This window comes from Lasiosphaeria miniovina, assembly GCF_030549165.1.
Source record: "Lasiosphaeria miniovina strain SMH2392-1A chromosome Unknown B0T26scaffold_2, whole genome shotgun sequence".
NCBI classification, from domain to species: domain Eukaryota; kingdom Fungi; phylum Ascomycota; class Sordariomycetes; order Sordariales; family Lasiosphaeriaceae; genus Lasiosphaeria; species Lasiosphaeria miniovina.
In genome coordinates, this window is record NW_026848221.1 from 2,768,105 (window position 1) to 3,007,684 (window position 239,580).

The 239,580-nt window shown below is 54.9% G+C and overlaps 69 protein-coding genes and 3 non-coding genes across 72 annotated transcripts; 32 read left to right on the forward strand and 40 right to left on the reverse strand.

The window, feature by feature from the left end:
* Nucleotides 1-2,257: 2,257 nt before the first annotated feature.
* On the reverse strand, nucleotides 2,258-3,082 carry B0T26DRAFT_694891 (uncharacterized protein). The gene has a single exon (XM_060441265.1). The coding sequence runs from the start codon at nucleotides 2,753-2,755 to the stop codon at nucleotides 2,501-2,503; it is 255 nt and encodes an 84-aa protein (XP_060300395.1). The 5' UTR covers nucleotides 2,756-3,082; the 3' UTR covers nucleotides 2,258-2,500.
* A 2,729-nt stretch (nucleotides 3,083-5,811) lies between these two features.
* On the reverse strand, nucleotides 5,812-7,809 carry B0T26DRAFT_799535 (uncharacterized protein; the record flags this gene model as incomplete). The annotated part of the gene is made up of 5 exons (XM_060446974.1): nucleotides 7,694-7,809; nucleotides 7,358-7,635; nucleotides 6,707-6,863; nucleotides 6,279-6,621; nucleotides 5,812-5,957 (listed from the first exon to the last, which is right to left on the reverse strand). The coding sequence occupies exons 1-5, from the start codon at nucleotides 7,712-7,714 to the stop codon at nucleotides 5,812-5,814; spliced, it is 945 nt and encodes a 314-aa protein (XP_060300396.1). The 5' UTR covers nucleotides 7,715-7,809.
* Nucleotides 7,810-11,755: 3,946 nt separating this feature from the next.
* B0T26DRAFT_799536 (heterokaryon incompatibility protein-domain-containing protein) lies at nucleotides 11,756-13,352 on the forward strand (the record flags this gene model as incomplete). Its single annotated transcript, XM_060446975.1, has 4 exons — nucleotides 11,756-11,781; nucleotides 11,819-11,909; nucleotides 12,407-12,521; nucleotides 12,726-13,352. 4 exons carry the CDS (start codon nucleotides 11,756-11,758, stop codon nucleotides 13,007-13,009), a joined length of 516 nt encoding a protein of 171 aa, XP_060300397.1. The 3' UTR covers nucleotides 13,010-13,352.
* A 1,221-nt stretch (nucleotides 13,353-14,573) lies between these two features.
* On the forward strand, nucleotides 14,574-15,555 carry B0T26DRAFT_694901 (uncharacterized protein). Its single transcript, XM_060441266.1, has 2 exons — nucleotides 14,574-14,910; nucleotides 14,985-15,555. The coding sequence occupies exons 1-2, from the start codon at nucleotides 14,782-14,784 to the stop codon at nucleotides 15,156-15,158; spliced, it is 303 nt and encodes a 100-aa protein (XP_060300398.1). The 5' UTR covers nucleotides 14,574-14,781; the 3' UTR covers nucleotides 15,159-15,555.
* Nucleotides 15,556-16,814, forward strand: B0T26DRAFT_694903 (chromate transporter). Its single transcript, XM_060441267.1, has one exon. The coding sequence runs from the start codon at nucleotides 15,823-15,825 to the stop codon at nucleotides 16,492-16,494; it is 672 nt and encodes a 223-aa protein (XP_060300399.1). The 5' UTR covers nucleotides 15,556-15,822; the 3' UTR covers nucleotides 16,495-16,814.
* Nucleotides 16,815-17,395: 581 nt separating this feature from the next.
* B0T26DRAFT_694904 (glycoside hydrolase) lies at nucleotides 17,396-19,875 on the forward strand. The gene has a single exon (XM_060441268.1). The coding sequence runs from the start codon at nucleotides 17,535-17,537 to the stop codon at nucleotides 19,398-19,400; it is 1,866 nt and encodes a 621-aa protein (XP_060300400.1). The 5' UTR covers nucleotides 17,396-17,534; the 3' UTR covers nucleotides 19,401-19,875.
* A 2,425-nt stretch (nucleotides 19,876-22,300) lies between these two features.
* B0T26DRAFT_637375 (FAS1 domain-containing protein) lies at nucleotides 22,301-23,699 on the reverse strand (the record flags this gene model as incomplete). Its single annotated transcript, XM_060436917.1, has 4 exons — nucleotides 22,301-22,378; nucleotides 22,409-22,571; nucleotides 22,673-23,121; nucleotides 23,238-23,699. The coding sequence occupies 4 exons, from the start codon at nucleotides 23,697-23,699 to the stop codon at nucleotides 22,301-22,303; spliced, it is 1,152 nt and encodes a 383-aa protein (XP_060300401.1).
* A 1,777-nt stretch (nucleotides 23,700-25,476) lies between these two features.
* Nucleotides 25,477-27,617, reverse strand: B0T26DRAFT_672200 (beta-lactamase/transpeptidase-like protein; the record flags this gene model as incomplete). Its single annotated transcript, XM_060439419.1, has 4 exons — nucleotides 25,477-26,261; nucleotides 26,339-26,517; nucleotides 26,605-26,989; nucleotides 27,080-27,617. 4 exons carry the CDS (start codon nucleotides 27,615-27,617, stop codon nucleotides 25,477-25,479), a joined length of 1,887 nt encoding a protein of 628 aa, XP_060300402.1.
* A 5,756-nt stretch (nucleotides 27,618-33,373) lies between these two features.
* Nucleotides 33,374-37,301, reverse strand: B0T26DRAFT_822069 (Endonuclease/exonuclease/phosphatase). Its single transcript, XM_060447410.1, has one exon. The coding sequence runs from the start codon at nucleotides 36,870-36,872 to the stop codon at nucleotides 33,753-33,755; it is 3,120 nt and encodes a 1,039-aa protein (XP_060300403.1). The 5' UTR covers nucleotides 36,873-37,301; the 3' UTR covers nucleotides 33,374-33,752.
* A 514-nt stretch (nucleotides 37,302-37,815) lies between these two features.
* Nucleotides 37,816-39,920, forward strand: B0T26DRAFT_738222 (uncharacterized protein; the record flags this gene model as incomplete). The annotated part of the gene is made up of 5 exons (XM_060443563.1): nucleotides 37,816-38,542; nucleotides 39,002-39,411; nucleotides 39,493-39,516; nucleotides 39,582-39,667; nucleotides 39,755-39,920. 5 exons carry the CDS (start codon nucleotides 37,816-37,818, stop codon nucleotides 39,918-39,920), a joined length of 1,413 nt encoding a protein of 470 aa, XP_060300404.1.
* Nucleotides 39,921-41,822: 1,902 nt separating this feature from the next.
* B0T26DRAFT_747865 (nucleosome assembly protein-domain-containing protein) lies at nucleotides 41,823-43,122 on the forward strand (the record flags this gene model as incomplete). Its single annotated transcript, XM_060444889.1, has 3 exons — nucleotides 41,823-42,492; nucleotides 42,566-42,971; nucleotides 43,038-43,122. 3 exons carry the CDS (start codon nucleotides 41,823-41,825, stop codon nucleotides 43,120-43,122), a joined length of 1,161 nt encoding a protein of 386 aa, XP_060300405.1.
* A 97-nt stretch (nucleotides 43,123-43,219) lies between these two features.
* B0T26DRAFT_809909 (uncharacterized protein) lies at nucleotides 43,220-45,423 on the forward strand (the record flags this gene model as incomplete). The annotated part of the gene is made up of 3 exons (XM_060447260.1): nucleotides 43,220-43,885; nucleotides 44,011-45,029; nucleotides 45,383-45,423. Exons 1-3 carry the CDS (start codon nucleotides 43,587-43,589, stop codon nucleotides 45,421-45,423), a joined length of 1,359 nt encoding a protein of 452 aa, XP_060300406.1. The 5' UTR covers nucleotides 43,220-43,586.
* A 1,800-nt stretch (nucleotides 45,424-47,223) lies between these two features.
* On the reverse strand, nucleotides 47,224-48,146 carry B0T26DRAFT_694923 (Ribonuclease/ribotoxin). Its single transcript, XM_060441269.1, has 3 exons — nucleotides 48,092-48,146; nucleotides 47,832-48,036; nucleotides 47,224-47,748 (listed from the first exon to the last, which is right to left on the reverse strand). Exons 1-3 carry the CDS (start codon nucleotides 48,098-48,100, stop codon nucleotides 47,534-47,536), a joined length of 429 nt encoding a protein of 142 aa, XP_060300407.1. The 5' UTR covers nucleotides 48,101-48,146; the 3' UTR covers nucleotides 47,224-47,533.
* A 4,550-nt stretch (nucleotides 48,147-52,696) lies between these two features.
* B0T26DRAFT_694932 (uncharacterized protein) lies at nucleotides 52,697-54,366 on the reverse strand. Its single transcript, XM_060441270.1, has one exon. It carries the CDS (start codon nucleotides 54,141-54,143, stop codon nucleotides 53,103-53,105), a length of 1,041 nt encoding a protein of 346 aa, XP_060300408.1. The 5' UTR covers nucleotides 54,144-54,366; the 3' UTR covers nucleotides 52,697-53,102.
* Nucleotides 54,367-58,835: 4,469 nt separating this feature from the next.
* On the forward strand, nucleotides 58,836-59,280 carry B0T26DRAFT_694935 (uncharacterized protein). Its single transcript, XM_060441271.1, has one exon. The coding sequence runs from the start codon at nucleotides 58,952-58,954 to the stop codon at nucleotides 59,159-59,161; it is 210 nt and encodes a 69-aa protein (XP_060300409.1). The 5' UTR covers nucleotides 58,836-58,951; the 3' UTR covers nucleotides 59,162-59,280.
* Nucleotides 59,281-68,746: 9,466 nt separating this feature from the next.
* Nucleotides 68,747-69,964, reverse strand: B0T26DRAFT_809912 (zinc finger protein-domain-containing protein; the record flags this gene model as incomplete). Its single annotated transcript, XM_060447261.1, has 4 exons — nucleotides 68,747-69,092; nucleotides 69,165-69,213; nucleotides 69,259-69,758; nucleotides 69,947-69,964. 4 exons carry the CDS (start codon nucleotides 69,962-69,964, stop codon nucleotides 68,787-68,789), a joined length of 873 nt encoding a protein of 290 aa, XP_060300410.1. The 3' UTR covers nucleotides 68,747-68,786.
* Nucleotides 69,965-73,028: 3,064 nt separating this feature from the next.
* B0T26DRAFT_638395 (uncharacterized protein) lies at nucleotides 73,029-73,880 on the forward strand (the record flags this gene model as incomplete). Its single annotated transcript, XM_060437028.1, has 1 exon — nucleotides 73,029-73,880. One exon carries the CDS (start codon nucleotides 73,029-73,031, stop codon nucleotides 73,878-73,880), a length of 852 nt encoding a protein of 283 aa, XP_060300411.1.
* Nucleotides 73,881-78,628: 4,748 nt separating this feature from the next.
* Nucleotides 78,629-78,719, forward strand: B0T26DRAFT_t48. The gene has a single exon. It is a non-coding gene; the product is annotated as a tRNA-Arg (tRNA).
* Nucleotides 78,720-79,605: 886 nt separating this feature from the next.
* Nucleotides 79,606-80,443, forward strand: B0T26DRAFT_638544 (endoglucanase II; the record flags this gene model as incomplete). The annotated part of the gene is made up of 2 exons (XM_060437046.1): nucleotides 79,606-80,238; nucleotides 80,357-80,443. 2 exons carry the CDS (start codon nucleotides 79,606-79,608, stop codon nucleotides 80,441-80,443), a joined length of 720 nt encoding a protein of 239 aa, XP_060300412.1.
* A 220-nt stretch (nucleotides 80,444-80,663) lies between these two features.
* On the reverse strand, nucleotides 80,664-83,821 carry B0T26DRAFT_672210 (glycoside hydrolase superfamily; the record flags this gene model as incomplete). Its single annotated transcript, XM_060439420.1, has 5 exons — nucleotides 80,664-81,916; nucleotides 81,983-82,028; nucleotides 82,074-82,973; nucleotides 83,036-83,422; nucleotides 83,459-83,821. 5 exons carry the CDS (start codon nucleotides 83,819-83,821, stop codon nucleotides 80,664-80,666), a joined length of 2,949 nt encoding a protein of 982 aa, XP_060300413.1.
* A 3,303-nt stretch (nucleotides 83,822-87,124) lies between these two features.
* Nucleotides 87,125-87,723, forward strand: B0T26DRAFT_747875 (uncharacterized protein; the record flags this gene model as incomplete). The annotated part of the gene is made up of 2 exons (XM_060444890.1): nucleotides 87,125-87,354; nucleotides 87,618-87,723. The coding sequence occupies 2 exons, from the start codon at nucleotides 87,125-87,127 to the stop codon at nucleotides 87,721-87,723; spliced, it is 336 nt and encodes a 111-aa protein (XP_060300414.1).
* Nucleotides 87,724-87,819: 96 nt separating this feature from the next.
* On the reverse strand, nucleotides 87,820-89,003 carry B0T26DRAFT_822089 (Mss4-like protein). The gene is made up of 2 exons (XM_060447411.1): nucleotides 88,639-89,003; nucleotides 87,820-88,548 (listed from the first exon to the last, which is right to left on the reverse strand). The coding sequence occupies exons 1-2, from the start codon at nucleotides 88,768-88,770 to the stop codon at nucleotides 88,162-88,164; spliced, it is 519 nt and encodes a 172-aa protein (XP_060300415.1). The 5' UTR covers nucleotides 88,771-89,003; the 3' UTR covers nucleotides 87,820-88,161.
* A 5,105-nt stretch (nucleotides 89,004-94,108) lies between these two features.
* B0T26DRAFT_694977 (uncharacterized protein) lies at nucleotides 94,109-95,064 on the reverse strand. The gene has a single exon (XM_060441272.1). The coding sequence runs from the start codon at nucleotides 94,627-94,629 to the stop codon at nucleotides 94,228-94,230; it is 402 nt and encodes a 133-aa protein (XP_060300416.1). The 5' UTR covers nucleotides 94,630-95,064; the 3' UTR covers nucleotides 94,109-94,227.
* A 1,095-nt stretch (nucleotides 95,065-96,159) lies between these two features.
* Nucleotides 96,160-97,364, forward strand: B0T26DRAFT_694981 (uncharacterized protein). The gene is made up of 3 exons (XM_060441273.1): nucleotides 96,160-96,613; nucleotides 96,666-96,897; nucleotides 96,934-97,364. Exons 1-3 carry the CDS (start codon nucleotides 96,380-96,382, stop codon nucleotides 97,347-97,349), a joined length of 882 nt encoding a protein of 293 aa, XP_060300417.1. The 5' UTR covers nucleotides 96,160-96,379; the 3' UTR covers nucleotides 97,350-97,364.
* A 1,955-nt stretch (nucleotides 97,365-99,319) lies between these two features.
* B0T26DRAFT_738230 (uncharacterized protein) lies at nucleotides 99,320-100,835 on the forward strand (the record flags this gene model as incomplete). Its single annotated transcript, XM_060443564.1, has 9 exons — nucleotides 99,320-99,484; nucleotides 99,518-99,559; nucleotides 99,590-99,681; nucleotides 99,715-99,760; nucleotides 99,808-99,861; nucleotides 99,930-100,046; nucleotides 100,118-100,508; nucleotides 100,557-100,648; nucleotides 100,761-100,835. The coding sequence occupies 9 exons, from the start codon at nucleotides 99,320-99,322 to the stop codon at nucleotides 100,833-100,835; spliced, it is 1,074 nt and encodes a 357-aa protein (XP_060300418.1).
* Nucleotides 100,836-100,917: 82 nt separating this feature from the next.
* On the reverse strand, nucleotides 100,918-102,510 carry B0T26DRAFT_747879 (general substrate transporter; the record flags this gene model as incomplete). The annotated part of the gene is made up of 1 exon (XM_060444891.1): nucleotides 100,918-102,510. One exon carries the CDS (start codon nucleotides 102,508-102,510, stop codon nucleotides 100,918-100,920), a length of 1,593 nt encoding a protein of 530 aa, XP_060300419.1.
* Nucleotides 102,511-103,119: 609 nt separating this feature from the next.
* B0T26DRAFT_638449 (uncharacterized protein) lies at nucleotides 103,120-105,193 on the reverse strand (the record flags this gene model as incomplete). Its single annotated transcript, XM_060437036.1, has 2 exons — nucleotides 103,120-104,164; nucleotides 104,232-105,193. The coding sequence occupies 2 exons, from the start codon at nucleotides 105,191-105,193 to the stop codon at nucleotides 103,120-103,122; spliced, it is 2,007 nt and encodes a 668-aa protein (XP_060300420.1).
* An 865-nt stretch (nucleotides 105,194-106,058) lies between these two features.
* Nucleotides 106,059-107,728, reverse strand: B0T26DRAFT_672216 (ankyrin repeat-containing domain protein; the record flags this gene model as incomplete). The annotated part of the gene is made up of 4 exons (XM_060439421.1): nucleotides 106,059-106,296; nucleotides 106,330-106,589; nucleotides 106,776-106,943; nucleotides 107,588-107,728. 4 exons carry the CDS (start codon nucleotides 107,726-107,728, stop codon nucleotides 106,059-106,061), a joined length of 807 nt encoding a protein of 268 aa, XP_060300421.1.
* Nucleotides 107,729-107,983: 255 nt separating this feature from the next.
* On the forward strand, nucleotides 107,984-109,906 carry B0T26DRAFT_765699 (putative cyclase-domain-containing protein). Its single transcript, XM_060446465.1, has 2 exons — nucleotides 107,984-108,541; nucleotides 108,624-109,906. Exons 1-2 carry the CDS (start codon nucleotides 108,348-108,350, stop codon nucleotides 109,477-109,479), a joined length of 1,050 nt encoding a protein of 349 aa, XP_060300422.1. The 5' UTR covers nucleotides 107,984-108,347; the 3' UTR covers nucleotides 109,480-109,906.
* On the reverse strand, nucleotides 109,211-111,236 carry B0T26DRAFT_868837 (uncharacterized protein). Its single transcript, XM_060447876.1, has 4 exons — nucleotides 110,785-111,236; nucleotides 110,014-110,177; nucleotides 109,681-109,937; nucleotides 109,211-109,612 (listed from the first exon to the last, which is right to left on the reverse strand). The coding sequence occupies exons 1-4, from the start codon at nucleotides 110,930-110,932 to the stop codon at nucleotides 109,531-109,533; spliced, it is 651 nt and encodes a 216-aa protein (XP_060300423.1). The 5' UTR covers nucleotides 110,933-111,236; the 3' UTR covers nucleotides 109,211-109,530.
* A 9-nt stretch (nucleotides 111,237-111,245) lies between these two features.
* Nucleotides 111,246-112,623, forward strand: B0T26DRAFT_139800 (HotDog domain-containing protein). The gene has a single exon (XM_060433392.1). It carries the CDS (start codon nucleotides 111,739-111,741, stop codon nucleotides 112,294-112,296), a length of 558 nt encoding a protein of 185 aa, XP_060300424.1. The 5' UTR covers nucleotides 111,246-111,738; the 3' UTR covers nucleotides 112,297-112,623.
* Nucleotides 112,624-112,637: 14 nt separating this feature from the next.
* B0T26DRAFT_738235 (uncharacterized protein) lies at nucleotides 112,638-116,723 on the reverse strand (the record flags this gene model as incomplete). The annotated part of the gene is made up of 10 exons (XM_060443565.1): nucleotides 112,638-112,935; nucleotides 113,006-113,323; nucleotides 113,446-114,062; nucleotides 114,137-114,485; nucleotides 114,566-114,978; nucleotides 115,038-115,278; nucleotides 115,358-115,628; nucleotides 115,698-116,237; nucleotides 116,337-116,407; nucleotides 116,488-116,723. 10 exons carry the CDS (start codon nucleotides 116,721-116,723, stop codon nucleotides 112,638-112,640), a joined length of 3,354 nt encoding a protein of 1,117 aa, XP_060300425.1.
* A 3,801-nt stretch (nucleotides 116,724-120,524) lies between these two features.
* B0T26DRAFT_695003 (histone acetyltransferase ELP3-like protein) lies at nucleotides 120,525-122,647 on the reverse strand. The gene has a single exon (XM_060441274.1). The coding sequence runs from the start codon at nucleotides 122,548-122,550 to the stop codon at nucleotides 120,775-120,777; it is 1,776 nt and encodes a 591-aa protein (XP_060300426.1). The 5' UTR covers nucleotides 122,551-122,647; the 3' UTR covers nucleotides 120,525-120,774.
* A 242-nt stretch (nucleotides 122,648-122,889) lies between these two features.
* Nucleotides 122,890-122,996, reverse strand: B0T26DRAFT_t76. Its single transcript has one exon. It is a non-coding gene; the product is annotated as a tRNA-Met (tRNA).
* A 1,027-nt stretch (nucleotides 122,997-124,023) lies between these two features.
* Nucleotides 124,024-124,994, forward strand: B0T26DRAFT_600466 (uncharacterized protein; the record flags this gene model as incomplete). Its single annotated transcript, XM_060435722.1, has 2 exons — nucleotides 124,024-124,193; nucleotides 124,307-124,994. Coding segments are annotated over 2 exons (858 nt in total), but the record flags the coding sequence as incomplete, so codon positions are not given.
* A 152-nt stretch (nucleotides 124,995-125,146) lies between these two features.
* On the reverse strand, nucleotides 125,147-127,136 carry B0T26DRAFT_139858 (P-loop containing nucleoside triphosphate hydrolase protein). The gene is made up of 4 exons (XM_060433393.1): nucleotides 126,978-127,136; nucleotides 126,862-126,924; nucleotides 125,946-126,755; nucleotides 125,147-125,892 (listed from the first exon to the last, which is right to left on the reverse strand). Exons 1-4 carry the CDS (start codon nucleotides 126,978-126,980, stop codon nucleotides 125,386-125,388), a joined length of 1,383 nt encoding a protein of 460 aa, XP_060300428.1. The 5' UTR covers nucleotides 126,981-127,136; the 3' UTR covers nucleotides 125,147-125,385.
* Nucleotides 127,137-128,244: 1,108 nt separating this feature from the next.
* B0T26DRAFT_139888 (putative ubiquitin carrier protein) lies at nucleotides 128,245-129,516 on the forward strand. Its single transcript, XM_060433394.1, has 3 exons — nucleotides 128,245-128,722; nucleotides 128,864-129,138; nucleotides 129,243-129,516. Exons 1-3 carry the CDS (start codon nucleotides 128,462-128,464, stop codon nucleotides 129,415-129,417), a joined length of 711 nt encoding a protein of 236 aa, XP_060300429.1. The 5' UTR covers nucleotides 128,245-128,461; the 3' UTR covers nucleotides 129,418-129,516.
* Nucleotides 129,517-130,875: 1,359 nt separating this feature from the next.
* B0T26DRAFT_738240 (succinyl-CoA synthetase-like protein) lies at nucleotides 130,876-132,232 on the reverse strand (the record flags this gene model as incomplete). The annotated part of the gene is made up of 5 exons (XM_060443566.1): nucleotides 130,876-131,465; nucleotides 131,546-131,634; nucleotides 131,702-131,828; nucleotides 131,919-131,947; nucleotides 132,069-132,232. The coding sequence occupies 5 exons, from the start codon at nucleotides 132,230-132,232 to the stop codon at nucleotides 130,876-130,878; spliced, it is 999 nt and encodes a 332-aa protein (XP_060300430.1).
* A 946-nt stretch (nucleotides 132,233-133,178) lies between these two features.
* Nucleotides 133,179-135,284, reverse strand: B0T26DRAFT_672225 (acid phosphatase-domain-containing protein; the record flags this gene model as incomplete). The annotated part of the gene is made up of 10 exons (XM_060439422.1): nucleotides 133,179-133,580; nucleotides 133,663-133,768; nucleotides 133,845-134,109; nucleotides 134,201-134,249; nucleotides 134,352-134,413; nucleotides 134,472-134,593; nucleotides 134,670-134,783; nucleotides 134,865-134,996; nucleotides 135,081-135,112; nucleotides 135,195-135,284. 10 exons carry the CDS (start codon nucleotides 135,282-135,284, stop codon nucleotides 133,179-133,181), a joined length of 1,374 nt encoding a protein of 457 aa, XP_060300431.1.
* Nucleotides 135,285-139,295: 4,011 nt separating this feature from the next.
* B0T26DRAFT_140263 (ribosomal protein L13 domain-containing protein) lies at nucleotides 139,296-140,831 on the reverse strand. Its single transcript, XM_060433395.1, has 5 exons — nucleotides 140,631-140,831; nucleotides 140,330-140,465; nucleotides 140,094-140,147; nucleotides 139,779-140,037; nucleotides 139,296-139,705 (listed from the first exon to the last, which is right to left on the reverse strand). Exons 1-5 carry the CDS (start codon nucleotides 140,649-140,651, stop codon nucleotides 139,567-139,569), a joined length of 609 nt encoding a protein of 202 aa, XP_060300432.1. The 5' UTR covers nucleotides 140,652-140,831; the 3' UTR covers nucleotides 139,296-139,566.
* Nucleotides 140,832-141,658: 827 nt separating this feature from the next.
* On the reverse strand, nucleotides 141,659-143,534 carry B0T26DRAFT_747893 (BAG domain-containing protein; the record flags this gene model as incomplete). Its single annotated transcript, XM_060444892.1, has 2 exons — nucleotides 141,659-143,018; nucleotides 143,515-143,534. The coding sequence occupies 2 exons, from the start codon at nucleotides 143,532-143,534 to the stop codon at nucleotides 141,659-141,661; spliced, it is 1,380 nt and encodes a 459-aa protein (XP_060300433.1).
* Nucleotides 143,535-145,074: 1,540 nt separating this feature from the next.
* Nucleotides 145,075-145,566, forward strand: B0T26DRAFT_747894 (thioredoxin-like protein; the record flags this gene model as incomplete). Its single annotated transcript, XM_060444893.1, has 2 exons — nucleotides 145,075-145,126; nucleotides 145,259-145,566. The coding sequence occupies 2 exons, from the start codon at nucleotides 145,075-145,077 to the stop codon at nucleotides 145,564-145,566; spliced, it is 360 nt and encodes a 119-aa protein (XP_060300434.1).
* A 240-nt stretch (nucleotides 145,567-145,806) lies between these two features.
* B0T26DRAFT_738244 (chalcone-flavanone isomerase-domain-containing protein) lies at nucleotides 145,807-146,964 on the reverse strand (the record flags this gene model as incomplete). The annotated part of the gene is made up of 1 exon (XM_060443567.1): nucleotides 145,807-146,964. The coding sequence occupies one exon, from the start codon at nucleotides 146,962-146,964 to the stop codon at nucleotides 145,807-145,809; it is 1,158 nt and encodes a 385-aa protein (XP_060300435.1).
* Nucleotides 146,965-149,392: 2,428 nt separating this feature from the next.
* Nucleotides 149,393-152,134, forward strand: B0T26DRAFT_638275 (uncharacterized protein; the record flags this gene model as incomplete). Its single annotated transcript, XM_060437020.1, has 4 exons — nucleotides 149,393-150,211; nucleotides 150,361-151,092; nucleotides 151,146-151,257; nucleotides 151,317-152,134. 4 exons carry the CDS (start codon nucleotides 149,393-149,395, stop codon nucleotides 152,132-152,134), a joined length of 2,481 nt encoding a protein of 826 aa, XP_060300436.1.
* Nucleotides 152,135-152,310: 176 nt separating this feature from the next.
* Nucleotides 152,311-153,266, reverse strand: B0T26DRAFT_140404 (uncharacterized protein). Its single transcript, XM_060433396.1, has one exon. The coding sequence runs from the start codon at nucleotides 153,132-153,134 to the stop codon at nucleotides 152,487-152,489; it is 648 nt and encodes a 215-aa protein (XP_060300437.1). The 5' UTR covers nucleotides 153,135-153,266; the 3' UTR covers nucleotides 152,311-152,486.
* An 862-nt stretch (nucleotides 153,267-154,128) lies between these two features.
* B0T26DRAFT_695083 (uncharacterized protein) lies at nucleotides 154,129-154,767 on the forward strand. Its single transcript, XM_060441275.1, has one exon. The coding sequence runs from the start codon at nucleotides 154,445-154,447 to the stop codon at nucleotides 154,670-154,672; it is 228 nt and encodes a 75-aa protein (XP_060300438.1). The 5' UTR covers nucleotides 154,129-154,444; the 3' UTR covers nucleotides 154,673-154,767.
* Nucleotides 154,768-162,654: 7,887 nt separating this feature from the next.
* Nucleotides 162,655-165,260, reverse strand: B0T26DRAFT_847296 (Metallo-dependent phosphatase-like protein). Its single transcript, XM_060447599.1, has 2 exons — nucleotides 163,700-165,260; nucleotides 162,655-163,591 (listed from the first exon to the last, which is right to left on the reverse strand). The coding sequence occupies exons 1-2, from the start codon at nucleotides 164,827-164,829 to the stop codon at nucleotides 163,015-163,017; spliced, it is 1,707 nt and encodes a 568-aa protein (XP_060300439.1). The 5' UTR covers nucleotides 164,830-165,260; the 3' UTR covers nucleotides 162,655-163,014.
* An 810-nt stretch (nucleotides 165,261-166,070) lies between these two features.
* On the forward strand, nucleotides 166,071-166,514 carry B0T26DRAFT_747899 (uncharacterized protein; the record flags this gene model as incomplete). Its single annotated transcript, XM_060444894.1, has 1 exon — nucleotides 166,071-166,514. The coding sequence occupies one exon, from the start codon at nucleotides 166,071-166,073 to the stop codon at nucleotides 166,512-166,514; it is 444 nt and encodes a 147-aa protein (XP_060300440.1).
* A 2,088-nt stretch (nucleotides 166,515-168,602) lies between these two features.
* Nucleotides 168,603-168,825, reverse strand: B0T26DRAFT_695097 (uncharacterized protein; the record flags this gene model as incomplete). The annotated part of the gene is made up of 1 exon (XM_060441276.1): nucleotides 168,603-168,825. A coding segment is annotated over one exon (223 nt), but the record flags the coding sequence as incomplete, so codon positions are not given.
* Nucleotides 168,826-176,289: 7,464 nt separating this feature from the next.
* On the reverse strand, nucleotides 176,290-176,631 carry B0T26DRAFT_672232 (uncharacterized protein; the record flags this gene model as incomplete). Its single annotated transcript, XM_060439423.1, has 2 exons — nucleotides 176,290-176,534; nucleotides 176,568-176,631. 2 exons carry the CDS (start codon nucleotides 176,629-176,631, stop codon nucleotides 176,290-176,292), a joined length of 309 nt encoding a protein of 102 aa, XP_060300442.1.
* Nucleotides 176,290-177,629, reverse strand: B0T26DRAFT_799566 (uncharacterized protein). Its single transcript, XM_060446976.1, has 4 exons — nucleotides 177,321-177,629; nucleotides 176,800-177,058; nucleotides 176,568-176,744; nucleotides 176,290-176,534 (listed from the first exon to the last, which is right to left on the reverse strand). Exons 1-3 carry the CDS (start codon nucleotides 177,341-177,343, stop codon nucleotides 176,619-176,621), a joined length of 408 nt encoding a protein of 135 aa, XP_060300443.1. The 5' UTR covers nucleotides 177,344-177,629; the 3' UTR covers nucleotides 176,290-176,534; nucleotides 176,568-176,618.
* Nucleotides 177,630-178,302: 673 nt separating this feature from the next.
* On the reverse strand, nucleotides 178,303-179,148 carry B0T26DRAFT_695111 (uncharacterized protein; the record flags this gene model as incomplete). Its single annotated transcript, XM_060441277.1, has 5 exons — nucleotides 178,303-178,479; nucleotides 178,510-178,699; nucleotides 178,731-178,882; nucleotides 178,916-178,954; nucleotides 179,032-179,148. Coding segments are annotated over 5 exons (576 nt in total), but the record flags the coding sequence as incomplete, so codon positions are not given.
* Nucleotides 179,149-182,862: 3,714 nt separating this feature from the next.
* B0T26DRAFT_695116 (uncharacterized protein) lies at nucleotides 182,863-183,085 on the reverse strand (the record flags this gene model as incomplete). The annotated part of the gene is made up of 1 exon (XM_060441278.1): nucleotides 182,863-183,085. A coding segment is annotated over one exon (223 nt), but the record flags the coding sequence as incomplete, so codon positions are not given.
* A 388-nt stretch (nucleotides 183,086-183,473) lies between these two features.
* B0T26DRAFT_695118 (P-loop containing nucleoside triphosphate hydrolase protein) lies at nucleotides 183,474-185,146 on the forward strand. The gene is made up of 5 exons (XM_060441279.1): nucleotides 183,474-183,575; nucleotides 183,658-183,772; nucleotides 183,851-183,873; nucleotides 184,128-184,367; nucleotides 184,456-185,146. Exons 2-5 carry the CDS (start codon nucleotides 183,709-183,711, stop codon nucleotides 185,008-185,010), a joined length of 882 nt encoding a protein of 293 aa, XP_060300446.1. The 5' UTR covers nucleotides 183,474-183,575; nucleotides 183,658-183,708; the 3' UTR covers nucleotides 185,011-185,146.
* An 810-nt stretch (nucleotides 185,147-185,956) lies between these two features.
* Nucleotides 185,957-186,063, forward strand: B0T26DRAFT_t49. The gene has a single exon. It is a non-coding gene; the product is annotated as a tRNA-Met (tRNA).
* A 2,940-nt stretch (nucleotides 186,064-189,003) lies between these two features.
* Nucleotides 189,004-190,863, reverse strand: B0T26DRAFT_637275 (major facilitator superfamily transporter; the record flags this gene model as incomplete). Its single annotated transcript, XM_060436910.1, has 4 exons — nucleotides 189,004-189,562; nucleotides 189,625-189,747; nucleotides 189,814-190,680; nucleotides 190,736-190,863. 4 exons carry the CDS (start codon nucleotides 190,861-190,863, stop codon nucleotides 189,004-189,006), a joined length of 1,677 nt encoding a protein of 558 aa, XP_060300447.1.
* A 2,250-nt stretch (nucleotides 190,864-193,113) lies between these two features.
* B0T26DRAFT_738248 (esterase-like activity of phytase-domain-containing protein) lies at nucleotides 193,114-194,947 on the reverse strand (the record flags this gene model as incomplete). The annotated part of the gene is made up of 4 exons (XM_060443568.1): nucleotides 193,114-193,235; nucleotides 193,307-193,582; nucleotides 193,648-194,159; nucleotides 194,229-194,947. The coding sequence occupies 4 exons, from the start codon at nucleotides 194,945-194,947 to the stop codon at nucleotides 193,114-193,116; spliced, it is 1,629 nt and encodes a 542-aa protein (XP_060300448.1).
* Nucleotides 194,948-195,874: 927 nt separating this feature from the next.
* B0T26DRAFT_640224 (2-polyprenyl-6-methoxyphenol hydroxylase-like oxidoreductase) lies at nucleotides 195,875-197,244 on the reverse strand (the record flags this gene model as incomplete). Its single annotated transcript, XM_060437213.1, has 2 exons — nucleotides 195,875-196,220; nucleotides 196,283-197,244. The coding sequence occupies 2 exons, from the start codon at nucleotides 197,242-197,244 to the stop codon at nucleotides 195,875-195,877; spliced, it is 1,308 nt and encodes a 435-aa protein (XP_060300449.1).
* A 344-nt stretch (nucleotides 197,245-197,588) lies between these two features.
* On the forward strand, nucleotides 197,589-199,964 carry B0T26DRAFT_672238 (uncharacterized protein; the record flags this gene model as incomplete). The annotated part of the gene is made up of 2 exons (XM_060439424.1): nucleotides 197,589-198,071; nucleotides 198,168-199,964. The coding sequence occupies 2 exons, from the start codon at nucleotides 197,589-197,591 to the stop codon at nucleotides 199,962-199,964; spliced, it is 2,280 nt and encodes a 759-aa protein (XP_060300450.1).
* Nucleotides 199,965-200,372: 408 nt separating this feature from the next.
* On the forward strand, nucleotides 200,373-201,476 carry B0T26DRAFT_765848 (uncharacterized protein; the record flags this gene model as incomplete). Its single annotated transcript, XM_060446466.1, has 2 exons — nucleotides 200,373-200,597; nucleotides 200,736-201,476. 2 exons carry the CDS (start codon nucleotides 200,373-200,375, stop codon nucleotides 201,189-201,191), a joined length of 681 nt encoding a protein of 226 aa, XP_060300451.1. The 3' UTR covers nucleotides 201,192-201,476.
* A 479-nt stretch (nucleotides 201,477-201,955) lies between these two features.
* Nucleotides 201,956-203,499, forward strand: B0T26DRAFT_672240 (uncharacterized protein; the record flags this gene model as incomplete). The annotated part of the gene is made up of 6 exons (XM_060439425.1): nucleotides 201,956-202,045; nucleotides 202,094-202,112; nucleotides 202,173-202,348; nucleotide 202,421; nucleotides 202,779-203,194; nucleotides 203,227-203,499. 6 exons carry the CDS (start codon nucleotides 201,956-201,958, stop codon nucleotides 203,497-203,499), a joined length of 975 nt encoding a protein of 324 aa, XP_060300452.1.
* Nucleotides 203,500-203,672: 173 nt separating this feature from the next.
* On the reverse strand, nucleotides 203,673-205,350 carry B0T26DRAFT_747910 (uncharacterized protein; the record flags this gene model as incomplete). The annotated part of the gene is made up of 3 exons (XM_060444895.1): nucleotides 203,673-203,839; nucleotides 204,421-205,018; nucleotides 205,162-205,350. 3 exons carry the CDS (start codon nucleotides 205,348-205,350, stop codon nucleotides 203,673-203,675), a joined length of 954 nt encoding a protein of 317 aa, XP_060300453.1.
* A 4,086-nt stretch (nucleotides 205,351-209,436) lies between these two features.
* On the forward strand, nucleotides 209,437-210,783 carry B0T26DRAFT_605173 (heterokaryon incompatibility protein-domain-containing protein; the record flags this gene model as incomplete). Its single annotated transcript, XM_060435807.1, has 3 exons — nucleotides 209,437-210,038; nucleotides 210,114-210,313; nucleotides 210,395-210,783. Coding segments are annotated over 3 exons (1,191 nt in total), but the record flags the coding sequence as incomplete, so codon positions are not given.
* Nucleotides 210,784-211,662: 879 nt separating this feature from the next.
* B0T26DRAFT_747912 (uncharacterized protein) lies at nucleotides 211,663-212,979 on the reverse strand (the record flags this gene model as incomplete). Its single annotated transcript, XM_060444896.1, has 2 exons — nucleotides 211,663-212,197; nucleotides 212,486-212,979. The coding sequence occupies 2 exons, from the start codon at nucleotides 212,977-212,979 to the stop codon at nucleotides 211,663-211,665; spliced, it is 1,029 nt and encodes a 342-aa protein (XP_060300455.1).
* Nucleotides 212,980-218,781: 5,802 nt separating this feature from the next.
* B0T26DRAFT_738253 (cytochrome P450) lies at nucleotides 218,782-220,652 on the forward strand (the record flags this gene model as incomplete). Its single annotated transcript, XM_060443569.1, has 7 exons — nucleotides 218,782-218,820; nucleotides 218,868-218,985; nucleotides 219,042-219,559; nucleotides 219,657-219,974; nucleotides 220,037-220,144; nucleotides 220,214-220,380; nucleotides 220,451-220,652. 7 exons carry the CDS (start codon nucleotides 218,782-218,784, stop codon nucleotides 220,650-220,652), a joined length of 1,470 nt encoding a protein of 489 aa, XP_060300456.1.
* Nucleotides 220,653-221,227: 575 nt separating this feature from the next.
* Nucleotides 221,228-221,886, reverse strand: B0T26DRAFT_747915 (uncharacterized protein; the record flags this gene model as incomplete). The annotated part of the gene is made up of 2 exons (XM_060444897.1): nucleotides 221,228-221,560; nucleotides 221,677-221,886. 2 exons carry the CDS (start codon nucleotides 221,884-221,886, stop codon nucleotides 221,228-221,230), a joined length of 543 nt encoding a protein of 180 aa, XP_060300457.1.
* Nucleotides 221,887-223,146: 1,260 nt separating this feature from the next.
* On the forward strand, nucleotides 223,147-224,544 carry B0T26DRAFT_637430 (meiotically up-regulated gene 113-domain-containing protein; the record flags this gene model as incomplete). The annotated part of the gene is made up of 1 exon (XM_060436926.1): nucleotides 223,147-224,544. The coding sequence occupies one exon, from the start codon at nucleotides 223,147-223,149 to the stop codon at nucleotides 224,542-224,544; it is 1,398 nt and encodes a 465-aa protein (XP_060300458.1).
* A 372-nt stretch (nucleotides 224,545-224,916) lies between these two features.
* On the reverse strand, nucleotides 224,917-225,954 carry B0T26DRAFT_868862 (uncharacterized protein). Its single transcript, XM_060447877.1, has 2 exons — nucleotides 225,474-225,954; nucleotides 224,917-225,410 (listed from the first exon to the last, which is right to left on the reverse strand). The coding sequence occupies exons 1-2, from the start codon at nucleotides 225,668-225,670 to the stop codon at nucleotides 225,161-225,163; spliced, it is 447 nt and encodes a 148-aa protein (XP_060300459.1). The 5' UTR covers nucleotides 225,671-225,954; the 3' UTR covers nucleotides 224,917-225,160.
* Nucleotides 225,955-226,482: 528 nt separating this feature from the next.
* Nucleotides 226,483-227,731, forward strand: B0T26DRAFT_695150 (superoxide dismutase). The gene is made up of 3 exons (XM_060441280.1): nucleotides 226,483-226,557; nucleotides 226,769-227,245; nucleotides 227,501-227,731. The coding sequence occupies exons 1-3, from the start codon at nucleotides 226,510-226,512 to the stop codon at nucleotides 227,621-227,623; spliced, it is 648 nt and encodes a 215-aa protein (XP_060300460.1). The 5' UTR covers nucleotides 226,483-226,509; the 3' UTR covers nucleotides 227,624-227,731.
* Nucleotides 227,732-229,469: 1,738 nt separating this feature from the next.
* On the reverse strand, nucleotides 229,470-230,255 carry B0T26DRAFT_695152 (uncharacterized protein). Its single transcript, XM_060441281.1, has one exon. It carries the CDS (start codon nucleotides 230,159-230,161, stop codon nucleotides 229,559-229,561), a length of 603 nt encoding a protein of 200 aa, XP_060300461.1. The 5' UTR covers nucleotides 230,162-230,255; the 3' UTR covers nucleotides 229,470-229,558.
* A 2,966-nt stretch (nucleotides 230,256-233,221) lies between these two features.
* On the reverse strand, nucleotides 233,222-233,933 carry B0T26DRAFT_765887 (uncharacterized protein; the record flags this gene model as incomplete). The annotated part of the gene is made up of 2 exons (XM_060446467.1): nucleotides 233,222-233,693; nucleotides 233,795-233,933. 2 exons carry the CDS (start codon nucleotides 233,931-233,933, stop codon nucleotides 233,230-233,232), a joined length of 603 nt encoding a protein of 200 aa, XP_060300462.1. The 3' UTR covers nucleotides 233,222-233,229.
* Nucleotides 233,934-237,151: 3,218 nt separating this feature from the next.
* B0T26DRAFT_672252 (uncharacterized protein) lies at nucleotides 237,152-238,378 on the forward strand (the record flags this gene model as incomplete). Its single annotated transcript, XM_060439426.1, has 5 exons — nucleotides 237,152-237,253; nucleotides 237,388-237,501; nucleotides 237,560-237,793; nucleotides 237,881-238,274; nucleotides 238,356-238,378. The coding sequence occupies 5 exons, from the start codon at nucleotides 237,152-237,154 to the stop codon at nucleotides 238,376-238,378; spliced, it is 867 nt and encodes a 288-aa protein (XP_060300463.1).
* Nucleotides 238,379-239,580: the final 1,202 nt, after the last annotated feature.

Consider the following 239,580-nt stretch of genomic DNA (forward strand, 5'->3'; position numbering starts at 1 on the left):
TTCATAGTCCTTGGACACGCAACTTAATAGCTACCTAGACGTCTTTTCTGCAGACGGAAGCTCAAAAGAACATATTGGTGGTCTTTTTCTTCATGGTAAATACCACAAAGACCATAAAGGCGCCAGCAGCTTTCTAGGAGAAGTTGAGGTTACAGACCACGCCCGCTGCCTTCTAGATTACAGCCAAGATCATATCGTAACTAGAATTATTAGGTGAGAAAGGTAACTCGCGTGTTTTGGTTGCCGGGATTCTCTGCCTGATTTCTTTGCCTGATTTCTCTGCCTGATTTCGGCCCTGGCGCTGTTGGTGTACGTCACCGTCTCGGTAGAGGCGGTCGTTTGCGGTGCAGGGATTCTGCTGTTGGTTTGCGTGGGGGGTCGTTCCGAGTGGAGTTGGCAGCGTCAGACCAGGGTGGGCGACGATATATTCGTACAGGGGTGACGAATATTCGCGAATATGATGCGCTGAAATCTGTGAGGACCCGTCCACCAAACTGGCCCTGAAGCAGCCAGAGCCGCCCAGAACCCACGGGCCTATCAGAAGCCTCCTCGAGGCCCCACCTACCCCACTGATAGATGCAAACTTATTCGCGAGCACGCGACGCGTTGTCGGACTTTTCCTTCTTTCCCTCCTCAGTTTAGAATCTTCGTCGATAGCACCCAATGGACTGAGTTCACCTCAATGCCTTGCCCTGGTCGTGACAAAATCGACAGAAGATTCTAGTGGGGCAAACTTTAAAATCTAGCGAGATGAGCACTATAAATTAGCGAGCTGACGCTAAGCTACAGCAGGTATCTTATTTTGCTTTTTACTGTCAGTTTCGCCCCCCTACGGCGCGCCGCAACGGCAGTCCTCACCTCGCTAAATTTTAGCGCACGATCTTTAACGATATTCGTACAGGGGTGCCGAATATATTTCCGCCCACCCTGCGTCAGACCCGCTGTTTGAACCGTCGTCAGACGACCACTCTTCGCCGTTGTCCGAGCTGTCTCCGTCCATACGGAACGGGCTATAGCCGCCCTTGTCGTCCTGGAGCATTTCCAGGTCCTCGTGCGTGTTCGGCTGCAGAACGCCTACCTTGTCGGGCTAGATAGGCAAAATCGTGCCTATGGCCAAAGAATCACTTCTCAACTGGATAACTAGACCTCCTTCACTGCTAGTAGGTAGTCACAATTCGGCTTTCTTCAACAAAGGGGGTGTACGGATGCCTCTTAGTCTTCTTCTCCTTGGCCTTAGTCATGAACGGACGCGATGCCGTCCTGCAATCGAATTTCCGGGTCTGGATAGTCTCGCTCTGCTTTTCTTGTATCAATCTCCTTCACTGAATTCTGGGGACTTTAGCCGGAGCGGCCCGCGAGAAGTAAGGTCCCAGACCGTGACCCAACCGAGTCCAAAACTCCATGTGACTCTGGGGATGTAAGGCCACGTCCGAAATCCAGATCTCGCCCAGCACAGGCACCGACTTGCAACCAGTGCGAGAGCTAAGATCTCATCCCCGCAACACTCACAATTTCCAATCCTCGCCCTTGCAGCAGCTTACACCACCTGGGATGCCGGAGGGGGGCGGGTTAGGTTAGCTCCGGGTGCAGCTAGTGGGTGGTACCAGCTAATCTACAGGTGATATACGCATATTACCTCCAGCATCCCTCTTTGAGGGCTTGGACTTCTATCTAAGAGCAACAGTAAAAAGAGTCGTTGTACAGAATCAGGAAAAGACGTCCTGCGTTACTTCTCACGTACAGTTGACTTTGAGACAATGACGTCGGGTATGGAGCTCGAAAAAATACACTGGCGCGGGGAGGCGTTTAAGTGTCTCTTGTCACTGAGGAAAGCAACTACTTAGGCAGCCACGAGCAAGGTGGCCATAATCCAGCCCTGAGAAGGCACCAATAGATGCATTGGGAATATGCAATTCCAGCTTCACACTGCTCTGTCAACTGGTTCGGGACAAGCAGGCTTTTGTGAGATCGGCACTGAGCCAGGGGCTTAGGATGATTAGGGAAACTAGACTTGGGCTCGGGCCCATCAGTCCGCCTCCTCCGGGCTCCGTGGGCTGGCTGGATCTCTTCATGTTGTACAACTCCATCAATCCAACTTCACCTTCTCTTCAAGATGAGTGAACAACAGAGAGTGGGTCCAATCACTTTACGGCCTCTCGTACAACTTCTTCCAGTTTACCTTCACCATGCCCCTCAAGATGGGAAATGTAAAGCAGTAATTGAACAGAGACCCAGGCTACTAACGAAATGCCGTGATGGTGCGGATAGACCATGGCATGGAGATAGCAACGAGCTTGACGGTCGTAACGAACACTGGCAGCCTCATCCCATCAGCCCATGTCTCTCTTCTTACAACAACGGCTTCACTACGTGCTATCGTCGGTTAGTCGATGTGTTGTGATCTGGCCTACGGTCACCCAGCCGGGACACGTCGCTCTGGCTCCAGTATACGCGTCGCTACTGAGGATATAGCACTTCGCGCAACCGCCCGAGGTAGATCTTACATCTTACCGTTACTAAGGTAGGTCTTACAGGGAGGTAGTCTGGCTCGATAGCAATTCGTAGGCGCTAGCACACCGTTGTTGAACTGTATCAATGCCCCCTCCTCCTCATCTTCCGCTCTGCGCTGTTCCTTCCCAAAGGGCCATCTGAACTTGAACGGACACTCCTCAGGTTCCGCGCCTAAGAGTAGGAGAGCAGCAGCGAGAACCCAGATCCGCTGGGTGTAAAGGTCACGATGACGGAGGAGGCCCATTCGATAGAAGGCATATGAAACAGTAATAATGATCGCTTCAACCGCACAGGCGATCAGGTTCAGTCGCCACAGGAAAAACGAGAGTTGAATGACATGGGGCCAACCTTTACCGAGCGGCCGATGGAGAAGGCTGCCCCAAGGTTGCGAGAAAAGGCAGAGGGCCAAGTCAGGATGGGTCCGACGAGGTTTGACGAGGGGGACTGGCCGCCTTCATCGTCGAGATCCTATATCATTGTGGCGTTTTCCGGGGCCTTGTTTGGGTGTTCAGCTACGTGATCGAGAGCGATACCTGATTCCTCTTCGGGATAAAGAATGGTTGCCCATGCCCTCATATTGTCAAGTGCGTTTTAGAGCTTATTCTAGCACAGCAATACACGTGGTTTTCGGCGCAGGTGTTGATATCGTTCAAAGAATAATTCTGGTGAGCATTCTACGTTGTGGGAGGTATCTTGGTAGGATTTTATTCCTCTGTACCCAGGTTTATTTATTTAGTGATGAGTGCTTGTGGTGATTAGTCCCTAAACGCTAACTTCCACTAAGCTAAAGGCTTAGGTTCTTGTGCTCGTGTCTATGTGGCGCAGCAGTGCATGATTGTATTCCAAGTGCCCTGCCGGACCAGATGGCAAATTTCCTTACAGGTCGCTCTGACCAGCACACTAAAAGATGGTGGACCCGACACCCACCTGGTGGTGGCCCCATTAGAGGTTCAGGGGACTACAAACTCTCCTACTACAAGGTCGAATTTCGCGCCATCACCAACATCTACAAACATATCAAAGCTCCACCCTATTACGTCATTACGTCAGCTACGCACAGGCCATATAGGCCATATTTAGAGCTTTGAGAGCCCTACCACATCACCGAACGTTTCTGCAATCAGCAGGATCATCCTTTTGTTCCTACGACTCTCTGCCTACCGCTGCCGGGACCCTACATTCCGAACCATCATTTGGACCCTTTTTCGCCCAGTTTTCTAGAAGAGTCCTAGGACCCACCCGCAAAACCTGGCATAACCCCGCAGAACGCACAGACCATTATTCTAGTCACTGCAACCCATCGCTAAAACCCCCATACCTATACCCATATTACTACCTATTATCAATGATCAGCAGCCCGCGAACCCTCATTGGAACACAAATCCTTCGGTACATCGCAACCACCGCGAACACATTACCCACAGAATCAATGAAGGTCCTCGAAAAATACTCCAAGCATCTTCCCGAGGACGTCAATCGAAAGATTGATGACCAGATCAAGCAACAGCTTAGGAGCAAGCGACGTCAACTAGGCAAACAACCCAAGTTTAATCCACGTTAGACTTTGGAGCCCGACACTATCAAAACAGAGCTAACAGCAGTTGTCAAATTTGTCAATCACCAGACAGTCAGACCAGCTCGCCAGATTACCAACGACTCATTAACAGCCACGCAATACCTGGACCAAAAAAGCCTGTCTACGAATTGGAAGGAGATCGATAACCTATCAGACGACCCAGCCATACCAGCCATTGGCGGCCCGGAGGCATAGATGGCGCTAATAATCTTGGACACCAACAGCGACAGAACGAAGAAGCAGTCAAAAAGCTATCAGGACAACAAGCACAAACTGGAGCTCAACTACCGGGCCAAATACGTACAACATTTCAGCGACTCGACCTCGCCTGGCTCATCAAGAGTCCAAAGGATAGCCCCCCAGCGTTCTGGGAAGGAGCCGACTAGTTCAGCGTCACTTGGCGAAACCAACATCAGAAGATGGTGCTACATGGGCTTGCATTGCTCGTGGCTTTTGACCGGCCGGAGGCTGACGCACTGTGATAAACTCCCCTCAAGGGTTATTATATACTGAATCTGCCGGCCAAGCTGCAACTGTATGTCACCCAGTTTCCCCCCCCCCCCAAAAAAAAAAAAAAAAAAACTACCTGAGGCCCGATGCTTAGCGTCTAACCAGTTTGCTATCTGCGTCGTGATGGATACAGCAGGAGAAGCAAAACATTGATCTCTTGGTTGGTGGAGACCAGGCAGAAATTTACGAATTCCTTGACTGTATCCGTCAGGAGTCAATGAGATTAGAGCGGTCGAGGAAGGCAATGCGACCGTCGGATAGGGCAGCCTGGGGGCGGAATCGGTCACTGAGAGCGGGGGATTTCGGCCCATCGAGCACTGCCACGAGAGGCTTGGATCCACGAGAGGCTTGGATCACGGACCTTCCAGGTCAATGAGGGATGGTGGTGTGCCTGTACCCGTGCACACTCAAATACTTTTGCATTTTGCCCAACTGTCAAGGCGTTTTTTCCCCCTCGAAGACCATCTTTGATTGAATGTGATCCCTACAGCTTAGGTTCGAACGGTAGGCGACCAAATGTGTCCAACAAGATATGTGCAAGAAGATATGCATAGGAGCGTGCATGTGGCATCAAGGCAACGCTGAGACTGACAAGGAGTCAGCAAGCACTGCGATAGTGCCTCTGGGTCCTCACCGCTCGGCTCGGCCGCAATCGTGGCTCGTCGCCATTGCGACCTCGTGGCCAAACATACAAGGTCGGGACGCTTAACATCCACCATCTCGCTATTCGTCGCAGGAGAGTAGTCATGGCGTCAGAGTACGGGTTGTTCTCCGGTCGGCTGGCAGGCCAAGACTTTATCCAAGTCTTCCAGAGCTGGCAATCTTATCTCGACAACATACTCGCCCATGCGACTGAGCAGTTCCAACAACATTTCAACCAAACCAAAACAAAAGTCCTTCTGATTGTAAATCAGCATGGACGTTTCCGGATGTCTCGGTTGAGAGCTCTGAGGAAGAAGATAAGGGTGGTCTCCCATGACTGTGGTATTAATGACTATATCGCGTTTGTGCCCACACCGGCACTGGAAAATGTTACGGCCCTCGAGTCAAACCGTCGCGTGTTCTCGGCTATCTTGGACTTTTACCGCAAACAGCTCTTCAAGGACATGAAACTTCAGGCCCTGAAACTATCATGGTTGCAGGGTGAGCGCGGCGCCAAGGTCGACGATTCCCCATCGAGTTCGAAGCCAAGATGGGGCACATTTGCTCCATCATCACCGACATGCTCCAGCGGACACCACACCATGCTTGTTGTGGAAGCGGATGCCAGCGGTTAAGACAATAAGGAAGAGAAAAAGCAGAAATAACTGATATCGCGAAAATGCAGAGCAGAGGTGTCCCCAGTCTTTCATCTCTACACCTGGAGTGAGGTAAAGTATTTACAAGTCCAATCCCCTGCCGGAATGCATTCTGACACGTCTGCCTGCCCAGCTCTCCGCGATCCGGCGTCAGTTTCTGCGAGAAATCCAAGGACGCAAATGTACCTCTTCAGACCGACTCTCGAGTCCATTAGACAATACTAACCCTCCGCAGATCTCCTTTGTTCGTGTCGCCCAACATCTGCCCATTCCTGAGCCTATGCAAATATGTCACCCCCAGAAAAGTAAAAGACTCCTCGCCCGCACCGCCATTCCCTCCTGCCAACTTTAGGATAAACGGCACCTGCGCCCCCATGACGCACCAGCCGATGATCCGCACAGCTCATCAAGACACTCCAGTTCGCCCAGGTGCTCTGCGTAGGCTGCCCCGACGCTCGACACAGTACCCCAGATGGCGTTGTCGGGGTCCCCATCACCAAGGGTACTCAAATCAACGGCGCCCAGCCCTTGGCTGAACACATACCTGGCCAGGTCTTGCAGGAGCATGGTGCGGAAGCTGTGACCTGCCAGGGCGGGAGCCGGGTAGGCAGGCATCTCCTCGTGGAAATCGCCAATGATGGTGCGCCAGAGCACCTTCTCGCGTGGTTGGCCCGTAGCCGCGTAGATAGGGGCCACGTGTGCGGCGCAGAAGGGGAGAAAGTATGGCTGGGCTTGTTTCTGAGGCTTGTTTCTGTTCGGTGATGGGATACGTGATGGTGGACACGTAGTCCATGTCGGGCCAGGGGCATACTGTGGCGATGGTGTCGAAGAGAAAGGCTGACACGACGAGACGGTCGCCGATGACGTTGGGGGAGGGCATCATGTGGCTGAGGCGGGCGGCTTGGGAGGCGTCGTAGAGACAGATGTTCCAGGTGCTAGGGTAGACGGTGCGGAAAAGCTTAGTCGTTCTGCACGATGCACAGCGAGTCAATCCACAGATACCTCTCGCCGATGAGTGGCACCAGCGCTATGGCGTCTAGCACTGTCGGTGCCAAGCTGTCCCAGATCCGGCTGAATGCGCCCTCCTGTCGATGTTCTCTCAGATTGGCCTTCTATGTCTTGAGCATGGCCGCCTGGCCCCAGACGTAGCTCAGCGCGACATACTGCGTGTTGTTGGATCCCGGGACCAAGCAATGCCGTTGGGTATCTATACACCAGCCAATCCGCACAGACAGCCGAAACACAGACAGCCGAAACACAGACAGCCGAAACACAGACAGCCGAAACACAGACAGCTGGAACAACGACCGCGAGCAGTTGGGGCTGTGGTGGTTATCGCAGTGTTCTTTCCACTCTTTGACAGCCGGGGTCAACATAGCTGCAGTTCAGGCTCCGTCCGATGCTGAGACCTTGGACCCGATCCGTGTCCTTGGAATCCTGTCCATCTCGAGGTATCACCAACAGTTGGCCCCAATATTTGCCGGTGCCGTCTCCTGAGCTGGACTTTGGTCGGGTGGAATAGAGGTCGAGCGTCAGGTCGTCCGAGACCAAGTTGGCCACGATGGAGATGGTCGAGTCATACGATGAGCCGAGTCTCGAAGCGTGGGACAGCAGGAAGAGCCGGTGGGCGGGGCAGCTGTCTCGAGTCAGGCGGCTTGGTGAGTCAGGCGGCTTGGTGATGTTCTCGTAGACGCGCAACGCCCGCTTCTTGCCGCTGCGGCGCGAGGTGTGAGGATTTTGCTACCAATCGAGGTAGCTCGTTGCTGCATCTGAGATTCGTCGACAGACTTGACAGTACAGGCTGGACTTTGAAATCCATTGTGACGGTTGAGTTTTTGAATTTCGAAACGCCAACAAGATGACTGCCAATAATTACGGCAGATAATTACGTCTTGTAATGTTGGTGAAATGCGGGGGGGTTGGCAGCAACGAGAGGGCCTAGCCGGAGAATGCCTTGTCCTACTTCTCTTGTTGAAACTGAACTAGAAACTCGGTAAGGCAGACTAGGATCGGAGCGTCCTTGGCAAAGCCCTAGGGTAACTTACAGCCCTGTAGGGCTTGGTCGTTGGCGTACCAGAATTTCCGTCAAGTTTCAAAGGCAGGAAAAGGAGTGGAGGGGTAATTAGACCGCGTATTGTACCCCTTTCACGACGGAAGTGGAATACCTATGTAGGTAAGAATTTTTTGTCCACGCACATGATGCAGGCAAGTAATTTTGACCGTGGACTTTTAAATATCTGAGCTCCCCCAGAGCTTTCAACGTGTAGTAAGTTATTTAATACGATTGAAAACCCGTTGCAAACACCGTACGTCGTAGATGCATCAGCAAAGATATTCTAGCCGGCCCCTAGCACACGAACCATGTAGTTTATCCTTAGGAAGTGAGCAAGGCATTACACGCCGATTACCCAGGTTTTGCAGTCAACCTGTACGCAGGCCAGTTACAAATGTACAAGTGAACGGGATGTTACGCTCCACCTTACCCTCCTCTCGTACAACATATTTCTGCACTCGCCACAGCAACCGCAACAATGTAGCAGCTGTGTCTAGGTCCTAGCGAGTCTCACTCGCTGCCCCGACGCTCGAGGCTCAGGCCTTAATTATTAGGCAAAAAGAGAGGGTCACCCTCCCTAGTGCAAAGTCCAGAACGCCACGTCCTAAAAGGGTTTGGATTGAACCCACCAGCTGCCTGATTCGGGGCTATTGCGGGGGGTCCAGCGAGCTTGAACGGATCCGTGGAGTGTATGACGGCACCTGGCACGCTGGATAATTAGCACCGGGGGATTTCAAATGCTGGCCAATGTGGAGGGTGACTCTTACTTTGTTCCTGAGCCTTCGTACAGAATCCTGAGGTGCAGGAAGCTGTGAACCGAGAGAGCCAGCGACCAACGGTGTATCGGTTGCTGGATATAAGACTTTGGATCTCGGAATAAATCAAACTATTCGATAATCTTATTGTAGAGATCTTTTATATTGTCCAATCCGATCATCCATGTACCGAGGCTCTGTGCTCGTGCTGACAGAAACTGGTTGCTCCCTTCTAGCTCGTCCACGATGGTTCCGTGAACGTGGCGTCGGAGATGGCGAATGGCGGGAAGACAAGCGTCTTTCCGACTTCTGGTGCCGAGGACTGAAAACCACGGCTCATGAGCCAAATATTCAAACCTGCCTGCTATGCAAGCAGCCAACCAAAGGGACAGGTGCGAGCCTAGAAACCGACTATAACACCACCGCTTGCTTCGGGCATTGCTATGTATGCGGCGGCCGATGGTCTTGGGATCGAGGAACATGGAAAAAAATCTAGAGATATGAAGATCGTAGGAGTCAGCAAGTGGCATTGTGCGTGTTTTGCTGATTCATGGGTGTCGAAAACGAGCCTAGACCTTGAATCGGATTTCTGGCATTTTCGCGCGGGCCTTGATGATCAAGACCACCTCCAGTGATTTGATTGCGAGCCAGAGGGTGAAGGAGTCGCTTGCAAATTCGTTGAGCTGAGCTTGTCTGTGGATTGCCTTGTGCTCGACTCGCCCTCGAGAGCAGAAATCCAAAAGGCGAAATCACAAAATCTGGTGGAGGAAATCAGGATCATCTGTTGGAATGTGTCAAGCAGAAGGGCCTCGAAGGTTCTAGGTAGAGACTTTGCCGCCCACTTCGCCACCACAATAGTAGTATAAGAAGGGGCTTTCTGGCACTGCCGGAAAGCTAGAGAGAAGAACACGCATCTAAAATCCATCACTTGAACCACTAGCTTTCGGCGTACAGTTACGCCCTGTTGATTCCAGTACCGGTACCCTGGTGAATCCAACACATCTTTGCCAGCAGAACCGTGGTCGAAGGGCCGGAGGAAGGAGCGGTGTATTCCCTGGTGGGGCAACAGGCGAGCACCAGCCTGGCGAAAATGGCAACCGCCAGCTGAAAATTTCACTGGTGGTCCAGCCCATGGCTCCCAACGAGTCGTCAAGGCGTAAAGCTGATCTGGGGTTTCCATACCGCGGCTTAAGGTAGTCGAAGTAGGTAGTAGGTAATCATATTCATGTCCTCGCTGATTCTGCGCCTGGTATCCTACGAAGAAAGGTGGGAATCCTGGACATTGCCAAACGAAACCTTTTAAAGACTCTAAACTAACCCGGTCAAATCTGGCTCCTGCAGGCAACGAGGGACATGTAAATGTATCCCGGTGACAGATGTATTCATATCATGGAACACGGGAACACGGGAACACGGGAAGCTACAGCGCAGAGGACACCATAAGACACGGTCGGGATCTCGGGCGTAGCTACAGTGGAAAGCCAGATTAGCAGAACACACAACGCAAAGCATAACACACGCGTCGACGGCCGGGGTGTGACTGCGACGCCATATTAGAAGGTAAGCAAACATCGACTAGAATCATCTTGCCACTTCTATGTGAGGATAAGGGTGCTTTTCAACACGGCTGGGCTGTCCCAGCTCGAGTAGAATGCCATCTCGCCCAACGTCCTTTGGCCCTCTCGCGAGCATCGGCAGCACGCTTGTGCCCTTTGTAGAGCACGTAATTATCATTTGTGTCGTAGTCATTATGGTTTCCATTGAACCTCTTTGATTCCGTTGACCGGGCGCTAATTCACGAGCATAACGCTTTCCACAGTCCAGAGACGTCATCGCGTAACGAATAACGCGTCAACAGGTGAGATGGAGTGCACCGCGTGGCTAGCAGCAGTCAACATAACAATCTGAAATCTACGAATGCCAGCAGTGTGTGCCACAGGCGCTACAGCGAGTCACAGCATCAGGAGACAGTTCGGCTTCACAAGACTATAGGCTCTTCTCCATGGCACCACCCGGAGGCGATGATCACAGCGAAAAGATTTGGTAGAAGATGGGTGGGTTATCAAAAATTATTCCAGCGCAGCTCACGAGAAACTAGCCCTCGTGAACTCGCCTGAGGAGCTCAACCGCGATGTGCAATGCAGGATCTCCCCAGTGGACCTGCCGAGTCTTGATCTGGCGAGCCCCCAGAATGGTTACCATGAGGAAAAAAAAGAGAAGAGGAAGAGGCGGGTTGGGATTTTCAGTTTTATAAAGAACCAGGTTGATCCGTGCAGGAGACCAAATTTTGCAGTCTCCACTCCCTCTCTCCTCGTGTAAACAACGCCACACCCTGACCGGGCTGAAATTGTGTGATTACGTCATCCCTCCTTTGGTTCTCTACCTGGCTTGGATAAGCCCCAGGTGGAAGATGGTGGAAGGCGGGTGAATCCAGAGAGCAGAGTTCGAGACCAGGAGAGTTGCCGGGAGAACCAATGCCTAGAAATAAAAGTCCGAGGCTGGCATTAGGAAACAAGTCTTTGTTGGAACACGCGTAGACTGTAACCTTGGTGAGACTGTAACCTTGGTGAGACTGTAACCTTGGTGAAGACCTAGACCCCGACCGCTAACAAGCGCGTCCCTTTCCGCGATGTCGAGGCTTCTATTTTCTATTTCTCGCTCGCATGGCTAGGTAATTAAATGTTGAGCATTTGGATACCCTAGAATCTCTCTAGTGCTAATCTCAAGTTCATTCCCACTGACGGTCTTTTGAGTTTAATCACTGGCCTCCATCATGGCCCACTTGACGAGGAAATATTCGGGGGCGTCAAAGCCGTCATGAGATGCTATGCCGGTAGCACTCGTGCTGTTGTTCGTATGTGTGCAACGCGTTGGTTATAAGTGACCCCGTCGGACGTGGGAGTTCTATGGCCGTTATATAAACTCATCGTAACCCATATCTTCCTCTAAATATCAGACACGGAGCATCACACTCTCAACAGGAATAAGTCATCACGTCCACACTCAACCATCACCTCGCTCCCACCCCGTCGTTTGGCACCACTGCAAGAAAATGCCGCCACCGCCAAGCATCGACCGGTTAAGGAGCCTCATGACCGTCCACGCGGCGCTCGAGATACTCGGTCGACTACGTCTTCACGCTGCTACTGAAGGACGTCGTCCTCACTATGAAGGACGGCGAGGAGATCAAGCTTGACTTGCTGCAGGTTGGGGGCAATGACCGTTAATAGGCAACTGTAGGAGAGGGGGCGTTCATTGGACAGGGGTAGTTGGTTGAACCGGAAGGGGGTGCAGCAGAGACATGAGAAGGGACAGCACAATGAAGAGGTTGTAAAATTGCCTAGCCATAGGCAAGGCGGACTTGTTTTTTCGTAGTCATGTGCTTTGACCAGTGATTCAAATGCCTCTTTCGGTGCACTCTTTGTGGGTTTAGGAAGCTCATTGCGCTTGCTCTGATGCTTTGCGTTGTATATGACGCTTTGCAGGCCATACTTGCAGCAAGCTACTCCTACACCGGTAAACCGAATAGATACCTACCTATATCATTGAACTTTGGGCAACTACCTATATTGGCTGTGGCTGTATACTAGTTCAAGGTCAGACTATCTAGCTTCCTTTTCAAGCTTTGTGACAAGTACGTCCTGAACTAAGCTGCATGTGGAGAGTTGGTAAAGAATAACCGCCACTCTACGGTACACAATAGAAAGAGATTCTGGCGACTGGGGAGATGAAGCTGAGCGAAATGGTTATTGGCGGCTGCGAGGCACTCGCTCCCAACCCGTTCCAACGCCTCCACTTTAGGCAGCCGGCCGATCTCCGTCACTGCCGGATGCTGAACTCATGCAGACTTGTAGCACCTCGATTCTTCAATTCTCCCTAGCGAGAAAGGCGCAGCCCCTTACCCCAAACCCCGCGAGCAGAGAAATCCACGCCTGCCCCAATGACGACGCTAGAATTAAGGGCGCAGTACGAGTATCGACTGATAGCCGGCGGAGAGATTCGACTACTGAAAATGGCGGCAGATGGACCCACGCAGGGCGTTTCCTACAGCCTTAGCCACTATTCGCTTGCCGACGCGCCGACCTTCTACGCTCTGTCCTACGTCTGGGGCACGGGGAGCTTCTCTGAACGCATACAGGTCGATGAGAAATCCCTTTCCGTGACCAGTCATCTCCTGGCTGGCCTAGCCGTCCTCAAGCGCCAGTTTGGCCCGACCCTGTTCTGGATCGACACCATCTGCATCGACAAAAGCAACGACGCCGAAAAGACCGACCAGATCTCCCGAATGACAAACATATACTCCTAGGCTGAGCGCGTCATCGTCTAGCTCGGACCCGCTTGCGACAACAGCGACCTGTTCATGGCCCAGGTATCCAGTCTAAACGCCGCATTTGCTAAGGCGTCGGACATTGAGGACGTCAAGCCGCACACCCTCGTAGCATACGGTCTGCCGCTAATCGAGAACGCCGTATGGCTTGCCGTCTTCAATCTTGCTTTTCGACCAAGGTTCTCCCGCCTGTGGGTTGTCTAGGAGGTGGTCTTAGCAACGGCGGCCACGGTTCTCTGCGGCGAGTACTAAGTTGAACTCGAAGAGATGGCCTCGTTCTGCAACTGTTTAAGATTTTCCTCGTTCATGGCGACGTTGCACGTCAACACAGGCTTAATCCGGCGAGCACCAGCACCGACAACGGTTTGAGCGGCTTCCCAGTAGTTAGCGTCTGGTGAAGAACAATACGACAGGGCGGGTGCATTGCACTCTCTCACTTGCTCATCTTATCCCGCCGAAAATTGGCCACCAAACCCGTCGACAAGATTCACGGCATTCTGGGTCTCATATCGGACGATTTTCGGACAGAGATTGTTGTCGACTACCCGCCCAACGGAGAAGACTAGTTCTGGCGCCTTTACGTTCATGTCTGCCGCATCATGATAGAGAACGGAGAATATGTCATTCTCGACCTGGGAAACGGCTTCGAACTTGGCATGGCGGTCTGTGAGAGGATGAAGCTCGGATGCCAAAACCGGCCTTACACACGGCGGATTCGAATAGCGTTGAGTTCTGTGGCTTGGTCATGGACCGGGTCAATGATGTGCAACTGGCCTAGAATTGGATTAACGGAGCCCCAGTCAACTACTCGCCCTCGGCCGCCAAGTAGCTACTGGAGTGTGAGGCCGGCTGTCTCCAAGTCTCGCAGCAAGTGTACAGGGCGTCACCCGACGAGATCCCGCCGCAGCATATCGAGACCCTCGTGGCCGCTGGGATTATACCGGAAGATCACCCTATAGGATCGAACAAGCGATAGAAGGCTACTACAAGTGGCGGAAATGGTTCCCAATTATGGCGGCGGGCGAAGAGGGTCAACGGCCGATTGCGGACGCAGACACGGACTTTGCAGCCCAGCGACACAACCGCGGGCGGACGCATTGGATCTCTGTCGATTGGGCGAGGCGACTCGGCACATTTTTTTTCAACTCACACTGCCCCACGTTCTGCAATTCAACTCGACGAAATAGACATGGGCGTTTGTCTGCCCAGCATTTGTCTGCCCAGCGTTTGTCTGCCCAGCGTTTGTCTGCCCAGCGTTTGTGTATGGCCTGATGAGCGGCGAAGCATTTTAACCCGAGACCTCATCAACACCTATGAGCGATTATAGGCGATGAGCGTTGGTGCGACTAGACACTCGAAACCTAAAACCGCAAGTCGATATCCTTCCATCTTGGAGTTGCGGATACACAAAGTTATTCCAAGACAGCGCCCGGGGGGTAGGGGCGCCGGCTTTGATCCGGGGTGCTTCACCAAGCAAAGCTAGCGCGCCAAGGTGCCCAGGTGGGGGTGCCCAGATGAGGGGTCAGGCGCCGTAGAATTGCACCATAAAAAGCAAAAACGTTGTCATCGTTCTGTATGACCTGAATATCTTTTGCCGCAACACGAACTCGTTTAGGGAGGTGTTGCACCCGCGACTCAAGCTCCAAAAGTGCGACGTGCACTAGGCATCCAGCTCTCGGTCTATATATGACCCCCGTGAGAACCGTCTCTGAACATCTCCCAAAGACTCAAAGGAAACGGGCGAGGGGAAGATGGCGCTAACGAGCAAAATGGGCTCGACGACGCTTCGAGCAACGGCGCTCCGGGCGTGGAAGGTCCTGCGCGTCAACTGGCACCTGGGAGTCACCGCGTTTGGAGGACCACCGGTGCACTTCAAGATTGTGAGTTGATCAAGGCAATTATTACCAATACCCGAGGACCGTCCGCTGATCATTCGGCATTTGCCCGTTCCCAGTTCAACGAGAAGTTTGTCCAAAAGACGAAATGGATTGACGAGCAGGTCTTCCAGGAGCTGTTCAGCATCTCGCAGTCGCTGTCGGGGCCGGCGAGCACCAAGATGCTGTACTGCATCAACCTCATCCAGGACGGGCCTATTTCGGCCGTGCTCAGCTTTTTGATCTGGAGGTAATCACAACACCCGCCCCAAAAGCATGAGCTCCGGCTGAGACTGACGCACCGCCCAACTGAATAGTCTACCCGGCGCGCTGGGCATGTACGGCCTGTCCATCGGCGTGTCGAACATTAGCGACACGCTGCCGCTGCCCGTGTACGCGCTCCTGTCTGGGCTCAACGCGGCCACGGTTGGGGTCATCGCGCTTGCTGCTGTCGAGTTGTCGCACAAGGCCATCACGGACAAGATGACTCGGCTCATCGTCTTCCTCAGCGGCGCCGTCGGCCTGCTGTACAACGCGCTCTGGTACTTCCCCGTGCTGATGCTCGCGTCGGGCCTCGCGACCCTCGTCTTCGACTACCGCTGGCTGCACAAGCCTATTGGCGCGCTGGTCCACGCCGCGAGTGCCCCCAGCCGTCGGCGGCAGCGGCGACGCGCAGGACGGCGGGCGAGCGAGGAAGAAGCTGTGGTCGTGGCCACCGCCGTCGCAGCAAAGACCACGGGCTCTGACCCCGCGCATGAGCTCGACACCCGCACCACCGCCACGCACGCTACCGCCACGCACGCTCCATCCTCGCACTCCGAGCTTCCTGTGACAGAGCCGCCGGCCGGCAGCAGCACATCATCCCCGTCGACAGCCGAGAGCGAGCCGCGGATAGTGCCCCGCGAGCTGCAGCTGAACATGTCGTGGAAGACGGGCACGGCCATCATCGCGGGCTTCTTCGCGACCTTCATCGCTGCCATGGTGGTTCGCAGCGTGATCCCGGAGACACCGCTGCTGTACCACCTGTTTGCTAACATGTACCTGGCGGGGACCATCATCTTTGGCGGCGGGCCCGTGGTGGTCCCGCTGCTGCGCGAGTACGTGGTGGCCGAGGGCTGGGTGAGACCCCGCGACTTTCTGATCGGGCTCGCCCTGATCCAAGCATTCCCGGGGCCCAACTTCAATTTCGCCGTGTTCCTGGGCAGCCTGGCGGCGATCGACGGCGGGCAGAGCTCTGTTGCCGGCGCGCTGGTGGCGTGGATCGCCATCTTCGCGCCCGGCCTCATTCTCGTTCACGGCACCATGGGCATCTGGACGGCGGCGCGCAGCCGGCGCTGGGTCAAGTCGGTGCTGCGCGGCATCAACGCCGGCGCCGTCGGCCTCATCTACACGGCCGTCTACCGCATCTGGAACGTGGGATTCCTGGACGAGGGATCCCAGTTCGGCCGCAGCCTGGGCGACGACCCCTGGTGGGTGGCCGTCACGGCGACCAGCTACGTCGGCGGCAGGTGGTTTGGCGTCAACGCGCCCTCGGCCATCGTCACGGGCGCCGTGCTGGGCCTGGTGCGCTACGGCGTCGTGTCGGCCTAGTTTTGTTCTAGGGAGGTAGAGACAGAGAAGGGTTTTGTGCAGAGAGGCATAATAACCCGGAAAAGAGGCGAAGTGTCCAAGCACGATTCGGTTCTTCAGCAGTGCATTCTGTCTCTGTGACCGTGCATTCTGTCTCTGTGACCATGCACCCTTTTTGTTGTAAAGCTCTGTCTCTGTGACCATGCCCCTTTTTGTTGTAAAGCTCTGTCTGTGACCATAACCTTTTTGTTGTAAAGCTCTGTCTGTGACCATAACCTTTTTGTTGTAAAGCTCTGTCTGTGACCATAACCTATTTGTTGTAAAGCTCTGTCTGTGACCATGCCCCTTTTTGTTGTAAAGCTTTGTCTGTGACCATGCCCCTTTTTGTTGTAAAGCTCTGTCTGTGACCATGCACCCTTTTTGTTGTCAAGCATGTAGGCTGGCCTGTGCACTTGTTCAAAACTTCAGGGGCTTGTCAAAGGACGAAATGCGGCGGTCGGCGCGCCCTTGCTTCAAGTGCAGATAGCTCCAATACTCTGAAAATGGCGATTGGCGGATGTCAGGCGTCGGCGTTGCGGGTTCTTGAAGACTTTACGCTCGGATTTTTAGCCTTGGCTGTGGCTTGAAAATGGCGATTGACGGATGTCAGCGTCGGCGTTGCGGGTCCTTGAAGACTTCACACGCGGATTTTTAGCCTTGGCTGTGGCTTGAGAATTGCGCCTGGTGATTGCAATTGGTTGGTGGCTGGGCGTGACTCTCCCTTGCATGATGGCTGTAAATACAGTTTCGCAGTACGACTTTCAGCTGCTGTGCAGGGGCGAGCAGCCCCGCTGATGGGCTGGAGGGTGCCGCTTACCCATTCCATACAGGCGCCAATGAACCTAAACCACATTCCACTGGGTCCAATATTACAAAGCTCGCAGCGGGTCGACGCGACGCGGAGGTCGACGTGGTCTCGTCCCGTCGAACTTGCGCACCTGAAAACTCGCCGCAGCCCAGCCCAGGCCGAGCCCGAGCCCGCGCCGACTTCATAGCAGCGCACGGCTGCATCTACCAGCATAATGGGCTTGTCGAGGAGACGGATGACGGGCTATGTCTTTGTCGCAGTGTTTTTCCTGCTAATTCTGACGCTGCGCCGCAATCTGCGTCTCAATCCTGCCAGAAGTCCGTTTGCTGAGGCTGAAGCACATGATCACGGAAATGGCAATGGCAACGGCAACGGCAACGGCAACGGCGCCTCCAACAAGTTCCACTCCCCGTGGGCCAGCTTTCCGCAGCGGTACCCCGTCCGGTCGATGCGCCCGCTGCCCACCGGCACTCCGCTGGCCCTTCCCCGGATCCAGAACACCTTCCCCACCGAGACGGCCGACGACCGCAAGAAGCGGCTCGAGCGCAAGGCCGCCGTCAAGCAGGCCTTCAAGCGCTGTTGGTCCTCGTACCGCGAAAAGGCTTGGATGAGCGATGAGCTGACGCCGCTGTCCGGCGGCGGCCGCGAGACCTTTGGCGGGTGGGGCGCCACCCTCGTCGATAGCCTCGATACCCTGTGGATCATGGGCATGAAGGCCGAGTTCGCCGACGCCGTCGACGCCGCCGCCGCCAACATCAGCTTCGCCACCACCTCGCGCACAGACGTCAACATCTTCGAGACCAACATCCGCTACCTGGGCGGCTTCCTCGCTGCCTACGACCTCAGCGGCGACAAGCGGCTGCTCGCCAAGGCCGTCGAGGTCGGCGACCTCATCTACGCGGCCTTCGACACCCCCAACCGCATGCCCCTGACCCGCTGGCGCCTGCACGACGCCGCCCGCGGGACCCCGCAGGAGGCGGGCGAGAACGTGCTGCTGGCCGAACTAGCGTCCTTCTCGCTCGAGTTCGTCCGGCTCTCGCTGCTGACGGGCGACGCCAAGTGGTTCGACGCGGTGCAGCGCATCACGGAGCCGCTGCACGCGCAGCAGATGATGTCGCGGCTGCCGGGCATGTGGCCTGTCGTGGTCAGCGCCAAGAAGCAGCACTTCAACCAGCACCTCGAGCACACGCTGGGCGCCATGTCCGACTCGGCCTATGAGTACCTGCCCAAGACGCACGCCCTGGTCGGCGGCCTGCTGCCCATGTACCGCGACATGTACGAGGCCGCCATGGACACGGCGCTGCGCCACGCCATCTTCCGCCCCATGCTGCCCGACCGCGCCGACGTGCTGCTGGCCGGCATGGCCATGGCCAACGTGGACAGCGGCGGCCACCGCGCAGCCGTCACCGTCAAGCCCGAGGGCCAGCACCTCGTGTGCTTCGCCGGCGGGATGCTGGCGCTCGGCGGCCGGCTCGTCGAGAACCAGACCCACGTCGACGCCGGCGCCAAGCTCGCCGACGGCTGCGTGTGGGCGTACCGCGCCATGCCGCACGGCATCATGCCCGAGACGTTCCACATGCTGCCGTGCCCCTCCTCGCAAGGCTCGGAACACTGCCCGTGGGACGAGGACGCGTGGAAGCGCGCCGTGCTGCAGCGCGCGGGCATGCGCGCCGAGACGGCGGCCGAGCTGGCCGAAGCCGACGCCGTGGTTGCCGCGGCCCGCCTGCCTAAGGGCTTCACCGCCATCGGCGACGCGCGCTACATCCTGCGGCCCGAGGCCATCGAGAGCGTGTTCGTGCTGTACCGCGTAACGGGGCGGCGCGCGTTGTTGGATGACGCCTGGGCCATGTGGCAGGCCATCGACAAGGCGACGCGCACGGACCTGGCCAACGCGGCTCTTGACGACGTGACGGTCGATGCGGACACGTCCCCGCCCCAGTCGGACTCGATGGAGAGCTTCTGGCTCGGCGAGACGCTGAAGTACTTTTATCTTGTCTTTAGCGATCCGGGTGTGGTCAGTCTCGACGAGTTCGTTTTCAATACCGAGGCCCACCCGCTGCGACGGCTGCGGCCGGCATGAGGGACTGGCGGTGTTGTGGCTGGCGGTGTTGTGGCTATGAAGTGGTTTTTGTTTCCTTTTTGGAGTCGCTCGCACTGTTTTGGCTAGATGAGGCGGGCGGTCACAAGTTTACGGACGCACTGGTGACTAGATGGGCTATCGCGTCAGGTTTCAACAGGCACCCCGGCTATCACCTTCCCTGCCGAGCAGCATGGATGGATGGATCGCATGGATGGATGGATGGACAAGGCCGGAGCTGGTTTCATGCCACAGCAGTTTGGCAATACCTACCCTAATTAAGCGATAGACGGCTTCTAATTGCTTGAAATACACCTTCCTTTTCATGGCACGACACAGCTGTTCCTCTCGTGATTAGTTAATCCCGGGTCTGGGTGGCCGGGGAGGATGTATGGATATAGGGTAGCATCAAGGTTCACGACACTTTGGATCTGCGAATTACTTGGAGCGAGGTAGGCTACGTACGGTGTTTGATTCTGCGATGTCATAAGTTCATAAGTTCGATATTCCCAGCGTCCAAGTTGTGTTCGTCGTACTACCCTCAAATGCTCAGGATTCAGCCCGTCAGTGCTACTGCTCGTGCTTCCCACGATGCCTCTTCTGCCGCCATTCTCCGTCAGGATCATGACCGATAGGTCGCTCGGAATGCCGCTCCATCTCAAGCATGCCGACAGCCAGCGTCACATGCCCTGTTTCTCCTTATCTAGTAGCTGCTGTCTAGAAACAGCTTTGGGATCAGACGCCTCGCCCCCTGGTGGGTAACGATTGGTTAGAAGAATGTCGGACGAATCACGATTACTTCTTCTCTGAGCTTTCGAAGCACTTCATAGTCAGGCAGCGTCTTGTTAAGCTACAGCCCGGGAACTTCTAGGTGACTCTTGTGTGAACCGCTCGAGGTACTCTTGTCAGGGTTTATTAAATTTGAGCTGGCATAGCATAAACTCGACGCTCGAGGTTCGGTTCCATACTTCCCTTGTCTTCTTCCAGTTCCCATCCCCTGCTTCACCAACTCTTGCAAGGACCTCCTGGCTCCGACCATCTGTCACCGCTCCCTTCTGATCACACCCCCTGTTCCAGCCTGTTGGGTTTCTGTCATTGGTAACGTCATTGGCACCACAAAGGGAGAGAAATCGCCTTGGAGACGAGCTCATCGACTTTGCGGACCCTTTGGGCTAGAACTGAACACGGTGCCGAGTATCTGCAGGGTAGCTTTTACGCGGTGACTTCTTGATGCACATGGGAGCTGAAGCTTGAGAGATGATGACTGTAAGGCCAATAAAGGAAGAGTAGGTAGCGGATCGATTGAGAGGTGTGGATCAGGCCCTCGATCGTCGATACCGCCAAGGTGATTGATTTTGTGTTCTTGTCTTACGCTGGCGATGGTCTTCTCGAATTTCCGATGGATCAAATTCGGATTGTTGAGGCGGTGCTGCGGTGCTCTCACAGGGGTAACAGATAAGAAGGGGCGGGCTTGGCCTGGGAAACATTGCTGAAGAACTGTCACTAGATTGAACAACGCTCACAGTGGATGATGGAGGCGTGACGTGGAAGCCGTCTCTGCCGGTTCCGGCCGAGTGTTTGAAGGCGATGGTTGTTGTACGAGCTAGGTGTTCTTCTGCCCTGGGTAGTGAGGAGCTGTTACTCCTATCAGTGGTGGTAGAGTGGAAAGATGTAGCATGCATTCTCGACTTACTTAGAAACCTCTTAGGGTAGTGGGCCCGAAGAGCTCGCTTGGTTGCTGCAGAGAGACTGCTTTGCCGTGAAGATTCTGTTTAGTCTCGAGCGCCCGCATCTCCACAATCTTGCTCACTCTCTGTAGCATGAAGTGACGTTGTCCCCAGGTGGAATAAAGTAGACCCTCATCGCCCTGCCCTGGTCCACACTAGGTACTCGGTCTGCAGACCACATCTGTGGTGGGTGTTATAGCTGCTGCTGCCATAGATCCAGGCAACAGGTATCTGTTTTGTCTGCTGGCGCAACGGCACACCGTTACAATTCCCAGCGGCACCGGACTGGCGGTTGGCGGCAAAAGGATCGGCCCGCGTGGGCGTCAGAACGCGGTCATCAGAACGCGGTCAAACTGGCGCTTCTGATAGTCCGTCTCGCGCTCGTGATTCGGTTGGAGTTCTCTCCGCGGCCAGCAGAATCACCGAGCGCGAAACGGACCGCCGATTTGACCGCGTTCTGACGCCAACAAAAACAAGGCGTGCAGGGATCGGTCAACTGCTTGCTGGTCAAGAGGTGAATGAGGAAGAAAAACTTCAAGAGAAGGATGAGGGCCTGGAGCAAAGATTAAAATCACACACAAGCGAGCCGCGCGCACGGGGCTCGGGGTGGCAGGTGCCCATAAATAAACCCCTAACTAGTTGCCAGTTCCTTTCTAGAGGGCGAGGTTTCCAGAGCTCCAGCATTCAGAAGGCGCAGCTCAGTGAACGTATGCCAGAGTGAATGCGGTCCAGATGCCGACTACCGAGTTCCGAGAGAGAGAGGAACGACGCCTTTGACAAACGAGGTCACCATACACTAAGAATTATTGAAAATATAAACGGGATCAAGTCACTGAAAGGAGCGACAAACGAGGCGTGCACGCCGCGCTGCCCCCTTGCAGCTCCCACCCCATTAAACACATGACCAACCCCTTTCCATTCCTTCCTCCCCTCCTCCCTCCTCCCTCCTCCCTCCTCCCTCCTCCCTCCTCCCTTCCTCCCTCCTCCCTTCCTCCCTTCCTCCCTTCCTCCCTTCCTCCCTTCCTCCCTTCCTCCCTTCCTCCCTTCCTCCCTTCCTCCCTTCCTCCCTTCCTCCCTTCCTCCCTTCCTCCCTTCCTCCCTTCCTCCCTTCCTCCCTCCCTCCCTCCCTTCCTCCCTTCCTCCCTCCTCCCTTCCTCCCTCCTCCCTCCTCCTCGTCTACAAATTCACCAACACGGCAGCGCCACCGACCAGAGCCACGACGCCCAACGCCGCCGTCCTGGCAGGCGCAGCAGCCTGAGCGGCGCCCGGTCCGCCCACCGTGACGGTAGCTGTGGGAGCAGCGCCACCGGCACCTGTCGCGCTCGGGCCGGGAACCCCCGACGTGAACGGGACGCCGCCTGCCGAAGTGTTGGCGCCGCTGAACGCGGGTGCCTGTGTTGCGGCCGCAGGGTTCGGTGCGGCGGATGTGTTGGCGGGATTGAGGACACTGGCGGTTAGCATCAGCAAATAGATCATCGAGAAGGGTGTGGTTTTGAAGTGAAGAAAGTAAAGGGGGGAGAAATTCCAGAGAGAAATCCCAGCACGCACTTATCCAGCACCTGAATAACACCATTGTCAAACAGCAAATCCCGGCCGACGACGCGGGCACTATTCACAAACAGCGCCACCTCCCCATCGCTCACGGCACGAAACTCGACATCGCCGCCCCGCTGCATCGCCTGGCGCGACCCATTCGCCGCCGCGATGAGATCACTATACATTACCCGGCCGCGGACGACGTGGTAGCCGAGCACGCGCTCCAGGTCCGCGGCCGTCATCTGCGCGACGAGGCTGCCGACGGCGTTGAACCCGCCGTTGCTGGGCGCGAACACGGTCAGCTGCTCGCTGCCACTCCCCAAGCTATCGGCCACGCCTGCTCGTCGCAGCGCTCCGATCGCTGCCGTCAGGTTGGCCGCTTGCAGCGTTGCCGTGAGGTTCGCCGGGATCGCGAGCACGCTGTCGATCACGTGCACCGTGCCGCCGGTGTAGTTGAAGTTCTGCGTTTTTCCCAAAGGTTAGACTTTTTTTTTTCTTTTTTTTCTTTTTTTCTTTTCTTTTTTTTCGGCTCCGAGTATGCTGAGAGATGTGCTTTGTGGAACGGAGCTTTACATACCGACGTCCTTACAGCCGCCTCTTCGCGCAACCCCGAGGTGAACGCGACTCCCCCGTCCTGCGCCCGGGCCTCGACCCGCTGCCCCCCCGTGACGTTGGAGTAGGTGGCATTGTCCATCAGGGTGCGGACAAAGACGGGGGCGGCAGCGCCTGTGAAGTTGGAAGTGTAGTAGGTGCCGTTGAAGATGTGGTACTTGAGGATGGCGGTCAGGATCCCGGGGTCGGCCTGCAGCTGCGCGGAGAAGGCCTCGCTCGCCAGCAGCCCGTTGATGGCGTCGTTGCTGGGCGCCAGGATGGTGAGGTTGGGCGTGTTGATGAGCGTGTTGAAGAGCTCCTGCTGGCTCGTTAGGTAGTTGTTGAGGATCGACAGCGTCGCGTTCTGTGAGTCGAGCACTGCGTCTAGCGTCGTCGCCGAGATGCCGACAGCGGCAGCGGCCAGTGGGAGTAGATGCCGCGACAGCATGGTCCCGGACGTTTGTGTTTGTTGTTCGGGCGACGAGGAAGGGAGGGGTGTGATCTTCACAGTGGATTCGGAGATGACACAGTGTATTCGGAGATGAGAGAATAGAAGGGTCGGAAAACGGCGAGCGCTGAGAAGATCTGAAGAAAACATGAGCCAGTAGAGTCACAAGATTCCGTGAACCATGTTGACGTCAAGAAGCCTGCAGCCTAGGCCCTGAAGTATGTGCCAAGTTATCTGCTTTATTGTTTCTATGTGCATGCATTCGATCCCTGCTGCTGTGCATTGTGTCCCAAGGGGAATGGAGTGTCCCCAGGAAATGATATGTACATGCATTCAATCCCTGCTGCTGTGCATTGTGTCCCCAGGGAATGAAGTGTCCCCAGGAGAATGAAGTGTCCCCAGGGAATGAAGTGTCCCCAGGGGAATGAAGAGCCGGCCCTCGTGGCAACTGCGTCTCTTCTGTGCCCCGTGTATCAGGTCTCCAAGCAGGCCCTGCAGTAGCCCTAACATGTCCTGCAGCGTACATTGGAGGCGGTTGAAAGGGGAAGAGGACCAATAGCGGCGGAGCCGCACCTTGGGATCCGCACCTTGGGATCTAGAGAAAAGTAGATTGTTTTCTGCATAGTATTGGGCCGCAAGATGCAGCAGGTCGGACGATGCAGAGGTTGCCTTGTTCTTAGACCACCGCTCTCCCCCTCACCCAAGCCAGTTCTCCTCCTCACCCGAGCCAGTACTCCCCCTCACCCAAGCCAGTACTCCCCCTCACCCAAGCCAGTAGCACCGGAGGCACCTGATATATATCGAGTCCGAGGTGCAGGAGAGTCATGCTGGGCGTGCGTGCGTGTGCAGAAAACGAGAGACTCATAAGCGGACGCGCAGACTCGGAAACGTAGGTGGCGCCGAGTGTGTTCCTGCACGAGGCAGGGTCCTCTGGTTCAAAGTTTAAACCGCTACCGGGTGGATGTCCGCGGTATTTGCCACAACTTCTCGGCTGGAGGGAAAACGGTAGGTCGGTTAGTTACGCTGATGGCCGAGAGGCAAGAGAAATCGAAGAACGAGAGGCCGGTTGGTTACGCTGATGGCCAGGTGGCAAGAGAAATCCAAGAACGGGAGTTCGAGGCATGGTTTTCTATTGAAAATAGCAGTTAGTAGAGCCAGCGCCACGAGAACACTGGAAACCGAGCTAGAAGTTCTTGGTGGCCACTAAGAAAGCTAACCGTGCGGGATTACGCAAGCTTTCCAGGGACCGAACTGGAAGCCGACAGCCTCGGGGCCTGCCTTGGCGCTCGACCCTTATTTCCCAACAAAAGTTACGCACGGGCCAAATAGCACTTGGCGGTCTCAGGGGCTGGCTTCAGGGGCTGGCTTCTCGGTGTGTTCACAGGATGGAGGTTTCGCCCAAAGAAAAAGAAGAAACGGATGCCAAACGTGGCATCAAAGACACGAGATATTTATTTGTTATCTGGAGACACGGAATGAAAGAAAATAGTTGCAGCCTTGTGTTTGATAGTTTATGCACAACCATTAATTATAACTCAGCGCAACCACCCCGTCATGCTCCATATTACTTACCCAGTCCCGCATATATGCACCTCTCCGCCCATATCGCTGCCCGTGCAGAATATCGACAACTATCGCCCCTCATGAAGCCTTGCCGCCCATGCAGAATATCGACAACTATCGCCCCTCATGAAACCTTGCCGCCATGCAGAATATCGACAGCTATCGCCCCTCATAAAACTTTGCCGCCCATGCAGAATATCGACAACTATCGCCCTCATGAAACCTTGTCTAGCCTGATCCTCAGCGCCGCATTCTCCACCGCCGTGACCTTGCCATCGCGGTCGAAATCAAAGATGAAGAGATCCAGCGGGCGTTTGGCATAGACGACGGCCGTGGCAGTGACCCAGGTCGCGCAGTCGGTCGAGAAGCTGGCATTGCGCGCGGGCAAGCTGAGATCCTCAAAGACGGCCTTGAAGGCGACGCGCTTGCCCCCCGCATTCGAGCTTGCCGGCTGCTCGAGCCCCGTCGGGTACAGCCGCACGCTGGGCTTCATCTTGTCAAAGTACTCGCTCGTCACGTTGGACCCGATGGCCGTCGCCACAAATGCCATGTCGGTGCCGTTGGAGAACCAGTCCAGCACGCCGAGGCCCGGCCGGTCCGCGTCGACCGTGATGGTGAGCGACGAGTTGAGCGGTGCAGATGAGTTAGCGTAGGGCCCCGTAGCGTTGCCGAAGCCGCTTGTTGAGTTGCTCGTCGTGGCTAGCCCCGTGTAGTTGCTCGCCGTGGCTGGCCCCGTGTAGTTGCTCGCCGTGGCTGGCCCCGTGTGCCGGTAACGCCCACCAAACGTGGCCTTGGCTTGGGTCCGCGCCACGTACGCCATGGTCGGCAGGTAGGTTCTGGTCAGCGTGTCCGCGATGTCCATGGCCAGCCCTGGCGGTGGGTCGCCAGCCGCCATGATTGTGAAGCCAATGTCGAGCTCCGGGATGATGGCGAGCAGCGAGCTGTAGGCGCCCAAGCTGCCGGCCTTGTTGAAGGTGTGCACGAACTGGTACGGCTGATCTGTCCAGAGCACGTCGGCAAGGTTAGACAGGTCTGCGGTAACCGTGATGGATAGATAATCATGTGTGTTCACCGACCTTTACTGAGACCCAGTTGTCGAATTCCCCACGGCATCCCCACCGCAGCCACGGGATCTGAAGTGAACGCGGCAGGCTTCAGCCACCGCCGCGTCATGGCCGGCTTCAGCAGCGTCGACCGCATGACTGCCCGGCCGAGGGATGACAGGTCGCCTGCCGACGAATACATGTTCCCGGTCCTATTTAGAAAGAATAACAGGTCAGCCACCCGCAAACACCCACCTTGTATGTAGGTGGCAATGCTGAATGAAGAGCAGATTACTCACGCCGCCTCCTCGGCCAGGTCAAACGCCCAAGACGTGCTGTATCTGTTTCCGGGGATGATGCCGAGAGCGTCGTTGGGGACCGAGATGAAGGTGTGGGAGAGACCCAGAGGCTTCAGCACGGCATCGCGCACCAGCGTCTTGAAGTCCTTGCTTGTGATGTGCTCAGCCACGTACGATAGGAGAGTGAAGCCGAGATCCGAGTAGGCAGGGGTCGCAGACGGTGGAAACGACGGTGGCAGCTTGCCGAGTCCCGCGAAGAGCTGCTCTCTATTGCATGTCGGATTCACGCCACACGGCGGTATATCGGCGGTGGGTACAGGTGGAAACCCCAGGCCGTACAAGGTATCGAGAGAAAGTTGGTAGGTAACCTCTCCGAGCAGGGCATCTGCCACGTGTCACGAGCGTCATTGATCAGCGTCGAACTCCTGTCTGGGGTACAGATGTCGGGGACAGCGCGACACTGCAGATCACTCACAGTCTCGGATCAAACCAGACGTTTGGCTGGCCAGAGAGCCTACGGTTATTGCCTCCCAGTCGGTGGAGAATATGGATTCGTCGGCGGTGCTCTTGACGAGAGCAGCAATCTCGGGGATGTACTTGGTGATGGGATCGTTCCAGATCCCGTCGCCGATGGTGGCTAAGAAGGTCAATACGGTAAAGACCTTGGTGATGCTACCGATCCGATAGACGGTGTCGGCGTCGACGCTTTTGACGCCACTCGAGTTGAGCCCTCCGAGGTTCGGGGCGGTCCAGTAGTGCGACCACAGCGCCTTGTCTTCGCTCCCCGAAAAGACCTCGACGGAATACGAGAAGTGGTCCGACCCCGTGCTATTGTCGTTGTCGATGTATTTGACGAAGATGTCGTCGAGCGCCTTTGCCGCGCTCTTGATCCCGGCGTCGTTTAGGAGGTTTTGCGGTTTCGGGAGGAGCGGGCCATACAGCGGGCAGTTTGATTTTGCTGCCACGAGTCGGAGATCGAGGCCAGCAAAAAACAGGAGGAGCTGCGTCCACATTGTGCCAAGACTTTGCACTTCCAACACCTGGGTCCGGTCAAGCACCTTTTGTCCGCTGTTGCCAGCCGGGCGTAGCTGCTGCTTTAGGATCCCGACCCCTATTACGCACCCAATTCACCTGACGGGAAGCCACTGAAGAAACACCACGCAGTCGGGATGGGAAATTCAAAGACGGAAAAATTACAACCCAGGCAACCGAACAAGAAGACGTACTATACACGGCGGCCAGGCAAGACAAACACGGCTGGAACTGGCGGGGTTCTGGACCGTGGGAAGAGCAGTGGTTAATAGCGACAGCGTCCCAGGCTGCAAAAATACTTGGCACTGGCAACCAAGCAAATCCCACTGCAGGCCGGCCCGTAGATGATGGACCGGGTTGCAGTCCGCTCGTGGCTAGCTCGTCCAGCCCGCGCGCCTCGCGGGGCCCAGGCTTCGAGCCATATGCCTTGATAGGAAGGGCCATGCCGCCGGCTCGAAGGAGACTAGGCGGGCAGCTTCTGCCCGATTGGAGCCGCGCCCAATACCAATGCAATGAGCCACGGCGTTGCAATGAGCCACGGCGTTGCAATGAGCCACGGCGTTTGTGTGGTGGTGGTCAACCACACGTTGCAGATCCACACCAACTCGCCAAATGCAATCCTGATGGATCAACATGCACGGCCATTCCACGACGCGCGAACCATTCATCCGCCCCGAGCCCTCTGCAGAGTGCAGGCGAACCGGGCTTCTGGTTCCCAGACATTTATACGACCCGGGTTCGCTGCAGCGGCCCAGCCAGAAACAGGCTGGACATAGGCTAAACAGCACCCCCTTGGTAGAGTTGCAGTCCTGCCAGATAGCTTGAGGCGGAATAATTAATCTGCTAGATATTAGTGGTCCACTTCTCCGAAAGAAGAGTTCTCGGGGCCTTGCATCTCGAATAATATCCCTCGGGCACACGAGAGTGGGGGAACAGGTCAGAGGTGCGCCGCGGGGGCTATTTTTGGCATCGCCATTGTCACCGCTCCATATGGCATTCGCCCAGGCAAGTGTCGAAGACCGGACTTGTTTCTCCCCTAGATCTGGTCATCGTTTCTGCTTGTTTAATCAATATCTTCGTTGACAGACGCATGCAATTCAGCCGAGGCCACGTTATCGTAGGAGCTCTGCAACGAACGCATCATGTTTGCCCAGGAGAATCCGCCCTGAGCATTCGCCCCGCCGTTGTTATACTTGCCTTCCAAGTGTTGCAACTGTCATGTAGCAGCCCACGTCGTGGATCTTTTCCTCCGTATCTATTATGTTTATCCATGGCAGCAACGTTTCCACATCCCTATTCGTGTGAGTTGGCCTCTATGGATCCCGGTTTAGGCGTATTAATCAACACATTAAACAAGCGAGACCTTCCAAAGCTACACACCACGTAGCAAGACCTTCCAAAGCTACACACCACGTAGCAAGACCTTCCAAACCTACACACCACGTAACCAATACTACTGCTGGCCGGAACCTCCCGTATACGCGAGAGGGGGCAACCTTAATACTATAAAGCTCGAACCCCGACTGACACCCTCCAATATTAAGGTGGGTTACCCCTCAAGCTCTAAACCCCGTGTCATAAACGCGGCTGCCACCGAGGTTCATATAGGGGCATACTTTCAGGTCGTGGCTATCGCAGTTTAGGTTACGGTTTATCCTTCTGTAACCTCATCAGGGTGAAGCTGTGGGTCGGAATCTCAGATGGATGGGAAACGTCTCAAGGCTGTGCCAAAGGTGTTGTCTCATAAGCCGGCGAGTTGGACGGCTCTTGATCGACGGTAACTATGGAGGTAACGAAGGCCGAGGATGGAAGTCAAAAAACAGCAGAACCGACTAACTAGCAGCTTGTAAAAGACAATAATGCGGTTCGACAATTACGATAGATTATGAGCCGATTTCTGGTGTTCTTTGACTTATCGTTCTTCTTGTCAGTCTTCTAGACTTGTGCCAGGTTGAGATGCTTCTCATTTTGGGCTTTCGCAAAGAGGAGCTGCATGGAGCCTCCCTACTTCAGCTCATCTTTCTCAACACGGCGTTCCAGATTCGGCGATCCATGGGGTAGGTGTCTTGCAGTGCCGTGAGCAGATAGTAAGCGCCTGCGTGTCACTTATCGTACACTTAGGTATGCGACAGTAGATATAGTAGATATCTCGCAACATTGCAATTTATGGCCATCACACAGGTTCACAAATCATTAACAGGACATAAGTGCCGGAGGACGAAACGATTGGAATTTAAAACGTTTTAAAAACGAGTTGATAAAACAAGTTTAAAAACACGCACGGGAGAAGAAGAAGAGTCGAAAAAATAAAAAATAAAAAATAAAAGAGAAAAAAAAATGGCAATTGATAGGGAGGCATGACTCTTAGGGAGGCATGAAAATCCCGGTCGTTGATAGGCCCAATTTTTATTATTAGTGCAGGACTCCCCCACCAAAAGCGGTGAAGCCAGTTCGCTTAACATGCCTAAAGCAGTTTTGGGTACGCAAGTCGGGCTCGAGCCCGACTTGCAGACTTTAAAAACGGTCGGCATCGAGGGAGGCAACTTTAAAGACTGAAACTCCGGCTCAAGCCCGTGAAGTAAATTAGTAGGTTTTTCGGTTACGTATATAAGTTATAATACTAAGGAAAGAGCGACCCGAAGTTATAATTTACAGCCGTCACCTCTATACATCATCACTCAATATCTCCCACCGGCTCCGTCGCCTGCGAATGCTGGGTTGTAACCTACGACCGCTGGCGCGGGCGCCTGTCGTGTTCCCAGCCCCTAGTAAGGCCGACTGGCTTCGTGTCCTGCGCGGGGATGGCATGCTCGCCTGGCTACTCTCTTCCTGGCCCTCCTCCAGCGCCAGCCGAGCCAGCGTCGACTTGTTCCGGCTCCCTCGCGGCCGACCCCGTCGACTTTGACTGGCCTGGCTAGCGGGCTGGGACCTCGATTGATCTAGCGCCCGGACTGTAAGCTGCAACGGAATTGCCTCCTTAGTATTCTTAGGCTTGCCACGGAGGTTGGTTGCAATCCTTGGGTCGAGGATTCGCCGGTAAGGATTGCGAGATGTGGACTGTTGCAAGTGCCATCGTGGGTGAACCTCCCACTTGGTGAATGCGCCGGCGTCTGTAAGCTTGGCGTAGATCGTGTGCGGGCAAGGGATCCCAAGTTCCGTCGAGACCGAGCAATCATCCGTACAATCACCTAGCGGGGCCGGGCGAGGAACCCTCCCCGTCGGTATTGCCTTCCGCGCCAGCCGATACTGTTTAGTAATTAACCCTAGCGCTTTCGACGATATCACTCCTGACAGATTGCCTAAATACTCAGCGCCTGGGCCTCGCATCCACTGACAGCCACACTTCCTGCTCTTTCGCTCCCGTAGTCCTGCACCGCGAGAGGGTTTTGGCTCTCCAAACCGATCGCATTGGAACGAGTATCGGATCCTCCGACCCATATATGAATATCCTTGTCGCCGAACAATGCCAAAGCCATTAGCTTTGGCAAATATATTGACCAAGCCAAAGAGAACCTCCGCTGAAGGTGCAGAGTTACCTGGGATAGGTGGGTTGGGGATCGAAGGCGGAGCCGGCGAGGCAGAGAGGGCAGAAGTCGAGCTTGGGTTCGGAGATGTACTGCTGGCTGGATCGGCTCTAGGCGAGCGAGGTGGCGAGCGAGGTGGCGAATACGGTGGAGGGCTGTCGAGTGTATCGGAACCAGTCGGCGACCAACCCCATTTCTCACGCCAGGCGCATACTCTTTCGAAAGACCGGATACATTCCTGAGTGAGCCGACGCTCCTCGCCAATGACCTCTCGGACCAATCGCAGGGCAGATCGGAACTGCGTCCGAGGAGAGAGAGGTCCGTTGGATTGCTGGCTTGGTTCGGGAGAGGAACTGGCCAGCAAATCAGGCTCTGGCCCGGTATCGGTATCGTGACTTGCATCGATCGCCCCCCCGGTCAAGGGAAATCGTTCGAAAAGTAAAGCCTAAGTTAATTAACCCAGATTTGGCCAGGCCCTACATTTGGCCCATGCGCAAGCCACCATGCACTTACACCAAGGGTGATTGACCGATTTTTCTTCATCACACCGCAACTTCCTCAAAACAAGACCAAATTCTTCCATTTCTTGGTTAATCGAGAGCTCAATCAATCCTCTATTTACCATGCCTGAATACGACGAATTGGAGATGCTGACCGCGATGAAGTTTGTGCGAGACGGCAGCAGTGTGCGTCAGGCGGCAGCAAAATATTGTGTGCCGAGGAGTACACTTCGGCACCGGCTGGCCGGCACAAAAGCCCGTTGCATTGCGTTTGAACACATTCAGACTCTAGATAAGCCTGTGGAAGAGCGTTTGACCGAGTGGATCGTCATGCAGGGTGCCCTCGGCCTGCCTCCTACGCATGCGCAGGTTAGGGAATTCGCCCGCCGGCTGGCCCGGGAGCTCGGGAAGCCTGACGAGATCGGGGTGAAGTGGGTGCGGCATTTCATGACCCGGAACCCGACCATTAGGACCCAGAGAGCACAGCGGATCGACTCGGTGCGCCTCAACGGAGCTACGAAGGCAGCCGTGACGGCCTGGTTCGAATACCTGGCCCTCCCGGTTATTCGGGGCATCAAGCCCGAGCACCGTTGGAATAAAGATGAGACAGGCATTCTTGAAGGCCAGGGTTCCAACGGCCAGGTCATAGGAAGCTCAGAAAACAAGGTGTTGATGAAGGAACAACCCGGATCTCGCAGCTGGACTACCTTCGTGGAATGTATCTCTGCGACTGGCCAGTCCCTACCTCCTGCGGTCATTATGAAAGGAAAGACCGTTCAACAACAACACTACCCAGAAAAGCTCAAATGCTTTGTTGGTTGGCACTTCACAAGCCAGGAAAAAGGCTGGATTGACGATGCAAGGGCATTGGAATGGCTTCAGAAGGTCTTCATTCCTAGGACCCGGCCAGCCAACGGAGAAAAACGACTACTTATTATTGACGGCCACGGCAGTCATACCACCGATGATTATATGTGGTCATGCTTCCAAAACAACATCTACCTTCTTTATTTACCTCCACACGCTTCTCATGTTCTTCAACCTCTCGATTTGACTGTCTTCTCAGTCCTGAAGAGGGCATACAGGAAGGAGCTCAATAGCAGGCCGACGTTATCGCACAGCACGGTTCTAGGGCGCCGGCTTATGTTGCTTTGTTATTTAAAAGCCCGGAAAACCGCATTTCAGCCCAGCAACTGCAAGGTAGGTTGGCATGCCGCCGGGTTGTGGCCTGTCAACAAGCAAAAGCCCCTGCGAAGCAAGTTGTTGCTAGAAAACAGGAACCAAGGCACCACAAATACAGCTTCACAGGCCCTGGAGGAAGCCAGGTCATTAGCTTACCTGCAGCAACAGGTATATGATAAATACGGCGTCTAGAAGACTCCTCAAAAGGTCACGGAGCTCACGGTCTCCCTGGCGAAATTGAACATACATTCGGCGGCTCGCCGCACTCGCCGTACGCTATTCAGGAAGATCGAAAAGGCATTCAACATCAAGGACTTCGAATTGGCTAAGCTACGACGTGAGAATGAAGCTCTCAAGGCCGAAATTGAGAACAAGAAAGGCAGCAAGAAGAAGAAGGTCCAATTGAGCCCGAATTCCAAGTTTGCTACGATTGAGGACATTCGCAAGGCACAGAGGGCAGCTGGGCGCGATATTGACAGTTCAGACGAACCAGAGGGCTCGGAAGATGAAGAAGAAGACGAAAGTTGCATTGTAATTAGTTGATTTGACCTTTTTCTATAGCTTCAAATGTCATGCGTTGCGTTGTGTAAGTGCGGGCGGCGCCCGGGCCAAAAGTGGGGCCTGGCCAAATCTGGGTAAGCTAACTTAATCGCAGGCTGATTGCAAACATCAAGCATGGAGATGAGAAACCACGTTGTGCTTCTAGACGTAGCGTTGTGCTTCTAGACGCAGCGTTGTGCTTCTAGACGCACGCCGTCGAGTGCCGAACACGGCACCCAAAGAGTCAAGGTCCAAAGTCCACCGAACACCAAAACTCACAACGGCAGAACATAACCATACAAAACTTTGTCATATTCCACTACATCTGTGATCTAGGGGCTGCTCTCTTAAATGTCGCGTACAAGTTATCTTAGCTATCCCCGCGGCGGCGGAGAAAGAGCTCGACGATGGCACGCTCCCGATCCTCGACAAGCTTCTTGTCCCTCTCCCTTTCCGGAACAGGGGCCCGACAGATCGCTCGACCAAATACCTCTGCGAACCGCCGCTCCCGAGTCTGCCTCCTCTCAAAAGCAGCCGCGGCCTCGGCAGCCGGCGACGTCCCGCCTCGGCGGAAGCTGAGTGATCTCCGGCCGAGAACACCCATGACTCGAGAGCCAGAGTCAGCTTTCAGGGCCTCTAGTTCGGCTCTGCTCAGGGGCGAGAGTTCGGCCACGATCTTAGCCAGGGTCGCGGTCAGGAATACAAAACATATATTGTGGTTGGGCGTAGTGGACAAAATATCCAAGATGGTGGTCTTGTCGGCCTCAAAGTCGGCGCCCGGAGGAGGCCTTGAAGCCGCGGCAGACGGACTAAGAGAGGGTAGGGCTGCCTGCTCAATGCGATCCCATATCGACGTCGTGATGACCCCGTCTGTCAGGCCTCGTAGGAAGAGAAGGAGTGCCTCCCCGACAGCCTCGAGGCGCTGTATGCAAGAAGTCTCGGGCGCAAATGCATCCGAAATTGGTCTGTCGTGATCGAGGGCGTCGATGATGTCGACGACAAGCGATGCTCTGGAATCCCCATCGCTCGACTTCCAGGTGCTCTCTTCAAAAGGCCAGCCGGCGTCCTTTGGTATCCTGCAGTCTTCAACCATTTGCTCGTCCGCTAGAGCACGCTCAGTTAGCGTCTCGATAGCTTCCGTGAACCGGAAGAGTTCTCTGGGGGCGGCGCTATGAACGTCAAGGTCATATGGGATCGGTCCTGCCCTGACCTTCTTCTCCAAGAGAGCTTTGGCGAGCTTTCTAATACCCCCTTCGGGAATCCGAATAAGCTCATCGATGGAGCGGCCGATGCACGTTGGAGCCCACGTTCCTCGGATCGGGATGAAGTGGTCTCGGCCGTCCGTGACGCGGAGAACAAGGACTTCCTCCAGGCTCGCTTCGCCGTCGTTGAGCATCCGCGCATGTGATATCTCACTGACAGAGGCCTCTAGGAGAGCTTGCACGGTTTCGCCGGGTTCTAGTGTAACCTCCTTGCCGAGTTCAAAAGACTCTGGTTCGTCACCAGAGGGCTCCGGGCGAATGAACGACGCCGTCAGCCACTGCAGCAGAGTGGAGTTGTCGGGATCCCCGGTCGTGGGCTTCTCGACAAACAAGAAAGTTGCTGGCACGCGGCCGGTGTTGGCCAAGGTTAGGGTCGATGTCTCTTTTTTCATGAAGCGTACTTCACCAAAGTCAACCAGGTGCTCTGGAGGGTCCCCATGGCGGTCGGATTGTTCTGAGCTGTGCGGGTTGGGGTGATCTACCACAACGGTAATCCCAGGTCGGCCTTCGTTTTCGGCACGGTCAAGCTCCCGTGCAACCTCGGCGTGGACCTTTGCCTTGAGTTCAGGGACAACGGCGTCGTAATCGAGCGTAAATACGGAACTAATGGGTTTGTGGTCTGAGGACGTAATGCGTTGATGCGATGTGTATATATCGAGATGTATCTTGTCGTTGAACCCCTCCTTGGTCACGATCTGGTCCACGTTGCCCTCTTCGCCGTCGTCATACTCGTCGTAGTCTAACCCCGGTGACTCCTGCGGCTGGTTATCGTCGTCTGGATCGGGGCCGTAGTCGAACAACACCTCGTCTTCCTCGGCGGCGTGGTCTATCCCACGCGCTCTCATCTCTTCGTCCTTCTTTCGGGCGTCTTCTTCCTCCTTGATCTTCTTCTCAAAGTCTTCCTTGTCCTTGCGGCTCCGATATAAGATCCGGTCGCACCAACTCGGAGCACGCCGCTTCTCGCTCGAGTCAAAGAGGCCTACTGTACCAACGTCGTACTTATACGTTGGCAAAAAGGTAATGGGCCCTTCCCGCCAGCCGTCGTGGAAGATCTTCCGCTGCCTAATAACGCGCTTCAGCTGATCGTGCGGCAGCAGAGAGTCCAACGTGGCTTGAAGCGAGGCGGGATCCTCGTGGGGATCTGGCACGAAGTCATCTGGGTCGGGCAAGAACTCAGAGTCGTCGTCGTCTTGTGCACGGGCACGGGAGCTGGACGCAGTCGGCTCTCTGTCCGTCGTCTCCTCGCTACCCTCAGATGACACGACTACGCCTTCGCCCTCCAGGGAGTCTTCGCGCGGGAGACCTCTCTTGGATAAGTCGTACTCTCCTCGCGAATGCAGCATTAGCAGGTGGCGAATGTCATCGCTGGGGATGCCGTCCAGGCGAAAGTTCAAGTCGCCTAGCCAAAAGGCGAAGTCCTCGTCGCCGATCTTCTCCGGGTCATCCTCAGAGACACCGGCAATGGAGGCTGGCTTGAACTGGGCGCGACTCAGGATGGTCCCGACGTCCCAGATGCGCCGTTCGACGTACGAAGCCTCGTTGCCGCTCGCCAGATGGCAGTTGACAAAGAGCATTCTTGTAGAGTCGCCCAGGATCAGGCGGGTAACAACAGCACCCTTGTTCCCCAGATATCCGAGCACGCCGGTCCCCACGCTTGTGCTACTGACGTTGCTGATAGTCGGGACCACATCTGGAGATGCGTATACGAAGAGCAAGATTCCCGACATTTGCTCGGCGACGATGAGCTGGTAGCCCGGGGGCAGGGCCGAATCCAGAGCATCTCTCCACTTACCTACGGGCCCGTGATCCGCCGCATAGACCCGGGCCATGTATGCAGGCGTGTTTAGGTCGACAACCTCTTGCAAGCCCAGCACGTAGAGCCCGACCTTGTCTCCGCCCACCAGGTGGACGGCATGCTCGCCTACAGCGTCGGTCGAGGGAGAGACCGGGCCGTCTTTTTCCACTACCGGATTGTCGGACAGGTCCAGCGATGTCAGAGCTGCATCGAGGCCCCTTCCAGAAACGAACCAACCAGCCAGGTCCTTATCCGTGCCAGGGCAGGCCGCAACATTCCATGTTCCAATCTTGACGCGGATACGGTGGGGGCGGACATACTCGGCGCGCCGAGCGTAGACTGCCTGATGCAGAGAATAGGGGTTTGTCGTGGCGAGATCGACAGGCTCGCTCGTAGTCGACCCCGGGGGAGGGGGTTGCTGTGATGACTCCATGGCGTGGGAGGGCAGCAGTTCGAGGTCGGCTTCGACGGCTAGAATTCGGCTAGGGTTTGGTGGGCGTTGTTCAGATAGTATCAAGGAAAGCCAAGCCACTGCCGCAAGCGAACCATGGCCATCGAATTGGAACAGGGTATTGAGGGTTTGGGTAGTCCGAGCAGCAGGAACGAATAGGTGGTCTGGTTGGGAGGACTCGGAGCAGAGCACTATATATCGAGTATCGCCGACAAAAAAGAGCAGATCACAAGCAAATAATACAGCAGGCAAAAAGCCAGGAGAGTAGCAGAAGGTCTGTGAGGAAGAAAGGAGAACAGGAGTCGAATTAGAGAGTCATGAGCTGGGCCTGGGCGATGGCGCGAGCAGGACCGGATGAAGAGGTTGAAACTTATTGGGAACGGCACGGTTGGCAACCACATGGATCCGCACCAGGTTCCAGGCACCAGATGCAGTTGGAGCCACGCGATGACGCTTGGTGGCAGATTGCCAAGCGACGGGTCGACGGGTCCTTATCGCAGCTAGCTTGGCACAGTTCTTATCTATGGGCGAATGGCCATTGGCTCGTACCGATGCCCCTCAGTCAGCTCGGCCCCACCACCGCCCGCCCTTACCACCGCCCGCCTTACCACCGCCCCCTTACAGTTACCAAGAGCCACACCAGCGCCAGAGCCAGACAATTTTGTTTCCATCGAGACAGCAATCACAACCGCAATCCCACTTCAACACCGACCGCTAGCGGCTCCAGCAAGCGCGCGCCGCCTTACCCCAAGTACAAAACATGCACATCGGCCACTTTGGTGCATGCGCTTAGCTTGCAAGCACACACGACCGATTCCGACCGCGCACAGCGTCGCCTGCCAGCGAACGGCCACCCGACAGCTCAGGCCATCGCCGCTGTGCAGCTCGCGGCGGCCTGCCTTCCTCTCCACCCAACAATTCCACAATGAGCAAATCCACGCCACGCAAGCCGCGGCACCGGAACCAGCACAGCAACAGCGGCCCCCGCCAGATTCCGGCGTCCGACTACGACTCCGATGCGGCACACTACATGGAGGCGCGCGAGCTGCCCCGCACCCTCCACGTCCCGACGCGCTCCAACACGGACCTCAACCTGAGCGTGTTGGGACGCTACCTGCCCGGCATACGCGGGATCCTGTCTATCGCGGCCAACGCGGTGGTGTACGTCTTCTCGGAGGCGACACAGGGCTGGGACAAGCACGGCGTCGAGGGAACAATGTTTGTGTGTGAGCAGGACCCGTTCGTGGCGTCCAACGGGCAGGGGCTGCCGCAGGTGTCCGTGTTTGTGCTCAATCGGCGCGGCATGGACAACGTGGTCGTCGATCTCATGCGTGTCAGCGACTGCGAGGTGGTCGGCGAGCTGCTCATCTTCCGGCTCGAGGACAACGACAGCTCTGGCAGCTCTGGCAGCTCCGAAGAAGGCGGCGGATCCGCCGAGAAGCGCGTCATTGGCATCTGGATCCACGCCGACGAGGACGACACCCGCGAGGCCAACAACACCATCATCCGCGGCGCCTGGCAGCAGGCCCGCCTGGCCCTCGACTCGTTCCTCGAGGCCGCCGCCGCCGCCGAGCACTTGGCAAACGAGCGCTTGGGAGACAGAAATCACGGCGCAGCCGTCTCAGAGTCTGGCGCAGATACTCCTGGTAGCAGTAATTTGGTGGTGGGGACGCGGCTGAGCATGACAGACCTGTTTGGGCGGAGGAACGGGGACGGATGATGGGCCCGGGCGGAAGGGGCTTGCGCTTGCACATAGTAGGAGAGTTAGAGACTGTGGCAGCGCTGCGGCAAAGAAGTCGGTAGTTTTTGCCTTTCACGCAAATATGCAGCTATTAGCCCAAAGTGCCTTGCAAGTATCTACCGACGTTTGGAGGGCCTTGGGGGATAGTGGGCAGCTTTCTTCTATCCTACAGGCTCCAAAAGGGTATCCTACAAGCTCCAAAAGGGTTGCCAAAGGCCCGGCGGCACGGTGCGAATCTCTGGTACAGTGGTTGTGTGCACTGTGCCTGCCCTGATGACTTTCTCTCGTTTCCATTGCTTTCAAGCTCTGGTATTTCACATAATACGTTCGGTAAAGTTGTGCCGCAAACTTTTTTCTCGGCCGCCTCTAGTTTCAAAACCAGGGCCGCTGAACGGCAAGGGGACGATGGACGAGATCAAGCCACCTCCCACTCCTCGCCTACTGTCGTCGGCGGTGCTGTCGTCGGCAGTGCAGACGCAGCTGTCTCTCATCGCATCCTTTGACCGATGGCTTGACCACCACCTCGAGGCCGGGCGCGACTACGGCAACATGCCCACATGGGTCAAGCGCCGGCTTAGCGCGTACAAGAAGGACCTAGTCGAGGCCGAGCGCGCCCCGAGCAGCATGACCGCGTCGCTCTTAAAGAACGCCAACCAATGGGGATTCAAAGTCGACACTAAAGAGGATGGCAGGATAGAAATCATGAGGGCCCCCACCTGCCTTTTTCCTGGTGTCAGCATCATGCCGCATGACGAAGCCGAAGCTGATTTCATCGCGGGCGTAGGTTAAGGATCCCTAATTATTTGTTTCTACACACTGCTAACCTCACGTCCTCGCTGTGCTCTTCTCGTCTCGGGCCAGTTCCTTGGATACATGGAAAAGGTGGTAAGTTTGCGTCCCGTGTCGCCTCGCAGAGTAGTGCCCAATGGCTCAACTCTCCTCTATCACAGTGCAACGCCTTCGAACGGGCAGAAAAGGAAATAGCTGCACTCGTCGAAGCCGTAGTAGCCTTTGAAGCAGAGAGAGCGAGCCTGAGGTGAGACCGGAATCGGTGATTCGCTTGTGCTGCCGCCCCTTTGCTCACTGTGCTGCAATTTCTGACATGTAACCATTGCGCAACTAGCCAACCGGCAGAAGTCACTATCCAATCCCACGTCAAGCTGCTCAAGGAGTACAACGATATGAAAGACTACGGACAGCAAATGATCGGCTTGATTGCCGAGAACCTCGGCTTCCCTGCTAGGAACTTTTACGAGACCGGACAGTACGGCGTGGGACCCAAGGATTGATTGAGCGGGCCTAGGGCTAGAGCAGAAACTGAGGGGCCCTCTGAAAGATCTTATTCTTGGGTCTTGTGGTAGCAGCGCAGAATCAAACCCGTCCTGCGCCTTCCTCACCTACTGACTGGCCCGCTTTAGATTGGTGATGGTTGTGATGTCGTGTAAAGATCGGTGGCTTGGAACTAAATTGTCCTCCTAGGTGTGTGGCACAGGTTCGGGCAGCCTTACAGCCCGCCACTCGCGACCACCTTCGCCCCCTGTCTGGTCCGTAAAATTGCGTGCGTCGGCCAAGCCGGCTCGCATGAGACTTGCGCACTGAGCGCAGGGGATTCTGGGCCTTATCCTTGGGCTCAGGTGTTGTGCCTCGCAATGCATGGGTATATTCGGGAACGAGCGAGGATCAGTTAGCGACTGTCTAAAGAAATCTAAGTCTGAAGGAATAAGGATGGGGGAAGAAAGATACTAAGAATGTATAAAACCTCTCTCCCTCGAATATCTGTTGGGTGTTCTTCATCATCACCAGCATCACCAGCAAGCTGCAAATCAGAGCAATAATTATCTACCTTCAATGACCAGCATCACCGGCATCACCAGCAAGCTGCAAATCGGAGCAATAATTATCCACCTTCAGTCTAGCTTCTCTCTCCAGCACACCAGAGAGTCAAACATAATCTCAGGACTTCCTCATCTGCATTTTCACTTGTACTATTTTCGTTCCCCAAACGAGTCTATCCCCATCGCCAACCGCAAAAATGTAGCTCGCTCACCTCTTCGCCAGCCTCTCGCTCTTCGCCAGCCTCTCGCTCTTCGCCAGCCTCTCGCTCTTCGCCAGCTTGGCCGCACCCTGATCGCTGCAGACGAAACGGCACGCCAGCCATTGATACCCACCGTACCTCTCCCGAAATCCACAACTTAAAAGCTAACCCAACCCGGGTCTCGCGCAACACGGACACGATCCGCGACATCTTCGCTAAGCGCGACGGCTGTACCGGCGTGCCGTGCGACAACCACGCCGACTGCGACGCCCGCGACTGCGACAACAGCTGCGGCACCAACGGCCCCTGCTGGTCCAACGTTGAGCTGGCGCCGCCCGAGTGCGCCCTTGGTTGTCATGTCATCAAGGGCCGCCTGGTGCCCTTTACTGAGGCTGAGGCCGCGGCTGCGGCTGCGGAGCATGGCAAGCCCCGTTCCTAAGAACCTTGTGGCAAGTCTTTGTATGTGTTTGTTGAATAAAACTAGGGCAAGGGGCTGAGCTGGTAAGGGGAAGTCTCAGAAGCCAAATAGCATGCAAGACCGTCAAGAATGAGGGTATTCGCAGTTTGTATTGATTGATGTGTGCAGAAGAAAAATTCTGCGCCTGCAGGTCGGGATTCCCGTGTTGACCTCGTGGAAAAGGTGGTTTAATTACAGTAGCCCGTGCAGGCCCTGCCCTGCACCGTACCTGATTCAGGTAGGTCTTTCTGACAGGAAGGAAGTCACATGTATCGGGCCGGTTCGGTTTCTCTAACGGTTTAACTTCCACAAGGAGGAGCTCAATCGACAGCCTTTAGCTCAATCAACAGCCTTTAGGCTACCTTACAAGAATACCTCAACTGGGGTATGAATTTGTGATAACAGGCCCTGTGCCGGAGAGCACGCAATTGTTTGACTTTTTCCCTTAGGGCCTCGGCAATCCGCAACCATGTACACGTACAGGCAACGTATGCTCTAAGGTGCTCGGTGTATGCCATAAAAAACCCGTTGGCACCTTGGGCCCTGTTCCTGGGCCCCGGTTGCTCAAGCACAAACCGTTTCCACGCGGCCTAGCTCGACGGGTGGCATTTCTCCCCTTACCACTAGGTACTGTTGCAGCGTGTATCTAGACACTCAGGTGTGGTCTCGACATTGGACATCTCGTGCTTGACAGGCACCATGGCGTCAAATGGCTTCCCACAACCTCACCGCACCCCGTACCAGGACGACTTCCTCGAGCACAACTCGGACCGCGAGCTACACGTCCGGGCGCTCCTCGATCTCCAGCGGCAATACCGCGTCTTCAAGCAGGACCTCGAGGACGGCAAGCGGCAGCTGGATCGGCAGCACTACGACCAGTGCCACTACCTATTCCAACAACGCAAGCACATTATCGGCGGAGAGGGCAGGCTCGTTTACCGCGACAGTGACGGGCGCACAGTCTTGCAGCTCTACCGCGGCCCGCACAGGGTCCAGCCAAGTCTCGAGCGAATCCGAGGAGAGGAGAAGGGAATTCCGGGGTTCTGGCTGCAGGCGATGAAGAACAACCCCGAGGTGGCGCAGTGGGTGACAGCGCGCGACGAGCAGGCGCTCAAGTACCTGAGAAACATTAGCGTCAAGCCCATCAGAGGGGACGACGCCGGGCCCGTCGCGTCCGCCTTCAGGCTCGTCTTCGAGTTTGACAGCAACCCGATCTTCCGGAACAGTAGCCTGACAAAGGACTTCTACTACCGACGCAAGAGCGTCGATGACAACATCCATGTCGGGCTCGCCTACGACGACGCTCCCGGGTGCAGCATCGACTGGAATACCGGAATGGACCTGACCATGGCTCCGGCGAATGATCCGTGTAAGTGTCCTCCTGCCTTTGCTCTACAACCCAAACGGAGCTCATCAATTCCGTACATTGTATGGACGATTAGACAATGTCCGCTGCGAGTCGTTTTTTGGCCTTTTCAACGACACCAGTTGCAAGGGCAAATACGGCGACAGCGATGAGGAATCAGACGAGGAGGAGGGCGACGACGACGACAGCGATGAGGAATCAGATGACGAGGAATCAGATGACGACGACAGCGATGAGGAATCAGATGACGAGGACTCCGATGATGACGAATCAGACGAGGAGGGCGACGACGACGACGACGACGACGACGACGACGACGACGGCAGCAATGACAGCAGCGTTGAAGGACTCGGCCGTTGCTACACCCCTGACTACTCTAATGGCTCCGAGGACGTCGACATCGAGACACGTCCCGCCTATGTGTGCGACTTCGAGCTAGGCGAGGAGATCAGGGACAGACTAATCCCGAACGCCATCGACTGGTACACTGGCGAGGCTCTTCTTCCCGAGGATGTCATTAAGTGCTAGAATGAGGAAGAGGGCGGGAGCGAGGAAGAGGACGAGGACGAGAGTGACGAAGAGGACGAGGACGAGGACGACGACGATGACACCGCCTGGGAACCTTATGATTAGGGTAAACTCGGGATAGGGGGTTTCGCAACGTGTGTCAGTCTTGTTGTTATTGCATAATTACCTACCTTAGATGCAGTCCGAATTACTTAGAACACAGTTTTAGTTTGTATAACGATATTGGTTAGGCAGCTAAGCAAATTCTTGGTCAAAACTCTGGCCCTCGCGATCCTGTACGCCGCACAGAATCCTCTGCCAAGTCGCCAAGTCGGCAGGGCTCCGGCGTCCACTACGCCTCGGTGGGCTCCGCAAGCAAAACCAGCAAAACCAGCAAAACCCACAGTAATAGTCGCCATTGCCAGGGAGAACCCGGCTAGGCCACGAGCAGAGACTGCACCAGTCAGGCAACACCATTCCTATTGCTAGGGAACGGGCAAAATTCTCTTCCCCTGTGGGTACTGAAATAGTTGCACGTCCAACTTCCCAACCCTTCCTCAAAATCACAACCCTTCCTCAAAATCCCAAAAATGGTACCTGACTCGGAATTCAAGGTCATAGTAGTCGGCGGCGGCCCCGTCGGCCTGACCGCGGCCCACGCCTTAGCCAAGGCTGGCATCGACTATGTCTTGCTCGAGCACCGGCGGGAGGTCGTCATCGACGTCGGCGCCAGCTTGGTCGTGTGGCCGCAGGGATTTCGCATCTTGACGCAGCTGGGCATCCTCGAGCCCCTGACGGCCCTCGGCGTCGAGCTGGGGTGCACGCGGAGCCTCGAGCTGGGCGGGCACAAGTACAAGACGTCGTGGGCGACCGAGGCTATGAAAAAGAAGTGAGCGAGCACTCTGGGCTGACATCATGAGATGCCTCACGAACTGAATCTCGCCCCAGCCACGGCATTCGCTAGCACGTCTTCCACCGCGCGCAGCTCATCCAGGTGCTGTACGACACGCTGAGCGCAGCCGACAAGGCGCGCGTGCTCACGGGCAAACAGGTTGTCGACATCGAGAGCGGCGCCGACGGCGTCGTGGTGCACTGCAAGGACGGCAGCGCGCACCGCGGGTCGATGGTGGTCGGCGCCGACGGCGTGCACAGCCTAGTCCGGCAGCGGATGCGCCATCTGGCGCTCAGCGCCGCGTCCCCAAAGGTCAACGACGAGCACCCGTACGCGTGCGAGTACCGGCTGTTCTGGTGCACGTTTCTGCGGCCGGTGGGCTGCGACCTCGCGGCGGGCGACGCCGTCGAGGTTCACGGGAAAGACAGCTCGCTGCAGTGCCTCAACGGCGCCGACCGGTCGTGGCTGTTCATCTACGAGCGGCTCGCGGCACCACCGCCACGCGGCACCCGCGTGAGCTACACGGCGGCGGATATTGACGCGCTAGCGATGCGCAACGGCGACCACGCCGTAAGCGAGACGCTGAGAGTGCGCGACGTGCTGCCGCTGCGCTGCTCGGGCGGCATGTCGGATCTCGAGGAGGGCGTCGTCGAGCACTGGAGCTTCGGCCGCGTAGTCCTCGCCGGCGACGCCTGCCATAATATGACGCCCAACCAGGGGCTCGGCTACAACAACGGCATCCAGGACATCGCCGTGCTGCTCAACGAGCTGCACGGCGCGCTGCGCGACCATCACGCCACCACCACCACATCATCAATGCCAAAAACACCCCTACCCCTGACCACCCTGACAGGCGTGTTCGACCGCTACCAATCGTCACGCAGCGAGCTGCTGGCGCGCGACTACGCGGCATCCGTCGCGCTGACGCGCGCGTCGAGCTGGCACACGTGGGCCGACCGGGCGCTGGACCGGCACGTGTTCCCGGCGATCCCGTTCCACGACGAGCTGGTGCTCAACACGCGCATGTCGCGCAACGTGGCGCAGGCGCCGGTGCTGCGCTTTGTGCGCTGCGCCGCCGAGCCGTTTGTCGGCCGGATCAAGTGGAGGCATGCTCTCTCGCTTGAAAATGAGGATGGGGGTGGTGAGGATGGGGGTGGTGAGGATGGGGGTGGTGAGGATGGGGGTGGTGAGGATGGGGGTGGTGAGGATAGGGGTGGTGAGGATGGGGGTGGCGAGGATGGGGGTGGCGAGAATAGGGGTGGTGAGGATGGGGGTGGTAAGGATGGGGATATGGAGGTGAAGGAGAGGGAAAGGGAGGTTGTTGTTGCGAGGTGGGATGTTAGGCGGTGGAATGTCAGGCGGTGGGATGTGTGGGCGTTTCTGTCTTCGGTGCTTCCGGCTTCTTTTCCCTTTTCTGTTTCGCTTCCTATTCCATTTGCGTGGCGACGAGCTGTTTAGATTTGATAATTAGTCTAGACGGACCGGCTTTGGCAGGCATGGAAAATGGAGTGGCTGGGATTTATGGTGGTGGGTAGGGGGTTCAAAAGTCAATAAAAACATCTCCGCGTTCACTGGGTGATGTGCTGGTTGGCTATACCATGCCCCACCCCCCAACGGATCACCTTAGCAGTGGATCACCCTTTTACATCAAAACACTACATCTTTGAACAACAACAGCGCACTCAATTGTGAAGCTATTTACAAGCCAAATATAGAAAAATGTAGCTAATTGACATTTTAACCCATATATTGTGCTGACACACGACGTGCACGGCCAGATCTTGTCAGTCTTGCGAGCAACTCTTCTTCTTCAGCCTCTTCTTCAGCCTCATCTTCATCATCCACCTCTTCAATTTGAGGCTCTGCTTGAGGCTCTGCGGGAATCTCGCTGCCTAGTAGTATAGTCCCTAGGTCTATGAACCGCTTGTTAGGATTGGGAATTTTCCTTCGTTTTCGGGGCCTAATACGTTCCAGTTGAGCCTCCAGGGCTTCAATACGGTGCTGCTTGAGTACTAATTCGGTCTGAAGCTTCTCAACGGCCGCTGTGGCTTTCTGGAACTTCCATCTAGTCCGGTGACTGCTTCCATTGCTAAAATTCCCTGATCTGACGCCCTGTAGTTAGTGTACTAGGGACTCCAGAGAGGATAGGGGGTTCAGGGGTCTTTTGTAAGAGAAGGCAGGTACGCCGGATCAAGGTGGCCACAATGCAGGTAAGAAGGTGGGCGAGCAATGAGTAGTATTGGTGTGAGACTTCAACCTGGCCCTCGCAAAGGAAGGTGGGCGAGGGCCACTGTTTATATACGTGCTCAGGGGCTCAGGCCCGGGGCGCCATGGCGTGGCGTAGTGGCTTGTGCCAACTGGCAGTGTTCCGGCCAGTTGGTAACAGGTGGTGAGCGCGCACCCTGTGCGCGCGGCTGGTGTTTGGGGTGTCCTTTCCTTACATCTTTGCCGTGTCTTGCTGAATCTCTGGGTGGTTTAGGGCTTTTTGCCTATTAACAGGTCAATCTCCCGTTGTGCGGAATCATGATTTGGCAGTTCTTCTTGTGAATGCTTCCTCCCTAGCTACCTTGTAGCAGCGAATGAAGTTGACCTTGTCAACAGGTGCTGCGATATTCTTTTTCCCTTTATATTGAAGTACCGGTTGACGTCTTTGGCAGTAAACCCGTTAAAACTAGCGGCTTTCATTCTCTTGTCTGCTTTGGCTCAAATTTCGGGGTTTCTAGCTTTGAAGCTAGAAATCCAGTTTTTCCCTACAGGGTCTTTTTGCCCTGCTTCTTTACAGAGTCTTGAAGCAATGCTAGATACTGTTGAGTAACTCGGAGCAAAGCCGAGTCTTTCCTGCTTGACGATGCACCCAATCAGCCGCTTTTCTTGGGGCTCTGTGAGCATGCGTCGTGTTTGGAGGACCTCGTCTTTGGGAGGGGACTCCGTTGAGTCGTCGGTTCAACGTTGTATAAGGAACTCTATGCTTTTGAGCCTATTGACGAATAGAAATCTTATTGTCTGTGACGTCTAGGTACGCATTGACCATATTATCGTCACTTTGTTCAGACGTTGTGGTAGTACAAGACGCAATTCACACTCAAAAGTAGGGGGAGAAGAATGTCAGGAAGCTAATTTAGAGTTAATTTAGAGTTACTTTGCGACGATGTAGTGAAAAAAGCAGGGCTTTGGGCTAACAAGTCCATATGAAGACTAAACTACATGCAATTATATAACTAGCTCAATTGACTACTTGCGAATATCTTCATAATTAACTACGTTATTGTTGTTTAAAAAGGGAGTGTTTTGGTGTAAAAGGGTGATGCACTGCTAGGGTGACCCGTTGGGGGTGGGGCATGGTACAGTAATCACGTTTTGCGATTGGTCTCAATGTAAACGACATCCCAGTGCGTCTCAGTCATAACGCGTGGAGTGTATGATAGATGCTGCAGTAATAAAGAACAAAAACCTCGCCACTGAGCGACCCCCCGTGCACTTATGAGGAGCTCACATGCAGGAAAAACGTGGTGGTTCGCCCAAGGAATCTAAGCCATCTGCCCGCAGGCGAGAAATCTTGGTGGGGGGATAGGCTTAGGGGGATAGGCTAGTGGTGCAGGTGGTCCCGGCTAGGCTAGGCTTGGCCTGTGCCTAGCACACTCCGCCTCAGTTCTTCTTGCAGCCCACAAAGTTGTTCCCGCTGGCGCCCGTGTGCGTGATGAGCGAGTCGACGGCGCCGTTGTTGTCGAAGATGACGCGGTCCGGCCCGGGCGAGCCGCCCGTGTAGACGTTGAACGAGCTGAGGATGGGAAACTCGTACCATGGCGAGGCCGTCGGGAAGCTGAAACCCTCGTAGTTGTTGTACACGTGGGGATAGCCTCCTGTTTTCTGTCATAAGCACGGCGCGTGGATTGTTTTGTCATAACCACAGCGCGTGGATTGTTGGTTTGGAGAGTGGACATACCCAGCGTCGAGCCCGAATTGTGCAGCGAGTAGCCCTTGTTCTTGGCCGCCGTGATGTCGCTCTGCCAATAGCAAATTGTTCCGCACGTGTAAACGCATGTGGCGCGCGTCTCGAGGCCGGCTGCTGCGTGGCCGGTCCCGTCTACCGGGATCGCCGCGGCCGACACGGCGACGGCCGAGATGAGCGCGAGAACGGCTGAGAGGAGCTGGCAGGCACGGTCAGCCATATGGTGCACCCGGAGTGGGGGCCGGGGTTCTCACTCTGGCCATTTTGAAGGCAGGGACTGTATCCGGTGGCGGTCGGGTAAGGGTAAGGTGTCTGGGTTGCAGCACGTCGAGTCTCAGTCTACCTGACTCTTCTTCAACGCGGTCCGGACTTATATAGCTATCCGCTCAGCGAGCTCCCCCCCCGAGAAGCCAGACATCGATGCTAGCACAAACATCGATGCTAGCAAGCGAGCCAGGCCATACCGCAGAGCCAAGTGTTACTCAATTCCAGGCTGGCTGGCTGCTAGTTCGACGGAGGCATGCCCTAGAACGGAAGGTTCGGTGCACGAGGCACACTAGCTAGAGCCATACCCAAGGAGCCACTGAGATGTCTTGGCCGGGAGTCGTGCCCACACCTCGAGGGTTGCATCCTGTGGGCGGTCCGTCTGGACCCCTTGCAAAGAGGTGTCGCTCGAGAAGCCTGGTTGGGCCTGCCACCCCGTCCCACGCAGCACGCCCGCCCTCTGGTTACACGGCATCTCCAACCCCTATTAGACATAAAAATGGCCACACCCTCAGACGTCTGGTTGATCGTTCTAGAACCCTTCCACTAGGCTAAACCGTTGTCCTGACCGATGGCTTGACGTGGGGAGGCTCTGGGGTGTGGGGGAGGCGGAGGGGGAGGGGGAGGGGGGGGAGAAGGGGAGAGAACAATTCCCGCAGGCAATCGAGTATACACGCCGGCACGGCACGGCACGGCACTGGTGGGATTGACGAACAGGGGCGCACACGGGGGAGTGTTGGCTGGACTGACGAACAGGGGCGCACACGGGGGAGCGTTGGCTGGGACTGATTGGAGAGTCGCTATACCTGCACAGAGACGAAGAGACCCCTGTCCTTGGCGCCGGCATTTCAGATCGACCGACCTGGGAAACGAAGCTTGTCTGGCGGCAGCGAATCAGCGCTCCAGCACCCCCCCGCTCCCGCGCCGGCATGCAGGCCCCTTGTCCGAACCGGGAAGCTCGTCGCCTTTCGTCTATCAGCAGCTGCTGGATTAGCAACGCACAATACGAGCCTGCGAATCCTTATCGGACTCTGCCGGCTCTGCAGATGTACTGCTATCGGTCAGTGGTCGTCTCGTTATCGCTGTGTTTAGGTAAATTAAAGGGGGCGTCTCCGGCTACTGTAAAATCGTCTCCATCTACTGTAGGACATAGGCCCCCAAGTATTACAACTCACCGCCCAGGAAAATATAAATTTTACAGCCAAAACTACCACATTCGCTGGCTGCCCTGCCCTAAGCGCTGGCATCGTAATTGTACCGCCATTGCACCTCGCCGCCGTTGCCAACGTCAACATATTTCCAAATACGGTAATTGAACCTCCCGACCGTAGATTCGCTTAAATCTTTTAAACCTGCAATAAAAAGCGAAGCTGACTTGGTTGAATTCGCTTACGTAATAGGGCCAAAATGCAATTAAAAACTGCATACCTGCTTACAACTACTCCCAACTACTCTCAACTACTCTCAACTGCTCTCAACTGCTCTCAACTGCTCTCAACTGCTTTCAACTGCTCTCAACTGCTCACAACTGCTCTCAACTTCCCACAACTGGCTGCCCTACTAATCCATGCCTTCCAATGCACGGGCAGTAGGTCGCGGGACCTTTCCAATACGTGTAGGCTTTGCAACACGACCTTTAGCCACTGCAGAGGCTGCAGGGCCACGTGAAGCTCGTGATGTTGTGCCGCCCCGGCCACCGCGTTGTGTGCCTTGGTGTTGTGAAGCTGGTACTAATATGGATGGAAATCGACCTTTTAAAGCTGCAAAGTATCTTTTCGGTAACGCTGAAGGAGCTCATGAACGTAAGGAATGCCATACTGCGCCCGGAACCGACCGGTGCAGGGCTTCAGGGACCGGGCGCGGTCCCCGAGAGCAGATTCCGTCTTTTTGTGTTGCTTTACAACACGATCGAGGGCATCATAACCCACATTATAGCGAGCATTGCCAAGCCACTATCGACCTAGGTAGTCGAAGTAAATATACTCTTTTTACTTCGTAGTTAACTTATCGTAGGCTTCCTTTATACCTTCCACTTTTACAATCTGGAACACCGAGAGTTCCACAGACCTAGACCCGGTCTAGGACTGTGAGGGTGGGGGTGGGTAAGCTATAGTGCGGCGAACCACACAGGTAATTGTGACGGCGCCAGCTCACAGCACCCACTACCGCTGCGCTAGAACCCCCAAAAGGATGCCAGAATTGCAAGTCGACGACTTGCAACCTGTAGTGGGTTATAGTGTGCTACGGCCGTTGCGCGCCGTGACAGTAATACGAAGCATAAGGAGCAAACAATAGTGCATAGATTGCGAGAGTCTCTCAATCAGTTAAGCAATGAATGATAAACCATACGAATTGATAGCTGAGAAACCAACTCCCAGAGAGTGTTCCTCCAGCTTCCTATATAAAATAGGTTACCTGACTAATCAGGAAGGGGTCAGCTAAACGGAGCTTCCGGCGGCGCCTGCGGCGGCCTGCCCTCGCTTCGCTCGAAGGAATGGGTGGCTGAGGCATTTTAGGAGCCATCATAAAGTGCTGGTTATTAGGAGGAATCCGGTCGTTCGGGGTCTCTTTAGGTAGGATCGGGCCGTCGGGAGGCTGGCCACGGCCGCCTGGATTTGGCGCATCGGGCCGTGGGGGCTGCGGTTGAGAGACCCCACCGTAGCCATCGCGGCGCCTCGAAAAACAGGCGTTCCTGGTAATATATTAGTAGAGATTAATAGGGTAATAATCGTAAAGTATTCGGCATATCTATTTATAGCTAGAAAGCGATAAATCGTGCGTGCGGTTGACTGAAGTTGGTTGTATTACGAGGTTGAGAGGAAAGTGGCTTATTTTAACGGGGGAGCTAGCTAGAAAGTTGAAGGTACCGTACGGACCACCCAGAACGGATTGACAGCTATCCTACCACCAAAACAAATTCTCGTGATAATTCTATATTTCGATGTTCATGGTCTAATTGTTGGGTTTCTAGCGGGCAAGCCCCGTAGGACCCCCAGTGCCTGCGGCGCTCCTTCCTGACACAACCACGACATAGCAAAGCGGCATTTCACAGTATTACAAAATATGGATTAATAGCAAAGGAAGAACCTGGAAGCTACCACAACCTGATTGGTCAGCTCCCGCCACCTACTTTACCACTCAATCTTACCACCATTCACAACTATAAAAGAGAGGCCTTTGACCCTACTAAAAGAGGTAGAAGACAAGACAATTTTAGATACTTTAAACCTCCCAGTACCAGATGCCCTGCCCTGTGAATGCGCGTGACAATACAGCTTCGCGCCCGTCCGCCGGCCCCGGTTGGTAGATCTACCAAAGAGATGGCCGTTCAGCATGCTGTCGGTCATCTTCTCGGGCGGGTCAGCATCCCTTCGGTCTTCTGCCGCCGCTGGACGAGGTATCGCGGATCGAGCTTCGTGACTAGTGGCAGCTCATTTCGCGTACCCCGTCCTCCAGCCAGCAAAGCGTCTCGAGGAGTGATTGCGCTCTGTGTATCGCCAAAATCGCGCGCCGCCTGGTAATTAGCCGCGCATATCTATAATACGGTAATATATATAATACGGTATGCTTTGTCCTAGAAAGGAGACCATAGATCCCGTACTGTTACGATCCTGGTTCAGGCTCGCAGGAGGCTGCACGGAGCCTCCCGTTATTGGCTGACGCTAGGAAGTGGGGTAGTTCCCCGCTTCCCTCGAGTGCAGCCAGTAACGAGGCGGTCAGTACGATCAGTATGGTCAGGGCGATCAGTGAGAGAACTGACCGCACTGAGCACACTGACCGCACTGATCACCTAGGACCAACGCTCTGATTGGTCCGCCTTAGATAGATATATACGACGACCGTAGCCACGGTCTTAGATAGTTCTTGCTTGGTTCTTCAAGCAAGCAATACACATTCACTGCACTCATACACTTTGAGTGGCATTCCGATTTGGCTGTATTACCCGTGCGATAGGAGCTTGCCCTTTGTTCTATCTTCATAATTACCAACCCCAGCATTCTGTAGAGCCCGTGCTCCCTTACAGACAGACGACCCTAACAGTCGAGTGGTTTGTAATACGTACTAGAGCTCTGTCAATCCGACTTCCGTCTTAGAGCCATGTCCATCTTATACCCACCTTTAAATCCGAGGTACATACTTTATAAATGACATTTCCGCCTCTTCATTACTGTGACGAACCTGTTCGTACTGGACCAACTGCAGAAGGCAGGCGCCTCAGGCAAGACTGGGGGCCCCGCTCGTCGATAGCCAATCAGACGGTGCCCGGTGCCAAGAGGGCTCTTGGCACCAGGCAAACGGAAGGACGGCTAATCAGAGGTGGCCCGGTGCCAAGAAGGGTCTTGGCACTAGGCAAATGGCCCGGCACGCTAGCAGTGCCCGGCGCCAGGCAGCTCCTTCCTGCCGGGCAAGTAAGAGCGCAGCTCTTACTGGCCCGCCATAATTAAATAAATACGATGACCGTGTCCACGGTCTTAGATAGTTCTTGCTTGGTTCTTCAAGCAAGCAATAAAAATTCACTGCACTCATACACTTTGAGTGGCATTCCGATTTGACTGTATTACATGTGCGATAGGAGCTTGCCCTTTGTTCTATCTTCATAATTACCAACCCCAGCATTCTGTGGAGCCCGTGCTCCCTTACAGACAGACGACCCTAACAGTCGAGTGGTTTGTAATATAGACCACTACGGGAGACGGTCAAATATATTCACCCGAGCGCGCGTCACGAGAACGGGCCACTATATATTAAGTCTAGTATATAGGGGTAGCGGCCCGGGTTGACAACACTTCCATCTGTATTGAATGCTGACAGGCCGGCCGCCGCTCCTGGCTACCATCAACCATCCCCGCCAACACTCGCCTGAACTGTTTCGAGTACCGACATTCGACCTTGCTCCTCGAAAGAGAGACCGAATCTGCGGCTAGGACTTCCACTTAACCGAGAAGCCGGTTCCTACCAAAACGCCACCCGGCTGTTGGCAACCTCAGCCTGTTCCTCATTTCAAGCAGCAAAAACCCTCGCACGTCGTTTCTTCTCTCTCGCAAATCCCCATGAAACTTGCCATACCAGGGTAACAATTGGGATGCTGAGAAAGAGGGCCCAGAGAGCTACCCAACCCAGTATCATAGCGATAGAGAACACCCAAAATCCTCGACCTATATCTTGTAGTCCAGATTCGCTCAGCCCATCAAACCAAGGGTCATCTGTCGGCACTGAGAGTGCAACTTGCATGGATGATAGAACAAGGGATATACCGGCAAAGATAAACAACAGAGGTATAGTCGCCCTCGATACAAAGCTGGTGATAGACCAATGGGGGATCTCGTAGAACCACATCGTCCTCGCGTGTCGCGGGCGGAATATTCGGACGGCCCAGTTCAGCCGCGAGATGCGCAACTGCCCGTAATGATATCGCCTCGCGACGCTCTCATCAGAGAGATGGCGGAAGTGGGTGATGAATTTTGACCATTGAAGCCAGTCACTTACATCGTCAGGAATCAGGTAGGCCTCTTTCGCCAACATGAAATCCAGACGATGCGGCACGAGTAAAGCATATGACCGCAAGAATCCAACTGCAATCGAGCTGTCGAAGCCTGAAGATGAATTCTGTGTCGAAGGCTGTAGATATGTTGTCCAAAATTCGTAGTTGAGTAGGAATACAGGAATGGGCTTTATGTAGATTCTGTCCGGGTGCCAAGTGAGATGGAGTCTGGGATCCTCAGTAGGGACAATGCTTCGGCCTTTGACCTTTTGCGTATGGAGCGGGTCAATGTTTCGGCTGGACTTCTTCGCGACAATCCAGAGCTTCTCGTAAAGCTCGTCCAGGAGCACAGTTTCCAGGTGATGAGAGAGATGATTATAGACGTTGTCGGGGAGAAGACTGATAGAGGGATCTCCTGGTACGTGCGTTATAGATCCTGCCGCGTTTTCTGGTTCGGATGAGCCATTTTGAATGCTTACGCCATCGTAAGGGCTGAGACGGTCTGTATTCGGAGCACAGGATGGTGGAAAAGGAATTTGAGAATGGATTAAAGTAGACATCTGTTGTATTTAGATGGCGAGTTGGAGGTAATTTGTTGGCCATCAGGCAGACAGTCATGATGAAAAGTGCCTCATGAGGGGCTTAGCTGGCCGCCTCGTCGTAATTGGACGTCGATCGCTGACGATGGAGCGGGCACCCCACCCCGCAGGGCGGACGCTTCCAACCTCAGGCAACAACAACTCGCTTACGGTGGGCTGAAATATTCCAACGCTTTTCGTTCTGTGCAGAGTCCAATACCGCTTTCTACAGTACTATCTAGCGACCCAGCTACAAACGTCAAAGCTACCACGCAAAGCAAAAACACCTACACACACCAAACCCTAGGTCCGTTGATAAGCCGGGAGGTGACATCGGCTGCGACGAGAAACTGCACAGACCCGATCATCTGAAGGAGCGGGGTCGACCCCACTACGGAAGCAGCCGAGCCGCCATGGACTTGACGACGGCAGCATACCTCCTCATCTTTCTCCTCTCGATCGCGTTTCTCTACGGCCAAGCCGCAAAGAGAGTACCCAGCCGGCTAGACTCTAACCAAGCCCCGAAGGCGAGATTCGAACTCGTCCCAGCGGGCGCCAACGGTTTGCCCAGGCAGGCAGACGGATTTGAGTACGTGCAACCGAGGCTGCTGCTGCAACGCGAGATTTCTAACAGAGGTAGTATTGTCTTCGTCCACGGCCTAGGATCTAACCCCGATACGACGTGGCGAGCGACGAAACCTATAACCGGGGGCAACATACCTGGGGAAGCGGCGCCGGATAGCGAGTTCGTGAACTGGGTCAGCGACTTTCTCCCCTGCGACATTCTTCCGACGGGCAGCACCGACATTCGCATATTCTTTTACAACTACGACTCATACTGGAAGAGGGATGCGGTGCATACACGGTTGACAAACCTCGGAAATGAGCTCCTTGAGCACATCAATGGGGGGATCCGTGCGTCCGAGATGGTGAGTATTGAAGATTAGGCTCGGCTTTGGAATATTGCTGACGCGCTCCGGCCCTAGGAGAAAAGCCGGAACTTGATCTTCGTGGCGTACAGCTTTGGTGGTCTGGTTGTCAAACGGGTAAGCCGACAAGCCGCTCTAGATAACGGCGTATACTGACTGTAGTAGGCACTTGTTCAAGCCCGAGCGAGGCGAGACTTTGGCCACATCGTTGACCATACTAAGGCGATTCTCTTCCTAGGTGCGCCGCATCGCGGGACCAGCTTCGGCACATGGGGCTGGTTAGCGGCACAAGCTCTTCAGCCGCTTGGGTCGAATCCACTGCTGCTGGCTAATTTGGGATATGATTCAACTTCGTTGCTCGACCTACATAAGGACTTTGTAGCGGCTGCACCAGACGACTTACGTGTTTTTAACTTCTTTGAGAAGAGACCGACGCAAATTCTCCGGACATGGTTCGTTCAATGGCAGCAATTTGTAATTACCGTGGGATGTCAGCCTAGACGGTGCGAATGCTAATGCCAGATCCAGTGTGTCCGCGAGCAGTCCGCCACCTATGAGTACCGAAACGTTCGAAACATCGGGCTATCTGTTGACCACTATGGGCTCAATAAGTTTACATCAAAAAACGAAAGCTACATGACAATACTTTCGAAGTTGATGGAAGTAACAAAGTCCTGCACTCAGACGGTGAAGCGTTACTACGCTGTCCCGCTTGAGACGGTGCATACCTATACGGAGCGAGCCGAGCTGTCGGCGAAACTCGAGCAGAAGCTCCAGATACGGCACGAGAAAGCAAGCGTTCCATACGCGGTTGCTCTTTACGGATTAGGTGGGACTGGCAAATCCCAGCTGGCGCTAGCCTACGCCGAGAAGCATAAAGATCGATACAACCCCATCTTCTGGATCGACGCGACAGACGAGGAGGCAGTGCGATCTAGCTTCAGACGATGTGCCGCCGAGCTTAGGCTTCCAGAGGAGCGTGCGGAGAAGCAAGAGTCCGTTCTGACAGACGGAGTCGTACAAGCAGTGCTCCGGTGGCTTCGCGACAGAACAGAGACAGACAACGAATGGCTGGTGATTGTTGACAATGCAGACGATGTCAGCTGGGGGATCCAGAAGATCATGCCAAAGGGGAACCGGGGAAGCGTCGTCGTAACCAGCCGCGACGACAGAAGCGTGAGGCTCGTCCCAGGGGCCTGCGAACCGGTGCACGTTGGCGTTATGTTACCGGTGGAAGGAGTGGCGCTTCTCCTCCAACACCTGCAGCCCAGCGTAGAGTCGGCTTCGGAGGGGATCCGACGCGACTGCGGCAAGATAGCGCAACGACTTGGATATCTGGCGCTTGCCATCGACCTTGCGGGTGCCTACATTAGCAACGACTCCGCACCTGAGCATGCCTTGTCGCAGTATCTTGCAGATTACGACAGACACCGCGATGAGCTCCTACAAATGGACGGCTTCCGGGGGCTGTTGCCAACACAGTTGACGGTGTGGACAGTGTGGGATACCACCCTCGAGAAGATTAAGAGAGAGCATTCGCGTCTGCAGCCCGAGCTACTGCTGACTTTCCTAGCGCAGTTCAAAGGCAGCATTGTGCAGGACGAATTGTTCCGTCTGGCGTGTCTTGGCATAACAACGGTCGACGCTCAGCTAGACGGTGAAGCTGACGAAGTCATGCCGGTCGGTCTCCGGCAGTTTCTATCACTTTACAAGGGTGAATGGGATAGTTTCCGGTACCGGCAGAGCCGCGATGTACTGGTCCGCTACAGCCTGCTGCATCGAGCGGAGGGGCAGTGGCCTGGAGTGACCATGCACAGTCTTGTGCAATGGCGAGCAATGCAGAAACAGAACGAGCCAGATCGATTGTGGCGCTGGTGGTATATAACGTTTATTCTAGCGGCGTGCTATCAAATGACAGGAGGAAAGGAGCAGCCTGAGTTCCGCCGACATCTGATGGTACATCTTCCGGATATAAGCAAAATCAATGCTGAAGATAGGGACCGGAGAAGATATGGGGATTTTGTGGGATTTAGGCTTGGTCGCGTATATTACGACGAAGGACGGTGGGAGGAGGCCGAGAAGCTGTTTGTGCAGGTGATGGAGACGAGCAAGACCAAGCTCGGGGCCGATCACCCTTCTACGCTAACGAGCATGGCCAACCTTGCGTCGACATACAGGAACCAGGGCCGGTGGGAGGAGGCCGAGAAGCTGTTTGCGCAGGTGATGGAGACAAGCAAGACCAAGCTCGGGGCCGATCACCCAGATACGCTAACGAGCATGGCCAACCTTGCGTCGACATTTTGGAACCAGGGCCGGTGGGAGGAGGCCGAGAAGCTGTTTGTGCAGGTGATGGAGACTCGCAAGGCCAAGCTCGGGGCCGATCACCCAGATACGCTAACGAGCATGGCCAACCTTGCGTCGACATACAGGAACCAGGGCCGGTGGGAGGAGGCCGAGAAGCTGTTTGTGCAGGTGATGGAGACAAGCAAGACCAAGCTCGGGGCCGATCACCCTTCTACGCTAACGAGCATGGCCAACCTTGCGTCGACATACAGGAACCAGGGCCGGTGGGAGGAGGCCGAGAAGCTGTTTGTGCAGGTGATGGAGACGAGCAAGACCAAGCTCGGGGCCGATCACCCTTCTACGCTAACGAGCATGGCCAACCTTGCGTCGACATACAGGAACCAGGGCCGGTGGGAGGAGGCCGAGAAGCTGGAGGTGCAGGTGATGGAGACGAGCAAGACCAAGCTCGGGGCCGATCACCCAGATACGCTAACGAGCATGGCCAACCTTGCGTCGACATACAGGAACCAGGGCCGGTGGGAGGAGGCCGAGAAGCTGGAGGTGCAGGTGATGGAGACGAGCAAGACCAAGCTCGGGGCCGATCACCCAGATACGCTAACGAGCATGGCCAACCTTGCGTCGACATACAGGAACCAGGGCCGGTGGGAGGAGGCCGAGAAGCTGTTTGTGCAGGTGATGGAGACGAGCAAGACCAAGCTCGGGGCCGATCACCCTTCTACGCTAACGAGCATAGCCAACCTTGCGTCGACATTTTGGAACCAGGGCCGGTGGGAGGAGGCCGAGAAGCTGTTTGTGCAGGTGATGGAGACTCGCAAGACCAAGCTCGGGGCCGATCACCCTTCTACGCTAACGAGCATGGCCAACCTTGCGTCGACATACAGGAACCAGGGCCGTTGGGAGGAGGCCGAGAAGCTGGAGGTGCAGGTGATGGAGACTCGCAAGACCAAGCTCGGGGCCGATCACCCTTCTACGCTAACGAGCATGGCCAACCTTGCGTCGACATACAGGAACCAGGGCCGGTGGGAGGAGGCCGAGAAGCTGGAGGTGCAGGTGATGGAGACGAGCAAGACCAAGCTCGGGGCCGATCACCCAGATACGCTAACGAGCATGGCCAACCTTGCGTCGACATACAGGAACCAGGGCCGGTGGGAGGAGGCCGAGAAGCTGTTTGTGCAGGTGATGGAGACGAGCAAGACCAAGCTCGGGGCCGATCACCCTTCTACGCTAACGAGCATGGCCAACCTTGCGTCGACATACAGGAACCAGGGCCGTTGGGAGGAGGCCGAGAAGCTGGAGGTGCAGGTGATGGAGACGAGCAAGACCAAGCTCGGGGCCGATCACCCTTCTACGCTAACGAGCATGGCCAACCTTGCGTCGACATTTTGGAACCAGGGCCGGTGGGAGGAGGCCGAGAAGCTGTTTGTGCAGGTGATGGAGACGAGCAAGACCAAGCTCGGGGCCGATCACCCAGATACGCTAACGAGCATAGCCAACCTTGCGTCGACATTTTGGAACCAGGGCCGGTGGGAGGAGGCCGAGAAGCTGTTTGTGCAGGTGATGGAGACGAGCAAGACCAAGCTCGGAGCCGATCACCCAGATACGCTGACGAGCATGGCCAACACCGCTTTTACTTGGAAATGTCAAAGTCGACATGCCAATGCTTTGGCTCTGATGGAGGACTGTGCCCAAGCTCGACGCCGAGTTCTTGGCCAGAAGCATCCCGACACGCAATCGTCTTTGGCTACCGTTGCCAAGTGGAGGAGCTAGAATGTGTTTCGCGTTTCGCTTACATAGTCCAACCCGGTTTATTTCTTTTGTCAGATTGACAGAGTGTATATTTATGTAGTTATTAGGTCGCTACTTTTGATAAGCACTTTTTACACCAAGAGCGGCTGATCCCAGCTGCAGCCAGTTTTTGAAGTTGACGGTAGCTGTACAAAGCGGGCTGCGACGCACTGTGTGGTCCACAACAAGTGGGGTACTGGCCCGTGCGGAGAAAGATTGAACATTGAGTTTCTGGACACTGGTTTCGGTCTCCACTGTATTTAATTGGGTGCATTCTATTTTACGGGCTTTCCGAGACGGAGTAGCAGGCGTTTCTGAAGACGGTATTTATTACGCTAAACCCAATGCGGAATCCATTTGAATTCGGATAAGAGATAAGATGCCGCATTTTTATTCGGTGCACTTCTGGAGCCCCGTTTTCAGCTCCTATATACCCTCATTTTCGGCTGTTTCGACTCCCAGAGACAAGGTTTCTAATCGCCAGACTAGTAGTTGGGTTGGTGACGACTAGCGAATCCCTGGTGTTGTTTGTTTTTTTTGTTTCTCCTCTTTATCTTTTTTTCTTACCCAAAGAGATGCGGGAATAGGGCTGATTTAAATGCCTATTAATGCATCGTTGCTTCAGGTTAGCTTGAAAGACGCGCAGCGGCTGTCCCTCATTCTCTATAACAGCTTCGCGCCGCCCGGCAGGACGGGACCGCATTGAGCGCTGCCAGGGAAATTCCCAGTGGAGTGGTGGGTTGCCGGAGGCTCAGAAGGGAACCCACTGAATCTGAGACGAAAGTGCTGAGACGAAAATAGCTCGTGCGCCGGCTGTGAATGCTTTAGCGGCAGGCACGCGCTGTGGGCCGCTTTAGCTGCACGTCACTTTCACTACCAGCTAACCTAGTTTCGATAGAGAGACCCAAACTGTCTCTGGCTGCCAATGCATCTAATTTTCAAGTGCTCCAAAGGCCCGCGAAAAGAAACCCCGCTTTCTAGGTGGTGAATAGGATGGCAGATAAGCGCATTCGCTTCCTGCTGGCTTCTCTAAATTGCCCATTCCCGATGGCCGTCCGAAGTTAGCAGGTGCGGTGAAGGTGGGTGTAGAGCTAGTGATTTAACCTAGCGAAACCCCCAAATCCTGCCGTAATATTGGAATAGGGCGACCGCTCTTTCCTTCTCTTTGCTCGATACCTAATACCCAGGATCGCCTTACTTACAAAGCCTCTCACCTTAAACTTGGCCAGCTTTTGCTTTTTTTGCTATGAAAAACCGCCTGGTCCTGCGGCATTTTGCGGCGGGCTTGGCGGCGGCCACGTTCCTAATCTTTTGGGGCGCCGCGGCCGCGTTAGCCGTTAACGTCCCCGTGGACCCTGCCCCAGACTTTGACTCAGACTTCGGGTCGAGCGAGGAAGCGGCCCGCCACAACGGCTTCCACATCTTTAACGCCGTGCACTCGGCGCTGCGTCAGTGTAAGACATTACCAGCAACTCCAATTTTTAATTAGACTTTTTAAAACAAGTATTGACAATCCCAAGGGGGTCTTCGCTAAACTACAACGGCCTCTCACTATTCCTAGCCACGGTGCCCAACGATGTCCTCCTCTATCACGGCGATAACGTGCCAGATCAGCCGCCCGGCTTCGAATAGCTAGCCTTTGAGATTGAGCACGCCGAGATGTTTACACGCCCGAGGAGATCTCCGCGCACGCTCAATCCCCTACAAAGCCTCCTCGACCAGCATGCATAGGACGGCCAGGCCAGATCCGCATACGACGACGGTGACGAAGAGCCTTACGAGTACCCCGGCTATCTCCAAATCTACCGAGTAACAAAGCCCCTGCGTGTCCTCTACGTCGACGGCATGGGCGCCGGCAAGACCACCCTCGGCACGCTGGACACGTAGGACTTTATCCTCCGCAATAGCCGGTCCGACCATCCGATGCGAGACTACGAGCGCGGCAAGGACCTGTGCGACATTGCCGTCGCCTGGGGGCTGTAGGGCGTGCTCCGGATAGAGGCCGGCTTTGAGATAATCAAATGCAACTTCTCCGATAGTATCGAACTCGTCTCTGTACGCCAGCGGCCCGCACTCGCCGACCCGGGATCCAAGGACTACTTTGGAGTCTCCGGCCTCGAGTATATACGAGCTGTCTCATAGCGCTACCACGGCATCGGGTCGGGCCGCGCCGTACTAGACTTCTCGTCTATAGTCTCGGCTCTATTCTACCCCGTTACCCTCACCAACCCGGATCCCGAACGCCCGGATCTACTGCGCTTGGCGGGCGCTACGGAAAATCAATTACAGGTAATCAGGCTGCGGGTTGCGGAGGTCGTTAAGGCGCGTGGCCGCGACACTCCCGCGAGCTCCATTGACTAGTAGGGAGTCGCGGACATAATTGTCGCTTGGTACATGTGACGGCCCGCCTTACGCAGTAGGGATGTCAATGGTTGAAGGCAGTAACGAATGTGGATTTAAAGCTAAGGAAGAGAAAGGAATCTATCGCCGGGTCCGCGTGTCACGACCAGGGCAAGGCATTGAGGTGAACTCAGTCCATTGGGTGCTATCGACGAAGATTCTAAACTGAGGAAGGAAAGAAGGAAAAGTGTGAGGGCCTGGTCCTCCAGGCCTCCCAGACGCTCTGACTAATCAGACGCCAGTTGGGTGAATCCACCCAACCAGCCAGAGCCCCACCTTGAGACGCCCTGGAAGAATCTCGCGACGGGAGGCTTTTGAGCTTCTTTTCCCTTTTCCCTTTAGTTTAGAATCTTCGTCTATAGCGCCCAATAGAGGAGTTCCGCCCTCATTCCAAGCCGGCCGTGACACAATTCTAAACTCTCAATTCTCATCGCTGGCTAGCGATCAATAAATACGTCAAACCCCACAAACAACCCACTACGTCGGCTGTGCACGACGATAAACCAGGCCACAGAAACCCCCAAACACCACAGCGTCGATGCCCAAGAAGAAAGATTACGGACCACCGATGCGCCAATCCGAACGCCTCTCTCAGCCAAAAGAGCTAAGCGAACGGACCCAGGAGGAAGCGAACTTGAAGACCCAAGAGTCCGACGAAGAAGTCATAGCAACCCCCTCGAGCACAGAGCTTGCTAAGCCCGCTCCACAGCAACGCGACACAGAGCCAAACGAGCCAGTCAACAGTATAGAAGTCGACGCCCCGATAGACAACATGCCGGGAAACGAAACCCGTAGCGTACCGGGTGACGATGGCGCCCCGAGCGCCGAGGATTACCGAGTTCTGCTTGCCCAAGTGGCAGAACTCAGGGCGGAGGCAGCCGCCCGCACCGCCGACGGCGTCAATCGCCGGGCCCGAACTGTCACCCCCGCTGAGAGCGCTTTCAGTGGGGACAGCTTCACACCCATTGGCTTCGCCGCCCTTCCCGCTTTCAAGCCCTACGGTCAGGACCAGCACGCCGCCAACCAAACCTTCGACCGGAAGGCTCGCAAGGCCGGTGTCGACCCTGGAGTTTTCAAGGGTGTTGACGGAACCTTCGATAAGTGGATCATCAAGGTGGCCGACAAGTTTGTAGAAGACGATGCCACTTTCAAGACAGAACGTAGCCGCATGGCGGTTCTGAACTCTCTTACGGAGGGATCCCCGAACAACCTGCTGGAGAGTCGGTACAGCTCTCAGGAGATGCCCTTCCGCAACGTCGCCGAGATGGTGGCTACGTTGTCGACTGTCTACCATGATGACAACCAGGCCACGAAAGCCAGGGCCGAGCTAGCCAAGCTCAAGTATGATCCGGCGAATAAGGACGTGACTATCCATTCATACATTGGATTAGTCAATAGCTTGGCTGATAAGGCTAATATTGCCAAGTCTGAGCGCAAGACCCTACTCTATGAGCATATTCCCGCCCGGCTTGACACCCGACTCTTGGGAGACTCAAAGAACCCGACAATCTCCTACGAAGCTTTTGCTGGCAGCGTCGCGGATGCTGCTCTAGCCCACCAGCGCGCTTGGGAGGAGAACAGAGAGCGCAAACAAGAGAAGAGGGATCGCCGGACACGTTCGCCAACCACTCACAGCGAACGGACCCATGTTAGGGAGTCTCGGTTTGAGAAGCCAACTTCCCAGCCAGCTGCAACCAAAGTTCCCGAGGCTAAGAAGGATGGAGGGAAAGACGATACTTGTTTCATCTGCCGTAAGGAAGGTCACTTCGCCCGTGACTGCCCCGAGCGGAAGGCTATGGCCAAGATGATGCTAGACCTCGACCAGGATCCTCCTACCTCCCCGGAGCAGTCATCCTCGTCGTCTAACGAATCGGAAAACTGCTAGGACTGTCGGAAGTCTCCACGACAGTCCGTATACCACGACTAGCTAAAGTGAGCAGATCGTCTGGATCAAAAACCTTCCTATTCCCTATTCAACTCCAATTGGAAGGAATTAGCCTCAAAACCAAAGCTCTTTGTGATACCGGAGCAGATATCTATTTGTCAATGACCCCGAAGATGGCCAATAAGGCCGTGAAGCTACTAGGCGCCGTTCGAGAACAGCTATCTAAGCCTATCTGCCTTAATGACTTTAATGGGGTGCTCGCCGCCAAAGCCACCCACCAGATCCGCCTCTCCCTGGAACTCGACGGACGGAGATTTCCACGACAGAAGTTCCTCATTATCCCCACTGCCGACGATGTTATTATCGGACAAGAATGGTTCATTAAGTATCGCGTTGGCCTTTTCCCCGCCACGCGAACCATGATCTGGCCTCAAGATCTACCAGCGCTCGCCAAGTATTCGCCCACCATTACTATTCCATGCCAGACTGGTTTGCTCGACATACAGGCTCAGGCAGACGCGGTGCGTCGCGACCGCCTGATAGCTGAGGACGAAAGGCAAGCGAGGGTCACCAAGATTATCCAGCGCCCTTTGAGAACGATAAACCCAGTTTTAGCGCCCATCGCCCTTTCTAGCCCCAGAGACCAGGACAAGCCCCTCGTGGTCAATATTGCAGCTCTCTGTAGGCATGTGGAAAATGACCCCCGGCAACCTAGATGGGCTCGACAGAACATGCCGGATACACCTATTTCTTTGAACGTCGTTGCGTCTCGTCTAAACTGGCAGACCCACGACGGACAGCCAATTCCTTTCCCTGCCGGCGAAGATCCCGAACACGTCAAGAGAGTTCGCGATAAACTCCCAAAGGAGCTCGCCCATCTCGAAGGCTTCTTCTCCAAGAAAGCTTCGACCGAGCTGCCGCCGAGCCGTGAAGGGTTCGACGTGACCCTAGACTTGGAGCGACCTTTGGAAGGGAAGCCCAAGAGGTTCTATACACCCGGTCACCTTCTCCCTCTGGAAAAAGAGACGGTAGACGAGCTTCTACGGATTGGATTCGTGGAACCCTGTATGGAGGAGACAGCCGCTTCGACGCTATTTGTACCAAAGAAGGGTACCGAGGAGAAACGTTTCTGTGTGGATTACCGATGGGTCAACCAGTTCCTGAAAGGACGCCAGTTCCTCGCACCCGATATCCAAGGAACGCTTTCCAACTGCCGTAACGCCCGCCGCCTGACCAAGATCGATATTATCCGAGCTTTTAATCGTCTACTAGTCCACCCCGACTCAAGATTCTTGACGGCCTTCAAGACCCGTCAAGGAACCTTCCAGTGGAAAGTCCTACCCTTTGGACTCAAGGTCGGCCCTGCTTGGTGGCAAGCCTTCATCAACGCTCAGCTGAACGAGCTCCTAGACAACTTTGCCAGCGCCTACGCCGACGACGTTCTCATCTATACTCAGAAGAACGAGCCACACTTCGCACACGTGGAGGAGGCCATCTATCGTTTGTATAAGGCTGGTCTACAGGGAGACATCAAGAAGTCTAGCTTTGACGTGGAAGTCATTGACTACCTAGGGTTAGTTCTCGAAGCTGGGAAAGGCGTACGTATCGACCCAGAGAAGATCAAGGCCATCCAGAGTTGGAAGTTTGAGGACCTACGTTCGATACGCGCCGTCAAGTCCTTTTTGGGCTTGTGCAACTATGTCCGAGTCTCCTGCCACCACTCTAGCGATGCCGCCGAGCCCCTGTCCAAGCTATTGAGGAAAGGTAGTGAATTTGTAATGGGACCCGAGCAACAAGCGGCCTTTGAGAAACTGAAGAAGCTGGCCACCGAGGCCCCAGTCCTCGCCTTCTTCGTCCCCGGCCGCCCGACGCGAGTGGAAACGGATTCTTCACGCAACGCCACTGGAGGCGTGATCATGCAACAACAGCCCGACGGAGTCTGGAGACCCGTGGGCTACTCGTCGAAGAACATGACTCCGGCCGAACGTGCGTATCCGATCCAGGATCAAGAGTTGCTCGCCGTGGTCAACTGTCTCAAGGATAACGAACCTTCTCTTCTCGGCCAGGAGTTCTTCGTGGTCACGGATCATAAAGCCTTGATCTACTGGTCTACTAAGCGGTTGCTGTCAACCCGTCAGGTCCGATGGTCCGATTTCCTAGGCCAGTTTGATATCACCTTCCAGTACCGCCCGGGACAAGAAAACGTGGTTGCCGACGCTCTATCACGTAAGACCGTCGACTCACCTACGGTTAAGGCACGAGAGGAGGAAGATCGTACGTTCCCTTTGATACCAGTGGAACGCATCCAACCAGTCCTAGCGCCTATCTCCCGAGCGGTAGTGAATCCGGATATGCCTCGCGGCGCTGACCTGGTAGACCTGATCCAAGAGGAAAACGAGAAGCAGAGTCTGGGCGTAGATAACGGTCGTCTCGTGGTACCGGAAGTCACGTCCGACGGAGCGGTATATCTACGGACGGCCCTAATCCGAGAAGCCCACGAGCCGCCTATCTTCGCACACCCAGGCCAAAACAAGACTATCGCGTTCCTCAAGAAAGACTTTTGGTGGAGTACCCTCCGACAGGATGTCAAGAGGTACATCAAGAACTGCCGAAGCTGCCAGAGGAACAAGACCCGTCATGACAAGACCCCGGGCCTCTTACACCCTCTGGAGGTGCCGAATGAAGTCTGGAGCCAGGTAGTCGTCGACGGAAAAGATATGCCGAAGGATCGTCACGGCTACGACTACGTTTGGGCCTTTATTTGCAAGTTCAGCAAGATAATGGCTACGCTCCCTGGACACAAGAACGATACCGCACCGGATCTGGCAGAGCGCTACTTCCACAAGGTATACCGTTTCTTTGGTATCCCGGCTGTCTGGATTAGCGATAATGCAGGACCGTTTATCTCGGAATTTCTGGAAACAATTAATAAGCTGACCGGGACCAAACACCGTCACGGCAGCTCTCGCCACCCACAGACGCAAGGCGCCGTGGAGATCACCAACGCGGATCTAGACCAACGAATGAGGCCTTACCTCACCAAGTACCAAGACACCTGGAGCGAGTACCTACCGGCACTCGACTTCGCCCATAATGTGTCCTGGCATTCGAGCATCGGCATGGCCCCGTTAAAAGTCGCGTTGGGAGCCACCCCACGGAACCCCCTCTCTATTGATATCCTAGACCTCAATACCTCGACCGACCCGCAAAAGAAAGCATTACAGCTCGTCACCCAGACCAAAGCGGTACAAGACCTGGCAAGGAAGAATGCCTTAGAAGCTCAAGCGGCCCAAGCCGTCCAAGCGAACAAGAAGCGACGTCCCGTCGACTTCACCATTGGAGACTTGGTATACGTGAGCAAGAAGGGTATGAGGACAGAGGCCCCGAGTACCAAGTTGGATTCACAGTGGGCAGGACCATGGAAGATCGTGGAGGAACGAGGACATAGCTTTGTGCTGGATACTCCGCCCTATGTCAAAGGCACGAACCTCTTCCATGCAGATCGGCTACGTAAGGCTGATGACAGTCCCCTACCCCAACAGACCAGCTTACCGGAACCACCTGAGGAGATCAACGGGGAGCCAGAGTGGGAAGTTGAGAGGATTAATGCCTCTCGACTGTTTGGCCAACGAGAGACCCTACAATACCAAGTTGCCTGGAAGGGGCACGACCCCGACGATACTTGGTATAAGGCAGAGAATCTCAAGAATGCAGCTATGGCGCTGGATAGTTTTCATCGAGAATACCCCGAAGCCGCAGGACCTCCAGTGAGGCTGCGTGATTGGATAAAGGCAGCAGCAGAAGACGAATATCCGGAGGACCACGAAGAGGATAACAAGGCAGAGCACAAAGGGTACAAGGCAAGGCAAAAGAGGAAGTATACTAGAAGGCACGCTTAAATCCGCTCTTCAAAGCCACGACCACCGTCACGGCAGTCGCGGCTTGGAGGGGGGTAGTGTGAGGGCCTGGTCCTCCAGGCCTCCCAGACGCTCTGACTAATCAGACGCCAGTTGGGTGAATCCACCCAACCAGCCAGAGCCCCACCTTGAGACGCCCTGGAAGAATCTCGCGACGGGAGGCTTTTGAGCTTCTTTTCCCTTTTCCCTTTAGTTTAGAATCTTCGTCTATAGCGCCCAATAGAGGAGTTCCGCCCTCATTCCAAGCCGGCCGTGACAAAAAGTCTAACAACGCGTCGCGTGCTCGCGAATAAGTTTTCATCTATCAGTGGGGTAGGTGGGGCCTCTAGGCGGCTTCTGATAGGCCCGGGGTTCTGGGCGGCTCTGGCTGCTTGAGGGCCAGTTTGGTGGACGGGTCCTCACACCGCGCAGGGCGCGGAGAAATAGGTAGTGGTGCTCAGTGCGCACAGGCCACACCCTAAGCACAATGCAGCCAATAGAATTAATCCTGTCACATGAGCCCTGTGGCGACCGTGACAGTACGCAGATAGGCTAAAAAGCATAGTGGACAAGATCAAGTCTCTAGACGCCGTGCGGGGCGCCGTTAACCAGCTCCTAAACCTCCATATCGACTATCCACCGGGTAGTAAGAAAGACATCGGAAAGGTCGAACTCGAACGGTATACGAAACACGACACCGCCCTTCTTATTCCACAAACACCAGAGGACCGCCTAATCCTCGTTAGGATAGAATACGTCACGTCGAGCATCTGCTCGGCGCTATTCTCCGCCCGGAAGCTCGTCGTAGTAGATCCGGACACAGACGCGGCTTCGCTTTTAGCTACCGTAAAGATTATATAGGAGTTAGTAGATCGCCTCCAATAGACGCGGTAGAAATAGTATCCCCTCTACGATTATAACGAGGTCTGCTTCGTAGCTATATAGCCCTTTGGAGATAGAGAGTCGTACGAACGGCCGTCTTACAGAAATAGCTCTACGATCTGGGACATTAGTCGGGGTAGCTACTAGCCGCGCGTATGGTCCGCACGGCCTAGATCTAGGAACCACAGTCACGGTTATGGAATAGAGAGTGATGGCTCGGGTCGGCGAGATTTGTGATTAGTATAAGGTTAGGGGTTGTTTGCTTGCTCAGGGAAGAGGCGCGGTGTCGGTTGTGCTTCTTATGGTACCCTCCGCTATATAGACTCGTTTCTTGCTATATGGCGCTGGCGAATCCATTCTTTTCCTTGAATTATTTTTGAGTAATTATGTGTCAATAAGCTTGTTGGTTTTTCTGGCTTCTCTAACTGTCCTGCGCAAGAGCCCTCTCCTTCAGCACATGTCCACGGAACGCGGGCTCACGAAGTAATTATCTTGATGATTTATCAATTACAAATATTTATTCCGTATTCACCATCTATCTAGTCTAACTACCTTTATAATAAACACCTATCGTCTCCACAATCCTCGCCATCAATAGTTCTGGCAGCTCCCGAATTGCTTCACACTCTCCTTCCAGAATCGCTCTACTAGATCCGAGAAACCTGTCCTTAAACAATGCCCATAGTCTTTCGTCCTCGGGACACTTGCAGTTCGGGTTTGGATAGAACGGATCGTTCCGCCAAAACCGCTGGACAGCGACCTTGACGCCGGTCTCGTTCATATCGAGTTCCTTACAATAGTCGAAATCGAGGAGCCACATAGCATGAGAACCGAGAATGCCCGTAGTGAGCTCTGTCGTTCCAATGCTCGGATCCGACGCTGGCATTGTGTTCTGCGAATGCGACTCGGTGGTTGCTATTACCGAGGTTAGGGGGCGGGCGAGAACAAACTCGACATCGTTGGCATCTATTCTCACGCCCCAGAGGAGAAATGCCAATGTGTCTGCCATTGCCTACTCGTCAATCGGGAGCCCAAGCTCTTCGATCTGGTCGGCGTAAAGGGGATAGTTACGAAGGCTGATGGATTGTAGGCGACTCTGTCGTGCCCCTTGCCGACGACGGCCAAGGTACGGGCGCACGAGGCAGTGCTCGTTTCGTTTATCGTTGACTACCGAGTCAATATCTCCATTCCAAAATCTTTGTACCAGGAGACGACGGGTTTCGCGAGGCATTGGTAAGATCCGTTCGCTAACGAGTGCTTCACACGCCACAAATTCTGTTAGAAGCCGCGGAAGAATCGTCTTCCATTTGTCGGATTGGGGAGGTAAATGGTCGATGGCCGACGGAATATTGACGCGGAAGAATAACGGGTTGTTACCGTGCATCTGGACTGCCGATAGAATCTGCCGATGAATACGGCGTTCATTGGAGATGGATCGATCTGGAAGGCCGTCTCCTCGCTTCAACACGATGGCTGAGTATTGCGAGTCTATGTCGGCATCTTTGAACGCATCGGACTAGACAGTCTCGCAGGAGCCATAGCCGATTCTCTCAAGTTGAGATGTATGTCTTGCAGACGTGATCTGCTCAATATGGCTGCCCATATTGAATGTAAGTTAGTGTAGTGTTGCGAATTCGATAAGTTCCGTGCAAAGAGTAGGAGGGTAATTATTAGGTGTCAAGTGTGATGAAGAAAAGAAGAGACGGAATCGCCCGCCCCCATTTATATGTTGTCCAGTCGGTTCCAGCCAGTCGTTGAAAATTTTATTTGGTGGCTTCGGCAAAAACAGGCACCTTAAGTCTAAATCTCTTCAGCTGCGGAATGTGTCAATTTTTTCGTTAACGAATAAGAATTTGTTGGATTACTGCACTTCAGGATTTTTTACTGGCTTCAATTGATTGTCTTCTCTATCTTCCTGGCTTTCTGGCAGTGCCAGAAAGCCTCCTTCTTATACTACTATTGTGGTGGCAAAATAGGTGGCAAAATGAGTGGCGAAGTAGGCCGCGAATCCTTTGCCTAGCTCCTTCACAGCCCACATTCCAGCATGTTCCATCTGACAGAATTCGAGTACACTAACAAAAGTGGTTTCTAGTACTTCCAGACTACATAAGGTAATAAACGCCCGCAAATAAAACTAAAGTAAGCTCGTCAACTACCCTCCAAAATGGGATGTGCAGGTTAGCCCCCCTGTTGCAGCTTGTGGCCGGCTTCGGCTTGTCGGGGCTTTTGAAAGTTTTGATAGCTTCGACACTGTTGACCCGGGCGGCACATAAGTTAGGTGGGGGAGTAAGCGAACGCCACTGATCCAGAACATTCTAGATAAGCGAGGAACACAACCAACCCTCTTATATAAAAAGCCCATAACTCAACCAATTCTTTTCCAATTCTCTTCATCTTCAATTCGTTTTATTCTTCTCTTGACAATGGTTTCATATACAGAAGAAGACCTCCGCAAGGCTTGCGAGGAAGCCGTCAGAACACATCAATTACGCAAAGTCGCGCGAAAATGGAACGTTCCACCCTCCACCCTTTATGGCCGTCTACATGGCTCCCTACCTCGAAATGTTGCTCATCAAGATGAGCAAAGGCTTACACAGACCCAAGAGGATCGTTTAGTCGAATGGATTCTTCTTTAACAAGATTTAGGATTGCCCCCTACACATGCACAGATCAGGGAGCTTGCACGCCGTATTCTAGCTGAAAGGGGGGACTCCTTACCACTTGGAAAGGGGTGGTGCCGTGCCTTTCTTAACCGCAATCGAATTTTGAAGACTCAGAGGGCCAAGAGAGTCGATTCGGTCCGCGTCAACTGCGCTACAGAGTCAACAATTCGACCTTGGTTCAACCATTTCCAAACACCAGCTATCAGGGCGATTAAGCCAGAGAATCGCTGGAACAAGGACGAATCTGGTATTATGGAAGGCAGAGGAACTAACGGCCTTGTCATTGGAAGCCGTGCCTTTAAGGCGCTTCAAAAAAAACAGCCTGGAACCCGCACTTGGACCACTTTTGTCGAATGCATCTCAGCAGCTGGCCGTTGCATTCCTCCTTTGGTCATTTTTAAGGGGAAAAGCGTTCAACAACAATGGTTTCCTTTGGATATGAAGCCATTTCAGGATTGGTTCTTTACAGCAACTGAGAAAGGATGGACTACCGATGAGACAAGCCTCAAATGGTTAAAAAATGTGTTCATTCCTCTCACCAAGCCAGCAAACTCCTCTGAGAAACGACTGCTTATTATTGATGGCCATGGCAGCCACACAACTGCCGATTATATGTGGGAGGCATTCAAAAACAATATTCACATTATTTATCTGCCTCCCCATACTTCCCATGTCCTCCAACCCCTAGATTTGGCCATATTTGGCCCCCTAAAACGACTTTATCGCAGACGGCTTGAGGACCTTCTTGCTAACGCCTTTGACGACTCTTCTGTAGCCGGAAAACGTGCGTTTCTGGAATGCTACCAGATTTCACGCACAGAGGCAATTACTAAGAGTAATGCTAAGTCAGGATGGAAGGCATCAGGCCTTTGGCCCTTGAATGTCAACAAACCGCTAAGAAGCCCACTCCTCCTCAAGAATTCTAATACTTCACGCCCCTTAAGAACTACTATAGTTACCCCAGAGGTTCGCACACTCCGTATGCCAATCCTGGAGGATTATGGAGACGATCGGGTGCAGTGGAGGACTCCTAGAAAGGCACGTGATTACGTTGAGCAGGCAAAGAAGTTCGCACGCATCATCAAAGCAATGCCAGCGGATAAGCTCTTCCTCAGAAAGATTGGTAAGGCTTTGGATGAACAGGCCTTTGAACTGGCTATTAGGAAGCGAAAGATTGAAGGTCTAGAACACACTCTCGAATCAATAAGAGCCAGAAAGAAGAAGAAGGTTAAAGAAGATCCAAATACCACCTTTGCGAATATTCAGACTATTCGTGAGGCCCAGAGAGCTGTAGGGCGTGCAGCAGAGGTTTTAGAAGATGCGGAAGAAGCGGATGATTCAGAGGATATCAAAGATTGTATTGAAGTTTTGTAAATAAAAAGATCACCCTTTCTTTTGTTGGAGGGTTAGTTGGGACTCCTGCTTATACAGAATGTTCTAAATCAGTAGTGTTCGCTTACCCCCCCACCTAACTTAGGAAGCGCATGAGCGGGAAGATGGTATTTCACAACTTTGCCAGCCTAAAATAGGCTCTGCGTATCTCAAGGCTCTGCGAATCTCAACTGCTAGCAACTGCCAAGATCCCCAGGGAGGTGCGAAAAACAAATGGTGGTGCGTACATCAAAGCTCTTTAAGAACTCTAAAGTTGAGCTAAGTCGGAACAGTAACGTAATAGACCCACCCCTATCTGAGCATGTGTATTTTATTAGCTGAAAAGGTTTCAGGACCCTAGTGGGGATCTCGCTAACCGTTGTAATTGGTGGACAAAATACTTGCTGGATGAAGATGTTCCTTCTATCTTTGGAATCGCCGATTGAGTTGTTCTAAATCGTCTGAAATAAGGATAAAAATGAAATTAGTTTACCAAAAGCTGGCAGTGGGAAATACTTCGCACGTTTCTTAAATTCTCCTTTCCGATTGTTTCTTGTTACAGATCGCGACTCAAGGTACCTCACTGCCATCTAATCAATACATCCAAACTCAACCAAGATCCGAAAGAGAATCAAACTTCAATGTCTGACAAACCCAAACAACCACCCGTGGTGGTTATTGCCAGTAAAGGCGATGAGCCAGAGTCGTCCAAGCTACCACGGAGTGATGGACACATGATTGCGGAGCCCATAATGAGCTCTGATATCGGAAGATTATCGCGTCGTCTCGGCGCCACAACTGACCAATCGACAGCTTCGTCCATGGATGTTTCATTGAAGGAGGCAATCATGGAAAATTTGACATTGGGAGAGCATCTAGAGGCAGAAGCCGAGGCTGAGTCGCCTGAGTCCCTTCTCAAGCGAATGCTATCAATAAAGTCTGCCGTGACCACCAGCTCCTCTTTTGCGCAGAAGCAGCAAGCCGCAATTGGAACGGACGCGATATTTCGAGGGATTGGGACCGGATCGATTGGCAAGATCTTTGGGCATCCTGGGACTATTTTTGCCTACAAACTTCCGGTGTCTGGACAGCCCGAGAAGCTGTGGAACAACTATACGAAGCATCTACGTGTCTACCACAGCTTCAAGTCTTTGCCGTATATACCAGATCAGGTCGAGATTCCGCGTTGCTTTTGGTACGCAACTCCAGATACTGAATCCTTCTGGAGCGATAATCTCGAGCGTTTTCCAGACTTGCCTCACTATCCTCGACTTGCTCGCCACGCTCTTTGCATGGAGCGGATTTTCCCCCTTCCGCGACCGATTCGACATGCACTGGTGGATAAATTCTGTCCTCAGAAAGCACGGCAAACCATCAAGGACAGTGACTCCAATAAAGACTGTCTTGTCCGTCCTTGTCTAGGCCGTGTCAAATACGGGACCGGTGGACATTTCTTTACCCTTCGTAACTTCAAGCTTCACGCGAATAAGATCAAGGAGCTTGAAATCAATCCGTCGGAGTTGATTATAGGAATGTCTCATGCCCTTGCGGTTGGTAGCCTGATCTATTTCTTACTGAGTCTAAGTCGGCAGGCCCGCATTTGAAAAATAGTACTACCCAACACAATGGCGACTACCTTCCTCATTCTTTGTGCTTAATACGTCCGAGGATTATCCGATCGACCAGTCCCCGTTGTCCATTTCGACACGGACGTAAACTGGCCAATCCCGATACGAGAAACTTCGGCACCCTCATGGTAATATAGAATACAGCCTCTCTACGCCACCTCCGGCTCGCAAGCTCGCCTACGGTGGCTCCGTTCAGCTGAATAACTATGAATAGCCAATCAGATTCCTTCCCTTAGGTGCTCAGTGCTCCACTTGGTGCTCAGTCACACTGAGCACTCACACCCGCACTGAGCGCTTTCGGATTGGGCACCGGCCGAAGGAGGCCCCGCCTTCCTAGGTGCATTTGCTCAATCCAAGGGAGGCATTACGGCGCCTCCTGTACCCTGCACCGGGATCGTAACATCCACCATATTGAGTGACTATTGTACGGTCTGGAAGGTATTGCTATTACCGGTAATAATAAAGACTTGAGAAGCTTATTGACTGACTCAACTAGTAATGTAGTGCATTGACCGAAGTTGAGGAGTTATTGGTATAGCAAGTTGCCTACTCTTTAATAAGTAGCATATAGGTTCGTTACTGGGCGCATCGCTGGGAATCGCCGGAATCGCTCGAATCGCTGAAGTCTTCAAGATCGGGCATTTCTGAAGCAAAGTTAGCACAGCCGCGATGATAAACAATGAAGAAAATGAAGCTTTACTGATGCATCGATTAATTAAAATTGTTGGCGATGATTTAGTGTTGGTTTGGTTGACAAGGAAGGTTGCAGTGGAATATGTTGCCCACTTTTGAGCCACTTTTAAGCCACATTGTCAAACCACATACCTGCATATCCCTCCATATCCCTCCAAACACTGCATATCCCTTCATTCGTGACTTTCAGCCCTGATCCCTTTTCCGGGCTCCCGGACTTCCGAATGCCCTCTTTTTTCTCCCTTGCTACGGCCGAGTCCCTTACGTAGCACGACTGAACAGACTGCTGAACCAGGTTCCCTTTGTCCTTTTCTTGGAAGCATAAAAGGCCTTCTTTCCTGTATTATTAGATGGGAGGAGGGGACAGACAATTCAAGACCCTTTAAACCACTGTCAACTTTGATCACGGGCCAGAGAATACGAAGGTTGCAGCGGAATTAGGTTGCGTTCTGGTAAAAAGTGGTAAATTACGTAGCGGCAGAATTTAGATGTTTAATACGGTTAGGGTTAAGTCAGGTGGTGCTTATGGAACACCCCTGGATTTGGAACAAGGTTTGTCATCAAGGACTTGCCGCTCGCCACCCAACTCGCCTATTTCAATCGCTTGCAACTCGACCAATTCTGCTTCAATACTTATCTTCTTTTCTCCATTCAATTGAGAAATGAAAGATGAAGCGATATACCTAGTTGGATTTGCAGAATGCGCTGGCAGAGTATGCAGAAACCGGCTTACTCCGTAGCTCTGCTGAAAATCACGGCATCCCCCCTACTACTCTCTTTAATCGGGTTCGTGGTTCCGAGCCAGCCTCCAAGGCCCAAATTCTTAATCAAAAGCTTTCTCCGGCTATGGAAGAACGCTTAACCGAATGGATTCTATTCCAAGGGTCGCTCGGTCACCCTCCAACCCACGCCCAAATTCGGAAACTAGCTAGAAGAATGCTCGAAGATAACGAGACCCTCGGAAAACGCTGGACTAGCCGGTTTTTGGCTAGAAATCCATCTATTTCTACAATTAGGCCTCGGAGAATCCATACAAACCGTGCTGATCGAGCCTGTGAGGCCGTTATCCGGCCTTGGTTTGACTATTTGAAGCCTCCAGGCGTGGAGGCTATTCCAGCCAAGCATAGGTATAATATGGATGAAACTGGCATTGCTTCTGGCATTGGAGATAACGGCCTGGTTGTTGGATCTAAGGAAAGAAAGAAATTCCAGAAAAAGAAGAAAGGAGACCGAATTTGGACCTCGATTATCGAATGTATTTCCGCTGACGGCCGGTATTTAAACCCAGTCGTCATTTTCAAAGGTGGAAGCCTTCAACAACAATGGTATCCACGCGATTTACAGCCATTTAAGGGCTGGAAGTGGAAACCCACTGAAAACGGCTGGTCTGACGATGATACTGCCGTCGCATGGCTCCGCAATATCTTTCTTCCAGAGACTCGGCCAGCTACCCCCTCGGAGAAGCGCCTCCTTATTTTAGATGGCCACGGTAGTCATACCACCAAAGAATTCATGTGGCTAGCCTTTTCTAATAACGTACAATTGTTATTTCTACCAGCCCACACCTCCCACGTTCTCCAGCCCCTGGATTTATCGGTTTTCGGCCCTCTAAAAGCCCGGTACAGAGCCAAGCATAACGAGGTTGTTTCCGGCTTCGACGAAGGCACTGTTGCTGAAAAGAGGGCCTTCCTAGAATGCTACCGGCAAGCCAGGGTCTATGGAATGACTGAATCTAATATCAAAGCCGGCTGGAAAGCTACAGGCCTCTGGCTGGTCAGCCTCAGGAAGCCCCTAAGCAACGGCCTTGTTATTAAGAATTCTAACGGCGACGTTGGTCAACTGACCTCTACGGTTTCTATAGACCTTCAAGAGGTCCATAACCCCATTCTACATAAGAATTCGGAGGGCCGGCCTATATGGTTTACCCCTAAAAAGCCGAAGGATTTCCGTATTCAGGGGCAGGTTTTTCTAGCCGGCCAGAAACGGACTGCCAACGACCGACTTTTCATACGCAAGGCCGCAAAAGCCTTCGATTACGTGGTTTTCCAACTAGCCAATACGGCGCATCAATTGGAGGCTGCAGAAAAAAGCCTAGAACGCACAAGAGGCCGAAAGAGAAGGAAGGTCTAAGTCGACCCTAATACGCAGTTCGCTGGAATTGAGGAGGTTCGTGCCTCACAGAGAGAGGCTGGCAGAGAGGACCTTAGTTATTCTGAAAGAGAAGAATCAGGAGAATCCGATACTGAAGACTTCATCATTGTAGCTAATTAATTGACAAAGTTGTTGGCAATTGAAGTTTGTGGTGTTGTGCGGGGTCCGATTCAGGGGCTGTTCCATAGGCAGGGGTGTTCCAAAAGTCCCCCACCTGACTTATGTACGGAGGAATACAGTGGACGGGGACGATTTTAAGTAGCCGGAGACGCCCCCAAATTAAAAGACAACAGATGAACACGCAAGTTTTGGGTAATGAGCAAGGTTTTTCACGTTCAGTATTTTCAGGGGGGAATTTAGTCATCGGAAACGATCGTATATTTATTCGAAGATCTATCTTGTTGTATATTTGTTCGATGATCTATCTTGCTAACAGAAACGGCCTGCGCTGCCGCGGTAGTTAGTTGATCCAGTAGGCAGGGCAAGGCCCCGGCTACCGAGTTAGCGCGCAAGTACGCGTTCATGAAGCCAAATGCCTTGAAGCCAAATGCAAATAAAGAAAACAAAGCAGGGAAGGGAATATAAACTTACCAGACCCACCACTTAGTGCTCGCTGTCGGAGTCGTTAAAGACTGGCCTAGCGTAGATCTGGTCAAGAGCCTCCCGGGACGAGACAGCAAGCTGCTGCATATGCATGTCAACGTCCACCATGTCATCATCAGAGTTGTAATGAGCCGGCGTGCCGACAATGTTGGCAGTTCCAACAATGCCGCCAATGGCCATCTCGTCTCCAGACTCGCTCGGCTCCGGAGTGAGAGCGTACTGCTCAGGATAGTCGTCGTCATCCTCGCCCGAAGACGATCCAGAGTCGTCGACGTCCTGCCCAGCCATGGCAGCGAGCGCTCTGCAAACAGGGCACGTAAGACGCCGCTCCTCCTAGACCCGGGTGGGCAGCTTCACCTCTATCTCGTGGTCGTCCTCGAGGTTGCATCCGTTGAGTACCTCGCAGTGGTCAGCGATCGTCTGAGGCTGGTGGTTCGGCACCCTGCACCAAATGTCAACCGTGTATACTATGCACATATTAGCTGATTTTTTTCTGACTGTGTAAAGTCCTGCAGTTGCGTGTGTGGAGTGGCGTGCGAAAGTGGATGGAAAGGAAGATGCAGTGATTTCTGTTTCCTTGGAGGATGGTGATGGAGGATGGTGATGGTAGACAGATTACTCGACCGAGATGGTAGACGGCGTTCGTTTTTATATTCCGAAATTGTTAAAAGAAGTCGTGTTCCCATCCCTAACTCGGCGCCTTCCCATGCGCTAGAGTGGTAGGATCACCGGAGAACAATGCTATTGTGTTGACTGACAAAGACCATCGAAGTTACCTGTACTCGGGGGTAAAGACAAAGAAACATCATGTGTGTGTGGATGCAGCTGTACGTACCTCGCCTCTGGAAGACAAGGAAGCCTAGCCGTCTTCACCGAACACTAGGCTGAGAATTACTGTGAAGAGTTCCCCCTGGTGTGTGGCTTATAACCTTGGGACCCAAGCCTTTGCAGCTGTTCAACCTTTCACATCAACAATTAGTAGTTAGTTCTCATGAATAAATGCCAGCTGTTTTCCCAGGAACAGCCACTCACCTCATCCTTCCCTATCGCATCCTCATACCATAACACTACCGCCACGGTCCATAACCCTGGATGGACGAGCAACCCACAAAGCGGAGCCGCCCTGCAGAGAAAACCTTGCGAGGAACAGAGTCCACCGCCCACTCCAGGGCTGGGAGCAAGTCACGCCCTGGGAGCAAGTCACGCCATGCATGCCATCCCACAGAAAAGAGCCAATCCTGAACCATACCATATCCCCATCAAACATAAGCACCATCGGTCTGGTGGCGCAATGGTAGCGCGTTACTTTCCGGCGACAAGATATCTCTCTGTTGGTAAAGGCTCTGGGTTCGAGTCCCAGCTCCATCGAAGCATTCATTTTTGCTCTCTTGGTGTGTCAATCTGCCCCCTTGATGCCGATATTCACCGTTCATGCTGACGGGTGTTGTGGGACCCCAAGGCGCAAGTTGCAACCGCAGCCATATGCATCTTGCTTGATGACATGCGGCTAGCCACGGCGTCTGAAAGACACACGTCACGGAACGGGGCTGCTCTCTCCGTCCGCCTAAGTCACCAGGGAGATGATCAGGCTATGCGAGCCGCCAGCGCTGCCCCGGTTCTGCGCGCTAAGCACGCCGCTGACGCGCGCTCTGCGCTAGCAAAGCCAGGAAACCAGGACACTAGCCTTGACTAGGAAACTAGGACACAGCCTTGACTAGGACACGGGGGAAATTGCAGGGCCGCCTGACAGCTAGAGCCAGGCTCCCAGAGGCTTGGCTGGCCCGGCCGTGCGGCTGTTTCGGTTGCGCAGCCGAAATCCTGCCCCAGAGATGGCGACCCCTGGGCCGGAGCGCGACGTTCCGCGCTCGCTCCGGAGGCCACCCAATGCAGGAGGTTGCAGCGCCGGCCGCCGTTCTCGGGGCGTGCGCGCGCCGAGACGTTGCACCCCAGTCTTCTGTGTGGCCGGGGTCGCACCGGCACAGCCTGGCTTTGCTGGCCATTTCGCCGCCTTGGTGTTGCATTTTTTCGCGGCCAAGGCCAGCCAAGGCGGCGGCGGCGATGGACTTCCAGGAACCGCGTGCCTCCAAGATTTTGCGAGCCGTCTACCGCGCATATATGAAGCCCGCGATAACATCCTCTTTGTCGTCTTTGATCAGTCAGTATCAGTATTCTGATCAGTCAGTATCAGTATCCCAGAGCAATTACTCGACCCTTCCAGCCATCTCCCACTCGACCTTACCCCTGAATCGAAATCATGAAAGTCGTCGCTCCGCTCCTCGCCGCCGCCGGGCTGGCCAGCGCGCACACAATCTTCTCCTCGCTCGAAGTCGGCGGCGTCAACCAGGGCGTCGGGCAGGGAGTGCGGGTGCCGTCGTACAACGGGCCGATCGAGGACGTGGCCTCAAACTCGCTGGCGTGCAACGGGGCGCCGAACCCGACGTCACCGACCAGCAAGGTGATCACGGTGCAAGCCGGCTCAAACGTGACGGCCATCTGGCGGTACATGATCGGCACGACGGGCAGCGCGCCCAACGACGTCATGGACATCACCCACAAGGGCCCGACGCTCGCCTACCTCAAGAAGGTGTCCGACGCGGCGGCCGATGCCGGCCCCGGCGGCGGCTGGTTCAAGATCCAGCAGGACGGGCTGGCCAGCAACGGCGTGTGGGGCACCGAGCGTGTCGTCACCGGCCAGGGCCGCCACGACATCCGCATCCCTGCCTGCATCGCCCCCGGCCAGTACCTGCTGCGCGCCGAGATGATTGCCCTCCACGGCGCTGGCAACTACCCCGGCGCCCAGTTCTACATGGAGTGCGCCCAGATCAATGTGGTTGGCGGCACCGGCGCCAAGACGCCCGCCACCGTCAGCTTCCCCGGCGCCTACTCGGTATGTTGCTGTCTTCCCCTTCGTGATTGGATGTCTTCCCCTTTGTGATTGGGTGTCTTCCCTTCGTGATTGGATGTGACTTCTCGGAGAAATGCTGACTCGGCTGCGACGCTTGCAGGGCACCGATCCCGGAATCAAGATCAGCATCTACTGGCCCCCCTTGACCAGCTACACGATTCCCGGCCCCAGCGTCTTCACCTGCTAGACCGCGAACGGCGCCAGTGGTAGATGGACATGATCGAAACGGGGATGGCATTTGGTCGCAAAATTTGACCGGCGAATTTGTAGTCAACATTTGACCGGCAAATGTGTATTCCCAAGACGTCGGAACTTCATTGACATAGATATTTAACACATGGTTTCTGAACCCCGGCCCAGTATTGGTTCGTTCCCACCAATGCCTGCGTGACTATGTCTCCAAGGAATCAAGCGTAAAGCAGCCTCTCAGGCCTCCAGCTCGGACGGAGGTACGCGCCGTCAAACTTGGTAGAGAAGGACGAGCCGACGGCGTAACGCAGCACGAGCTCGACGTCGACGGCCGCGCCCAGCTTCGTCTGCGCCCACACGGCCACGGCGACCACGTTGTCGCCGCTGTAGTCTAGCACTCCCGGCGGCACTGGGAACGTGTCCTCGGAGGCGACGGCCGGATAGAAGCGGCCGAACTGGTAGCCGTTGACGTACAGGTACGCGCGATACGCCGTGAAGTTCGAGGGCGGCGCGACGAACCGGAAGGCCAGCGACACGTCGAGGCCGTCGGGGACCGCAAGCTCCAGCACGGTGCGGTAGAAGCGCACACCGACGTCACCACTATGCTCGCGCGGCGACCCCGCCGGCCACCGCGAGTCGTCGAACCCCGGAAGGTGCCAGCCCAGCCGCTCCGCCGCGAGCCCGCCCTCGTTGTAGAGTGTGCGCACGGGGTCGAGCGCGGCGCCCCCCGCCGTGCCCGCGACCTTCCACCGGCCGAACTGCGGCCGAGCGCCGCCACTGTCGCTGCCGAGGAGCGTGGCGTTGAGGATTCCGCGGGGGTTGAGCGCCGCCTTGAGCTCGTCGTGCCCCGTGTCGTCGTGCATGACCAGCAACACGTTCTCCCTGCCGTCTTCGTCGCCGTCATGCAGCGCGCCGCTGGGGAACGAAATCGTCATGTTCCCTATCGGCATGCTGGCGTCGCCGAGGAACGACGCCACGGGCTGCCCGTTGAGAAACGCCGACCAGGCGTGCGCCGTGCCGCCCTGCACGCTGACGAAGGCGCCCGTCACGTTGCTCGCGGCGGTGCTGGCGAAATACCCCCGCCACAGCCGCACCCCCGTGTGGAAGCCGTATTCGTCGGCGTAGAGGTACGGCGTGGTGCCCTTGGTGGCGCTGTGCGTTGTCGTGTGGTTGGCGTGGACCCATGCGAGGCTGGAGTCGGAGTAGTCGGGCCGTCGCTCGGGCAGGCCGTCCTGGGACTTCCACGGCCCGAGCTTGGGGAGAGCGAAGGCGGCCGGCGGTGGGATGGTGGCCTGTAGTGTGCCGTGCCCTGTGCGGGTCGTGGCCAGGTCTTTGCCGTTCCATTGGATCTTGGACGTGGCCGCCGTGGTGAATACCTCGATAGGGGTTGTGCCGTTGGAATCGCCGAATATGCGAATTGTGTCGGACTCTAGGCTGGCTGAGCGGACTAGATACGGCCCTATGACTAAGGCTGGTTGACGAATGTGTGTTAGCTGGAACTTGTCGACACGAGAGACGCAGATATCGTGTGGCTCACCTGTTTGGTTGACGGGGACTCCAGGGTCCCTTGTCAAGGCAGGCGCCTAGAACTTGTAGGCCGTCATTCTGTCGACAACCATGACCCTCACGCCAGTGTCAAAGTCCAGAACAGACATGCCCTCGGGCTGCGTGAAGCCGGCGACCACGCCCTCGTCCCTCTTGTCAAACGTGATTCCCTGCGCTCCGGCATGTGCAGAGACGGTCACGTTGGCCACGCCCTGCAGATAGAATTCGGCCGAGAGGCCGGTGGGAACCCAGAGCACGAACGTAGCGCGTCCGTCGATAATGGCGTACGTCAAAACCTCTGCCGTCGAGTATGTCAGCGTGTTGTTCCCAAAATTGAAGTCGACAACCGTGATCCTGGATTCGTGGCCGCTCAGCACTGTGGCACCTTGAATCTGAGGCACCGTGAAATTCCCAGCGCTCGTGTTGACGCGGAGCATAAAGTATTCCGCAGACGCCGAAGACGTGATGTCATGCCGGAGGACGTAGAAGGCAGCCCCCGTGTCCGTGTTTCTGAGCTCGGTTACGAATATGGCCGTGTTGTTCGTGTATGCTGTTCCGTTGCCCACACGCTCGGTTAAGGCCAGCTCGTTTGCCACGCGGGTGAAGAGCCCGAGGTTTTTGATCTTGTAGTACTTGGCGTCGATGCTCCGGTCTTCGGCTATGGCGGCCGAGTAGTCGTAGCTGGTGCCGATGAACGGCGCGGCCAGCCACCCCCAGTTCGTGCCGCCGTACATCATGTATAGGTTCAGCGTCGTGACCTTTTGGGCGATGGCGTCGCGGTAGTAGAGGTTGACGAACTCGGGGCCGGTCCTCTCCTTGCAACCGCCCGCTGGGCCGTCCCACGGGTTCATCGCACCCCCCTGGAACTCGGGCATCATGGGCGGCTGCCTTGGCGAGACCTGCTGGAAATGGTCCCAGTAGTCGGCGATGGCAAAGTCCTTGATGGTGCCGCAGTCTTGGGTGACGCACGACCAGCATTGCGGCTTTGCGGGCGCGTTTAGTCAAAGCCACAACCACGCCGCTCACGGGAGGGGCTCAAGCTCACGTAGCTGTCCAGCCCGTAGATATCCACATCCCCTCGTGCCCGGACTGTATCGTAGTCTCTAGACCACGACCTGCCGCCTTGGCCGGGTGTATTGTGTATCATGGGCACGACGATCCCGTTCCGTCGCGCGTTCTCCTCCAGCTTCTCCATGTACGACACGGCCTCGGGGTTGGGCGTCTTTGCGCCGACGTCGCGCCACTGGTTAGCATACTCGTTCTCGATTTGGTACATGATGACGGTACCGTTTTCGGTGATCTGGAAGGGCTTGACCAGCCGCGCCATGCCGTCCTGGTACGGCGTCCACGCCTCCGTGTATGCTGTCTCGTTGGACCGGACGTCCCCGTAGGCGCCCGTGGTGGCCCAGAGCGCCATGCCGCCCGCGTTGAGCTCTCCGTTGATGTACGGGCTAGGTCACATTAGCACGTACAAGCCGACGTCTCTGGCTATCTCGAGAAAGCGGGTGAGGTTGTGCGCGCCCGTGTCGAAATCGACCTTGCCAGGCGTCGGAGCGTGGAACCCCCAGTGCGTGTAGATTGAAACCATCCTCATTCCCGTCGCTTTGATATTTTGCAGAACATCCTCCCACACTTCGGGTACCGGCACGCGAAACGGGTGCATTTCGCCGCCGAACAGGAAGATGCGCTCGCCGTTGATGATGAGGCTGTAATGGTCCCATTGGATCGTCTGTTGGAGGCCGTTGCCGAGGATCGGCCAGGAATCCTGGGAGCCGAGTACGAATTGCAGCACGGGAAGTAGGATAGCGAAGGAGCACAGCCATGGGGCCATGCCGAGACGCCGGGGAGTTGGCAGCTGCATAGCGGCGATGTGTTATGTTCGACAGGGCGATGTGATATGATTCGACAGGGCGATGTGTTATGATTTGACAGTCGTGGACCGCCGTGTCTGACGTCGAGGGCAGCGAGTGCAGCGAGGTGGAGTCAACTTATTCGATCCCCAATCTTAGAAATCTTACCCATTTATAGAGCTACATTTCCGTAGAGTAGCACTAGCCGGTCGTAGGCAGCTGTGGCTAAATGGGCTTGGAGAATCGACGGTGCTGTCGATATTGGCAATAAACGGATCCCGCTCGTCTCCCAGCCATCTCTACTTGGATCTGATTGGAGCAAGAATCGGTAAAATTCAAGCCGTGAGAGCGCAGAACTCTCCTGATTCGAGTTGGTAAAATGGTGTACGAGCATTTCCTTCCATACCTGCCTGACCTGCCTGACCTGCCTGACCTGCCTGACCTGCCTGACCTGCCTGACCTGCCTGACCTGCCTGACCTGCCTGACCTGCCTGACCTGCCTGACCTGCCTGACCTGCCTGACCTGCCTGACCTGCCTGACCTGCCTGACCTGCCTGACCTGCCTGACCTGCCTGACCTGCCTGACCTGCCTGACCTGCCTGACCTGCCTGACTTGCCTGACCTGCCTGACCTATCTGACGTACTTCCAATGTAAGGTGAATTACCTGGGCGGGCTTTCAGTTCCTCCTCTTTAATTTGGTACGGGTCACAATGGAATGCGCTATGTAACGTTCAGTACCTACCGCCCAGCCACTAGAATTCAATGTAGTTATAGTAGGAAAGCTCCCTGTAAAGAATTTTACAACCTGCTATTGGACCTGAAAGCTGAACCCGGAAACTGAAAGGGAACGCGGCATCACTAATCTTGGATGCTGGCCCCTATCAGGTTACCTGCTCTCTTTTATTCCCGAGCATTAGGGTATCCACCACCTCTAGGTCGTTGTTCTCCGCGATCCTCCTAAATTTTCCGTTTTACTGCAGGCACCCGGTACCTTGCTTTGCTCCTTGAACCTTTTTGCACCTCGTTTTGGTCGCCGCACAAACCCCATTTCCTCATAATTACTCGAACACATTTCGCCCCTTTCCCCTGCCATTTCATTTTTACGGCTACCTCTCGTATCCCGAGATATCGACATGCATCGCTCTTCAAATTCAGCCCGTGAGCCACTCCAGAACTAGAACTCCCTTCCCCTCTCCCCGTGTCTCTTAGCTCTTCAGGGCCACACCTAAGAATCAAAGCCGCAGGAAGATTGCAGCTGCATCATCTCCTCCTTATCTCCTCCTTATACACAATGTCAACCTCCGATACTGAGGTCCCAAACTACCTTTCATACTCGCGCTGCAAGCACATCAGCCCATTATCATAGAGTCCCGCCATGCCAGCGAGCAGCCAGCAGAAAGCTTCCCTTTTTCTATAGCTTCAGAACCAGCAACTACTATTATATGGGCCGATCGTTACCAGCCTGAGCTCACCACGCCCGCAACTGCCTTCAATTCAACCCGCTTCTCGACGGACGATCTGGACCACGTCGCCACAGCGGGCATCCTTCCTTATCACAGAGCCAGAAACTCCCATCTGGCTTTGACGCCAACAGAGTCTTGGAACCGTCTTGGAACTGGTGCATTTGACAGAACAAGCAGCCACCAAGGCTTAGCCGACAGAGCGAACTAAGAATCAATACAGCAGTTGCGTCAGCGTCATCATATCCAAGTCATTTTCCAGCTTTGTTCTTGTTGTTCTCGGCAGCTCAAGACGCCCACGGGTCGGCAACACAGTTGTCAATGATTGCGACAAAGCTCACATGAGAAGCTAGAACCAGAGAATAAGCTTCAATTGAGGAACGCACAACCAGCTACTTGTTTTCTCCTTCAATTTTGTCCAACCTGAGGGTATCCTGGCCGGCCGAGTTCGCTACTAATACTCTAGCGTCAACAACAAACAAGATTCCCGACTTGACAGGCTCCAGTGGCATGTTTGTAATCGTGCTGCTTGCTAGCGCTGGGTTGGATTTCTTCACTTTGAGTGGTGGAGAGAGCAAACAAGCTTGATGCTCAACTACCTCGTCCAGAACGAGCCCGGGTTTTGCTTTCGCGCGTCTTACGCACCCGGAAACGGCCCTTCTCTCTGATTTCCAAGTCAGCCGGCTCTGGATATCGCCGATGATTTGTTAAGAGCTTCGACGATGCCGTGGAGCAATATTCTAAATCTCTTTGACGCCCGCTCGACCAACCCTTGAGATCCCGGAACCACACATCCGACGACCAATCGACCGGTGTTCGCCTGCTCACTCCGTTGATCCCTTCTTCCCCTCAGGTCTCTATACCTTGGCATATCTATATCACCGGCATCTATATCACCGGCATTACCTTCTACTCTGAAGGGAAAAGGACGGTATTGAACACGAAATCGGCACTGTCGAGACTTGAGACTTTTGGGGGCGGCATTAAGCAGATCAATGACTACGGGGCCAACGACTTGGTCATCCAGACGTTCCCCTTTTTTTGGCGGTGCGGACCCTGTTTACGGGAATATTTCCTTTCTCCCGAGAAACGAAGCTGAGAAAAATGAGGCAGTGCTCCCCCCAATGCCCATGGGATAAGCGTTGAATGGTTGGGATACACCTGTTGCCGGGCTCCTGGAGATCCTAGGCACAGGCCAGTTCAAAATAGCGAGGAGCCAGTATTTGGCCCGTCCAGGTCGCAGAACAGCTCCAGCGTCTCGCCCAGCCCCAGAACCGGCACGAGATCCGGACCCCCATGCACGGCTTCCTCTCAGCGTGCTCTCTTCTCCTTGATACTCCTCTTTCCGAGCAGCAGCAAGACATCGTCAACATCATGGACGAGTCGGGCCAGGGAAGGCCCTCGCCGATCGCGTAGCGCAGGTGACGTTCTCAACACCAAGAAGCGGGTGGGCGGGCTCCGGCCTGTCACCAAGCTGGGCGAAATGGATACTTTGGTTGTCCGGGTGGCCAATAGTCAAACACAGAGGCAAATGGTTCAATAGCAGCCCACGCCACTGCCGGCCCCGTCGTCAAAGTACGACTTATGGAGCCGTTTCTTAATATTGAAAAGGATCCATAGGTCATACCTTGACGATAGGACTGGCAGCAGTGTGGGCTGCTTTTGGATCATTTGCCTCCATGTTTGGTTTTTGGCTACCCGGATAGCCACCCAGTCGCACAGAAGCGCAAGGCGGACGGCACTTCCGAGCAAAATTTTACAGTGCTCTTCCCTCGGATTTCCGAAACTCAAACACGAATGATCCAAACCCTTCAGCACCCGTTATGATTGTTGGTGGCTCCAGCGCCAATACAGACGGCATGAATCAATCCCCAGTGCCCTCAGCCGCCATCTTGAACGCCGGCACCACCAACGGCATCATCATCAGTGCGGCCGCGGAAAAGTATCCTCAGACACGAGAGTCGACCAAGACTTGTGATAATGGCGAGGACAAGCCTCGCAAGCACAAGAAGATTAAAGCCAACAACGAGCTTGAGGCTGGAAAGAACAAGTGGTAGGATTTTGCCCAAGTTTTCCGTCTCGGCCGGGCCAGTCAGTCACCCTTGGGTACGAGCCTGTGCCGTTCTTCGATATATTGACTAATTACTTCGCATGACTTTTCCCCACGTTTAAGACTTGCCTGCGCCCACCTTACTTGTGTTCTGTTGTTCTGTTGCGGAAGGCGGGGTTTCCACGGTTTCAGTGTTCGTGCCTCCCTCTGCTAATAGCCCCTTAGAGAGGGCCCAATATGATTCTGTTGGAAACCATTGCCACTAGGATTGTCGTTGGCGGTCCGAGCAGGCGCACAGCATGGGGCAGAAAGTGGAAGCAAGAGACAAAGCCCCTTGCCATTGACAGGCTGCCCTCGCAGGGTGCCTCGTAAGAATATAGCAAGATATACATTTATTTTATAAATACCCAAGTTTCTCAAATATTTGCCGCTCTTGACTGCAGGTTTCCTTGGCGGGGCTTTTGAGCTGTATACGCCAACAGATGTACTCTGTGGAAAAATGCAGAGTGCGAAATGGGCTACCCCAAGGATAGCCTTACAATATGCAACACTCTCGAGTCATGTAACACTCTCGAGTCATGTAACACTCTCAAGTCATGTAACACTCTCAAGTCGTTCTGTCGGGGGCGTTAGGAGAAATGTGATACAACATCAGCCAGGGTCTCTATTTCCTGAGCTACACTATAAACGTATGAGGTCCTAACAGAGGACTCACGAACAGTCAGGGTAGCAAGTCTCTCCGCGAGCTCCCCGACTCCCCGAAGTCGTATCAGAGCATTGCACGCGAAGCGGCGAATGGGGACTTGCTGCTCAGCCCTGGCCCCCAAAGGTCTCCTCGACGCCCTGGACGCCCGCGAACCAGCAGACGCGGTCCTTGGTCCAGTGCTCCTGGCGCGGGCGGAGCTTGGTCTCGTGCAGGGAGAAGTCGTCGACGGTGCCGATGCGCAGGATGCTCAGGCCCGGCAGGCGCTCGCCGACGCGGTACATGAGGGAGCCGCAGTTCTCGCAGAAGTGGTTGGTCATAGCCTTGCGCGAGCCGATCGTCTGCGCCTGGCTGAACGTCTTGAGGCGGTCTCTCCCGCGCGCGTGCTCAAAGTGCGTGTCCTTGACGGTGAAGTTGCTCGCGAACATGGACGCCGTGATCTTGCGGCAGTCGACGCAGTTGCACACGAAGGTGTTGACGACGCCGTCGAGCGACTGGTTATTCACGTTGCGTCAGCTCAGCCACGTTGCGTCAGCTCGGCCAGGCACGCTCGATCGCGCTAGAGCATATTTGAGTCGACTCACAAAGACGAGCTGCACGGCGCCACAGTAGCAGGTCGCCGTGGCCTTGTCTTCGTCGGACCAGCCGTCTCTGGCGAGACCGGCGTGCGGAATGCAGGGCTTGGACTTGTCCGCAGTGCTCACGCTCGCAGCCATCGTCTCTCTGGTGTCTGTCTCTGGTGTCTGTCTCTGTCTGTCGCTTTGTCTGGGTGTGTCTTTCGTGCTCCTGCCCTGCGCGCACGAAGAAAACAATAATGAGAAAGTCTTGGGCGTAAAGGTGACGTTGAAAAGATGGAAAATGAAGAAGCCAATGAGTAATTGAGCTTGCCGTAGGTGTAATAGGTACCTGGGGTAGTCTGGTACTTGGTACCTAAGGTAGTCTGGTACTTAGTAATCGCAAGGTCGCCAAGCCTAGAGCGGGGTTGGTTGGTCATCCCCAACTTTACAACGCCATGGAAATCGGACTTCCTCAACCTTGACGGGAATATAATTTCCCGGCCAGGTTTTCTCTCTTATTAATGAGTAAGAAGGGGACGAGTAGAAGAAAATAGATGGCATAATACACAATGCGGTGTAATGCCGCGTAAAGTTCTTGATTTCATTCCTTTATTCTGCTCCTCAGAACTAGGTCAAGACCGTAACGTGTAAGCTGGTCTAAATGTAAGCTGGTCTACATGCTACACGTAATTACCCCTAACCCTAGAATCACCAAGATTCTGCCCTCTGTAGGATCCGTAACCGGTCACCGTATTAATTATTCTTCCGTCAGTATTCTGCGGTGCTCTCTGTAATTTTCCCTAGGCTTCCTTGCCCAGGACCCCGCCTAAGAAATCTTTACTGTTCTTTTCTCGGTTTACTAAGGCGGCCCCTCCACCTACCGAACGCTTTGTCGAAGCTTTGATTTCAGATTAGTGTCGCTACCACCCCATCGTCACCATCGTTCTACGGCGGCGGTCATGGTAGTTGTCGTGGCAGCAGCAATCTCTGCGGCGATTGACGCGACCTTTACCTCCTTTTCCCAATCCGGAGGGAACAAATAAATACCATCACCGCAGAGCTTGCCACGACGGCTATCACGATCATGCCTCATCCTCTGATACCGATCAGCAACGCCAGGGCTTCAAGAATAACACTGTCGCCATGCGTGAAGTGTCGCACATGTACGCCGATCTGGACAGGACGCTCGGGTATCTGATCACATCTGCAAAGCAACACAACAATGCAGTTCAAATCCGGCATGGAGGGTTCTCAGACCCGACTAGCCGCCTACAGGGCATCTAATTCTGGGTCTAGAGTCTCCAGAGTCCAGAGACAAGGTTCGTCAAAACAATGGCTTTTCCGATTCCATCCCCTCCGTGAAACTCACACCATCACAGGTCTAGCCGTGCCGGGTCGCCTACGATTTTTCGTCTAGTCTATAAGGAGAACAGACGTTCAACCCTGGCCTGGGGGTCCTAGGTACCCCAGTACGTACACACTCTTGAACGACCCTCTGCGAGATGAGAAACCGAGATTGGAGAAGGCACCTATTCTCTTTCGTCAGTCCGGGACGCCGCTACGGGTACCGCTACCCTCGACGCAGAATCAGTGCCTAATTCGGGATTGCGTTTACGAAGAAGGTCCGGGGAGATGAAGATGTAGATGGAAGATGCCCGTGTTGTTGTCTGCAGTCTATACTGGAGACTGCCGGGTCTATATATGCCTTTGAAGGCCTGAAGACTGTGTCCGGGTGGTCACCCAGGGCAGGGCGATGGGGTCTACTTTGCGACAGAATGGGCAGTTGTATGGCCTGGCATCGCCACGTTCATGCCGCAGCAGGAAGTTATTAGCGACAGGAATAGCAAGATGCCATGCCATACATAACCTGGTGTACATGCCACCCCGACTCGATCGTGCGTCTTGAACTCTTGGAATTGAAGGCGTCATGGTCGCGATCTAGACCGCCCCTCGGGTTTGATGCAGCAGCTGAGACACGGACTACTACAAGTCAGCAGCAAGTCAGCAGCAAGTCAGCAGCAGGTCAGCAGCAGGTCAGCAGCAGGTCAGCAACAAGCCAGCAGCAAGTCAGCAACAGCAAGCGACAGTCGCGATCTAGGCCGCCCTTCCTCTCGCGGATCCTATGGTCACCACGACGAACGGCCCAACTACTACTCTGAAAGCAGGCTGTGGCGGAGAGCCAGCAGCAAGTCACAGCAACCCAGCAGCAAGTCCCGGCCAAAGATGAAATTGCAGCCTTTCATACCCGCAGCAGAATCCCTTCTCAAGAGGGCTCTCAACTTCGATTAAGTGTAACAATTAGATTAGAGCCACTCATGACTTATTGGGAGACATTTGAACATATTGTCTCATAATACACGGACGACGACAGCCGAATCTGAACTTGTAGGAAATCCTCTGGAAGACGCATATCTTGAGTTCTGTCTCAACCTAAAAATCACGGAGAGAATGTTTATCCAATAGCATAATAGATACTATGTAGATTGAGACATGTGATAGGGGTTCTACAGCAGTATTTTTCCATTCCCTTTTTACTAGGAGTTTAGATTTCAGGAGAAGGCGGCGCGGCACATGAGCCAGAAAGACATCGACTACAACCCGCCACGCCCAAGGAGGAGCCGGCCGCCAGGATGACGAAAGTTCACACGCTAGAACAGCAGACCGGTGAGATTAGAGGTCAGCATGGGCTGCGTTCTGTTTTCAGTCCTAGGAGGGGGGGTTGGTTGAGCCGAGAGGAAACGTTAGCGTGAATCGGGGGTATTTCTGGTGCTCTCGCCGGAACTGCCAAATTCCTGGCTGGGGATTGATCCGAAGACGAGCGGCGACGGGCGCTGAAGGGCTTGAATTGTTCATGTTCGAATTGCGGAAATCCGAGGGAAGAGCACCGTAAAATACCTCTCGGGGCGAAAGAATGAATTAGGCAGACTAGAGGTTGTGCTGGGGAATGGGTGAAGTGGCGAGTGACCACCCCACCGGGTCTTTATCTTGGGCGAGGCAATGGAGAATGTCCGTAGTGTCTTCTTGGCTCCGGTCAGTCGGTATTGACGCTGGGCGATGGGCGAGCCTTTGCCCGGTGACTTCGTCGGAGTGGTAGGCTCCATGACGACCTCTTGAAGGTTAGCCTCCTCTTGCTACTTGTGCTGCTCGTCGTCAGCCTCACGCTGTTGGTGCCCCTGCTTCCCCCGCACCTAGCGGGCTTGATGCTCGGCCTGCTGAAGCGTATGGACCTCTGTGGTCAATATGGCTGGCAAGATAAACGGGAACTCTGACTCTTTGGGATAGCAATGGCACAGGGACGACTAGACTGAAAACTAAGATCGGGTAAAGCAATGCAAGGAGCGGGGGTTTATGTTTCACAACCTAGCAATTTCGACTGGTTGGGGTGGTAAATAGGATAAAAAAGCGTTCTTGGTCGGCGTTTGGTGGGAGGACACATCAGGACCTGAGCTTTGGTCGTCGGCTAGTCGTTTACTCTGATATTCGAACAGGATCTGGATGTCATTCGGATCGAGGTCTTTACTCAGGCGGCATAAAAGCTCATATCGACAAGGCGATATCCTTGGGAAGGTTTGTTCAGTGTTTTAGCCAGGAATCGCAGATACGCGAGGTCGAGCTCATCAAGACTATTAGGGCCGGGGACGAGGTGGACCCCCCTATCGACGCAGCACATCCAGCCGGCCAGGGCCGACCCTAGGCGATGGTGCCCAGTCGTGTGTGTTTAGCCGCCTTGGCCAGGCCGGCTGCCGGCACCGTGTTTCTGGTGAGGCAGGCGCCACACTCTCAGCCCACGATCTTGTGGGCCGCATCTCGGCGGGAAGGCGGCGGCGGAGCGGCGGCGGCGGCGATGAGCTGAAAGCCCGCGTTGGCTGTGCCGGCCGTTGCCGGCAGGGGGGCTGCCCCGGGTTGGTCCATCCCAGCAATAGGCTAGGAGTCGTCTTACCTTCCCTGTAGGGAAGGAAATGCTAGATCGAAGCTGCTGGTAAGACGAAGGCAACATTAGCGATTATTCTGCGGATTAGAAGGAGAAAAGGAAGACGAAAGAAAGCGGGATATTAATTTCTGTATGGCACAATAAGTGCGTTCTCTGTGAGGGGGAAACTTCGAGGGTGAAATGCGTGTGTTGTCTGGGACATTTTAGACGAGTAGGCGAAAGATCCCAGGCATATCCGATAGGTGTTTATTGTGACCCGAGATATGCCAGCCAGTTGAATCAACATATTTGTTGCCACGATAGCGGAACCGGCGACTCTTTGGCTCCATATAGAAGGGGCAGACTGTGGTGGGGGACTCGGACTGTATGGCGTGTATCTTTCTTTGTGTTTGTGACTAGTTTCGCAGTCGATTCCGGGCAAAGAATCGAGCGCGACCACTCATTCCTGTGGAACGTTGGGCAGGGGCTTTGCGTGATCCAGAGGTATAGGGTGGGGAAGGGAATTTGCTGATCCAGTCATCGTGAAATGGGGCGTGAATATTTGTGGCAGGGCAGTGCGGAACTTTAGTGACGGTCGGATGAGTTTAGTGACGGTCGGATGAGGGCAGTGATTCGAGAGGAAAGGCTCTGCAAAAGCAGGCAGTATGACTGGAGGAAACGCCGACGGCGACGATGATTTAGTGCGTGATGACTAGAGATAAATGAGAGTAAAGGAAACTATCCTACCTTTCGCAAAGGAGGCGTCGGTCTGCGGTGATCTACTCGATGAGTAGAGAAAATAACGATCCGGCCGAGGAAAGAAAAGAGAAAAAGGAGATGCGGGACGTGAGGTAGGGAGAATATATACGCGGTCTAGCAAGCTAAACCCCCCAAAACGAATTAACCCCATTCTCAAAATCTCTTGCGATTATTATTGGAAAAAAAGCTACGAACTTCAGATGCTTTCCCTATTATTGAATAACGTACCATTCTAATCAGTTCACTCTCACCCCTCCTACTCAACCTAGTGCTTTAATTAAGTGGGCGTTTATTTCACCCAGTGGTTCTAATCATACCCACTGTTTACAATGTTGTCCTCTTCTTCGCTTTCTGGCTGGTCTAGTAATGAAAGATTCCTTCCCCAAACCAGTACACCCCCCCTCCTCCCCAAATCGTATTTTGACGCCATTCGCTAGTGGATTTCCAGATGACAACACCGCCTGTGATGTCTGAGGCCGGGCGTCCTTATCTGTAGATGCCTGAAACATCACCCTGCTGTTTTTCTGTAGCCTTGGGAGTTGGAGAACGGTTTGCTCTCGGTTTCTGATTTAAGGCATTGCGGGCTGTTCTTGGAGTATATGGCAAAGATATGGACTTGAAGCCAGGCGAAAACCCCGGTAGATCGCCAATTCAAGATCCCCAGTTGCACAACCAAACACGACGCGCCCAGAACGTTGAATTTTGAGCTGCCAGGCCGGAAGAATTCCTGATTAATACTTGTCTTCACACACAACCCCGCGAGAACCCAGATTTTATGCAATATGCAGTCAACTTCGACTAGGCCATCATGTTTGTGCGTCATCAACCCGACCAAATATGCTTACACGTACTTGGAAGCGCTCACTAGTTGGGCCACTTTGGAGACATCCTAGCCATAATACTCAAACGAGCTATAGTCCTACATTTATTGTCACTGAGAAATTCAATCATCCGCACATGTTCCCGAGGGTTTGCCAGACGACTTTAGACTTGACGGCACATCCGCCCTTCCCATTCGTAGTGCAGCCGCTTTCCAAAGCCCGAGCAACACAGTCCATCTTTTCTTCAGATGTTGCGTACGGCATGAGCATTTCATATGCCTTCCCACACTCAACGCCGACTTCACGACACGAGGTCTGAGCGGGGTCATCCGAACAGGAAGTGACCGCAACTTGGGTGATATCTGCGCCAGAGCTTTCCTCGAGGCGTGTCGGGAGTTTGCATGGGGGCGTTTGTTTGACTTTGAGGCGGGTGCAGGTCTCGTTATGCGTTGGAAGACTTGGACTGTTTGGCCTTATAGCTGGTGTGTCGTTGCTAGTCGGCCTCGCCGGATATATCGCCATGACCATATTTTTGTGTTCGGAATGGTTGGGGTTGGGGATGGGGGCGGGGTGAAAGATTCCGAGTGTAAGTGGCCCCCGAGCGGCGTCTCGGCGCCGTGAGACATGTGGAAATGCTCTCAGACGGATGGGTGGACTGTTGATTCTCACTCGTCATGCTGTCACTGAAGTTGAAGGAGGACGCTCCTAGCTTCTCCACGGCTCCAATGTCAGCCCCAAGTTGCGGCTAGCTGCAAGTGCTGTTGCCCATTGCCTCGCCTTCCGCACTGTCTCTTGTTGACGGGCAGCAGTAGGCTTTCGTTCGATATCTGACACGTATTCCTTCCGGCGCGCCCGGTAGCGGCGCTTGTTCTCGCTCAGTCGCGCCATTTTGGCGGCGCCATCCGACGACAGAGACGGGGATGGGGTTTGGTTCTGCTGCATGTCAGAGGTATCAGAAATGAGTCAGATGACTTCGGGCGCTTGAGCTCAGCTCAAGAGCCATGTTCTCGGTGCCGGACTAGAAGATCGTAGTCCATACGAAACTAGATCTAGGACACCTACTATTTCATGTGGTTTGCTTAAGCTTGATTGATTGAAGCTCGAGTCAAGGTGGACGGGTTCAGATGAGATCATGAAGCAAAGAGTTCAGCTGATAGCTTGTCTTAGGTGCTTAAAGCCTCAAATCAGTGTGCCCGCCCGGCTTTTTTCGCTTAGAAGGGGCATGGGGTTAGGGTTTAGCTGTGAGGCCACATCCGAACGTTCTCTTACGCCTCTATTATATTATTCTCCATGTAGTTCAGCTGAATGGAGCTACCGTAGGCGAGCTTGCGAGCCGGAGGTGGCGTAGAGAGGCTGCCTTTTCTACTTTACCGTGAAGGTGCTGAAAGTTTTTCGCCCGGGGATTGGCTAGTTTTCGTCCGTGTCGAAATGGGACTCAGGGGACTAGTCGATCGGATAATCCTCGGACGTGTTAAGCCGTTAAATGCCGCTTTGCTGTCGTGAGGCCGTTATAGGAAGGATCGCCTTGGGGGGGGATTCCAATGAGCTTTGATCTACGCACCCTACCAAAAAATCACCGCACCCTAGGTGGGGTCCCTGGCAACTGCCAATGCAGGGACCGCTTTTTGTATGGTAAAATGCCGTATTTCCTGGCAGCCATCCAACGGCCTACCGGGCACTAAGGAAGCTTACTGAAGCCCGGTAAAGTTAAAATGCCACTATTCACACATCACATGCATACCGTTGTGCCGCGCGGCTGGTGTTTTAAGTCTTGGAAAGGCCAACTGGCCTTTCCAGTCCTTTGTGAGCATTTTTACTGCAAACCTGCACGCTACACATTGTCAAATCGAACAACGCCGACCTGACAGACAGTCTTAACAATGTCAACAACATACATCGAGATTTCCTCGGACTCAAGCTCATCGGCTTCCTCGCCGTCGCCCTCGCCGGCTCGCTCCCTCTCGCCGGCATGGCCGTCGCCCTCGCCGGCACGCTCCCTGTCGCCGGCCTGGCCGCCGCCCTCGCCGTCATTCAGGCCGTCGCCCGTACCCCCGCTGTCGCCGTCACCGCTCCTGTCTTCTCGACTAGTTACCCGCAGTCCCGTGCCCTCGATCTGTGACTTGGAGACCCCTTATCCGCCTTCCTCGCCGACTCCCCAGTCCTCGGGATCTCCTACTTCCTACTACGATGTCCTCGCACCCGAACAGAGTCGACGGCGAAGTCCTCAAGTACGGTACGAAAGGAATACCTCAAGAAGAAGTGGCTTGGTAACTGCCGTATGCAGATAACTCGCTGGGCGACTGATCTCCTTGTCGAACAACACCGAAGGATTACTTTCCCGACTGCGAAGACCCCCGGCCGACCACTTCCTCCCTGTACTGAGCAGTTCAGTAGTCAGTATGGCCTACCTTGCGCGCACATGTTGCTAGAAAGGTTTGAAGAAGATCACGAAGACGGCGTGTTGGTTAATCCTATTGACTGCGACCGCACCTGGCATCTCAAGAAACACCGAGTAGGTCACCAAAACCTAGTTAACTCTTCTTTCTATACTAATATGCCTGCAGGATGCGGAAAATCGGTATCTACGACTTCAACAACCTGACAAGGCGGTCGCCAAAGGCCGCCCGACCAACCAGGGCGGTCCGTTCGGGAATGAAGACATCCTACCACCTGTTGAGCCGCCGGCGCCGAAGACAAAGACTACAGCCCGGAGCGGCACGATTTCTCGGGACGCGCGGCGTTACTATTCGCAGTTTGAACTCGCCGGGCCGAGTCTTGAAGAGCAGGATGAACAAGATGAACAAGATGAACAAGATGAACAAGATGAACAAGATGAACAAGATGAAGAAGAGCTGGAGGTTGACTCGGACTGCATCGTCGTCACTGCAGTGCCAAGTCCAAAGAGAGGTCGAAAGAGGAAGGCAACAACACAACAGAGAGGTAAAGGAAAGAAAAGAAAGACAACGAAGACTGCGAAGACTACGAAGACTGTGAGCCGGCCTGCACGGGTGACCCGGCATATCACCCGGGCGAGCCAGGCTAAGACCCCAGGCCCTGATCCTCACATTATGGATGTAGCGGAGTGGCAGGCCCGCAGGGTTCAACGCCGTCAAGCTTGGGAGAATGCAGCTCATACTAAAGAAGAGAATGAGGACTTCGATTCCGGGGATGAAGATGACCCTTTTCCTCGTAAGAAAAGGGACGAAGAAGAGGGCGATGACGACGATGACCCGGACTATGTTTACTAGGTTGCTAGATTGATAGACTCAACACCAAGGAATCGCATCACCATATCAACAAATCCACTATGTCAACAGATATCCAGATAGTTGGGTGACTACCATGATTTTTGGCTATTTTACGTACAAATCCGGGCCTCAGAGTTGCCATTTGCAAGTTGCCTTAATTCCGGGGCTGACTCAGTAACGAAGAAATCGTCAAAATGGAAAACACCACTGCAAACGCGTTTTGGGGGCTTTTGAAGGTTTTGACGGCTTCAACGCCGTTGACCCGGGCCGCCGGGCTGCATGGCAGGCGCATGGGCGGTTGGATCGTATTTCAGGATTTTACCGGCCTAAATTAGGCTCTGAGTATCTCAGTTGCCAGCAGCTGCCAACTACCCCCCCTAGGGTGCGGTGATTTTTTAGTAGGGTGCGTAGATCAAAGCTCATTCCAATTGCAGCTTTGTAAGCTGCAGGAGCGCGCCGCAGGGCAGAAGCGCCGCAGGCACTGGGGGACCTAGGGGGCAAGCCCCCTAGAAATCTCACAATTAGACCATGAACATCGAAATATGGAATTAACACGAGAATTTTTTTCCTTTCTAGCCAGCCCCCCCCCCCCCCCCCCCCTCCCCCCAAAATAAACTGCTTTCTTCCTCAATCTCGCAATTCAACCTCAGTCAATCGCACGTACGATTTATCGCTTCCCAGCTATGGATAGGCACGCCAAATACTTTACCAGTATGACGCTATTAATCCCTCCAATATATCACTAGGAACGCGTGTTTTTCGAGGCGCCGCGATGGCTACAGTCGGGGTCCTTCAACCGCAGCCCCCACCGCCCGATCAAGGAGACCCCGAACCAGATCCCTCCCGAATACAAGAGATGCTGTGATTATAACTTGGTCAAACATAACTAGCACTTTATACGGGCTGCTAAAATACCTCAGCTACCCATTCCCTCAAGCGAAGCGAGGACAGCTCGCCGGAGGCAGAAAACAAGAAAAAAAGAGGCTCCATTCAGCTGACCCCTTCCCGACCCGTCAGGTAACCTATTTTACAGTTTCCGTGGCCTATCGTCATGATTGTTTTTGGCGTGTATCTGCCTCTCTGTTCATGCGGCTCGCGGACAGGATGCCACTTTACTCTAGCCAAAGTTCACCGTGACACCGTCCTCTTTCACAGTTCGATCCATCGATCAACCAACCTCTGAGACTGTCACTGTCCAGCGAGATATAATTAGCTGACGGTGGACGTAAAGCTGCGTCTTTTTTTTTTTTTTTTTTTTTTTTTTGAAGAGGTAATGTGGGTAGTGAAGGACATATCTCAACAATTAACACATAGTTACGGATGGTGTGGGAACTACCAGTCAATCAGAGGATGCAGTCGCACGTGATTGGTTAACAGGCTGCACAGCCTAAGTGGCTGACCAGCGCGCAGGCCGCTATGCGGCACGTGCGCGAGGCGCACCCCTCACGTGACCTCCGGCATCGCCAATTCCAACGTGCATCCTGTCCCCGTAGTTCGTGACCTTTTAGAGATAGAGAAGACCAGAATACAACCACCACAACCACCCCATTCGCATCGGTTACTGCAGTGACTATGGAACGAATGACCTTGTCATTCCAACAGATGGCTTTACTACTGTACGTACCCAAGCGAAGATGAATTCTTCCTTTCCCCCTTTCCCAACCCCGACCTGAGCCCCGAGCCAAAAGCCACTGTGGAGACAGGCCAGATGGCGATTGGCCAGACATTGCAGAGTTGGCGCCCATTATTTAAATTAGCCAATCATTGTCCTCCTGTTGTCCATCAGTCCCCTTCTGTAAATTGGCCAATCATGACCCTTCTGTCCGTCCATCGGTCTTCACCCTTGCTGGGGATTTGTCGACTGCCATCCAACATAAAGAGACGGGAGTTTGAGCTCCTGTCATATTAGTTATGAGTTCTCTATTGATTATCACAACAACCGTCAAACTTCCCTGCTAGCATCCCCCGTCATGGCGACCGGACCGACACCCTCAGAACCAACTCTGGTGGCGGTGCACGAGAAGAAAGCAGATGTCGAGTCACAGAATGCCGACCTCGCCAAACCCGATTCCGGGATGCCGATCTCCGACTCGCCTTCTCCAGATGATGACTTGGGATTGAGCGACAATTCCAACGTCCCCAAGACGTCCTGCCTGCGGCTCTTCTAGTTCTTCTTTTACAGCTTTGGCCTCTTCGCCTGCGGTGGTCCTGTTGCATAGATTGCCCTGATCAAGGACAAGCTCGTGGTCCAGGACAAGTGGATTACCCTCGCACGCTCCCAGCCCGCCTTTTCAGTCTATCAGATCCTCCCTGGGCTTGAAGCTGCCGGGTTGTGCATGTTCTTCGGCTGCCTGTCCGCCGGCAGGACAGGCGGGATTGTTGCTGGCGTAGCATTCGCTCTGCCGGGGTTCGTCATGATCTCCTTGCCAGCTGTCTGTATTCGCTTGCTGGGTTCGAGAACAAGTACTCCAATGCTTCGTTTCGCGCTTTGCAGCCCATCGTGACGGCAATGGTAATTAGGAGCTCCACCATCTATCGAAACGGACATCTTCATTCTTCTCCACGAAAACCGCGCCCCAGATTCGGCGAGCAACTCGCAAGATAGCCGAGCACTCGGTGAAGAAGCATGACACGAAAAAAACGGACCCGTTTCTGGCAATTGCGGCCATTTGTACGGCCATCAACACGGCACTTCGCGTAAACATGTCAATCTCCTCATTTTCCTAGGCGGGGACCGGCTCCAGAGCGGATGAAATCAAGTTAATGAGATAGTCTTTGTAGCTTCATCTCTCTCGGCCTCCATCTCTCTCGGCCTCTACGGCGTGATATACACCTTTGTTGCCCGGCGTCTTTGGATCCCCGCGGCTGCGCTCTTCGTGCTGCAATACGTCGGATACGCATTCCATGTCGTCTTCCGCGGCGTGCCCTCGCCTGTGGCACTGGCCCTTGGCATGGCCAAAACGCCCTCCCTGGTCAACCTCTTCGTGTTGGGATCGGTTGCCGGCACGCTTTCCGTCGGCGGCGCCTACACGGCTATCCCGTTCGTGCAGACCGAGGCCGTCCTACTGGGGGCATGGCTCCCGCATGGCGTCTTCATCTATGGAATCGCCATTGGGAACATCCTCCCGGCACCGCTTGTCATCTTCGCGACATTTGTCGGTTTCTAGGGCGCATACCTGGACGGCTCGCTCGGCAACGCGTTTGCAGGGGCTGTTGTCATTACCCTGGGCATGTTCTTCCCATGTTTCTTGTTTACAATTGCCGGGCACGAGTTGTTGGAAAAACTGGTTCGAAACAAGGTCAGCATGAATCTTCCCTTGTCGCTTTTGGATTAAAGCCGCTGACCATTGTCGCCCGGACACAGTTCCTTCCTCGCTAGTTTCTTCGACAGCCTCTGTGGCTCTTTATAAGTTTACCCATAAGTACACCGCACTCTTGTTGGTTATCATGGGTGCGGTTGTGGGCCAGTTTCCTTCTATAGACTAGACTAGGCGACAGGCCCCTCTGATTTAGCCTGGCTAGGCTGATGTTTCGCTTTTTAATAGGAACATGGTGCGTCAAACAGCGTCTAGCTAGCCTCTCCATGTCCCTGTTTTTCAGGATCATCCACCTGCACAGCAGCACTCTTCACGTCCTCCCCTTCCCGAAATGCCCCCCCGACGTTCAGCTCTTCGACGAGCCTCCGCTCCACGGCAAAAGACGAAAACTGCCTCGCGCTGACCTGTTTCTCGAACAGCTCGTCGAGCTGCTCCAGACTGCGGCCCTTGGTCTCAGGCACGCACAGAAACGCCCAGAGGGCCAGCACCAGGTTGCTGGCGCCCCAGATGTACCCGTACCTAGGCCCCCAGTTGAGCTTGTCCGGGTTGATGAAGTAGGGCGAGAAGAAGGCGACCATCCAGCCGACAATAAAGTTGATGCCTGTGGCCGTGCCGACCGTCTGCGACCGCAGCCGCTGCGACGGGATCTCGACCGAGAGCGCCCACATGACAGGGCCCTGCCCGACGCCGTACACCCATGTGAATACGATGCTCAGCGCCACCAGCGCCTTGGCCGCGGCCGGCGACCCCGGCGCCACGCTGTATCCGATCGCCATCCCGAACCACATGGCCGACGACACAACGGACGAAGCGACGAGCAGCTCGCGGCGGCCGAACCAGCGCATGGCCGGGAACGCTAACATGTTGCCCGACAGAGCAATGGCCAGCGAAATCATGACCCACACAAAGGCGGAGCCGACGCGGGCCTGCACGAACAGGTACACGGAAAAGCCAGCCATGAAGCTGACGCCGGTGGCGGTGCCGCCGAGCGTGGCACCGTACGAGAGCATGGTGCGGCGCAGGTCGGTGCCGCGGAACATGTCGCGCAGGTGCACGCCGGCGTGCAGCTCCTTCTCGAGCAGGTACGTGGCGCGAATGTCGTCGACCTCGGCGCGCAGCAGCGCGTCGTCCTCGATGCCGCGCAGGCGGCGGATGGCCCACAGCGCCTTCTCATCCTCGCCGCGCGTGACGTAGTAGCGCGGGGTGTCGGGGACGAAGAAGAGGAAGGTGCCGAGCACCACGGGCACGGCGTACATGACGCCCAGCGGAATCTGCCACGAGGCGTTGCCGCCGCGGCCGACGGTGTAGTTGTCGACGAGGATGCCGAACAGGGCGCCCAGCGAGGTCTGGAAGGTGATCATGCCGACGACGGACCCGCGCAGCAGGGCGGGTGCCGACTCAGACATGTACATGATGCTGTAGGGCACGAAGAAGCCGTTGGACATGCCCAGCAGCAGGCGCCCCGCGTACAGGCCGCCGAGCGTGGTGACGCCGATCATGACGGACACGGAGAGGGCGCCGAAGAAGCAGCCCAGCCACAGGCCGACACGGCGCGACAGGCGCGACCCGAAGCTGTAGATGGCCACCGACGCCACGAAGCCGCCCACGTTCATCAGCGACTGGATCAGCCGCTGCACGTCGGTGCTGATGTTGTACCCGATCGGGTTTTTCGGGTCTGCGTACCCGAACACGGCCAGGAACCCCGGCATGCTCTGGAACCCCGCAATCGCTGCCCCGTCGTACCCGTACTGGAACTGCCCCAGCGCGATGACCAGGCAGATGGACACGATGCGCCGCTCCGTCCACAGGTGCGTGCGCGCCACCGACTCGAGGTGGCTGGCCATGCTGGGCGGTTGCGTGTCTGGGGGGTGGGCGGTTGCGTGTCTGGGGTGGCTGGACGTTTGACCACCGGAAAAGGTGCTGGAGAGTTCTCACCGCGCGAGGGGGCGCGGGTGAAGGGGGCGCGGGTGAAGGGGGCGCGGGTGAAGGGGGTTATCTTTTTTTTCAAGAGATTATCTAGTCATGACGAGACTCTCGGATCTGGCCCGCCGCCATCATGTGCCGGGCTGCCCCCCTCTCGTCCCAGCCGAGTGCGCGGCTGGCTAATTAAGCACCCGTGCCAAGACCGGGGTAGCAGATTAAAGGTCAATAAAAGAGGCTATATTGAACCCTGTGCAGCCCCTGGCGGCGCTGCATAAGGCGGACATGTGAAGGACCAGAGAACAATCCAACGGCCCGCAGAACTCTATAACGTCTCTATGTCATATTAAAGCCCGGATCGGCTTTCTTTTGAGGGCCACATTCAATCACACGTTGGCCGTTGGCTTCCAACGGTTCTGTCGCGCAGCCCTTTTTGCCGTCGCGGGGCTAAAGTAAACAACAGTCAGCCCGGTATTTTGAGACGCATATGGGCCATGGCCAGCAGCCAACTTCTTCAGTTAGCGCGTTCCAACCTACGACGACGCCGCCGCCGCCGCCGCCGATGCCGCCGCCGACCCAACTTCAAAAGCCCTGAGCGACCCTTCAGCTCGGTACTTCTCCAGCAGCCGGATGAACGACTCCATACCCTCGCTCCAGCCCGAACTTCTCGCCTTCTTCACCATCTCGGCCGCGTCTTCGGGCGTCTGCGACGCCTGCCCCTCAGACGTGATGTAGCCCGGCGTGCAGCCCGAGATGCTCGTGTACCACGCAGCGCGCTTCACGATTTCGACAGCCCACGCCTCCTCGGCCTCCTTCTTAACCTCGACGACGGCACGCGGACCAGCTGCTCGCTCGGCATCGGCGATGACCTGCGCCATGTGCTCGGCCCAGACCGTCACCGTGAAGACGAAATTGGCGGCCTGGCCCGTCTGCGCCACGGCCGAGAAGAACAGGTTGGGGAAGCCGCCGGTATACAGTCCGTGGAGTGTCGATGCGCCCTGCTCGTCCCACTTGTTGTGCAGCGACTTGCCCTCGCGCCCAAAGACGCGGATGTCCGCCCGCTCCGCCGGGTTGCCGCCGCCGTGGCCCGGCGTGCGGAAGCCTGTGCCCAGCACAATAATGTCGAGCGGGTACTCTTTGCCGGCGACGACCAGCCCGTCCTTGGTCGCCGAGTCGACCCCTTTGCCATCTGTGTCAACGAGATGGACGTGGGGCAGGTTGAAAGCCTGTAGATACTCGTCACTAAATGTCACCCTCTTGCACCAGCTCGGATACCATGCTGTGAGCCTGGCTGCCGTGTCCGGGTCCTTGACAATCGCTGCCGTCCGCGCTCGCACCTGCTCCGTGTACGGCTGGTCAAGCCTGTACAGCCTCGCAACGTGCTCGCCAATCTTCTCGGGCGTCGGTTCGACGATTCCCCATCTCGGGGACCCGACAAGGGCTGAGTAGGCTGTCACGTGGCTCCAGCTGTCTGCCACCAGGTTCTCCTCCCCTTCTCGGGCAGCGTCGGTGAGGAACCTGTCCATGTTTTTCATCCTCGCGGTTTGCCAGCCCTTCGTGGCCGCGATCTTTGTTTTCCTAGATTGCTTTGGTGAGTTGCCGTCCTTGTCAACGAAGTTGTAGGGTCAAACGTCCGTCAACTTACCACTCCTCGGGATCAGTCGGCCGCTGCCCACGCCACGAGACGGAAGACGGCGTCCGTTGGAACACGTATACCTCCTTTGCCGATTTGGCCAGGTGGGGCACTACCTGGATGGCCGTTGCGCCGGTGCCGATGATTCCCACCCGCTTGCCTTGCAAGCCGGTCAGATTCCAATCGTCCGGCTTGCCTCCGCTGACGGAATAATCCCAGCGCGAGGTGTGGAACATGGGCCCAGAGAAGGTCTCAAGGGAGGGGATCTTGGGTGCGTGTGGCACGGTCAGGACCCCTGAGGCGATGAAAAAGTACTGCGCTTCGAGCTCCAGGCGCCGGCTCTCTTCTTCGGGCCCCCGGTCTTCGGTAATGCTGATATGCCACACCTTTGACTCGTCATTCCAACGAGCACTCTGGACAGTCGTGCGGAAAAGCGCCTTGTCGTCGAGACCAAAATGCTTCGCGATCCGATTTGCGTGATCGAGAAGTTCCGGGCCATCCGCATACTTGTTCTTGGGTATGTACCCCGTCTCTTCGAGCAGCGGCATGTAGCTGTAGCTCTCGATGTCGCAGTGCAAGCCGGGGTACCGGTTCCAATACCAAGTTCCACCAAATCCGCCCGCGGCGTCGAGAAACAGGACGCCGCCTCCCCCGCTCGCGACGCCGGATTTGACGAGATTTGCCGCATAGATGAGGCCGCCGTACCCGGCGCCAAGGATGATGAACTTGTATCTTGCCCCGCCCTTGACCGCTAGCTTTGCGTTCAGAGCACTATGGTCGGCCCACGAGTCGTCCTTCAATGCCCGAACTCGGTCGGAAGAGGCATCCTTGAGGTCGACAAACTGTGCAACGCCATCCGACCGAAAACGCTTTGCGGCTTCTTCGGCATACTTCCGCTGCAGCCTGAGGTTGGTTCCGTCGTCCTGGCTCTCTCCTCCGGTCGTCTTGCTCTCCTTGCTCTCGTCTGAGGCCATAATGCCACGTGCTGGAGTGGCAATACTGCTAGGAATTTCGAGAAATGACTCAAGTAGGAGGCTTGAATGCGTTTGCGAAGCAAGCAAAGCCGCCAGATTGGAGATCCTTCTAGGTTTAGGCCCACCGGATCGTGCGAGGAGGGGGTGGCTGGCCAGTGTTACTCGGTTTCCCGAAAGCGAGAATGCAACGCGAAAATGCAAGTTTGATGGACAAGCGGGTCGTATTCGTGTTCCCGGCCAGTTCGGACTGCAGCGTTTATCACAAGCGAGCCATTTCAACGTGGTATTCGAGTTCTCCCGCCCAAACAGATTACGCTGCTTGGCTCTATGTGGCAAAACATGCATGAATAGCAACGGGCCACATGTACTCTGCACCGAGGGCGGTTTTCAGGCCCCCTGATTCTCCAGAGCAAGTTGAAGCGCACCACGCACAAATCGCCACTTGGCGGCCGGGCGTCTCTCAACTCGGTGACAGTCTTTTTACCCACGGTTCTGCCAGATTTCGGCCACGAATTCACCCCTTGGCACGATAAGACTCGAGGAAGATATCCACCCATCCGAGACCATTCGAAGATCGATGTAGCCCCTCCCTCCCCAGATACCCCTTCAGTATCACACACCGTGATCAGTATCAGATACCGTGATTCTCATCGAGTCTGGTCAGAAAACGTCATCAGGACAGGTGGTCGGCACCTCGCTCAGGCTGCCAATTTCCGCGGCGGATCATATTCCCCCGCAAGAGCTGTTTGCCGACGGTGTCACCCACTGCTCAAACCTCCGAACTCATCAGCCGCCACAGCACGACACGGAAGACGACTACCACTCCTGGTCAACCCCTTTATCTAGCCTGTCTCAAATCACCCTCCTAGTCCGGCTCCTCGGTCTGGCCGCACCGCATCCCAGTATCGGCGCCGAACTGCAGCAGGGCACGAGATATTCCCACGTTCCGAGCCTCGATGGCAGCTGCGAGAGGGAGGGACTCGTTCGACGAGGGCCTAGCAGGCGTGTGGATCTGGCCTTCTACACCGGCCTCCAGGAGCAGGTGGACAATAGCCTCGTTCCCCTGAGCTACAGCCAAGGCTAGCAGTGTCGAGGAACCAGGGCTGGGCCAATCAGGGGTGACTTTAGCGCCGCACTAGATGAGAAATCGCACCATGGACTCGTTCTTGTTGGAAATGGCGGGAGAGAGCATCGTGTTCTTGTCTTGCCCGGTGGCCTTGTTGAGGTCGGCACCGGCTTCGATGAGCAGGCTCGCAAGGGCCTTCTGGGCTCCCGGAACCGCGAGAGCAAGCGGTAGGCCCTGCGCAGAGTCTTCCTCGTCGGTATCCGCGCCGTTGTCGAGCAGGAGCTTCACAATCACAAATTGGCCTGCCTTGACGGCGCACTGCACTACTCTCTGGATGGGCAGCAGAGCAGCCCGGAAATTCCCATTACCATAACCGCCAACACAGCTCTCAGCACAGTCGAGAGACCGGAAACAGCACAACTAGAATCAGGGATAGGAACAATGACAGGAGAAGCGGCGGCAGCAGTCCGCCCCCCGCCCGTAATGTCTGATCAGTCGGGGTAGACCATGTATGACATTGTCAAAAGGTTCCGCGCCTTCAAGGCTAGCGACCCGCGCGATAAGGTCTGCGCGCTCGTCGGCCTTGCCCGCACTGTCGAGCACGCCGTCGGGGCCCTGGCGCGCATCTCGTACGCGCCGGAAACCACCGAGCTTGACGTGTTCTGGAACCTCACCAACGCCGAGCTACAACACCGTCGGAGCCTCGGCTCGGAAGTGCTCCAGGTTATACGCCTAGTCGGGCTGGACAAGGCTGGTCGGGGGGTCTTTGGGCTCGTGGGCGAGGCGTACGTGCATCCGTGGATGCGTGGACAGATGGTGCCGGAGAATCCAGGCAAAACAGATGGTGCCAGAGAATCCAGGCAAAACAGATGGTGCCAGAGAATCCAGGCAAAACAGATGGTGCCAGAGAATCCAGGCAAACCAGATGGTGCCAGAGAATCCAGGCAAAACAGATGGTGCCAGAGAATCCAGGCAAAACAGATGGTGCCGGAGAATCCAGGCAAAATCTTAGGCATGCACGTCTTGTTAGGGTAGGATTTCTTTTCCTCCGCCGTGCAGCCAAGATCGAATAGCATATTCTAGCATGTAATGTACCATAATATTGCTACACTTGAGTTAGTTGGCGCAATTTCGTATTCCAAGACTAGGCAGTGAACTTTCTCCGTATTTCTGTGCAGCTGGGTTTCCTGCCTTGCCTGTTGCGATGGAGTTTGTCCGTTGTAACAGGTCCAGGTTTCTGAACCTGGGTAAGGAGCCAGTATTTCCAGAGACAGACTCGGACTTTGACCGTGAGAGCTGGACCGTGAATCTAATTATAGCATACTTACTCCCACAATTACCATTCCCTGACGCCGCAGGCTTGCTTGCCTAGGAGTCCCCAGTGACTCGCCTTTGTCCAACGCTGACCGTTTTGTCGATCGATCTTGATTTTCGTGGCTGTCGCCCCCGGTGCAATTATAGGAAGACATAACGACTTGTGTTCCCAAATCATAAGCCCCTGTGCACATTAATCCAACATTAACCCTTCTGCTACGAGCTTCAGAGCCGCATTAACCAACAAGCAATAATCAGTAATTGTAATTGCTGCCTCTTGAATTTTTCGCCCTTTACCGTTCGTGATTTTCCGTTGCTTGATGTCTCACTCCACCACGAATCCGCGATGCCCCACATCTCATGCAGCAGCCAACTAGGGGCGAATATTATACGGTAGGTAGGTCGTATCGTATCGCGGATGAAGATCTGGATAATGCCTAGCGTGGGCTTTTAATGCCGCGGACGGACCCGCGGACGCCGAGCCGGGCTTGTTCCCTGCTAGTCTTTGCCTAAGGTGGGCAGTAATATACAAAGTGTCCTTGCTCGAACATACATAAATACAAAGTGCCCTCGCATTTTTGGCAGTTTCATACAAAGTGTCTTCACATCTCTGACAAAGTGTCCTTGCATGCGGGTGGTCTCGTACAAAGTGTCCTCGCAGCTGTGACAAAGTGTCCTCGCAGCTGTGACAAAGTGACCCCGCAATAACTTTCCCAAAAATCGCCGCAGCCACGCAGCAGCAGTCGTTGCTAACTGGCCGTTATATCAGTCGCCATGGACCCAGGCTCGGTGCCCGACTTTGACGACCTCCCCAAGGTGGCTGGGCAGCCGCAAGGGTGTGCCTGGGGCGTCTTCGATGCCAAAAATGGCGGGAAGAAGGACGTGTTCGGCACCCTCAACTTCCTGACGCCGGCCATCGTTGCAGCTGCCGCGGCCGAGGTCAAGGATGGCGTGTCCATCTCGCTCAAGTGCGCCGTGCTGTCTTGCTGCTGCTCTGTCCTGTCCTGTGCTCCCCCAACCACAGCTGACCATGCAGCCTCGGTCGCACAGCTGGCCCCTGGACGCCATCAAGTTCCCGTTCCCTTTCCGCAAGTCGCCCACGCACACCGTCACGACGCTGCGCGAGCGGGGGATGGAGATTGAGGGCTTCGACGACTCGATCGACTTCAACACCCAGTTCAGCAGCCAGTGGGACGGGCTGTGCCACGTCGTGCACGGCGACGAGCGCCTCACCTATAACGGGGCCCGGCCGACCAAGGAAGGCCTGGCCAGTGCCCGGTTGACCGCCGACAACGCGCTCCCGACCATCGACCACTGGCACGCGCGCGGCTGCGTCGTCGGTCGCGGCGTGCTCGTCGACTTCAAGCGCTACGCCGACGAGACCCCGCCGCCCGACGACAGCGCGTCCCCATTCCACCCGCTGGACGGCTACCGCATCACCGTCGATGACGTGGAGAAGGTAGCCCGCCACCAGGGCGTCGAGTTCAAGCCGGGCGACATCCTCATTATCCGCACCGGGTACACGGAGGTGCTCGAGGCGCCGACGGCGCAGGACTTTGCAAAGTTCGCGGCGGCGACGCTGTCGGGGCTGCACGGCGTCGAGGCTACGGCGCGATGGATCTGGAACCGCCGGTTCGCAGCCGTCGCGGGCGACGCGCACGGGTTCGAGGCCCTGCCCTCCGTCAATGCCGACGGGTCGCTGGGCGACGCGCCGGCCGGAAACCCGCTAGTCCTACACCCGTACCTGCTCAACATGTTCGGCACGCCGATTGGCGAGCTCTGGGACCTCAAGGCGCTGGGCGAGTACTGCCGCAAGACGGGCCGCTACAGCTTCCTGCTAACCTCGGCGCCCCTAAACCACCCGGGCCTGGTTGCGTCGCCGCCGAACGCCGTTGCCATCTTTTGAGGGGGTGGGGTGGATTGTTCTGCAGAGAGGTGCTCCGAGTGTTATCCATGTTTAGGTGGGTAACGTCTCGGCGAGATAATCGATTTGATACAAGGACTCTGTCGGGCTCCATTTGTTGTAGTCGTGAACCGTACTATCCAGTCGGGGCAGGGCCCTCGAGGAGCGGAGCCGGCGGAGTTGGCCCTTTCCGGTTCGACCGACTGTGACCCGTCTCCAGCAGCCCGCCCCCCTCGAGGGGCGAATTTGTGGGAGCTGGCCCTTTCGAGTTCGATCGACCGTGACCTGTCTGACGGGTCATCCTCAACACCTGGTGGGTTGATGCTCAGCAGGACCAAAAGTCTCCACATGCTAGGCTTTGCCACAGGTGACCATAGCTCTGTCTCTGCGTCCGATCCGTTCACCATGCTTGCGCAGGGTTTCTTTTGTTCGGACCTCTGCAACAAGGCTATGAAGGCGATCTGCCTGGTCTTGGGTCAGTCACCACCCCTCAGATGATTGATTTGTGTCGGGGCTGTAGCGATGACGATGGCATACAATTTCGAGCGCCACAAGGCCGACAATAAGCCAGCGTGTCTTCCTCCACAGCTGCTTCCCGCCTTTACCGTGCTCAGGAATGTTGAGATGGGGGGCGCTCCAGATGCACAGGGGGAGGGTCAGGAGCCAGGTCGACAGGATCTCCAGATGCCGCGGCCTTGAGGCTTGGGTCGCCACGCAGCGCCGTTCACAGGCTCGCGGCCGAAGGGCTGAACCTTGAAAAACGCCTGCTAGGCAGATGAGTGACTGCCCATTCAGTTTGGCTTAACTCGCCGCGACCAGGCCAGCTGGCAGCTACCAAGACGAACCAGCTTCTCAAGCAGGCTCCGACGATGAGCAGGCTCCGACGATGAGCAGGCTCCGACGATGAGCAGACTCCGACGATGAGCAGACTCCGACGATGAGCAGACTCCGACGATGAGCCGAAACGTGGATGTAAAAGAAGACCTCGCATCGAAAAATAGAAGCTATGCGGAAATAATATTCACCCGTTTCAGAGCAACACAGATCGCGGGCTTTATTTTTCTTTGTTTTCCTCGGACGAGACCCCTTTTTGCTGACCAGACAGCCGCCATGTGCTGCCGGCCCGGTACCAGCTGTCAGCCCGCAAGCTATGCGCATCCCCCTTCAGCATGTTAGGACGATGTTGATGGCAAAATCTGCCGTGCTGATGATAAAGAGTCAACGCTGGCTACCCAGAGCTTGACGAACGTGCCGTAACGAGCGGGCAGCATGAAGGCGCCTAGGTTGAACAGGAGGGTGCCGGCGTACTGGTTGCCACGTCGACGGCCGCCATGGCTTGGAGAAGGGCAAGGCCCATCCATGAAGGGTTCGGTCTCGCAGGCTCAGTCTCATCTTGGGAATGTGATTCGCCGCCGCCGCCGTCACGACGGGGGTCGGCGTCGTCTTTGGCCAACATGGTGTCGCCAGCGTGGACTTGACGCGAGAGATGAGGAGGCGAACATGACGGCTGCCTCAGGTGAGGGTGTTGTAGATGACATATGCAATGCCAGTGAACATTGTCGACCTTGCATGCAATTGCACGAGAGCGTGTAATAGTGGAACTGCCCACCCTGGCAAGTAAGTGATGGGTTGGTCAATCGAGAGTTCCACTGCGAGCGCCAAAATGGCAACGTGGCCTTCCAAGGTCAAAAATCCAGCAATCAGGGTGCGCGGTGCTGATCGGGTGATTGGCCTGTGGCTGATTCAGACACTACTGAACGGGCAGGAGCTATTCACGAATTTGCCTGCGTCTTGCCGCAAGCGTTAAGGAAGTACGTAAAAGAGACACATGTTAGCGGGCGACGACTTTCACTGTGCCGCCGGCCCGACACCAGCTGCCGGCTCTTAAACCCTGCACCTGAAGAAACGCCGCCCCTCACGCAAGCTTCCGATCTCACTCCGACTCCGATGGCTTCGGCGCGCACTCAAGTTCACATGCCAACCATTCTCGACGGCGCCTTGGGACCACTCGCCCCATTTCTTTCAACATCGACCTACAGGGAGCTCGCCGTATAGATTAGATCTCGAGGGTAGTCCCGACTGTGCAGTACGAACCGAGTCATTTCCAGCCCACCACATCCAGTTGACCTGTCGCTAAAACTCATCAAAAACCACACAACGACTAGGCCGACTACACAAGAGTGTGAAAGAATAAAAAATAAAACAAAGAGAGTGTGTGAAAAAATACAAAAGAAAACAAGGGAGAAAAAAGAGGTCGGGAACATGGCAGAACCCGCGCCCGCGCCCACACCGACCCCCCCTCTCATCCTCGCGCCCGCCGGCTCGCCATCCGACCCGTCAATCCTGGCGCACGTGCAGGGGGTGTGGGACCGGATCCGGCCGGACTCGGCCATCTACGGGATCCTACTCTCCGAGATCCGGCTAGTGTCAGCGGCGCGGGGCCGCGTGGTGGCCCTGCTAGACCTGGCGCCCGTGCACCTCAACAGCAAGCGCATCCTGCACGGGGCGGTCAGCGGCACGCTGTGCGACTGGGCGGGCGGCATGGCCATCGCGAGCACGGGCGCCGACCGCACCGGTGTCAGCACCGACATGCACGTGTCCTTCGTGTCGCCCGCCCGCGAGGGCGACACCCTCGAGATCGAGGCCTGGGTCACGCGCGCCGGCAAGAGCCTCGGCTTCACGGCGTTCGAGATCCGCAAGGTCGTCCCTGCCGGCAGTGGTGCAAAGGCCAGTGGTGCAAAGGGCCCCGTCGTCGCGTCGGGGAGCCATACGAAGTATCTCAGCTTTTACCAGCCGCCGCCGAGCAATCAGAGTGGCTAAACTGCTTCCTGTATCTTGTACCTACCGCGAGCAATAGAACTAGAAAGGGGGTTTATTACTATTCTGGCAATATGGATAGAGATCGGATGAGAAAAGTAGACTAGAATGGTGGTTGTTAGATTGTTAGATAGTTATCATTCTGGACACCATCCCTCGAGTTCTCAAATGGCATGCCTAGCAGCAAAGACAAAGAAATCCTAGCCAGCGTATAGCCAAGCAAGCATACTGAGTAGCGACCCCGTCGGCCCCGTCTCAGAGCCTGTCAGCCTCGCCGCTAGTCCAGACTCTTTGCCGTGCCAGGCGCCTTTTCCCGAGCCAGCTTCCTCACCAAGCCAGCTTCCTCACCAGGCCACCCGGGCAAAGAAGCCCTTTGGCCGGGTTCTGACAAGGAACTTGCGGCCCTCGTCCAGCACGAGGAGGCCCAGGCCGAACGCCATGGGCAGGAACCAGTGCTCGACCGGCACGGGCGCTGTGCCCAGCACCGTCTGCAGCGCCGGGATGTACAGCCAGAAGAAGGCCATGCCGAGCGCGAACAGGATGGCCGGGAACAGGTAGTAGTTTCTCGTCTCCTTGAACAGCGGCGGGTGCTGGAAGATGGACAGGCGGCGGGTGCGCACGGCCAAGAGATTGAACCATTGCCTGTTTTCACGCCAATCAGCAAGAGGACCGACACCCAAGATTATTGCACGGGGGGACAAGCGCAACATACATCACCACGAGCGTCACAAAGTAGACGGAGCTGGCCTCGTTCAGCTTCTGGGCGTAATAGTCCGGGTCGATGGTGTCGGGCAGGTTGCCAAACGAGAACCAGATGTCGCTGAAGGCGATGCCGTTGCGCTCGAGGTACCAGTACGCCATGGCGAATGACGCCACCGTCTCGAGCACGCCCACCACGCCGTAGCTCTGCACGATAAGCTTCCAGTCCACAAGCCGGTCGACGCCAATCTTGCGCGGCGGCCGCAGGAGCACGTCGGCCTCGGGCGTTTCGTACGCCAGCGCCGTCGCCGCCAGGCAATCGGTAAAGCAACTGTGCACACACGTCAGTCCGTAAATAATCATCCTCCCCAATCCGATAGGGGGGGGGGGGGGGGGGGGGGGGGGGGGGGGGCGGTAGCGTGGGCGATGTCACATCACAGTTGACTAACTGACCAGATGATGATCATGAGAAAGCTGCTCAGGATCTGGGGCACGCCGAACACGACGTTGGTCAGCACGGGCCAGAACTCGCTGAAGCTGCCGGCGGGGAGCAGGTAGGCGATGGTCTTCTTGAGGTTGTCAAACATCATGCGGCCGAAGCGCAGGGCCTCGACCATGCTCGAAAACGAGTCGAGCAGGACCATGTCGGCGGCCTCGACGGCGATGTCGCTGCCGCTGCCCACCCCGATGCCGATGTCGGCGGCCCGCAGCGCCGGCGCGTCGTTAACGCCGTCGCCCGTCATGCCGACCACGTGGCCGCGCGCCTGCAGCTCGCGCACGATGCGCAGCTTCTGCTCCGGTGTCGTGCGCGCAAACACCACCTCCGTGTACGCCGCCACCAGCCAGTCCCACTGCGCGTCGTTCATCGACATGAGGTCGGACCCGGTCAGCACGATGGACGTTGACCCGGTCGACTCTTCCTCTTCGGGCGTGTGGTGGCCCTTTTTCCGCTCTTTTGCCATCGGCTCCCTGGATAGCGCCGCCACGCTGTCGACGGCGCTGTTTGGGTGGGTGATGATGCCGCAGTCTCTGGCGATGGCCTGGGCCGTGAGGGCGAAATCCCCCGTAACCTAAAACAAAAGACCAAAAGAGTCAGCAGTGGGATAGGGACTTTCAGTACTCGTTCGTTCATTCCGCCACTGACCATGAAAATGCGGATTCCGGCTCTGCGCAGCGTCCTGATGACCTCCGGAATCTCCTGGCGCGGTGGGTCGGCAATCGCCACCATGCCGACGAGGGTCAGCCCACCCCTTGCTTGCTCCAGCATGCAGTCCTCAAAGGCAGCTGACGACGGCGAACACGTAATCGACGACTTTGAGATTGTCTTGTGGGCAAGAAGCAGAACCCGGCGTCCTTGGGCAGACCACTCGTTCTTGATCTTGTCCATGGTCTGTCGCGCCGCGGCCGTCAAGCTCAACGCCACGCCCGAAGTGTCTGTGTAGTTGGTGCATCGGTCAAGCAAGATCTCTGGGGCCCCCTTGATGGTGAGAAGCCTACATTCCCGTCGAGTGTCAGTCAGTCAGTCAGTCAGTCAACGAGCCCGGTCAGCCTCAACTGCAGATGGTCGACTTACATGTCGCCAGGCTCAAAGATGGCCGCAGTGGCATTGGGGACAGCGAGGCTCAGCCCGTCGGGGCTGGTATAGCCGAGAACTCTGATCATGAACTTGTTCTTGCTGTTGAACGCCAGGTCGAACTTTGTGGCCCAGCAGTTCTTCAACTGCGAGACTGGGCCGAGGCTCTCCGAAAAGCGAAGGATGGCTTGGTCCGTGGCATCGCCGTGGATCTTGCGGTGGGCGAGCGGCAAATGCTTAGTGGTAGCATCAAACTCGCCCGCGTTGCACAGCCCAGAGACACTCCGGAGCTGGTCGAGCGCGTTGCTTGCCATGCCTCCCTCAGCCGTACGATCGGCTACGAGGGTGTCACGGGCTTCGTCCGCACTCATCTGCCGGCCTCCAATCGCGCAGTCTGTGACAAGCATTTTGTTCTGCGGTCAATTTTAGCTTTCAACGCTGGCTGTGAAAAGGACAGCTAGCATAGACCAACCTCTGTGAGCGTCCCAGTCTTGTCGGAGCAGATGACAGACACACAACCCAGAGTCTCGACCGTCTTCAGAGATTTGCAGAGGACCTTGTTCTTGCGCATCATATTGGCACTGATCGTGAGACTGGCAGTCAAGGCGACCGGAAGGCCTTCGGGGATGAAAGCCACGGCAACCGACACGAGCGAGACTATCAGAGTCGGAACATTGATCCAGTTGGGGTAGCTTCTTCTCAACCAGGCCGCCCTTGAAAAAACAATATTAGTCAGTGCCTGATCAGTTACAGAATACGAGCATCATGCAGCTGCTGGCTAGGCTTCCTCACCAAAGGATGATGACCAAGAGTATCATGGAGAACATAATGGAGCAGATGACGAGGACAAAGTTGAGCACTTCGCGTTCCAAGGGTGTCATTTCAGTCTTGGGCTCGTTTGTCAGCGTGGCGATGCGACCAAAGACGGTGCGGTTTCCCGTTGCGACCACGACGCCGGTGCAAGTGCCCGAGGCGCAGTGGGTGCCTTGGAGGCCAATGTTCTTCGTTTCAAGGTAGTTTTGGTCTGTGCCCTCGACGGTTGCCACCAATGGGACAGATTCACCTATTGAGACGGTGCGGCTAATTAGCGGGAGGTTGGCAAGGAGCGCAACGGATTCGGGGGCTGCCTTGCCTGTAAGAACGGAGCGATCAAACTTTGCATCAGATGACACCTGAACGAATCTCACATCAGCTGGCAACTTGTTGCCGGCCTTTATGACGATGACGTCGCCGGGGACAAGGTCGGCCGCCATGGCCGAGACCAGGGCGCTGTCCCGAGTAACCAGGCACTCGTTCGGGATCATGGTCTTGATTGACGCCATGACGCGTGACGAAGACCAGTCTTGCCACATGTTGAACGCGGCTTGGATGAAGAATACTGCAAGCAACACGATGGCCAGAGCGAGGTTGGCCGTGGCGGGCGGCTGCCCCAGCGGCTTCCAGGCGACGAAGACGAGGATTGAGCCGACGAGAAGCACGGATCCGAACCCCTTGAAAAAGTATCCCACGGTCTGCTGGATTCGGTGGCTCTCGGGCGAGGACGGCGTGTTTTTCCCGTACTTGACCGTCCTTCGTTCGACCTGCTCGCTGGACAACCCTTGGTCTACGGACGTGGACAGGCGCCGGACCGCCTCGTCCACTGACACAGTATGCCATTCGAGATCGGCAAGATCTGCGATTCAAGCCGTCGCTGTCAGTCGCGTGTCTCTTGCAGTCGCGTGTCTCTTGTGTAGAAGATGAGTCACTGGAGCAAATCGAAAAAATGCATTACCAGTAGTGGCGGATTTCTGGGCTTTCTTTGCGACCTCGCCTTTGCGGTTGTAGTCGTCAATGTCGATAGAACTGGGAGACAAGAGATGTTAGCGGGGCTGTCTTGAATCGCCATCCATCTACTGTGGCTGCCCTCGCACAGTATGGCTTACATTGTCCGGTACTGAATCGGCAGAGCAGTTGACGGACTCACGGGTCCGGTGTTGGAGCGGACGCTGCGAATCGAGAGTGAGCTCTGCGAGTGATTGCGACGCAGGCCCGGGCCGCCGGTGGGATCATCTGGGCGACAGCCTTCTACGTCCACCTCGTCGTCCCGCCAGCGAACCCGGTCGGGGCCGCGGTGGGAGCGAGAAGGAGGTACTGGGGGTTTATCCCCTGGCTCCCCCATCCTGACGGCGCTCGCGCAAATTGGGGAGGCGATGGGCCCGAGACGAGGGTCGGCGGTGGAGACGGGAAATGGACAAGCAAGATGACAACCGCGAGAAATGGAGAGAGCTGTGTCTGTTGTTGTGAAGGAGGATCTGCCGTCTCCCGCTATTCTTATACTTGATGGGAGCGGTGTGATACAGGACCGACTACCTTGGTCTGTTGACTAGACTCGGCAAAGGGTCGCTCCAAGTCGGGTGGCACTACTAGTCCAGCATCCGGACTCAGGCCGCAGAGAGAAGCGACCGAGGGGGGGCTCAAAGGTTCTTGACGATACTGGACCGCTCGAACCAAAGAAACCCCGCAGAGGCCGATAAGTAATCCCCTGATAATGCTCTGCTCGACCAAGGCGGCCAGGGACGGGAACTTGCGGCAACCTACTACGTACAATACATTACCTTGTTCTAGATTAGGTCAAAAGGCCCGAGGGATGCCCCGGTTTTAGCGAACTGTTGCAGTATCCATATTATTCTTGCCCCGAAAGTCAACAGCCGCCAGGTGTGGGTGTGGCCCGTAATTAGGTCGTTGGAGGGGAATGGAACAGAGTGCGGCTGTGGGGATCACATGTTCCATGTCATGTCCCATCGTCACTTCCAGCTTGTTGCGACTTGTTGGTAACCGGGTGGAATGTAACAATGAAACGGCTTTGGTCCGGACTTGCGACTCGCGCGGCAGTCGACCAAGTCTTTTTTTTCTCCAAGGGGAGACAATAGAGCGAAAATGCCGCATCAAACCGAGAATAAACCAAGGTGGCCTGCTTAAAACAGTAGATCACAAACTGAAAGAAGACCAAGATGGCGAACAAACCGACAACTTGTTCGGTCGGGAAGGGGCGTTGGAAGCTTGATCCGCTGGCTGGAGTGGCAGTTCAGTTGGTTGTCTGGGCCCTCTGGGGAGGCGTCGAGCTTCCCAATGCCCGGCGCTTGGCCGATGCAGCCCACGCACGTGGCAATGGTCGGTACAGCAGTAACAGAGACTGGTAAATCTCTCATAATTGGCTTATGGGAGGAGCCACAGGGAGACGAGGTCTCGCTGCTAGCTGCTACCAAGAATATGGTCATATTAAGGTTTGGCTAGGGCTTGGGCTAGCTCCTGCGCCCCCAGCGATGAATGCATGCAGGGAGCTTGGACCCCCGGAAATTTCCTGTTGGAGGCTGCAGGAGCGGCCACACCAAACGCGCTCTCCCAACCTCGTACGTAACCCTCCTAGCGCAAGCCGGCCGTCCACCCTCTTTCTTTCTTCCTTTGTTTTGGATGGCGCGCACCCTAGATCCCATTCTTGGTCTCGTCACATTCTCGCCCTAGGCTCGGCTGAGCCGCTTGCCTACATCACTAGGCCCAAAGTCGTAGTTACTGCACCTAGGTACGGATACCACAGCTTTGCCCACTTTCTCTCCCATGGAGCTCTTCTTTTCGCAGCTCCGAGGGGTATCTGAAGCTCGTAGCTGCAAGTCGAATCGAGCCTCCCTGCCATGACATGTGCCTTCGTCTCCTCCCTATCCACCCCCCTCTTCAAAAGCCGGTATTTTTCTCGTCCCCACATTCAATCCAAGCTCCGTGGCCCCTGTCGCGTGTCCCGGCTCCACGGGTGGGGCAAAGCCACAAACGGCGGCCTCCCATCCAACCCCTGTTGACCGGCGCTTTGCGTGTCTAGCATTAGGACTGAGAGACTCGCTGGTGCTCCACGCATACCTCACTCAATAGTACATGAGGTGAAAGAGAATTAGACTTCCCCTACCCTTGACCTAATTACAAAAGAAAGGAGTGAATGATTGCCTCGCAATAACCCCTGCCGGCACCAACGAGCACTACCACCTCGACTGTGCGCTATCCGCCATGGCGCTACCTGCTCGGAAATGCACTACGGTAAGGACCGTGACAACTGCGGTCATTGTTACTAGCACGTATTTCTTTGGGTCTTGTGCTTCCCACCCCAGCGTATTGCTCTCTTGGGTGGGTTTCCCAGAACGGCAGCCCGGGCCAACAGAAGGAAAAAAACCTGCGTCCTGGCTCTGCATTGCAGCTTTCCCTAGACGTGACATGCGAGCAGTAAGCAAGCAACCGACTGCATCGAGGATTCGATGGTGGCCCATCCACCATCCAATCGCCGGTTTCTTTTATCTAATTAATCTCGACGATTTGTGTGGGTTCTTGTGTCAAGACAGAGGCCTCCCACCAACTAGCTCCCAGGCCCATTAAACCGACCCCCCCAGCTTGAATCATGAAAATATAACATGAGCGATTTTATATCGTAGTTGGCGGGATGCAGTTTCTGGCCTAGATGCCACCGAGGTGAGAGAGCCCGAGAGTAATTGGACGACTCTTATCATGGCATTCATCTCATCTCATCTCATCGCATCCATCCTTTCCTCGCCTCGCCCCGCCCACGCATTGGATGGAGTGTGGGTGGAGAAGGTCAACTCGATGATTTGGGAGTAGTATTCACATGCCATCTTCCCTCACCGCTTCCCTCTCTTCTTCCCTCTTACTTTCCCCTTTGCCTTCTTCTTTCGGTTCCGGGGACCTGAGCCGCGTCAATGTGCGCCTGCTGAAGGCATTTTCCTATTCGCCCCTCGTGGTAAGAGTTGATAGCTCAAAAAAAGTTGATAGTTCGAAACGGGGTCGTCATCCAAGTGAAAACTGTCTTTTAATAATAGTGCAATAGCCCGCGCTGTTTCCGTCCCTGACATCTCTTGTATTTTCCCTCTCGTATTTCTTGGGCTTCCTCCAAAGTCAGCCCGTTTTGTTTGTTGTGATGAAATCTGGGCGCACTGATCCTTGATTTTCCCCTCAAAAGAAGTATGCATGTTACTTGCTACCGCACTCATGGATCTCTTGCCTAAATGCTAAATGGTATCTACCTCATCGGACGGCCGGAAGTGAGATGGCCAAATTTCTTGAGTTAAACCTGCTAGAGAAGATAAGGCTCAACTATGTGTGTTCTTGGATAGGCAGTCCTACCTAGTTACGACAGCGCTGAATGGACTAGACGGGTCCCTTACGACATAATGAATTTACGATGGTATCTAATATCTCCTTAATGACGGCCATGCTTCGAGGCCACGCTGAGCCCTGAAGATGAGGCAAATTCCAGACGCTACCACTCTCATCGGCTTCTGAGTAATTACTTTGTGTTTGGAATATCATAGTAGTTCGGCAGCCGTTTATGGGCGTCGGATGTGGATCATGGATTTATATAAACAATTATGTCGTTATCAAGTATCAGCAATGGTAAAGTGAGGACGAGATACTACAGGGTGAAGTTTACAAAGAGATTAGCTCATTTTCTAATTCGATTCGGTCTAGTCATATTTAGCTTCGTGGCTCGTCTACTTATGGGGTGGCTTCCACATTAGATCTATCACCGCGCACATATTAAAGCGAATATATCACGCATTTACCGCGGTATAGCAAAAAGTCAAACAATTGAACGGCCCGACAGATTGAAAACTGCAGACTCACGAACTTTACCACCACCACAAGATCAAAGTTTTCGCCCAGGACATATAAAGCGCACAAATTTCTGGCCGCACAGGGTAAAGGGGGCTAGGGGGTTAGGGGGAGAGAAAGCGGCAGGACAACTTCGGACCACATTGCCCCCCCCCCCCCCGCCCCGCCCCTTTTCCCGTCTTGGAACCGTAGGGCACGATATCCCGACCCTGCAGACATGGAGGACGTCCACGCGAGATGTGTGCACACACAACATGTCAACACAGCCAACAGCTGGCGCGGAAACAAAACATACACTGCGTCTTTATTGCCAAGACATCCGTGATTCTTTAGACATCCGTGATTCTTTAGACATCCGTGTTTCTTTCCTTTCTAGATACGACAGATCCATGTGCGTGTGTCCATGTATATAACGAGCATGCAACCCCCGCCAACGCCGCCCTTCCAAAAAGCGAATTTTCTGATCCAGTGAATTCCCCCGATACCAAGCAATCCCTGGATGCAAACCATAAAAACGCCTCGACATGCATGCATCAGTGCCCACCCCGCCACCCCATGATAGGTCACTCTTCGGGTCCGGGCCTCCCGTCCAAATGCTTGGACATGTAAGGGCCGTCGAGCCAGTAGCCGAGCTTCCTGTAGTAGCTGCGGACTCCGACGCCCGAGATGACGCTGATCTTTTCGCTGCCGTGCTCGTCGCGGGCGATGCGCTCGGCCTCCTCCATGAGGAGGGTGCCGAAGCCCTGGTGCTGGAACTTGCGGGGGTCTCTGGCGTGGACGGGAACAGCCATGCCGTAGACGTGCAGCTCACGCACGAGGCTGGTGGGCTGGCCCTTGAGCTCCTCGCGGAACGTGTACTTCTCGGAGCACTTGCGGAGGCGGAGCAGTGCGACCAGAATGTCCTGCTTGGGGTCCTCGTACGCCAGGAACGTCTCCCAGCCGCCGTTGGCCGCGTAGTCGCGCCGAACCAGCTCGATCTGGTTCGGCCGGATCTTGTGCTTGACCTCGTTGACGCCGACCTCGCGCGTGCGCACGTCGCGGCACGTCGTGCCAAAGTCCTTCATGCGCGCTAGCGAGAGCTCGCGGAGGTTGCCGTTCTCGACGCCCGACGTCACCAGCGGCATGGGGATGTCGCGCTGCACGCGGTAGATTCGAGTCCACGGCGGCACAAGCGCCAGGATCCGCGCCACCAGGTCTACGAGCGCGTTGGGCGTATAGTTCTGGTACCGCCCCGTCCGCCAGAGCTCGTAGAGACCAGTCCCGCGGATAACTAGCGTGGGGTAGATCTTGAGACCGTCGGTCCGGAAGGCCGGGTTCTCAAAATACTCGCGGAACTGGTCCAGGTCGCGCTCCATGCCGACGTTGGGCAGATCCGGCATCATGTGGCTGACAACCTTGAAGCCGGCGTCCTTTGCGAGGCAGAACGTCTCGGCGACCGAGGCAACCGTGTGCCCGCGGTTGGTATCGCGTGCAACATCCTCATACAGCGACTGGACGCCGATCTCGAGGCGGGTGCACCCGTACCGCAGCATGCTCGACAGATGGGGTTGAAGGCAGTAGTCCGGCCGCGTCTCTATGGTGATGCCCACGCACTTGATGTTGCTCTGTTCGCCACCGCGGACGGCCTCGTCCACGTCCAGCGTCCCGTACCCACTCAGCGCGTTGTGCAGCTGAGAGATGAACTCGTCCCTGTACGACTCGGGGAGCGACATGAAGGTTCCCCCCATCACAATATATTCCACCTTGTCCACCGAGTGTCCAAGAGCCTTGAGCTGATCGACGCGGCCGCGGGCCTGCTCGAAGGCGTCGTATCGGGCACGGATAGCACGCATCGATGTTGGTTCGTAACCGGTATAAGACTGGGTACTGTATTCAAAGTCCGAGTCGGGTCCTCCAGGGCAGTACACGCAGATGTTGCCGGTGTAGGCGATATGGGGGCATCGGTGAGGCTTGCACATGACGGCGACGACGGCGATACCCGAGGAAGTCCGGATGGGCTTCGCAATGAGCCTCGGCAGGATGTACTTCTTGTAGTGCTCAGGCACAGCGGCGATGATGGCGGTCAGGGGCGGCACGCTGGCGATCCTGTGCTTCTTTGCGAGCTTGGACCGCAGCGTGTTGAGGTTGATGTCCTTCTGGGGATGGGTCGGGTCTTTGGCGGCTTCATGGTCTTCGATCAGGGCGCTGGCGATGTCGGCGCAGCATCGCAGGAATCGCTCGTTCTCGGGCGGAAGGTTGGATGCGTCCTTCTTGCGAGTCGTCGTCGTTGTCGTCGTCGCGGTTACCGTCATTGTCGCCATCTTGAACTGTGAGCTGTTGCGCTGGCTGCAAAGCCGCATCAACTGCGAACCGTCAAGGTCGTGACTCGGTTTTGAGCTTGCCGGGTGGGGCAGAAATTGCAAAGTTAACGTGGTGGGACTTGCCCGAGGCCGTGCGTTGGTGGGGCGGGGCGGTCAGTGGGGCGGTTAGTGGGCCGAATAGCGCCGATCTCAGAGCCTTAGTACCATCCCGGCGAGAGCGAATTCCCACGTTCTCAAGACTACGGAAAGAGGCAAAAAGAGAGCAATCGGGTTACAGCCGTGAGCTACTACGGTACCAACAGCAATCCGATATTGATCTAGAGTAAAATTAATTCACATCACCCTTTTGTCCGGGGGAGAAAAGCAAAAAAAGAAGATTGGGACCAGTGAGGATCGAACTCACGACCTCAGGATTGCTCTAGTGTTCAACCAGATCATATGTGAGAATATGAGACCTGCGCGCTAACCAGCTGCGCCATGGTCCCTGTCGCTGATGAAAATATTGTTCGGAATTGCGGCACATAAGCCAGGACCCACTTTCCTGCGGCGCAGACGGCAATGACATCAGCGCACTGCCCCGCGGTGCTGCTTCCAACAGCATCATTTATTCTTTAGCAGATATACGGAGCAAACTCGATGGTTAGCAATACGAATTCCAGGGTTTGTAGTGTTCTCGAAGCATAAGTGCTATCCATAACCCTTTTATCGGCGTGCTTCAATTATTAGGTAAATAAATAATCCTCATGATTATTCTCGGTTCACGAACCTTCCTTGACGCCGTGCTTGGCAGCCTGGGGCGTCAGCTAACAAGCATATTTGCCCCCATGTTTCGTGGCCTCGTCTCGTGAGGCTGTGCTTCAACACGCCGTAGTATCCGTATATTCCCTCCCAGTTTCTTCATGATCGACATTTCCGAGCCTTTGAGAATACCCACATACGAACAGCGCTTTGTGATCTGGCCAACGCATTTTAATCCGTGATCATCCGCCCGTCTCCGAATCCCAGATGACTTCCGGACATGGGCGCATCCCCGCGCTGGGGGGCACCAACCCCGATTACTATGCAGAGACGGCAAGTATCATGGGCCACGACGCCTCGTCGGGTCCGGGGCGACCGGGGAGGCATTCTCGCTCGCATTCTTACTCTCACCCTCATCGGCCCCAACAGCAGCAGCAGCAGCAGTACCTCAGTCCGCCGGGCGGCGCCGCACCGTATTACCAGCAGCAGCAGTACCTCAGTCCGCCGGGCGGCGCCGCACCGTATTCCCAGCAGCCAGCATACCCATCTCCAACGGGATCCGGCTCAGGGCAAGCGTACTACCCCCCGCCGCCTCCCCAGTCTCTCCCGTCGCCCCAGCTCGGCATCATCGAAGACTACGACCACGGGGACATACCGCCGCCCAAGCCCCCGCGGCCCGTCTCGTCTCATGCCTCGCTAGGCGGTTCTCCAGGCGGCCTGTTACCGTCCCCAGGCGGGTCGCCATCGCCGTCGCCAGGCACGTCGCCAGGCACGTCGCCGTCCGACAAGCCCACGTTCGGCGAGCGCCTGCACCAGTGGAGCGTCAAGGCGGGCGCGCCCATCAACAAGATGGCCAACAAGCTGGGGTCCGAGGCGTTCTGGCCGTCGAGCATGGACCTAGAGTGCGACAAGGCGGCGCGCATTCTGCAGTCCTTCTGCAGCAAGTACCCCCTATCTGTCGCCCTTGCCTCCCCTAGCAAAGAGATAGATGCTGATTCTGACTGCCCGTGGAAACAGAAGATGGCTTCTACACTTCCAACACCACCCAGGGAAGTAGCAGCAGCAACAGCAGCAGCAGCAGCAAGAAGCCGTCCCAAAAGGCCCTCGTCAAGATCCCGCCACGGGCGATCCAGACGGCCGCCGGGCTCGCCATCTTCACCACGTTCCGGACGGGGCTGCACGTGTCCGGGGCAGGGGGGTCAGGGGTTGTAGTCTCGCGGCTGCCGAACGGGGGGTGGTCGCCGCCGTCGGGGTTCGTGGTGCACACGCTGGGGGCGGGGTTCATGGCAGGGGTAGACATCTACGACTGCGTGTGCGTGCTGCGGACGCGGGACGCGGTGCGGGCGTTCAGCGCGCGGCCGCGGCTGTCGCTGGGGGGCGAGATCGGGCTGGCGGCGGGCCCGGTCGGGGCGGGCGCGTCGTTCGAGTCTGCGCTGGGCGGCAGCGCCGGCGACGACACGGCTAAGCCCGTGTGGAGCTACATGAAGAGCCGTGGCTTCTATGCTGGGGTGCAGGCCGACGGCACCGTTGTGGTGGCGCGCCCCGACGCCAACGCCGCCTTTTACGGCAGAAAGGGTGTCACGGTCGACGAGATCCTCAGGGGCGATGTGCCCGCGCAGGGCCCGCCGGGCATGTGGCCGTCGGGCGCTAGGCAGCTGATGAGAGCCCTGAACGCAGCCGACGGCCGTCGTGATGCGGATGGCAGTGCTGCACGCGAGCCGAGCAGAGGGCCAAGGCCAGGAGATGTGCGGACTAGGGACGGTGAAAACGAACTCGACCCGCCGCCTCCATACACAAGGGGGAGATACTAAGAGGGTGCACAGAGGACGCTGGAAGATCAAGCTGGACATGGAAAGCTGGAGCCACGACGAGCCATGACTGATGATGTAACATGTAACTTGCTTTCCTTGAGAAATTAGGCTTTATTTTGCTCGGCTTAGGACGCTGTATTCAGAAGGCCGTGCTCTTACTAGCTATGCGACATGTTTGGGTAGTTACAAATCACTAAAATCACACAAACATCACAGGACTTGTCCCAAAGTTAATGCTGGACGCTAAGTCCTTGTCTATTCGACAGTCTCACCCCTCTGCCCAACTGGCCTCCCAACAGCTATTACACGTGGTCATACATGTACACTACAAGTACAAGCCCTCAGGCTCGCCTTCCTGCTTGGTACGGAGCACTCTCTCCCGCGCAGACCGGAAGTCGGCCATCTGTACACGCATTCTGCGCTCCCGGAGCGCCATCAGACCGGCCTCGGAACAGATTGCCTTGATGTCGGCACCCGACAAGTCGTCCTTCTGGGCAATGAACTCCTCGAGATCCACGTCCTCGTTGAGCGACATCTTGCTCGTGTGGAGCGTAAAGATCTTTCGCTTCGTGTTCTGGTCGGGGTTTTCGAACAGAATCTTTCGGTCGATACGGCCGGGGCGGATCAAAGCAGGATCGAGAGTTTCGATCTTGTTCGTCGCCATGATGACCTTGACGTCTCCACGGTCATCGAAGCCGTCCAGCTGGTTGAGCAGCTCCAGCATAGTTCGCTGCACTTCACGCTCGCCGCCAGAGGTCGAGTCGTAACGCTTCGTGCCAATAGCATCGATCTCGTCGATAAACACAATAGAGGGCGCGTTCTCTGCGGCAACCTGTAATCTGTCAGACTCCCTTCCGGTCAGGTCACCGTAAGAGGCTTGCTTACCTGGAACAGCTGGCGAACCAACCGCGGTCCGTCACCCAGATACTTCTGGATCAACTCACTGCCTACAATGCGCAGGAAGGTCGCCGAGGTCTGGTTCGCCACCGCCTTGGCCAGCAGAGTCTTTCCGGTACCGGGGGCGCCATAGAGAATGACACCCTTTGGCGGCTTGATGCCCATCTCCTCGTAGAGCTCCGGGTGGAGCAGGGGCAGCTCGACCGACTCCCGAACTTCTTGGATCTGTTGTTCGAGACCACCAATATCGGCGTACGACTCTGTAGGCGCCTTGTCTAGCTTCATGACGCTGACCAGCGGGTCCGTGTCGTCTGTAAGAACGCCGACAATGCTGACGCTCTTGTGGTGAAGCAGGATGCTGGCGCCGGGCTCAAGTAGATCCTTGTCAACAAAGCTCATGATGCTGACGTAGTACTCGGGGCCAGTTGTGCTAGAGACAATAGCGTGGTCGTCGTCGATCATCTCCTCGAGGGTGCCGACTCCCATGGGGCTACCACGCATGTCATCGACACGGCCTCGCTCGTCGGCCATTCTATCCGACGACTCAAGCTCCGAAGCGGGAGCCGAGTTATCCTTGACCGCCTTGGCTTTGCGCAGGCGTTCCTGATTCTCGACGTATTCCTCCTCCAGAAGCAGGTGGTCGTGGATGCGCTGCATGCGCAGCAGCCGGAGCTTGCATCGGCTCGTCGGGTAGACGGGCGGCAGCTTCGCAGCAGCGCTGGTGCCACCAGCCTTCTTCTTCTTGCGCCCAATGCGGGTCGTCGGTCTTGGGGGCGGCTCGTACTTGGGCTTGTCCTTCTGTAATCGCAGGCGGAGGTCAGCATGACGACGTTCAATCCACAAGCCGTAGCCAACAACGACAGGCTTCAATCGGTATCGCGCATTCATCTCGGAAAGAACGAACCTTTTTGTCTTTCTCGTCTCGGCCATCTTGGCCTCCTCCGCCCATACCAGATTGACTCTGACCCTGCAGTTCAAGTTAGAGCATGTCGGCGTGGGATCTCAGCCTGATCAACTAACCATCTTAGCTGCTCAGCCGCCGGTCGGAAATTAAGAGAAACGATCGATTGTTCGCCTGGGATATATGCGATGCTCGAATGACAAACGCTAGGTTTGTTTTTCCGCGCCTACAAATGGCGCGCAGAAATCGGCGATGAATGGCAGTCACAGTCGAAGGGTGATGCAGAGATGCAAGGAGCTGGTAGCTTCGTTGGCCCTGCGCTTTGCTCAGCACCGTCAGGCGGCAGCGAGACGCGCGACCGTGCACGGACCACGAAATATTACCTAAGCCAAAGCTCAGGGACGGGCCAACCTAGAAGGACTTAGATTTCGGGCACTGCCAGAGGTAGGTACCTATCTTACGGTATCCCGAACCTTGGATTCCGTACTTTCACGCAACCTGCCGAGTCAGTGAGTGCCAGAAATGTAAATAAGATCGGGCAAGTGTTACCACGAATCCGGAATCTTGCTCTTCATTTTGTCGCCAGCCAATAACAAGCCGAGATACCGGGCAGCTCGGCTCGCTCGCTCCAAAGCTCAGCGTCAAACAGCTCCGGGACGAAGGAGCCGACGGCAAGAAGCCTTTCGCACGGCTACTTTTGTGCATGAGCATGAGAACCGCCGTGGACGTGGACGTTTCTCGGGTCTCAGCCAAATGCTCATAATATGGTAGAAATTACCGCCGATTACGCAGCTTGCTGCATGGCAGAGTCGGAAAAGGCTGAGCTTCCATCTTCTACCTATTGCCTACCAGAGGTATGCACAGTACAGTACCATTAACAAAAGCAGATTCGAATTCGGAACGCCTCACGCCAATCGCCATATTGTATGGCAGCCTACCCGTTGGTAAACCCCATCCATCTCAGGCCGCCCAGCCCTGTACGTGTGTCATACGTATCCGTATTTAGTCCGGTGCCGTTGGTAGTCCAGCACCTCCCTCCCGCCCGCGAGAACGGAGCACCTGTTGCGGTTTCATTTCCATCCCGGCCGCCTTTCCATTTTTTGCGAATGACTTCTCCCCGCCCGGCACCACATTGCATCTTCAGGCAGCGTCAGCGAAACGGTCTTTAAGGTTTGCAGGCTTTGGGCCCCGACTGCCTTACTTACCTTACCTAAAGGCGGAACCTTGACTTGAGTTTTGCCTTGCCCTGGTTTCATCCCAGTCGGGCCCGCCGTTTCGATAGGCTTTCCATTAGATTGTCAACCCAGGCTGTTGCCCAAAATCTTGCATCAGAAGTCAGCCTAGAGTGTTATTAGGTTAGGTTGTTCCCTCTCCAAATATCCAGTTCTCCGCTGTTGCCCGGCCCACCCCTCCCGCACAGCTACCTTACCAACTTACCTATCAGGTACGTACCAACCTACGTGTGCTGCGGAATTCTCCCCCTCCATACTTTAGCGGGCCCTCCTATTCCTTCCGCAGCCCAGTCTCAAACCGACTCACGAAGCAGCGAAACTACGAAGCCACCACCACATCCTTTTTTTCTCCCCCAAGGCTGTCAGCAACCATGGCCTCTACGCGCGAACGTCGGATAGCGAAGGAGCTTGCCGACATTCACAATGACAAGGATAACTCGGGCGTCGTCGCGCACCCTGTCGACCCCGCCAATCTGACCCATCTCAAGGGCACATTTCCCGGTCCCCCCGACTCACCCTACGCCGGAGGCACTTTCCAGGTCGACATCGTCATTCCGGAGATGTACCCCTTCAAGTCGCCCGTCATGAAGTTCGACACCAAGATCTGGCACCCCAACGTCAGCAGTGTTACGGTAAGCAGACGACCTCTCCAGCCGGGCCCAGCCCGATACGGCGGCAGCCCCTCGCTCCCCTCCCCCCTTTTCTGCCCACCTCCAAAACCCGATCTCTTCACTAGACTGTTCTGTTGCTAACTACCGTCCTTGCTCAACTAGGGAGCTATCTGCCTCGACACGCTTGGCGCCGGCTGGTCGCCCGTAGGCACCATCAAGATGGCACTGATCTCGCTGCGCATGCTCCTAGAGTCGCCGAACCCCAAGGACCCTCAAGACGCCGAGGTGGCGAAAATGCTGATGGATAGCCCGGCCCAGTTCGCTCAAAAGGCACACGACTGGTCTGTCAAGTACGCGGGCGCGCCGAGGCGCGACATCGCCGCCGAGACGTTCGAGAAGCAGAAGGCTGCCGAGGAGAAGAAGGACGACCCTTCGAGGTACGTAGACGGCTCGGCTCCTCCTCCCTCCGACTAGGCTGCCGCTGCCAGTCTGCTAGACTATGGCTGAGCTTCGTTGACGCCTGATTCTCCATGCTGTATAGGTACCAAGGGTATAGCCGGGTTCTGGTCGACCGTTTTGTCGGCATGGGATTCGATGTCGACCAAGTCGTCGAAGCGTTCAACTTTGTCGGCATAGACCGCAACGGTGGAGAAGACTACGATCTCGAAGAGGCATACATGGGTGATATCACCGCCCGGCTACTCGGCGAACAGTAGAACAATCGACCTCTGAACGCGGCCGGGAAGGCGGTAAGAGCAAAGTGTAGCTGCGGTTTTCCACACACGACTTTTGTTCTACGAAATCTTTCTCAAATACGCGGCAAGAAAACCATACCCAACTGTTTCACCATGCTAAGAGATGAAGTATAAGGATAGAATAACCTGGCGGCTTTCTCTTGTCAAGATGAAGTGAGGATGAGCCCACGGGGTGGGTGGGGCAGCGGAGGTGAGCGAGAAGCGAAAGAACAGGGAGGGCCGACCACGGTTGGGACTCCTCTGTCCCCCTCTACTCTCCCATCCGAAGGAATAGCACGCATCGGGAAAGGAGTTTACGGGAGAATACATGGTCGTACCTATAAGGAGGGTTTTTTTTCTTCTCTTATTTTCTTTCTGGTTTTTTCTTTTTCCCCCATCCGTCAACTTTGCTACTTTGCAAGTCTCTAGATTGCGAGCTCTTTTCCGCAACTTGTTTTTTTTTTTTTTTCATTTCTCGTTTCTCGGCGTGACGGAAACGGAGCAGGACGGCTAATACATCTTCCCGGCGTGGAGGATCGGTTTGTATGTGTTTCTTCATTTTTGCTTTTCTTTCAGAAAAATAAGTGGGAGGCCAAATTTTTCATACAACATAAGCGCTTTTTAATTCGCTGGTCCAGACCAAACCTCAAACCCCCAAACTAAAATTTCTTCTCCTCATTTTTTACCTCTGACCCTCTTGTTGTTCCGAACAACCACAGCCCGGGGCAGGAGATAGCATGTCTTTCTATATTGGCATGGATGGAGTTCTCTACTGGTCTTCCTTTCCGAGTTGCTGAGGCCCATCGGCCTAGCAGAATCTACGAATTGTAGTATTTTCTTCATTCCGAAACTTGTAAAAATTCGTGACACCATGTATCTGTTAGCTCAGAATTGGGTGCTGACTCCTATGCTTGAGCTATCTCAGGGGCTAGGAAAGCAGCCCGCCCACTTGTAATACACCCTACATAAGCTTACTTGTTCACTCATCGCTGGACACTTTTATGGCCCAAGAAAAGAGAAATTGTAAATGTCAAAGTAGCCAAAGGGGCGAACCCCCCTTCACCGCTTCAATTAGGACAGGAATATGCAAGGTCAAGTATAAAACAAAGAAAAGGGGGGTCGCAATGCACACGACGTATTTTGCCAGACCGCCGATTTCCCTCCAGTCTATCGAGATTCCCCGCAGTATGATGATAATGAACAAACAGTCAGGGGTCACCAAGGTTGGCCTGTCCAGCATCCTCGAGTTCGCCGTGCCCCTCCCGGAAAATGGTCTAAAGTTCGCGCTCTCTCTCTCTCTCTCTCCCTCCTACAGACACACAAACGTCTCGGCCCGCACCCCATATACACGCTACAAGGGAAGCAGAAAACATCAAAGGACATGTACAGAAGCTGCCGCCCGAAACCTATTATTCAGCCGTGACAAAATATTGCGTCGGCTTAGAGAAGATCCCGCCTGACGAACTCGTCACGCAGAGCCTTGCCCAGGCTGGCGGGTGACCGCTCAACAACGACACCAGCAGATTCGAGAGCCTTGATCTTGGAGTTGGCGTCGCCCTTGCCGCCCGAGACGATGGCGCCAGCGTGGCCCATGCGGCGGCCGGGGGGGGCGGAGATGCCGGCGATGAAGGACACAACGGGCTTGCCGCCATTGACGGTGTTGTAGGTCTTGAGGAAGTCGGCCGCCTCCTCCTCGGCGGAGCCGCCAATCTCGCCAATCATGATGATACCGTCCGTCTCCTCATCCTCCAGGAACACCTTGAGGCAGTCGATGAAGTTGGTGCCGCTGAAAGGGTCGCCACCAATGCCGACGACCAAGGACTGGCCGAGGCCGGCCTGGGTGGTCTGGTTGACAGCCTCGTAGGTGAGGGTGCCTGATCTGCTGACGATGCCAATGCGGCCGCGCTTGTGGATGAAGCCGGGCATGATGCCAATCTTGCACAGGCCGGGGGCGATGATTCCCGGGCAGTTAGGGCCTACGAGGCGCGTCTTGGACTGCGACTTGAGAATCGATGTGATGCGGACCATGTCTGCATATCTTGTCAGAAAAGGGGCTGCTCCCTCCCGCACGGTGTAATCCACCGCAGCACTGTATATGCCAAACACTAACCATGCTGGGGGATTCCTTCTGTGATACACACAACGAGGGGGATTTCGGCGGCGATGGCCTCTTCGATACCGGCAGCGGCCACTGGGGGACTACGGGTCGGGATTTCGTTAGCGCACATCGGCTAATGGGTCAGATTTCAGGGGGGGCAGAGCTTACGGGACGAAGATGGCAGTTGCGGTTGCGCCGGTCGCCTTCACGGCCTCGGTGACATTGGCGAAGACGGGAAGGCCGAGATGCGTTGAGCCGGCCTTCTTGGGATTTGTGCCTCCAACAACCTTGGTTCCTAGACAACGAATGCGTCAGAGCCAATCCTCCCTCGACCACAGCGCCTCGGTGTGTATTGTCATGGGTGATGGGGTAGAATTGGATTTACCGTAGTCAATCGCCTGCTGCGCGTGAAAGCTGTAGGCAAAACAGTGTCAGTATATCGCGTTAGATCCGAACGCCCGGATGCATCGCGCCGAGTCACAAAACGTGCGATAAGCGGGCGCAAGGGCCGACGCCGGGCAGTAGAGCGACTTACCTTCCCTGCTTGCCAGTGAAGCCCTGGAAGAGAACCTTGGTATCGCCATTGATGCGGAGGTTGGGGATGGTGAGGGAATAGGGCGACGACGTGGTGTAGGCTCTCCGCGAAAGCTGCGTCAAAAGGGCGCCCGCAGGCCGGGTTTGTCTGGAGATTGCCTGCATTGTCGCTTCGGTGCTGCGTGTCAATGGCTGACGGATGCAGACGACTGGGGCGCAAAAAATGGCTAGAGGGAGAGAGAAAGAGAGGAACAAGCGATGCAGCTCGCCAATGTCGAGTAGATGGGAATCGCTGCTCGGTGTCGGGTGCTGTGCTGCGTCAACGGATGTTCTTCAAAACAGTAAGAGCAGCTTCCCTGCTCGAAAATGTCTCCAACCTCTGGCCAACAAGACAACCGGCTTCGACAGACGGCAGGTCTGTCGCTGCTCATTGGTCCAATTTTTCCTTACCCAGTCAGTTCCTGGGCATCAGGAGGCCGAGTTCTTCCGCAACCGAACAGGTGCTGGGTCACGTGGGAATTCTGGCTGGCCACGTTTTGCTGTCTGCGGCACGCGCAACAGTGGAGCAACGGCCTATGCATGCACGCGCTAACATTAGGTCAGCTTAGCGCAGACCATCCCTTCAATTCTTTCCAACCTGCATCATCAACCCGGGCTTGTGGCTAGCTTCCTTGCCGTCTGGCTTTTGTGGCTCGAGACAGGTCTTTCGAATCAGTTGTAGGCTTATTATCCCGAGTCTCCAAAGCTGATTCGTGCTTGAAGAGGGGTTCAAGTTTGCCCCTATGTTCTTATGTGTTCTTATCGGTACAATCCGTCACACGGTCACTCATGCAAAACAGCTCGTTATCCTGGGCGTCCCGCATCCAGTGTATTTTTTACACTTTTTTTTTCCATCACTCCCATAACCAAATAAGAAACTGAGGACCTGCTCCGTTATCTCTGACGGCAATTGGACCAGCCAGTGCCTATGCTTAGCTTATTATGATACACATTATCGGCGCAGGGACTGGGCCAGCCAGTGCCTCTGATGATGATAATACGGGTATGTACAACGACTACAGGCCTAGTCAGGGTGGGCGCATCCCGGCTTCAGCCCCACTCAGGCTTGCATTCACGCCCAAGCTTCCCCCTTTTCCCAAAAGTCTCTTTCGGTTTCTGAATTCTTCTTGATTCCCCAATCATGAAACCTGCTGTTGTAGTTAAGATGGCCGAGGGTCCTAGTTGGGCCGTGGAGGAGGTCTCCGGCATGATTTTGTATGGGCACGCAGAAGAACAGTGCGTCTTGAATCTGCGGATACACCACCAGCTCGTTGAACCTCGAGCCTTGAGGTATCCGGGTATCCTTAAATACGTCCATGTAGTGGTGCCTGGAAAACAGGACGTAGGGCTTTTTGACACCGTACGTCTTGGTGATGAATTCGTCGCGGGCCTGCTGGATGTTGGCAGCCTCCTCTTCGGTCGGCAGCGTGTTGGTTGGCGTCTGCTTGACGGATTTGAATTCCGGCACCCAGACCTAGACAGGTTCGAACAGGCGGCGTTAGCACCCGAGTATTGATAGCCAAAATGATTAGGTCCGGAAGAGACTGCTTAATTACCTTTGGCAAATCCAACCATGCCTTCCGATCTCGAACAAAAACAGCCGAGATCCAGTGATTCGTCTTTGGATCGCTTTCACGCCCCCACATGGAAAAGACGCAGGCACTGTTTACATCTGTAGTAAGCTGCTGCCATCGTCGCAGAGAGCGTCTGCGGAAACGACGGAAAGGGGGAACCTTACGTGTCTGGGTCGTCGGCAACATACAGCGCATGCCCCCATCGCGATGGGCGGCCGCTCTTCAGGCGGCGCTTTCCAGCGGCGTAGCGGTCCTTAGTGGCCGCGTCGGAGCCAACATAGCCAACGTGGCCGACATTAGAGTCTTGACCAAGCATCATCGGTATCTTGTGCCTGATGTCCCTGTTTCGGCGCCAGAGCTCGAGTCCTTGCAGATAGTCGATATACGACAAGCCATGGGTTGGATCAGAAACCTTGAAGAACGTGACGCCTATTGATCACGCAACACTACAGGTCAGTATTAATGTCTTTTTGGCCCAGACGCGTTGCGTCTGACGAGGGACGACGGGGCATATAGTTACCCTGCCATAGCTCGACATCCATGTTGACAGGTTGGTCGTCGAAGAAAAGCTAATGTTGAGGATAATTTACAGTTAGGTTAGTAAGGTGACGTCTCATCTCCAATCTTCTTGGCTAATGTTTTAATTCATTAAAATAAGGGAGCGTCATTACCATCTGGTCGTAGCTGGCTCCGCTCCAGCCTTTAATCTTCGCAAAATGGACCTGCTTTGATTCTGGTAACTGCCAATATTAGCATCTTAACTTGCAGTTCTAAACAATGACATCGCTTACCGTCATAGACTTCGTTGTAGTCAACCTGGCTAATCATCTTTATGTTTCTCGCCTCTTGCTCTCTCAGTGGCTGAATGTGCGATGGGTCGGCCATATTGAAGTAGTACAATGCTCGGTCGGTTCTAGGTAGTTACGTAAGTTAACCACTCTGCTAGAAACGCGAGCAGTACCTAGGTTCTAACACAGCAAGCTACTCACAGGTCCTTGCTTGTGTTTTTCGACACAATAGCGATTTTCACCCCGTTGTTTTTGAGGTCCCTGATGATTTGAGGCATGTGGTACGACATGTTGACAAACATGCGTTTCGGATTCCTGTTCGTCGTGCATGCCAGCAAACCTAGTTATTAACTGCCACAGTGCTGTTCTTGTATGGGTATGTAGGTAGGGACTTACGTTTTGTCCCGAACTTGCTGTGTTGCCCCGTCTGGGGTTATGTAATGCTCAAGGTTGTCTCTCTGTTCCTGCGTAACCTGCCCCCTGATTCCAACCTCGTCCTTGTTGAGCCAATTGGTCCAAAAAGTGCCGCTTTTGGTGCCCGGTCAGCAAGGTAGACAGGTACACAGGTAACCAGAGGTGGGTGCAGGAGATAAAAAAGGTGAGCCAACTCACTCGAGATCTATTCCGACAACCTTGGGAAACAACTGTCGTAGCAACCTAATCAGCCCTAGATCAAGGAGTGGGTTCGATGGCGAGTGTAAGAGTTCATCTCAGTGCAGAGCTCACCTCTGGCGGAATGAAAGGAGGTGGATCTCGCGACCTCGACGATGACGTAATGTTGGGAATAACAGGAGCAGGTTGCCAACGGCTCGCCATTTTTAATTATGTTAAACCCGAGCGTCTTTGGGAAAGAAGAAGGCACGAGCAATTGTTCCGTCGAGTGCCGGCTCAGACAGGCTGTAGGTATATCAAGGTTCCAAGAGCGAGACCGATGCACAGGGAGGCTTTGGTGGCTTGATCAACAAGTCTCAACTAAATTATGCCCAGGAAGATGCGCCAAATTTATATTTATATAGGAAGTAATTACCTAAGTGCGGCCACATTCTTGACTGCTTTGGAGCACCAGGCCCCGAAGGGCCCAACCCACCACCGCCCATCATGACACGACTCCGTGGCAGGACCTTCATGCCAAATGATTCCAATTCAGTCTCAGGGCGGTGGAATCCAGGAGACGAGGTCTAAGGGGAAGCAGGGGATAAAACCCAAAGACCTTTTGTGCGGCCCTGGAAACGTCTGTCCGGCGCCTAGGAAGACGGTATACCCAGTACCCACCTTGGTCTCGTCTCAGCAGTCAGACCTCTGCAGGCTTGTGAAGATGGCGCAATCATCTCAGTCTCGTTTTAGGTGCCAAGCCTTCAGTTGCAGCCGAGCGCAGCCGCAATGGGCCGTTACAGATTTTGCAAATCATTCCTCTCGTAATTATCTGAGAGGGTATTCATTTTAGCAGAGCGAGCGCTAGGTTGAGGTCGCCTCTCGCGTCACCTTATTCAGTACTTGTTTCACACGGCTGATGGGCTGCTATTCTTACTACGGGTTGGGTATCAAATACACCCAGGCAGCCTCTGTTTACGAGACTAATTATACGAATGGTTACACTGGCTGCATTTTTCGATTTAGTCAGCGGCGCGCTTACGCCCACGATAGAGGCTCAGCCGATAGCCCCGCCACGCACTTCGAGGCTCACGTTATACCGCGCCGCCTCCTCGGTAAGAATTAAGAGCGATAAACGTCTTACCTCCGGCCTCGTAACCACGGTTTGACTAAAAGGGCGTTAATCAGTCAGCACCTAAGCCCCCCACATTTAGGCTTTCATTCATTCAATCCAGAGATCTCGCTAAGAACAGGTGAGTACCTGAGGCACCTAGGTATGCGGAATTGATTGCCTCCCGTCGCCTAGCAGGGCCGTGCTTAGCTCCAAAGCTAAAGCGGATTAATGTTTGCACCCGCCCGGAACCACCACCCACGGAAGGTAAATGCGGTAAGAACCTTGGCGATGTGTGTGAAACAGCCCGCATCATGCAAAGTCTATTCCCGATCCTCCTTGTGTTGGACCTAATTAATTCGCAGTTAGGCACTTTCCAGTCGTGTCCAACAGCAGCCTACCTAGAGCCTAGGCAGACGGGACCACCACGATGGACGGCGGCCGCCCTTTGCCTGCGCTCCGCCAGGGGGTGGCACCCGGCTCAGTAGTGGGGCCTAGGTGTGGCATGGACGCAGAGATGTTCATGTTCTTCGGATTCCCCGGAGATGACCAGACGTCGTTTAAAACCCTAACTACCCAAGGTAGGCACCTTACCTAAAGCAGCTTTGCCCATCAGCTTCTGGCTGACGGCCGTCCCCTGGACCGCCACAGTCGACAGAACTCTCAGAGAAGGCTGTGGTGGGTCAAGGGCAAGGTGTTGGAGTCGTTTTACGGCCCCGTAAGAGGTGCAATTTCCCTATGGAGCACCTCTACCCGAGTAGATCCCTTGCGTCAGTTTCGTTATCTCCAGCATCATCGCCAGCAAATCCATGTTATATCAGTCGTCAACCACACCATCCGTCCACCGCGCCGCGGTGTTCTCAAACATCGTGGTGGCCAGGGCGAGCAGATGGGAAAAGTGTCTTCCATGAATTTGTGAAGTGAGTGAGGCGAGGCAAGGCGAGGGGGGCTCCACCAAAGCGAGCACGACCGACGCTGTACGGCTAAGCTCGCTATAAAGACTCCTTGGGAGACCGCACAAGACGGCCGCCTTTTAATTACCCACACTCTTCCATCCTTTCTACACCACTCCTGTCGTTCTCTTGTCTTGGAAGGGGCATCCAAAGCGCCGCGACTAGGGATGGGCCAGTGGTTGCATCGCCTCCCTCACCTAGACGCTTCAAACGTGCGGTTGATGCATTTGAATCGCGCCTTCCGCTGAGAGCCGCCGCCGATCTAGAAAACACGCCACATGACATCGAGGCAGATACCGCACCTTCCTCGTCGGCCTTAGAGTCTCTACACCTTGACATCGTATAAACCCCCACCCCCCTCTTTCTTCTTCTCCGCTTCTTCATCCGCCGTTCCCTTCCCTGCAACCTTGCACGTCATTTACATCCAGTTTCATCTCACTCTGTGGTGTGGCCAGCAGCCAGCTATTTGATGTCTTCGACTCCTGGTAGAGACACTAACCATCCGGCTCTCTGGCTACCGGGCTAGATCTTGGGCTTTCCGCACCCCTATGCCCACCCCGGACAAGTTACTTTTTCGTCATGGTCACTATCTCGAGAGGACGAGAGCCCAGCGTTGCTTGCTCCTCATGTTTTGTTCAAGGTTGAAGGAAAATAGTAGCTAGATACCTCCAGCAACTAGATTTAGACCTAGTGGGTAAACATTATTCACAATTTTAGATCCTGTTTATTCCAACTTTACTCACTGGAGACGAATATCGGAACCAGGCGTTGACTTAATTGCCTACTATTTGCTTGGGTAGTTACCACACCAAATGTGTCTCATCAGTTTGTGGTCAAATTCTTTTAGCAGAACCACTGACAATCTAGTTCTTTCTCAAAAGCTTACTCTCTAACTTCGAATAGTTATGGCATAATGTATTTTGGGATACAAGGAATGAAAAGACTCAACAACCCAGTCGTTGCAATGCAGATGCAATTCATCCGGATCGAACGCGCATGTAATACCGGATGAACCTACCTCTGTCACACTAGCGTGATTAGACTCTATTTGAGTTGTTGCCTGTCGATCGTGACCGTAGAAGGCCTTGTTTGACAGTACGCCAGCACAGTGCCTAAACCTTTCTTGCTAAAGCGATGTCGCAGATTCCATCTGAAGAGAAATATTAGTGGTAAAAAATGACCACTTGCATAGCTGGCAAGTCCTTTATGAGCGCAAGGTATACGCAAATGTTGGGTACCATAATATCCTCTTGTATGTTCACCAAGATATCAAGGCTCTGAAATAGATGGAGGGAAAAAAAAAGTTATATCGTCGACGGTGTCATGACCATGGCTGCATAACACTGCTCTCTGACCAATGAAGCGATGTGTTTTCTAATTCTCGAATTAACGGTATAATCTTCTACTTCGCTATCAGATTTCTAGTCTGGAAACAGCAATTCAAGACTTCTCTCTCTCTCTCCCTCGGGCTTGTTTTGATCTTTTCTCCACATAAAAGTCGGTGGTCGTGATTACCGAATAATCTCTTGAATAAGGAAGATATCGGTGGGGCAAAATACTGCCCGAGTACCCAATGGCAACAGAGAGTGCCGCAAACGAGAAGCCACCGAGTGCTTTAAGGTTATGGCTGCGCTGCTCACTATTGGTTAATCAAGATGTTTTCCAATATTTTGCCCCACCGATATCGTCCTTATTCAAGAGATTGTACGGTATGCATATAGGCTGATGAAGGTACCCTTCGTTACCCACCCACTTTGCCTCTGTGACAAGTGGAAGACGCTCACGTGGGTACTGTAAATATCCACTACGCATTTTCTCAATGTTGGGCTCGATTTGGGATGGGTGGGGTTGCTTATGTGCGGAGTGACGACATGGAGATGACGCGACGCAACTGGACCCCATTAAGCAATACGCAAATATGGCCCAGCGAAAAGGTTACCGAGGTGTAACTCGGGTCAGGCAGTTAAGGGTTGGCGAGAGGGAAATACGACGATGGAACGCGGGAGGACACGGTCGCGGTCAAGATGCAGAGCAGGAAGCATGTACCACGCGAGGTGCCCATCATCATCACAAAAGACTGAAAGGTAGAAGTAGGGTGATTATGGCCGTTCAATTCATCGTAATAGGATGAGACGGCGAGGGTATAAGATGGACGAGGCATGGGCATGCATGTCAGGATACCTGTATCATGACAGAGACCTCGCAGCACTGTCACAAAGCTTGACCGACAAATGGGTATTTTGTCCTTCTTTCGTTGCTCATCTCCATTGGTTGTGATCTCATTTATTTTATGAGGTCCCGAGCCCGGGACACGAAGTGTGTCAGATAGCCATTGCCTATCCCCGCCTTCCACGCAAATGAAGTTGATGATGCCCTGAACAACCGCGCCAATCTAGAGTGAAAACGCAAAAAAGGACAGAGGGTCGTGTGGTGGCCACCCTCTTTAGTAGCCGAAGGCCTCGAGGGCCTGCACAGTCTTCTTGCCGACCTTGGCACTCTTCTTGGCCTCCGAGAGCTGTCTCGCGGCGAGCTTCTTGCGCTCGTAGTATGCGGCGCCCTTCGCCTTGCGGCGCTCCTCTAGTCTGCCAGACAGTTAGTATTCCAACGCCGTTTAATTCGTCCCCACCACACATTGAGCAGCCCGAATAAACGTACCTCGCAACAACATCCTGGTACTTCCAGCCAACCTCGTGGCTCAACCGGCCAACTGTGCAGTACTTGCGACCAGGCTGGAGTCTCAGGACACGCAGAGCCTGGGGGACCACCATCTTCTTCTTCTTGTCGTACGGGGGAGGGACACCCTCGAAGACCTTGAGTCTCTCAAGGGCAGCGGCGCCACGAGCGGTCTTGTGGGGGATCATGCCGCGGACGGTCTTGTAGAAAATCCGGGACGGGGCGCGGAAGTGGAAGGGGCCTGCGGCAGTCAGCATTGACTAACCAGCATCGGAGATCGTCGGATATCGGACTCACCACCGCGGGTCGGGTTGTACCGGGTCATCTTGCGCAGATAGGCATGATACTTGACTGTACCATAGTGTCAGCTAAATCGTTCTCGCACTAATCCCCTCCGAGTCGTCGTCGCAGCATTTGTCTGGGGTCTAAAAAGACAGTCGCCCCTCTAATCCCTCCACTGGATTCAGGCTCCTGCCTTGGACGCGCACACAAATATCGAGGTCGTCGGTGAATAAATTGAGGATGCAACGTACGCTTCGCGCGGAAGAATTCGCCGGAGATGTTCAGGGCCTCGCAGCGGACGACGACGATCTTCTGGCCGTTGAGGAGCTGCTTGGCGACAATACTGGCCAGGCGGCCGAGGAGATGGCCCTTGCCATCGATGACGACCTGTTGCGAGTAGATGTTAGCTCCCCAGCTCTCCAGACCCGGTCTTCGATTGTGCTATCGCGAAGTCGATTGTCGATTTCGCCCAATAGTCGTCATTCGCGAATGTGCATGATCTCGCGATTGCGCGAGGCGTTAGGGATAGAGAAGTGTGGGATGCAGACGTACCACTGACTCAAAGGATGACATCTTTTCGGCAGAGTAAACTGGGAAAAGGAAGGGGGAGGAAAAGGAGGAAAATGTTGAATCAGTCAGTCGAACTCCGGCTGATCGATTAGCAGCGAAGTTGGCTGCTCCTTACCCTCGCGATGGTTGATGGTCGGGCTCGACTTTTTTGTGTGTGCTGAAAATTGGCCTTGTGCTCGAGGTCCTGAGAATTGCACTAGCCCGTTCTGGGAGATGGGAAGGCCCGCAAGCGAGCGGTCCTGCTGCCTCAGGTTTGGGGTAGGGTTAGACCTACAATTGGTGGGGTCAGCTGACTGACCAATGCTCGTTTGCTTGGCATTTCCGTCACTCCGAGTCGCTGCCCGCACCTGACGTTGGCTGGCATAGGGTCAGTGCAATGCAATTCGTTTGGCTGTTGCCCTTGTGACAGTGAAGTTGACCTTGTAGAACAACCATGCCACTAGATAGAAAATCTGCCCGCCCTGGAGCGGAATTTGCCTTTGCGCGAGTGTTTCCTCGACACGCTTGCGAATTGGAACAAAATGGGCTGCCCAATCAAATGCGCAAGGTTCGGGGAGAAGACTGAGGTACTCCAGATCCTCCATCAGAAACCTCATTATCTAAGCTCTCTACCTACTTATAGGTATATGCTTACACTCGCAGCGCGCATATACGACGACTAATGCACTATGCAAGACCCCATACTCCAAATCGTATCCCATCGTTACGAGGAAACTCTTTGACTCCTGGCTCTCCAACTGGCAATGCAACCAAATAGCCGTCCACGCCTACCGTGACCACAGCGTGCTCGATGATATATGTATGCGCGCCAATGCTGGGCCGAAAACAACGAAGAAACTTCCCGCGAAACCCAGTGCGTGCCTCCAATAGTTGCTATGCAAGTCAGAATCAAGAGAAAATTCCTAGGTCCTACAAATACGCGAAAATGTGCGATGATTTTGACTTAATCATCCTTGACCGTCACCAGGTAGCGAATTTGAAGGGGTTGGACGAAGGGCATCCGAAACCGCTCAAGCTTTGGAAACGTCGTCGATGCTCTTCAAGTCGGCCTGAACCTCCTTGACTAGATCCTTTCTTCTTTGACGTGCTCCTTCCTCTCCTGCCGTCTCGACCTCGTCAAGCTTTAGGAGGACTTGCTGCATGATTACTTCTGCCAGCTTCCGATGCTCCATTGTTCGTTTCTTTGGATCTGAGGGCGGGTTTGCGATAAATTCCTTGCAAAGCGGGAGTAGTTCCTTGTCGAAACGGCTTGCGATCTGGTTTAGTTTGTCCATTGCGCTTCCCGGTGGGGCGGGGATGGTGATTCCGCTGGACCTCGCAACGGCGGGCTCTGGCGCCGGCAGTGGCTCCGGTGCCGGTGCTGGTTTCGGGGACTGCGTTCGGACTCTCGACAGAGCGCGTCTCCTCCCATCATCTCGCGGCACCTCCAGGCTAAAACTCGGCCCACTCTCTCGGGGGCTATGGTTGACAGGCTGTCGCCCTCTTCGCTTCTTTCCGGGCTTTCTGGCGCCGTGGTCTTCCCGTCCATCCCGCCCTACCACGACGACCTCCTCGCTGTGAGAGCTCTCACCGCTACTGTCAGTTCCGCCCTCCCCAAGAACAACCACGACTTCGCTGTTATCCTTGACGCCATAGTCCCGGATGGGAGCGTCTGGATCACTAAGCAACTGGCCCTTGTAAAGTAGGCGCATTCCTTTGGCCTGGCTGTCGGGGACATCCAAGATTATTTTGGCCCGTACCTTTACATCGCCCACCAAGAGTTTTCCGTCGCCAATCGAGTAGGCTGGAAAATGCTCTGGAAACGTGATGCCTCTGTGCTTGATCAACATGACGTCGTCCTCGGGTTGATAACGCGGTGCCGTTGGGGGATGGGCATGGCCAGCGTAGCGGTCGGACGAGGGCGCATAATGGCTTTCGTAGGAAGGGGGGTTGTCGACGCCATGATTCTGGAGATCCTCTGACGTGATATAGCTGTAATCTTCGTCCGTTACAGCGGGAATGTCTCCTTGACCAAGGGCCGAGTTGAAAGGCGATAGGCCACCCGCGCGGGTCGACCAGCCATATCGAGACATCTTTTCTCCCTTCCCTGGCGTGTTCTTGGTCTTCTTTTGGGAGTTTCGTGCCGTGACGGCGGGAATGGCCCCGAGAAGTAACAGTGCGCCGGCAGCTGTGGTGTAGAGCACGGTCGGGGAGACGCCGGTCGCCGACTGAAGATACTCGGTCGCACCAGACAGATGTTCGACGGCGCTGTCCAAGAAGGGCTGCAGAGTCGCCGGGAGCCTGAGGATCGATGCGGTGAGATTCGCAAACGAGGCACCAGACGATGCCCCAAAACCCGAACCGGAAGCCACCTTGACGTTTGGGGTGGTCCTACGACAAAATGTCGTCGACCTGTCGAGAGGGAAAGAAAGAGGATGAGCAAGGCTTCGGGGTCGGGGCTATATCATTGACCGCGATTGCTGGAGCGATGCAAAGGCGGTGGCAGATTCAGGCTTGCTGCTGGTCGGCGGGGAACACGTTTGCTAAGCCAATGGTTTGACCGAGGCGGGTATCGTCGCTCAGTGGATGCCGCAGGCGAGTTGTTCTTCCCATCCATATGACACAGCTTATCAAAAAAATGGTGATTTGACGACGATCACCGCCTTGGAGAATTCAAGGGTCCTTCAGGCTGCTGAGGTGCCCATATCTGTCCCCGATTCCGTGTGGATGGTAGCTTTGGGGTGGCGCTCCAGCAACCGGCCTGCAAGGGTTCCGAAATGGCAACCATGAAAGCCCTTGGGACGTTCGCTGGAGGAGAACTCTATAAGGCCTAGCCCGATAACCCTGCACGCAGCGCTGACTGGCTCCATGCCTGCGCTTACCCCACCTCTGGATCTTTTCAGGCATTTCTGGACTGGAGGACCTGCGGCAGCCCGCGAAAACACCCAGCGCGACATCGTTTGGCGGCATTCAAGTTTTATTTTTGCCATCGATGCAACTAGCCGCGGGACCTGAACTACCCAAACCCCGTGGATCAGATAAGGCGATAGTTCGGTACCATCGACAGCCTCACCAGCACTTGGGTTTGTGTCTTTGATGTTGGATTGTGTGTCGCCTTGATCAATCCATACCACATTTGAACGAGCTCAATCACCACGCCCAACGTAGATCGCCGTATTTTGTTTAGCGGTTCGGCCACTCAGTTCACCGACTGGCTGAGGTTGTACCACGGATTCATATGGCGGCGATCTTTTTGTTGGCTTAATTGAAGGTGGTTCAAAACCCCACGGGAGGCAAACGGATAGCCATAGCAGGCTTTAGGTTGCGAAGCTATTGGGGGATAGGACGGAGTATTTACCTACAAACAGAGAGAAGTTGGAATAACCTCATGCTGGGTTTGATGGCGGACAGCACAGCCTCCCAGAGTGCATAAGTTCCGAGTTGGGTTGAGATCGGCCCTCATTGTTTCTACCATTCAGAGATCGAACATTCAAGTATTTCCTGTTGCAACACGCGATCCTTTGGGGTTTCCTGAGACTGTATGCCGAGAGTTCTTACTCCGGGTTCCAAGTTCTATTTCGACCCGAAACAAGGAGCCAGTAGGTTGTTAATAACATAAATCGCGCAAGAGAATTACCGGGAATTACAGTAAAATCCAGTAAACCATTTGTAAATCGGATGAGCAAAAGCAGTTCCGTTTGGACTTTCAGCAACATATTCCCGTAAACCGCTTTCCATCGACCGAGGTAGTTTTCTTCAATTTAAAGCAATGCTATGACTTCACTGAGTCGCGTCCTCGGCATCGCGATATCTGTTGGTCGCGATGCGGACAAGGAACGGAAATAAACTTTTACCTCGGCGCACTTGGCAAGGATTTGTAAGGCACAGTCGGATCTTTGCGTCATTGGTGCTTCTGGCCTATCATGTCGAAGACGCTATTTAGAGCTGCAAAAGCCCGAAGTTTGGGATCTCCAATCTTTAATACGCACAAACTCAAAGCGGCATAAGGTATCTACCGCTTTCGTCGACTGCCGAGGTATCGAGACACCGAGAAACCGAGTTTGGATTGGAAATCCCGGTTGCTTCAGCAGGTTTGAACAGTCTTCTGAGTAATCGCCAGGCCTATTAACATCCCACGTATTTGCATTATTGCACTGCGTGCTGCACTCATATAGTAATCATCGGGGCGTAACCCGTGTCCGTCTTTGCGTTTCCGCGGCAGGCTGGACCCGCCCGGCCCCAGAGAGGAGGCTTTTTGTTGACAAATCTCTTGATGTCGCAATCCTGGCTCTTCCATTTCATCCACGCCACTCGACCGGTTTGCCGTGCGGCTTCAAACTTTAAAAGGCGCCTGCCCCTCCAACTCCCTCCTCTGTATCACAACGTCACCACCTTCCCCATGTCATTCTTCTTTCGCAGACTCTTCTCATCAACCACACCAGCTACTATGGACGCCGCACAGAAGAAAGCTCAGCAGCTCATTGACGACAATGCCGTCAGTGTGTAAACACATTTTCCTACCATCCTCCACCACGACCGCCGCCAAGCCCCACCCTTTCCCTCCACTCCCCCCTCAAAAAAAGAAAGAGGAAGAACATAAAGCTAACGCAAAGCGCCTTTGTCTGCAATAGTGGTATTTAGCAAGTCATATTGCCCGTACTGCGCCAACACGAAGCGGGTGCTCGACGGCCTGGACGCCAAGTACGGCCTCCTGGAACTGAATGAGGAGAGCGACGGCGACGAGATCCAGGCCGCGCTCGTCAAGTTGACCGGCCAGCGCACCGTTCCCAACGTCTTCATCGGCCAGCAACACATCGGCGGCAACTCCGACCTAGAGACCGTGGTGCGCAACGGCAAGGGTGGAAAGAGCATTAAGGAGCTGCTCCGGGCGGCTGGCGCTTTCGAGCTGGGCGCCAGCAGCGGCTCGGACGAGGAGTGAGGGTTTTTTTTTCTTCGGCGTGGAGGCGAGAAAGCTTTGAGGATACCCGACTGGCCACGCGCAAATCACAATTCAGTGCACCTAGCTTGCAAAGCATTTGGGTGCTCAACTTTTACACGTTGTGCTCTTCACCCGCGTCTATCGTTTTTCTTTCGTGGTCTTCATGTACATCTATCTGTTACAACTGTCAAAGGCGCTTTACATAGTCAACTCTTATCAGTACAACTCTTTACCTACTTTCTACACAACTTGCGAGGTAACCGTCCCGACGGGCCTCTCCACAAACTCAATGAGGCCTTCCACTATGCTCCGGCGCGCGGGTTCGCTCGCGACTTTGCTGCCTGCGAGGTAGTTGAGCCATAGCGCGCGCGATAGCCGCTCGTCATCAACGACGCCAATCAGGCGGCTGCTAGTCGGACGTCCCTCCTTCTTGCTCCCGCCGCCGTCGTACGCGATGCTAAGCTTCCCGTTCTCGTCGCGGAGGAGAATGAGTTCTTTGCGCTTAGGAACGCTGCCGCGGTTGAAGACGGCGCGGAATTGCCGCATCGCCTCCCCGAATCCCTCGTCCTGCGCCGCCTGCCCAGGGAGTGACTGGGTTCTGGCTTGGATGGCACGCACGAAGCCGTCCCTTAGGTGGTGAAAGTCCGTATCACGGACTGGCACAACCCGGAACGCAGACCGCGCCGGTACTCCATTGGCTAACAACTCGCCCCAGGCCTGCTCGCTCCCAGCTGGGTCGAGGAGGGCGGTGCGCAGCTCGTCGCGCTCGCCGGGTACCAGCGTCGTAGCGATAGGGTTGACCTTCTTTGTCAGCGCGCTCTGCAGAGCAGCGATGTCGGGCGTGGCGACATAGTAGCCAACAACATAGACCTGGATTCCAATGAATGTGACGGTGCGGAGGCCGAGTCCGACAAGGGTATACTCGGTGTCGACCGTCGAAGCAGACAAGCCGGCTGTTGTGGTGGGAGATGCATAAGAGGGCAAATAGATCGTGCGCGGAAACGACGGAACGGTACTGTTGCCCGTAGGCACGATCTCGCGGCCTTCCTCGTCGTGCAACACTACCTTGCGATCAGCCGCGTCCGGCCTTACGAGCGGATCTGTGGACGGCAGGCCGGAGTCGAGGTTGGCGGGCTTGTTCAGCTCCTCCTTGATCTTGTAGGCCGTGTAGCAAAAGGAAGCGATGCCTGCTATTGTCCCTGACCACAAGAAAAGGCGACGGTTGCGATGATGGTCATGTGCACTTTGGGACAACCGCCGCAGGTCAAGGTTCTCGACGGCCCGGCCGGAGGACTGGTTGGGACGACGCGAGAGGAACGTTCGGCGCTGCACAGGGGCTCGAATTGTTTCGCACGCTTTCGGTAAGCGAAGCTGCCGGAGAGCTGGTTGTCGGAGCATGGCGGCGTTCGTTGTCTAGCGACCGGAATAATTGGTGTTTATCTGATTAACTATCGCCGCTGCTCATGACCTTCTTGACCTTGTGGTATGCAGCAGTCTCAAATGATTCCCCACTTCTGTCGAAGAAAGCCAATCCGGCCTGGTTTCGGGTGACTTGTTCTTGCCGATTGTTGAGTTTACATCATGCCACTGGCACTCCGCCGGGGTGCTAAATTCGTCATCAGCTTTCCATTGCCAACGATTGCCGACAATCTACCGACCCGCAGTTCGGAAATGCGATTTCAATTGCGATCTGGATACCCCGCTGCTGGGCTGGTGTCACTGCTTACGTAATAAGAATTCACGGTTCCGGGGAGGATTCGTTTAGTTACTAATAAGACTCGAAATCATTATTCTATACTTCCTGCCCATAGCGATTCTCCTCTAATAATGTGAAGCAGTAATCGAAACAGACACTACTAATCTGCATTGTTGTTCTGTTGATTATCAAGCTCCTACAGAGCAACGAGGTCACGTTCCACCGTGAGGAACCCGGTGGTGTGGCGTCCCATGTTCCCAAAAAGGGTCAGATGAGGGGCACGGGGTTCATACCAAGGCTCCGATGCTCACTGGCTGCAGAGACATTCGCTTAAGCGCCGAAGCGCACACGTCATGAACGAATAGCCTTGCATACAAGCTGTCCTGCGGGTGCTGTACTCTTGGAGTTTGGGCTCGTCGAATTGGAAGAGGCGTCTACTCCGTACATGTGTGCCTGCTGTGAAGACACAAGAGTGACAGCCGGACCGCAGGTAAATTCTCACGTCGCCACTGTTCTGCGCCGTGATTCAAACGGTGCCCGCAGTGTGACAAGCGCAATACCCGCAAGCCGCCACAGCGTGCATGCAAATGGATCCGCCATCGACTGCACACTCAGACAGAGTCATGGGTCAAATCGTCTCCCGTAGACTGCGGAGTACCCAAGGTCCTTTATACCAGCGAACGTCGATGACATACGTCCGTATTTCGTGCCCGCTAGCTGAACTATGTTATTCTTGAGACTAGAAGCGTAAAGCGCGGGCTTGTAATGCAGAAAGTCAATCCGTTTCAATAGCGACCATGGCCACGGGATCACCGGGATGACAGTGTTCATGTCATGGGATAGACCTAGGCAGGGATGGAGACTACGCAGTACGCATGCACAGGAAATGCGGCCAGCGGCACGGAAAGCGATACCTTGGGCGATATCTTGGACTGTGTGTTGATGTTACCGACCTTTGTTGATGTTACCTCTGATCTAATGCTTTAAATTATTATGGCCACGAGGCTGGCCCTTAAGCATCGCTCGCCCTCGTGGTGCAGGCAGCCTCATCCTATGTACATACGTCTGTCACAAAGCTGGCCGTCAGATCAAGCTTAATTGTCGGCCTGAGAGCAAAACCCATAAGGACGATCTCGGTCTGCTCTTCTTCTGCTAGCCTGAGCACCTAGCCAACGGGTCAACCTGTGCAAGGGAGGCTAGAAAGTTTTGCAAATACAAAATATTTAGCGCCAAAGTTGGCGGCAGATGCGGGAGCCGTTGAGACCCGTGCTTTTGGGCTACGGCGGAAGCTCGTGACAAGCTCGAGTTTTAGTACATTTCGGAAGGAGAGTTGAGCACCTGCCTGCCCAAGCTGATCAGAGGGCCTCTGGCTCTGAATGCAATTGTTTGGCGGGGCTGTTGGCTGCTCCTGGCCGTTGAAAAGATAATTCTGAATAATTCTGTTAGGGATTTATCACAGATCCGATTTGATGAACACAATCTCAGTCAGAATCAGCCTGGCTTTCAATATCACACTATCAGTAAATTTGACGGTGCCTCTGGGGAAGGTCGAGCAAAGTGACCCACGAGTGCGACCGCCTCAGTCAACTCAACAGTGGGCTCCGTTGCGTTGCCGCACTAGCCCAGTCTCGCCCTGTCCCCAGCCAGGTTTCGGCCACTGCATCTTCCTAAATCCCCCCATGCCTGGCCAAGCTGTCGCAAGTCGGCCCTGACAAACCTAACCTAAGAACCTTTCGCAAAACAACAACACAAGCTGCTAGGACAGCCGTCGCCTTTTCCGCATACTATTTTCCATCCGCCGACTGCTCATCTTAGACGTGCGGCTGCCATCTTAGTTTTGGCGGTTGGCGTGCCTCCAGCGGCCAGGCTCTTGGCTTAGCATCCATTGCTGCCCACCTTCCCTGTCCCAGCCCTCGCTCGCCCGCCATCCACCTTAAGGCTATTTTGGGCTCGGACCACTCTCAGCCTGCCCGCCCGCTGACCCCTGCTAATGACAATCGACGGATTTCGGCGCCAACACCCGCTCCACTCCAACAGCCTCCTCCCCTCATCAACACCCTTCCTCCGTCCAACCTATCCCCCTGCACCCATCGCATCTTTGCCGCGGGAGACGGAGACTCTGCGGCAACAATGAGACAACGCGCTTCTTTGGACATTATCGCCGATGACCGGGGCGTACCTGCAGTTCGGGACGATGCCAGCGTCAGCGCTGACGCCGATGTCGACGCCGACGTCGACGTCGACACGGCCGTCCAGGTTCAGGAGGATTCGCGATCGACGTCCTCGACGAGCTCTCCTGCCCCTCCCGACAACGAAGAGTCCGACTTCTTTCTCGGCGCCAACGACTCGCAGTCCTCGCTTGGCGTACCCAACCTCCAAGACATGCAAGTCAGCGACGACGAGTGCCTGCCTCCAGTCAATCGCCTGCCTAACGAAATCCTGATCGCCGTGTTCGCCAAGCTCAACGCCTCTTCGGATATCCTACATGTGATGCTGACCTGCAAGCGGTGGGCTCGAAATGCGGTGGATATCCTATGGCACCGCCCAGCCTGCACAACATGGGACAAGCACGCCTCCATCTGCCAGACCCTTGGCGTGGAGAGCCCCTACTTCTCCTACCGCGACTTCATCAAGCGGCTCAACCTGGCATCTCTGGCCGAGAATGTCAACGACGGGAGCGTGATGCCTCTTGCCGTTTGCACTCGCGTCGAGCGCCTGACTTTGACTGGGTGCAGAGGCCTCACCGATTCTGGTTTAATAGCCCTTGTGCAGAACAACACCCACCTTCTCGCTCTTGACATGTCGCTTGACGAGCAAATCACAGAAGCTTCTATCAATGCGATCGCCGAAAATTGCAGGAGGCTACAGGGTCTGAACGTCTCGGGCTGCAACAGAGTTTCCAACGAGAGCATGATTAGGCTTGCCAGGAGTTGCAGGTTCATCAAGAGGGTATGTCGCATCATTTTCTCCTTCTGCTTTCCCCTGCCATTTTACCATTCTGCGGTGTTCCTACTCGGCCTGTACTATTGCCCGGTTTCCGGCTTTAAAACCTGGTCTGGCCACTTTGACGATGCATACTGACATGCCTTACGAAACAGCTCAAGCTGAACGACTGCAGTCAACTTTACGATAACTCCGTCATGGCCTTTGCCGAGCATTGCCCCAACCTTCTCGAGATTGATCTTCACCAATGCCGGCTCGTGGGAAATGAACCAATTACAGCACTCGTGTCCAAGGGACAATCCCTTCGCGAACTTCGTCTCGCGAACTGCGAACTGATTGACGATTCGGCTTTCCTCATGCTTCCGATGAACAAGACTTATGAACATCTCCGCATTCTTGATCTCACTTCCTGCGCGAGGTTGACAGATCGGGCGGTTGAGAAGATCATCGATGTCGCCCCACGGTTGCGCAACCTCGTATTGGCCAAGTGCCGCAACATTACAGACACCGCTGTCTACGCGATCGCTAAGCTTGGCAAGAACCTCCATTACGTCCACCTCGGACATTGTGGGAACATTACGGACGATGCAGTGAAGCGCCTTGTTCAATCGTGCAACAGAATTCGGTATATTGACCTAGGTTGCTGCCTCCATTTGACCGATGAGTCTGTCACCCGACTTGCGACTCTGCCGAAGCTGAAGAGGATCGGGCTGGTGAAGTGCGCCAGTATCACCGACGAAAGCGTGTATGCTCTTGCCAAGGCGAACCAACGCGCCCGGCCTCGCAGAGATGCCGACGGCAATATTATTCCTGGGGAGCACTACAGCAGCAGCCATAGTAGTCTTGAGCGAGTTCACCTTAGCTACTGCACGAACCTGACTCTCCGGGTAAGAACAAGTTCCTATCATTTGGTCGTAGGTATGCTAACAAAACTGTACAGAGCATCCTGCGGCTTCTCAACTCCTGCCCTCGTCTTACCCATCTCAGCTTGACAGGAGTCCAGGCATTCTTGAGGGACGATCTTGAAGCATTTTGCCGCGATGCTCCACCTGGTGAGCTAGACGGTCATTCCAATACACTAGCATAGGTTCTCTTACTAACGCTTCTTCAGAGTTTACGGACCACCAGCGACAGGTTTTCTGTGTCTTTTCGGGTCTAGGTGTTGTCAACCTTCGCAAATACCTGAACCAGGAGCGATCATTCGCAGAACTTCATGCTCCACTGCCTGGCGAGCCGGCCGGCCATCCCCGAAACCATCAAAACTTCGCCGGCGCAGTCAATCCGCCTCCTGTTCCTCCCCATCTTCATAACGTGGACAATGGGTTTGATGACGGAGAAGTCGATGGTGTGGATGACGATGATGGCCTTGAGGATGGAAGCGAGATGGTAATAGACACACAACCTTTGCTTAACCCTCACACCGCTGGCCTTGGTATCCCACCAGGCGCCCCAAGAGCCATTCCGATACCGCCGCCAATACCTACCCTGCCATCGCAGATTCAACCTTCAATCAGCAACCCATTTGGTTATGTCGGCGGCCATCCACCTTATGTGCCGCAGCCGGTTCGATTCCAGGATGAACCAACTGCCTTTATCCATGCCTTTTCCCAGGCTCTCTCTCCGGGGCAAGATAGCATGAATGGGGACCCTCGGGGTAGCGACATTGGCACCAGTCTGGCTGGTATCGGGACTCCCATCGCCAGTACCGCGGCTACGGCGGGTCTGAGCAGCCCAAGTTCTCGGGCGCATCCGGCTGGGAGTCGGCACGCTTCCAGTGCTGGGCACAATTTAGGCATCGGCGCCAGCTTTGCTCCTATCCATGGACGGTCGACTGCGACAATGGCAGATATTTCGACTACGCTGGGCGACGAAGATGACTATGGGGATCGCCTCAATGGGACCCCAAGCCCCCATTCCGGAAGCCCGTGAGGCGTGGAAAGGGCGAGCGGCTAAGGGAAAACAGACTTTTAAGCGCTTGTTCGTATTGCCCTCGTTCGACAATTGTTTGGGGCACGCCTTCGCATATCAATGCCGTCGCATACTCTTGGGCTCCTCATGTTTACCAAAGCTGCAGGCTTGCCGCCAGATGGTTCAGATACTCTGGTCCTTGCTAAGCAGAAGATTTCATCGCACCGAGGTCCCGTCGATCCCACCTAGACATCCCGGGTCACCTCGCAAAGGATGCGCTAACATCGGAAACGAGCGGAGGTCTAATGTCAGGTGACTTGTGTCTCCTTATGTGTTGAGACGTGGAGGTCCCCAGAGTGCAGAAGTTCTATCCCTACTTTGGAGAAAGAGAAGTTTTGCTCCTTGCCACGGCTTTTGGGTTCCATAATTTTACCCTATTGCTTTTGCTGCCCATTCCGCCTGTTTTAATGCTTTGGCATGCTTGCTTTATAACAGACGAAATTGCCTCGGCGGCTAGTCCGATGGTTGCTTCCGCCGCTGGGCTATCGGAGATGATGCGACAGCTTGGAAGAGTTTTGGACCGGTATGGATTTTTATGGGACAGCAGTCGAGCGACCAGCACTCGACATAACGTCCAAAGATATTTTGCGGGGTATTCGAAATATTTCTCAACTTCGGTTTTTGGGCGTGCTGGCGTTTTAGAGAGGAGGGTCCTCCCCTCTCTTGGATTGATTAAGATTCTCGTTGCCGGCAGGAAACCATCGCGGGAAGCATGGCGGGCGGCACGACCTGTGCAGTATTTTAAGCGTCGTGACAAGGGAAACAGGCGGGGATCATTATATATGGCTTGATATTTTGACTTTTTTGTCAGGTTAACTGCAAGGTGTAAGGGGTACTTGTCCCTGCCCACGCTCAACCTTAGAGAAGGCAGCAATTTTTCTCTGCGGGGTTTCATTGCCAAGACTAGTCGTAACACAGCCCCTTTTTGTGACATGCTTGCAGGTTGCCGTAGGTGACGCATGAAGCCGGCAAAGAATGTGTGCTATGTTATAAGGGTTTTATCCGCAAGTATTCCGTAGAAAGCATTTATTTATATTGGAGAAACTGAACCTTTTGGCTTCAATAAAGACTTCTATAGTCTTTGATTGGCGCGTCGTTTGATGAGGTGCGGAGACGGGCGCTTGTTCGTGAGGAATGGTTCTGCGAAATAGCGACCCCTTTTACCCCCTTTACCCCCTTTTGCTTTTGCCCCTTTTCGTACTGGCCCCTCTGCCCCATTGCCCCGTGAGAGTTATCTTCACTGACCCGTTTGTTGTATAGGTAGGTCGGTATGCGAGAATCGGGAGGAGGCTGCGGTAATATCGTAGCCGGTGGCTGGCAGCTGTCGGTGGCAGAAAAGTGTTGTTTGCATTGTGCCGTTATTACTGCGCTAGTATGAAATTTCGTGAGATGCCTGGGCCAAAAAGGGGGAATGTTTCACTCTTCAGAGGGGAGGGAAAAGATGGTCCCTTGGACTCTGGCTGTGTCTGTCTGTCTGGCTGGCTGGCTTCATCTGCGGAGACAGAGACAGATAGACAGACAGATAGACAGAGACAGATAGACAGAGACAGATAGACGGAAGCAGCAAGTCCTCGTTAGCTACCGTGTTCTTGTTGGTCCTGGCTGGTGTCAAGGCGAGGAGTGGGCGGCAACAAAACAGAACTGAGCAGGATGAATGGGTGCTGTGTCGGGGCAGATGATGTCGTGCGCGTCGGTGGATGCGAGGGCCGCGGCGTTCGTTCTATCTCGTTCGTCTGATCGGAAGAGGCTTTAGGAGATAGGCGCTGCTCGGGGACGCGGATGCCATGTCGAGACGGGCTCGAGGTTATTTGTTGGCCTTGCTCGTCGGATGTTGCGGCCGGATCTGGCGTGATCGCCGCCACCTGGGCACTTTTGTACCTGGGCATTTTAACTGCCGGTCAGGGCCCTGAGCACTTCAGCACAGCTGCTTACCGCTGACACGAGGCCTGTGAGTTGCGATGGTATTGCTTGTTTCTGTCTTGTCTTGTCCTGTCCTGTCTTGTCCTGTCCTGCCTTGTCCTGTCCTGTCCTGTCCTGTCCTGTCCAGACCCGACGGAAACACAGCTCGGAACCCTTCGCTGCCGGTGGGTTCGCAAAATCCCCCAAATCGTTTCTCCGGCCCCCTTTATCCTAGGCGCTATCGGTCTGCGGGTACTAGTAGGGCAGGCAGGTGGGCTAGCCGGGAGCTGTGCTGCTAGGTCGGCGCGTGCCGCTGTGGTCTTGTCTCCGTTGCGTTCTCGGCAAGCCCTGGGGGTCGCCTGGCTGAGGGGCATGCGACGTCTTTGGTCGAACGTCTTAGCGCCGGGCTTTTTGCTATTAGTGATGTTGGAGAGCCTGTCCCGTTTCTCGCTGTGGTCTCTGTCTGTCTTTATGGGTGGTTCATGGGGCGTATGTTGCCGCTTTTGTTATCGATTGTGTCGAGGCCAAAGTCAAGAGGGACGGTCGATGTGGCCTGTAGTCGTCAACGAACGGTGTTTACCTGTCGTTGATATCGTGTAAGGGAGTCTCGCGCGGCGTAGGGGGCGTGAGGCCTGGGGGCTGACTGCGGAATAGGGGGCGCGCAGTTGATTGGCCGCCCGCCCCTCTCCCTAACCGCCAACGCTCAGCACCTACCCATCCGCTGAAATACGACACTTTCTGTCCAATACAGAGTCTTCTTATCATTAGAGGATGATCAACACACGCCCGTGGGCTATCCTGGTCTCTTTGCTCTTGTTTCTGGCTTCTTTTCTTCACTTGTCACTATCAGGGCGGCCTCTAGTTCTCCCTGTCGGTCCTTCTGCTAGGCTCAGTCTAGTGGACACGGACCTGGACAACTTGTGCCAGTATGAGGCGGCTGCCCCCAGACTCCAGGGGCCTCTGTCGTTGGTTCGGGCACTGCTGTCCTTGTTGCTGCCCCTCTGCTGGCCCCCAAGACATATTTTCTCTGGAATTAGGGGGAACTTTCTCATTCTTTCCCCGGTAATGAATAGCAGGCCATGCCGAAGAGACAGTGAAAGGATGTCCCCGTATGCATGTATTATTTCGTCAAGACTTGCTGCCTTAAGGAGGGACTTCCACAGAGGCATTTGCTGCGGTACAGCAAAAAGTCAAAACAATTGAACGGCACCGACAGAGTCAGACCGGCCCGCTCACGAACCTTACCACGGCCATGCAAGATCAAAGTTTTCGCCCAGGGCACATAAAGCGCACCGAATGTCTGGCTGCATAGGATGGTCTGGCTGCACAGGATGGTCTGGCTGCACAGGATGGTCTGGCTGCACAGGATGGCTCTTCATTATGTCCCAGTACATTTCACTGTTAGCCGCATGGCGGGTGCTGTATCTAGCCCCCGAAAGGTGCGGCGGGTGTGTTGGCACCTCTGCCATCCCTTTACTCAGGCTGACCGCTTTCACCCCCCCCCACACCCTGCTTCAGGCGGTCCTGCCCGCCACATTCGGGTCCGGACTGGCCACAACGACGCGGTTTGATGTCTCAAAAGATCGGCAATGTCGTCCACGCAGAGCAGGACACCTCCCACACCACCTGACCAAAAATTCTGTCTCGTTCAAAATGTGAGTGGCTCCGGCTTCTCGCCGGAAGGAGTCCCGGTATGGCATCATGCAGACAAACAAGCCTTTCTTGCGGAGACGGTGGATGGATCTGGATCTCGGGCGGGAGCGCCTCGCTCAACAAAAGATGGAAGAGAAAGCTGAGCTATCTGTTTCCGCCACGGAGACGGTCAACTCCGATGCAACAATGCATGGACACGTCGAGATCAGCTCCAGTCGTGTCAGTTAAATTCTGTCTGCTTTTTCTTGTTTTCCATATTGAGGGTCTGTGTGTTTGCGTGTTGATTTGGGTGGTCTGCGTTCGGAAGGGCGTGCAGCGGCTGGCTCGGTGTGGTACTACATGTCCCCTCTACTCAGATGAGGCAGGGTTGGTTCGGCCAGCCGCAGTTATCATGAGTTTGCAGTGGCGTTAGAGGGGGAGAAGATAGCGGGATTATTGGGAATTTATCGAGCTGACCGGCTTGCTTCCGGTGGCGTGGGCTGCCGCTATGGAGGGCATCCAGATGACCCGCCTTGTACTTCCTGCCCCCATCACGCCGCGCTAATAGAGCAGTGGCGTCACCGCCACGGCTTGCACTGCTTACGCTGACGCGACAATGAGGGGCGGTCAGAGCGGACAGGGAGACGCCTGGTTGGCTGTTATGGGTGCGGCGCCGGCCCGAGGCCGAGTGCTGTGGGTCCGGAATGTCCTGGCGGGTTCTCGGAGAGGTACCTGAAGCACGGTGGCTGGTCGTCATACTGTTTGCTGGGGGGCTCGGTTCATACCGATGTGCGCTCCAAAGCCTAGCACTGCTGTAAGTCACAGCGGAAGTGAAGTTGCCCGGTTGACAAACGAACCTTGTGTTGGACTGAGACATGATTACAGGGATTGTACAGGACCCAGGCAGAACTCGAGGCCGGCACCCACACCAGTGAGACACACTGCTCTGTCCGGGTGTGTTTGCTTGGTCTCCTACTACTACTACGCAGCACTTAATTCCCGGGGCTGGTTTCCGAGTCCACGCGTGACCGACTGGTTGGGGGATGGCTGAGCTCAGGACAGACTTTGGCCTTGGCTGACGGATGCACCAAGTGTCGCTTTAGCAGTTGACCGCAGACGGGTCTGGCATCCAGTTCCCCGACAGGTCGTTTTACGGACACGGCCGTCCTCGTTGCTGCAGCCAAGCAGATAAGCTACCGTCAAAAGCTACCGTCAAAAGCTACCGTCAAAAGCTACCGTCAAAAGCAATCGTCAAAAGCAATCGTCAACATGGTATTCCCCTCCAAACCATCTTACACAGGGCCGTGGGCCCGCTCGACACGGGCGAGGTCTTGACACCCCCCCTGCCCAGGTAGAAGCGTAACGCCTCGCACGTGAATACGCGAGCGACGACGCGAATGGAAATTTTACTGCCACGGCGCGGGGGCTGACGCGCCGGGTCAGACGGGATGGACAAAACCGCGCTTGACGAATGACAGGTCTGTCCCATCTGCAGCTCGAGGTAGCTCAGCCAGCATTTTGGGAGAGGAGGGGGGGAAAAGGGTGTGTTGGGTGTGTGGGAGCCTGCACCTGCTATTGGGCAGAGCACGCCTATCAGCAGAGAACGGCCACTGATGATGCACCTCGTACTTCAGCGCGTGCTGGTGAGTCACCGAGGCCTGGCCAGGACAGAATTTCACGCCAAAGAATTCCATTGTCGGGAGAAAGCCGCTATGTATCGATACCGATGTGATCCGGGCCTTTGTTAATCACTTAGAACCAAGAAAGATTGCCCTGAAACAGGCTGGCAGTGCCTGTCAGTCAGCGCCGTCCACGCGTCCTCCCCCCCTCCCCCCCTAATCCACCGCCAGCCACAGAACCTCTCCTGAGTCCCCCCCAGGACTCGAAGATGTGTCCACGGGAGGGACTCGGGGCAAAACACTGGGCCGTGTGCGCCCTGGCAGCTGGTAGGGCAGGCTAGCCACTCCTTCAGGCCCAGGGGCGGTTTTTCGGTCCCGACTCCCAGGACCAGATCTTCGGAGATTAGCGTTGATCAATGCACCCGCCACCCAGCGACCGCAGGGCTCTGGGCTCTGGATAAGCTGCTTACCATCTCCGCTGTCAGTGTCAGGTACCCTGACTGGAGTCTCGGCCCAGGCCCCGATAAAGACCAGCAGCTCGTCGATGGGGCCGCGCTGGGCCGGGCGAGCTTCGGGATGTTAGACAGTTCCAAGCCGAAGCAAGTGCAGGGGCAGCAGGTGCAGCAGGTGCAGGCGAGCAACATACACATGGCAACCGCCGACTCCACTAGCTCCGTAGTTGTGTGTTTGCGGGTCTTGGTTTTCGGCATTGTGGCAGAAGAAGAGGTCGGTGCAGATGGGCGTTGCCAAATTCCTCTGCCCGAACCTGAGCGGCTATTCTGGAATATTTATATTTATTCCCGACTATAATCTAGATCGGCAGACAGGCGAGACTATCGCCATTGTGTTTGTCCCCGGGCTCCTGCCTCTGCATTCGCTAGCGCCGGCCGGCCAGCCGGGGGAGATGTTGGCTCTCCCGAAATGCGTTTGTCCACGGGTTCGGACAGGAAAAAGCAAGAAGAACAAGAGGAAGAAATGAGCTCGAGCCGGAAACCATCCGGATGACAAAAAGGGCACCCGGAGGGCTTGTGGAGGTTTGTGATAACTCGAATCACACGAATCAGAGTCTTCGACGAACGGGCTAGGTACGGCAGCATGGTACCGAAGAGAGGCGGTCTGGGTGGTTAGAGCCAAGTGTATGCCGATCTTAGGGCAATCCGACGGGAAGCAACGACGGTACGGCTAGATTAAACTGGTAAGGTACCGGCCAGGTGGCTAACTGGCAAGGTTCGGCGGAAGACACCCAAGCTGTGAGCCCTGTAGATCCCATCTCATGGAACGCCATAGAAGGAACGGGAAACGGGGAACGGGCCGGCGGTGTGTGGGGGGAGGAGAGAACTGGAGAGAGTGTGTGGGGGGAGGAGAGAACTGGAGAGAGTGTGTGGGGAGAGGAGAGAACTGGAGAGAGTGTGTGAGTGGAGGGGGGTTCCATGGGGTTAGTTGGCCATGCCATGTGAACCGGGCAATCGATCGAATGGGGCCTCCCAATTCCGCTAAGAACTTCAAGAAGAGGACGGCCCAAGGGGAGAATTCCGACCTGTAACACAGACGCGTATCGAAGGCATGCTGCACTCTCCAATCTCGGATTGGAAGTCGCTTGTCAAGTGCTCGAAAATCCAACCCGTCGAAATGTCGGGATGGGAGCCAAGACTCGACCCTGGAGCATCCAAGGATGAGAGTCCAGGTACGGTGGGCATGGGGCATCCGGCAGGCAGGATTATCATGATGGATGGATGGACGAGAAGAAGAATTTTCACTCAGCAGGGAGGCGGCCAAAAGGGGGTAGCGGCGCAAAGGGTTGGCGTTCTGTGCTCTGTGCTTTGTGCCGTGCTCTGTGCGTCACGTCACGTCTGCCTGGCGAGTTACACGCACTCAGTGAGGGCACTTCACAGGCGTATTCCATTCTGAAGGAGACGAAGCGATTGGTACTTCCGAATCCAATCCGCCTCGCAGCGAGTGAGCGACTCGCAAGACCGACTGACCACCCACACTAGCCACGTCAAATGGCGTCCGTCTGCAGCAAGTCGTCTTGCCAACAAACGAAACGCCATGCACGACGTTGGTACTAGTTAAATACACAGCAAAACTCGCTGCTTAAGCGCTGAGGGAACCAAGAAGAAGCGGGCGGGTTTCAAGAGATGCGCGTGGTCGGCAAAGACGGCCGCCCACGCCGCGGCCGCATTTTTTCTGCGCAGCATCCAGCTGCAACTGCAGGCGTGGGAGCGGGGGCACTCACGCTCGCAGAGGGCTGAACAAACGACACTGCAATCATGCAAGAGTTGCGCATGTGTCTTTCCCACGCTAGTCTTGACCGAGGTGGCGAGGTGGTGACGGAAAACGGTGGTTGGCGCTCCCGACACTAAGAAAAAAATCATCTACGGAACCCCGAATTGCCAATTGGGGGGCCGTGGGAATGCCTACCTTACCTACCTACCTTGGGTCAAATTTGGCCTGCATTATCTGTAGGGGGCTGCGCGAGAATGGGAAATTGATGTTACCGACTCCTCGGGTCACAGTTGGAGAAAGGGGGGATGGACGCTCACGCCCACGCCCACGCCCACGGCCTCTCGGGCCCCCTTCTGGGCTCGCCCTCCCAGGGTTTCTGCTCTCCAGTTCGTAGCTCCTGCAACCCTCAACTTTTGGAGACGACTCCGGGCCAGGTGGCAGAATGAATGGGGCGCCTATCCGTTCTACATTGGGGATATGTAATATACACCGCCTCCATGGTAGCTAGCCGCCTCGGATGGTGTGCACTGGGCCGGTAAATTAGATGCCTTGAAATACTGAAGAATGCAAAAAAAGAACAGCAAACGGAAGACTTGGTCTTCGAAAAGAAACCCGGAACCTGCGGCGTGCGTGCTAAACCCGAGAAAGCCCAAGAGGTGTTATTCTGCATAGCACGGCGTGCATGTGGTCGGCTTTGATGCGCGATTCTGGGAAGGATTGCTGCCTATTGCGCTACCACTCACTCAGCCTTGGACAGCAAGGCGATTTTTTTCCGGCGCTTATTTTTCATCAAAGCCATCTCGCGACCCAGGACTCAACAGCTACCCACCTACCTAGAAAACTCGTTTCCATCTCCCAATCCAAGGCACTCAACTCAAATCCAAGACACTCAACTCAAGTCCAAGACACTCAACTCAAATCCAACCCTACAAGCGTTGCACTGGCCTCTCTACCTACCTAAGACAACTCAAAGACTCCTGTGGTTGCCGTTTCGCCGCCGCCGCGCGCGGACCGACGCGGGTATTGTTCCTCGCCTCGCTGTTTACCACCCCGGAAGATGCGCTGTGCATCACAGCTTGCCTCGAGAAGACTTCGAAGCCCGCAAGCTGACGGTTTCTAGGCCATTCGTGGTTGTGCAAGAACGCGATCTAGCTGGAGCAGTCAGTACCTGCTTCTCACGCGTCCCGGCCTAGCCGTCGCCCCCCGAGCCTCGATTCACAATCTCCCCTCCCTGTTCTCTCACTGATCTCGATCTCTGACCTCCCACTCCGCGCCTGCCGGCGACCGGGGATCCTCCACTGAATTCGAGGCGTGCTGTCCCGCCCCCTGCCCCCTTTCGGTCATCCCGGTCGACGCGTCGTCTTCCATCCGAGCTTTGTGCGCGGCTGTCGCCAAAACAAGAGCGACACACGCCGGCATCGCCTTCGAAGAGACGCGCTCTTGTCCGTCTCGGCCGTGATAGTACGTGAATCCATCGTCGGATGCGAGACAGGCCCTGCCCTCTCTCCGACAGCAGGTAAATACATGGCACCGCCGCCGAGGCCCAACCCGGACACAACTGGTCCAGGCTGCTAGAGAAATACTCTTCCCCCAACGGTTCCGATTGTTCCATCCCCAGTACCTGTCGGTTGCATCACAGCCGTCGCTGCGCTTTCGATACCGTGGCCAATGTTAACGCGTGGTATGCGCGAAACAATTGAATACCGCGACGGCGAGCTAGATAGTCTGAGAAGCTTCGTTGCTTTGCGGGCAAGGCGGGGTTGAACAGTGCCAGTCCACCAACATCTCCGGAACAGGAGGCGCTTGTGTTTTTCCCTCTCCCTACAGTTCCCGTCATTTCTCCTGATCCCGTCTCTCAGACTCTCTCTAGTGGAGGGAGTGCAAGCGCTCAAGTGAGCAGCGCACCACGTCGCTTGCGATCACAAAGAGCTCTTCGGACCATGCGGTGCACCGACACCTCGTCGAACTCGTCGATCGCCCAGGAAGCAGAGAGTGCCTGCCTCGGTGGCTAAAAGAAGAACGTGGGTTGCTATGCCCTGTCCTGGCCACGCGCGGTTCCGCAGGATAATTATCTCGGAGGTCGCCGGCGGGGGCTACGCGATGGATACTCCAATGTGGCGCGGGATCGCGGGCGTCCTCAAACTCCCTTACGTCTCACACTTCCATGGACATCCCGGCTATCGAAAGTTCAAGTTCCTTGCCAGCTAGCTACGAACTGTGCGATGATAAACAACAATGCCATTCTCCCGCAGACCCCGGCCATCACACAAAGTTCAATGCGACAACGGTGTTGTCGGAGACACCCATATGGCGGCGACGAGGCGCAAGGGCGGACGACGGGCAGCCGGCTACGGCGACGTTGCGTCACGAGGTGGCGACACACGCGGCGACACACGCAAAAGACAAATGTGCGGGTGTGATTGGCCGACTAGGTAGCCTCTCTTCGCCGAAGAATGACGCTGCTTACTGGCGTCGGTCAAGCGCGGGGAAAAGCATATACCTCGACGGCCCGGCTCCCGAAGCTCTACTATGCGAGCTAGTGAGCAAGTGAGACAAGTCGGGCCAGCTTTGGGCGCAGGATTGGGCTTCTGTAGACCGTGGCCGCAGCCGACCCATTCTTGTCGGCGTCCCGACCGACAGGCTGTCACTTTCTCGTTGCCAAGGGCCCCGCGCCGAAAGGCCCGCTATCTCCCTCCCTAGCGTGCTGGGTTGTGGCTGTTGACGAGGCTTGACCATAGAGCGCCGGCCCCATGTTTGCTTTTTCCGAATCGCGGACCAGGGCCTGTGTTTGCCGTTCAGAGGCCAGCGCGCCATCCCTGGAGCGAGCAAGCGCTTTCTTTGCCTTGTCGGCGTTGTGAACGAGATATCCGTCAATTCAGAAACCAGGCGTCGAAAGCAAACCGACAAGCGCTTTGTCGTCGGCACAGGGATTAAAGGCGGAGTGTGCGCTGGGCGCTCCTGAGGCGCTTCTGGTCGGTCAGGGCTGGGGCCAACAGACCACCTCGGTCGCCCCGGTCGGTCACTGGCTTGGACGGCCATGGGGTCGGGCCGGGCCGGGCCGGGAAGGGCCGGGCAGGTCCTCCAGTGGGGCTCCGGCAGTCGTTGAGTTCGGACGGAATCGGCAATTCAAGAGTGGAGTCAACGGCTCATTGCATGGAGCTGGCGGCGGCAGACTGCATGAAGCAAGCCGCTAGTCTAGCTTTTGGCCCTAGTTAGTGCCGCCCTAGACTGGTTGATAGCAAAGGGACTCCGCGTTCCATGCGCTCTTATTTCAACTTGATTCCATTCCAAGTTTCCGATTTGTGTCATCAGTATTTTACGCTCCAAGTTTCCGATTTGCGTCACCAGTATTTTACACACTCGGGTTACAATATTACTCGCATGCTTTATTTCCTCAAATTGGATCTGCCGCTGCTGTTTTGCGCAAAGTTGAAACCTGCCCCCTTCCTAGTTCCGTTACCTGAATTACACCCCCCTTTTCGAACCAGCCTCGGCCCGCCGTCTGTTCTTGCAGCTGGTGCTGACGGCCTTGATGCGGCCGTCGAGCGCAATATTAACAGGCGACTTGGCCTTGATGTAGTTGACGAGGACCTCGTCGAGGGTGTCGAGGATGACAAAATCTTTGCGCGGCGGGTCGAAGAAGTTGTCGCCGCCGTTGGCCACGAAATCAATCGTGACCACACGGTACTCGGCCTGGCGGTCGAGCGGCGCGCCGCCGATGCTCACCGCCTTGAGCCGGCTGCCGGCCGCCGCCGTCGGGCTGAACGAGATGCGGATCCCCCGGCTCACCTGCAGGAACGACGTCACGGCCCGCCCGTTGACCTGGCTCACGCGCGACACGATGCCCTCGAGCGCCGTCCACAGGAACTCCCCTGCCATGGTCACCTCCACCACGGCGTTGCCGAACGGGAACGCCGTCAGCACCTCGCCCCGTGTCACGTTGCCCTGGTCGATGGTCGCGCGGATGCCGCCGGCGTTGGTGATTGCGAACGCGGGCGCTGTTGCGGGAGTGCTGCCGTTGAGGCGGTAGTCGAGCATGGCGCTGTGGAGAGGCCGAGTGGAATTAGTTCGGTGCCTGGCACGTGACAGATAGGGTCTGCGACGAGAGAGCACCATGGCGCTTTCACTCGCCGGGGCGAATACTACTCACTCTGAAATGAAGTCGCCCAGCGTGCACTCCTGCATCTGGCAGGTCGACTGGTCCAGGACCACATCGCTGAACCCAATCACCTGGGAGCTGAACTCTTGGAACGGGACGCGCCAAGCGTCGACCTCGGCCTGCAGCTCGGGGTCCTGCGCCGTCGCATTGGTCAGGTGGATCGGCGCGCCGTGGTACTCGAGGATCTTGCCGGCCGCGTCGTACGTCACGTCAATGTACCCAAGGTACTCGCCCCAGCGGTACGCCGTGACGATGAAGACCTCGTCGCCGTCCTTGTTCTTGACGATGGTCGGGTACGGGCCGACGGCGCCCGGGAAGTCGCCCAGCGGCGTGTGGCTGTGCCCGCCCATGATCAGGTGCAGGCCCGTCGTCTCGCTCGCTAGCCGCTGGTCCTCCTCGTACCCGATGTGCGTGATGGCGGCGATGCGCGTGATGTTGGTGGTCGCCCGGATCAGGTCGACCGTGTCCTGGACGGCGCGCACGGGGTCCGTGAAGGTGGTCTCGGGGCCGGGCGACGAGATGCCGGGCGTCGTCTCCGTGGTGACGCCAATGACGGCCAGCTGGTACTTCTCAAAGACGTAGAAGGGCTTGATGGTGCGGTTGAGCTTCTCGTTGCTGGAGAAGATGTTGGCGCTGACGATGGGGAACGTCAGGTTATCGAGGAACTGGCCCAGGTACTCGGAGCCGCGGTCGAACTCGTGGTTGCCTAGCGTCATGGCGTCGAAGCCCAGCTGGTTCAGCGTGTCGGCAATCTTCTCGCCGCCGTAGTAGCTGAAGTACATGGTGCCCTGGAACTCGTCGCCGACGTTGAGCAGCAGCGAGTCTGGGTGTTCGGGCCGCGTCTCCTTCAGAACCGTCCGCACGCGCGAGTAGCCGCCATAGCACCCGCGCGACGGATTGGTGCAGTCGGTGCCAGAAGACGAGAACTGGTCGAGGTGCGCGTGCACGTCGTTGATGTGGTAGAAGGAGATGTTGTAGTTGCCGTCGCTGTCGATGAAGCGCCTAGACAGCTTGCGCTCGCTGATGAGATGGTCACCGACAAAGGGGGTGTCGCTGGCCGTGGCGATGGCGCCCGAGCACGCGGCCACGAGGCACGAGGCGGAGAGGAGCAGCTTCATCATGACCACTCTTTGTCGTAACAATTGTGCCGAAACTCTCACCCAAAGAGGCGCGAGCTGCAACCTAAATTAAGAGGTTGCAAGGAGAGAATCTTGAGAAATGGAGGTCTGGGCGGCGACGACACCTCGGACTCGGGCGCACCCGTCATTTTATTTGAAATGCTCACCATCTATCTATCTTGTCCGTCCGTCACTGCCACGTGCTGATCGTCGCCGGTTCGCTACATTTCCCCTCGGTATGCGATTGCACGGCGATGCGGTGCCCAGGGGTAGGAACGCACGCGGATGGCTGGTTGGCCAGCGGGTTCAGATAACAAATGTTTTTTGCCTTGCAGAAATTGCAATGTCGCGACGCGCCGTGTTAGAGTTACTTGGCGCATCGGTTCACTTGGTGACCTGCCTTGTTTGTCGCACTTTGTGAGCGGGCCGAGGACAGTTGGAGCTTGGCATCGAGGCAAGTTTTTGGGCTGCCTAAAGTGGTCGAGACCCACAAAGGCCAAGCGCATTATCACGTGCCGACCGGATGGAAGCGATAAGGGCGCCCCGCGATAAGCTGATAAACTCACGTGTCATCCGAGCACCTCCGGTCCGATAATTTGGCCGTCAGCATCACCCTTGCATCCATCCCTTGCACAGCCCCCGCCGAGCGGGGCAGTATCGCGGGGCTCGTTCCATCGGAACGGCGAGCTTCGCTGTGTGGCGGTCGTTGGGGCGGGGCTTGGCGTTCAGCCCTATCCATCGATCGGACGTCACCCCGGGCTTTCGCCAATTGCCAGCTTAATTGCCCCGATCGGCTAGCCGGCACCCAAGCCCTGCCACCACCAAAGTCGATCGCGTGTGCGTTATCGAGATGCTGCGCACGCGCGAGCCTGGCACTGAGTCAGATCGTTGCACTCAAAATAGATTCGGCCGACGACGAGGTTGGAAATGCGACGAGCATATAATGGGCATGCCAACCCCATCGGTCAAGTCCTTCATCTCAATCATCAATTTCCACATCAAATCACCATGCACACATTTCCTTGAGTTTGGGGTTTCCTTCTCTTTCTTGGTTTCCCTGTTTCATTGGTTTCACTGTTTCATTTTGTCATTTGCTTCTCTCTTAGAGTCTTGGACCTACACTCAGTGAGCGATCACACAACACACCTTCCCACTTCCCAGTCACCGAAAAAGAAACACACGGGAATCAAAACCGTCCTCTGCCCGCCGCAAAAATGCTCTCCAAAGGAACTGCACTCGCCGCGATGGTGGCCGTGCTCGGCATGTTGTCAACAGCGGATGCCGCGGCGCTCGGCAGCAGCAACGCGAAGCGCATCCCGCTGATCGGGAGCTTCTCCATGTCGCCGACGCGTGGGTGCCCCATGGGCAGCGACGCCATCACGACGCAGCTGACGTACGGCAACGACTGCGGGCAGTGCAACAACTTCTTTGGCAGCCCCTTCGCCGCCATGCAGTCGATCGACGTGCACGGGCCCATCGCCGGCGCCCAGTGCGTCATCACCGTGCACACCACGGCCGACTGCTCCGACCCTGGCACCGTCTCCGGCCCCGGCTGCTGGTCCCCCGAGGGCATGATCCGGGGCTGGACCATCACCTGCCCCGGGGCAGACCCCAGTCAGACCTACATGCCGCCGTGCGCCTCTAAAACGGGCCCGCCCTCGTGCGAGCCTTCTTGCAAGGGCAGTTAGAGACGGTGCGCTTTAATTTGCGAAAGGGAGGGTGTGGTGGTGGTGGCAGATTGGCACGGATGTCCCTGGAGGAGCGTTTGGATTCACTGTTGCATCGTTCTTTTTTTTTAGGGTGGTCTGATGGCGGGGAAGATGGAGGATGGTGTTTGTGAATCTTGGCACGGCGCTTGGAGTTCTTGTCCTTGTCTTTTTCTCTTCATGCGGGGTTTCTTTAGGATAATTAGACGGGATTTGGCAAGCGGCATACTAGACTTTCTGCTTTGATAGCAAAATCGATGGTGTCAACCCACGCATATGCAATGCATGCAGGCTGAGTGTCGGGCAGCAAATTATGGCAAAGCATAACTTGGAAGTGGGCCTCTTGGCATGTACATCATAATTGTGCTCCTTGAAAAAATGGCCTGCGCATGTTAAGACTCGGGTCTGTTCTACGGTGCGTCGAGGAGGCCAGGAAGCTGGGAAATGAACCGAGGACCTGTCGTGGAGTGATGCATCATGAATCTACGCGAGGTGGGCTGTTGCAGCCAGACCTGCGGTGGCTGGGCCAGCCGGGCCTGCAGTGCCTGGGCCAGCCGGGCCTGTGGTAGTTGTAATAGCAACTCCCATAGCGCCATCTGGGCCTGTGTCGGTTGCCTTGATATGGATTGTGAGGCCATTTGAGAGTAGTGATAGAATTTGGGAGCTGTTAAAGTATGGCTGGTTACTATTGCTATAAGGCTCTGAAGTGTAGGACACTATAGTGGTCGTGTTGGTGTGATTAGTGCTGTTGATCAGCCTGCTTCCGGATTGTTGACTGAGCTCCACAGCATCTTCCAGAACCTCTACTCGTCTTGGCAGACCCTGTCACGAGGGAGAGATATTGACCGGCCAAAGCACAGTAGAACCTAACCTGTATTGTGAAATCCAAAGGTAAGGAAAGAAAGGAAGCTATCTCAGGGACCGCGGGGTCCTAGGAGCGGAAGATATGATGCAGCCTTACGTAAGATAAGGCTTTGCGCATTGATCACACTCTAAAAAAGATGCGACCAATCAGGACCACGTAGTGCGTCATTGCCACCACGGCACCCGCCGTGACACTTACCTCGAAGTGGCCGCTATAATATACTTAACGAGGAAAAGGAGGAGTGTCACGGCAAGTATCAAGACAGCTGGCTGGTAAGTGCTAAGGCAGCTGGCTGGCAAGTGCCAAGACAACCGGCTGGTGATCGAGGTGCGGGGTGGGGTACTGGCCCGTGCGGACGTGACCCACAGACCAACCCTACTTCTTCGAGCACCGCACAGAATTTGGAACTTCCTTCCTTTTCCTTTTCCTTAGCTTTAGATTCTACGAACACAGCGACCTTAATGCAGCTTTGCCTCATCTAGTTGACTGTGCGGTGACAAGAAGCTTATCTTGTATTATAGTATCACGATCGTAATACTATTTAGAAGTAAAGAATTTGTCACCGCATGTTACAATCTGGACAACAGTATTACAAACCACTCGACTGTTAGGGTCGTCTGTCTGTAAGGGAGCACGGGCTCCACAGAATGTTGGGGTTGGTAATTATGAAGATAGAACAAAGGGCAAGCTCCTATCGCACGGGTAATACAGTCAAATCGGAATGCCACTCAAAGTGTATGAGTGCAGTGAATGTGTATTGCTTGCTTGAAGAACCAAGCAAGAACTATCTAAGACCGTGGCTACGGTCATCGTATATATCTAATTCAGGTAACCAATCAGGACTCTTCCTTTGCGTGCTCAGTGCTCCTCCTAACGCTTGGTACACCGAGCGTCTCAGAGACTACCGAGCGTCCTGCTCGGTGCGCTCGCCTGGTCTTGGCAGACCAGTCGCACCGAGCGCCTCCTGATTGGCTGTGTCGAACACTTGCGGGGCCCGACCCCGCCCACTTGTGCGGCCCAATTGGCAATTGGCTTCCAGCGCCTCCTGCAGTCTTGGACCAGGATCGTAATAAACAGGTCCACGGAGCTAGGCCCGGCCTAGGATTGTGGGGGTCTGGACGGTAGGTAGGAGATGACAGGAGACAAGGAGTATCGTGCACAGATTGCGAAAGACAGGCTTTCAACATACAACCAATGTATGCTTAACCAGATGCATTGATAGCTGCAGAACCGTTCTCCCAGAGAGAGCGCGTTCTGCCAGCTCCTATATAGAACTATGAGCAACCAATCAGGGTCCCTTCCCTGCGCTCTGTGGACCCCGGGGCGATCTGCGAACAGATCGCCATGGGCCCCACTAATCGCCCTGCTCCGTGCGCTCTCCCAGGTCTTGGCAACTAACCGCACAGAGCACTTCCTGATTGGCCGCATCCTTCCTGCCGAGAGCCCTGCCCTGAATGCCGCTCCAGCCAATCTGCAGCGGGGGGGACAACGCCCTCTGCACCTCTGAACCGGGATCGTAACACCGCACAGTCAAATGTTATGAGGCAAGGCTGCAATGTAGTCGCTGTATTCGTAGAATCTAAAGCTAAAGAAGGAAAAAAGGAAAGAAGCTTCCAAGGCCCGGGCAGGGCGCGGGGGAAGTAAGTTGTGTTGTGGGCCGCGTGGTTGTGGTGTGCACAGACCACCGCTTAAATCCAGTGTGGCCAGGTGGGGCCAGGGCGGGACCCACTAATCTAGCTAGTTGTCTGCACTTGCCGTGACAGAATTGCTGAAACTCCCGCTTCTTTGGCTCGTATATAGTAACGGTATTTTTTAGCCTCTCTTGCTGGATTAACGAGTGTATATTCCTTTTGTTGGTACGGAGCTCTACATTATTCGTAGTAGTCTGCTTAGCGTCCTATACGCTCTCGTAGGCAGCCTAGAAGTCGTTGGTGGCCACCGTGACTGAGCTTTGTGCTTATGCCTTCTTCCGTTTCGATATACGGGCCATGGCTGTATACGGTATAGGTGGCGGGAGGGCAGGAGGGCAAAAGTGGAAGACGCGCGCGCGAGGGCAGAAGCGGAAGACGCGCGAGGGCCGGAGACCGCATTCTAAAGCGTGGAAATCAGAGGCCCAGTCATCCAGGCTAGCACTATTGCGGCCGAGGCCCCCTGTGCGGTAGGGCTGTGGTGGCCTGCTAGGCTCGATCCGGCGGCGGAATCATCGACGCCGGCAATAAGACAAGCCGGCGAGCGAATATCGCCTTCTAACTAGTATGGCCGGATTGGGTGATACACAGATATGGTGGGTCAATAGCGCCGTCAGCGCGGATCATCTGCAGTCAGCGGGGTCGTCGATACCAGGTAACACTTATATCCATATGTCATACGCATTCACAGGGTAACAGAAGATGGGGCATCAAATACAATGAGGTGTTTGTATTTGTTCGTGGTATTCCAACCACGTAGGTGTTCCAACGGGTCAAAAAGTGGTAGTACTACCGGGGGGGGTGTAAAGTTGTTCTGATTCATGTTCTGCTCTAGAAATCTATGGTGGGGGTCTTTGGCTTTGTACATGGCCGTGCGAGGGCCGTGCGGCGCACGTGCATCGCACCGCCTCCCTTCCAGAGTAGAGTACGGTCACCAACATCGCTATTCCAACACTGGCAACTCTTCTTTTGTGACCGTACGATCCCTCTCCCTATCCTGCCTTCTCGTGAACTCTTTATCTCAAGTTCTTGCTTGTTGTGGCTCCCCACGTGGTTGGATGATCAGATCGTCGTACCACCTCGTCTGAATATGCTGTTTGCTAGTATCGTGCAATGAGTCCCGACCTCCTCGTACGTTTGTCTGATAACTTGTTTGCCTGCCAGTGCCGATCCGGGGTCTCGTACGACGATGTGCCCGGGACCGGGGATCGTGCGGAAGGAGCGGAGGGTCCGAAGAGTGCGCTTTCGAGGCACCCAGTTCTAGGCATAAATCTGGCCTTCTCGCCCTCCTTCTTCCCTTCTTCTTCTTCTTCGTACGCTCTTCACACGCACATACAGGCACAATGTCTCTCGTGCCTGGCGGCGGCGGCCTGCCGCCTACCCCTCTTGGTACCATTAGCTCTCGTACGAATAGTACTGGCGATCTCTTCCTGCTTATTCCGACTGGTTCTGAGGATAACCGCCGTCTCCTTGCGAGCCTCTGTATCAACGTAAGTACCCTCGAGAGTCTTTCTTTTTGTTGTACGAGTGGCTGATTATTCTCAGGACGATGAGCGCCGCGTCGTTGCCATGCCCTCGGTTGACGTTGAGATCCGCGTTCCGGCTGCCGATCGTGCGTCGGTCCATTTTCTCTTTGCCCGCATCATCCGCCGGGAGTCGTACTTTCGTGCGCTCCTTGTTCAATCGCGCGGTACACGCGTGCGCCCGTGCCCGGAGAAGTGCGGCAATCCAAACGCGTCTCCCAAGTTCCGGCATTGCGTACGCATCCCCTCATTCCAGGGTGGCGCCTGTGCCGAGTGCGTCTGGCAGTCGCACGGATCTCGCTGCTCTCATTCCAACGAGGGCTCAATGTCCGCCTGGGACTCGGGCGGTAGTTCAGCTGGTGGTTCTCCTCGCGCTGGTCTTAGCCAACGTGCTCTTCCTCCCTCCAGTTCGGGCTCGCGCCTGAACCCTTTTCTGCTTGAGGAGTAGCTTCTCTCCCTCCGTTGGCTGGGTTCGCGCCTGGGCCCTTCGTACGGTTGAGGGATCTCTTTTGTACTTGGGGTTGGGGTGTTTTTCTGGGGTTTAAATATCTTTTGGGGTTGGGGGGATGGTGCGTTGAGTTTTTTTTTTTTTTTTTTTTAATGAAATGGGTTTCCTAGGGATATGAATGGAGTGATCGTGCGGTGATAATACATAAGGGCCTTTCCACTCCTCCTCAGTCCTTCTTCTCCAGTCTATCGACGAATGCCTCGATTCGTACGATGACCTTTCCGTTATTTACCAGCTTTGTCAATGCTTGGTTGGGGTTCTTCTTAGTAAGTGCATCGGCTGGGTTGTCTTGTCCATCAATCCAACGGATTTCTGAGATCTCCCGGCGCTCGTACGCTTTGCGGAGGGACATAATGTCTATCATTAGTCTCTTCTCACTCGCGGTTCCCAGCTTCACCATGCAATCGTACAGTGACCTCGAGTCTGTACAGATTACCACTGGGATTCGTGCGATTCCGAGGACGCTGGTAATCTTGGTGAGTGTCGTACTAATGGCAATTCCGCTATCGAATCCGTTCACCATGCCGTAGAGCTCGCTCGCCAGCACGCTCCTGGTAATCCTCTTGCACTTGGTTGAGGACCAGTGTACGATATTGCCGCAGAGCTGGAATGACTTATCCATACGTTCGTCCTCCGTTCCTAGTACGATTAGGAATCCGAGCTGTGATGACATGTCCTTGTTATTCGCGAAAGATTCATCAGTAAAGATGAATAGCTTCGCGCGATCAAGGTCCAGTGGTTGATAGCAAAGTCCTCGCTCCGGGTTATCGATCTGCCACTGGATCCTCTTATTCAGGCTGTCGTGGTCTCCCTTCTCTGGTTCCTTCACTTGGACTGCGATAGATAGGTCGTACGCTGCCTCTGGCTGGCAAATGCTTGCGATATATGCACCTCTCGCACGTTGAGATACATATTGTTGGGGTGCATCTTCTTTTTCCTGGTCGATTAGGTTGAGTTGCTTGGCCTGCCCTTTCTGTGCGATTAAGATGTCTTTTCCCTGGAGTTGGAGGCGACATCCGTTGAACTCGATAGGAGAGTCGTGCGTCAGGAACTTCTTTGGCTTCGCCATCAGTCCTGCTTCTTTGAGCTTGACCTCCTCTTTTTCCGAAAATTGGGGGGTGGCTAGTGTGAGCGTATCGTCTGTCTGCATGCCTGTGATTCCGAAGGTCTCTTGTCCGTTTTTGGTAACTAACAGACAAGGGTCGTACGTTGAAGTTTGCATCTCCAATGCCTCGATATGGTGCTTGTTGTACGTCTTGAACCAATGGACTCCGGCCTCTGCGAGTCCATATAGGGGCTTCTTGATCCATAGGACCGTACCTTTCGGATACTTGTCCTTGAGTTCCTTCGGGAGCTGTGCGATGATTGTGCGATGAAGAGGATCTGTCGATTGGATATAGGCTTGCGTAATATCTCTCAGTTCAGTCTTTGCACCAATTCGCTCTTCTAGCGATGGGCCTAGTGCGAGGATCAGTCTCTGGCTCATTCTCTGGATCGTCGGAGCCTGGGTCAAGATCTCCTTTTTATCCTCGTCGCTATGGCCTTGCACGATCAACCTGGACTTCTCATAGGGGATAGAATCCTTTCCCTTTATCTCTCGCACGAGTCGGGTCTTCCAGAGTCTTAGCTTGCCATGCTTCTTCTCATTAAAGCGGATGACCTCAATAACGTGTGAGACTAGCAGTCCATCAATCTCCTGGGCGTCCGATTCCTCAAATGGTAGCCCGGGTATAGTGATCTTTCCTTCTTCGCGGAGTTGGATAGCCAGTGCGAGTGCGTCGACTTCCTTCTGAGTAACAAGAGTCGTGCCTTGAGCTGGGATTGGGTTCTCTCTTGGTCGTCCCCGTCCCCTCTTTTGCACGATGGGAACAGGTTCTTTCAATACCTGGTCTTTCTCGTGCGAGATGATTTCTCCTTGTCCCTGCTCTTCCCTATCTTTATCTTGATAGTACGGCTTGACCTGGGTTATTCTGAACGTCTTTGGGCCGCTCTGCATTTCGACGGTAACATTGGCGTAGTCCTTGGCGATAATGGGGTATGGTCCTTCCCACCTCTTGTCCTTCCCTTCTCGCCAGACAAGCACCTCGCTCCTCAAGGGTAGTGCGAGGACTCCATTTGTCGTTGGTCCGTTCCGAGTATTGAGCGCACGATTAACGCTAACTTGTGCGCGGATCTCGCGCAACATCTTCATTGCTTTCTGCACTGCTCGCGCTCTCTCTCTAATCTCGGGTGACGGTGGCGAGTCGTGATTGATCCTGGGGTACGCTCCAAATACCAAGAGTGTTGGTACGAGCCCGTCTGGGCCAGCCGTATTGTTAAGAGCCTTAACTGCCATCTGGAGGATCGTCTCGTCGTCTGTGCGATGACTCAACTCCTGGTGGAGGATATCGTACGCCCGTTCTAATGGGCGGTGTGCTCTCTCTACCTTACCGATAGCCCAGTGTGCCTCAATCGGCATCTCTTTGCACGAGACTCCCATAATCTTGGCGTTGTTCCTGAACTCCTCAGATGCGAAGTTCGTTCCTGGGTCGTGCGATATCACATCTGGGGGCCCTTGGTATACAAAGATCCAACAGCGACATAGTGCGTCCCATGCATCGTTCGCTGACATTGATCGTAGGAACGTTACTGCCTGAAATGATGTCGCCACATCGATAACGTGTAGCGCCTTCCTTCCCTTGAGCTGTACGATATCGATGACGACCTCATAGTTGAATTCGCACTCGTCCTTGATCGTGAACTTGAATCGCTGTGGAGCTGGGTCGTGCGTCTGGGTATGGAACTGTCGCGAAACCTTGCGGTCCTCTGCAATCTTCAGGGCTGTTCTCAGCTTGTCAAATAGTGACTCGCACGATGTCCTCTGGCCCAGTAGTGCTGGTTCAAACTCTGCGACTCCCGTGCAGGCTCGCGTGACTGCGGTGTGTAGTGCGATCTCGCCCTGGTATCCCTCGCCTAGGGCACGCTGCACGAGCTGGAGCTTGTCGAGCATCTTCTCGAGCATCTCCTTCGCTGGTGCCTCTGGGCTCTCCCTACGCAATCGTGCGAAGCTGAGGGTAGTCCAGTCCGAGTAATACTCGGCGTGGTTCACCGTAGTATTGAAGTACGAGTCCAGCAGTTGATAGATCTCGTCCCACCTCTTATCAGGCCCAATATGGTTCATATAGTACGTCTCCGCACGGTCAGACAGGATCTCGGGGAATACTGCGTGATACATATCCTCCGGGATCTCGTGCCTCCGGCAAATACTAACGAAGTGCTTGACCTTATCGTACAAGATGTCGTACGGACGTCCTGTGTAGTTCCGTGCGGGCTTCCATGCCTTCACAAACGCCGATACTTTCCTGCTATCGACTGGGCCGTTATATATGATCCGCGTCGGTGGGATATTCTGGTACTGGATGTAGGGGGTTCCGTACAGCGGGTTCGGGTTCTGGTACGAATTTGGAGATGGAGAAGTCGTCGTACCCGGTGGGTTCGTTAGGAGTGGTATTCCTCCTGTCTTGAGCTGTAGGGTGGGTGTCGGAGATGGTTGATGGGTGTTGTGCGACATCTCTATTGGCTGTGCGGTCGTCACGAGATTGGCGAACTTCTCTGAGGCCGTTCCTTCCGGGACTTGTACGTTCTTCTGCTCCAAGATGGTAAGCATTCGCTTCTTGAACGTACGATTGACTTCGTTGAATTGTGCGACTGTCCAGCCTTTGAAATCTTCGCGGAAAGCCGCGCGGATTCTATCTGGGCTCGTATTGAACTAGATAAACTCTATCATACTCTGTGCGAAGTACGTTGTTGCCTCCTTCTCCCGAAATGGGTTCGTGAGGTTTGGTGGCGTTTCAGAATCCCACAGGTTGAAGTCAACATTGCTCTTCCAAACCGTCGCGGGGATGCCGCTATTCTCCCAGATCTCCTCGTAGGATTCCTCCTCACTATCTAACGCCATCGTCTTCAAGTTATCGATGACTGTCGATAAGTGTGTTGGTGATTGGTCGCTGCCGTACGACCGGGGTTTTTGGTATTGAGTGGGGTTATAGCGGGGTTAATGCACTGTGGCGCGCAATTCGGGTTCCTCTTGTACCAAGCCGTGATGCTTACGATCGCCTTCCCGATTTCCAGCGGTCGTCAACATTCGCGTTTAGTACGATTGGTTCCTTAATTCTTCTAGATGAAGCTTCCTTACTCCCTCGAAAGTTCGTAGGAAACAGTCGTCTAGGCGATAGTACGAGAGATTCTCGCACGCGGGTCGCACTTCCCTCGAAAGTTCAGTGCGATCGCGCCGATAGTACGATTTCGTCTCTTCACGTAGCTTATCTGTGAGTGTTACCACTCACTGATCAGTGTTCGTGGTATTCCAACCACGTAGGTGTTCCAACGGGTCAAAAAGTGGTAGTACTACCGGGGGGGGGGGTGTAAAGTTGTTCTGATTCATGTTCTGCTCTAGAAATCTATGGTGGGGGTCTTTGGCTTTGTACATGGCCGTGCGAGGGCCGTGCGGCGCCCGTGCCTGCAAGCACGTGCGCTAGCACGTGCATCGCACCGCCTCCCTTCCAGAGTAGAGTACGGTCACCAACATCGCTATTCTAACAGTATTGTCAGAAAAAGAAGGTCTTGAATTATCTGAGGAATCGGGACCAAAATGAAGGATCTGTTTCTTCTACTTGTAGCTAGGAACCTGGCCTCGTTCCGAGGCCGCCTAGCCCCATCAGAGGTCCGAATTCAAGGAGTAAATGAAGAAATCGCGAGACATGCAAGGGAGCTCGGCATGCCTTTGGCCGGAGTAAGGGATTGACGGTTATAGCCGTGTTTTCCCGGAGGAAGGGAGGGCAGGCATGCTCCGTACTTCCGTGCAGGTCCGTGCGACACCACGCTTAGCCATGAGAGGTTTGTGACCGACGAGGTGCTGAATGTCCAATACAGGATAAAGCTCAGCAGCGAACCACCACTTCAAGGTCGATATTGGCCTGGTTCTCGACCTTGCCGAGCATATACATAAACAGGCCGACGTCAGGAAATATAACTATATCTTGGCACATCAGTAAGGCAAATCCTCATGCGTTTTCTTCCCAGTGATGATTTCCACCAATATGATTCTGATCCATTCTTCATCCTCCCTGAAAGCCCATCCATTAATTTCCGTCACGGCGTTTTCAATCTCCAACTTCTCCTTGTCTGAAAGTGGCTAGTCATTCGGCGGAAACTCCATGTAATCTCCCTCGTAGCTCATGTCAAAGAGGCTATGCGTGATCACGCTAGAAAGCTGCTCAAATATCCGAGTGCGGAGTCGACTTGCGCGTTTTTCGCGAGCAGCCATTCGGACGAAAGCGGCGCATGCGACCGGGAGAGGCACTGTCCGGACAGTATTGGGTAGTGTGGGCTGAAGGCCATTATCAACCATAATCGGTACAAGCTCGTCGCAGCTAATTCCTGTCCAAGATATAGGCAGAAAAACGAGCCTACGTCGCGGCGGACCTTGGCTAGAAGCCGTGTCGTCGATGAGGTAGCGAAGTGTCATCTCCGCCATCTCGCACGGTAGACTGAGCGTAAAGTATTCTCATCCACAGGAGATAGCCTTAATTCCGCAGCAATTTCGCCGACTTTCTGTAGCTGGCTGTCAGGGACAAGAAAAAATCGGCTCTATCGGTTGTTAGATCAAATGTCGTGATTAAGAGAAGCACTTGTGCCGACTCACTCCATTTGGCGCAAGAGGATAGCCGAAACGTATCAGGAGAGTAGTCTCCCACTCGACAAGAAGAATCTGTGAGGCTTCTAGGCGTTCTAAAAACAAAGTCGCAAAATATCTGGGGTTACTCATGGTGATAGGCGGTGGCGTGCACAATCTGCCTTGGGGATGTTGAAAAAGATGCAGAAGCGGCAAAGGTCGGGATGTTGGCAGGGTGGGCGGCGATATATTCGATACCCCTGTACAAATATTCGGCGAATGTGATACACTAAAACTTAGCGAGATGAGGGATGCTATTACGGGCACCATAGGGGGCAAAGCTGGCAGCAAAACGTAAAGGGAAAATACCCGCTATAGCTTAGCGCCAGCCCGCTAAGTTACAGTATTTATCTCACTAATTTTTACCGTTTACCCCACTAGAACTTCTGTCGATTTCAGCGTATCATGTTCGCCAAATATTCGTACAGGGGTGTCGAATATATCGCCGCCCACCCTGGATGTGGGTGATGTGAAATGGGAGCGTAACCTACTTTTTAAGAGTTGGCCCGTGCATGCCGTTTATTGGAAATCTGCTGGGCTAGGGTTATGAGTACATTGACCACGGGCCTTAATTTGGCCCTATACCCCTTTGAGCTTAGCGTATATTGATCTCTCTGCCTTGGTTGCCTCAGGTGCTCCGTAATGCCCCCAGAGCCACCTTTCCATATACATGATGACGGCGGGGCCATCGTAGCGGGGCATCGGGGCGGTTTTCGTGGAAGCGGGAGGTCGCCTTCGTCCTTGCGTTTGCAATTAAGGCGGTGGGAAACGCAATTAGTTAATTGTTGGATTTTACATTCAGACCGAAAAAAAATGAAGTGTTGTGTTCTCTTCAATTTCTCCCCTCCTCTGGCTATGCCAGAGGTGCAGGTTTTATACATATGAGTGGTGGCGAGCTGTGTGGCAATTTTGGCTCACATCAGCTGAATAATCTAGTATTTATCATCCACTAGAAGATTCCATATGGTGAATTCAACATTAATAGGTCTGGTACCGTTAGGAATCGTAATTAGTGGGTGGTTTAGTTGTTGGCAGCATTATTGCTTTTTACGAGTCTCTGGAAGGAAGTCTACCAAAATGTGGGCGAGGCAGCTTCATCTTTAGAAGACTTGTCAGCGCCCCAATACGAGACCTTTGTTGCGCAAACTAGCAAACACCCTGTTAAGCCCTAGTGAGTGTTAGATTTGTATGCCCCGCACTAGCCGCAAGACTAAGTAATGCACACGAAACTCCCATCCCTCACGAGCACGACACTGCCCTCCTGACGAGCACGACACTGCCCTCCCTGACGAGCACGACCTGCCCTCCTGACGAGCACGACACTGCCCCCCTAACGAGCCACGGTCACTACCAGAGCAGCTGCAGCAGGACGGAGAGGAAGGAGAAGGAGAAGGAGAAGGAGAAGAAATAAAGGCGAGGGATTGCATTGAGAGCAGCCGTACCAGCTCTGTACGCTCTATCTATCTTGGCCATAATTCCTGTAGGTCCTATGGGAGTTCAAAATTTGGCAACTGTGAAGGGTGGCCCTTTCTCTTTGCCCCAGCCTCCGTACTAGATGTGAACACTCCCCCCTTAGTCATCCTCCTCGCTTTCACCCTTATCCTCCAGCTCATCCTCCAGCTCAAACTCATAGTCAAAGCCGTCATGTTTCTGTGCCCGGCGGACGACTCGGTCCGTAACGACCGCCAGCCCCAACTTATCAGGCCCCTGATCGGCAGGTCCTCCCTCCTCCTCCTCAATAGCGTGCTCCATGATTGACTCAGCGATACTGCTGACGTCGTGTCCAATTTCTTTGACGAAGCCAAGGAGCATATTCTTCTTCACGTATCTTCCGTGAGTACCCCAGTACCTTGTCCCCTTGAGGACTATTCTGTATCAATGACTGGGAGGATTTGAGCGACCCCTTCCAGGTTAGCTGCGTAATGGCGTTGAGAAACGTCCACCAGACATATCGAGCCCTGGGCCGCGACTCGTTCAGGAACTGTAACCCGCCTCCGTGTAGGCCGGCCAAGTTGTTGAACTCGAGATTGTAAAGCTCCTTTGAGAATACTACCTGCTACATAGTCGAAGGCGTTGCGTCCAAGACTATGATACGGTACTCTCTGGAAGTAATCGTCTCCCAATCCTTGAGGGCTGGCGCCGTTCGTCTTTATCCTTCCACGGAGCTGCCGAATCCTTTGCTTCCAAATTGGTATTAGGGACGATGACCAAGAAGCCCCTATCAAAAGCCCGTTCTATAAGCGGATAGAGAAAGATGCCGTTGACGGGCGAGAAGAGTTCGTCGCGGGCGCCAGTCCCGAAGATGGAGTCCATGAGGTCCGCTGAACGCCAAGGAAGAGATGTGCGGCGATGGCGAGGGTCCCATCGACCCAAGTCCCAAGCACCGGCTCCCAAATGTTAGCAGAGCCAGGGCAATAGGCCTGCCTCATCAAGTCTCTCATCATTGACTGGTCACTTGTTTCGCGCCGGCCCTTGGATCCAGTATCCGGGAGGTCGAACCCCAGCTTGGAAGAGTTGAAGAGCTTGAGGAACCCGTTGCAACGATCTAAAAAGGGAGAAGGAGACTTCAGCTTTTCGGACTGCTCCCTCGCAATCGATGCTTGTCGTGCGAGTGCAATAGACTCAAGCAGGCACTCTCTTCCTTTCTCGTCCATCTCTTCCCAGCGCTCTCTCGACAAGGTTCCGCCGCCTTCTTGATATTCACGGAATTGGAGTGAGCTATATAGCCCAACTCTCTCCGCGTCCATGGTAAGGAGATCTGAACTGCTGGACCAGAAGGTGGAATCAAATGACGACGAGGGGTTGAGCTTCTTCCGGGTTTTCTTGATCTTGTCAACTAGCTCGCTGTGTTGAGTGTAGAGAGTCTTTTTCTTACTGCTCGAGCGCTTTAGGATCTCTGGGACGCTAGCAGGGGAGCCCGCGACCGAGAACGTCGGGTGATCAAGAGACGAGCGCCGCTCGGGGATGATGGGAGCGGGGCCTGACATGATGAATGAGAAGAGCGTGGCCGGGGCGATGTGGGTTTTTTTTTCGGAAAGGTGAAAGGTTGAAGTTCGAAATTTGAAGTTCGAGGGTTATTATGTAGACAGAACCCAAACTCTAAATCCGATAGGGTACCGTCCGTACCGCTAAGCCGAGGCAACTCGGCTATAAAGAAAGCTAAAAAAATACACTTTTTCTAATAACCGAACGAAATCAGACCGTGGGACCCAGCGTGTCGGACTCAGCTATATATTTCTCTCCAGCTCCTCCTAAAATATATCGTCCTCTTCGTCCCCACACACATTAGATTAGTGTCACGGATGATAGGAAATGAAGGACTATGCCAAAAAAATACCGTATTGATTAAGTGTAAAACTAAGCTAAAGAAGAAAAAGGGAAAGGAAAAAGGGAAAGAATCGCGAAGGCTGCGATTGAGGGTTTGTGGGCGCGGGGCTCGGTGCACGTGGCGCGGGGAACTAAGCTTATTCGGGCTTAGTCTAGAATTGATGTCATACGGCTAGCGATAAGGGACCCGATAAGGAACCCGCTATGCGCCATGCCGTGACAATTAGACGTAGCCAACTCCTTTCCTTCGCCGGCAAAATATCTACCGCTTTGAGTTCTTATATATAATAACATACCGCTCGATCCCCGCGTACGCCCTGTCATTAGACTGGGGCAGTGTGACGGCCCGCCTTACGCAGTAGGGATGTCAATGGTTGAAGGCAGCAACGAATGTGGATTTAAAGCTAAGGAAGAGAAAGGAATCTATCGCGGGGTCCGCGCAGGGCGCGGAGAAATAGGTAGTGGTGCTCAGTGCGCACAGGCCACACACAATGCAGCCAATAGAATCAATCCTGTCACATGAGCCCTGTGGCGACCGTGACAGGCTGCAACGATGAAGAGGCCGAATGCTGTCGTCGAGCGGGCCTTGGGCACCCCTAGGCGCGCCGTACATGAAACCATATCTTTGGGGATCAAAATTTGGTAAAAGGGACAAGAACAGGGTCTCGAAGCGAGCCGTACGCGAACCCCTCTCCCACAGCATCACGGACCGGGACGACGAGCGGCTCAGCTCATATCACGTCCTCGGTATCGCCTCGGCACGCTATTAGGCGGATACGCAGTAGGTTGGAAGCGGCGCCGCTCCGTCTGGGGCCGACATGGTAGGTTAATGTCGATCGACAAAGACGTGAAGGAGCTGGTAAATGAGTGTGGAGAGATCAGATCTGAACTTGGCGGTATTAGATCTCCTAGAATAACGTCGATCGATCTCTCACAAATAACGGACGAATAGCCATGTAGTTATTGGCGACAACAACGATAGCAACGATAATAACATCAACTGTTCGGTAGCTAAGGAATGTTATAGAGAAGGAGATGGCATCTTTTCAACACTTTCCTTTATTCCGCCCGCTCCTTCTAGCATTTTCCCTTTTTGTGATCCTGACGCCAGCCGTTACAATATAATGATATATTGTAATATACAATCCAACCCTCCTTACTACGAGCGCCACCACTTCAAAACTTGGCAGCTTTCACGAGCAAATAGATGAGTACGGTCGGGGTAATAAGAGAAGAAGGTGGCTTACAGATTCGCTATGTGTAAGGAAAGAGCACCCCAAACGCCCGGCCCGGCCCAGGCGCCACCAGCTGGCCCCAAACACCCGGCCCCGGCATCCTCCAGATTGAGCCACCCAACTATGTATATAAATAGTGGCCCTCGCCCACCTTCCTTTGCGAGGGCCAGGTTGAAGTCTTTTACCAATGCTAGTCATTGCTCGCCCTCTTGGTCCCTCCATCGTGACTACCTTGATTAGGCGTACCTGCCTTCTCTTACATATGGCGTTCGAATCTTCAAACAGATACCTATATAACAGGCTCTTTGATAGAACTCTAGAATCTTTCGCCCGTATCTTGCGAGTAATTTTACGCGTAACTATAGCCTATTGTGTTAAAAGAAGCAAAAACTCTAGTACAATATTGGATATGGAAGCTGAAGGGTGATCGTCACCTAGATCACGGAATGCGGTAGGCTATTTGTGAAAAGGTAGGTAAATTGATGATCGAGGGAGGAAGCTCGGGAGCACTGCCCTGCCGAGGACCTTAATGTGGTCCTTTGGTGGGGCAGACGCGGTCCAACCGCGTCGGGCTAAGCCCCGCTTCCCTATGTACCTATGTACTTAAACTACACGTGCCGGTCATATGACCCTGTCTTGGCGCTCCCTCGCTCGATCAGGCATCAGAAGCCCATTCCTAGCTCCTCACGCGGGGAAGTAGTCTTTATGTCCCAAGCGTTATTGTGACGAACCTGGTTCGTACTGGACCAGCTGCAGAAGGTAGGCGCCTCAGGCAAGACTGGGGGCCCCGCTCGTCGAGAGCCAATCAGACGGTGCCCGGTGCCAAGAGGGCTCTTGGCACCAGGCAAACGGAAGGACGGCCAATCAGAGGTGGTCCGGTGCCAAGAAGGGTCTTGGCACCAGGCAAATGGCCCGGCACGCTAGCAGTGCCCGGCGCCAGGCAGCTCCTTCCTGCCAGGCAAGTAAGAGCTGCGCTCTTACTGGCCCGCCATAATTAAATAAATACGATGACCGTGTCTGTGAGGACCCGTCCACCAAACTGGCCCTCAAGCAGCCAGAGCCGCCCAGAACCCCCGGGCCTATCAGAAGCCTCCTCGAGGCCCCACCTACCCCACTGATAGATGAAAACTTATTCGCGAGCACGCGACGCGTTGTCGGACCTTTCCTTCTTTCCCTCTTCAGTTTAGAATCTTCGTCGATAGCACCCAATGGACTGAGTTAACCTCAATGCCTTGCCCTGGTCGTGACAGTGTCCACGGTCTTAGATAGTTCTTGCTTGGTTCTTCAAGCAAGCAATACACATTCGCTGCACTCATACATTTTGAGTGACATTCCGATTTGACTGTATTACCCGTGCGATAGGAGCTTGCCCTTTGTTCCATCTTCATAATTACCAAGCCCAGCATTCTGTGGAGCCCGTGCTCCCTTACAGACAGACGACCCTAACAGTCGAGTGGTTTGTAATATGGGGTGTAAGGAAAAGGACACCCCAAACACCAACTGCGCGCACAGGGTGCGCGCCCACCACTTGTCACCAACTGGCTAGAACACTGCCAGCTGGCATACGCTACGCCGTGGCGCCACGACCGCAGACTGATGCCCGGGCCGAACCCCTGAGCAGGTATATAAACAATGGCCCTCGCCCATCTTCCTTTGCGAGGGCCAGGTTGAAGTCTTACACCAATACAAGTCATTGCTCCCCTACCTTCTTGCCTGCATTGTGACCACCTTGATCAGGCGTACCTACCTTCTCTTACATGGGGGTTGCCGCGCGCATAATATGAAGAGCCACTAACCAGCGCCACATCTCTAACAATAAAAACATAGAAAAAGGAAATATTAAGTAGAGTAAGTAGTATTGAGTTCTACTACACAATAAAAAAAAGTTAAAAAAAACATACAGCACCAGGGATTCGCTGGTGGTCACCCACCCAACTACTAGACCTTGCTAGAACAGACATGGGCCCACACCGGGAGAGAGATCTAGATGGGCCGCTTCCGAAATGAATTCTGCCAGCGCTTACCGCCTTGGCCCCACTTTATATATCAGCTTTTCCTTGCGATTAACGGCGATTGAGTACGATCGCCACCACCATCGCAGAGCCTCGCTAGCGCTCCTGTAACGGCCGCGCGCAATCGGTGTTCACCAAGATTTCCATCTCCCGACCTATGGAAAGATAAGCAGTAAGCTTTAGCGAATCCTCTGAAAATGTAGCTCGAAACGGAGCCCTCGAGACCGGTTGGCTAATTTCGGCCCCCTACCTAGGCGTCGCCAATAAAGCTGAGTTAGTTAATCATCGCAAGCTAAAAATAAGAGATGCCCTGGCTGGAGGGGCCGGCACGGTTCGCGCGGGCGTTCACGGTGATATCCGCATGCTTGGGTATTTACGCAGTAGCTGCAACTGCCTGGATCTCGGATTTGCGCTAGTAAGTTAATAAGCTAACTACTGGCCGGTAAGCGAACGCGCGCCGCAACAAACAGGTACTATCTATCCCCTTACTCGTATTAAAGGAATGTGCTCGTCTTGGCAGCATGCACAACACCAGGAGAACCGAACATCAGCATGTCATCGGCCACTCCTCTCGATACTATATTCATCCACTCTGGGCCTAGTGGCACTCAGTGCAAGCCGTAGGCTTATAACGGGTGGAACACACTGTCGAATAGAGAACACATATCGAATAGCTAATTTTCTTGGATCACTTCTCGTTTTAATGAAACGGTTTAAACAATAGGTCGGCCATCAAGACCATCGAGAGCACAGCGCACAACCTGCCCAAGTTCAAGCGACTAGAAACGAGACGCCGGCACAACCCCCGGAAGCACCACTCTTACGTAGCGAGGCTGTCCACGAAAGCCGATGGGATGAACTAAAGGCTAGAGGCGCTTTCAGCCCTACGGTTCACTATCCAGTCACAGTTGCAGTTCTCATCGTGGGAGCACAGGGCATCGGAAAGAAGTCGCTACTCAGAAGGGTCCGTCCACCGCCCCTCCCCCCCTAAAACACACAACTCTTGGGTGACCACACCTAATGATCGAAGCTGATTAATGCACTCATTTCAGCTGCTCTATGATGACATGGACGGCGGCTTGAAAATGGAACAAGCGCTGTTCGACCAGGCAGACGAGAATGCACACTTCTACTGCGACGGGCGCATTTACGACGTACATGTCCTCTTCGCTAGCGACAACATTTTTTCTTATGCCGGCCTTGTCGAACGCTTCGATTATTATGGAGTCATTGCGGCGTACGACGTACGATCCTACGAGTCTTTCCTACAGGTCCCTCGACTTTGTGACGCTGTCTTACACGACTGCGGCTCAGGCGGTCCGCCTTGCCCCGTCATGGTCGTGGGGCTTCACTCGGATGCTCACGACGAGGAACGGGCTGTGTCAGGTGCGGAGGCGTTAAAGTTGGCGACGGACCGAGGCTTTACTTTTACAGAATGCTCGGCTAAGACGGGCAATGGCGTACACGAGACGTTCTCTCATTTCATCCAAGAGGCGCAGAAGTCCGGGAAAGAAGAGTCTGTGCTTTCCAAGTTGTATGCGGCTGGCTGGTTCCGAACAGTCGCCGGGCTTGTGTGGTCAGCGTCTGGAGGAGATAGGTCGAGTTAGCATTGTCCGAAGCAGCCCCATAATTACAAGCGTTACACCCCGCTTCTCTGTTTTTTTTTCCCCTCTCGTATTAGTACTACTTGGACGGTGAGCAAAGGCTATAATTTGAAGCTTTGACTATCTCATTGCTCTCTCGAAGGATTATTCACCCGTCACATATTAGGAATTACTTCACCCCAGAGTCGTTGCTGTCAGCAAGGGGTAATGTTTCGATTCATCGCAACGTTAACAACCACGACAGTTTTGACAGGTACCACGACGGTGACATCGACCACGGCTTTTTTCAACGACAACCACATCATTCATCAAGTCTACCGCAGCGGTGACATCCACAACAGTCTTGACGGATACCAGAACGATGATATCTACGACGACCTCGACACACGCAGTCAAAACCACTTCAGCGGTCTACCAGACCGTGAAGCCTTCATCCGCTGCAAACCCGTTTCGATGGAGCCGCTCACGAGTAGACGTCATCTTGTCGACCAAAAGAGTTGGAGCCTGCAGGAAAAGGGAGTGGAGATTACCTCAAAAGATGTATGCTGGTTGGTGTCTTTGGTGAAGAAGGTGTGGAAGTCATAATCATGCCATGAAGAGAAAGTATAACACATTGTACTTGCGGGGGTCCTCCGGATAGATTGCATTGGAGGGGTAACACTATATCAGCCTCGGTGCATTGCGTGGGAGCGAGGAATTCTCTCACAAGAACAGCAACAAAAATAATACAATATAATACAAAATAATAGAAGGAGCCGAGTGCACGGCGCGTCGGCAACGCCCGGATTGACAAATAAAAATTAAAAAAGCAACAATTTCATTCCATAGTTTATCTCAACTGACATTGCATAGATCGTGAAGGTTGATTACAGTGTAGTGTGGAAAGTGTGCTCCGTGAACGTGGAACAAGTGGTGAAATTTTATCCGACCAATACTCATCAAACAATAAGGGACCATGGCGCAGCTGGTTAGCGCGCAGGTCTCATATCTCCGCATATGATCTGGTTAAACGCCAGAGCCATCCTGAGGTCGTGAGTTCGATCCTCACTGGTCCCATTCCACCCCGAGCAGAAACTGCTCGCTCGGTAAATCTTTTTTGGTAACCTTTTTGTGTGTTGGGTGGAACCGGAACGCTCCACAGGCGGGGACGGGGGGATGGGGCCTATTCTACTGCGTTTCCCCCTTTGTTGTGGAGTGTGTGGGTTAGGGTTGCTCTGGGGAACAAGGTTGGGACAAAGAGTAATGCTTCCTTTTTGTTGGTTGTGCTGATGCTAGAGTGTCGAAGGATGGTGGATGTGGCGGGGACGAGGGACGAGGGACGACGGTACTTGACCTGGAATCTGGTCAAGACTAATCTGGTCAAGTCTTGACCAGATTCCCTGTGAAGAACATGTTGCTGTTTCTAGTTCCCGTTCGAGACCTCCGAAATGAACAGACATGGCCTGTGTCTTTGTGAATATGTACTAATGTAACGCGTGCACATCGAGGCGAAGAGGCGTGTGGGGCACGATGTTTTTGAGACTGAGCAAATACTACCGGTTTGTTGACCCATCATCGAGTCTATGGCTCGACACGGCAGCTGAGAATGGCGAGGTTCTCCCAAGACTTGAAGTGCCTCCCTGCAAACGGCAATCATTGAACAGCCAACACCAAATGCTACCCTGAACCCTGTTGGGTTGGTTTCAGGTTTGGCCGCCCAGTACTAGGACTAGGTAGATACTTGACCGAATCTATTGTGTGCCCGGGTGGCTGCAGCATGCAGCCCTAGCTGTCCACTAGGTAGCAGGTGTTAGTTTGTCTGCTAGTGCAATAGTAATCAGCTCGTTTAAGACTTGCAGAGCCTTTATTGTTCATTCTTGACAAACTGTTCAAGCTTGGCAGCCTTTCCATGGTACCCCTAGCGCTTATTTTCCTGATGTTTGACATGTACTAGAATTGCACCAGACAAAACCTGGGTTTGTGTGACTGGCATATACGAAGCGATGGCTGCTGCGGCCCAGCTGCCAACAAACTCTGTGGCGCTGCTTGTAAAGAACCTTGACAGCTTACCACGACGGCGTCATCTTCCCTCTGGTGCTGCGCCACAACCAACGACATGGCCTGAAAATTGGAAAGCCTTCGGGTGCTGCCGAATTCCCGGAGCTAGCAGGCGGTATATACGTAACTTCCGAGCCAGCTCAGCCGAAATGGTCGAATCATGTGCATTTAGCTCCCAACGCCATGATCCTGGTGCCACGATCCTGGTCCCGTAGCGGGTTGCAGTGCATATTTTGACCACCACTTCCCGGTTGCCCACCTAGGTAGGTATTTTATCGCGTGCCGTTATCAACGCGATCCCCCAAGTCTAACGCGGCTTCGTTGCAATACCGTCTCTACCCTGGCAATAGGAGCCGGGATATACGACTCGCGCGCGTGCCAAATCGCCGATCGGCAGCAATGGACCGACCGTCAATTAAAGCAACGGCCCAGGCCCGAGAAAGAGGGAGACAAGGCTTGACGCTGACGGCGTCTGAGACAAGTCGACAAGGGTGGAGGTGTAGAGAATATTGTCGATTTTGGGTTAGAGAGGCGTTGGGATTACGTGGAAGGAATTGAGCTGGGTTTCTGGTTCGACCAAGGGTTCCAGATCAAGAAATGATTGCTAGGGGATGGAGGGTAGGGCAGGGGGTATGCAAGGGGTTTGTGTGCATAAAGCGTAGGGCGGAGGTTACAGCGGACCGCGAGACAAAAATAGGTAATCAGGGGCAAAAAGAACATACAACACCAGGGATTCGCTGGTCGCCACCGACCCAACTACTAATCTGGCGGTCAGAAGCCTTGTCTCTGGGACTCAAAGCGGCCGAAAATGAGGGTATACAGGAGTCTAAAATGGCGGCATCTTATCTCTTACCGTAATTAAAACGGATTCCATGTCGAGTTTAGCGGATAGAATACCGTTTTTTTTTATTAAAAAAAACGCTTACTACTTGTTACGATCCTGGCTCAGGCGCACAGGAGGCTGCACGGAGCTCCCCGCTATTAGCTGACGCAAGGAAGTAGGGTAGTTCCCCGCTTCCCTCGAGTGCAGCCAATAACGAGGCGGTCAGTACGATCAGTATGGTCAGGGCGATCAGTGAGAACTGATCGCACTGAGCACACTGACCGCACTGATCACCTAGGACCAACGCTCTGATTGGTCCGCCTTAGATAGATATATACGACGACCGTAGCTACGGTCTTAGATAGTTCTTGCTTGGTTCTTCAAGCAAGCAATACACATTCACTGCACTCATACACTTTGAGTGGCATTCCGATTTGACTGTATTACCCGTGCGATAGGAGCTTGCCCTTTGTTCTATCTTCATAATTACCAACCCCAGCATCCTGGGGAGCCCGTGCTTCCTTACAGACAGACGACCCTAACAGTCGAGTGGTTTGTAATATCTCCCCGCCCAAGAAAACCCTGGTCGCAGGGCAGAGTCCCCTGCAGCCCACGAGGTAGACTGTTGAGCAGAGTTCTCACAGTCTAGGTGGCAGATCTGCAGCAGAGTTCTGCAGACCTGTAGCAGTCAGGCTGCTTCCCTCAGTGCCTCTCACAAGGTACTGTTGTACGAGACCGTAAGGCACAGTTCCTGCGATCCACCCTGCACTTGGCTCTCAAGCCTACGCTAAACCGCTTCCACTCCGCCCGCCTACCATACGCAGTTCTACACTATCTATGGCCGTATGTACTCTACCCGCCATAATAGGGGTCTATATTGTTAGTTTTAGTCGAGTGTGACACAGGGATTAGAGGTTTGTTAACATCTTCGGTCCGAAGAAGACCTAGCTGTAGCCCATCATAACATCAAGTAGACATCTTGTCTAAGAACGAGCGCATTTCTACACTGAACTGCAGTGTTTTTTATAGGCAAGTATGTTTCCGATTTATTCCATCACTGTAATAAATCGGTACTAGGTAGATATGTACAGTAACAAGCTAAGCACCTACCGCCCGTCACACAACAAAACAACTGATCACCACACATTCCCCACAGTCTGCCTCTTCTCTTTGACATTGATATCCCGCCATATCAGCACAGCACCCAGCAGCAGCGGCACAAACGCCGCGCCAGCAATGACCATCTTGCGCTGCACATCACCATACGCCTCGATGATAGCGTCACGGATCGGATCGCCCCTCTCGTAGGACAGCTGCAGCCGCATGTCTGCGTAGATTGCATCCGTCAGCTCCTTGCTCGCCGCCGGCAGGTTGTCGTAGATGGAGTTGCGCAGCAAGTTCGTCCACAGCCCGCCAGCGATGGCCATGCCGATGGCTGCGCCGATGGAGCCGCACAGGTTGAAAAATGCGAGCGCGATGGCGACCTCCTGGTGCGTCACCGCGGCCATCACGGCTAGCTGCCCACAGGTCGCAATGAAGGAGGTGCCGAGGCCGTTGAAGAATTGACACATGACTAGGAAGCCGACCGATGTGCTTGGCGTGCGGAAGTGGATGAGCAGGCCGGTGCCGAGCAGCACGAAGGGGATCCCCACGATGATGGTCGGCCATTTGAATTGGCCTGTATAGCGGATGAACCTGTTGTTTCATGTCAGCTGGGGGGGAGGGGAGATGATTGGAAGGTTATTGGGCACACTAACACGCTGATAAGGGGCGAGATGATCGCCGACGTGAGGGAGAAGGTATTGAGAATGTAGCCGGCGCTGGCGATGTCCTGGAAGTGGGCGACCTGCAGGTAGGAGTAATAGTACGTGTCCCAGACACTGTGCGACAAAAAGTCAGACGTTAGCTGCGCATCAGAAGGATAGGGCCGGGGTAGTTGAACTAACAAGATGGACAGGAACATGATCCCGTACGCAAACGACGCGCCCAGCACAGTGCGATCCTTGAGGAACTTGTACGGAAATAGGGAGACGGCGGCAAAGAACTTCTCCCAGACAACGAACAGCCCCAGCGAGACAATGCCAAAGACGATCATGCAGATCACCGTAGCGCTCTGCCACCCGTGTAGGGCGCTCGAGACGAGACTGAAGGGCAGGAGGAGCAGGGACCATCCGGCGGTGAGCAGAAGCAATCCCACGACGTCAAACTCGACGAAGTAGTACTTGAACGATGCGGCCAGGCTGCGCGTCTTCATCCGCAGCGGGATGAGGCCTTGCTTCTTGGCCTTTGCCTCGCTGAGGAGCAGAATCAGGGCCACAGGTAGGCAGAAGGCCAGCAGGATGATGGTGAAGGCGCCGAAGGCCCAGCGGAAGTTGAGGTTGAGGTAGAACAACTCGGCGATCTTGGGGCCGGCGAAGGTCGAGGCGATGAGAGGGGTGCCGTTGACGGAGATCATGATCATGCGGTTGCGCAGGGACGTCATGTCGGAGAGGATGATAGTGATGATATAAAGCAGCCCGAGGTGGCCGACCCAGTAGAAGGTCTGGGCGGCGGCGTAGGTCTCGACATTCTGGCAGGTCGCCTTCATGATCATGCCGACGACGATGAGCAGGAGCATGTAGAGAAAGCCCTCGGTACGGCCGCGGATGTCGGTGATCTTGGCAATGGTGGGCGTGATAGCACCGCCCAGGATGCTGGAGACGATGCTGGTGATTGCCAACAGGCCGTGCTGGCTGAACTCGGACGTAATGTAGGAGACGAGGTTGCCCTGAACCGACTGCAGAAGCACGTCGACGAAGCTGACCAGATATAGGCTGACCCATTGCATTAGCACCCGTGCCGTTGCCAATTCCCAGCACAAACACTCACAGCGCAAAGACTATCCAGAGCATCTTGCTTGACCAGACCGTTGTGACGGCCTCGACCTTCTTGACGCCATGCTGCTTGTAGTCGGAATCGGCCTCGATGTCGTTCTTGAGCTGCTCCTGGCCCGTCATGGACTCCTTGCCAACGTACTGCACGTCATGACCGGCCGGAGCGGCCTTCTCTGGTGTGAGAGACATGCTTGCGGTTTGTTGCCGATGCGGTGAGAGTACGTTTTTGCTCAGTGGCTGCCTATGAAATAGAAAGGAGCCAGTAAAGCAGTGGAGCCAGTAAAGCAGTGGAGCCAGTAAAGCAGTGGAAGACAGAAAGAACTAAAGTGAGGAGGTTTCACGTAAATTGGCTAGCACTTTATTGCTGTTTTTACATCCACGCGCCTACCACATTTTCATGTTTGACCTGCGATCTCGGACATCCTTCTCGTCTTCATTCCCTGGTTTTTCTCGCGGTGGCTGGGAGACAAGGGGTCTTTAATGGGGCCTCAACATGTTGCCTGCCTTTATCCACCAATGGCAGGCATACACCACGTAAAGGCTTCTCAAATAGGAGATGCCGGTTGATGCCAAGATGTGATCCTTACGTTATCAGATGATCTGATAAGATTAAAATTGTGGGGGTTCATCGAATCAGACTTTTGCGAAGGTGTGGTTTGATTGGGCCGCTGCTGCATCTCCCTGTCGTGGATGACGAGTGTGGGCCCCCAGCAGCCCCGATGTGACGATGGCGCGTCACGGTAGATGACCAGTCGAGGCCTTATGCGGGTACCTGGTGGAACTGTTTCTCGGAGAAGAGATTTCCAGTTCTCATTTATGTGTCCCATTGCATCTGCAGCCAGAGGTGTCAGTTGTGGCGAGAGAGATGAGCTCCTTATTTGAGGGAGCGCGCCGCTGAAGTGAGCATTTTACCATGTGAGATTCAAAGAAGGGCGATCATAATTGGATCTAGCTATATGAGGAGGAGTGAAGGCGATTGTCGTAATTGGGTAGGTAGGTAGGGGATTGTGTTGTTCTTAGGCAGGGATGGTTGAGAAATTTAGTTTCAGGACGGAACCAAAATAGTAAATCCGGCTTGATGAAAACACCACTCTCAACTCGTACCCGGGCCTTTGCAACACACCTCAGCGCTCGCAACAATGCAAATACGGTATTGCAAACAAAGCAAATACAAATATACGCAAATACAAATAGGCCAAAAAGACCAAATTAAACACAAATATGAAGTCGTAGATCCGTAAATATATTTGACATATGTGGGGCCATTTTATATGGCCCATCTTCTTGGGCTCGGGGTGCCAACAGTGGGTTACCGGCCCAGGAAAAAGTAGATTTTCCAGGCGAAATCCTGCATTTGCCTGGCAGGCTCTGAACAACTTTCTGAACACCACCATACTTACGAAAACCCACATTTCTACCGCAACTGAAGTTATTCCGACCTGTTAACACAATGAAGAGCCCTCCCGGAAGTCCCTTTTCCATTTCCGACAGTCCTCCGAACTCCCCCGGCTCGCCGTTAATATTCGCCTGCTACACCCCGAGCCTGCGCCGCGCCCGAGCTTCCTTTGGCTGGCGAAAGTGAGGCCTTCCTGGCTCAAAGCCTTGACCGCTCAATTGCAAAGCTCGAGAAATACATCAAGAAGTTGGAAATCACACCGGTTTACTGGGTCTCGATGATTCTGCACCCTGGGCATAAGGACAAGTGGATTGTGAAGTACTAAGCCCGTTGATGACATTCTAGCTTGGTGGACCGACAATAAAGACGGCTTTCCACGGTTATCACGAATGGCCTTTGACCTTCTTTCGATCCCGGCCATGTCTTCGGACTGCGAAAGGCTATTCAGTATGGCCAAATTGATCGTTGGACTGCAGAGACACGGGCTCAGTAGCGATACCATTAACAAGCTATTGTCCCTGTTAAATTGGCGGCGATATGGCCTGTTTTGAACCTTCGGCATGGCTTTGACTGGCTTTCGGTGTCTCGGCTGGCAGGTTTTTTCTATGCCGGGGCTTACCCGGGCCGGAATATTGTTTTTCAGCGCTGGTCAAATATTTGCAAATAAAACAATTAATTCAAGTACATGTTGGAAAAGCTCAAATATGGCCTCACTTTGCAAATTAAATACAAATACGGGTGCCGGGCATATTTATTTGCATTGTTGCGAGCGCTGACACACCTCCCGCAATCCCGAGTTCAGACGGAAATGGCCAAACCGGGATACACGAACGTAGCCATAAACGGGCCATAACAAAGACCGGATTTGATTGTTGGGAACTAGGTAGTGTGGCGGATATTCTGAACTCTCTTAGCCACTTTTTTTTTTGGCTACAGAGGCCCCGAACAGACCCGCTTAAACATTTCAAAGTATCCTATCACGCAACCAACGGCTTGCTGCCCTTTGGGAGCGTGATCTTAAACACTAAAGCCTGGTTCTCGAGAAACGGCACCGTGGCCGTGTCATCCGTGTAAGGGAGCCTGCCAAAGTTGATGAAGCCTGCGATTTGTCAGCACACGCTCCAACCCAGAAAATAGACAATAAACAAGCATAGGGGCTCGTGCGCATGCCTTTGTTTGTGATAAAGTCATTGTCAGACAGCGTGAACAGATAGTACTCGTCCTTGGAGTCGGCGCCCCTGACGACGTCGTTGACGGGCACGAGCGCAAGCGCCTCCCACTTCTCGTTCAGCAGGCCCAAGCCGTGGTTGGTGGGGTCGCTCGCCAGGGGCCCGTTGCGAACGGCGGTTCCGTCGGACGCCGTGAACTTGTTCAGCTGCTCGTTGAGATTGTAGTCCAGGAACGGACATAGCACCGCGGGCGTGATTCCGCTGACGAGAGTGTCGGCTGCCCGACGATTAGCGCGAGGGAAAATGAGAGGGGATGCAAGTGGCATGGATGCCTAGACCTACAAGGGTTTTCAATCCCACCGCTGGTAATGTTGCCGTTCTTGATGTCGTCGAACTTGGCGCCCTTGATGTTGGTGGCGGCCGAAACGTCGACCACGTCGACGTGGCGGTACCGCGACAGGGGGTCGGCTTGGCCGCGGCCGGCGCTCGAGTCACGCGGCAGCACCAGGAACTGCGTGTCGGAGACGTAGTGGATTTCGGACTGAGCCGCGACTCGCGTGTTCCCGGCCGCGTTTTTGAAGGTCGGCAGAGGGATTACCCACTCGGCCTCGTACGTAATCCTGGGCTTGGAGTCCTTCGTGATTGAGTACTTGAGGAACCGCGTATTGCGGCGCTTGGATGAACTGGCGCCGCCTTCCTGCCGCGCCGCCGACTGGAGCATTACAAAGAGTGTCTTGCCGTCCGGGCTGACCGTCAGGCCCTCGAAGCCCTGGTTGTTTTGGCGGCCGTGGTCCGGGTCGCCAGGCACGGGAATCTGGGTGGCGTTGTAGATGGGCGGCGTGTTGGAGTTGTAGCTGTTCAAAACGGGGTCAGATGTTTCATTCGAGCCATGGTAAGCACCGAACGAATGGAAGGATAGTTACCTCACGGCTCCTTTCCGGACGGGCAGGAGAGCGTCGGGGGGCTGGATAGCGGCCAACATTTTGCCGTCCTTGTCGAACTTGTACACAAACGGGCCGTACTCGTCACTAATCCAGAAAGCGCCATCGTCGGCGAGGAAGATGGCTTCCGCGTCAAGACAAATGCGCTTACCGCCGGGACCGGCACCGCCAAAGCCGTCTCCAGGATAGGTGGAGGTGGGCATGACGGGGAAGCCAGGGAAGGTAAGGCCTCCACTGGCGGTAAAGTCGGGATCGAGACCGGTCAGCGGGGTCCCACGAGGGTCGGTCAGCAGGATGGTCTTCTTGTAGGCGAATTTAATGTTGGGCCCAGACGGCTTGGCGACTGAAGCGGCGGGAGAGGGCGTGAAAGTGATGTCGTAGATGTGGACTCGGGGAATGGTGTTCTGGGTTCCCTTGGTGTTCCAGCCTCTGTCGGGTAGACCGTACATGGTGCCCGTGTACTTCTTGCCGTCCTTCTTCCAGTTCTTGATGGACAGCGAAGAGCCGGTGCTGATTGTGTCGCCGAACTGGTCACGGGCATCGCTGGGGATGGCCCCGAAGCCAGCGAGCGAGTTGTACGTGTATGTCTTGCCATTGCAATCGACGGGCGGGCTAGCAGGCGGGACCGGGACGCACTTGGCGAGAGCGGCCGAAGCGTACGCCACGGCCGTGAGGCAGAGCGTGAAGCCAAGTTGAACCATGCTGGCGGCTGCGTGGTGGCCTGGGAAGTGGCCTGTGTAATTGACTCGACGGCTCAACGAGACTAACGACAAGAGACGAGCCGGGATGAGGCCGGGGAAGACGAGCGTCTTAATAACCAATGCCTGCATTAGATTAATCAATTCTAATCAATAATGACGCAGTCCGGCCTGCAGCACCAGGACGAAAGCTCTCTTGGATTCGCACCCCCGACCCAGAGGGAGGCTTGGCAGGGCCGGAGGACATCACTGCGACCTTGTCCGGCCTTGCTGGTCAGTGGCATCCCGCTGCGGCATTGTGGTGGCATCGTGGTGGGATCGCGGTGGCATCGCTGCAGGTCAATGGTCGTAGGGCACGTGGGGTGCGTGCCGATGTTTTTGGGGAAATCAGAGCTGTGGTGCGACTTTGGCGATGGAAGTTGCGCAACACGCGCACATGTGGCCCAGACCGAAGCTGTGATTGGAGAATGCCAATGGTCAGCTAGAAAAGAAGGTTCAGAATCCGTCACCGAGCGATTCCACGTTGGAGGGCGCTGCGGGGTCGAAGTAGCAGCCAGGAGCTTCGGGATTGGGGCACCAATCAGGTAATCCGAATGCCCAACGAGGGCAGGAGCTGTGCCTGGACGATGGACCCTGCTCCTAAGAGTCGCTAGTTCCAGCTCTAAATGTAACCTAATACCTGGGGTAGAGGTAATCGTTCAACTATAGGTGGGAATAAGTAATTAAGGCACCAACAGCTGAGATCCAATTCCGATACTTTGTACCGAGCATTAGTTAGCCTTTTCAGATTTCAGCCTCAGCATTGATACAATTATATTTGCATGCAAGGCTATTCGCATGCAAGGCTATAAGACTAGGTAACAATTTGAGCAGAGTTTGTTCATCTATTTAATTGAGGGATTCCTTATTTAATGGGCACACCACACCAGCTTACTCTCTCCAATCCGGCAGCCGCTCGAAACCATAGTCGTCGACCGGCTTTGTGGCAGTCTTTGACCCCTTCAGCATCATCAAGACGCGTATCAGTCGAGTCCAGATGAGAAACTTGATGCCGGTATCGACCATGCACACTCCCCAGGGTGTTTCGGGATTCATGAGCCGAAGCATGCCTGGCATCAGCCTCTGCGCGTCGTCAACCGACGGCCGCATTGTCTGTTCGTGCTTGGCGAGTGCCGCCGAGATATCCTGGGGATGCTGAACGAGAGCCCCGGCCAGGGTGTAGGCACCGTACATGGCCAACGTCGTCCCCATGCCCGACATGGGCGACGGGCAGTACCTTTTCGTTCGGTCAGCGTCGGGTTTGTCTTGAGGCATGTCAAGATGGAAGGAAGCACTCACTCAGCGTCGCCCAAGAGAACCACCCTCTCCTTGCTCCATGTTTCCATCTTGACCTGAGCCGCAGTCTCATAGTAAAAGTCCTTGGTCTCCATCATCTCCCCGAGAACCCTGTCGCTCTCCCAGCCAGCGTCGTGGAAATATTCCTTGATCAGTTCCTTCTGGGCTTGCACACTACCATGCCCGTTTCTGGCCGCATCGTGCAAGCGCGAGTCTTTCTCGTTGACGATGTTGAGAAAGACGGTCGTCCGGCCGCTCTGATTATCCGGCCTCAACATCATGACCCGGCGGCCGGCGGTGTGAAAGCAGCGCCGCCACTTTGTGTCTGTGTCTGCCGGCGGGATGCTGAAAAAGGCTCCATACATACCGAGCTGCTTCACCCGTTCCTCCTCTCCGTCGGCCCCCCATACCATTTTCCGTGTCTCGCTGTGCAGCCCGTCGGCACCAACGACAAGGTCGTATGTTTTTGTGTCTCCGCTCTCGGCAAACTGCACACAGACCTTGGCCCTTTCCTGCCGCAGGTCGCCGAGGTGGTCTCCAAAGATAAAGTCGATCCCGGCCCCGCCCTTTCGCTGGACGTCGTCGCTGAGTGCTTTGCTCCGCTTCCAGCAGATTTCGGCCAGTCTGCCCCTCATGATCTCGATGTCGCTGGTAGGGGAATGGAATCCAGCGCCGCCACTGGCGGGGACCGACGCCCAGACATGGTTCTCCTTGGTAACCCACTGGACGCCTTCTTCGCCCGTTGTTGCGGCCCGAATGGCTGACTCGAGCCCGAGCTTGCGGATAACGGCCACACCAACGCCGCGGATATCGATATTCCGCCCCTGGGAACGGATGGCCGAAGACCTCTCGAGAATGGTTATTCGTGGTTTTTCAGAGGCGGGCACGGGTGAGAGAAGGAGGAAGGCGGCGAGCGTGGGGCCGGCAATGCCGCAGCCTACAATGAGGATATTCAGCGGAGCCATAGCAAGGAGTTGAGTTGCAAGTAGACTTTATCCATCTTTTTTTGTTTAAATGAAAGAAATAAAATATCAGGCAATTTCCATTTTCTATCATACCGAAATACGTGAAAGACGGAGACACTAGTACTGATAAAGGAAAGCGTCCAAGTGCAGCAGCCAATCAGACGCGCCATTCGGCTTTTGGCGGGCTTTGTGCATGTCAATTGGCCGTCGGGTTTTGAGACGACAGACTCCAAGAGCAGCGCTCACCCGCACGAAACGAAGCCGAAGAATTTCTCCACAAATGCACCACAACACGCCCCCAATTCCGTTCCGGCTGCTCTACCAGCACATTTCGTCGGGTTTTGATGGAGAAGGTGCCACAGCTGAGCTGCGAGCTCTGCCGCGAGCGCAAGGTCAAATGCGACAAGCTGACCCCCTGCACCACCTGTGCGTCAGCTGGCGTCGTCTGCGTGCCGGTCCGGCGACTGCGCCTGCCGCGAGGACGCCATGCTCGCCGCTCAGGGGCTGTCGACGACGACCTCGAGACGCGCATCCGCCGCCTCGAAGCCCTCGTCTCGGACAGGACGGCCCCAATTGCGATATCTCAGACTCAGACTCAGTCCCAGTCCCAGCCCCAGTCTCAATCCCAGTCCCAGCCTCAGTCTCAGTCCCAGTTCCAGCCTCGGTCTCAGTCCCAGTCCCAGCCTCAGTCTCGAGGTCTAGACATAGACCCAGACCTCGACCTGGCAGTCCGCAATCACAATCACGATGCGAATGCCGGGCCACAAATACGAGCACCCTTGGTGTTGCAGGAGCCGAGCCACTTCTGGGCCGACCTGGCTGACGAGGTAGTTTCCTTTCAATACCCCATCCCATAATTCCCCATCCCATAATTATTATTTAATTGTTAATTATTTCCCTGCTAACCTTGGGGTGCGCTCCAGATTCACGGCCTTCGCAACGCTATAGAATCTACCTCACCAGACGACGAAGACGAGGAATGCAGCCAGGCCGAGACAGACGAATGCCGTCTTCTCCACCGCGGCATCGGCATCCTCGGCCTGTCCGCCGCGCCAGTCCGGGATCCAGACACTCCAATGCCGCAAGGCCGTGCCCTGGCCAGCCAGCTATGCCACATCTATCTCCAACAGGTCGATCCCTGCATCAAGATCCTGCATCGACCGTCAATCCACAAGTTCCTGGTCCGGGGTCAAAACTACCTGGCGTATCCCGAAGGGCACGCCTCGCCACGCGTCCTGAGCGCCGCAGTGAGCTATGCCGCCGCAAGCAGCATGACGGAAAACCAATGCCGGGCTACCTTCCGAACCCCCAAAGCCAGTCTCGTGGCCGACTGCCGGCGGGCCTGCGAGATTGCTCTCAACGCGTCTGGCTTACTAACCACGAGCGACATGACCGTCCTGCAGGCCTTCCTCCTGTACCTCGTCGCCCGGCGGTCCGAGGAGCGCAGCCGGGCCGTATGGACGCTGCTGGCCACGGCCGTGCGCATCGCCAAGGGCATGTCGCTGAACCTCGACCCGGACGAACTGGGAGCGGCAGGCCCCGGCCGGCGCCGCCGCGAGACCTTCTTCGCGCGGCAGATGCGCAAGCGCCTGTGGCTGACCATCTGCCTAATCGACCTGCAGGCATCCTTTGGCCAGACGTCGCAGCCGCTCATCGCGCTCGACGAGGTCGTCGCCTCGTGCGCCAGCATGCCCGCGCACATCAACGACGCCGACTTCGGCCCCGCCACCCACCCCGCGATCCCCGACCGCGAGGGCCTCACCGATACCACCCTGGCCATGGTCACGTACAAGCTGCAGCTCATGGGCCGGCTGACCAACTTCGCCGCCGCGCCCGCCGGCCCCGCCCGCGAGACCCCGCAGCAGCAAAGAGCACACATCGACCGCTTTGAGCACGACGTGCTGCGGCTGCTTTGGCTGTGCGACCCCGAGGCGTCTGCCTACGCGTGGTTCACCCTGCACAGCGCGCAGTGCTTCGTGCCGGGCGCGCGGGCGTGCCTACTACGGCCACTGCAGCGCGGCCCGCCGCCGCCACCGCCGAGCCAGAACAGCACCGAGCTGCTGCGCCTCAGCGTGCTGGTCCTACAGAAGGCTCTACTCGTGCACACAGACCCGCGCGGCGAGGGCTTCCGTTGGTACGTCACCGTGCAGTGGCACATGGTGGCCATCGCCGCCGCCGAGTGCTTCGTGTGCGCCGACAACATCGTCCTAGGGACTGATGGGGACACCGATGCTGATGGAATGGTGGACGCCGTGCGTGCCGCGTGGCCCGTCGTCGAGGCCGCCTCTGCCATGCTCGCCGAAGGTGGCATCGGCGGCGGCGGCGGCGGCGGCAAGCTGCGCGGCCCCCTCGCCAGGCTCGTCGAGCGCACGCGCAAGAAGGTCCAGCCCGTGCTGGCGAGGCGCGCGGCCGGGGGAGGCGATCCTGTGGTGGGTCTACATCATGGCCTGTTTGACCTACGGGGGCGGCATGCGCCGAGCCCGGCACCAGCACCGATGTCGGTCTCAACATCAGCAGCCGCTGCACCACTGGTACTTGAGACGCAGCCCTGGTTGTCCGAGCCTAGGCATCAGGCGGCAAATGGAATCGACGTCTCAGCGAACGGCGAGCTGGACGGCCAGTCGTGGGGCGTATGGGAGGAATTCGTTTCGGGCATCGCCTTTGAGGATCCCGCTGCGAGTGACTTGTTCTTTGACGAATTCGAAACGAGTCTGACTTAATCGGGCGCCCTCTTAAGGACGGGAGGTTAGTCTCACCAGACCAAGACTAGGTGCTCACGAGTGAAACTGAGGTTAGGGCGGACTTTTTTCACACATCACGGGGTTGATACATGATAGTGTCAGCAACACAGGGGCTCTTTGTGTGGTCTAAGACGAAAGATATCGACAGCGTGGATGCAATTCATGATTCGCCATACCTGACCCGTTGCGGCGTGTGATGGTGGTCTAAGAACGGGATTGATAATCACTTTCAAAGAGTCTCCACGTATTTAAACAGGTCCAAAGCACCGCCTTGTATATCCTCTCCACGACCATATCGGCACTGCGCGGCATCAGACAGTCTCCATCTCCAACTACACCATGCCCTCCTCCTCCCACGCCAAGAAGGCCAAGAAGGCCAAGGACAAGATGCGGCTGCGCGCCGCAACGGCCGCCGACGTCGACGCCATCACGGAGCTGGCGCTGGCCGCGCTCCCCAACGACCCCGTCTGGCCCTATCGCTTCCCCCTCGCCAGCCAGTTCCCGGCCGAGCACAAGAAGTACACTGGCATCCGCATCGCCGAGTACCTCGAGAACGTCAGAACCGGCGTGTACCAGTGCATGGTCGTCGAGGCCGCCACCACCACAGCCAGAGTCGTCAGCAGCACCAGCAGCGGCAGCCGAGGCAGCAGCGGCAGCAGCAGCCAGACCGCCGGCACCAGCAGCCAGACCGCCGGCGCTAGCAGCCAGACCGCCGGCACCAGCACCAGCACCAGCACCAGCAGCACCAAGCAAATTGTCGCGCTGAGCATGTGGGACCTGCCGGTCAGCTGGCGGCCGCGCGGCGCGGCGTCGCCCAGGGGCGCGACGGACCACCCGAACCGTCCCGACGCGAACCCGAAGCGCATGCAGGCGTTCCGGCACGCGCTGGGCGCCGCCCGCGCCGAGCGCTTCGACGCCACTACCAGGCACGGCGGCGAGCACCTGCACCTGCTGCTGCTGGCCACGCACCCAGCCTACCGCCGCCGCGGCGCCGCCACCACGATGCTCGAGTGGGGCAAGGAGGCCGCGCGCCGCAAGCTGCCGGCCGTCCCGCTGACGCTGTTCTCCAGCCCCATAGGTCGCGCCGTCTACCCCCGCCTGGGCTTCGCCGAGGTCGGCACGCCCGTCGTCGTCCAGGTGCCTGACGAGGCTGAGCACTTGAGTTTTCCTGCTATGGAGTGGCGGCCGGAGCCCTCGGGGCCGTGAAGGGATGGTGGATGATGATTAGCGCCCGCTGCCTGGAGTGGCGGCCGGAGCCCTCGGGGCTGTGAAGGGATGGTGGATGATGATTAGCGCCCGCTACCTAGAGTGGCGTGTGCTCAGCTAGCTAGCTGAGCTTTTTCTTCTTTCTGGGGGTGCGATAGCAGAGTCAACCGCCAATAGCATTATACTAGTGCATCATGAAGTTTGGGACGTCACGTTAGCAAGCGGAGCGATCGGCGCATTGCTTGGCAGGCGGGGCTGGGTTTTGGCGTTTATTGACTGCTCAGATATCCAGCATCAATGAGTTGTTTCTGGCGTCTTGGCGAAGTGAGAATGTTCTGCGATGGCAATAAAAGTGCCAGGCCTTGGCGGCGTTATACGAGATACTTTTTTGTCTGTCCGGCAAATCGCAACGTGTCTGTCGATAGGAGATGAAACTTCTGCGCCGCTGATCGCCGTCCGTGGCTCTTTGGCCTGTAATAACCAACAAGTCAGCGCGCAGAGCTGTGGGGGGCCGAATTGGGAAGGCGGTGCAGAAAAGGAAACTCGTGTAAGCACAATTTATAAATCGTGTCTAGTTACTTCCAGCGCAGATCACGTTGTTTCCTGCAGCCAGACTTGCGGCACCGCCACGGTCGGTGAGCGTTGCTGGTAAAACCCTCCTACCTGTTGACGATAGGGGCTGGAAGCCGGCGGGCTGTTGATGATGCTTGGGAATCGGTGGATTTCGCCATTTTAATGATCTTGAACAACAAAAGGGGGACTCGATGACCACGCGTGTCGAGGCGATGCAAATTGAGTATAAAATTGAGCATGGAGCCGGCACCGATGGTCGATCTGACGACTTGAGAAGCTGGGTATGAGATATTTCAGGGGATGTGCTGGAGGTGGTTGGGTTTTTATAGTCTAGTCGAGCACAACTCGGTAATTAGCCGGCTAGTATTCAGTAATTACCTTCGGCTTGTCTTGCCTTTGCGGCCGTAGCTGATGTGATTGACATTGAAAGCCCCCGGCAATCCCCAGAGCGCCCCTGGCTGTATCGTTTCTGGCTGTATCTTCAGAGTTCAGACCTGGCCTCCTGGGGCCAGATTCGAGGTCCCTTCCGTCCCACGGGATGGGTACAAGCTGGAGCCACTTCGCGCACTCGGAGATACGGCACTGTGAGTCCGTGAGATATGGCGGCAAGATCCGTTGTCGAGGCTATAGTGTAGGTACGTATCTGCAAGCCCTAGTGTAAGCCCTAGTGTAAGCCCTAGTGTAAGCCCTAGGGTGAGCCTAAGGGCGAGCCCTAGGCCAAACAAAGTTGGATTTAATCCAACGCCAACGCCGCGCCGAAACAACGCTTGTACACACTACGTGAAGAGCTGGCCCACGCCTACCAATCAAACCCCTGCCAGGCCCTAGTTACGCTTAGGTCACGCGGAGTCGCGTTCCTTGCATTCTTTTCAATTGCAACACCTTTTTTCGACGACGGCTGCTCATTGACATTCCTCCAACTCAGGCCCTGCCCCAACATCCTCATTCAGCACTTTCCCAACCCGTGCCTGCCCGGTAGTGACAATGGCGTCCTCGCTTTATGTTGATCCCGAGGGGGAGCCGACATTCCAAACGAATTCGAAGCCAGCTTCCTGCGCGGCTGGGAGGAGGAAAATGAAAAATTGATGATATGGTCCATGAGGATACTGCGCGAGGACAGCATGGTTGCTCTCCTCGACGACATGAACTACTACCGGCTCTCTGCCCTCCACAACGATGATGGAAAAGGGATAGGAAGCATGGCCGATCTTGGCCCCGAGGATGCGAGACGCGTCGCAATGTTGGTCCGCGCTGCTCACGCCACCCAATCCCACCTCTTCTTCGCCTGTTTCAGAGGCACCTGGGCTGGCCCCAGGGAATGCAAAGTATCCAGCCAACGCGCCAAAGACGTAACCAGCCGCTACACGCCTACAGGATTCGAAGATCTCGACGATTTCGCCGGTCGAGAGTCAGAGCCTGGGTCTGCCCATGTTGAGCAGCGCATCACGTAGCCTGGAAAAAGCACAGGGAAGAGCACTGGGCGGAGTTTGTCGGGCTTGGCGAGCCGTTCCTGAAGGAGATGCTTGGCGACAAGTACGACAGCCTGCTGGAGACGACGTTCTTGTACCGATATGGCCCCGAGGAGAATCCATCGAGGGACCTCGCTTCTCGCGGCGCGGCTGTGGCCGCCGCAAGGCGAGCTCGGAAAGTCGCCGCGCGATCCGCTGCAGCAAACGCTGCTTTAGGCTCTGCCCCTAGGCCGGTTGTCGGGGAAGATGAGAATATAACTCTTTGAAACACCCGCCACTTGGAGGACCAAAGGCTGGCTCTCCATTCATATGGTCTGCCGTAATTGTTTCATGTTCCTTTGGGCTGGGCTTTGGGTTGGGGGCTTTATGTATTATTGTATCGCAATATTGTTTTCGCAGCAGGTTATGGGAGTTACAGATGGCACCCAACAGGTGTTTGCTAGTTTGGGGTAGCAACGGGCGTTGTTAGACTGGCCGTGTGCGCGACCATCTCAGTCGGGTTCATCAGCAGGGTTAGGAAGAAGTCTGCTACGCCTTCGGGGATCAAGTTGAGGAAAAGGCTTTCCAGCACCAAGTTGAGAGAAGGCTGTGTCTGCACCGAGAAGACTGGCTGTTTTTAGTTTTGTGCAGAACCGACACGTCAAAATACTATTAGTTACCTTTGCTTCTTTAATCCCGGCAGCCAACACACTAATACTCTGTACAATCTAGGTGGTGATAATAAATCGATGACGGTATTAGTTGCTCGAGCTAGTGCTATCCGAGCGGGAAAAGAACCCGAGTGCTATTGAGTGGGGATGTGATATTATAGGGAGCGTGCTAAATATAATGGGGCAAAGGAGAATTCTTGAGAAGAAAGAAAGAGAGGGGAGGAAGCGGCAAAAGCAACCAATCTGACAGTGCCGCGCCAACTGCTAGTAGTAAGAAACTAGAAAGGGAATATGAAAAGAGAAAGAAAGGGGGGATAAGCCGTGAGAGTTGTGAATCTGAAACGCCTTGCTAGTAAAAAGAACTCCGAAAAGGAATGAAGAGTTATAGAGGTAGCCGTGAAGTGGTAATCCCTAGAGATCTAGGTTGATCCTCAACCAGCGGCATATACCAGGGAACCAGTGCGTATACCAGAATTGGGAACAAAAATCACAGTAAAGACTACTATTTCTTCGTCCTAGGCTTCTTCGTTTGCGTACCACCCTTGGAGCCTGCCGCCTTGCTCGTGTCTTTTGGCGGCTGAGTAGTGTCGCCAGTTGACTTGCCCTTTTTGGACGGCTTAGCAGATGGATCAACCGCAAGGGGTTGAGGGAGTTCAGGGAGTTGAGGTGCCCACGTGCTCGTGCTGCCGGACGGGCCGCCACTCCGGGGAGGAGATGGAGAGTTGCCGGATCCATTGCCACTGATTTGCCTGGAGTGGGAACGGCTGTCGGACGATGGGGTACCACGGGGCCTCTTTGAAGCGGGCCAAAGGGGGCTGGGAGACCTGAAGGCGTTCAGAGGGGGGTAGTTGACGCTTTGATTTGCATAGTTGCTGTCGTAAGCAGCCTCATACCAGTCATGCGTACCACCCTGTCCAGAACCTGTGCCTGGGATTTCGGGTTCCGAAGCGGGCTGAGTTGCGGGTGCCGAAGCGGGCTGAGAACTGTGGTCTCGCGGAGAGTCTTGTAGAAAATTGGGAAGACTTCGGGGATCGGGAGAATTGAGGGCGCCAGGATAGGGGCTGCTAGTGTTGGTTTCATTCAGATAAGGGGGGTCGTTGAAGTACGAGCGCGTGTCATAGGCATCAGCGCCATACTGCGTGTTGATGGTTTCGGGTGCCAAAGCTGCCTGAGCATTGCGGCCTGACGAAGCTTGGCTAGGGCTGCAACTTTGACTGCGACTTGCAATGACACTGGGTGACGGGCGTAATTGAAACGGCTGCGTGGCACTTATAGTACTGGGCTCTGGAACGCCCTCAGCTGGACTGCCACGCGCGCCATGCCCACTTGGTTGTCCGCTTCGGTGTCGAGCTGGACGGTGTCGACCTGGAAAGTGTCCATCCTCATCCATGGCATCTCGCTCAGCCGCAGCATCCAGCTGAGCCTCTGTGAGGTCCCCGGCATCAGGTGAGTGCCGGGTATCGGCATGATCAGGAGTCTGACGGCTGGGCGGAGCGGGAGGAGGCAGTCCTTGCGTATTCTGCTGCTGCTGCTGTGGCCCGTGGAGCAGAAACTTGTCCAGAGCCTTATGGACCTGGGCAATCACTTCCCTTTGAGACTATGGATGGTTAGCGTAGCCATTTAAAGTGCTTTGGGCCTTTAGCTCCTGGCGCCTTTGCTGATGCTCGAACGTTGCGGAGGGCCGGCTCGCAGGAGCTGTTGGAGGCTGTTGGAGGCTGTTGGAGTACGTACAATATCTAGGTCATTCAGGTTCTCTGGCAACTTGCCTATTGACAGCAGGAGCGACAAGAGGATCTCGGCGCGGTCTAATAAAATTAGTAATCGACGACCTAACAGGATGGGAACTTCGTGGAGTATTATTGCATTAGATTCTTACTTACCTACACTTATAAACAGGCTGGAGGTGTCAGCCCCGTAATATGTGGTTATCAAGTTATCGAAGTCGGCTGATGACATTTTTTTGGATCCTTCAAATTTTTCTCCATGTCTGACTTCTGGCGCTGGGTGGCCACCCAGCCCGTTGTTATCAGACTATCATTGCATTTTTCTCCACTAGGCTTTCGAGGAGGGTTATGTCGAACGACAACCTTGACTCCGTACCTGCTTAGGTCTTATCGAGAGAGAGAGCACATGCCAGGTTAGTAGACATCAATGATAAATATTGTGATAATGTGATCAGAGGAAGTGGCGGGTTAGGAGGGGGATGGGGGTGGCACGTCTTACCATCTATAACCCGGTTAGGACTGCTTTCCTCAATTTTGTGATGTTTCCTCCTTCCCAGGGCCCGCTTAAAACGGGTTCGTGTTTTTATTAGGAAATAGTTCAGAACGGTTTCGGGTTTTTGTTGTTGGAGGGTTTCCAGAACGCGGCGCATTAGGACCACGAAAAAAAGTTCCCACAGTATCCAGTTCCAATGGTCCTCCTCGCAATGCTTGTTCGGACATTGGATTTTATTTTCCCCGTCTGATTTCGGGTATCTAATGGTAGAAGCTCTGCAGTGCTCGCACGTGTAGGGGCCTTGATTCCCGGGTTCTTGTTTCTCGGGTACATTTTTCTTGGGTTATTTTTTTTGGGCATTATGGCCGAGTAGGGCTTTGGGCGCTGTATTGATTATTCGCGAGTTGTAAAGGAGAGGGACGGGTGAAGACGAAGACTTGCTGGCTTGATGATGATGCCGGAGTGAGAAAGGAGAGAGAGGAGCGCCCTCTTTATACTGGACAGCGGAAGCTCGGGCAACCTCCAGATGTGGAGTTCTCGACTGCCGCTGGAAGTCTTTCTCTACTTGTGAAACCGACTACAAGAGGTCACTGATTGTCCATGGATCGTGTGCCGCTTTGGGAAAAACAGCTCAAGTTTCAACTGGCGGAGAATGACCAGGCACAGCTGACCTTGGATAGGGCGGTTTAGCTGACTGCGGTAGGTCGCTGTCATGAGATTGCCGCTGTGTTACAGCTAAGCGTCTGCAGTTACGAGATGGCGCCCTTGACATTGAGCAGGGGGGTAGCTGTTTGAACCCTATCGTAAGATGGCTACCTGCTTCGCACCTCAGTAACGGCCAAGGTGACCTGCCCACCTGACGGCATCAGCAGTCTGTAACAACATTCCCGGTCTGTCCCGTAGGCGTAGACCATGTTGCAGAGATTCTAAACCACCATGAACTCATAGATCTGACCTCCTGGGTCTCGAAAGCATGCACGTGGTGACGGGGTGTGAGCGAACAGCCGCGGAAACCAAGACCCGTTTCTCAGACGTCTTTGCCTAAAACAGCACCACAGGGGACTGATACTTTGGAATTGGCTGTTCGTGCTGGCTGACGGTAGTCGCCAGACCAAGACCTGAAACATTGCAGGTAAGACGAAATTACAAATAAATCGAACTGAATCCAACCAAATTCCATAGTGGCAAACGGTCTCATTTGAAGCATAATAAGGATTCTAATTAACGGCGTGGATAAATCTAGTCTATCCAATAAATGATCACCGTCTACCTGGGTACCGAATTCATCGATCGGGCGCAGAGTGCCAGGCAACAAGTCTCTGTTTATCTGCCAACCCAAATGGCGATACGGCTGCAACCCGAAGAGCAGAAAACAGGAAGTACTTACCTTGCGTATCATATCAACGTGGACACGGAAAGAAAAGGGCCCTAGTTGTCGAAAGATTAATCTGAGAATTGCCAGGCTAATTGTTATATAAAGTAAAGAAAGAGAAAAAGAAAAAGAAAAAGAAAAAGAAAAAGAAAAAGAAAAAGAAAAAGGAGGCGTATATTCCGAAGAGCGCCGGTAATTAGATGAGCAGTCACAGAGGGGCAAGGCCTCGATGTCTAGTTTAATCCCGACCAGAAGCAAATACTTCGGTCTAATTAAGTCTTCCTTTTTCTTTGGCGGTGGTACCCTTGTTCGTCGCGCGTCTGGAGTGTTGAGCATGCGCGCCTTGACTAGGTTGACAATTACGGGGTGTCGCAAAATGTTGCCACCAGCCGCACCACTGCTACCCCTGGCGAGAGTTGGGGACCCACTAACCCTCTACTGCCGCTGTTTCCACTACAGTTGGAAGCCGGAGGAAGGGATGACGAGCTCTTTTGGGCAACCAAATAGGGCCTTCATCCCATGGCAGGTCACAGGTTCATGGTTTCCGGTAAATTAGCCCCGTCTTGAGATAGCAGCTAAATATTCGGCTGGCCAGGAACAAGCGGGACAACTAGCAACGGATATGCTGTCGCCACTCCAGATTCGGTGACCAGTTGGCGGCGCTAAGCTCCTTGGGTGATTGAGCAGCTGAACGGCCTTTTCGTCTTTACATGGGACCAACTAGCTGTGTAACTAAGGCTTTCTATCTCCCTGGCTCCCTGAGTCGCAATTACCGGCACTCCGTGGCCCAGGAGCAGGCGCGGGCCATGTTAGAGGGATCTCCAAGTATCGGAAGATCACATTGGACCTCGAAAGCATGCACGTGGTGAGGTTTCTAGGAGCAAACAGCTTTACATACCAATGCTTCACAAGCCACTCCAGACCCCGAGCACCAAGTCCAGAGTGGTTCGGAGCTGGAATCCCCTCGGCACCGACACCGTCTGCCCGTCGCCATGTCAAATTCGGTCCGAGGACAATCTGCTCACGCCGCACCTCCCGCGTTCCGCCATAACTGAAAATCGGCCACCCGTCCTAGGAAAGAGGCACGATGGTACGACCTCCCTCACACATGGAGGCATTAACACTACAAGAGAGTACAATACGTATCACCCCGCCCGGAACGAAAAATGCGGCAGGCTACTTGACATGTCCAGCATGCTCGTGAGGCCTATTGCTAGTTGCGCGGTAGACAACTTCCTCGACCTGGCACTCTTGTCTGAGTTGCGTCGCCCCAACGAGCAGGCACCAGCGTCTTGCCACCCGATTTGTCGGGAGAGCGTGGACAGACAACATCGACATGGAGAGCGTCAAGAAGCGGTGTCGCGGCAGGTTGGGAGAGCTAGGGATGTCAGATGTTTGGAGATTAATGACATGTGCTGACATACGGAAGAAGAGACCGCCACTGCGCAGGTCCATTTCCGTTGCCATCTTCCAGCCCGTCCAGTTCCGGCCTGGCCACGAAAGCGGGAAATGGGCTTGTGAGTCAGCTTTGACCACCAGAGTCCCGGGCCATCCGCCACCGTCTCCCTCTGCAACGAATGCAGTATTTCGGGCGCAGAGTGGAAGAAGCGGCCAAATATTGACCAATCAGCCGATTGCTCCGTATGCAGCGATCACATGTCGCATAGTCTTGATCAAGAACCGGCGCCTAATTGGCCGGATGTCTTATCTGGTGTGGCACATTCTGGAGCAGTCTGCCTACAGCCTTGCGAGCTGAATGCAGAGTATAATCTACCCCAGGTTAGCTCCAGATACCACCGGCTACCGAAGACCTCTTTAACCGAGGACCTCTTTAACTACCGCGTGCAGACCCCCCACATTGCGTCAGTGATGACCATCCGCAGCGGACCTCCATGCCCATCCACGATGTGACGACAGAAGCAATGGAGCAAGAAACCATGCCACAGAACCTCACAACGCACGAAGTCTTCCCCACCCCAAACAACGACGCGTTTCTCGAGCACGGCGTGTACCAGGCCCTCGACCCAGCGCAGCAGGAGATCCGGCTGATCAGGCTCTACGTCGACGACGATGATGACGCCCCCATCCGCTGCGACCTCCTCCCACCAGTACCACTGGCGAGCGTGCAGGGGAAGTACACGGCCGTGTCGTACTGCGCGGGCGATCCGGGCACGACTAAAACGGTGCTGGTCAACGGGATCCCGTTCACCGTGTTTGCGAACCTGGCGCACGTGCTCGACGTGGCGCGCGACTTTTGGCACAAGTCGTTTCCCCCGAATTCCAACAGCACGACAGAGAACGAGTGCATCCTCTGGGCGGACCAGATCAGCATCAACCAGTTCGACCTGGCGGAGCGGTCGCACCAGGTGGGCTTCATGCGCAGCATCTACGCGTCGGCGGCGCGCACGCTGATCTGCATCTCGACGACGCGCGCCGTCGACACGCACGGCGTCGAGTGGCTGGCCGCCCTGCACGCCAGTGTCGACCCGGACGGCGACTTTTATCATTACTACTATGCGCTGGAGTACCACCTGCGCACCAAGCTGGCTGCCGCTTCTGCTGCCGTGTTAAAATCCGACTCGGAATCCGACTCGGATGACGCCGAGGCGGCGGACGGCGGGAGCGGGAGCGGGAGCGGGAGCCGGGGCGGTGGGCGGTTCGCCGCCGACTGGCTGGCCTTGTACGACATCTTCACCAGCCCGTGGTGGACGCGCACGTGGGTGTACCAGGAGTTTATCTCGTCGGCGGAGGCGCACGTGCTGTACGGGGGCGCGTCGATAGCGTGGCGGCACGTGGCCGAGGTGCTGCCGACGCTGCGCAAGTACAAGGTCGGCACACTCGGTTACCAGTACCGGTTCCCGGACGACGGGGGAGTGCGGGGCGGTGGGCGGCGGCTGTCGGCGGCGCTGGACGCGCGCGGAGCGGAGCCCGAGGTGCGCGAAACGATGGCGGCCGTAGTGGACTTCTTCATCCGCAGCAAGCTGCGGTTCGACCGGGCGGGGCCGTACGAGCTGATGGATCTGCTGGCGCGGTCGCGGCACCTGCGTAGCACCGACTGCCGTGACCGCGTCTATGCCTTCCTGGGCCTCGTGCGGTGCGACTACGGCATCGTGCCCGACTACTCGCCGAACAACACCATGGCCTCGCTGCTGGCCGACATGGCCAGCAAGATCGTCTGCCGCGACCAGCAGCTGGATATTCTATCGTATGCGTGCGAGGCGCGCGGGCCGCTGTCCGGCCGCCTCCCGTCGTGGGCGCCGGACTGGACTTGCACCAGCTGCAGAGAGATTAGATCGCGGACGATAGAGGAGCAGACAGCGGAGCAGACAGCGGGTGACGTACCAGCCATTTCCGTCACGAATTACGCCAGCGTCGGTGCTGGGGATAATAGTAGCAGCAGACTGGCTCTACATGTTGAGGGGTACTACATCGGCGCTGTTCCTGACCAGTGGGATCTCCGTGTTGTGTTCCATGATGTAGAGATTTTGAACGCGTGTGGTGGCAAGCTCCGGTCCGAAGGTGACGAGTTCTGGGCTCTGGTTGGCGCCCGTAATCCGGTTGTGCTGCACTGGTCCAGAGATGACGGGGCCTACCGAGTCATCGAGGAGGCCAGATTCAGTGTGCTGACCAGTCTTGCCGGTGTGGCACGGAAATATGGTCTCAGGAGTCAGACGCTTGTCATTATTTGATGCTTTCCTTTTTCAATGTGCAACTATAATGACGACGTTCCGACGTCTTAATATCAGCCATGAATTCAACGCGCGTCTCTTTCTGGTAATGACACAACTACCTAGATATTCGGTTAGCAACTTTGGTTCTGCCAAGTTGAGACAAGTGGTGAGTAAAATTCCCTTCGATCTCATAGAACCATGATAAGTCAACTGTCGTCTGGATAAAAGTCAACTGTCTGTCGAAGAAGATACGCAATACAAGCATTCATCAACCAAGGATGGTCCGCACGACTGTAAATGGACCAAGAAACAAAGATTGAAACAACCAACTGTGAAGGGTATCCAATAAAGACGCCCAATAAAGACGCCCAATAAAGGGGCGAAACTCCAGAGCAGCCAGGTCCACCATCGCTGTAAAGAATCAAATCACTCCACGTGCTGTCTGACGTCACTGCAACGTCCATTCCATCGCCGCCCGCAACTCGAGAGGCACGTTGTCTCTTCCTTCATCACGACAGCCTACTCGTCTCCGATGAGAGCAAGGCTCGAGGTTGACTTGCCCTTCTTGTTTTTGCCAACAACGACTGCCTCAACAACTGGAGAGGCGGACTCTGCTGGCCCGGCATCTATCGCCCCGTACGACGGGCCGGCGGTGCTGGTAGCACTGGCTCTGTAGGCACCGTGGTCGACATCGTCATCGGGATCGGCGGCATCCTGGCTTACCAGCAGGGGCGCGTAGCCTTGATCCTGTTTCTGGCCGGTCAACCACGCGGGCATGGTCCACTCCGACGGACCCTTGAAGTTGAAGCTAGGACCGGCGGGCAATTTGACGGAGGTGATTGACAGGCGCGGAACGCTAATGTTCGGGAAGGGTGGCAGCGTCGGAGCCGACACAGACTCAGCCCAAGGGATTGTTGGCAACCGGTCTGGCCGCACACGCTCGCCGCAATGCGGACAATTCGGCGGCACCGCCTGCCATGCCGCACGCTGCACTAGAGCTTTCAGAGCTAGTCCTGCGGCCAGCTCGCTCAGGGCCAGATACAAATGGATAATGCTATGGGCCACAACTGGTAAGTGGATGACATGGTTGGCAATATTGAATCTTGGCGGTTTTCACGCGAGTTCTTGGCGGTCACACGAGGCATCGATGATTGATGGACAGCGCGGCAGGCAAAGCATGAATCAACAAGGTCCAACCAACAGTATGCGGGACGAGCGAAATGTGCGACAGAAACATGGCGTGAGTTCTGGGTTGGCATTGTAGGACTAGCACATAGTATTTGAGGGCGAGAGTGAAGGGAAAAGACACAGAAAGAGACAAGACAAAAGCAAGCCGACTTACAAGTTGGTTAGCAGCGGAAAAGTGGCATATGTCCCGAGGATGGCCAGCTGGGGCCGCTGTCTGCTGTAATCCGGGACGCTGATCCATGTGCAGACCAGGACGGCCATGATGGCGGCGGCAAGAACCGCATCGGCGAGGAAGACGACGATGGGGTGCGTGAGGAGCGTGTACTCGGGCTCTGGGGGTGCCTGTGCCCCTCGCGCCAATTCTTGGCGGTCTGGAACTAGCGATTCGTGACCCGCTTCTGACGAAGATGACGAATAGACAGAAGCGGCGCGTTCGACGTCGCGGTCGGAGCCATGTCGACGGTGGCGCGATCGTCGTGTCTGCTTTTGCAGGGTGAGAAAAACGCCTGCCGCTGCAGAGAATGCTAGTGGCACCAAGCCGACGGCGGGAAGCGGCTCGCTGGAGAGCACGCCAGATGCGATGCAGAGGGGGAGGGCAGGCACGAAGGTCGCGGCCGTGACGATGCGCAGCTTGCGTGCTTCGGCCATTGGGCGGTTGGTTGGTGGGCCCGTAGCAGCTTCTCAGCTGCGCTCTCCGCCAGTTAGGTTGATAAATACCTTCAGGGCACTGGTGAGCGGTGACTGGTGGCAGCTCCAGAGAGCTGTAAGTGGCTCTTTCTTGCTTCGGCTTGGCCCTTTTGACAGTTTCGGGAAAATGTCGATTGACGGCAGGCGCGAATCAGCGACGGCGGAACAGATACCCTACCCACCTTCAGGGAAGGGGCCTCGATTCGCGTCAAAAGAGGGAGAACAGGATCTTGACCTGGATCAACGTGGAAGGCGCCGGGGGTGGTGCTTTGATGCGGTTCGGTGAATGTACGCAGCAATGCAGAACATTCACGGAGCTATCGAAGCCTTATCGGACGATGCTGCAGGCGGGACAGACCAGACTCGGGAGGAAAAGGGACGACGCGCCCGTGCAGCAGCGCAACTCGCTGCTCGGCACTAAGAACCAACCGCGCGCTTCAATTGGTGGGCGGGGTCTTTATTGATCCGTTGCGTTGGAGCTAATACCTTTCGAGCTGTAGTTTGGTTACAGGGGGAAGCGAATCAGGCGATAGCCAAGCTTGGCGCCGACTCACTCGCACTCACAGTCCCGGACTTTCGACATTTAATTGCAGGAAGCGATCACAGAGTAAGTCTACCAAGAAAACATCCAATTTCTACAATCTCAAGTATTTACAACTAAACGCCAGCGTGAGCTATCTTATTTAAACTTGCGGTTACTTAAGAGTCTAACAGATCTAAAGTTGTACGCGCTAAAATACCTAACAGAACTAAATAAGGCTGAACTTTATCGCTCTTACAGGGACACACTCAGGGTTCGGTTCCGTGAGTTAGGCGTTAGCTAACTAGGTAAGGCAGCCTGGGTGGGATTTCGTGGGGGAGACTCACGCCCCCCGACGGCCATTAAGTTGGAACTATTCGCACCCAACCTGGATCGAACAGCGCTGGCATCAATTCAATCAGGCCAAATATGAAGCCTTATTTGACTGTATTTGAGGCCCAAAATGGTGTATTTATCTGTGTAAGAGGCTCTCTCTGATTGGGTGGGTTTTATTTGACTTAATTGACGGAATTTGCCGCTCCACCAAAACAAAGAAATCGAGCCCCGAATGGCACCCCGAGACCGGAAAAAAGCCCTTGACCTTCAGGATCCTCATTTACTGGCCCAATTCTTCGTGCACATGAGGTAATTCAGGGTTTCGTCGACCATACTATGTCTCTGTGTGCCAAGGACCAGTTTTCCCTGGCTGAATTCCCTCTCGCACTCTGTTGACCTGTTGACATGGACGGTATTGACAACAAGTCAAAAGCCATCTTTGACAACCAGGCCCAACGCTCTCTTCTTTCCTTCCACCAAGCCAGTATATCATCCACCCGCCTGACGCTTTCGTGAAGGTATTCAGCTAGTTCATCCTTCTGGTTGGGGTCATCAGGGTCATTATGGTAGTCGTGAGTAATAAGATGAATCTCTCGACCTTTGTGAGGCGTACGAACCGGCACCGGCAGAGGGATGACGGCGTACTCGGCCTGGTAGAGATCCCGGAATGCCCTCATCGCTTCTTCGGCCCGCCCACCGCCCACCGCCCAGGAACTGGGTTACCCACTTCTCCTTATGCCCTGGGTGTAGTATCATAGCCGACCAGTATGCTGGGCTCTCCTCCATCAATCCAACGTATTCTCTGAGCTTCTGAATGGCTAGGCCAATGCTTGTTCGAAGAAAGGATAGATGATCATCGTCAAGATCAGGTGTTGAGGGCGGCGGGGAGGGTGGAGGGTTGTTTTGTAGGTCGGCAACAAGGTCGAGGGAGGGCGGCCTGATCTGGCCGGTCGGCAGGCGCTGGGGTAGGTCGATGGCCGAGTCTTCGAACCGGGCAGGAAGACTAGGAAGACGACGGTTACGCTGCGAACGTTGTGATGCTTCCCTAGTAAACAACACGCCGTTGTTATCGTCGTTGTCTATGCCGAATGATAGAGGCTGTTGGCTTGCGACTGTGATCTCTGGGTGGGTGTGTACCGGGCCGCCGGTAAAATTGGTGACGGCTTCAAGGTTCGGGTGCAGAGTTCAAAGGCGATCCTTAAGCAGATCGATTAGCCACTCCTGCGTAGCGAGGACTTCAGGAAAGGTAGCCGCGCGCCCTTCAAACCACTTCGTGATCTTCTTGAAAGGTTCAAGAATAGACAAAACAAGGGAAAGTAGGTGCCAGTCACTCGGTTGTAGCAGATCGGCGGCGGGCATACGCTTCCGAGGGTCCTTCTCGCTCTGATTCTTATGGCACCAGTAATCCACTTGGCTCTGTAATTGCACCGCGCGTTCGATCACGAAGAAAACAGAACTCCAACGCGTAGAATTATCGCCACAAAGCTGTAAACCTTCGACTGACCCGTCAAATATAGCCGTGCCGAATTCCTGTATATCTTCATCGCCAAGCTGATTAGGCGCGACCTGTAGGAAGGAATCCCGGCGTTGTGGTGGCCTCCGAATAAAGTGGACGACATTGTGAAGCTTTCCAACCGGCCCTCTCTTTCGCCACATCTTCAACAACGCTTCTTCCTGCTCGTCTTTCTGCTCGGGCGGTAACTGGCCGATGAAATCATCGTCAAAGGTTCTTTCGAGGCCAGTCGACTTGCTGAGAATGAAGGCCTGCGCTGCTAGGTTGAGGATGTGGCCGAAGCAACGCACACGACGCTTTGTGGCTAAGGAATCCCGGGAAAACCGGCCAAGGCCAGGAATTAACGACTCCAAGGTAGGTTTTACTGCCCAGTCGTTCGAATCCACGTTGTCACACTGAAAATAACCAACGTTATTAGCGAAGCCGTAGTCGTTGACTAGCCGAGAGATGTAGAGAGCCCGGTTCTCCCCGCTGTGAGAGCCTCGAAGGTGCGGCATTCCAAGCAGGTCTTGTTGTACGGCGCTGCCAACATCGGTGTAATGCACGAAGACCGCTAGGTAGGAAACTGTCGCGTTGGAAGTCCAAATATCGAACGAGAGATGCTTCTTGTATGGCGATGCGTCCAACCTCTCACGTAGGGCCTGTTCTTCAGCCTCAAACCTCTTTCGAATGTGCTCTCGTATGGTGTTTTGCGACGAAGGAATCAGGGCGGCTGTCTTCTCGGCATTCAGGTCCATGCAAAAATCACGAAATCCCTTGTGCTCAACGATGCTGAAAGGTAGGTTCGAGCCGACGACTAGATCGACGAGCTTCTCTTCCATAGAGAGCTCGTGAGGTAGTAAAATATGGCTCGCGCGCTTCGTGTTGACCACTTCAAGCGTGCGTTGCCTTTTTCCTGGCCTCTCAACATCAGACTGGGAATTGGGTAGGTATAATTTGTCGTCTTTTTCCAAATGTATAGTCGCCGAGCTTGTTGACTCTGCCTTGAACAGCTTCTCGCAATAGTGGCATTTCTAGTAGTATTCTATGACGCGTCGTTGATGACCTGGGCGACCTAGTAGCCGTGATCACGAATCCACGATGTCCTTTTTGGTGTTTTTCCTGACCACTTTTCCGGTATGAAGGACCCTCCCCTCTCGGTATTTTTATCCTCGGCCAATCCTTGACTTCAATTCCTGCTACATCTTTGAGATCTACTCCCTCTTCAAGGAGCGCATCGAGCTGTCTAGCTACTCGTGATAGCTTCGGACGGAGGGAAGGAGGACGATTTTCAGCGGTAGGGAGGCTTGTCGAGAGGGTCGTGACATCAACGGTGGAGGTATGTTGTCGAGGACTCGGGAGCCAAGGAAGTAGGGAAATCGCTGCAGGAAGGTAGGATTCGGTAGTTTTTATAGCGGTTGGCGATTGTTGCATTGCAGTAGCACGGTGGCACTCGAATTCAGGGCATTCGAGGAGTTTCCTGGGACTAGAAAATGTAGGGTTGGCCTTGGTCAGGGACTGCCCTGGTGCCAGGAAGCCCCGGAAAATTGGGCCCAAAAATGGCTCAACCAACGGGAAGTATTTACAAATATGCCAATTAACGTTAACCTGACCCTCAATTTGGCCTGAATTTGACCTCCAAAATGACTTATCTGCCTGCAAATACGGTTATTTGGAGGTCAAATTTATTTGGCATTTATTTGGATTGATGCCAGCGCTGGGACCGAGACCACTTCCATTCCGTCTTAGACTTCCACATTGGGTTAAAGTCCGCGACTGTCTGGCCACGTCTGTTTCCTAAGCGCCCTAGACTTGGCTGCATCGACTGACGACTAGCTTCTGGCTCCTTCCTCTAAGACGACAGCATACCTACATTAGGTACTGCTTGTCATATGAAACACAGAAGCCAACGACATATGCCAGATGATGCGGTGTAACTGCAGGGCAGTGGGAGGTGGGGATGGTACCTTGGAAGCTACCGGCGTCGGCAAATCTGTCTGTGAATCACACGGGCCAGCCTGTGCACTCGATCAATCCAGATGGTGCATATCGATCTCCTGTGGCTTAATTACAGAGCTCCGTACCTTACAAACTGACCTGCGCCAGTTGCGAGTCCAAGCGTGAGGCGTGTTACACCGCTTGAGCCTCGGTGAGATCTTTGGTTGTTCTAATGGTACTCGGCCGTTAGGAGTGACTGGTCTAGAACTAAGTTTGGGAGCAGCCAAAACTAGCAGCCCCAAGGGCCACTCAAAGGCGCCATGGGCTGAGCAGCCTGAAGCAGCCTGAAGCTAGACTGATCGACTCACAAGTTCTAACAGCCAAACCGGAGCGAACGAATTGGCCCGCTTGTGGCGCCCAATCAGGTATTGATTCCTCGAATGCAACCATCTTACAAGTCATCCCTTGCGTGGCTAGTTCGGTCCATCCGGGTCAGCACATGAATGCGAGCAGACATGATCACCATTGACTGATTTCCCCTGTATTACATTTCCTTAGACTGAGACAAACCGTATCCTCCCGGGCGCGCAACGCGTATTCGACAAAAACTTCGTAAAACACCTGGCTTTCGCGTATAGATGATGACACTAGAATCAGACCCGTACGGCGAGCTGGGAAGGAAGTATCCGAGTCTCCACCAAACACTGTTTGGGCCGACTCTCTGTCACGTCTGTACGCCCTAGGGCCCGGCAAACGAAGCTTCCCTCTCTCTCGAGTGAATGCTGACAAAACGATTCCGGGCTGGAGGACTCGGAGAACGGAGTGCCCGGTACTGGACCACGCCTCACTGGAAACGAAAGAATCTAGCCACTACCCTACCTGCGAAGTTCGGCAAATCACGACCTAGCGCCACTGCCCTGCAGGTCAGAAGACTACAATGCACACTAGAGTCTCCCCGTCTCTACCGTCAACCAAGAACTCGAGCCCCACACGCCGAGCTTACAAGGCATCCTTGGTAGCCCTGGCGCACCTTCGTATAGTCTCCCTGTTTCTGGAGGCTTTTTTGTCGCCAGGCTGTTGCCCTTTCTGGTTGTACGACTTCCATACCTATCGCAACTAGGCCAATTGTAAGTGCGGGCCAAGCAAGCCGGCATGGGCCCCGCCGTAAACCCCACTCCCAGTCACCACGCGGCTACATTGATGATGGCCAGCTACATGTCCGGATACTGGCCTATGACTGTGCGTCCCTGGGAGGACATGCAGGCGAGCAGGCGAGCAGGCGGTCCCTAAATGTGCGAACAGGCAGTGCGGTGCAGCCTACATGGCTCATGCTGTTAATAAACAAAGCAAAGCAAGGTGACTGGTTTGAGACGGAGTCGCAGGTATAAAACGGCTGGACATCGCAGTTGCGTCCGGCCATGATGCTTGCTCTCTGAATTACTAGCCTATCTCGCCTTCGACCTCTGCAAACACCGCCATGTCACCAGCACTCAAGGCGTTCCTCGCTCTCATCCTGGTACTTGTCTACCTTGTCGTCAAGTCCATCTACAGGCGGTTCCTCAGCCCCCTTTCCAAGTTTCCCGGCCCCCATTTGCCGCCATTACAAAACTCTACGAGGCATACCATATTCTAGTCAGAAACGACTGGCTGGATAATCTCGAAGCTCTCCATAGACGCTATGGTAATTATTAATCAAGGTCCTGAGATGGGAGACGGTCCGCATTAACTCATCCCCAGGCCCTGTTGTACGCATTGGCCCCAACGAGCTACACTTCAACGACCACGAATTTTGCCTCGCACACCATAGACGTCCAGACCTAGGCAAGTGCACCAATTACTACGGACTGCTAGATACCCTGCTGGGCGGCCTGGCCAGTCCCCATCGCCACACGGAGCGCAAGTCGATCATGCAGCCGCTGTTCAGCGGAGCCACGCTCTCGCAGTTCTCCGCAACAACCATGAACTCGATTCTCGACTCGCTTCATAACCGTCTGACTGATGCCAGCAGGGCCGTGTCCGGTCCCGTCAATGCCACGCATTATCTCTGGGCTTACACCAACGACATCATGGTCTCGTATCTCGTGGGCGAGGACAAGGGTTACCTTGGAAGAGATCTGCAGGTGGTCCACGACGAGCTGCGCGCCTTCAGCGCCATCGAGCTGGCCACTGTGCTACGGACGATGCCCATAGCCAAGAAGGCAATTGAAGTCTTCCCGGCGCTGCGCCAATACTCTCCGTTGGCATGGCTAGATAATGTGAGTACATTGAACATTCTATTAAGCCACCTAGTTTAAGCCACCTAGTAGCGAGACAAATCTCGGTGTTTCCGTTAACATGGCGATGCTGCACCAGCTGGTTCTCGAAAACCTTAAACCAATGATGAAGAGCTACAAAGACCCCGAAGCCCACCACGAGAAGGACCGGCAAAGCGTGCTGGCCCGGCTCTGGACCCAGCTCGGCCAGGACGCGCAGATTGTGGCGCAAGAGGCTGCCCAGGCTCTTTTCATCGGCAACGAATCGCTGCTCAGCAATCTCACATTTTTGCTCCACAACATGATGAAGAACCCCGGGTGCATCGCCAAGCTGCGCGCCGAGCTCGACAACCTCGACGTCAGCATGTACGGCCATCGCATCTGGCGGGACTTCAAAGTCCTGCGCCTGCTATACTTGGTAGGTCAACCTGTAAACGCTCGCTTGGTCGACGTCCAGTCACACAATGTTCATGGTTATAGGACACTCTTTGCAGGGAATCGACTCGCCTGAGCTCCCCCGGGTGGCACCGCCAGCCGCGACAGACGGCCGAGCCGGTGGACTACAAGGGCACCGTGATCCCCCCGATGGTATGGCACTGTCTTCAAACAAAACTAAAATTGAAACAAATGAGAAATGTCTAACGCACGGGTAACCAGACGAGCATGAGGTTCACGCTGCACATGCTCGAGCACGACCCGCTGCTGTACCCGGAGCCCAATAGCTTTAAGTCCGACAGGTGGTTGAGCAACGACGCGCAGTCGCAGAAGGCTATGGCCAGCTCCGTCACGTTCGGCACCGGCACGAGGACATGTCTAGGGCAATTGTAAGTCTTTGTTTCTGCAGCCAAGACGAACAGGAATAACGCAACGGCTAACAAACCTCCCGCAACACAGCATCGCCCGGCAGGTCCTGCGCAAAACCCTCGCCGGCCTGGTGTACAACTTCAACTTCTCGCTGTGCGAGGAGGGCGAGGGCGAGGGCGAGGGCGAGAGCAAGAAAGGCGGGAGCGAGTTCCCGTACCTCACGACGTATCCCCGAAAGTGGTACGAGGGGTTCATGCACGTCCGGCTCACTCCGCGGTTCCAGAGTATTTAGGGAAAGCTCGTGTGCGTGGGATGCCGGCTATTGAGGGCGTTGACCGAGAGGGAAAACAGGGTGAGTGGCTAGATTGGCATTTATTGTCTTGCTGATCGACGAGAATTATATTCCGTTTCTTCTACGTTATAGAAGATATAGTTCTAATTGGAGTATCGCTTTCGGCTCTTGTACGTTTTCCCGGCTGCTATAGTGGCTACAATGGAGATGGATTACAAAGGGGATGGATTACAAAGGAGATGGATTGATAGATAAGACCCCTGTCTAGCAGCTTGGGAGACTTCGACAACATGTCAGACGAGGTCGTCAGGATAGAGTTTAGCCTACCGAAACTTATTGATAACAGGATCACACGAGAAACCCCTAGCCATGGGACCGGGGGTGGTGCCAAGAGGAGATGGGTCATGCTACGCGTGTTTTAGCTCGCGTTTCATATAACTGGAATTCTGCGAGAAGAGCATGTGACAACTGCTTTTCTCCCACCAAAGTTGCCGAACCCACAACCAACATGATTTCGGAGTAACCGAGACTTCCCTCTTACCAGCGGTCTCTAAACCAAACCCCCCCAAAAATCATCACGCCCTGGAAGAAGGCAGCGCCCCGATCTTACACAGCCACGCCTTCAGCGCCTCGTTGAACGAGCCGATCTCGATCTGGTGGAACCAGTGGCTCTTGCTCTCGATGACGGCAAACTCGTCTCGCTCGTCCCGCACGAGGTCGCCGCGGTCCAGCTCGACGGCCGCCTCGCTCGATCCAACCGTCAGCCGCTGGCACTGGCGCTTGCCGCGGAACGCCGTCAGCGCGTTCCCTCTGCGGTCGAGGCTGTGCGGGTCTCCCCACCCGCCCCACGCCACGGCGTACGCCACGGCCTCGTCCAGCTGCCGCAGCCGGCGCAGGTGCCATGCCTTCTACATGTGATTTCAGGGGTGTGTTGAGTATTTGTGAGGCTTTCTGTGCGTTGAAGAAGACAGAAAAAGGACTTACCTAGGATTTACCACGGAGGGGTGTCAGCCGGGTATGTGACCTCAAAGTATCCCACCATCTTAGGGACAATCGGCGGCGGCACGTCGAAGAAGTCGGCCGTGGCGTCGCGGGCGGCGTTGTCAGCGCCATAGATGGGGTCGGCATCGGCACTCGCGCGAAAAAGGTCGGGCTGCGTCACGGCCTGGGCGTCGGCCAGGCCATCGTCACGGTACCAGATGGAGATCTGGTCGCTGCGCTTGAAGAAGGGCATGACTGTGTTTCTGGGTGACGGGTCTCTCAGTTATATGGACCTCTTCGGCGACTAGGAGCTGGCATCAACATTATCATCCAGCACAACAATGCGGCAATAATATCATCCAGCATAACAATGCGGCAATAATATCTTCCCCGCACCCAAAAACAACCCTCAGGCTCAGCAAGTAGTCAATAATCAGGGGCCTGACAGCACAGCCGGGGTGTGCAGCTGTAGGCTGCGAAACAAAGCTGACTCGGCTAAGTAAGATCATGGGTATAAAATAGGATAAAACCCACGAATACGAACTGACTAACAGGGGCATTAGCTTTGCTAGGGCGAGCCCTGCGGCGGGTTATTGGCCGACTTTGCGCCCTCCCAAACACGGCAATAACAGCGAGCGTTATGTTTTGTAGTGTTGTTTGTCAGCCTTTCATAATGTCTCCAAACTTCTCTTAGGGCCGACTGCAGTTGTGTGCGACCATGCCAAAAATGACCATTTTGCCTCTAGCGCAGTAGACCTGTTTCTCAAATCGGGCGTGTTTGGTTCATGATGAGCTGGATTGCGGGACATGAGATGTTTGGTCTTGACCAGAAAATGGGGCGCCAATACGTGTGTGTCATGAATCATAATTTCATAGTGTTCTAGGAGCCACCGTTACCCCTATTTCTATATTTACGCAGCTTGGGCAACAAAGGGGCCGATTGTTTACTTTGTTTGCTCTAAGTGGAGCCATTGGTGGCATCTGTGCCGCCCAGCGACCTGCGACAATCGTGAACGCAGTCCGGATAACCCATTCGCTCTCCTATTAGGCATTCGAGATTGACGTCAATTAATTGACCTCAATACATTTTTTAAATTGGTATACTAGGACAATCGTGTCTCATGGCTTTCAATTTGTCTGAATTGTTAAAATCCCCAGGCTCGAGATGACGTCATGCCCTGTTTTGTGCCAGCTTACGGATTAGCTCATCTCAGTCGGATGGTCTGTGCAGGGGAGACGCACTGTGGCGGTGCGTCCAAAGCCTCACCGCCAGCCACGCTGCAGCCTAGTTTCAGAGGGCCGCCCAGCCCCTCCATTTCCAAGAGATTACTGTCATCGAGTCGTTGCGCCGTTTCAGACGCGCCGACCGCGATGGCGGCCTGCCAGTGCCAGTCAAGCTGCGAGGTCACAGGCTCGCCGTCTCGCGTGAACCTGGACTCCAATTTTTTGTCTTTGCATTTTTTCTGTCCCATTTAGCACAAAACCACGGCTCTTCGAGAGCGACTCGCCGGCCATGCCCTTCTACGCCAATACTCCCGAGGCCTTGCTCGGCCGGTCCGACTCCAAAAACCCCTCGACAACATGCAGAGGCATCACCGCAAGCGGCCGGCCCTGTAGGCGCCCGATTGCCGCCTTAGACTTGCCGCCCATGCCTGCCTCGCGCTCCAAATCATCGAAGCTGCGCGTTGACGACCCGAGAGACGAGAATTTGTATTGCTGGCAGCACAAAGAGCAGGCCAGTCTGTCGACAAGATCGAGCCCGGGCCCGAGGATGTCCAGCACGCCCATCTTGGAGGAGCGAACAAGTTTGGATACGCTGGCCGATCGTCTGGGCTTGATTACCCCGACGCAGACACGGTCGGAGAAAACGCAGACACGGTCGGGGAAACCGCCGAGACGCCAGAACGGCGGAGGATCGCGGCCCAGCGCAAGCGCCGGCGGGAAGCAACAGCAACGCCCGCCGAAGATGGCTCGCCCAAAGCCCAAGAAGGAGGAGATTGCCTTCTGCTTCTGCTTCCGCATCCCAACCGAAGAAGCCTCGCCTCCGCCGCGCCCAAGACCACACCCCTTGCAGACTCCAGTGTCGACACCGCCCCGGGCGAGCTGGAAGAGGCCCCCGAACCAACACCTTGCTCCGTCGCAGTCTCCGTCGCGCCCCTGGCCGGCCTCGCCGGGCCAGTCACCCGGTGGGCGCCGCTCGCACCGGTCCTCGACCGCCTCGCAAACCGCCGAATACATGTCGCTGATCCCCCAGAGCGCCTCGCCCCAGACGGCCTCGTTGCTGCTGGCTGAGCTCGCCAAGCCTGTCTCTCAACAAGACGACGCGGGGTACATCTACATCTTCTGGCTCACGCCCGAGACACAGCCTGCCACGCCTCCGGCCGAGGCAGCATCGTCTCTACTCGGGCCGAGCACGCCGACGCGCCCCGGCCGCGGCAACGCGCGGCGGCCCAGCGACGTGCTCCGCTCGTTTGCCGCGTCATCCGAGGACGACGACACCGAAGCCGGCGCGACCCGTGGCCCTGGCGACGCGGGCGACGCGGGCGCCGCACCGGGCGGCAAGAAGATCCTGCTAAAGATCGGCCGGGCCACCAACGTGCACCGCCGGCTTAACGAGTGGCAGCGCCAGTGCGGATACAATCTATCCCTGATCCGGTACTACCCGTACGTCTCGTCCTCCAGCCCGGCTGCCGCCGCGGTGCCGCGCAAGATCCCCCACAGCCACAAGGTCGAGCGGCTCGTGCATCTCGAGCTCGCCGGCCGCGGCATGCGCGTCGCGGACCAGGACAAGTGCGCCACGTGCGGCAGGGAACATCGCGAGTGGTTCGAGGTCGACGCTACCCGGCAGGGGGTTGCCGAGGTGGACGAGGTGGTGCGGAGGTGGTCCGACTGGGACGAGGCTCAGGGATGACGGGACGTGTCACGAGCTAGTTATTTGGGGTCACGGAGTGGCAAATCTTTTGAGTATATAGCATGCATTTACGAATCACGACGAACATGAGGACGTCTGGGAAGGCACTTTGGAGCGCAACCTCGTGCTCGGTATTAGCTAGTCATTTAGCTAGTCATTTACTAGTAATTTAGCTAGTCATTTGATGGGTTTGGAATGTCTGGTCCAAGATATTTAGCATTTAGTCTTCAATGAACGATGGTATGAATGACAGCATTATTCGGATATCTGTTATATTCATGGTGATATAAGTTTGTTTATTCCCCCGTTATCATTAGGAGTATATCGTTACCCGGCGTCCTGCACTGGCATTCACGTCCATTACCATCTTTCAAGTTCGTATATATGGGTAACTATTTATGTGAATGTTTAATGAAAACCATAAGCCGTCACCCGGAATAACCCTCGGTCAATAAAATATAAATACGACTCCCTAGTCCAACCCAACCCCAACCCCCAAGTTATGTTTTAATCACGCCCAATTCAACCGAATTAGAGAACACGTAAACATCACCCCAAACGCCCAATTAGAGAACACGTAAACATCACCCCAAACGCCACCCAAATGCAGTAAAGATCAAAGCGACGCAGAGACAGCCGACGCCGTGTTGAAGCCCACGATGCCGTCGGCCAGCAGCACGCCCTTTCTCGTCATCGAGACACGGCGGCCAATAATGCCCGTCCGTCCCACATCCAACGACAGCGACTCGTCCAAGGCCATCTCCAGCGGGCGGCTGTCGCCCCGCTGGAGGCTTGCCGCCTGGGGGAGCGCGAACCGTTGGAACAGCCCCGAGTCCTCGACGGGCTTGGTCAGGTCGCCTATCAGGCTGATGAGTTGTTAGCAAAGAAATCTAACTGCAGGGGGCTCGAGGCTCGAGCAGCCCACTCACTGTATCGACACCAGCACGCCGTCGTCCAAGGCCACGCCCGCCCGCGGGCTGAACCTTATGTGCGTGGCCCGCGAGCTGCCGGGAACCGACGGGTCCAGGAAGAGCAGGTTCCCCACTGGCCCCCGCCCCTGCGCGAAGAAATCAACCCGCGCGCCGATCCGCGGCGCCGAAGACGGCGTGTGCTCTTCTCCGCACATTTTTTTTTGGTAATGTCGTGGTGGGGAGTCTGCCGATCTGCGCTGAGCGAGCTTGGCTTGGGTATGAGGCTGTTGTTGGCTAAGACGATGAGCTAGGCCGGAGAGACTTCAACCGGGTTTAATGTTTCGCAACTTGGACAAGCGAGGAGTTAGGGAATTGGCGGTCTTTCCTCCCGATGCATCGGATATATAATGGCTCTCCATTGTCGAGCTTTTGAGCAATTTTGCATGCATGCATGGGTTTCGTAGTGGCCGTGTTGAGCACGCGGTCAGGCAAAATGGACGGGCAGCCTGATCAGGAGTCGCGTTTTAGGCCCGTGTTTAGAAGCCCCTAGCGGCCGAGACCGACAGGCCTCTGCAAGCCAATCACAGCGTGTCGAATCGGACTCAAACTGCCTCTTTCGCTCCCTGGCGGCCCTTGGCAGCTGGCCCTCACTCTCTGGCGGCCCTTGGCAGCTGGCTCTCACCGGCTAGCTGCTGGTCAGCGACAGGGGGCCATGCCCCGTGGCCACTTTGAGCACGTTTGAGCGGGTAAAGACCATTGACGTGCCGCAAAAAGCTTACTGGAGTAGTCAACAGACGCACCTTGCACGACTCAATTGCAGCTGCACCTAGTCGTTGATGCAATTTTTGAGCACATTACTGCTGCGTGAGGAGGCCCAAGTTCACAGGCCCGTTTCAACGTCGCAATCGCACCCACCACACCAAAGCTTACCGCGCCCGCTGTTGCCGGGCGCCGAACGCTGCCGACAATGGTCAACATTTCGAGTCTCTGGCAATATCTTGCCGTGCAGTCGCCTCTGCAGCCGCTCTCGGGGGACCAACTCAACGCTACCAAGATGGCCGCCACCACGTACTCACTGCCCAAGCTGCCCTATGCCTACGATGTAAGCCTCTCGTCATCGCCGTTGTCGTGGCCATCGTCATCGTCACTGCCCCAGCCTCCTCCGCTTGCATGCGTTTAATTGAGTTGGCTATGTCGTGATCCCCTTGTGACGTACTACCGGTGACGGCGCCTCCATGCATCAGAACTGGAGAAGTCTCGCGGTAGACGAGGCGGGGTTGACTAGCTGCTAACGTTGCGGAACCCGCAAGTAGGCCCTGGAGCCGGCCATCTCGGGGCAGATCATGGAGCTGCACCACAGCAAGCACCACCAGGCGTACGTGGCCAACCTCAACAAGGCGCTGCAGTCGCACGTGGCCGCCACGACGGCCGGCGACATCGCCACGCAGATCGCCCTGCAGCCCGTCATCCGCTTCAACGGCGGCGGCCACATCAACCACTCGCTGTTCTGGCTGAACCTGGCGCCCACCGCCAGCGCCGAAGCCAACCCCGACTCGGCCCGCACGCTCGTCGCCGAGATCGACAAGACGTGGGGCAGTCTCGACGCCTTCGAGAAGGCCTTCGCTGCCGCCCTGCTCGCCATCCAGGGCAGCGGCTGGGGCTGGCTGGTGCGTGAGGACGGCCCCGCCCGCGGCTTGCGCATCGTTACCACCAAGGATCAAGACCCCGTCGTCGGCGGAGAGGTGCCTGTCTTTGGCGTCGACATGTGGGAACACGCCTACTATCTCCAGGTGTGTGCCCCTCTCAACACCCCTTTCGTGCCCCCCTCCCCTCGCGTGGTTCGTTTCCGTGTGGCTCCATGTCTCCGTGTCTCTGCCATGTCTCCGTGTCTCTGCCATGTTACGCGTGTCTCTCTGCCATGTTACGCGTGTCTCTCTGCCATGTTACGCGTGTCTCTCTGCCATGTTAAGCGTGTGTGCATGCATCCCTATCCTCACACAGAGAGTGCTGACACAGGCCCACCCTGGCGGCCCGCTTGCGCACAGTACCTGAACGGGAAGGCTGCATATGTCGAGAACATCTGGAAAGTCATCAACTGGAAGACGGCCGAGGAGCGCTTTTTGGGCAACCGCGACGACGCCTTCAAGGCGCTGAGGGCATCCATTTAACCTTGACCTGGGTAACTGGTTCACTTGCTCGTAGGCTTTGACGCAGCAGATGGGGCGCACTGGATTCGTGCGTTTCTAGACCTAGGATATCTGAAGTGCTTGGATATCTGAAGTGCTTGGATATCTGAAGTGCTTGGATATCTGAAGTGCTTGGATATCTGAAGTGCTTGGTTTATTGTGGCGGGCATTTTTTGGACACATCTCACCAGAAGTACCTCTGTTTCAGCTCACTCTAGGGTACGTATTTGCGCAATGAAATCCGAGATGGTGCCATTCTGAGACTTTGTCTTGCATCACCTCGAGGGTATTCGTTCTTACCCATGTCCGTGATGCGATTGACTTCGGGGCTGCGACCAAAAACGGGGCGCAGATGAGAAAATGGAAATGCCTGCAGTCCTCAGCTTGAGGGGTACCTGCATAGCTTGTTCATTTAAGAGAGCCGTTGCATAACGTAGTGGCGGCAGAAAATGCAAGATCATGTCTGGAAACACAGCACCTGCTAACTAGAAAAGGCGCCTTTGAAGGTCATTGAGATGCTCACAACTTTTGAGACAGCCGCTCACCGCTTTGTTCCTTGCAACCCTACCATCGCACGGACTAAAACAAGCGTCATGCTGCCCTCCCGATAGCCGTTGTGCGTTTGTATTGCTGTCTCAAGGAACCTGCCATTTTCATATGCCCGAGCTTGGCTAAGTCATGCGACTCGTCAGGGAGAAGCCTTCCGAAGCGGGATTGACTCTTAACTATGTCTTGCTGAGAATCTTGAGCCCCCTAGGCAGCCTGACGAGCATTGAAGCACGGGTGTGAAGCACGGGTGTGAAGCACAGGTGTGAATACTTCTGACGGATGGCGTGGAGTTTTCTCCGACACATTGAAGAAGCTCCCAAAATTGAGATGGAGGGATATGTGAGACTCCGGGAAGGATTCTGAGAGATGGTACGGAATATCTCACGGCATCTAGTCCCAGGTAACTTGGCCTCGGCTTGCCACTGATTCTAAAATGTCGATATAGGTGAAACAGGAAGCTGCTTGTAGAAATATAGACAACAGATTTGATGCTATCTTCACCGCCATTCCCTGTAGCACACGCGATATTTTTTGAACATAGCCGGGAACAAGGATGCCTTAAGTCTCCACCATGCTTCTGGTCTCCACCATGCTTCTGGTCTTCACCATGCTTCTGGAATTCATCAAGTTCCATAAGTGCCTGGATCAGTGTCTCACTCGGTGTTGCGTGTGTGAACGATGTTGTGATTGTGTTAGGCTCTATCTTCATAATGTACTCAAAAACAAGAAATAAAGCCGGGATCTGAGGGTAATATAGCTGACTTCATTCATGCATGCAACGAAACACTTGTTCTTCACGAGGCGGTGGTGAGAGAGATTTAAATCATAGAGTGTATTTGTATCGAAAAATCTCTATCTCAATGCATATCGTCAATGAAACCTTCCCATGGGGCTGTCAGATGGCTTTCCCTAGGCCCTGATCAAGCTGAGTGCCGGTATCACACATCAGGTACCCGTGAAAACAAGTTCTCCATCCCAGTCAATACCAGCAAGAACATGCAGGTTCAAGGTAAGCTAAGTGAGATAGGCTTGATTGGGATACGCTCCTGGATTTGTCCCACCAAATTTACACACTCTCCCGCCTATCTGACCAAATGGCAGCGCTCTAGTTGCCTTCTATTCTTTCTTGGCTTCGAAGATATAAAGTGGCTAGGAACACTTCACTTGGCTTCATTCAGTTTCTCTCCACAACTTTGCTATTCTGCACCTATAGTTCTAGCACGGCTCCGTCAAAAGAGTGGACAGCAGAATCTAATAAGAACATCTATTCTTTCACAACCATCATGCTGTCGACAGCCACTCCCGGCTTGTTGGTCCTGATCTTAGGGTAAGCAATAGCCCATGTCGGTCGATTTCATAGAAACGAGACTAACACACCCCCAGGCTCGCCTTCGCCCTCGCTATCCCACCGCCGGAGCGAGGCCTTCCCCAGCACGAATACGGTCCTGGATATGACTCCGCCGTCTCCGTTACTGTCACCAAGACCCTGGTGTCGACTGTCACGGTTATCGAGGGCTCGTGCAACAGTACCCCGGACCTTGGCATTTCTTCGACTTCCATTCTCGGCACGGCATCCTCTGAGACGGTGTTAAGTCTTACCATTCCGAGCACGACCGCCAGTTCTTCGGAAACTGTCATTTCTTCTGAAACCGTCGGTTCTTCTGAAACTATCAGTTCCATAGAAACGCCTGCCATTTCTGTTTCCAGTACGGCCTCGGAGTCCACCGGCAGCGGTCTTGTCAGCATTCCGAGCAGCTCTCTGGAATCTAGCAGTTCTGTGGGATCCAGCAGCTCGGTGGAATCCAGCAGCTCGGTGAAATCCAGCAGCTCGGTGGAATCCAGCAGCACCGAGGTACCCACGAGCCCGAGTTCCATCTCCGTGGGAAGCTCCACGCCTTCAGCTTCAAGCACGCAGGCCAATTCATCCTCTTCTCCCTCGGCCATCCCGGTGGTCTCCTCAGATACCAACATCAGCACCGGCACGGATATTTCCGCTTCCACCACTGGCTCTGCGACCCCTGGAACCGAGAGCGCCCTGTCCGCGTCGTCGTCGGCAACCGTTTCCTTGTACCCGCAGTCCAGCGGTGACACTTCCTATCCCAGCGGCATTGCGGACAGCACCTCCCAATACGCCAGTTCGATGGGCAGTTACTGCACCCAGCTTTAGCGTGGACACTCACGGGCATACGACTTGCGTAGGCGTTGGTACGTTGCTCTGGCAACTCATCTGGAGGGATTCAAGGCGCTTGTAACTGTAACCTAAGTTACAGGTACCGGAGATTTCTCGCCGGTACTGTGGTGGTTTAGGAGATATACCTCGGTTCCTGAACCGAAAGCCCCCAAAAATGACAATGCCAGACTCTTTTGCACCATGAAACGCCCCTTGCCACAGTAATCAGCGCCCGTGGTCCAGCCCGGGTTTTGAGGGTTCGAGTAGAGAACATATCCCAGATGGAAAGTTTCACCCAAAGTAGCCCACCCGTTCAACCCGGATAAGGAGCCGTGGCAAATTTGAGCTTTGTATTAAACAATAATCCGCTCATAACAGGAACCAGCCTTGTATGCTCGATAAGATCGAATCAATTGCCCTTCCACGTATGTGACAGTAGGAACTGGGCTAACTTGCACTTTTGAGGCTGATTATAACCCTTATTTTCGTGGTAACAGCTACCCAAGAAAAGAAAAGCCGCACCCATCTAATCACTCGTCACGGCTCGCGGCATTCTCCCTCCCTAAAATCTCAACTTCAACCACCGCCGTGCCAACAGCAAGCGTATCAGTCCTGTAGACCAACAACCTAAACAAGCCCTTGCCGGTGCGGTGCGGGAGAACGCGGTACTCGCCGGGGACGGCGGCGGGGCCGCCGCGGGCGCGCAGCGACGGCGCTAGCGCGAAGATGATGTTGCTGCGGGCGCCAGCCTCAGAAGCAACAGGCGTGACGGACTGGACGGCGCTGAGCCCGGACGTGTCGGCCAGCTTGAACGCCAGTTCCTTGCCCTTGCCCTCCACGCCGCGGTAGGACGTGGTTTGCATAGCCGTGTTTGCTGTGATGTGATCGGGGGGAGCACGGCGTGCGCGGCGAGTTGTGCGTCAAGGGCTTGCGCGAGGGGCAGGAGCAGCGCCTCGAGGATCCGCGTCGTCCGGAAGGCCAGCGGATGGCGGTGGACGTCGGTTGTTGGGTTCGACGGCGGGGTTGGGGTCCTGGGTGGCGGCGTGGAGGGGGAGGGAGGGCGGGGCTCTGAGTGTGACGTGCGGGCTGGGGATAGAAGGCCGGTCTGCAGGGAAGCCTGGCCCAGGGGGATGGCTGTTTTTGTGGTGACGACGTCGACTTCGTGGGTGGACGTCTCCCACCGCATGCGCATGCTGCCCTGAACGCCTAGGGGGTAGCGTGGTGGGAGATGCTGATCTCGACGGGGCATAAGGCGGCGCTGGCGACTCTGTACTGCACGCGAAACCACTCGGGCGTGGCGCTTTCGGTGGTTTTACTCACGACGGGGTTCGAGGCGACGGGGCCTGTTGCGAGGCGGCGATTGTCTGGGGGTCTAGTGGGGCGTTGCTCCTGGTGGTGATGCTGTCGAGATCGTCCGTCACGGCGGCGGCGAGGGCTCTCTCCACGTCCTGGCGCGACGATGCGAACGAGACGACGCGCATTGCGGATCTGCGCTCTGTAATGTAATTATGTCGTCTGGAATTGACCCACTTTTCATGGAATTGGACAGGCTCTGGTTGACATGCCTCTGAGCTTCCTTCATTCTTTGTTATTTCCTTCATTCTTGACTCGGAATGTCCTCATTTCATTCGGAATGCCCTCTTTCGGGCTGATTACAACGCCTCCCTTGCCCTCTCTCCATGAGTATAAGGAAGCGTTCTTTTCTGTACTTTTAGACCTATTGAGCAGACAATTCAATGCGCTGTCAACTTCGATCGCGTGCAACAAATTACCTATTGATGCAAGCGTTGGGCGACAGGGCCAGGCAGCAGGGCACAGGGACAAGTAATTATTAGCCTAAAATAAAATAAAGTAAAATAGAAAATAGTCCCGCCTCGCATCAGCATCTGACGACATTATTAAGTGGTTGCTAATTAATTGGCGACGGCGCGGCAGCAAATCAGGCACTTGAATTCTGGCGTGGTGGCTGCACGAACTCGAGATTTGGTGTTCAGGGCAGAGAGGCGTTCGACTCGAAAGATTCAAACCGACGTTGGTTGGTTCGTAGTTCCCACCGGCCTCCACCTGGCAGCCTGGCCGCTGTCAGCTGAGAGAGCAGTCAGCCACACTTGCAGTTGGGTCAGCTGACAAGCTCGCTCGTCTTGCTTACTAAATTCCTTGGTAAGCCCCGACTTCACCTCCGGCTTCATTTCGATAATTTCCTGAGACTTCTTATCCCCCTTGACATCACCGTTAACGATGATAACGAGAAATCTCAACCAGCAATGTTAAAACCCGAGCGCCATGGAAGTAACGCACGTTCCTGTTGTTCTTCCTCTCGGTATCTTGCTGAGAGGTCTGTTCTTTTTCTTTTCTTCTTTTCTTTTTTTCTTTTCTCACTTTGGCCTCCTTCATTAACGTATTTGATACGCGAGTTAGCCATGATAAGCAAGTTAGCCACCTTAACGAGACCGGGTAGCGTGCGCAGCCAAATGCGATAAGAAATTGATAAGATCACTAACAATTTACTAACATCTTTTTGCTTGTGCCCCACCAAATCTCGTTAAGGTGGCCAACTCGCTTATCATGGCTAACTCGCATATCATGAACGTTATCGCTATTAGTTTTTACCTAGTGAGGTGGGCAACGCAAAGGTTCCGTGAAAGGCGGCTATGCACGCGCATTTAATTGTAACTAGGCAAGGTACTTGAGGTAAGCTGGGCAACTAGCTAGCTAGTTCTAACTGCTTGTTGTTCCATTGACCATTTCTAGCATGGCAATAATTAATTAGCCGACTTCTAGAGCTAGAAACACGTGCCAGCACAATACCGATCCGCCTTTTATCGCCGCGCCGCTTATCCATCACCGACAGATGCCCGATCCCGGGCTCTCAAGCCACGACATTATTAAATTCAACTATCATCGTCACGCCGGCAAGCGTTTCCTTGTCTGCACCATAGATCTTGATCTGCCCCTTTCCGGGATACATGGGTTTTATAACCGCTCCCTCCACGTTCGCGAGCGCCCCTGACTGTCTCACTAACTCACGGCCTTGTTCGCCCAGGCTGGGCACCATGGTCATCAGCCTGTGCAGCCTTGTGTTCGTCTTCACTTTGATGGTGGGAAACGGAGTTTTTTGAACCGTCCACTCGAAGCCACCTGCCGGCGGCGCTGTTTCGAGTTCCATCTTGAGCAGGCCGACGTAGGTGTCTTTCATACCCTGGTTGAGGAGCTGGTCGATGGCGACAGCGAGGTCAAAAATGCCCTTTCTGGTTGCCCCCTGGCTGCTGGATCCCGGAACTTGCTTGCTGGTGCCACTGCCACCGCCGCTAGGGGCCGCCGCTGCGGCTGCGGCTGCGGCTCCCGTCTTGGACCCGGCGGTGGAAAGTCAAACGTTAGCCAGACTACTTGCTATCTTTTTTCAGTTGTGGGGTGACGGGTTAAAGATGACTCACGCTGTGACGTCGCCGACTTTTTGGCCCGCTCGTGGATTTTGACATGGACGTTGTTGTTGCACCATATGACGACCTGGCCGTCACGCTGCAGCATGCGGTAGCCGAGCTGGACGTTGAGTGGCCGCACCCATGACGTCATGTCGACCGCGGACGTCTTCACAGTGTTGTCAAAGGCGTCTTTGGCACCTCCAGCGGTGGTGCTGTGGACGATGTCGATGGCGAAGTCCCTGGCGGGTCCATCATGAATCAAATAAGTCAGGTGGGGGACTTTTGGAACACCCCTGCCTATGGAACAGCCCCTGAATCGGACCCCGCACAACACCACAAACTTCAATTGCCAACAACTTTGTCAATTAATTAGCTACAATAATGAAGTCTTCAGTATCGGATTCTCCTGATTCTTCTCTTTCAGAATAACTAAGGTCCTCTCTGCCAGCCTCTCTCTGTGAGGCACGAACCTCCTCAATTCCAGCGAACTGCGTATTAGGGTCGACTTGGACCTTCCTTCTCTTTCGGCCTCTTGTGCGTTCTAGGCTTTTTTCTGCAGCCTCCAATTGATGCGCCGTATTGGCTAGTTGGAAAACCACGTAATCGAAGGCTTTTGCGGCCTTGCGTATGAAAAGTCGGTCGTTGGAAGTCCGTTTCTGGCCGGCTAGAAAAACCTGCCCCTGAATACGGAAATCCTTCGGCTTTTTAGGGGTAAACCATATAGGCCGGCCCTCCGAATTCTTATTTAGAATGGGGTTATGGACCTCTTGAAGGTCTATAGAAACCTTAGAGGTCAGTTGACCAACGTCGCCGTTAGAATTCTTAATAACAAGGCCGTTGCTTAGGGGCTTCCTGAGGCTGACCGGCCAGAAGCCTGTAGCTTTCCAGCCGGCTTTGGTATTAGATTCAGTCATTCCATAGACCCTGGCTTGCCGGTAGCATTCTAGGAAGGCTCTCTTTTCAGCAACAGTGCCTTCGTCGAAGCCGGAAACAACCTCGTTATGCTTGGCTCTATACCGGGCTTTTAGAGGGCCGAAAACCGATAAATCCAGGGGCTGGAGAACGTGGGAGGTGTGGGCTGGTAGAAATAACAATTGTACGTTATTAGAAAAGGCTAGCCACATGAATTCTTCGGTGGTATGACTACCGTGGCCATCTAAAATAAGGAGGCGCTTCTCCGAGGGGGTAGCTGGCCGAGTCTCTGGAAGAAAGATATTGCGGAGCCATGCGACGGCAGTATCATCGTCAGACCAGCCGTTTTCAATGGGTTTCCACTTCCAGCCCTTAAATGGCTGTAAATCGCGTGGATACCATTGTTGTTGAAGGCTTCCACCTTTGAAAATGACGACTGGGTTCAAATACCGGCCGCCAGCGGAAATACATTCGATAATCGAGGTCCAAATTCGGTCTCCTTTCTTCTTTTTCTGGAATTTCTTTCTTTCCTTAGATCCAACAACCAGACCGTTATCTCCAATGCCAGAAGCAATGCCAGTTTCATCCATATTATACCTATGCTTGGCTGGAATAGCCTCCACGCCTGGAGGCTTCAAATAGTCAAACCAAGGCCGGATAACGGCCTCACAGGCTCGATCAGCACGGTTTGCATGGATTCTCCGAGGCCTAATTGTAGAAATAGATGGATTTCTAGCCAAAAACCGGCTAGTCCAGCGTTTTCCGAGGGTCTCGTTATCTTCGAGCATTCTTCTAGCTAGTTTCCAAATTTGGGCGTGGGTTGGAGGGTGACCGAGCGACCCTTGGAATAGAATCCATTCGGTTAAGCGTTCTTCCATAGCCGGAGAAAGCTTTTGATTAAGAATTTGGGCCTTGGAGGCTGGCTCGGAACCACGAACCCGATTAAAGAGAGTAGTAGGGGGGATGCCGTGATTTTCAGCAGAGCTACGGAGTAAGCCGGTTTCTGCATACTCTGCCAGCGCATTCTGCAAATCCAACTAAGTATATCGCTTCATCTTTCATTTCTCAATTGAATGGAGAAAAGAAGATAAGTATTGAAGCAGAATTGGTCGAGTTGCAAGCGATTGAAATAGGTGAGTTGGGTGGCGAGCGGCAAGTCCTTGATGACAAACCTTGTTCCAAATCCAGGGGTGTTCCATAAGCAGACCACCTGACTTAGGAGACCGCCATGCTCGCGCCCTTCCCAGCTTGACGTTCGGGCTTGAGCGTGGCATCGTCGTCTGATGGTGTTACAATCGTAGTGTTGATCCCAAAAATCTCCTTTGCAAGACCGAGAATGGTGTTCTTGCCCAAAGTCGCGTTGCTCTTCTTCCCGTCGGGGGTTCTCCCGGTCTCCGCGCTTGCTAGTACCTTGTTGAAGATGTCGTCGGTGAGATGAGCCATGGTTGCGGATGGCGAATGTTGCGGATGGCGAATGGTTGCGGATGGCGAATGGTTGCGGATGGCGAACGGTTGCGGATGGCGAACGGTTGCGATGGCGAATACTTTTGGAGGGGGGCTCAGAATGTGAACGGCTGGTGAATGCGGCTGGAAGGACAGCAGAACTCAATCCGGCACACCACAATATATACTCCAAGTCTCGAGAGATTTTGTAGTCGAGGCGAGCCACAAGAATGGATACGAGTATTGAACTGATTCGCTTTCCCTGTCTTCTAAAAATACCATTAATTACCAATATTTTTGACGGTTGGTTGATCGAGGGGGTGAGCGGCCGAGTGAAACTAAAGCAGCGTGGCAGTGCCCAGGAGCAATCTCACTAAGTCCCAGCCAGTCTCACTCCCAGCACTGAACTAGGTAATCTAACTCACTGTGACAATTGGCCGGATGCTATTTTGGGAATCCCCGCCAAACTCGTTAGCCCCTGGAGTGTTATTGGTGGCACACATGAACGCCGAATATAGACACACGAGGCTCTCATAAGCAAACCCTTGCCGTCCACTCTGACCAACATTGCAGGAATAGCAATGCCAGTGTTTCAACATGCCGGGAATACCAGTAACATCTGATCCAACAGCCGCTCTGCAAGATGCACTTGACCTACGTTTCATCCCCTGCCTGACGAGGAAATATAAGTAGGCCTCTCCTCAAGACCGTTCTCGATTTCCTTTCTCAAGTCATTCGCCAGATCATCTGTTGATCTTTCAACTTCACTCAATCTCGATCAACCTATATTCTTTGTCCCCCTTTCTAGAACAGCCTATATTCTTTGTCCCCCTTCCTAGAGCCATCGCCAATCAAGCTCAGCCCCTCACAATTAAATCCATCGAAAGGGTCAACGGCGTATACGACTTGGATCTGAGGCCAGGCTACAGTCAATATACATGGACGCTGACTCTCCCCCCGAGTGGGGTCATTTGGACGTACGAAACTGGGGAGCCAGCAATCAGCCGCCCGGCAATGTTCCTTTACCCTCAACTTGCGTTGAAAGTCACCAGGACATACAAGTTTGGGAGCACGGGACACCATTACCTGATGGGAACCCTGGGGCGCTTCAACATCGTCAGTGGACCTCTTCAGGTGAACGGGCAACATTTCATAGCTGCTGACTTTCGTGATTCGGCAGCTAAACTGACTGAGTCTCCGTTCAAAGCCCATGGCGAAGGAAGTGGACCTTGTTAGACGACCACCCCAAGCGTGTCACTGGGTCTGGAGATGCCAATACCCGTCTGGAGCCGTACTTTGCCCACGGCAACGACGCAACCATGTTTGAAAACGGCATGAACGGCGGTGTTTACTTCCTGGAGCTTGTCCGTCTTGCCTTCCCCGACCATGACTCTGTGGCCCAGATGAGGTGGGCCAACGCAGAGGAGATTGGTCCTCAAGGTCGTCACATCGCTCTGGAAGCTGGGAGGCGAGGACTTGCGCTACGACTCCCGATACCACGGCGGCGGCCGAGATTCTCACATGCAACTCGGTACTCTCGACTTGCACTCGATTCTCAAAAAGACCACTAGCACGGTTAACTGCGTCGACATCAACGGCCTGACCATGGCAGCGCTCCACTCCCTTGGAAGAACAGCTCCCAGTAGCAATACTGCGGTAAGTAATGCCCTCTACCCTCCCTCCGCCGACTCTTGCCTTGCAGGAGACCCGGTTCATTGACTCGAGACTGTGGAAGCGCGACAGCCCGCCATAGTGAAAGATTTGAGGTTAGTTGCCCAGTTCCCGTGGGGCTACATCACAAGGTGCTACCTGTTCGGATACGAGGGGGTACCTTGCAACAACGTTTACTGGATTGGCCGCTACGACTGGGTCGCCGGCCACGTGGGGAGCAAGGACGCCAAGCAGCTCGTCGGCCAGCATGACCCGGATCGGACCATGTTCAAGTTTCGCTGCATCTTGGGGTTTCGGTCGAGCCGCGACGACACGCTGCGCGCCGTCGACGTGTGCCGCGCCGGCATCGCCGCCAATGGAGACCCCGTCATGTATGCCAGCCAGCTAACGGTGAGCAGCTACTTGAACTCGGCCGACGATGGGGCCGATGCTGCAAAGGTTCGCGCTATGGAAAAGCAGCATTACCGTATGTTTGGTTGTTTCATTTATTTATTTCCCCTTTCTGACGCAAACAGCTAATTAACTGATTCTTGAAATCGACCTATAGCCTTGCAATACTGGGCCGCCTAGACCTACCTGTCGGCCAATCATCACGCCTTCAATCATCTACACCCGACGACACGCAGGGGGCCTGGTGTGGGTACAGTGGGTATAACTTCCAAGGCAAGAAGAGGGAATCCTTACTTGAGCAACAGAGGGACTTCTTCTCAATTTCTTCGGTTTCGCAGTGAGCGTAACGATACCAGGGCGCCCTCTTTCTTAGTTTGACACGAAGAGGGATATGGTGTCAATAAACGTAGGTAGACAAGGCTGGTGGCTGACTACCTAGGCTGCGCAATGAAGGAGCCGTGCTCCAACCAACTAATTACAGAACTTTAAAAGACGCAGGTAGTCGTTTTCTAAAATACAAGCTCCTCCAACGCAACACAAAGCTGCAGTAAGGAAAAAGAAAACATGGACGTATGTACCTAGATGACGTACTCACAAAGACAATCCCAAAGCACGCAGTCGTCCAATGCCACCGTGCTTGCTTGAACTCTTCCAAGAACGGAACGCTCGTCTCGCCATTCTAGGCTCCAGAAAACTCACCCCCCCGGGGGGAGAGAGGCAAACTTGATAGTTGGTGCCTTCTAGCGTATTTTATTCCTCAACTAGCTCTTTTACTTTGTGACGATGATTTTCAGTACGGTGGTGCGGCTGTAGAGACTACGATTGTCGAAGACGACCACCTGAACCCAGCTGGTACCTACTTCCAGCGGCTCCAATAAGAGCTGAACGCCTGCGTTGGCTTCGGTGCGACTGAGGCCTTTGATAGCCACGAAATTAGTCGCGCGATTGATAACCTTGCCGTCGGGTGCGTAGGTCGTGCAAGGCCTGCAATCGATGGTTTTCATGTCGTAGTTGTCATCGGTTAGCATCACAACGGGGTATTCAAGATTCTGTTTCGACTCCAGTTGTTTTTTCTTGAAAGTACACAGACTTATAGAAACTCGGTCACCATTTTCCAATGTTACTGGTTTTAGAAGCGCGTGCGGGTTCTCATCTCTCTGAACATAGTATTTCGCGAGGTACTCATTAAACTCGGCGGCGAAATTGGAGATAACATCTTTCGGCAGGGCCGCGTTAGCAGGAGAAGATTATACATAGTAATTAGTTTTGGCAATAATCGTAGAGATATCTTCAGGTAGAGTGGGAGAAGAGATTCCTTACTCCAACAGCGAGGTGATTTCTCCGAAACGAGCTCGATCTTGACAAAAATGGTATTGCAGTAC

What these genes read in the sequence shown, in the direction of transcription:
- B0T26DRAFT_694891 (XM_060441265.1), bottom strand. Translation starts at nt 2,755, where the DNA reads ATGGGCCTCCTCCGTCATCGTGACCTTTACACCCAGCGGATCTGGGTT.
- B0T26DRAFT_694901 (XM_060441266.1), top strand. Translation starts at nt 14,782, where the DNA reads ATGGCGCTAACGAGCAAAATGGGCTCGACGACGCTTCGAGCAACGGCG. An exon ending in CACCGGTGCACTTCAAGATT is followed by an intron (nt 14,911 to 14,984) that starts GTGAGTTGATCA and finishes GCCCGTTCCCAG; the next exon opens with TTCAACGAGAAGTTTGTCCA.
- B0T26DRAFT_694903 (XM_060441267.1), top strand. Translation starts at nt 15,823, where the DNA reads ATGTCGTGGAAGACGGGCACGGCCATCATCGCGGGCTTCTTCGCGACC.
- B0T26DRAFT_694904 (XM_060441268.1), top strand. Translation starts at nt 17,535, where the DNA reads ATGGGCTTGTCGAGGAGACGGATGACGGGCTATGTCTTTGTCGCAGTG.
- B0T26DRAFT_822069 (XM_060447410.1), bottom strand. Translation starts at nt 36,872, where the DNA reads ATGGAGTCATCACAGCAACCCCCTCCCCCGGGGTCGACTACGAGCGAG.
- B0T26DRAFT_694923 (XM_060441269.1), bottom strand. An exon ending in CAATTCGGGCTCGACGCTGG is followed by an intron (nt 47,749 to 47,831) that starts GTATGTCCACTC and finishes GACAGAAAACAG; the next exon opens with GAGGCTATCCCCACGTGTAC.
- B0T26DRAFT_694932 (XM_060441270.1), bottom strand. Translation starts at nt 54,143, where the DNA reads ATGTCTACTTTAATCCATTCTCAAATTCCTTTTCCACCATCCTGTGCT.
- B0T26DRAFT_694935 (XM_060441271.1), top strand. Translation starts at nt 58,952, where the DNA reads ATGGAGACGAGCAAGACCAAGCTCGGAGCCGATCACCCAGATACGCTG.
- B0T26DRAFT_822089 (XM_060447411.1), bottom strand. Translation starts at nt 88,770, where the DNA reads ATGGCTGCGAGCGTGAGCACTGCGGACAAGTCCAAGCCCTGCATTCCG. An exon ending in GCGCCGTGCAGCTCGTCTTT is followed by an intron (nt 88,549 to 88,638) that starts GTGAGTCGACTC and finishes GTGAATAACCAG; the next exon opens with TCGCTCGACGGCGTCGTCAA.
- B0T26DRAFT_694977 (XM_060441272.1), bottom strand. Translation starts at nt 94,629, where the DNA reads ATGGTCATGGCGATATATCCGGCGAGGCCGACTAGCAACGACACACCA.
- B0T26DRAFT_694981 (XM_060441273.1), top strand. Translation starts at nt 96,380, where the DNA reads ATGCAGATAACTCGCTGGGCGACTGATCTCCTTGTCGAACAACACCGA. An exon ending in GGCATCTCAAGAAACACCGA is followed by an intron (nt 96,614 to 96,665) that starts GTAGGTCACCAA and finishes ATATGCCTGCAG; the next exon opens with GATGCGGAAAATCGGTATCT. An exon ending in TGAAGAGCAGGATGAACAAG is followed by an intron (nt 96,898 to 96,933) that starts ATGAACAAGATG and finishes AAGATGAACAAG; the next exon opens with ATGAACAAGATGAAGAAGAG.
- B0T26DRAFT_765699 (XM_060446465.1), top strand. Translation starts at nt 108,348, where the DNA reads ATGGACCCAGGCTCGGTGCCCGACTTTGACGACCTCCCCAAGGTGGCT. An exon ending in GGCGTGTCCATCTCGCTCAA is followed by an intron (nt 108,542 to 108,623) that starts GTGCGCCGTGCT and finishes TCGGTCGCACAG; the next exon opens with CTGGCCCCTGGACGCCATCA.
- B0T26DRAFT_868837 (XM_060447876.1), bottom strand. Translation starts at nt 110,932, where the DNA reads ATGTTGGCCAAAGACGACGCCGACCCCCGTCGTGACGGCGGCGGCGGC. An exon ending in GGCCGTCGACGTGGCAACCA is followed by an intron (nt 110,178 to 110,784) that starts GTACGCCGGCAC and finishes TGGCGACCCAAG; the next exon opens with CCTCAAGGCCGCGGCATCTG. An exon ending in GCTGCTGGAGACGGGTCACA is followed by an intron (nt 109,613 to 109,680) that starts GTCGGTCGAACC and finishes CCGACTGGATAG; the next exon opens with TACGGTTCACGACTACAACA.
- B0T26DRAFT_139800 (XM_060433392.1), top strand. Translation starts at nt 111,739, where the DNA reads ATGGCAGAACCCGCGCCCGCGCCCACACCGACCCCCCCTCTCATCCTC.
- B0T26DRAFT_695003 (XM_060441274.1), bottom strand. Translation starts at nt 122,550, where the DNA reads ATGCGGCTTTGCAGCCAGCGCAACAGCTCACAGTTCAAGATGGCGACA.
- B0T26DRAFT_139858 (XM_060433393.1), bottom strand. An exon ending in GAGACGAGAAAGACAAAAAG is followed by an intron (nt 126,756 to 126,861) that starts GTTCGTTCTTTC and finishes CTGCGATTACAG; the next exon opens with AAGGACAAGCCCAAGTACGA. An exon ending in TGGTTCGCCAGCTGTTCCAG is followed by an intron (nt 125,893 to 125,945) that starts GTAAGCAAGCCT and finishes GACAGATTACAG; the next exon opens with GTTGCCGCAGAGAACGCGCC.
- B0T26DRAFT_139888 (XM_060433394.1), top strand. Translation starts at nt 128,462, where the DNA reads ATGGCCTCTACGCGCGAACGTCGGATAGCGAAGGAGCTTGCCGACATT. An exon ending in CCAACGTCAGCAGTGTTACG is followed by an intron (nt 128,723 to 128,863) that starts GTAAGCAGACGA and finishes TTGCTCAACTAG; the next exon opens with GGAGCTATCTGCCTCGACAC. An exon ending in AAGAAGGACGACCCTTCGAG is followed by an intron (nt 129,139 to 129,242) that starts GTACGTAGACGG and finishes CATGCTGTATAG; the next exon opens with GTACCAAGGGTATAGCCGGG.
- B0T26DRAFT_140263 (XM_060433395.1), bottom strand. Translation starts at nt 140,651, where the DNA reads ATGTCATCCTTTGAGTCAGTG. An exon ending in TGTCATCCTTTGAGTCAGTG is followed by an intron (nt 140,466 to 140,630) that starts GTACGTCTGCAT and finishes TACTCGCAACAG; the next exon opens with GTCGTCATCGATGGCAAGGG. An exon ending in CGAATTCTTCCGCGCGAAGC is followed by an intron (nt 140,148 to 140,329) that starts GTACGTTGCATC and finishes ACTATGGTACAG; the next exon opens with TCAAGTATCATGCCTATCTG.
- B0T26DRAFT_140404 (XM_060433396.1), bottom strand. Translation starts at nt 153,134, where the DNA reads ATGCGTCACCTACGGCAACCTGCAAGCATGTCACAAAAAGGGGCTGTG.
- B0T26DRAFT_695083 (XM_060441275.1), top strand. Translation starts at nt 154,445, where the DNA reads ATGCGACGTCTTTGGTCGAACGTCTTAGCGCCGGGCTTTTTGCTATTA.
- B0T26DRAFT_847296 (XM_060447599.1), bottom strand. Translation starts at nt 164,829, where the DNA reads ATGATGAAGCTGCTCCTCTCCGCCTCGTGCCTCGTGGCCGCGTGCTCG. An exon ending in CTGGGCGACTTCATTTCAGA is followed by an intron (nt 163,592 to 163,699) that starts GTGAGTAGTATT and finishes GCCTCTCCACAG; the next exon opens with CGCCATGCTCGACTACCGCC.
- B0T26DRAFT_799566 (XM_060446976.1), bottom strand. Translation starts at nt 177,343, where the DNA reads ATGCACGGGCCAACTCTTAAAAA. An exon ending in CACGGGCCAACTCTTAAAAA is followed by an intron (nt 177,059 to 177,320) that starts GTAGGTTACGCT and finishes GCTAAGTTTTAG; the next exon opens with TGTATCACATTCGCCGAATA. An exon ending in ATCCTCTTGCGCCAAATGGA is followed by an intron (nt 176,745 to 176,799) that starts GTGAGTCGGCAC and finishes AACAACCGATAG; the next exon opens with AGCCGATTTTTTCTTGTCCC.
- B0T26DRAFT_695118 (XM_060441279.1), top strand. Translation starts at nt 183,709, where the DNA reads ATGCCCTGGCTGGAGGGGCCGGCACGGTTCGCGCGGGCGTTCACGGTG. An exon ending in ACGCGCGCCGCAACAAACAG is followed by an intron (nt 183,874 to 184,127) that starts GTACTATCTATC and finishes TTTAAACAATAG; the next exon opens with GTCGGCCATCAAGACCATCG. An exon ending in AGAAGTCGCTACTCAGAAGG is followed by an intron (nt 184,368 to 184,455) that starts GTCCGTCCACCG and finishes CACTCATTTCAG; the next exon opens with CTGCTCTATGATGACATGGA.
- B0T26DRAFT_868862 (XM_060447877.1), bottom strand. Translation starts at nt 225,670, where the DNA reads ATGTGCGGAGAAGAGCACACGCCGTCTTCGGCGCCGCGGATCGGCGCG. An exon ending in GGCGTGCTGGTGTCGATACA is followed by an intron (nt 225,411 to 225,473) that starts GTGAGTGGGCTG and finishes ACAACTCATCAG; the next exon opens with CCTGATAGGCGACCTGACCA.
- B0T26DRAFT_695150 (XM_060441280.1), top strand. Translation starts at nt 226,510, where the DNA reads ATGGCCGCCACCACGTACTCACTGCCCAAGCTGCCCTATGCCTACGAT. An exon ending in AGCTGCCCTATGCCTACGAT is followed by an intron (nt 226,558 to 226,768) that starts GTAAGCCTCTCG and finishes ACCCGCAAGTAG; the next exon opens with GCCCTGGAGCCGGCCATCTC. An exon ending in AACACGCCTACTATCTCCAG is followed by an intron (nt 227,246 to 227,500) that starts GTGTGTGCCCCT and finishes GCTTGCGCACAG; the next exon opens with TACCTGAACGGGAAGGCTGC.
- B0T26DRAFT_695152 (XM_060441281.1), bottom strand. Translation starts at nt 230,161, where the DNA reads ATGTTGGTATCTGAGGAGACCACCGGGATGGCCGAGGGAGAAGAGGAT.